Source organism: Chenopodium album, chromosome 15 (genome assembly GCF_948465745.1).
Source record: "Chenopodium album chromosome 15, dcCheAlbu1.1, whole genome shotgun sequence".
NCBI lineage: Eukaryota > Viridiplantae > Streptophyta > Magnoliopsida > Caryophyllales > Amaranthaceae > Chenopodium > Chenopodium album.
In genome coordinates, this window is record NC_137848.1 from 3,904,587 (window position 1) to 4,191,384 (window position 286,798).

General features: G+C 35.0%; 20 protein-coding genes, 1 long non-coding RNA gene and 1 pseudogene across 32 annotated transcripts; 12 read left to right on the forward strand and 10 right to left on the reverse strand.

Annotated features, from left to right (window-relative positions):
• Window positions 1–7,177: 7,177 nt before the first annotated feature.
• Window positions 7,178–11,165, reverse strand: LOC145582723 (small ribosomal subunit biogenesis GTPase RsgA 1, mitochondrial-like). Of its 2 annotated transcripts, none has more exons than XM_081639722.1 (5): window positions 10,295–11,165; window positions 8,422–8,643; window positions 8,117–8,317; window positions 7,824–8,017; window positions 7,178–7,724 (listed from the first exon to the last, which is right to left on the reverse strand). In XM_081639722.1, exons 1-5 carry the CDS (start codon window positions 10,988–10,990, stop codon window positions 7,538–7,540), a joined length of 1,500 nt encoding a protein of 499 aa, XP_081495848.1. In that variant the 5' UTR covers window positions 10,991–11,165; the 3' UTR covers window positions 7,178–7,537. The 2 variants fall into 2 exon arrangements, with proteins under 2 accessions (XP_081495848.1, XP_081495849.1); XM_081639723.1 differs by having other exon boundaries at window positions 7,179–7,724; window positions 8,117–8,311; window positions 10,295–11,164.
• A 17,022-nt stretch (window positions 11,166–28,187) lies between these two features.
• Window positions 28,188–33,271, forward strand: LOC145582727 (F-box/kelch-repeat protein At1g67480-like). The gene is made up of 4 exons (XM_081639727.1): window positions 28,188–28,327; window positions 29,677–29,741; window positions 29,974–30,815; window positions 32,391–33,271. The coding sequence occupies exons 3-4, from the start codon at window positions 30,310–30,312 to the stop codon at window positions 33,016–33,018; spliced, it is 1,134 nt and encodes a 377-aa protein (XP_081495853.1). The 5' UTR covers window positions 28,188–28,327; window positions 29,677–29,741; window positions 29,974–30,309; the 3' UTR covers window positions 33,019–33,271.
• Window positions 33,272–33,591: 320 nt separating this feature from the next.
• Window positions 33,592–41,826, forward strand: LOC145582726 (nuclear pore complex protein NUP54-like). Its single transcript, XM_081639725.1, has 9 exons — window positions 33,592–34,204; window positions 34,345–34,398; window positions 34,878–34,937; window positions 35,070–35,180; window positions 37,575–37,640; window positions 37,743–37,829; window positions 38,126–38,227; window positions 38,318–38,467; window positions 41,413–41,826. Exons 1-9 carry the CDS (start codon window positions 33,722–33,724, stop codon window positions 41,527–41,529), a joined length of 1,230 nt encoding a protein of 409 aa, XP_081495851.1. The 5' UTR covers window positions 33,592–33,721; the 3' UTR covers window positions 41,530–41,826.
• Window positions 41,827–41,847: 21 nt separating this feature from the next.
• On the reverse strand, window positions 41,848–56,091 carry LOC145582722 (mannosyl-oligosaccharide glucosidase GCS1-like). The gene is made up of 22 exons (XM_081639721.1): window positions 55,626–56,091; window positions 55,339–55,412; window positions 54,231–54,482; window positions 53,330–53,504; window positions 52,683–52,769; window positions 52,239–52,307; window positions 52,006–52,102; window positions 51,006–51,088; window positions 49,778–49,885; window positions 48,145–48,263; window positions 47,922–48,029; window positions 47,769–47,842; window positions 46,391–46,516; window positions 45,066–45,133; window positions 43,783–43,932; window positions 43,655–43,705; window positions 43,396–43,452; window positions 43,173–43,319; window positions 42,765–42,856; window positions 42,518–42,627; window positions 42,341–42,404; window positions 41,848–42,247 (listed from the first exon to the last, which is right to left on the reverse strand). The coding sequence occupies exons 1-22, from the start codon at window positions 55,914–55,916 to the stop codon at window positions 42,085–42,087; spliced, it is 2,565 nt and encodes an 854-aa protein (XP_081495847.1). The 5' UTR covers window positions 55,917–56,091; the 3' UTR covers window positions 41,848–42,084.
• Window positions 56,092–58,722: 2,631 nt separating this feature from the next.
• On the forward strand, window positions 58,723–61,514 carry LOC145581629 (uncharacterized). Its single transcript, XM_081638645.1, has 3 exons — window positions 58,723–59,194; window positions 59,662–59,742; window positions 61,091–61,514. Exons 1-3 carry the CDS (start codon window positions 59,059–59,061, stop codon window positions 61,396–61,398), a joined length of 525 nt encoding a protein of 174 aa, XP_081494771.1. The 5' UTR covers window positions 58,723–59,058; the 3' UTR covers window positions 61,399–61,514.
• A 2,732-nt stretch (window positions 61,515–64,246) lies between these two features.
• LOC145581630 (uncharacterized) lies at window positions 64,247–68,067 on the forward strand. Its single transcript, XM_081638646.1, has 10 exons — window positions 64,247–64,902; window positions 65,000–65,124; window positions 65,237–65,356; window positions 65,719–65,806; window positions 66,144–66,235; window positions 66,325–66,429; window positions 67,129–67,238; window positions 67,536–67,623; window positions 67,714–67,749; window positions 67,869–68,067. Exons 1-10 carry the CDS (start codon window positions 64,356–64,358, stop codon window positions 67,950–67,952), a joined length of 1,395 nt encoding a protein of 464 aa, XP_081494772.1. The 5' UTR covers window positions 64,247–64,355; the 3' UTR covers window positions 67,953–68,067.
• A 7,531-nt stretch (window positions 68,068–75,598) lies between these two features.
• Window positions 75,599–87,982, reverse strand: LOC145582729 (pre-mRNA-splicing factor ATP-dependent RNA helicase DEAH7-like). The gene is made up of 17 exons (XM_081639729.1): window positions 87,766–87,982; window positions 87,108–87,138; window positions 86,455–86,575; window positions 84,639–84,860; window positions 83,584–83,862; window positions 82,824–82,985; window positions 82,588–82,733; window positions 82,344–82,441; window positions 82,033–82,141; window positions 81,280–81,457; window positions 80,938–81,167; window positions 80,638–80,814; window positions 80,166–80,237; window positions 79,594–79,770; window positions 79,300–79,361; window positions 78,984–79,136; window positions 75,599–77,316 (listed from the first exon to the last, which is right to left on the reverse strand). The coding sequence occupies exons 2-17, from the start codon at window positions 87,111–87,113 to the stop codon at window positions 75,723–75,725; spliced, it is 3,786 nt and encodes a 1,261-aa protein (XP_081495855.1). The 5' UTR covers window positions 87,114–87,138; window positions 87,766–87,982; the 3' UTR covers window positions 75,599–75,722.
• A 10,425-nt stretch (window positions 87,983–98,407) lies between these two features.
• LOC145581631 (receptor protein kinase-like protein ZAR1) lies at window positions 98,408–104,226 on the reverse strand. Its single transcript, XM_081638648.1, has 2 exons — window positions 102,572–104,226; window positions 98,408–99,438 (listed from the first exon to the last, which is right to left on the reverse strand). The coding sequence occupies exons 1-2, from the start codon at window positions 104,100–104,102 to the stop codon at window positions 98,798–98,800; spliced, it is 2,172 nt and encodes a 723-aa protein (XP_081494774.1). The 5' UTR covers window positions 104,103–104,226; the 3' UTR covers window positions 98,408–98,797.
• A 17,020-nt stretch (window positions 104,227–121,246) lies between these two features.
• LOC145581632 (proteasome subunit beta type-5) lies at window positions 121,247–126,630 on the reverse strand. The gene is made up of 8 exons (XM_081638649.1): window positions 126,484–126,630; window positions 125,671–125,793; window positions 125,425–125,554; window positions 124,431–124,537; window positions 123,552–123,686; window positions 123,350–123,453; window positions 121,729–121,829; window positions 121,247–121,640 (listed from the first exon to the last, which is right to left on the reverse strand). The coding sequence occupies exons 2-8, from the start codon at window positions 125,782–125,784 to the stop codon at window positions 121,513–121,515; spliced, it is 819 nt and encodes a 272-aa protein (XP_081494775.1). The 5' UTR covers window positions 125,785–125,793; window positions 126,484–126,630; the 3' UTR covers window positions 121,247–121,512.
• A 20,237-nt stretch (window positions 126,631–146,867) lies between these two features.
• On the forward strand, window positions 146,868–153,257 carry LOC145582730 (U-box domain-containing protein 45-like). Its single transcript, XM_081639730.1, has 6 exons — window positions 146,868–147,142; window positions 147,842–147,934; window positions 148,840–149,025; window positions 149,287–149,394; window positions 150,233–151,422; window positions 152,226–153,257. Exons 2-6 carry the CDS (start codon window positions 147,884–147,886, stop codon window positions 153,067–153,069), a joined length of 2,379 nt encoding a protein of 792 aa, XP_081495856.1. The 5' UTR covers window positions 146,868–147,142; window positions 147,842–147,883; the 3' UTR covers window positions 153,070–153,257.
• Window positions 153,258–158,417: 5,160 nt separating this feature from the next.
• LOC145582732 (OVARIAN TUMOR DOMAIN-containing deubiquitinating enzyme 4-like) lies at window positions 158,418–161,063 on the forward strand. 4 transcript variants are annotated; one of them, XM_081639733.1, is made up of 6 exons: window positions 158,462–158,550; window positions 159,070–159,123; window positions 159,680–159,801; window positions 159,973–160,013; window positions 160,155–160,253; window positions 160,746–161,063. In XM_081639733.1, exons 1-6 carry the CDS (start codon window positions 158,547–158,549, stop codon window positions 160,891–160,893), a joined length of 468 nt encoding a protein of 155 aa, XP_081495859.1. In that variant the 5' UTR covers window positions 158,462–158,546; the 3' UTR covers window positions 160,894–161,063. The 4 variants fall into 4 exon arrangements, with proteins under 4 accessions (XP_081495861.1, XP_081495859.1, XP_081495860.1 ...); XM_081639732.1 differs by lacking the exon at window positions 158,462–158,550 and adding an exon at window positions 158,589–158,721; XM_081639735.1 differs by lacking the exon at window positions 159,070–159,123 and having other exon boundaries at window positions 158,418–158,550.
• LOC145582731 (uncharacterized) lies at window positions 160,778–167,044 on the forward strand. Its single transcript, XM_081639731.1, has 3 exons — window positions 160,778–160,901; window positions 164,592–165,948; window positions 166,108–167,044. Exons 2-3 carry the CDS (start codon window positions 164,594–164,596, stop codon window positions 166,769–166,771), a joined length of 2,019 nt encoding a protein of 672 aa, XP_081495857.1. The 5' UTR covers window positions 160,778–160,901; window positions 164,592–164,593; the 3' UTR covers window positions 166,772–167,044.
• Window positions 167,045–167,242: 198 nt separating this feature from the next.
• On the reverse strand, window positions 167,243–168,377 carry LOC145581633 (uncharacterized). The gene is made up of 2 exons (XR_014099654.1): window positions 168,192–168,377; window positions 167,243–167,935 (listed from the first exon to the last, which is right to left on the reverse strand). It is a non-coding gene; the product is annotated as an uncharacterized LOC145581633 (long non-coding RNA).
• Window positions 168,378–179,846: 11,469 nt separating this feature from the next.
• Window positions 179,847–182,419, forward strand: LOC145581634 (uncharacterized). 4 transcript variants are annotated; one of them, XM_081638651.1, is made up of 7 exons: window positions 179,854–180,031; window positions 180,283–180,387; window positions 180,747–180,776; window positions 181,046–181,147; window positions 181,317–181,424; window positions 181,891–181,945; window positions 182,087–182,415. In XM_081638651.1, the coding sequence occupies exons 2-7, from the start codon at window positions 180,296–180,298 to the stop codon at window positions 182,129–182,131; spliced, it is 432 nt and encodes a 143-aa protein (XP_081494777.1). In that variant the 5' UTR covers window positions 179,854–180,031; window positions 180,283–180,295; the 3' UTR covers window positions 182,132–182,415. The 4 variants fall into 4 exon arrangements, with proteins under 4 accessions (XP_081494779.1, XP_081494777.1, XP_081494778.1 ...); XM_081638650.1 differs by having other exon boundaries at window positions 179,863–180,031; window positions 180,291–180,387; window positions 182,087–182,411; XM_081638653.1 differs by lacking the exon at window positions 180,747–180,776 and having other exon boundaries at window positions 179,847–180,031; window positions 182,087–182,419.
• Window positions 182,420–182,821: 402 nt separating this feature from the next.
• LOC145581635 (uncharacterized) lies at window positions 182,822–187,281 on the reverse strand. Its single transcript, XM_081638654.1, has 8 exons — window positions 186,379–187,281; window positions 185,428–186,125; window positions 184,998–185,250; window positions 184,649–184,867; window positions 184,369–184,539; window positions 184,079–184,258; window positions 183,430–183,543; window positions 182,822–183,325 (listed from the first exon to the last, which is right to left on the reverse strand). The coding sequence occupies exons 1-8, from the start codon at window positions 187,039–187,041 to the stop codon at window positions 183,005–183,007; spliced, it is 2,619 nt and encodes an 872-aa protein (XP_081494780.1). The 5' UTR covers window positions 187,042–187,281; the 3' UTR covers window positions 182,822–183,004.
• A 1,592-nt stretch (window positions 187,282–188,873) lies between these two features.
• On the reverse strand, window positions 188,874–193,011 carry LOC145582734 (NADH dehydrogenase [ubiquinone] flavoprotein 1, mitochondrial). Its single transcript, XM_081639736.1, has 3 exons — window positions 192,859–193,011; window positions 189,714–191,212; window positions 188,874–189,121 (listed from the first exon to the last, which is right to left on the reverse strand). The coding sequence occupies exons 1-2, from the start codon at window positions 192,859–192,861 to the stop codon at window positions 189,728–189,730; spliced, it is 1,488 nt and encodes a 495-aa protein (XP_081495862.1). The 5' UTR covers window positions 192,862–193,011; the 3' UTR covers window positions 188,874–189,121; window positions 189,714–189,727.
• Window positions 193,012–198,666: 5,655 nt separating this feature from the next.
• Window positions 198,667–203,525, forward strand: LOC145581636 (uncharacterized). Its single transcript, XM_081638655.1, has 4 exons — window positions 198,667–199,233; window positions 200,938–201,213; window positions 201,556–201,693; window positions 201,802–203,525. Exons 1-4 carry the CDS (start codon window positions 198,895–198,897, stop codon window positions 203,371–203,373), a joined length of 2,325 nt encoding a protein of 774 aa, XP_081494781.1. The 5' UTR covers window positions 198,667–198,894; the 3' UTR covers window positions 203,374–203,525.
• A 1,132-nt stretch (window positions 203,526–204,657) lies between these two features.
• On the forward strand, window positions 204,658–208,435 carry LOC145580634 (uncharacterized). The gene is made up of 4 exons (XM_081637766.1): window positions 204,658–206,208; window positions 207,919–207,975; window positions 208,111–208,260; window positions 208,391–208,435. Exons 1-4 carry the CDS (start codon window positions 204,658–204,660, stop codon window positions 208,433–208,435), a joined length of 1,803 nt encoding a protein of 600 aa, XP_081493892.1.
• A 5,163-nt stretch (window positions 208,436–213,598) lies between these two features.
• LOC145581638 (albumin-2-like) lies at window positions 213,599–217,354 on the reverse strand. Of its 2 annotated transcripts, none has more exons than XM_081638656.1 (2): window positions 217,296–217,354; window positions 213,599–215,572 (listed from the first exon to the last, which is right to left on the reverse strand). In XM_081638656.1, exon 2 carries the CDS (start codon window positions 214,570–214,572, stop codon window positions 213,856–213,858), a length of 717 nt encoding a protein of 238 aa, XP_081494782.1. In that variant the 5' UTR covers window positions 214,573–215,572; window positions 217,296–217,354; the 3' UTR covers window positions 213,599–213,855. The 2 variants fall into 2 exon arrangements, with proteins under 2 accessions (XP_081494782.1, XP_081494783.1); XM_081638657.1 differs by having other exon boundaries at window positions 213,599–214,583; window positions 217,296–217,353.
• Window positions 217,355–247,826: 30,472 nt separating this feature from the next.
• Window positions 247,827–250,188, reverse strand: LOC145581639 (putative pre-mRNA-splicing factor ATP-dependent RNA helicase DEAH4 pseudogene; annotated as a pseudogene).
• A 2,189-nt stretch (window positions 250,189–252,377) lies between these two features.
• LOC145581640 (urease-like) lies at window positions 252,378–264,467 on the forward strand. 4 transcript variants are annotated; one of them, XM_081638658.1, is made up of 20 exons: window positions 252,378–252,515; window positions 253,552–253,713; window positions 254,167–254,240; window positions 256,069–256,114; window positions 256,449–256,554; window positions 256,675–256,817; window positions 257,582–257,692; window positions 258,297–258,460; window positions 258,552–258,930; window positions 259,033–259,141; window positions 259,410–259,549; window positions 259,918–260,055; window positions 260,666–260,757; window positions 260,874–261,003; window positions 261,088–261,246; window positions 261,786–261,953; window positions 262,139–262,273; window positions 262,803–262,874; window positions 263,543–263,774; window positions 263,920–264,467. In XM_081638658.1, exons 2-19 carry the CDS (start codon window positions 253,588–253,590, stop codon window positions 263,762–263,764), a joined length of 2,514 nt encoding a protein of 837 aa, XP_081494784.1. In that variant the 5' UTR covers window positions 252,378–252,515; window positions 253,552–253,587; the 3' UTR covers window positions 263,765–263,774; window positions 263,920–264,467. The 4 variants fall into 4 exon arrangements, with proteins under 4 accessions (XP_081494784.1, XP_081494786.1, XP_081494785.1 ...); XM_081638660.1 differs by lacking the exon at window positions 263,920–264,467 and having other exon boundaries at window positions 262,139–262,211; window positions 263,543–263,679; XM_081638659.1 differs by lacking the exon at window positions 263,920–264,467 and having other exon boundaries at window positions 263,519–263,637.
• An 877-nt stretch (window positions 264,468–265,344) lies between these two features.
• LOC145582735 (1,4-dihydroxy-2-naphthoyl-CoA synthase, peroxisomal-like) lies at window positions 265,345–273,276 on the forward strand. Its single transcript, XM_081639737.1, has 9 exons — window positions 265,345–265,705; window positions 266,143–266,265; window positions 271,797–271,898; window positions 271,982–272,020; window positions 272,121–272,219; window positions 272,353–272,400; window positions 272,503–272,598; window positions 272,701–272,823; window positions 272,909–273,276. Exons 1-9 carry the CDS (start codon window positions 265,430–265,432, stop codon window positions 273,023–273,025), a joined length of 1,023 nt encoding a protein of 340 aa, XP_081495863.1. The 5' UTR covers window positions 265,345–265,429; the 3' UTR covers window positions 273,026–273,276.
• The last annotated feature ends 13,522 nt before the right edge of the window (window positions 273,277–286,798 follow it).

A 286,798-nucleotide genomic window follows, 5' to 3' on the forward strand; every position in this document is an offset into this window, starting at 1 on the left:
ATGGGTTGACTGGTGAGAACTTTGATGGGATGTGCTTGAAAATAAGGTTTTAGCTTTCTGCTTGCCATTACTAGTGCATACACCACCTTTTCAATAAGGGTGTACCTTGACTCAGCCCCCCTCAGAGCATGGCTGACAAAATAGACGGGTACTTGGCCTTCTTCTCTCTCAGCAACAAGAACCGCACTCAAGGCATAATCTGATATGGCCAAGTACACAAACAATGTTTCCCCAGGTAGGGGACTAACGAGCTTCGGGATGTTGGTGAGATGTTCCTTCAGTTGCTGGAAGGCTTTCTCAGCCTCCTCATCCCATAAGAACTTGGGCCTCTTAAGGGCCTTGAAGAATGATAAACTCTTATCGGCTGATCGGGATAGGAATCGTCCTAGGGCAGCTAGGCAGCCTGTAAGGCGTTGCACTTCTTTAACATTCCGGGGGGATTCCATATCAAGAATTGCTTGAATCTTCTCCGGGTTAGCATCAATACCCCGCTGATCTACCATAAATCCCAGGCACTTTCCTCCTTGTACCCCGAAGACACACTTGCTGGGATTAAGCTTCATCTTGTATTTTCTAAGGGTAGTGAATGTTTCCCTTAGGTCTGCTATATGGTCTGAGCTTTGTTTGCTTTTAACGATCATGTCATCAACATAGGCCTCCACATTCCGGCCTAGCTGTCCTTCAAAGATTTTATTCATTAAGCGCTGATACGTAGCCCCAGCATTCTTCAAACCAAATGGCATCACATTATAACAATAGACCCCTTGACTAGTGATGAAGGCCGTGTGAGCTTGATCTTTTTCAAACATTGGTATCTGATGATACCCAGCATTGGCATCCATGAAGTTTAGGAGGGCGTGACCAGCGGTCGAATCCACCAACCTATCAATCTTGAGTAAAGGATGATCATCCTTAGGGCAGGCCTTGTTCAAATCCGTAAAATCCACACACATACGCCAAGAGCCATTTGGCTTCCTAACAAGCACAACATTAGATAACCACTCGGTGTACTGGCATTCTCGAATGAAACCCGCTTCGAGAAGCTTCTTCACCTCAGCAGCTGCAGCTTTGTTTCTCTCCGGCCCAGCATGCCGGAGTTTTTGCTTGATAGGCTTGTAGCCCTCCTTTATGTTCAACTCATGTGTCATTACCCCGGGATCTATGCCCGGCATTTCATCTGCTGTAAAAGCGAAGATGTCTTTGTACTCTCTAAGTACTTGAATGATACTCTCCCTGAGCTGGGGGTCTAAGTTCTTTCCCACTCTCACAGTCCGAGCGGGATCATCTCCCAAGGGTATGCTTTCATCCTCTTCGATAGGTTTAGGCCTACCATAGAGCTTGGGATTTTCAGCCATGTATATGTTCATTATGGGGAGCTGAGGGTCATCTATATCCATTGCCTTTCGCTTAGCCCCCTTGTCTTCTTGATTGTCTAAGCCTTCATGCTGCCTCAGGCTATCTACATAGCATTTTCGTCCCTCAAACTGATCTCCATATATCTTCCCTACTGAGCCATCATCGGTCTCAAACTGAAGGAGTAGGTGATAAGTTGAGATTGCCGCCTTAACCTCGTTGAGCAGGGGTCGGCCTATGATCATGTTGTATGGCAGAGGGGTGTCCACAACTAAGAATGTGAATACGAAGCTTCTCCCTTTCCTCTTCTCCCCTAGGCGGATTGGGAGCCTGATTGTACCCAAAGGGTAGACATGGTTTCCCCCAAAACCTACTAAGGGCTTGTCAAGGGGTGAGAGATCTCCTTTGCCAAAACGCATTTGCACGAGGCAATTCCAAGTGATTATGTCAGCTGAACTCCCACTATCCACCAACACTTTCCTGACCTTGGCATTTGCCACCTTCATGCTGATCACCAGTGGGTCATCATGGGGCCTTTGAATCCTCTTTGCCGAATCCCCCCCGAAGACCATGAGAGGGTCCTTCGGGGTAGATGAAGGGGTGTCAATATCATAGATAGCTTCCCCTAGCGATCGCAAATGTCCTTTGCGTGCTCTATTAGATAAGCCCCCGGAGGCATATCCCCCGGCTATGACATGGATAGATATGTTGGTATCGGCTGAGCTGTGGGCCTCATTCACGACTCTTGAAGCCTTACTCCTTTGCTTATCTTTCGGAGGGTCTTTCAAGTAACGATTAAGCTTCCCTTCTTCTGCTAGCTTATCTAAGGCTTTCTTGAGTTCTCTGCAATTCCGGGTGACATGACCACACTCCCTATGGTATTCACACCAAAGCTTCTTGTTCCTTTGCTCCATTGGTGTATTCATTGGATTAGGCTTGGGGAGGATAGCCTTGTTCTTTATGTCCAAATAGATCTCACGCCTATCAGCATTGTACTTGAGCCCTTCATCATCACTCTCAACCCTTCTTGGCCTCCTATTCCTGTTCTCAGGATAGTTGTCTTCTTGCTTTCTCTTCCCCTTGTTGTTAGCCAAGGGTGCCTTGCACACCTCACTAGCTTCAATGATCCTTTCAGCTCTTTCCATAGCTTCAGAGAAGGTACTGACTTTATCATGCACAAGTTCAAACTTCAGCTTATTGGACTTGAGCCCGAAGAGAAGGGCTGTGAAGGCAACATTATCTTGGAGATCGGGGATAAGCTGGGACTCAGTGTTAAACCTCCTGATATAATCCTTCAGACTTTCACTCTCCCCCTGCTTGACAGTCATCAAGTGTACGCTGGTCTTCGTTTGTCTACTCCCAGCAATAAAGTGTTTTGTGAATTGGGTAGCCAGCATGTCAAATGTTTTAATGCTCCCAGGGGTAAGGTTATTAAACCAGGCCTGGGCTATACCCTTGAGTGTGGTGGGGAAGAATCTACACCACGAGGCCTCACATCCCGTTTGGACTCCCATCTGTGCTTTGTAAGCGTTCAGATGGTCCTTCGGGTCTGTCTTTCCATCATATGGGTCCAACGTGGGGATTTTGACCTTAGGCGGAATGGGTGTGTTCATGATCTCCTCACTGAAGGGGGTGATATTCTTGACAATCCCAAGTCTTCCTGTCCTGGGAGGTGGAGAGCGCTCCGGGCTTCTTCTTGGTGAAGATGTAGGCCTAGGAGAAGTCCTTCTTTGCCTTGAAGTAGCTGAGTTAGCTGTGTTATCTCGATATCTGGTGGAATCACGGTGAGAGTGAACTCTTGTTCGACCTCTCGGGGGTGCATCTTCTTCTTCCTTAGAACTATCCCTCCTTGAGTTGATTATCTGACGGGCATCCAAAGTTCCTTCCCTCAGCCTTCGGTCATTGATTATTTCTCTAGCATCTCTCGGCTGGGTGGGTTGCTTTGACCCCCGCCGGGAGTTGGGAGATTGTCTTGGCTGGGAGCGGTGAGACTCCTGATGCCTGGGACGGGAGGAGGCTTGATGGAGCTGGGAGACATGAGGTTGGGGGTTAAGCTGTTGAGCGTTCCCTAACCCGCCTTGCCCCCCGCCCGGGTTGACAAGTGCCCTGAGGCTTTCTTCCAAGTTTTTGTTGATTTGGAGGGCCAGTTGATCCAAGTCTCGGCGGGTGACCACCTGGGGGCTAGTCACTTCCCCCACGGGGTCACTGCGAGCCTGGGGTATTATCTCCTCGACTACATGAGCATGCCTAGCCGAGAGAATAGGAGCTCGCCTAGTAGCATCTTGGTATGTACTACGGGGACGCCTAGTGTTCACCATGACTTTTTGTTACTTATCCCCACAGACGGCGCCACCTGTTTCTGGAAAACAGAGTTGCTCCTGGGAGTCTTAAAGTATTCCTGGGAGTTACGGTAATAATGTCAAGATGTCTTAAGGCAAAGTCCTAGTAATGTCCGAATTCCCTCCGTTATGCCTTGCTGTCCGAGAGCTAGGCCTGCAAAAGAGAGAGAAGGTTAACTACCCCGGGGGTGTGACCCGGGAAAGCCCCTCCGATGCTTAAGTCAGCGATCGTACTTTAGAGAGAGAAAGTAGAGAGAGAAAGTAGAGAGAGGATTAGAGAATTAGGAAAAAAGTTTTCATTGCTAATGATTGGAGAGCTATTTATAGATGTACTTTCAGGTGGCAGAAGTTGTACTTAATTGGATGGATTAGGGGTAAATCCGTACTTGGTGCTGACTAATGATGGGCTGGATAATGGAGGGGTATTTTCGTAATTCCAGGTCAATGGGCTTAGGACAATGGACTTAGCCCAAACAAGTACGACTAACAATGTGGTAGCCAGTAGCATCCCGAATGACAACACCAGCAGTAGAATTATGAAGACTTGTTGAACCATCAAAATTTAACTTGCAATATCCTGTTGGGGGAGGAGACCAAGAAACGATCGTATCAGTAGTAATGTGTTGAGGAGGAAAAGAAGAGTTATTATCCGAGGGGTAAAGGGAGTCTAAAAAATTCCTTGCTTGCCATTCCTGGTAGAGTGACAAAGCACGGAAGAAAACTGATTGTGTAGAGGGGGTTGTTGATTTGAAAACAGACGCATTTCTGCATTCCAAAGACTCCATATAATAATTACAAACTCTGGAAGCAAGTATTGGGACGAACGTTTAAGGGAAGACAGAAGAGTTAGTTTCCTTATTTTAGATTCACCAAAAGATAGAATTAACTAGGGATAGAGATTTAGAAAATCTTGCGTGGACCTGGTCTACAATAATATTATACACACGTAACTGGCATTATATTTAACATAATGATCCTAGTAACCTTATTTTTTAACATAGTAACCTTTTTTAAAACTTGTATGACATTTAATGTTATTATGAATTTAAAGTACGACATTATATTGAATAGTGACCTAATTTTAACAGTGATTATTATTATTATTATTATTCATATTGACCATTATATTAAAAATTTCGTTAAAAAAATTAACCTCTTATAGCTTTTATAATGTCACACTAACTTATATTTCAACATAATAACCTTTATTTTAATATAGTAACCTTTTTTTTTATTAATAAAACAATCATATTGTCTCTAAATTTGGTGGTCCACAATAAATTAGTGTGAACCAGGTCCATTTAAGAATTTGTAATAGCGATTTACCAATTACCATATCTACATATGCAATTATTAATACACGGTATCACTGTATCAGATAGGCCAACTGCTATAAATTCACAATCTCATACTCAGAAATTGCATCCTGATATCAGAAGTTAACAAAGAAGGCGGAGGGTGAAAAAGAAAGTGATATTGTTGGGTATTGCCCGAATTTTCTAAGCCCATTATTTTGATGGAGTATTAGGTTCATGTTCTAGAAGCTTCCGGATACATCTAGCATAATTGATATTGCTCCACACTTCTCTAGATTTTACTATTAGCTAACTTATCATGCAAGGCCCTAAAATGATCTAGAGAATTCTTGATATTGGAAGTAGCTAGAATATGGTTCATGAATTTTCCAGAACATCGTAGATACATGAATGGTGGAGGAATTTCTGGAATATTCCGGCCATTTCCTCCTAGCTTCATCCACACCTATAAATATATCTTAGAAGAAAAAAAGTTGTAAGCCATAACGAATAAATCTTAAAACTAGTACTCGTAGGAAATAGTAGGGTAACATTAGTACTGATAATTATGTGATAAACAACAGCTAATTAAGAAGAAGTAATCAATGTAATTAGTCTAGTATATGACCTGCACGGCTGCACTACCAGACAAAATATAGTTTATACGAAGGGTCTGTTCTCTTTAGCTTAATTTCAGTTCCGTTCAGCTCCAACCATATCAGTTCAGTTTAGTTCCTAATTTCCTTATCTTATGAATAATTCAATTCAGTTCAGCTCCAATCAGTTTAGTTCCGTAAATCAGAACAGGCTCGAAGTACAAAGAATAATTTCAGGATGCAGCAAACATTAACCATAAATAAATAAATAAAGACAAAATTCATTAAACAACTTGTTAAAAACAATGGCATTCAAATTACATTTGAGAATAAAGGAATCCGACCCAGCTAACAACGATGTTATTATACGTAATAGACAATAGTAAAATATCTATGTCCTGTAAATTTACTGATGATGGTTACGGAAATAGTAGACAAAAACAAGTAAACAAAAAGACCGAATAATGAAACGCCCCAATCTGCTTTATCAGGTCCGATTTCGGACCATGAAATCATACCGAAAATAATCTTGTCCACGATAAGGAAGATGCACAGCCAAAAAAAAATCTCCAGTTGATCGTAGATCAGAGCCATATATAGCAAATGGGTTATGATTTTACGAGATAGAATACAAAAAGATGAATAGGTCGGTGTCGTTTTTGATTTTGAAGAGAGAAACTTGGGAGGAAGAGGAGGGTTGAGCATGAGCAAGGTTTATATTTATATGGTGTGTTCGTTGTGCGTGTAAGGCGGTTGTAAACGTTGTAGTACTCTGTATAATATTAGGAGAGAGAAAATCCTACTCATAGTATAAAAAGAGGGTCTAATTATTTGGGATATGTTTTTACAGTTTTTTTTTTTTTTTTATTTACTTTGTAATATATATATATATATATATATATATATATATATATATATATATATATATATATATATATTTAAAGATATTTTTTTAACAAAAAAATCTTTTTAATGTAGGAATATGATAAGTTTTTTTTTTTTTTTTTTTTTTTTTTGAAGAAGAAGAAGAAGAAGAATGAAAGTAATAAAGGGGATATTTGTTGTTAGTAATTTGGTGTTTACTGTATACGGGCTCTAAAATCAACAAGCCCGCATCTCATACCTGATATCAAAAATCAATAAGAGGTGACTCAAGTGGTAAGCAGTTTGATGTCATTTAAGGGAAGTCTCAAGTTCGAGTCTCGCCTAATGCAGAAAACTCTTGTTAGGAGACTCACTCACCATAAGCCAAGTGTGCAACCCGGATCAGAACCGAATGTATGTAGAGCTAAACTGCAATGATTCAGGTGGGACAAACACAAAACAACAACAAAAAAAAAAATTAAAAAAAAAAAAGTATATAAAAAATTACGGAGTACTAATTAATGATTACATGAGTTATTGTAATTTTAATTTAATTCTCACCAAAAAAAAATTAATTTAATTAAACTGTGATTTTGATTGTGTGTTTTTTTTTTTTTGGATTTATGGTTTGTAAACTTTGTTGAATTTGTATTTTGCATATATACTTTGTGATTAAATCACTACAATGAGCTAATATAGGGTGAAATATAGCAAGTTTAATAAAAATACAAGTATATACTCCAAGACGCCACAGACAGAAGGGTCGTGGTGGATATCGGAGTTGATCCTAGAGTTGGAAAACTAAAATTTGAAAAAAGTCGTGTTTATTCCTATCATAAGATATTATAAACATCTTCTCGACGTACAGCATTAGCTAAAACTAAAAAGACCACAAATTTTCATATATACAGGCTGCATGGACTATTATTTACAAGAAGGAAACAAAAAAGAGGGTTCTAAACCTTTTCCCCCTTATTCAGTATCCTGAAAAGTCAAAATAATCTAAACAAAGTAAGATGTAATCATCATCATCATCTAGCTATCTAAATGCTCGTCTAGTTGCAGTCCTACTGATTTTCTTCTCCGTGTCCTACTGATTTTCTTGCTCCATGGCACGGATGATAGGATTATCTTCCAAGTATTCGTCGTCATCATCATCCAGCTCGTCCAACTCGTCTAATAGAGACTGGTTCATTTTCTTGCGAGATTGTCTCCTGTGCTTCTTTGGCTCCAACCTTGGCTCAGCTAGCGTGACACCCATATCTCCCACCTTGTTCCTGTTATACAATGGCCAAGATGAGTACGAAGCTAATCAAGATTTCAGATTCTCTTGAGCATAATTAATATGATAAATATTTGCAGATCCTATTTTCTACCTGACGTCACCTTCCCTTTTTGTGCCCAATGTCCTTAGTTGGAATTCCTCCCTTACTTTTATTTCATCCAGCAATTGAAAGTAGTACGGATATCTCTCCCAATCCCCAGTTACCACACATCCAGGTTCACCAACATGCAAACAATTGTTGAATGCACATCCATTAGGTTTGTTTTCTTCTAGCTTTTTCTGAATCTGAAGATACAGTTGAACTTTTTATAAGCCATTGTATGTGGGAGAAAATAACAAAAAGAATTGATGGTAGCTATGCTAATGAGCAGAAACAGAAGCTACCTCAGGAAAAGCTTGCGCGAGAGTATGTTTTGTTACTTTCATTAGACTAGGCTGGCTGAACCCTGGGGTATCAGCAAGATATCCACCTCCCGCCAATGGTAGCAAAGACACATTCCGAGTTGTGTGCTTCCCTCTTCCACTCCTAGCAGATACTTCTCCAACTCGTTGCTCCTCAAACCATTTGTTGCCTGAATTCTGATACTTCACAAGAGAGAACGGCTAAGCTATTACAAGCTTCTCAGTTAACATTGTATAAATTACAAGATTTGAGATGATCCAATAAACAAAAGGAAGATAAAACCCACAGGATCAAACAAGCTGCCCTCTTCCATGAGGTTGGGAGATTGACCATTGCTTCGCAAGGCATTAATCAGACTAGACTTCCCAACACCACTTGGACCTACAATAACTGTTGTCCTATCTCTCAAGTAGAATGCAAGGGAATCAAGTCCACGTTTTGACTCGACGCTGCAAAATATGGGTGCATATCCCCACTGACGAAGCCTGGTTTTCCACTCAATCAGAACCTGCAGTGCAGATAAAGCATATGATTGAAGAGCTAGTAAAACAACCATCACAAAAAGAGCATATGCTATTTAATGGCAACACATGAAGTAAATTAAGCTAAGTGCAAAACGAGTTAGCCAAACTATATCTGTTCAGGAAAAGCAGTTATCAATATGAGCGTAAGCTCCAAGCACTAGAAGATTGCACTTCTTTTTCAGATATAATATAACCTCTGATTTCAATCTAGGATCATTACGCTGTATGAGTATGACTACTCTGTAACTCTGTTAATGCTCTGAGTCCTCTGACAAGTATTAACCCAGCTACTCACTCTCACACAAATCAATTTATGAAAAACATACACATTGTTTCTAAGCATTACTGAACACAAAACTGATATGTCTGAAAAGTCGAACAAAAAATTCATTACTTTGGAATGCAGAAGTAGTAAACACACTATTTTCAAAAAGAAAGTGACTTTCTGTCAAATTTTTTAGGCCATTTTGTTAAACAGAACCTGCAAAGGAAAGGGGGTTCTAAATAGAAAGGCAATGAAAATTGCTGCTACTAAGAAAGGAATTGCAAGAATAATGAGGGAAGAATCATAAGCCCCTACTGATTGCACGAACATAGCAAGACAATTCCGAAATCTCACTAAAATGCTACTTGGTACAACACAGTCGCTAATACTCCTTCCAGACTTATTTTCTTAAAAGCAACCCAATTAAACAAGATAGTTTGATCACTACATCTACAATGGTTAATAGCAAATTTTCACAACACCAATTATAACATAAGCTACTTGCATTAGAATATTGTAATCCCCATTGTCTGTCACTTGTGACCTAAGAACTGAGAATACTATTAGCACCAAAAACCTGCATTCTATTGAACTTACTCCTACAACTACAAGTCCTTTACAGTTCACTTCAATACTTTACTCCTGGACGAGTTCACAAAAAGCTACGCACATTGTCTCTGAGCACCATAAGACCCAAAACAAAACAGTAAGCAGCACTCTGAAAGAGTCTCAAACTCTCAAGTCTCAATGCAGATAGTTCATTCAAATTCTGCAAATAACATAACATACCCTCTTCAAAATAATGGTAAAACATAAACATCCATATACTTCCTTGTGTATATATTTGAATTCAATATTGCTAAAATCCGAACCTGCTTTTCAGTAAACTTGCCCCAACTCTACAAATTACACAAATATGTCACTGAACATCATCAAACTCACTCGAAACACAAATTGCAACACCCAAAACATTCTGCAAATAATATAACATACACTCATCAAAAAAATGGGAAAACACAAACATCCATATACTTGCTTGTGTTATAATTTGAATTCAATATTGCTAAAAACCGAGCCTTCATTTCATTAAACTTGTCCCCAAGTCTACAAATTACGCACATTGAGCATCATCAAACTCGAAACACAAATTTAATCACACGATATATCAATGCACTATAACTCCGCCAATCGATCAATACAATACCCACCCAACAGACTTTTGTTGCTCCATAATTTTGATCAAACAATTTATCAATAATAACATTGCAATATCAAGTCCTCCAAAACATGCTTAAACACACAAACATATACACATTTCAGCAGCAAATTCAACAACAAAACCAATCAAATCAATGCAAGAAAACCCGAACCTCGTCTCGAACAAGCTCACATTTGTTCAAAGCCAAAGTAAGAGGGAATCCAGTAGACTCAGCTTCAACCAAAAACCTAGTCAAAGAATACGGCTCAACCTTAGGCTGATCCAACGAAAACACCACCAGAAAATGATCAGCATTCGCAATCGGAGGGTCAGGAATCTCCGATTCACGCGGAAATACATTCTCAATCATACCTCGCCGATCCACCCAATCAATGGACCCCACTAAAACCCTATCCCCAACCAAAACCCTCCGTTTAATCTTCTTCAACACGGCTCTCACCACACACAACAGCTCAATTCCAGCACCTCTTCCAGAACCTTCTAGAACCTTCACATCCTCCTTCTCGGAGGTTCTAGAAGGTTCTTCTGGAGGAGTCGATTGTACAATGACGCGCATGAAGTTGGCTTGGGCTGAAGCAACCATACCTATGGCTTGATTAGGAGAGAGAATATGGGAATTAGGGAGTGAGGAAAGAGAAGAGGACTGTGTATTCTTGGTGTGTGTAGTTTCACGCGCCGCCTTCAGCGCGTTTGATTGAGCTTGCTTGCTCTTGTCGTGGGTGTTTCTGCAGACGATTGTGGTGGTGAGGAGAGAGAATCGGCGCCGGAGAAAGAGGAAGGCGGTGGTGGAGGCAGTGAGATGCGGTGGCGCGTGGTGGCGGAGGAGAGAGAATGAAGTTGCCGCCATTTTTTTGCAGTTTTGTTTCCGGTGATTGTTTGTTTAGTAGGTGGTGGAAGTTTTCAGTCTAATCCATTTTTTTGTTTTTGGTTCTGTTGTTTTTCCAGGGGTTACTGGAGAGTGGAATTTCTCAGAATATTCTAGATGTTTCTGGATTCTTGAAGGTTGGTTAAAACTTAAAAAGGATAATTGGATATAGGTTTGAAATTTGGATTTTTGGTGGTTTGGGTATTTAAATCTTTGCTCTTGTTTGGGGTTTGGGGATATCCAAGAACATAAAGCCCAAAGTTGTTTCTACTAGGACTTTGATAATTTTATCAACTAAAGTGTCGATGATCAAATTGGTCATATTCGAAGTTGTTAAATTAAAGGTGATTATTAAGCAGAGTAACTAGATTGGGAAGTCTGCACATATGCACAGTTTAAATATGAGTTAAGTGGTTATTATAAGATGACTTAAAGGTTGGGTTGATTTACGTGAGGCGGTTCAATCTTGGTTGGTGGAAAGTGAGTCTGATCCATGAATCTTAAGTGGACCGATCCAAAATAGATTTATGATTAGGTTGAAATCAAACAAACAATAAACCAACTTGATGTGCCTAATTGGTTCGAAGTTGACTCTATCATTCTTATCCAATGCTATGGCTACATGCCTACATCATCTAGATCTTATATCACGAAAAAGTACTTTTATTTTAGTGCAATAATTCAATACAAGTTTTGTTTTAGACAACTCAGTAATGTTTTATGTTGAAATTATAGTTTGCACTACATAGTAAAGGAATTTTCAGGTAGCTATTGTTGATTTAGTAATTAGTAATTATTGTTGACCCTTAACTTTAAAACTAACTATGCCTCATCTTGTTGTTGAAAAGTGTGAAATTTTCTGTCTTTTGAAGAAGTAATTTCATATTGGTTTGTTTGGGAATTTTGTGGTAAGTTCGAATTTTTATGAAGGAATCAAGAGGATAAAAAGTTTTTTTAATTTGGCTTAACATATTAGGAACCTAAAATTGAAACCGGGACCTATTAGAATTGTAAGTCTTGAAATAATTCTTGTTGTATAGGTTTCGGCTCAGGTTCAATTTTTGAAATGAACCCAACATGCTCATTTCATTTTTCGAAATCCTATTCAACAAGTTCCAATTCTAATTCCATTTTGATAGGGTACTTTGCTACAGTGGTTTGCTCACCCTTATTAATTACTCAATGGTTTCCTTTTAATTTGTAACTTTAGAAACTAGTTATTTTCCAATGAATAACATCTTACCTTTTATGAACATGTATGACATGAAAATTGAAGACATGAAAATTGAAAACATGAAATAAACATATGATCTACAAAACAAAAATAAAAAAAAAAAAATTAATGCATCTGGCTAGGAAGCTCCCCACAAAGTGAATTGAACTCCTTTTTTCCTTCATTGCTTGTATAAACTCTTCTTCCATAATTTGAGGATTTCAAGGCACAACCAATAGAAGTATGAAAATTCACAACAATTCATTTATTAGGTATGGTAAATTTGTTTATATTTGGTCAAATTTCATCTCATATCATGTTTAGAGACGGGTTTAAAACAAGTTACAAGTGATTAGGTTCAAATTACTATTAAATTTATCTCAAATAAAGAATTTTTATACAAGTTAATTCAAAGAAAAAAAGCTATGCAATAGATAAGAAGATGTTAAAAGCACCAAGAATCTTCAATGATTATCCTAATGTGAACTCATCAAGGCATACACAGATACACTATAAAATCACAACTTGAGGTGAATTCTAATTAAACGACAAAAGCTAGTATAAACCTTCATATTATAAGTAGCACCCTTTCGCTTCTCTTTGATGGCTCAAGCACTTTGAACTTTAAAGAATGACAACATAATTACCATCTTTTTGCAAGTTATGTCTGGAGTTGAAAGTTCTTTTAATTTGGTCTTAGGTCCAACTTTAATTGTTGACAATATTAACGAGAGAAAGTATGTAAACAAATATTTTTTAATAAGAGTATAAATGTCTGTATACTATTTTTAAAAGCTTAAAAAAGAGTCAAGTAACATTATTGAGACAAATAAGTAAATAAACATTTTAGAGAATATAATTGTCTAAACACTATTTATAACAGTTATTTTAATTTATTTATTTATATATTTTTATTTTTTTAAGGTAGGGATTAGACATATGGTTTTATGCCAAGTGTATTCAAAGCATTGACATTATGATTAATAAATAGTTTTGACTTTTTATTTCATTATTTCCATACTATATTCAAATATTTTTGGGATAATGTTGCGTTTTTAAGTTAGGGCCTGTTCACTTCAGCTTAATTTCAGTTCAATCCAGTTCAACTCCTAATTTTCTTCTCTCATAAAATATTCATTTCAGCTCTATTCAGTTCAATTCAGCTCCAATCAGTTCAGTTCACTTCAATTCAGTTCAGTTCAATTCAGCTCCAATCAGTTCAGTTCACTTCAATTCAGTTCAATTCAATTCAGCTCAGATCAAAAAGTCAGAACAGGCCCTTTGTGAGTGATATGAATTATATATAAAAAAAAACCTTTCATTACTAATTTTTTACACTGTACGGATTCAATAATATTATTCTCAAGATGTTGACATGATGGATCAATAAGGTAACCAATTTTCTTAGTTAGTGAGAAATAGATCAATTTTCTTTTCTTGACATGATAAAATGATCACAATTCTAGCTAGAGAGGGATTACCTTATTGAAATGGCCAATAAGGGTTACCAAAAGCCAACATTTTATCTTCGGGTTACCAATAAGAGGGATACTACGTAGACTTGAATCTTTTGCATTGCAACAACTATTATTTTCACATATATAAACACTGATTTTTTTTTGTAAAAAAATTAAAAATCGATTATCTATACTAATTTAATGTTGAGTTTGTATCAACTATTGTAAACGTGCCAAGGTCAAGGTGATTGAAAGAAAATAAAAATCGAACAACTTATCTTGGTATCAATTAATAGAAACAATAATTATAAAGAGAGAAAATTCTCATTTGATCTCAATCAACTTTACAAAGTAAAAACTACAGGGCATATATAAACTTCGAGTAGACTAGTACTATCTATTAAATTATATCCACAATGGAACATATTTAAGAGTTAAGAGCTTACAAGATTGAATCGAGTTCATATCTTACCAATTCAATTGAGGTTGTTTTAATTAGGTTCATGTTTTTTTCCTGTAAATAATTAAGGAACATAATATTCATATGCAAAAGCAAATGTAGTAAACTTCTGTTTGGACCCTATATGCTTGTTTAGTAAACTAATCCTTTATTTTTTTTTTTACTACTTTTGTCTCTTTACATAATATTATACTACTCTTAATCTTTTGTGAATGGTAATTGAAGCATTCAAAGGGGCAAACTTTTGAACAAGTGTTATTTTAAGCGTTAAAAACGTGATTAAACCAAAATCTTGACTTTTGGTGTATAGACAATGACATTAGATATACTCCATTTATTTATATTTTACAAAAACATTGTACCATGAAACATAAAGCAATAAATGAGAAAAATACTTCATATTTGATGTACGAAGATCATCTAAATATCTTTAATATCAGTCAATATTAAAAAGATTTGCCGCCTTAATTTTTCTATTGGCTTTTATTTGGATTGTAATAAATAGCAAATTTGATAGATATGAAACTCTAAAATGTTACTCTGTATTATAATTGTATTAAAAATAAATTACTGATAAAGAATTGAACATTATCTAAAATCGCCATCCACTTGCAAATTGCAACTAAAATGATTGACTTTGTATTTAAAGAAAAAATAAATAAGATACAGTAAAATAAAGAAGTTGTCTAAAGAGTAGTATTATTTGGAGTTGAATAAATGGACAAATGGCACAATTTCGTAAATTAGTATGTTAATGGAATAGATAATTGTAGTACGAGTAGTGTTTAATACTCCGCATATTGCTTTCAATTACGCTATATGTTGTATACTTGTATATAATATAGTATACCTAGCTAACAATTTGTAGTATGTGTTTAATAGGTATATGCCTTGAATTGAATTTTTTGTCTTGACAAAAATAATAATGAAAACCAAGGTATAAGTAATTAAATAGAAAGCTTATGGATAAGTAATGCAAATGGAGAATAAGTAGCCCCAAATTCAAGTAGATGCACAATAAATTTACAAGTACGTAGTTGCCACATTGCTCCTGACGAGGATTATCCTTTGAAAACCTTATCTAGTGTCAACCATTGTTGGATGACTTATTAGATCACACGCATATATGCTGAGGATTAAGCTCAAACTAGTTATTAGCCTGACGATGTAACTTTGGAGTAGGCTCACCAGATCCATTGTTTTAAAAACATGTACTCCGTATGATCTAAGAAATTGGAAAAAATGAATAAATTCTTTTATATAAATTGTTAATTATTATATGTGAACTGCTATACTTATTAAGAATGTGTTTTCTCTTCATGGAGAGGTATATAGAAGTTTTATCGATGGATCATCCAATCTACTATAAGAAATGAGTATCTTTTAATTACAACATATGTTTCATATACAATTGTCCTTCGTAATATACTAAATTCTTTATATATAGAAAATTATGATCGAAAGTGTTTATTTATTTTCATTAGTTATTATTGTTCACCTTTAATGATATACTATGGAATAACAATTATAATACGGTTGTACCATGTACTTCATAAACCTTGATGACAATGCTAGTAATCCCTTTGTTAATCTAATCTATACAATGTCTACTTCACAATAATATTATACTAAGTATATTTGTATCACTTTCAATACATAAATTGAAGCACCGGTGATTGAGTGATTCTTTTGAAGAACATCTTCGTCATCTAAATTGGATTGTTAAAAGAGCTGCTTCTTATATTCTCCAATAAAATTCTCTAACAATCAATTCACTAAAATAAACCTCTCAATTCAACAACCAACCTCTTATCCCTTTTGCCTTAGATTGTTAATTAATGGATTTTAAAAACTACTGTACAATATTTTTCTAGTAAGTGTTAAAGAATTGTCATGTGATGTGATGACATTTGGTTAATTTGTTTTGATATGTATTTACAAAAAAAAAAAAAAAAAAAAAAAAAAAAAGGAAGAAGCTTTCATAAACTAATTTTTTTACTATATAATAATTAAATTAATTAATGGTAAAAAAGATGCATTTTGTGTCGATATCATATTTACACTTTAGTATCACCCTTATTAATTGATACAATGAAATAATTCTAATTAATTTAATATCCCACATGACTATATTTTATATATCACACTATAAAGCACAAAAGCTAATAAAAATATGTTTGAAAATAGTGTCAGAAGTTAGCTAGAACATACGAGTATCAACTAAAAAATTTAAGTTTATTAATTACTTTCTATGTATATACAAAAATAGTGTCATTATCAGATAAATGAACAAATGATAGGCCATTTCTTCCACTTTCGCACATCAACAATTAAGTATATCATTTGAACCACCTTCCAAGTTCCACCTACCATACAGACATGAAAGTTGCTTTAAACGAAGTAGCTAATAAGATTTTTACAAATTCGAATAATTTGTACTACGTATTGGCTAGAGCAACATCACCTGAAAATTCCATTAAAATTCGACAGGTATTTAATTATTTGTACAATTCCATTTAAATTCTACAAATATTTATTACTTTCATTATTTGTGTTAGATGTGGATTTGTTGAACGAGAATACTTGTCAGCAATATGATTGATCAAGTGGCTAAAATGGGTGGTTAATATTGAAATTGTCATTGAGAAAGGAGAATGATTCTAATAGTGATCGATCAAGCCTATATATTATTTTAAAATGTATGAAAAGTCAATTTACTTTATTTTGATGATAGTTACGTAGTACATACATGATAATTTATATTTACATTTTTAATAATATCTCTATTTAGACTGAATAATAGATTGAGATAAGTTATAATTTTCACTTAATTAAACTTAATAGATTTATATGAATGAACTTAGCTGTAAATTATAAACATTTTATTATTACTCCCTTATCTAAACTTGTACTATTTAATCATCTAAACTTTTTTCTCCTTAAAACTTTAACTAAGTAGAAATACGATGAGTAAAAATCAGTCTTTGTGTGAAAAATCATTGAAGATGCACCGCATGATGAAGGTTCATGTATTGGTGATAAGTGCATAAAAACAAACAAGAAAGCACAAGTTTACATGGTTCACTAAAGAAGGTGAGAAAAATTAAAGTTTTTTTAATCTTGAAGGACAAAAAATATTGCTTACAAAATAGTGAAAATGTGAAATACTGGTAGATTAGAATAAAACCAAAGTATGTGTTTATAGAAGAAAAATATGGTAGCCCAACACGACAAATAATGTTAGTTTTGAATGCCCTTGAAGCCTCAAATCAATGTGTATTGTCCCCTGAACCTTAACTTGCTAAGTTGCTAATATAACTAGCAGCAAGACTCCCATGTGCGTCATTTGTAAGGAACAATGCAAATTCAAGGCATATTCTAACAAATGTCATATCCATCTTAATCAACTAACCTTATTACGTAGTTTGTATCTTTGATCTTAATGCATTAAAAAGGGTATATTGCATAGTCACTAAAATAGTTTTCATACTTGTTCTACGGAGTATATCCTTAACAAGTCATCATTATCCTATAATCAATACAATAATTAGTTACATTTTTTTTTAGAGATAGATCTTATTGTATAATCATCTATCATAAATGTTCGTTTGATCATTTACTGTATTACGGAGTATGTATTAATGGAAATTTGAGCTGTATTAAGATGAGAGGAGAAAATTTTCTTTGTGCATTTGTGTGGACTAAAGCATTTTACAAACTATATAGCTCCTCAAATAGACAAATACTACATCATTAGACGACCCAGATTCTCGGACAATAATATGATTAATCATACACCGATACACGTGGAATGACGTGAGGTAGTGGGCCCAATGTGATACTTCATCGTGTGGCCTTCATTTCCTAGTTTTTTCTTCATGAAAAATATAATTCTTAATTTTTTTTTGACATTTTCTTGTAGCTAATTACTTATTCCCTCCGTCCCTAAAAGTTCGACCATATTGGCTTAATTTTAGTCTTAGAATAATCAATCCATTTGCATTTAAATACCCATCAATTTACAATAATATTTGTGCAAAATTAGGTACCTCATATAAAATTTTGTTTTTTCATGTATTTTTAATATTTTCTCTCTCTACTTTTTTACAAACCCATGTAAATTTATCTTTTCAATATATTTTTATTTCTTTTTACTTAACTTTCTTAATACCCGCAAAATCAACTTAAAAGGGTCGTTTTTTGGAGACGGAGAGAGTATTATTATTCTCTTTAATTTGTTACACCACATGAGTTGTATGTGGTTGGGATTTTCATGGAGGATTATAAAACTTTAGAAATTTGGTTGGTGTATTTGATCACTACCTAATCTAATAACGAAACATTCCACTCCTTACATCATTTTTGATGTGTGAAGTGTGATGGGTATATTTACAAGAATCCAAGTCCGATCCAATTAACACCTTGAAATTTGGTTTGAGGTAATTTGAACAAAGACCGTTTCTTGATGTTATAAATTATGCTTTTATAACATCAAGCGATTGGTACTCTGATTTATATTTATACCACTTGATGTAATAAATAAATTTGACATTCATGAGGTAGACCATCTGAGTTTTGTCATTAGAAAAAGACAAAAGCTAACGAACATCTTGGTAGCATTGGATAAGCTATCTAAAAGTAGAAAGATTAAATTAAAATGAACATTAATTATACCGATTGACGCGTGATTTTATCATGCTTATTCAAATTAATACCACTTTAAATATTATTTTAAATACTTATCCAACACCCTGTGGACGTTCGTTAATCGTTAGCAAGATCCTTAGAAAAATTCTTCCTTTATATTGCAGTTAGATAGATTGGATTTTTTTTTTTTTTTTTTTTTTTTTTTTTTTTTTTTTTTGTGCAATATAAATGACAAAAATCTAGTCAATTAGCTAGGAATAGTTTAGACATCTTATCCTCTATTCCTATCTTCTTGTAATGAATTTCATCCTGGCAACGCAGCTATTATAAGTCATGTACTACCTCCATTGACAATTATTTGCAACATATATCAAAAAAGGTGTTAACTATTACTCCCTTCGTTTTTAAATATTTGCTTCATTTCTCCATGCGCGGAGTTTTAGGATAAATTGAAAAAAGTAATAAAATATGGAGGTAGTGGGGTATGTGGAAGAATAAAAAATTGTAAAAAGCAAAGGTAGTGGAGATAATTAGAGGTGAGAGAAAATGAAATTAATTAAAATATGATTCATGGTGAGTCCATTAGGTAGAGAAATTAATTAAATATTGTAAAAACTTTCCAAATAAGGAAATGGAGCAAGTATTTAAAAACGGCAGAAAATGAAAAGTGGAGCACATATTTAAAAACGGAGGGAGTATTTGCAACAAACTTATTTCTTTCCTATTTTAGTAACTTTTTTCCGTTAAAATGACCAAAATACCCTTATTTAAAAATTATTAGCACATAATATTACACATAATTACAAAATATTATAACCTTAATCTAAATTATTTTTTTTTCTCTCTCCTCCTTCATCTCTCAGTTTATCTTTCTCTTTCCTCCTTCATCTCTCATTTCATCATCTTAATATCTCATCTCTCTTCAAATTTCAATTCATCCTAATTGTGGGTTTCAGATCTGGTTATTCTTGGGTGGTTTGCTTGATTCATGGTTAGATATAGTGGCTTGTAGGTGGATTTGCAAGTTTGTGGGGGGTGGTTCGTGGGTGAATTTCGGTGGTTGTTGGGTTGATTTCGTGGTTGTTGGGTCGATTTCGGTGGTTTTTGGGTGATTTTCGTAGTTCGTGGTTCATGGATTTCGGTGGTTCTTAGGTGGATTTTGTGGTTCGTAGGTGGTTTTCGCTGGTTGTTGGGTGGATTTCGATGGTTCTTGGGTGGTTTTCGTGGTTCTTGGATTTCGGTGGTTCTTGATAGATATTATAGGATTATTATAATATTTGTCACAGAGTAGGATATATTTGTATATATTTGTGATATAGTTTGTATTCTTATCGTACTAGGTTTCCTAACAAGATTAGGACTAGTATTGTAACACTATATATATTATTCAATGGTACACACTCCAACCCAAGGAGTTTTCCCGAAATCTAACATGGTATCACAGCCTAGATTTTTTAGGGTTCCACAAAATTAATTTTTTCCTAAAAAATTCGATCCTTTCTTTCTTCCGCATACTCTAATCTCTCGTGGTTAATTCATCACTAAATTTGCTACCTTTTTCTTTTTGTCTTGTTTGCTGCCACATCAAGCCTTCAAATTATTTTAATTTGACTTACAGTAGCATAGTTTTTCGGTTTCCTTAGCAATGGCCAAGGATGATCAACCACCCACACCTCCTCCTCCTCCTCCCTCAAACGACTACCACCCTGCAAACTCCATCAGCAACATTCGGAACGAAGTTCCAGAAATTCTTGACCGTGACAAAGGGAATTATGGTAGTTGGGTTGAACTCTTCGAAATACATTGTCATTCCTGCAATGTTATCGATCATATAGATCCCAAATCACCTCGTCCTACGGACCTCACCTCGGCGCAGTGGAACCGCCTTGACTCAATTGTGAAAAAGTGGATTTATAATACAATTTCTGCAGACCTACGGAGCACGGTGTTATACAAGAACGCCACGGCACAGGAAACTTGGGATAGACTCGCAAATATATTCCAAGACAATGGTGAAATTCGTGCTATTTATCTTGAAAATCAATTTAACAATCTCTTTGTTGAAAATTTTCCGGATGTATCCTCCTACTGTCAGAAATTGAAGGAATTAAAAGACCAACTAGCTAATGTCGGTCAGCCTGTTTCCGAAAGAACCTTAGTTCTTCGTCTCTGTGCCGGTTTAATCGACTCCGACTATGATGGGGTGGCTCAATCCATCACTCAAATTCGACCTCTTCCCGGGTTTGATGAAGCACGATCAAGAATTTTGCTAGAGGAGTCCCGCAAATCTGCCAAGGACAATTCGGGCCAAGCGTTTGTCGCTCAGGCAAACAACACCACCACCACCACCGCGGCTGCCGCTCAGCAACAACAGCAGCCGTCGCAGCAACAGGGCAGGGGTGGTGGTGGCGGTGGGCGCAGCAACAAGGGCCGGGGCGGAAAGTCCAAACCAAAGGGCAGGGGCCGTGGTCAGCAGCAGACCCAACAGCAAGCCCAGGCCCAATCCGCCACTCCAAACCAATCTGGCCCAACGCAGCAGCAACTCTGGGCCAGCTTCCAGCAGTGGGCTCAGCAAGCCACATGGGCTAGGCCTCCTGCGCCATTCCCTGTTCAGCAGCATCAGCAATCGATATTGGGCCAGCCCAAGTCACAGCAGGCCTATGCAGCCCAATTCGGTCAGCCCATGACCCCTACGGACTTGGCAGCTTCGTTCTCAACGATGACTCTTCCAAATCCCGACAATCAGTGGTACGTGGATTCGGGTGCCACATCTCACATGACGAATAATGCTGGTAACCTCTTACCCTTGTTTAATTTAAGCACTAAAAATCATATTTTAGTTGGTAATGGTCATCGTATTCCAGTAACAGGTTATGGTCATAGCACCCTTCCCCATACTAAATCACCTCTAGTCCTTCGTGATGTCCTCCTAGCACCTAAACTCATAAAGAACCTTATTTCAGTTCGTAAATTTACCTCTGATAATTCTGTGTCTATTGAGTTTGATCCTTTTGGTTTTTCTGTGAAGGATCTTCTTACGGGGAACATAATAACGAGATGTGATAGTTCGGGAGACTTATATCCAGTCAAAACAACCAAGTCCACTCCGTCAACCTATCTTGCTACCTCTCTCAGTGTTGTTTCTCCATCTACTTGGCATAGTCGTCTAGGACACCCTGGAGCTCATATTTTTAGCTATCTTAAGTCTAAAAATCATATTTATTGTAATAAGGAGCAAGACTCCATTTTTTGCAATTCATGTCAAATAGGAAAACATACTCGTCTCCCCTTTGACAATTCTAATAATACTACTATTTGTGCTTTTGATATTATACATGCCGATCTATGGACTTCTCCTATTCGTAGTGCTCAAGGTCACAAATATTATCTAGTTTTATTAGATGATCATACTCATTTTGTGTGGACAATTCCCTTACGATACAAGTCTCAAGCTTTTCAATCATTTATCAATTTCCGAAAATATGTTGAAACCCAATTTGAACGTCAAATTAAATGTTTTCAATGTGATCATGGTAGGGAATTTGACAATGACCCCTTTAAGCAAAAATGTATTGACCATGGAATGCTTTTCCGCTTTTCTTGTCCACACACTTCCTCACAAAATGGCAAAGCCGAGCGCATGATTCGTACACTTAATAATATTAAGCGTACAATTCTTTTTCATGCGTCTCTTCCCCCTTCGTATTGGTTTTATGCTCTTGAAACGGCTACTTATATTCTAAATATTTTGCCAACTAAAGCCCTTAAAAACAATACTCCTGCTTTTGCTTTGTTTGGAAAAACTCCTTCGTATGGTCATATCCGTGTCTTTGGGTGTCTCTGTTTTCCTAATTTGTCTGCAACAGCTCCACATAAATTAGCTCCTCGATCAACACCATGTGTTTTCTTGGGTTATCCTATCGATCATAGAGGGTATAGGTGTCTTGATCTCACCACAAATAAAATAATCATATCGCGTCATGTCACTTTTGATGAAGCGACTTTCCCATTCCGAAACCTAGCTAAGTTTCGTTCCCATGATTATGATTTTTTAGGTGATGATGATCCCCCACCTCATTTGTTGCATCCCACAGCCCGCACTCCTCAAAATGCAACGCACCCTCCTTCACCACAAAACAGCCCACACCACATTTCCCCTCCTGGCAGCCCACAAAGCCCACACATGAGCAGCCCACAAACCTCACATCTCAGCAGCCCACACCCTGCATCACCCCACACTCCAAATCCGCATCTCTCACCTTCACTCCAGCCCACTCCGCAACATGGCTGCGGAGGCCCAGTTCCAGCCGCGGGTGGGCTGCGGTCTTCACTGCCCACGCCAACTCCGGACAGCAGCCCAGCCACGCGTAGTCCACCATATACACCGCCACCTTTGCGTGGCGTTCCTCCCATACAACCAACTCGGCCACCACCTCCCTCGCCCCGTGTCACCCGTAGTCAACGGGGTATTTTTAAACCCAACCCGAAATATTGTAACCTCACAGTTCAACCTTCGGGTCCCACTCTTCATAAATCACCCCTTCCAAAGTCCTATAAACAAGCTTTAAATGACCATAATTGGAATGCGGCGATGAATGATGAATATGGTGCTTTAATTAAGACAGGGACATGGGAATTGGTGCCTAGGCCTGCGGGGGTGAACATTGTTAATTGCATGTGGCTATTTAAACATAAATACAAGTCTAATGGTGACCTTGAAAGGCACAAAGCTCGTCTTGTATGTGATGGCAGGTCGCAGGAAATTGGTGTGGATTGTGATGAGACTTTCAGTCCGGTAGTTAAACCGACCACTATTCGTACTGTTCTCAGTTTAGCTATGGCTAAAAAGTGGTCGATACATCAATTAGATGTCAAAAATGCTTTTTTACATGGTGACTTGCAGGAAACTGTTTACATGCGCCAACCTCCGGGTTTTATTGATCAGAAAGCACCCACTCATGTTTGTCGACTCCGCAGGGCTCTCTATGGTTTGAAACAAGCTCCCAGAGCTTGGTACCAACGCTTTGCAAATTTTCTCATCAAATTGGGTTTTGTCATCTCTCAGAGTGACAACTCTCTGTTTGTTTTTCGACAGGGTGATGATATGGCATATTTGCTTCTATATGTTGATGATATTATATTAACTACCTCTTCTGACAAGTTGCGTGCAGGGATCATATCTCAGTTACAAACTGAGTTCCCTATGACTGATTTGGGTCCGTTGAGTTATTTTTTAGGGATAGCGGTAACCCGTACTCCCTCTTATTTGCTACTTTCACAGGGAAAGTATGCACAGGAGATTTTAGAGCGTGCAGGTATGGGCTCATGTAAACCTGCAGCTACTCCAGTTGACACTAAGTCAAAACTTAGTGCAGATGCAGGACCACCGTTTCGGGATCCGACTTTGTATCGTAGTTTAGCAGGTGCTCTTCAGTACCTCACTTTCACTAGGCCAGATATTGCCTATGCGGTACAACAGGTGTGTCTTTTTATGCATGATCCTCGGGAACCTCACTTTGAGGCATTGAAACGCATTCTGCGTTATGTTCAGGGTACCATTGATCACGGCTTACATTTATATCCGACTGTTTCTCATCGACTTATTACTTACACTGACGCTGACTGGGGAGGTTGTCCCGATACCCGACGTTCCACATCGGGCTATTGTTGTTTCCTTGGGGACAACCTCGTGTCTTGGTCATCTAAGCGTCAGCATACTTTGTCTAAGTCGAGTGCAGAAGCGGAATATCGAGGCGTCGCGAATGTTGTCTCAGAGGCATGTTGGCTTCGTAATCTTTTACTTGAGTTACATTGTCCTCTACGGCAGGCTACTATTGTTTATTGTGATAATGTCAGTGCTATCTACCTTTCTGGCAACCCGGTACAACACCAACGCACCAAACATGTGGAGATGGATATTCATTTTGTTCGAGAAAAGGTTGCTTTGGGACAAGTTCGGGTTTTGCATGTTCCTACTAGATATCAGTTTGCAGACATTTTCACCAAAGGCCTACCACGAGACTTATTTTTGGAATTTAGGTCCAGTCTTAGCGTTCGCCCTCCTCCCGCTACGACTGCGGGGGTGTGATAGATATTATAGGATTATTATAATATTTGTCACAGAGTAGGATATATTTGTATATATTTGTGATATAGTTTGTATTCTTATCGTACTAGGTTTCCTAACAAGATTAGGACTAGTATTGTAACACTATATATATTATTCAATGGTACACACTCCAACCCAAGGAGTTTTCCCGAAATCTAACAGTTCTTATGTAGATTTCGTGGTTTGTGGGTGGATTTCGGTGGTTGTTGGGTGGTTTTCGTGGTTGTTGGGTGGATTTCGGTGGTTACTGGGTGGATTCCGGTGACTTCTAGGTGGCGTGGGTGGTGGTTCGTGGGTTCTGGGTAGCGTGTGGTGGTGGTTTTGGGAAATTCTGTTTAAATTGTAATTGTTTTTTTTTAATAGTTAATTAAATGTCCATAACTTTCAATAATCATATTTTTGAAGTTTTTCCTAGGAGTCCGAGCCGACCCCCTTTGTTGCAAATAACTATTAACGGAGGTAGTAGAAGCCTAGCTAAAAGAGTAAAAGTCGAGTTCTCAAAAAAAAAAAAAAAAAAAAAAAAAGGAAGTAAAAGTCGATTATGACTTATGAGACTATGTCTAATTGGCAAGCTTTATTATTGTTACAATTTTTTTTTTTGACAAATTGTTACAATGTTTGTATATAGTACTATATTGTCTATATAGTAGGATTTATAAAGTTAAAAAAAAAAAAAAACCTATAGGTATGATTACATTATTTGTATCCATACGTAAATTAATATTTCTAAGAAAATCTCATGAATTGGACATTATTTAAAACCTTTTAAGAATATTTTTTATGTAGATAATTACTCCGTATAATCCTTTTTACTTTTTATTTTATTTTTATTTTTTTTTAATAAAAAGGTACAACCATTAAGATTAAAAAGGTACAACCATTAAGACAATTAAGAATAATGGCTTATTCCTTCAAAAAAAAAAAAAAAAAAAAAAAAGAATAATGGCTTAAATTTCTCAAGTTTTTTTACGTTTTACTTTTCATATTTACGTAAAAACAATATTCCGCATATATTTTTACTTTACATTTTTGCGTAAAAAAAATATTATTAGAGACTTTAAAACTCATTTCTCTTAATTGTGCTAGATTCACATTTCTACAAAACTGAAAATCTAATTTCATTTGGGCATAAATGAGATTGTGCAAATGTTCAGTAAAGGCCAAAGTGCAAAATTCAATACCCCTTAAGTGCAAATCCCTTTCAAAAGAGGGGCTGTTGCCTGTTGTTGTCTTGTTATGCTTTGGTAACAAAGAGAAGATAAGATGATGTTCTAGACTTCTAGTCACTCAATATTGGCACCTACCAGTAATTTTAAGTTAACTTTAACTATTTTGGACTAACTATGTTATTTTAGTTTAATTTTAGTTCAGTTTCAATTAGTTTAGTTCAATTCAGCTCATAATTCTCTCATAAAATATTCATTTCATTTTATCTCAGTTCAGTTCAGCTCCAATCAGTCCAGTTCAGTAAATGTGAACGTACCTATAATAAGTCCATCTCAATTAAGTACTATGGGATGATTTTTATTTGTATTTAATTATTTGTTTTTAATTTTTTTTTTAACTCAATTCAGTTGGATTAGAAATTTGGTTAGATTCAATATAATGTTATCATAGAATCTAGATTTATTAATCTTTGCATATAACTACAATAAATCTATTACGAGTAGAAACATATAAATTCAAATTTATAAATAACCTTTTCTTTTATAACTAACAAGTTATTACTCTTCTCATTTTTTGTTGCTAGCTAATTTGCTACAGTATATAATTGATATTATTATATACACCCGAGTGCCGTATGTACATTCAAGGGTTTTTTTTTTATGACGATGATAAGAATAAAGAAAGTATAGTAACAAAGGAGTGTCAATTATATAAGCATAGAGGATCAAGTGGAAGTTTAATGATTTCATTACCCCAAAGTCCCCATTCGCCCTAGCTTCACAATTGAATCATTCTGGTGTTCTTTTCTTGCGAAGCTACAAATTATGAGTTATGACTTATGATTAATAAATTTTCGAATACTTGGTAAAAAAAAAAACAAAAAAAAAAACCCTATCATTTAGTCTAATCAAATGTAAAAATAGAATATTAAAATAAAATTTGTGCGAATTAAATACAGAATAATTTAAAATAAGAATCTTGCTAACGAATGTCCTCGGAGTATTTGATAAGCATTTAAAATATTTCCTAAACCGGTTGTAATTTAGGATTGCATATCAAAACTCCTCGTCAATACATTATTTCTACTTTTAGTTATCTTATTCAACGCTCACAGAACGTTCGTTAGTTTACCTCCGTAAATTATTATGTGTAGGGGTGTAAATAAACTAACAAATGTGAATAAATCTATAATTCATCAACATAAATAAACCAATAATTTGTGAAAATAAATAAACGAGGTTCATGAACAGTTCGTGAACATACATTGTACTAAATGAGCTGAGTTTGAACAGATTTTTGAGTTCGCTTGAAAGCTTGGGATCGTGCTCGGACTTACTTAAATTAAATGAACAAAACATGAACAAGGTAGTACTCGACTCAGTTCATTTACACCCTTAATTATGTGCAACAAAGGGGTATTATTTGTGAGACATAAAATATTTTTTTGTTGCATATAATAATTAACGGAGGTAGTATATGTAATACAGTACTTCGGTTAAGTATTGGCGCATAGCTGCTATTTACATGCCAAGTAAATAGCAGCTATGCGACAAAAGAATGGTGAATTTTTCTTTTTTCCAGTGGTACAATATTTGTACCACTGTTACCTAAAATAGCTATAAATAGTACTACTAAAATAACTTATACTCTGGTAGTACATTAAAAATTCTACTGTAAGTATAATGATACATTAAAAATACCACTATAACAATAAAAAAATCTCAAAAACTAAGTGAATTTATCAATTAACTCTCCTATATACATCCTAAACATATAGGAGCTATGCGTCTAGTTGCACCCCAGTACTTCCTTATTTGACAAGTTCAAAGTTTCTAACAAAATAATGCAACCTTAAAGTTATAGATCGAAAGATATGCCCAATCATCAATTCATCTCATCTGGAAAAAAAAAAAAAAAATCATAAATTCATCCCTCTCCAACCCAAAACCATGTTTTATCTACTGTTATATGACTCGAGAATCTTACTCCATAGTCCTTGTTAATCCTGACGTGTCGGTCGACCATGTCAAAATTTTATCCATGTCTACCCCACGCTCCTTTATCTAATTTTTTTATTTTTTTTATTTTCCTACAAAAATTAGAATATTCTCCACTCCTATTTTTGAGGCTCTATAAATTCACACTCCAAATTTCTTCATTACATTCTCATTTCCTCCATATTTCCTACCCTCTACTCTAAGATAGCATTTACTGAAATTATTTAAAATTTTTCTCTTATCATTGTTTCCAACTCCCTTTTTATCAGGTATATATTTATCTCTCTCTTTTAATTAATTATTATTAATTTTTTTTTTTCAATTTTTTTTTTCCTAATTTTCCTGTATATATTCAGATGGGGTTTAAGGGTGCCTAAAATTTGATATCCTAATAATTGTGCGTGAATAACCAATGCCATTGATTTTCAAGATTACATCTTTTTAATTTCTGATTATATTCATGTTAATTTATCGAACTGTCAGTCCGATACAAGAATTTGAATTCCTAGTCGATGTTCTTGAGTTTATAATTTCTCCAATATGTAAATTATAAACCCATTATTAATACAATAATACACCATTATCTGGTTGAGTAGGTTGACCTGTTGAGTAATGTATTAAAATCCTTTGGCTTTTATGATTGGATAATGCCTCATTTGGGCAATTGTTTTGATCAATTTGAGGTCTTAATATGTTTTTTTTTTTGGAAATTAGATTGTTTAGATATTTTAAATTATTATTTTTATATGTCAAGAGGAAATGTTTCATTTTCTGTACAATTTCTTATGAGTTTAATTTATTCATATTAGCCGATCCAAATATTTTGGAGTTAAGGCTTTCTTGTTGTTGCTGTTTTCAACTTCTCATGGCAGGACATTATATATGTTAAACAAAGAAAAAAAAACAAGAAAAAAAGGAAAGGGGATCTCAATTTTGTTGAGTTTTATTTAGTACAAAAGGAGAAACTTTAATTGACTAGTTCTTAGAATTTTGATCTTTATGGTTTTTCAATGTCTGTTAGTGGGGTAGGTGGTTACTAGGTGGGTAGATTATTAGAATTTCATTTGTGATCTATGCTTGTAATTTACTTTACTGCCCCATGTGCTTGTTTTTTACTTTCTTGCATCAAATCTACCTACCACATCACCCCTAACATTGCATCCATGTTCTTATCATGCATATTGTATGGAGTAATGTGTATAAACGAGATCTGGTCATTGAATACAACCCCTAAAACTTTACCAACTATGCTATTCGCACTCGTACATGTTCTGATTTGGATATTGAGACTTTTGATGTGACCGGTAACCCTATATAGTTTATTTGGACGAACCATGACTCATTGGCTCTCATAAAGAGGCTTTAGCTCGAACTATATGGGCTACGTATAATATAAGTTTGGAATCACCTAACACGGAGTTAACGGTGGAAGGGGAGAAATGTAGTGCTCCTATGTGAGTCTAATTACAGCTTTCTCGTGAAGGGTTTTTAGGACATTTCAAACCTCGTTAGTTAAGACAAATAGGCTTTTTTCATGATTTGTCCATGTTTAACTCATTGCTGGTGAAATACTTAATTGGTTATCCTGTCAATTTTGACCTTGTATGGTTTTTTACAGTTGATCTTCCCTCATAATGGAAGTTGCTGCTGGATAATTCTGGCTACGTTTTATGGCATTGACTGGTATTATTTGCTCTGATTAATTGCTTATGACTCATTTTACCCCTGCCTTATGTCTTTCATGATTTTGGTTGGTTTCTAGACTATGTATGAAGAATTGAGAATACGGGAATTACTATTTTGTCAAATATTAAAAATGATCACTTTTGTGTGTTAATAGTAAATTTGAATGTATTGTAGCATGCAGTTATTTCATAACTGTTACTGAGTAGGTTGCAATTGTAACATATGATAGGTGATTGGGCAATGTGTGGAGGGAGAAACAACTCAGTGATAATTGGCAGCACCTCTAATCTCTACGGAACAGCAACAAAAGATCTTAACAGTGAAGGTTTTGGCATGGCCAATGGGCTTGGTTGGACAAAGCATATACCGTCTTCTGTACAGAAACCCTTATTGATTTCTTCATCTCCTTCTTTCATTCATTGGTCGCGTAAAATTCCTATATGTGATGGGTATCATGAGTTTCTCTAGCTGTTGTTGATAATTTTAGTTTATAACTGGAACTTAGATTTTGAGTGATAACTGGTTACTTTGTAAAAATCAGATAATAAGGTTAAATAGCTGGAACATGCCTGGTTTTATTAGTGAAAAGAAAAGATTAACAGAGTCAAACATGTGCTTTGCAAATCACTCAAAAGACGTTCGTGGGACTAGGTCTCGAGTTGTGGATGATCGCTATGTCCCCATTTTGCCGGGGCTTCCTGATGATGTGGCGAAGTTATGCCTTGCACTTGTCCCTCGAAATTCCTTTCCCTCAATGGGTGCTGTGTCTAACCAATGGAGGTCTTATATTCGAAGTAAGGAGTTCATTACCATCCGAAAGCAAGTGGGATTGCTGGAGGAGTGGCTCTATTTGTTGACCATCGACGAAGAGGGAAAAGAGAGCCAGTGGGAGGTATTGGATAGTGTCGGTAACAAACACCGAGTTCTTCCACCCATGCCCGGTGAATTTAAGATGGGATTTGGTGTCGTGGTTCATCATGGCAAGCTGCTAGTAATGGCTGGCTGTACAGTCTCTGAAGGGGTGGCATCTCCCACTGCTGAAGTTTACCAATATGATTCCAGTCTCAACAGGTACGTTTGTATCTTCTATGTTTGCCTTTGTGCTTATGCTCTCCTGCTGATTAACCTTTGTTATTGAAATATTCTCCCTACTAATGCAGATAGATTAGATTTCAGGTTATATTCTTATGGATTTTGCCAGTGGCACAAAAAATCTACGAGCTTTTGTATTTGCTTCTTGTTTCTTTATTTTCTTAGAATTATGTTGATTCTATACTTGATTACGAAGTATATTAAAAAGTTTCCTAAACAAGGAACACTGCCATGTGGCACTATTAATTTGGGATTTGATCTTGTGACCTCCACTAAATCATGTGAAAGCTTATTGACCTAGGGCATCATCCGGGCCTTAAAAACTAGTTACATATTTAAAGCATAGGTTCATCTTAATGTTTACAGATTGTGTTAAGCGTCATGTGCAAATAAATAGTGAAGGGAAAGAACTTTTAAGGGTGACTGGGCGAGGTAGCATATATAGAACTCATAATAAAAAATCTATAGATTTATGCAATCAACTTTAAAATATAAATTAGCAGGTGTAAACAAGAAAATTGAGGAAAATAATTATATCTTTATTCTTAATCTCTAATGAATAAAACTTAATAGAACTACACACAGATGCAATTCAAAATATTGAATAATGTAACAAATTGAAATTTAATGGTGCATAGAAATTTCAAGAAATTGTTCGAGCAATAAACCTGTTAGATACAAATCAATCAATCAATCAATCAATCAAAGCTATCAATCAAACCTGTTAGATACAAATATAAAAAATAATCTAATTAGTGAAAATGATGGATGAGATCAACAACCGTAGACCGTAGTAGTAAGCTAGCTGATCGAGTGGTGTGTTGTGTCTTGATGACATGGATGTCATCAACCCTTTTGAGCATGACATCTCTAGCATGTGAACTTTACAAATAATTTGTGCAGTGATTGATAGCATTAAGCACTGTCCTTATATTGTTCTCCATGCTTAGCCTCTTCGACTCTTTTTCTTGCTTATTACCGCTACTTAAGTCATTGCTTGTTTCCAATGCTTGTTCAATCCCAAGACAGAATCAGCGATCACACTACTGCATTCATTAAGGGAATTGATTTCATGGTTTTGAGTTTAGGTTGTTTAGCCTAGTGGGCAAGTTTGCTAGACGCAGTTTGAACCTCAGTTATGAATTCATTAAGAGGAGGACAAACCCTCACTATTTGAATAGAATTAGGATTCTAGGTTGGCTAGAAGATAGAATTGTATTACAAGCGGTATGGATCTATATTTCTAATCAAACTAAAATGTACATAAATATATCTAAAATTATTACGTATGTAAACAATTAAAAGTCGAATCACCTATCTAATACATAAAACATTATAACACAATATTATACAAAGTATAAACCCGTGGCATCACCCGGGCCAAATATGAGTTAACTCTGTGAAATTTTATGATCTTGATGCTGATTTTTGTAAAGAAGAAAAACGTTTGTTGCTTATCTCAAACTATTATGTGTGTTGTCTGCAATATATCTCATCTTATGCACTTTGAGTCTATCTTTAGTTGATCTAGTTCTGTAATGTTTATGATTTCAGCTGGAGCAAGCTGTCAAGTATGAATGTTGCACGTTATGATTTTGCATGTGCTGAAGTTGGTGGGATGATCTATGCTGTGGGAGGCTATGGCATGGACGGTGAGTCTCTGTGCAGTGTTGAGGTATACAATCCTGATACTGACGAGTGGACTCTGATAGAGTCCCTTCGCCGCCCAAGGTGGGGCTGTTTTGCCTGTGGGTTTGAGGGCAAGCTGTATGTTATGGGCGGGAGGTCAAGTTTCACTATCGGACACTCAAAGTTTGTTGATGTGTACGACCCAGATAACCACACTTGGTGTGAGATGAAGAATGGTTGTGTTATGGTTACTGCCCATGCCGTGCTAGGTGAAAAGCTGTTTTGCATGGAATGGAAGAACCAAAGGAAATTAACTATATTCAACCCTAGGGACAATTCATGGAAGATGGTACCCGTGCCAGTAACTGGAAGCTTGAGTATTGGGTTTCGGTTTGGTATACTTGATGGTAAGCTTTTGTTATTCTCGCTTAAGGATGAGCCTGGGTATCGGACTCTGCTGTATGATCCCGAGGCTGCCCCAGGCTTGGAGTGGAAGACCACTGATATCAAACCCTCGGGTGCATGCTTGTGTAGCGTGACTATGAGGGCATGAATGTAGATGGCAGTTTGTCATTTGCTGCCTGACATGTATTTCCTTTTTCATGTTGTACCTGTGTAATTCGTCTCATTGCACTTGTACAATTGTTCAAGTTGCTTTCGAGTTTGTATGTTCCTGATGTTTGACAATGTACTTCGTATAACTTAACCCTTTCGATCTTTGCCATGGATCTTAGATTTGGTGTGTTTTTGACTGTAAAATAGGCACTCACATAATTCAATAGATTTGGTGGATTTGACTTTGAGCATTTGATCAGCCTTATCTTATGTGTGTTATGTGTCCATAAAAATTCATCAACCAACTTGAAATTTCAGTTTCACCCAAGGAATGAAGGTATGTGTTATGTAAATGAACTAGGGAGTCGGTGACTATTTTTTGTAGAGTACATTACTTGGTAAATTGGTAATAGCATGCTTTTGATACTCCGTATTCGATCCGAATTAAGTGGACTCAACAATACTAATTTCATATTCTCTCTCCTTCCATTCTCTCCATTACTTTTTGGAGAAATAGAGTAAGTATTTAAAAACGAAGGGAGTACAATTTACAAAGTTTATAATCAAAACTCAAAAAAACCCTCCAAAATCCAAAACCAAAGGAAACGAAAGAAAAACCCTTTTCCCTCAAAAACCTCAATCAATTTACACTCTTTTTTCCCTTCACTCTCTCTCTCTCTCTTTCTCTCTCCTCCGCAATAATGTTCGGAGCATCTTCCTCCGCCTTCGGCACACCGTCGTCAACTCCGGCATTCGGCACGCCGTCGTCAACACCGGCCTTTGGAACGCCGTCATCAACGCCGGTCTTCGGAGCGCCGTCGTCAACTCCGGCTTTCGGAACTCCATCATCGACGCCAGCTTTCGGAACTCCGTCGACGCCAGCATTCGGTGCGACTCCTTCGACGCCGGGTTTCGGAACTCCGTCTTCGCCTTTTCTCGGATCTTCTCTCTTCAATACTCCCTCTCCTTTTGGTCAGAATACTCAACAGCAGCAACAAACGACGCTGTTTTCGCAGCAGAATACCGGATTTGGGTTCAATTCGACGCCGTTTCAGACTCCTCAACAGCAACAACAACAACCGCAGCAAACGACGCCGTTTACTCTTTCTGGTGCTCAGCAGCTCACCACTCAAATGGCTCCTGTTGCTCCTTTACCTTTCTCCCTCGCCGAGCGCGACATTCAGGTTCGAATTACTTTGTAGGAATTTGCCGCATTTCGTTTTGAAACCCTAATTCGTCGATTTTCTTTAATTCGCTTACATTTTGATTTTGTGTTTGATTGACTATTTGTGTGTTTAATTCTCGATTGTTTTTGATGATTTAGACTATTGTCGACGCATACAAGGATGAGCCTGGAAATTCTAAATACGCGTTTAAGGTTAGTTTCCCGCCAAAAATCACTCTTAAAATTAGAGTTATTGAATTCTTCAATTTTGATTCATATTATTAACCTTCAAGTTTGTGATTCCTTTACTATTATCTAGGATTACAGAGAAACGAAATATTGTCATATTTTTAGGCATCAGACTGATGTTTTGTAAACTATCAGTGTGATCTGAAAATTAAATTAGTCATATGTATATACATGTACAACTTATTGGTGTTTATGTTCCGACGAAGATCATTTCGGTTGTATTGATGGATGTCCGGAATAGTTGCGAGAAATCTGTGCGTGTGAAGGTGGAACTATAAAAATAAATAAATTATACATTAACTATGTTACCGATATACTTATAAATTAATCTATTGTTTAGTGTCCTGCTTAGTCTCCTTAGAGGGAGAAAATGTATTTATTTTTGCATGTGCTTACTCCTTTTGGTTTTGATGTAGCAATAAATGTTTTTGTTGATGTTTCAGCATTTGTTATTCAGTGTGACAGATCCACAATTCAGAGTTAAGCCATCTGGTGTATCAGATGTAAGTTTTTTTTAATATGCTATGTGGTTATATTATGATGAGCTATATCTTTTTTCTTTCAGTGTATGTTTTCTATTGAAGCACAAAATGTAGCTGCAAGTTTATAAAATTGTATTAATTTGGCCATGGCAGATAATGTGGGCTGAGGCTATGGGGAAACTTGAGGGCATGGATAGTATGAATCGGGAGCGCTTATGGCCTCAGCTTGTAAAAGGCTTCAAAGATCTATCAAATCGTTTAAAGGTAGTCATTCTATGCGTTTTATTTTTTTAATTTTTATACTTCATGAAGACTAGTCTTGTCTTGTCGATTATAAATACGTTCTTGCGAAAAATCCATTGGTCAGATTGTCTGATAATGAATTTATGTGTAATTTATCAAGCAAAGTTCCATGGTGATACAACTCCATTCTTAGTTTTCGAAGGCGTGAAGCACAAGGCCAAAGTGTGCGCCTTTCACAGTGCACTTTAAGTGCCAAAAAACCTCCAAAATCAATTCTAGATATAAGTAGTATTCAAAACAACATAACTCTTATACTCCCTCTGTTTTGTAATATAATGTCGATTTCATTTTGCACCGTCTTCATCGTATAAGACAAATCTAACAATATCTCATATGATTGTTTATTTGTGTATTCAATGAGAATTTTTGGTGAAATTTTTTTATAGTTTGACCATGAAACTATATTATAGGGTAGAGGGAGTATTATCAAAGCCTAATTTGACAAAGGAAAGCAAAATTGGTTGTGACTTGTGAGCTATTATTAAAATGCAAAGTGCTAGGAAATAGCTTAAACTAAGACAAAATAAACTTAAAATAAAGCTGTAGAAAAAAAGCAAACATAATAGTTATAATGAATATAAATATATGATGGAGTCAACTTGATTATAATGGATATGAATATATAATGGAGTCAACTTCTATATTAACATGACTTCATATCCTCGGAGAGAGCATTTTACTTGAGTAAATTTTAGTTGGTTAGCAATGAATTAATGTTTTTTTCCTTTAATTTCTAGCCTTTCGTGCTCACCAATTATCTGTAACAATTGCTAGTGGCTAAAAGGGCCTCTTTTTAACTGTAAGGGTAAGGTTAAAAGAGCTTCCCCTATTAACTGTAAGGGTAAGGTTAAAAGAGCTTCCCCTAAAACCCCCCCGGGGGGACTTCCTAGCAACAGGAAACCTTCAAACTTGTATTCTCTCATTCTATGTATGCTGGATGGAGCTTTCAGAATGATGATTGTGGGATGATAGTTAATTTATTCTTATGCATAATCTTATACAATATAACGGAAATTTTCTAATCAGAGTCTAGTTCACCTGGAAGCAGTTGCAAATTTAAGCATTCACTTTTCACGGGCAGGTCAGCAATGTACTGATTCTATATGGCCGGATGAGATGCACAACCTCTCTGCGCATATTCTTTAGTTTTATGTATGCACAATCTGATTGTATATCTGGATTTCCTATATATCCTTACCTTGCTTAAAGAAGGAGTCGCAGAAAAGGCATTTGCATCTCTTATGAGCACCTTATTTAGTATATACGCTTTAATCCGAAGGAAATGGAAAAGTGAGTGTTAGGCATGTGGCCCTGACTAGGCTAATATTCGATCAGGTGGCATTAGTATCTTCTGCATGTGGTCATTTTGTTATGTTCAGTCGATAGTTAGAAACTGTTCTTAAATAGGCATCTGTATATCTGAACATTTCATTCTAAAGTTCACAAATTATTGCTGAAAGCCTGAGATCTTGAACAATTTTTTATCGAGGTATAAACTCATTCCCCCCCCCCCCCCTCTCATTATTAGGTCACGTTGATTAGTTGATAACAATTTCATACTGCATCTTGGCTATGGCAGGTGCTTACTGCTTAGCTATCTGTTCATTGAGTTGAATTTGCATACATTAAGATGTTATCTAGAATTTTCTTTCTGATGTTATCTAGAATTTGGACCTGATGAAAATAATCCTCAGAAGTCTCTAAATATGTATGACTTTCCTGAAATTAAAAAGTGAAGGAATTGCATTCGTTAGTCAACATATATTGTCCAAATCTAGCTGTTCCCGATTGATTGTGCTCTTGCACTATTTTGATTTACTCATGAGTAGAAGCCCATTTTTACTCCTCAACTAATTGGTATCTCTCCATTTTGGCTGTAGCTATGTTTGGCTGTAATCTTTTTTAGAAAGGAGACTAAATACATACATTTTGCATAGGTGGTTTGGGAAGGGAAAAGAACATGTGAAGCATAACTCTGGCCTATTTATGTGTTGTGGAAGACTGGAAGTTTGGACTTCCACTCCTATGAGGTTATAATGTAAATTGTGTTAAAACATTTACAAAAATCAGTGAAATTGGATGCATTTGCAGTGTTACAAATATCTGTTGTTTTATGAGTGCTCTGCCTATCCTGCAATCTTGATGCCTTTTTGGCAAGAGCATGGTGGTGGATGTGGGCTTGATATTGTTATGTGATCATTAGCTGTCATTAGATATACAAGTATGACCTTGTATGTCAAGGGGATATCCGTGCCTCCTGTATGTTTCAAAGGAGGTTTATGAACTATGATCCGTCGCCCATGTTGCAACCGGATATTTTATTAAGACATCTTCAATTGATTGTTCTTGCTGCAGCTTCAAGATGAAGTTATTGTTGCAGATGCAGAGAGATTGCGGATGACTCAAGGCAATGTGAAGACGGTACTGTTTATCTGTCCGCTTGTGTTCATTTTTGTATGATCATTAGTTGTGAAATAGTTGACATTTTTTTTTTTTTTTGTAATGTCATTCTACATTATGCAGCTTCAAAGGCATTTCCAAGCTGACACTTTACCTCGTATTGAGAGATTGAAGCAGAAAGAGCAAGGTCTTCAAAGACGTTTATTAAGGGTGGGACTTATGATTTTTATTGGTTATTTTGGGAGATGGTGGGGAGAATGAGGCTTCTGCTGCCATGTATGCTTATAGCTCAGAAAAGTTTCTGATTAATTTGGTTTATAGTCTATTCTTTTTGGCCAAATAAGATGTTATTATTGCCTGCTGTACAATTCATTCATAGAAACTTATGTCCAGGCACCACTTATCTGCTACTTTTGTTTTCTCATATGCAATAATAACCAGCAACTATCTGTAAAATGCAATAATCCTCAATGCTGATACCGTTGTTTGCTCATATGTTTTATTAGGTAATGAGAATTGTGGAGGCTCTCGAGGGAAAAGGTTGTCGAATGCCCCTAATGAAAGGGGAAGTTGAATTGGCTGAGAAGTTGGCTGCTATAGTTAGACAGGTATGTGGGCTTACTCCCCTTTCATCCCCTACATCCCCGAAGATTATTAAAGTTTTGAGGTGGCTTTTTCCTGATAACTTTCAACTGCAGCTCAAAGGATCTGGGGCAGAACTTTCAAGGCGAGTACAAAACCTGCTGACAGTATCTCGTGTTCAGGTGAATTCCAACGGTGGTAGTATCTCTGTATACTTTCCAGGTTCAACTAAAATTCATGAGCGAAGTCTCACCGACATGCAAGAGGTTAGCATGCAAGGATCTCTTATTTTTCTGGAGTTTATGTTATGCATGAGTGGTTTGAATGTTTGATCTATGGAACATCTGCTCCTTATAGGATGACCTATTTCTGATTACTGTATCAAATATACACAGAAGAGCAAAGTGACTGCTGTGTGATTTTGTTATGAACTGACATGACTTGACAGATTTAGTGATCTTGATTTAATGTGAAATGATGGTGATTATGATTGATAAACCGGTAACGTCTACAAGTGACCGATACACACAAGCATTCGAGAGGCTTGCACTCTCCCAAAATACAAATGAAAATTAAAAGAGAACTCTCATTCACATTCATCATAATGACCTATATCTAATTTTCTGCTGTAGCTAGTCCTAACAACTTATTATGCACTAACCTATAATGCCCCCCTTAGGTCGGTTTATTACATTACTGGATGCCCAAACTTCCACCTTGTCCTCAAGGTGAATGATAATTAGATGCATTTACTCGACGTTAGCACAGGAGATCACCAACTTGCCACTCTAATCGGCCAAAACAAAAGCCACACTTCAGATTGTGTTGTCGCTCTTCTTTGTTGAGTGTTATAGGTTGTCCCGGGGAAGTAGAAGATTTTGGGTGGTTTGGGAGAATAAATTGTAAGGAATTATGGTCTTAAGTTTTGTTTCCAGCTGGAGATCCTTAGAATGCTCTAAGGCTTTCGTGTTGTTGGTGATAGTTGATTTTTTTTACCCTGATAAGTTTAGGGGTTATTGGCAAGTAATGACAAGATTATATGCCACAAAAGAGAGCTTTTGGTTAAGATCTTCAATCTGAAGGCTGTCCCCTACTTATGTGTTTGATTACAAGAATGTCTTTGTTCTATTATGGAATATATTAAATATGAGTTTGGTGGATTTACATGTGAAATTCAAGGATACCAAATAGGCCTATTAAGGCAAGTTCAAGTTTGGAAATTTGCTTCTCAGGAACTTTAAGCTTTTAGATATTTCTAAAGATGGTCAAAGGAATGTCAAAAGCAAATATCTTCTATGGTGTAACTGGGTTAGATGATGACATCTTGGATGGTTGAGGTGAAGTTTTTGGTTTTAGTTTGATGATAATGGGATTAGAATTGTTATCTTCTAACCAAAGGCTACACCTCAAAGCAAATGCAGAGGGTTAAGATATCACAAACCAAAGGTTATGAAGGTGGTTTGGGGGAATGTTATATGGATAAAGATGCTTTGTGAGGGTTATATGGTTTGAGGTGTCTCGCCTTAAAGGTGAAGGCTGGAAGGGTGCCTGTAGGCCATTATTGGTAAGAGGTGGCTTGTTTGGTTAAGGTTGTTTGGTTGTCATATCGGAAAATACATTTCATGGTAATTACGAATGATTGGGGGGCTAGGTAAATAACTTCCCATGTTATGTGGGAATTTGGAATTCCCAAGGAAGTTACAATTTCTCCATTTTGGAAATTTTTTGTCAACCAAACTAGGTCTTTGGTGCTACATTATAGATATTTTTTTGCATAATTTCAATGTGTTGAGTGTGTTGCCACACTTTTTTGGCTATCAATTAATGTAGTTGACTATTCTAATTTGCTTTTATTTTATTCCCTCAATAACTTTTCTTATTAGTAAATGAAATAACCGTGACTGTTAGTACTAAATACCAAGAGACCAAGTTTTTTAATCTTAAGGTAATCTAGGAGGATACCAAAATGTGATGATACAGCTTTTCTAAAACCCGAAAGAGAGCTTTGGGGCCTTGGGAAAATTCTGGTGCTATATTGAAGCATTAACTTTTGAGCCTTTAAAACTCTGGTCCTTACTTGAACTATAGCTACGGAAAGAGTTTATTTAATCACTTCTTTGTATCTTCTTTTGGTTTTCTGTGGTACTTATTTTTATGATCTTTTGAGGATCTACTTCGTTAAACATTGCAAGGGAAAATATGTTCCGGAAATAAAGGGTGAATTTTTTTATCGTTGTTGTATGGAGAATGAGTTTATTACTTGGAAAGAAAGTAACCTGTGTTGCTTTAATGGTTCAAATCTGATGAGTCTTAAGAATCCTGAGGGTTTTATTTAAGAAAGCTTATTTGCTTCAAAGATCCAAATTTGATGTCTAACATACGATTTACAAGTGTTGGGAAAGCATGCCTGTACTCTGTAGTGCTGTGGTATTTTATTTTTATTTTTTTAATAAGAAAAGTACACCAAAAGTTAGAATAGTTTTCAAGAAAAAAAGAAAAGAAATTAGAATAGTCTTCTCTCGAGACTAGAACCTATCTTATGAAAAGAAAATAAGATACTCTGTAATTTACTATCAATAAATGAATCAAGAACTTGGTGGTTAGGCACATGATATCCAAGAGCAACAAATAACAGCAGCCTCATTAGGTTCTGTATGATTATGACAAGACTCCACTTCTGCAAAGTGTGCAGCTTCTGGATATTGTCTATAAGTAACTCGATTTTCCGGGGGCATTGTGCTTGGTGGTATTGTCTTTGGTTCATTGCTTTCGAGTCTTCAGATTTGTCATAGGCTCACCAGACGCTCTAATTTTCAGTTTTGTGAACATAGTACTACCTCTATTTCACATTTTTTGCAACTTTGAAGGAATGCATGTGACGAGGAGAGAAATAGAGAGAAATGACAACCTAAAAAGGAAAGAAAACATTAGTTGCTAATAATGTGTAGCATCCATTTTTGGCAAAAATATGTTTTTGGAAAATTTAGAGCTTAATTTTATGCACTAGTAATTTTAATTGCCTTTTTAATTTTACTTTTTTACATATCGAGTTTTGTTGACAGCTAGAAAACTTTCTTATGAATTATAGTCTTGTCCAAATATCACAATTCTCATATCATTGTCGTCTCACATGCAGTCTTCGTTGCAGTTTAGCTTCTAAACCATATGCATCAGCTTTCTTTTTTCTTCATTGGTACTATTGATTTGGCAGGTTTTACAGCAGCAAACTGATGCCATAGCAAGACTTGGTAATGTATTGAAGCGAGACATTCGGGATATGGAAATTATTATGTCTGAAGATACTGAAATGATTGAAGATGGTAGTTGATTAAGAACTTTCATGAGATGGATGGGTTTGCTTGCACCATATATTTTTTTACTGCAGATATTGTAACTTGTAATTTTTAATTTTGTAACTTTATATCAATAGTAAAATGGGTTATAATAGTAGCAGTGAGTAAAATGTGGTAATAGTACAGACTAGAGAGCTCTTTTTCTCAATACATGTATGATCAATTCCGAGGAATCCAGCTTGCTTTGAATGTCGAAAGTGCAATAACATTACGTTGATCAATCCTGAAGAATCCAGCTAAAGTAATTGTAAAACAAGATTCTGTACTTCATAAGTCTTACTATAGCTTGCTCATTTTAATTGTGTTAATGAATTGATATGCGCAATTGTCCAGTTGAATAGGATTTGCTCGTAGTAATTGGCACAATGCCTGTTTCTAAATCTAGAAAGTTTACACTACAGTTTTGAATTTCACAATGACACAATAATACTAGTGGCAAAGAATTCTCAATTAACACAAATGAAGCACTGTGTAAACTACAGCAAAATTTTTGTAGTTGATTATATTTCCTCTTCAGAATCTTTGGGTGATCATGAATTTGACATTCCCCAACTACTGCTGTAACTTTCTGACATTATTAGCACCACAAGTGATGACCAACCCGTAAATTGCCGGACACCTTTACCTTTTCCCGTCTTCTGATCATACTGCTCCCAAATATAGCCAGTCTTGTGATAGTTTTGAATGATATTTCTGCCACGTTGAAGATAAGTTATTAAGATTACATACTACTGCAAATGTAGCAAATGAGCATGTTGGCATTACATGGCTAAAAATTGCTAGTACCTCAGAAGATTGCGTCTCAAGTCAAAATAGATGGTTTTGGCTCTCAATTGATAAGGCCCGTCAGCTGTGAATCGATACAGCCATAAAACACAATAGTCACACTCAAAAACAATACCTTGTATAAACTTCATGCAAGTAAACATTCAAATTTTAAATCTCTGTATCTTAATCAAGTACCTTCAGAGTAGTGGTGGAGGGCAGAGAGGATCATGTAATTCATGTTTATCCAAACTGTTCCTCTCCAGTATGGTGGGTCATGCTCTGTATTGTATTTCATGTATATGGAGCTGGAGCAAATCAAATAAGTTGCATAGTCAGAAATTTTGTTGTTTCAAATAAATTTAGTAGTATCAGAGTGAGAAGTGCACGAATTTGACAGCAATGGATCAAAAAGCCCGGTCAACATATGTGAAAGGATTACCACCTTGATTTGGAAAGGGAGCGAATTCCATAATTGGTCCATAATAAGCTTCTATTTGAAATAAGATCGAGCTGTTTCCCTAAAATCCATGACTCCTGTAACATATTTGTTACTCTTTATCAGTAGGGGAAAAATAATTCACAGAAATACATTTATGAAGTAAATTATGAGAATAACTGTGATTATCTTAAACCATCCAATATTGGAGGTAATTGAGTGACGTAATCCTATCTAGATTCTTCTTACTTGGAGTACCTATGTCAGGTACTTCACAGTTGACAACTTGACAGATGGGTAAGAAAATTTTCATTTTAAACATGGTTAGATGTTATTACATGTAACATGTGCACTTTTCTCATAACTGATAAACACCAACCATAAAATAATATATCAAGAAAACCTGCAACTTACAGGAGGTATAAGTTTTCCCATTAACGGAAAGAGGCTGACATAGCCAAGATGAGGTACAAATTGAAGTTTTGGTTCCTCGAGGACTTCTCTGACCATCTCTTGTCTGGCATAATTTCCATTCATCTTCAATTGCGAACGTAAACGAACCTACCAATGGAATATACCACAGTTACAAGCTACCAAACAAGTAGCTGAAAAAATTTTTAAATTAGAAGAAGCATACCTTTTCAGTGTGGTTGCCAAAATCAAAATATGCTCCGAAAGCCTCATCAAGATGCATCTGTATAGAACAGGTCTAGAAACTTCACAAAGTATATATAGAATAACAAAAATCTCCAAAAGCAAGCTGAAGCAACAAAATGTAATGCAACAAAATGTAATGCTAAATGCTCATGGCCTTCACACAAGAAATAAGAATGGATGACAATCACTACATGCTAATCTAAAATAGAAAACTTCAGAATGTATTAAAATTTACAGACCTTGTTGAGAATTTCAAATTTTGATAGCTGATTGACAGTGAAGCCATACTCCTGCAGTGATCCATTCATGAGGCTTACTAATCTAACAGACAAATTCCAAAGCCTGAAAGTATTTCACACCATTGTACCTTTCCCGATTCATTAGAAATTTCAGTAACTTTGACAATGGTCTGTAAGCAATCTGCTGCAAGAAGCATCCAGCATCTGAGATCCAAGTGGCGTTCATCTTCGTTGGGATGAGAAGCACGGGGATAGTCATCTAACCCGGATGACAATGTCTGAAAATTCCACAAAGTAATACTATTACAACATCAAATATACAGACTCAAAGACAGCAAAAAAACTTGCAAGTAGGTTTCTCATCCAACCTAACCAACAATGCCTACTGCATTTGTGTAAGAAGGATAAAATATAAAAACCATATGCAACAACAAAGCCTTAGTCCCAAACTGATTTGAGGTCAACTAACATAAAATATAAAAACCATATGCATGACCAAAAAAAGCAGCATGTCCCTACAATGGAAAACATAATACAGTCTGGCTAACTGGGGGGGGGGGGATTGAGCCTATTTTCAATATTACTCGAGCAAGTATAATAGTTTTTCAATGAGAAAGGTATACGGTATACCATAAACTTTATAGAAGTCACACATGCGCAAACACACACATTGTCATGCCTAAGACAGGAAGAGGATAACCATGGTCATAGGAAAGCCATTAGAAACATTTGTGAGCTCCGTGCAAATGACATATAGGATAGAAAGGAAGAATTCACATGTAGAAATGGCAGTCACAAGTTAAGCTAAAATTAATAATGTCCTATCAGAACCTCAGCTAGTAAAACTGGCCCGTCAAAAGGTACGGTTAGCTAGGAACTGAATATACATGCGAAGCTCATGAAATAACAAGAATCTGATTCTAATCCAAGATATTCTTTAAGGCAAATCCAAATATCACTTTTTCTATTGTTTTTTAATCGCAATGTTTGAAATTTCACACTATTCAAACACAACCCTTTGATCGTCTTCTGTGATTTATACATTAGGAGAAATATAGTCAAGTGGGATTTTATTAGATTTATCTAGTTATATACTTCCTCTGGTTTTTAATACTTGCAACACTTCCCTCAAATGGAGGTGTCACAGCACTTGCAACACACTACAATTGGATTTTTTTATTTTTGAGAGAGTTGTACTATTCCTCTTATTTAAAGCTCATGCCCACTTAATTTTTTTTTAGTAACAATCTCTCAGCCTCATTTTAAGTGTGGTAAATCATTTGTGACCCACTTTTTCTTAAATACCGTAAAAAAGTGTGTTGCATGTATTAAAAAACAGCGGAGGAAGTATAACTTTGAATAAAAGAGAGGCGGATTTAGTAAAAGTGTAAGCAGGGACTACATGTCATACTTTTGGATTCAATTCATGATCAGTAATATTGTCTCTACCATGCCAAAAGTAGCTATTTGGGTCTTTTCCTGCAAATGAAGACAGCAATAGTGAGCAAATATATTACAGCATGCAGGACTGTAGAAATGCGTAAGTTAGATTGGATGAGAAGGTTTATAAAAAAAAACATAATACATATTACACTACAAACAAAGAGCATCCACAAGAAGGGGGAGGGGGGGGGGGGGGGGGAGAAAGGGAAGAAAGAAAAAGAATATGTATGTCAGAAAAAAGACTGTAGCACAAACTTCATACTTATTCATCAAAGCTAAAATTTATTATAACACCTTCAAACATGTCCACCAGGGTAGAAGCTTATTTTTTTTATACTGCAACTAGTTTATGAGACTGAGCAATGCCCCAAATTATCTCAGTAATGCCATGATTCAAATCCTTATTTATACATAATTTTGAAAAGATAATTGTATATGGCAATAGCTTAGTGGTTAACATTTTAGTTTTTTGACTTGAGGTTGTGGATTCAACTCTCGTAAAATAGTACCACGTGGCATGTAAGTTTGTTTAGGAACACATTTTATTAAATAGTATAAATTTGGGAAATTCTCGAGTGATTTTCTATGGGGAGTTATTTTCAAATGTTCCTAATTTCAACATAAGATCAAGGCATATGTAAAAACATTTTCCTCTATAATATCATTCTTCAGCCCCCAAGATCAACACTATCAGACCCAATACACACGCAAAGGATTGAGTACATCCAAAAAAAAACTATCAGCTACCAATTATGTAAGAGAGCTAAAATCTTAAGTATAACCCCAGTCGACCAGTTGTCCAGGAAAAATGAGTTGAAGAATATGACAGATAACATACAGGCATGAAGTAAATTCAATTGAATTTCCCCTTGATACAAGAAGAAAAATATCTTCAATTGCTCCTAAAGTCCTAAGACAGTGAAATGCAAACCCATTACTAATGTTTTGTTAATTGGAATGGCTACATTTAGCAAATTTCAGTAAAGACTACTGGTAAGAACAATTTGATCATTGACATTCCAATCACTTGGTTAACTTTGACTTTCATAACCCACTAATTGTCATACACAACATACATACAGATGACCTATCTACACAAAAAAAAAAAAATGCAACAAATCACATACTCGCATGAATAAGCATAGCCATCTAGTTTTCTTTTTAAAAAAGAAGCGTCTAGATACAAGTTCTCAGCCAGTAGGGAGAACCACTATTACAAAAATTGAAAAGACATAACGCCCATCTCCTCCTTGGAAGTTGTGGGGGTGGGGTGAGGGAAGAAAGTAGGCGTACCTGATTGTGATGTATTAAACCACTTGAACCATGCATCAAGCCGAATATATGCATGCTCTAAAAAGGAAGAGATCTCACTGCTTTCAGCTGCACTGAATTTACCCATCTTAATGCCAAAGACCAGATCTGATAGAAGCATCATATAGATTCAGAAAGCAGGAGGTATGAATAGGACACTTAAGTCAGATACTTTGACTAATTACCACAAGTGCAGCTTAACAGCATCCTGTTTTGTTTCTTACAAAACCATGGCTACAATCCATGTCATACTTTTAATTTCTTTGAGCTTTCGATATCATATATAGTCTTTCATAGAATATCAAAGATATTCATCAGCAAATGATTACCACATGAAAAAAACCTCAGTCAACTCTAGCAAAACACAGTTAGAGAACTCCATAAACTTACTGTGTATGTCCTGATTCATCCTAAACTTAGATTTCTACAGAATAATCTTTTGCATATGAAAAAGGAACACAAGCAAGAGGAAAAATTTGGCAGGCTGTAATGGATCAGGCCACCCATTCCAAGCCTCATATTCAAATATCCAACTCAATAAGCCAGAAGAAAGGCAAGATGGAAAGTACACTTCATTTTACCTGAGATTCTGTTATGGGTTCCCTTGAGCAAGAAAAAGAGGGAGCCAAAGGATCTAGATTTTATAAAGCTAGTTACAGAGAGCGAATGGTGTAATGAGTAAGGGAACAAAGGAGGGTTTGAGGAGAAATCAAAAAGCATTCACAAAAGGGACTCTTTTTTGTACTCCAGTCACTTGAAGATCTGCGTATCAGGATGGTGACTTTCTAGCAGCAATATTACAATTTACTATTGCTTACATAAATTCCTTTTTCTTCTTTTATTCTATTACACAAGCTGAAAGAAAATTTGGTGATGGAGCGTTAGCCAATGAGATTTAAGGATCACATGAAATCCCAAGATCTACTAGATTTATTACTGGCAATGTTATAATCCTCATAACAAATGCAAGCATTTTGCTTGCCAAGATTTATCCATAATTACATTTGTACAAACTTATACCGAAGTTTTTTAGTGATGTACTTGTGAACTGTGGAATTAGACTATTATTCACTATAAAATCTGTAGCCTACAATTTAGTTTATTAGTCTTATTGTCACAGTAGCATAACATCTTCATAGCACAAAACACCTTACAATGTTCATAGGCACCATAATAGCAGTAATATCTAACAGCTTAGAAATCAACAACAATGTCAAACCCTCAATCTCATTCAGATAGGGACAGCTACATGAACCAATCATTTCAACTCAGCAAACAGAGTTGTGAAATTAACTGGCCACGACAAGCAAAAGCCATTTTAGTTGTTAAAAATATAAGCTGATTCAACAGAGAAAAGTACCATGTAAAACCAGAAATAATGTAGGGGGATTGCCATTTGTTGGGTGCTGGAGAACAAATTCTTCAGGGACTTTGCTGCAGGAAAAGGCCAAGTTGAATAACAAATTTCAAAGAAAATGATAAAGACAGTAGCTAAACAAAATGTTTTAGTCACCTTAAAGCTTCAGCGCCCAAAATCATTTCACGAGGAATCCAACCATCAATATTCAATAGATCTAACCAGTGGCCAATGATGTCCAAGCAAATGCGGACATCCCAACGCCTATTATCATACACAGATCAATCAATAAATACAGTAGCACTGTCATATAATTCACAGTGACAATCGGATAAAACTTTGAATTCGGTAGAGACCCAAAAGGCAGCATGTGTCTTACCAAATCAGTAACTGATGAAAACCTTCATCCCACAAAAATCCCCGTGGGAAGACTCCACGACTAGGAACAGCTGTGTAGAGCTCTGCTGGCCAGTACCACAGATAACCATCACCCTTTATCTGCAAGAACAAAGATGGTATGCATGACTACATTGGAAAAGATTGGCATGACCCAAGAAAAGATGACTTACACTGATAGCATTTTTGCCAGTAAGCACTGTATGTAAGCATTCAGAAACCACAGAATTGAGACACAGGAGAATAGCTATAATGATAAGCACATTCAACGATAAGCAATACACAAAAGTTTACAGGAACTAGCTAAGACATATTGAGAACCTAGAAATGTCATATAATAAACTTTAATCAAATTAGTATGAAAGGGAAACCATTATTGACTACTAAAGTTGAAAGTGGTGAATCATTTACAAGCTTTCATAAGATTCAAGCTTATTAAATTTTTAGCAACAATAAGAAAGTCGAAGTTGCTGGGTATGGAGTAAGTTATTGAGGTGAAATCTTACATATATCCTTGTGAAATAGATATGTTATGATTGTTTAATGATGAAGGCCTTTAATTGGTTCTCTTTTGACTTCTCTAGCGAACTCATGGCTTCGACAGAATCTTCAATGTCAGGGATAAAATGACGAGGGATTTTACCTCCCCCCCCCCCCCCCCCACGTCTTTCAGAAACAATCTTTCAAATAGACTTCAACTGGTAAAGGAAAAGGTTATTTGCATTTTAATCTCTCCAATCTCATAAGGATTCATGTATAAATTCCAGAGAGCTACATGAAAAATTGTTTGTTGCTGACAACTAGTCTTTTACTAAACCTGATCTCTGATGTTAATATATGTTGTCATTATCACCAGTCACCGACATCATGAGCTTGCTCATAGCCAATATACAGGTTCTGGTTATTTCACACAAAAAGAATTATACTTCCAATATCAAAGTGAATAATGCTCCGATTTGTCAATTTGTGTAGTTAGTGATTAATTAATAGTTAATCTGATATACTGCATGCCTCACTTTCACATTGTATGAGGTCTACCTCTCTCATCTGTCAAGAGAAAATAGGATTAGGAGAGTTGACAAATAATCTGTTGTGTCTTAATAGTGCATAACTGCATATAACCTAGTACTGAACATGCAGTTACCCATTTATCTCAATAATACTGTTCACCTCATCAACTTTAACTCCCAACACTGTGAGTATGTAAATTTCAGTTAAACTTATTTGGCAGGGAAGCGGAAATATCAGTTTATTTTAATCCTTTTTTACTCAAATAAATGAAATGGTAAATATAAGCAATGTGCACAGCAGTACAAAATTAAACCACAAAAACAATTCTCTACACGCACGCGTTCTTTGTTCTCACTAAGAACATAGAAACTTCAAAACATCCAAAAGCATAACGGGAATAGTAAAGTACATGATCCAAGGTATTGCAACAAGCATTAAAGTACATCCTTACGTGCATATATTCCTTATCTCTAACAAATTGAGTATGAATGGAATTGAAACTACATGATCATTGTCCCCAGTATTCCAAGACAATCAGAACTAGATGTTTTGCCTAATCCTGAACATTTAAAGAGCAAACATATCAAAAGGTACAGTTAACTTACATCAGTATTCTGAGGCACGGAAATTTTTGATTGCCCGTAAAAGTAACCAATGCCACCAATCAAATTTGCAATTGTGGCTTTACCAACAACAATAGTTTCTGAATCAACCTGAATAAATGGAAACAAACTTAAGAAATTTTTTATGTTACTAAAAGAGAACAAAACATGGATTCAATTTGCCATTGCATATCGCCACTTTTTGGACTCTTTCTAGTTTATTTACATTACTTCAAAAATTAGCATTTGAAATCATAGAGATTTGGAGACTTAATCCCTGAGTTTATCGTTCACCTTCCACACTTCCTATTCTATTTTTTTTTTTCCCTGCATTTCAGATCAGACTTTTAAAAAATATATTAGCCTAAAAGTGGCCAGACTTTAAGTTTCAATATGTATGACATTAGATTTGAATTCAAGAATATCATAGTTTTAACCGATGTTCTTAATACATACTGAGCTATGAGAATCCTAAGTAGCTAATCTTTTAACATACATAAACTGTGTATTTTCCAAATAGCCATTTCTATTTAACCCAGATGACCGTGCTTGGTATTTCTATTAGTCCCTTCATTTTTTTTTTTTTTAGTGACACACAACTTCCATGCAGATTTTAAGAAGTATATCATAATAGTAGGGTTTGTGGGAAAATTTAACTAGTGAGATAGTGGTAGAGTGTTTAACAGTTTATGATGAAGTATAGGATGTGAAAGGAGAGGATGAATAAGGAATGTAAGATTGGAGACCATGAGGGAAGAGAGATTTATTAAATAGTTGTAGTGTGGGGACCAAAGGAGGAGAGAGATATAATTGAAAATGACAGAAAGTTTTCAAATTTGGGAAGTGTGTCACTTAAGAAAACACAGCCACTTTAGGGAAGTGTCACTCTAGAGAGAGAGAGAGAGAGAGAGAGAGAGAGAGATCTGAACAAACTCTGAAGACAATATGAGTCAGCATCCTCCTCAATTTCATGAAAAAAGGATCAATATCAGATTGATCATTATCTGTCCAAAAGTATACAAGGCTCAATCAAGTTCAAAGCTCAGTTTTCAGGTCTAAATTTCTAGAGAGAAACATGCATCTCTATGAAACTATAAGCATAGCTGCATCTAGCAAGAGGAGATATAATGTAAAGCTCAAGAAATATTGCAGACAAGTATAATAGGATACTTTGAAAAACCTCCAACTTCAAAATAGTGAATAAGTGGAGCAGAAATGACTGTGATGATACCTTCTCAGTCAAATTGAAGCATCTTTGGAATTTATCATCATATTCATTCTTCTTCTTCACTAGTTGTTTGCTCAAGTTTTCTCCTGAAAAATCATATCTTTTATGCTCAGTACTTGCCCAGATTATATAAGCAACTTGGTAAGAGTAATATCATAAGTAGAATACACATCTCTCATAGCAGTCAATCCAACACTCATCCAATTTTTTAAAACCCTCAAACATTTAACAAACACATATATTAATTGGAACTTTTGAAGTCATGAAAAAAAGAAAGGGGCCCTAGATACCATTTTAATTTCATTGCTTAAATCTTCTATAAATATACATCAGTATACATGACGGTGCAAATTAAATCTCAACAAGATTCTTTTATCTCAAAAGTAGTGTTGAATAAGCCTTCAGTCCCTGTATAGAAATTGGTTAGAATTCTTAGGAATTATTTTTCAACAACTTTACTATTATTCTACAATTCCAATAAAATGCCATTAAAAAAGACTCAATACAAACCTTTAACCACTTTTCTCTATAATACTTGCCATCAATAAATGAATAATGTGTTCATCGAATCATCGCACAACATTTTTCATACAAACTGAAATTTATCTTTCCAATAATTAACATATAAGAATGGCTATAGTCATTATATTGATCCTCCTTAGCTCAAAACTCAAAAACAATACAGGACTTATTTGAGGAAGGATTATAACAAATAAGTGGCAAAGTTAGACAAAAGTCAAAGCATGGGTTATATATATATAACCTATAGGTAATATGGAGTGATCATGCTACCAGATAGAACCGTCCCTTTGATATAATAAAAAAGAACCCAACATGCATAATTTCTTCCATGATACTACATTGACAGATACCAAAACTCACAAATTTACATTTCACAATATACTTCGAAAGAAAATTGTTTGACCAGTAGGCGGTACTGCGATAGCATTCAATAGTTGGCATAAAAGAGAAGCAAGAAGATTATATATTATAAGGAAAATACCTGTAAGGCTACTAATGCGTTCATCTATCCATGAATTTTTCATGTCAGTTCCAGACACAAAAGCAAAGTCTGCTTTGAAAGGAACTGTTGCAGAAATCTGCAAAAATAAAATAAAATAGATTAAATAAAAACCAGGCAATTATTTTATGACAGAACAATCTATATCATAGGTCAGTAAATAATCAACATATACCTTCCCACAGCATATTACATCAACACATTCATAAAATTACCTGAAACACGAGAATATTAGGAGAATGACCGGGATTGTCGGGAAGCTGCAGATAGCCAAACCTTCTGATCTACGAGATAAAGACAAAAGTGATGGTCATTTTTTCTTCTGATCTACAAGGGAAGAAATGAGGATGCTAAAGCAGTACCATCAAAGGCCCAAGCAAAGTGATATTCACATAGTGGTTCAGCGGTTGCTTAAGGTTCGCAATGTGCTAAAATAGAGTTCAAAGAGCTACATGCTACAAAACTGAAGGATTCCACCCCTTGGCTACAGAAGCAGCAAACTAAGTTCTATACAAAGCAGCTCATAGCTAAAGGCAGCATCTAACTAAACACAAATCATGTACAATACTAATTTCATAGCCAAACATTCACTCTACCACTGCGATTAAGTAAATTTCACCACATTAATAATTTAGAGCAATGAAAAGCCTATTACATACCTGATGTGCCAGAGTTACTAGGACAAGATCAGACAGGTTGTGTATGTGTGGTGTCTTGAAACCAGAATAATGAATTTCCGGATTGTCCTGACATTAAGGACAAAAGATGAGCACTACTTCAGAAACAGATTTTTGTAGAGAGAGAAACATCATTTAGAAAGAAACACATAAAGGATGAAAATATGTGAATGGCTAAGTAACCAGATAGTTTTCAAAAGCATCAATCGACAATTTCATGAAGCTGATAAGACCTTTAATGTCCAAATTTAAAGTACTTCAAACAAGCAGGATGAAAGGATCATGAAATAACAACACAAGAATGTTGCCATGGAAAATTAAGAGCCGCATGGTTTAAGCTTGAGACTTGAGAGATCTTCTAACAACTGCCAAATATATTAAAGGTTGGAAAATCCATTCAAAACCAATGCATAAAGAAGAATTTCAGGTATGAAAAAGGTCCATATCCCGCTCTTTTAGCATAACTGTATCAGAAGACTAGCCATGTGAATCACGGCATAGTTATAGCAATACAGAATGGAAACTGTCATGCATGCATAGAATAAAGTCACAACAAACTAAACCAAAAAGGCAACAAAAAAAAAAAAAAAAAAAAAACCAAACATAGTCTAAACCATATGATAACATACAGCTGATTCTAGATGCAACTGCCAGCCTCCAATGTCACTTCGTGATCCTGATGCCAGTAATGAGTTTTCACGAACGTCCAAAACATCTCTACTCATGCTGATGGCTTGTCCACCTTCATCAGCCATATAGAAGAAAAAATGACCTGTTCCCCAACTGTCCTCATCTGAGCCCGACCTATGACCCAAATATGAATGTGAATAATACAAGTCATGGATTATAGATGCTAATAAATAAAATTCTTTATAATAGGCGACCCATGTTAAAAAGTCATGTACAGAACATACTCACAAAAGGAACTGGCAAAGAACTTTATGATTCACAAACTACACTTGCAAAGAAAGAAACTACTGAAACTGTAAAGACCCTAAAGAAACATACAAAGAATAAAAAATAAGTTTGTTAAGTATCATGGGATTCGGACAATAACAATAGGACAAGAACTCAAGAAGTATAGACAGGGGAACATTTCCTATCCAAGTTAGGATGAAAGAAATCAGTATCTTTCTGACTTTCCCAGACATCTCCTCAACTCAAATGAAACATTGTGCATTATCATTATTTTTCTCACCTCTCAACCAATACATAAGCTGCCAAAAAATATCAAAAGATTAAGATTTGCAGAGAAACACTTTTCCCGAATTTTCTATTCTTGAATTTTTTTTTTTACATCAACTACACATCAAAGTTTGAACCAAAATAATGGGTTGCCAGCTTACCATCAATATATTCATACAATAATTTACACATATTGGCATCATGTTGAGTAGATAAAAATTTTATCCGGGTTAAATCAATTAGCTACTTCAACTCAAATTTGCAAGTCAATCCAACAAACTTCAATAGCAAAGCTAATTAGCATACTTCTTAAGCAAGCAGCCATAAGCAGATGAGAACATTTACTTCTTGCTCTGTAAATCAATTCGAACAGCCCAATCCCCTCCATAACCACTGCCTTTTTCTCTCGATTTTAAGAAACTGGTCTCCAAGGTCAGCCCCTGATCAACTATCAGCTGCCTTCCATAATCTCGCCCATTGTGATGAGTCCAACCATAAGTGTTAAGGTTATCAGAATCTTGGCAGACATGCCGCATGACATACTGTCCATCCTTGACACCAATCCACATTAATCCCGCAATCAGTGACTGCGGAGTCCTGCCATTTACAATCAGTTATTATCACTCATAACTTCACATGCAAAATCAAAACTTAACATTCAAGTAAAACTTCAATAATACGTCAAATGAGCAATCCATCAGAAAGGAAAAGTAGTCCTCCATCTAGGTAAATTACTTTTGTTTCAAAAAAGGTCAATCATATTGCAAAGTGAGTAGCATATCTGAGTACACAAGCCAGAGAGTAAGGTTATAACTAAAAAAAATAAAAAAATTTGCCCAATCACCTTAGCAATTTATCATTTTTATCAATGCAAGTCATATATATATATACCATTAAACTTTGCATAAATAGTGGTAACTTATTTTTATTCTACTAACCTGAGGTATAGGAGAGCAAACACCAAAAAAAAAAAAAAAAAAAAAAACAGGGAATGAGCATAAAACAGGGAATGAGCCATTGAACTTAGTATCTAATAAACCAAAGTTTATCCTAGCTAGTAACTAATAAGCCAAGAATACCGAGACTACATTGATAAGTTGATGAAAACTTATTCAACCTAACAATTTAATCCTTCAAAGCTCTAATCAATTTATCCATCACCATTATGACAATCAACAATCATATGAACAATAATTCATCATCTTAATAAATACTACTCGTATTGTCATAATACGCAAGTATTCATTGCATTTCAAAATACATTTCCACAAATTCAAATGTTCGACAAAACTAAATTAAAATTGCGTTAATAATGTAAATTCACATACTATTCCATTAACATGAAGTATAGTATAAGGCTAACAAATCATACATTGGTTCTGTTAGGCAATTAGCGGATAGTCAATAGTATTAGCGGATTACTAAACAAAGAGTACAAATCATACTAACTAACCTTGCTCGAATGCCAAGATATACATGAGGCCGGTAAGTTCCCCAATACAAACTTTCCTTGTGTTCGCCTTGAAACTACACTCAACAAAACAAATTCAAATCCTCAAATTTCAATTAATTTTAAACTTAAACTTAGAAAAATTAAACGCATAATTGCATACAAGCATTCGATACATTAAGTATTAATTTATGAATGCACGACAAAATCACACGTCGAATGGTGTAATTAATGTTTAATTTAAATAAAAAATTTCATTGTATATCATCTTCAATTAAAATGAAACTAACCTGAGGAAGATCCATGAGTTTAGGAGCAGGAAATGGAGTGATAACCCTAGCTTTCCGACTTCCATAATCAGTAGAATTCACGACATAATTATAAACAAAATACGTAGAAAATGCGAAGACGAAAACTGCGAAGAATCCGAGCAATAATTGGAATTTGGCAAAGCCGCGAGGCTTGATTTTCTCTCTCTTAAGCTTTGATTTCTTATCGGTGTTGATCGGATGATGATCTTCATCAACATTGATTGAAAGTTTAGGTCGATTTCGAGCATTTTTTCTACTATTTCCTGTCATTTGACACCCTAAAGATTTTTGGTGGATTAATCTGAAATTCTGAGAATTAGGAGATAAGTTATCTGGAGATGATGGACTCCATTAATGGAGGATGAAGGTTGAAGGGGAGAGAGAGTTGACCTGAAGTTTAGAGTTGAGAATAATTTTGTCGATCATAGATTCATAGGAATTGGAGAGGAGCTGAGGAGCAGGAATGATTTTTGGACACTCCAAAAACGTCACTAGTGTTTTGACTTATTTTGTTTCAGGATATTGTAGAGTTAGCGAGCGAGTTTATTTGATTTGAAATCAATTAATCCAAAAGAAAATGTAATACGAGTACATGTTTGATTATTAACTCACCCTACTAAGTCGACTCCTTTCATAAATTTAATCCGTCTAACTCTATAGGTCATCGCTTGAGAGTAGAGGGGAAAATAGAGGAATTCCCCTACTCCTAGGTATTTTGTAGTTGGTGGGGCTCGAAATCATTATCTCAAAGTCACAAGATGAGTTTTCCACTAGTGATTATTAACTCATTTTATTTATTGACAGAAATTATTACTCGTAACTCATTGGTTGTGCATTGTTCTCTATGCCTCTATCTTATACGGGTAGATACTAGAAATCAAATCATCTGATAAAACCCTAAAAAATCTACTTCGTATAATAAAGAGTAAATTTATCTTTATTTAATTTTTTTTTATTGCAATGATTAGGATAAATTTATGTAAGTTTATTAAAAGTTTGTGATGTTGAGTGCACCCTCAAAAGGTTGTATTGCTACACGCACCTTTGTCATAGTTGGTGTTGTTGCGGCCAATTTTTTAAAGAAGTTTGAAGCCTTAAAAAATTAGAAAACAAAATATAGAGTAAATGATTATACTTCGATTTTTTAAAAAAAAATAAAATAAAATTATCTTATCAATGTAGAACAGTGTGATTAGGATACTACTATTCTAATATATATATTAACTCCTTCATTACAAGATTAGATGTATTTCATATTGATCAAAGAACTTCAAAACTTTCATTTACCTTTTGTAAGAGTTTGAGGAAATATGGCGCAAAAATATAACCTTATAATGTTTTTAATGGCTTGTCAGAAGAAATTAAGGCTTGGTGAGCATGAGGTTGGTACTCTATACTTAACATTACTCATAACAATCTTTTGTTTCTTCCTTTTATTTTTCTTGAATTTCAATAGTGGTTTTTTTAGGTAAATAATTTCAATGATTAGAAACATTGATTCTATCATGCGCGATTTTTTTTTAATCTATATATGTAATACATCTCATGTAACATGTTTTTGAACAAGAATTGTTCTTGTTTATTTAGACAAGGTAGAAGACTTGCATATTATAAGATACATGTAATATGATGAGATATATGATGTAATACGAGTAAAACATATGTTAAGAGAGATAATTGCATTATAATATATCATTAGTAGTTTAGGATAATGAATGGCAACTCCACAACCTGATGCTGCTGCGCTTCCTGGGCCTTGAAATGGCTCCTCACTATCTGCGAACCTTGTTCTATTTTAATATAATTGTTCCCATTTCTTGGTTAAAAAAAGTAATTTACGATAGATAGTCCGTTATTCCAAGTAAAATAGGATAATCTAAAATCTGTTGTAAAAGTGTACTCCGTATTACCTATTTTGTCATTGAGGACTTGTTCAAACTTGTCCATTATTTTCTTGTATACGCAATAATCTTTACAATGAAAGCATGAGCAACAAACACGTACTTAGGGTCTGTTCTCTTCAACTTAATTTCAATTCAGTCAGTTTAGTTCAGCTCCAATCAATTTAGTTCAGTATATCAGAATAGACCCTTATTTTTTATTTTGTTTCTATTTTTGCAGTTTATTTTGTATAATCCATACTACAATCCACTGTCACGCACGTCTGATTCAAGTAGCCGTGATGCTGCACTACTGAACGAAATAATGGCAACTTCTTTCCCAAATCTTCAAGTTGAACTAAGCCGCGCAGATTGGTCTCCCTTGGATGATGGCATAGTCGGCATTACAATGCAATTACCCTCGTTGAGTAATGAGATTTCTTCAAGAAAAGCTATTGATGAGCATATATATAATTTTCTTTATGGTCCTATGCAAAAGAAGAAGCTAAGACTCCCTATTTTTATTGAAATTTGCCCCAACTAACAATAACTTTATGGAAATGTACAAGAATAGTACGAGTATGTATAAACTTGATGTGACACTTGATAATACAAACTTTGATATACATTTTCTTTAAACAAGATAAATTATCAGTGACCTGAATCAATTAATGTTTGATTTTTTATTTTTTTTATACATTTTATACATGTTATTTTACACATCACTACAAATTTACTATGATCTCTCTGTTTTACACATTACTAGCAAAATTATTTGTCACCATAACCTTGAATTTAAATTAAAGCATGACTCTTGAACTTGCTAAGAGCATTATATTACTCACCAATTTCGCCCTACTCGCTTTATACTCACTACATGATCATGTATGGTAGATGGTGATCAATATTTTTCGGTTTTTCCTCATGACCATTTTTTGGCATTAGTAGCCATATTAGGTAAAATTAGAGGTTGAACATGTTTTTTAATACTACTCAAAAGAGACAAGAGAAGATTAGAAGATCTTCAAATTTAGTTAGTAGTAAGTGTCACACATTTATACTTCTTATTTAAGTAGACCAACTTGATTTATACTTCCTCATAAATGAGTGACCAACTTAAGGATATTATACACTATTCAAAAATGGACCCATTTTTGCACATTTGGTGTGATTATGGAAACTAGATCAAACAAATTAACTTCACTTTCAAGACTAATTTCTTCTTTATTTCTCCCCAAAAATTATGCTGTACTGTAGTAATGCTGTGTTCCTTAACTTTCAAGTGGAAGCCCACTATTCCCATCTTTAGCATAAAGCTACCCTTAATTATTTGTCCCCTTTCTTTTTCTTTCTCCTTGCTCTAAAGTTGAAACCAACCACCCACATACCCCCTAAAACAAACAAATTTTCAGTTTTCAGATTTTTATTTTTTCTTAAAAAAAATAAAGTATTTTTTGTCTTGTTTTTAATTAAATTTCTAAACTTTACTCTTTTTTTTTTTCCTTCTTCATCTCTTATTTTGAAGAGAAATTATGAAAAATATGAAGAGGGTGTTCTTGTATTTGGGGATGAGTTCATGTGTTTCTACCAAAACTAATGAATCTCCTTCTAATTTTACCTTGGAAAAAGCACTCAATTCTGTTCAATCCCCTGTTTGGGAACCTGCTGGTAATTTACTTCCCTTAATCTTCTTAATTACATAGTTGAATATAATTAGCGACGATAAAATCTTGGTTCATGTAGCCGACCCCATCATTGGATTTAATGCTTTGAATCTTTGATGTATGTTGTTGTTAAACTTTGCATTCTCTAGTTTACAATATTTTGTTGATATTATGATCTCAGTTTGAAAATACATAAGTTTGCAATATTTTGAGAAGATTAGCCTTGGAATAAAGAACTGATTATATTTGGACTTATAATATTTAAATTCTAAATATAGATAAAGTTATACGTAGTCTATAAGTTTAAATTTGTTGGATTTTAGGAAGTATGGAAATTTATAGGACTTGACGTATTTTCGAAACTCGAGTCGTTTACTTGCTACATAAGTTGAATTAATTAGCTAGCTTTAATAATTAATCATCATGATTAGTGAGGTTAATTATACTGCATAATTATTGTAAATGTTCCAGGTAGTAAAGAGGAGACCTTTTATGATTCAAAGCCTTGGCTAGATTCAGATGATGAACAAGATTTCTTCAGTATCAATGGTGGTAAGTATTGCAAGATTGTACGGAGTATTTAACTTAGTTTAATACTACTAAAGTAATTCTTAATATGCATTATCAATTAATTATTAATTTAATATATGTGATATTTAAGGGTATAAAGGGAGGTTAATCTTATATTCTCATGAATCATTACTGTATATCTTTGCATATATTCCTGAATACATAGGAAAAGCATAGAGGATTTGAATCAGTACGAATTTTGTGATTTCGGTTAATTATTACCTCTATTTTATATTTCGTATTACTTAGTAACTTGCGAACTTCTTTACTATTGAAATACGGAGTATTGATTTTGACCTTATATTTACTAAATATACACACGGAATAAAGTCAAAAGATTTTTGGATTAGAATTAAACTTTTAGGTAGATTTTTTCTCAAGAAAAAGGGTAAAATTTCAAAATATAAACTATTTTATAATCATTGCTATTACATGATTAATGCTCAAAGTTATATATTGACAATTACAATTACAATTACAATTACAATTACAAAAGGTTTCCATACTGCAATTAGTAAGGAGGAAGTATAAACAGTTCTGTAGTAGGTAAAATAATTAGGAATTAGTAGGTAAAATAATTAGGAATTAGTAGTTTTATACCAGTCTATAATTGGTTTGGAATCATGGATGATGTTTCATAAGCTCGAGTTGATATCGAATTACGCAATGATTGCTCCTGCAAAAAGGGAGTATGAATGAACAATTTGGGCAGCCCTTTCTTCATTTATTTTAGAGGCCCACCTTGCAACTACAAGTCAAACTACTACTTCCTCCGTTTTTTTTACTTGCAACACTTCCCTAAAATTGAAATATCACAATACTTGCAACACGTTATAAAAGGAAAGTTATTTTAAGGAAAAACTATATTATTTCCCTTATTTAAAGCACATGGCCCACTAAATTACACTCCTAACAACCACTCATCCCATTTTAAAGTGTATTATATCATGTGAACCCCACATTTCTTAAATACCGTGAAAAAGTGTATGTTGCATCTAAAAGAAAACGGAGGAAGTATAATTCTAGACATTGATGAATAAGGTCGAGCAACATTAAGGTGGGCTCGCTATTTGTTTTATCCACCTTATCTTTACTTAGTAAAAATTACAGTGTATGTGAAATATTAGGTAAATAGAACACAATCGGGTATTGAAGATAGCTATTTTCTTTACTCATACATCACCTATGTGAGTATGTGACTCTATCATATACGGGTACACTTATCGCCTATATGGCTCTATTATATACTCAGTTGTGTCATGCACTTACTTAGGTGTGTGTATGTTTCCGTCATTGTGGCATTGTGCATCTAACACCTTGTGATGCTCAGATACGCCTCCGTATAAGGTAACAAACAAGAACGAAGATCAACACCAAGGAAGGAGGCTGTCCGAGCTATTCAAGGACAGCAGCTTCAGCAGGGACAGCCTAACAAGTGCAAAGGCACAAGCAGCAAGTGAAGAAGGAAAAGAGACGCCAACAATTTCAAGTAAAAGTACTCCTAATAATAAGATGGAGAAAGATAAAAAATCTGGGGGTAAATCTGTTAAGCATTGTTTACCAAGTTTAGTTAGAAGTTTAAGTTGTGGTGATCGCAAAAAGAGGCCAAATCCTGCTCATATTGCTGTTGCAGGTTGATGAACACAACACACAAACATAAACATAGTTTGTCTTGATAATTTATATATGTATGGCGTTGTAAAGAGAGTGATAAATATTTATCAAAGTAATTAATAAGAGTGCTTTGCTTCTAATCTTTCTTAACATATTTGTAAAGTATCTGTGTTTTGTCGATGCACCTCTATGACTATTGAAGCCTCTGATACATGCAAATTTCATTGAAACAAATCAAATAAAACTTCACTTGAATATACTATAATTTTAAAAAGGACTTTTTGTTAAAAACTATCAAATAAAGTCCATATTTTATGAGAAACTACCTAATAAAAGATAAAATGTTGTAAGAAACCATCTAACAAAATGTTAATTGTTGTAAAATACTACTTCCACTAGAAATCCATCATTAACCCACCTCAAAACACCTCCAAAACCACCGTTTTCACCCCAAAACCAACACAACCTACTTGAAATTGCCTTCACCAAACCGAAACCACCCTTCAATCCCAAAACCACCACCTCTAACCCCAAAAATCAACATCCTGAATCACGAAATTAAACTATCCTCACCAACTCGGAATATCTTCTAACCACCCCAAAAATAACTTTATCACCTTGAAAAGCAACCTTTTGTGATGGTTTCGGGGGTGTTTTGAGGTAGGTCAAAATTAGATTAACTGTGGAAATTCGGCCAAAGGTAATACCTTACAACATTTAACCTTTTATAAAGTAATTTCTTACTATATTTTTTTTATTAGGTAGTTTCTCACAAATTTTAGGTTGTATTAGGTAGTTTCTCATAAAAAAAAAAAAATAAATAAAAAAAAAAAAAAAAAAAAAAACCCTTTAAAAATTCTCTCAAAATGTGAATGATTACAAGACTTTAAATAGGGAAAAACTTTTAAATTAAAGACTGAATATTTATATAGAATTTAAAGTTTATTTAAACAATTAATATCAGACAAATCTAACTTAGTTTTCATTTTCATTGTATTTAATGTACATTGCTAATTATTATATTAATTAAATTTTTGTTGATGAGACGTAACATAACATTTATAGCTAATAATCGTTTGGTCATGTTGAAGAAACAAAATTTAAGTTTTTAAATTGGAAAATTTTTAATGAAAGAAGGAGTTCATACGAAGTATTTAAGGTGTAACAAAACAATTAAAATCACACAAATCTAACTATTGTACTTTATAGTTTTCGTATATTTAATGTTCATTACTAATTATAAAATGTTTGTTGATGGGACGTAACAACATAACAAGTAAGACCAATTGCTAATAATCGTTTGTCATGTGAAAGGCACAAAATTTTAAATATCTCACTCCTGCTAGATAAAAATTACATTGTCTTTGCTAATTATTGTCATTTTTGGATCGGTAACTTTTATATTCGGAATTATTACAACGTTCATGCAACCCCATAAATTGTCGATATGTGAAATATTAAGCATGTCAATAAATAATAATAATCAAAGCAATATTTAAGCCAAATCCAAAAAAAATAAAAAGGAAAAAAAAAAACTACTTTAAATCCAATTGATCTACACCATGTTAGAACCAACAACAGTAACTGTTTCCGGAAACAAAATTCTCCTAAGCGTGTTAGGGTATTACAAGGTGTATCAAGATGTCCTAAAGCTAGTGTCCGAGTGTCTGACTATCCTTTTAGCTCCGCTTGGCTTGAGTAAGTCCAAGGGCTCAGCTTACACGTCCGAGAGTTCGGCTTGCAAAACAAGGAAGGTTAGTTGCCCTGGGGGTGTGACCGGGAAAGTCCCTCCGATGCTTAAGTCAACAAGAGTACTTTCTAGAAAGAGAAAGTAGAGAGAGAGAGTGTAATTAGAGAGATAAAGTAGAGAGAGAATTCAGAAAAATAAGCAATATTATAATTCTTCTGTTTTCTTAGTTGACACCTTTCTATTATCACGCTTGCCAACGTCAAAAATAAGCAAACCTTTGCTCGATCTTCCCAAAATAAGCAAACCTTTTGATTAACCCAGAGTAAGTTAACCTTTATGGGGTATTCTCTCAAAATAAGTCATGACTGGTTTCTTTTAAGTGTAACCAGTTGTTTGGGTTGCTTATGCCACATGTCATTGTGTGATTGGTCAATTTTAAAAAATTTAATTAAAATGTATTATTTTAATTAATTTTGTAAATTTTGTAAATTAGAAAAAAAATTAATTAGAATTAGGAAAAAAGTGACCTATTTGGTAGGTTGTAGGTCATCTGACTTATTTAAAAAAAATGTCCAATAAAGGTCAACTTACCTAAAAGGTTTGCTTATTTTGGGAAGACCGAGCAAAGGTTTGCTTATTTTTGACAAATTTTCCTATTTTTAACGATTAATATCTCTAATTATCAACATTGAAAAATTATAAAAAGTGGATATTAATAAAATATTCATTGAATTATTGAAACGATTCAAACAAAATCCCACATGAATATGTTTTATCGTATCCATAAAACACAAAAGCGAGTCAAAACATGTTATGTGAATAGTGTAAAAGTCAAACGGTGTCAACTAAAAAACGGAGAAAGTATTACTCTTTTAAAACTTTATGCAATTTCAAGTGATGCAAAAAAATAATAATAAAAAAAATAAAAAAGGGGGAAATAGATGATACACAAGTCGATTAGGTTAAAATCAGTAAAGAGCAAAGAAAGAAAAAGGGGGAAAAAAAAAGGATTAACAACAAGCTAGCTTAGCTTAATTGGTTAAAGTTTTGAAGGGGTAGTATCACTGTATCACTACTCAAAAACACAATTGCATTTCATATTACTATATTAGCACGTGGGAATCACGTGGCCAGTTCGAAGAGAGAACACTAAAACGTAGTGTAGAACCCTAAACCCCTGAACCTGGTACTTGGTAATGTAGGAAGTTGGGATTTTACAAACCCAAAACGCTCAAACTTTCACCATTTTGCAAAGGGCAAACCACAATAATAATCAAGAGATAGAAAGAAAATGGCAAAGGAATTCACAAAATCATCCAAAATCAGCCTTAAATTCAAAAGCAGAAGCAGTAAAAATGGAGACAACAATGGTGAATTTGATAAACAAGAAAAGGGTAAAACAGGTTTCAGCAAGAAATTTACAAAAGAGAAGACTCAAATTCGATCAAACCCATTAAAGGTATCATCTTTGGAATTCAGCAAGAAGAAATTTGGGGAAAAAAGGAAGAAAGTTGAGGATTTTTCAGGAAAAAGCAGCAAAAATTTGGGGAATAATTTTGATAAGCAACTCAATAATGATGATAACAAGTATATCAGAAAAAACCCATTAAAGTTTTCTTCTTCAGAATCTGGTAAGAACAAATTTGGGGATAATAGGAATAAATTTGAGGAGAATTCATCAAAAGTTTCAATTGCGAGAACTGAGAGGAAGAAATTTTGGAAGAAAAATTCTGAGGTTGATTCAGTGGAAGCTAAACCAAAGAAGAAGAAGAGAGTGATCAAGATTGATCGTTACGACTTTTCGAATAAGCGACTTGATGATGGAAATGTGCTTAATGGTAAGTGAAATTGCTGTTATTTATGGTATAATTATGTTTGTATAAGTTCAATTTATATCCATTATTTTAGCTGAATTAGATTATCTGTGAATTTTAGAGATAACCAATCAACAGAAGAAGGAAGAGAAAAAAGAAGAGGTTGACAAAGTGGAATTGTCAATGAATGCACAGTTCAGGGCAATTAAACCAAGTCCTTCAATCCTTACATTTGTTGAGGACAATGTAACTTCCTTTGCTAATTTTGCTTAAATTGTTTGTGGTTTAGATTATTGATTGTTAGTTTTGTTACTTTGATTGATTTTCTTATGGGTTATTGTTTTGTAAATCTGTTTAGTTATTGGGTCGTAGACGCGATATTGAGCTACGAAGGGCTGGCTATAACACTGAACTCTCGGCGCCATTGGATAACATACCCTTCTCCACAAGCACGGATAGAGAAAGAATTGAAGAAAGTGTATGTTCACTTACTGGGAGTTGCATTTTTGTCTTAATTTCCTTTTTCATTATTAAGGTCATTTGTTGCTGCTGTATATGTATGGATAACTTTGCTTGTTTCAATCATTTTATAGTAATGATTGTAGATGTTACTCCAGCCTCTTAGCTATAGCATTGGAGCGAGTCTAGCAATATGATAAATTTTGTTTGCAATATATCTTACTGATGATATAAATGAACTTTCTAGGCCTTGCAATTGGCATTTTGTTTTACTTGTCAACATCAAATCTAGTGAAATACCCAAAATGGGTCCTATTAGCCATCAGACTATCATTTTGTTTGTCCTTCATGTTTTCCATTGTTCTCACTTTTTTATTTCAGGTATTCAGGAATAAGATGGAGTTTTTCGCAGCTGCAAAAGTTTCTTCATCATTTCCCCCGCCTGATCTTCCTGAGATTGCATTTGCTGGTAATTGATTTTCATCCTATGTATGTCCAAGTTTCTTAACCTGTCTAGTATGGTTGGAAATCTTGGGATTGATGTTCTCATGGACAATGGAAAGTTCTTGAGTTCTATAGATGTTGCCCCATGCTACTGCTTTTTTTCTCTAGCCATTTTGTGAAATGTGAAATGAAGGACGATTTTTACCTATTTGGCTTATTTTAACTTTATTCTACATTCAAATTTGTAAAGATGCAACTCATCTTATGAGTTATGACTACTTGTACACATTACATTTCCTTTGGGAAAATGGAGAAGAATAAGGCACCAAAAATGATATCGTGTACTTCTCCCTCCTCTTTAGGCAGGTCTAATGTTGGGAAATCGTCTCTACTTAATTCACTTACCAGACAATGGGGAGTTGTTCGGACTTCCGATAAACCGGGTCATACTCAGGTTTCATTTCATCAACTTTAGACATTTTGCTTCATGCTGCAATTTTTGTATTTAGTCTATTAATAGTCTATCTGGCTTTTGTTTTGCAGAGTATTAACTTTTTTAATCTTGGTACAAAGCTCAACTTAGTAGATTTACCGGGTTATGGCTTTGCTTATGCAAAAGAAGAAGTCAAGGAGGCTTGGGAAGATCTGGTAAGTATGCTACTATACTTGCAAACTTTTGTTTTGTCTAGTTCCAGGGTCACATTAATTTTTTGTCTAGTTCCACATTATAGAGCTTATATAATGTGATGTACTTGGATTACCAAGCTGCATTCTAGAGTGGGAGACTGGGAGATGACAATTTCTTAGCTTGTTATTAATCTGTCAAGTTCTATCACATGTCAATCAAGGATATTTAAACTTCATGCTGAAATATTATTTCAATTCATATTTTTTTACAAAATACCTCCCTGTGATGCTCTACTTTGTACTGTATGTGATCTTTATGATATGCGCCTTGCCTTTTACCTGTTTATCTTGCAAGAGCATACTATATCAGCAAATGGCATACTTCCTCCATTCCAGTAAAACTATAAAACTGTTATATTAGGCAAGAGGAGCAAGGAAGTAGGTGACTAACTGATGTGCTTATACAAAAAGTAAGAAATACAAAATACATTTCAACAAAATTTGAGGAGAGAGATGACCAATGCCAACTGGCCATGTATAAATAGATTCAAATTTAGCGAAACCTTTAGGGTAGTTCTGGTAACAATGTAGCTATACAGATGGCACTCATGTCAGGTAAAATAAATGTTATGCTTTTATAATCTGCCATTACCATTGTTTATCATTACATAATTTGGTATGCTTTGATAATTTGAGGTCATTCGGATTTGTATATTGTAGGTAAAAGAGTATGTTTCCACAAGAATGGGGCTAAAGAGAGTGTGCCTTCTCATTGATACCAAGTGGGGTATGAAACCAAGGGATCACGAACTTGTTCATTTGATGGAAAGGTATGTCTCTCTCTCTCTCTCTCTCTCTCTCTCTCTCTCTCTCTAAGTTTCAGCAATACTATTATGTTATCTTTGCGTAGCTCTGCTAGCATTAGTAATGCTCTGCATAAAGTATGGTGACTAACACTGTTGTGAATCTCAAATTCGTACTTTAAAACATTGGATTTGCTATTGAAACTTAAGACTTCTAGCATAAGTTAAAGGCCTTGGACTAACTTGTCAGACTAATGGTGGCCTTCGTTCAATAACATAATTTCCTTCAATTTGTATCCTAATAATTTTTTTTTCAATTTTCAGATATCAGACCAAGTATCAAATTGTCTTGACAAAAACAGACACAGTGTTCCCCCTTGATGTGGCTCGTCGTGCTATGCAGATTGAAGAGGTGAGCACTTTGAAGTATCACCTTCCCATTTTCCCCTACGACAGTCTCTTTAACTAACATCGTATAAAATCCATTTGTTTGTGTTTGCAGACACTCAAAGAACATAGATCCATTGTCCAACCTGTGGTATGTCTTTCTTGTACCAAGTCCATATTTATGTCTGTGTTTAAGAATTTGAGATAGAAAGGAATTGCATATTTTTTGTTCTCGTATTGATATTTGCAATTTGGCATTGGCTGTGGCAGATGATGGTCAGTTCAAGATCTGGAGCTGGCATTAGATGTTTGAGAACCGCACTTTCGAAAATAGCGCGATTTGTGAAGCCTTGAACATTTTTGGATGGATGTTGGGACTTTTTTTTTTTTGAGCAGATTTACATGTTTAGGTTACTTTAAGTAGGCTTGAAAGTGCAAGACTTGGACGTCGCCTAACAAATTGAGAACAATCAGTTGAATGTAATTTCTTCATTATATTCATACATAATGAAATTTGGCAACTGGAATTCAATCAGAGGTATATAGAAAGCATTTTAATTGTACAATTATAAGTGGCTTGTTGATGCATATTAAAAAGCTCTATCTGTCGATGATCACCAACCAAAGTAGATTGTAGATATGCTACACTATCTCAATTAAGTATCACCAAATGATTTTGGTTAAGGTATAATTTAAATTAATTATGCACAACTTCTAATGCAATATTGTAATAACACTCTTTTGATGTACTTGTTACAAGAAAAATACAGAAATTTAACATTTGGAAAAAAAAATTTAAAAAATCATTAAGGAAATAGGGGGAGCATATTGCTTATAATTATTATCCATATAAAATTTGAGAAATCAATGATCAAGACTGATCTTCCAAGGAATATAACTGCACAAATCATTCTTTATGTAAGCACAGTCAGCTTGGATGAAACTCAATTATTTGAGGCAAGTTGGGGTGGGGATTTCCTTACCCTTCCCCCCGCTCCCAAATTAACAAAAATTTAAATAAAAAAGACTGATCTTCCAAGGAACACAACTGCAAAATTCGTTCTTTATGTAAGCACAGTTGGCTTAGATGAAACTTGATTATTTGAAATAGTTTAAGCTGATAATACTTTTTTTCCACCTGTAAATGAATCTTTCAACTGGGACTGGAGTCATAGTATTCAAAACTACTTGTAAGAGACGGGGCATAGAGGTAGTAGAAAATATAGATCCGTAAGAAGAGGATGAATGAATAACTTACATGTACTAATATTGCATGGCAAAATATTACAAGTATTATAGCTATGCTGTCACAAACAATTACCCTAAGGTTTTCCATGATGTAAAGTTTAATATCAATGTCCTACATTACTCAGTAGACTTGATTGAAAAAATGAACTCCTTGATCAGACACAAAAGGTGCGGAAAAATCCTCTACATGTAAATACTTGGAGAGATTCAACTTCAAATTCCAGGAGCAGCTTGTCATGAGCAAAATTCGCAAACATAACATTGGTTTTCTATTAGAAAAATATTATTGATACACCTATAGTAAAGCATCCTGCAGCCACCCACGGACTCAGCCTTTCACCTGATGCATATAAACAAGGAAAACATGTCAGAAGCTATATGGCATTTCCAGAAAACCTCACCATAAGAACACATCAATTGAAACCTATTGTATTACAATCAAGGAGAAATCAAGCACCATTGCTTAACAGCAAAATACGGCAAAAGAACACAGCTTTTCCTGAATATTGTAGGTTCACCACTTCATCACATATATAAGCATGAATGTGCTTTAAAAAACCTTAAAATAAACAAAGCCAAAGCTCATATCATTCATTTAGTCTTAATCTCTTGCAGTATTTTTGGTAACTAAAGTAACTCGATAAACCTCTATTCTCCTACATTAAAAGATCAACCTTGAGATATAAATGAGATAGTAGTAGGCATCTATTACATTTTACCACACAACAAGGAAGATCAATTATGAACATGTTTGATATAAACCTTCAAGACCAAATAAACCAATATTGGCAATATGAAATTTTAGAATCATTATAAGTCAGCATTTCAGTCTGAAGAGATAAACTGTGTAATGAAGGATGTAGAGTGGTACAGCCATTGCGTTATGTATTAATGAAACCACTGGTGTGACTGTCAGCAAACTTTACAGAGATGAGCGAAGGATTTAATATGCAAAGGATTCCATCAAGCCACAACTACAATACTAAGAAATTAGAAGGATAAGTCATCACTAACAATTACAGCCACATTCAGCAATACAAAATAGAACTATAACAAGCTTACCAATCCTAGCAGCCTTCCAAAAGAACCCTCGAAATCTGTAAAACCAGAAAATATTAGATGAAACCAAAAAAAATGACACCTAAGAAAAGTGAAATTACAACAAGACTAGCTCCTCCCTAAACAGTATCTTCAACTTGATAAGTTGAGGTGTGTTATACAGCTTAACCCTGAAATGAAACAAGGCACTTTGAACATAATACAAGGTTACAGTCATGATTCAGATTTTAACTAAAGATATCCTTATTGCCTTATATATAGAATGGTGGTATTATAAACCTTACTAAACCTCCAAAGAATTAGAATACACAACATGCCTTGCACAAGTAATATCCCAGAGATTCATCCGGTTCTGCAGTAAAGGTTTACACAATAGTTTCTAATATGAGGCTCTATCTATAAAACAGTACACACACTTCTAGTCTCACATCAACAAAAGAAGATAGTCCTTTCTTTCTTTCGGGGTTTTTTTTTTTTTTTGAAGAAAATACATCTGTATCAGTTATTATTGATACACTAATTTATATGACAAGGTTCAAGAAGATAATGGCAGTAAAAGCTAAAGAGGACAAGATTCAGCTACTTGATACTGCATTGGGAAATCTGGAAACAATGACTGTCACACAGATTTCAGTACACAGACTAGCTAGTAACTACAACAACCAACTTACCTTTCATGTGTGAGATATAAGCTTATATGATATTATATACTAATAAAGGACCACAATATAATGCTTCCTGGTCAATAAAATGCTCCCACATATCCACTCCTTATTTAACAATGAGGATCAGGGAAAAAAGAGGCCATTTATCCACCAATCCACAGAGCCCTTTGTCCATAAGCACATTGAGTGATAACCCATGGAGCTAGTAATGGCCTTAATACAACAAAAGGTTTAAAAACCATGAAAAAGAGTTCACATTGTTCCAGAATATTTCACTGTCCAATCATGTGTGGAGTTTCAAGTATACAAGTACACAGAGAAGCATATGCCTAACGGGATACGTAACTCATGCAGCATGTTAAATTACAATGACATTTTTCCTAATCTCTCTTCGCTTAATCCAAGCGTAATTTGTATCCAGCATAAAGAAACATTTTGTTGACAGCATGGACTACAAGCTTAGTTCCATTATTAGTTGGATAATCAGCACACAGTAAATAGAAGGTAGGACTATAGATAACTATCAACTACAGCTTCCTACAACCATGAGAATTAAAATAGTATCCCTCTCCAATAAGTGGCAATTCCTAATCCCTTGGCAGCTAACTAAACAAAACAAAAGGCATTCTAACAATTTATACAGAACTCAATTCCTAAAAACTGAAGCTTAGCAAAGTAAAGGCCTAATTTAACATAGAGATTGCTACATCTACCCACTGGATAATCTACCCATATAAATGGACAATTAAAATCTATTAGATGTTACTTAGATTACAATAACTATTAATGTCTATTTTACGTGGGTAGATTACCGAATGGGTAGATGAAGAATGCTCCATTTAACACACACAAACTAACATTCCTAGCTAATTAAATCATCTTAATAATTAGTAGAACTGTAGAGACAATAAAAAAAGTAGTCCTCCGACCTAAAAATAGTTGCCACATAGTACTAAACTCTCAGTCCCTCACAACTAATGACAAGCCATGATTTCACTAAAAGACCCTTTCTGAAAGTCATATCATTTTCATACTCTTCCCATAACTCCCCAAATCAGACAATCTATAAAAATTATGTCAACCATTTTCGACATCCTACAACGGCACACTAATACTATTTTGGGAGTTGGGAAAGAACACAAAGTATTCTGTATCATATATTAGAATCAACTCAAATTGAAAGGACATCATCCCCAAAACCGAAGGCGTATTACATGCAACTTATAATGATCAAAAGTCTCCAAGCTTCAGACATTCATAATTCATACAATGCAGCCGCTCAACTTAACAATGACTAAAAATATTGACTAGCATTAATTCCTCAGGTTTCAACCATAACTAATCAAAGAACAAAAAATTAATTGAAAAAGAAATATGAAATCATACCCAGTTCTCTGTTCAAGAAGGGCAGGAAAATGCATCTTGATATAAGTGCATGTACAAATAACTAAAAGCACCACCGTCAAGAAAGAGTGAAAATTGAAAAGCGCCGACTGAAAATTTCCCCAAAAAAAACCAATTATAAATTCGCCAAAAATTGACCAAACAATCAAAATAATTCTATCAATTGAATAGATTAAAAAGCTAAAATTGAGTAATTTTACCATGATTAATGCCTCCTATTTGTGCTCAGAAACTCGTTCAAAATCTTCCCAAAAAAACCCTAACCAGAGAAAATCAATTGTTTCGAATTAGAAGAGATTTGAATCATGTATACACATCATAGCATCAATATCAAATTGAAAAAACACAGCGAAGAGAAAGAGAGAGATTACCAAAGATTAAATGGGAAGGATACGAGAAATTGCGAAGCGAAGAACCCTAGATTGAGAGGGGAAGGATGAGATCTCCGGTGATCGGTGACGACGGAAAAATCAAAAAATCAAAAGAAATTGGTCGACTCCTTTTGTTGTAAGTTTCCTTCTCACTCAATACGGAGTAAAAAGGTTTTATTTTTATTTTTTTTTAACTTAACCCAATAATAAAAAGTTAAAAACCCACACAAACACAACTACAAAAGGATTAGAAAAATTTGCTAAAAAAAAATAATAATTAGAAAATACGTAAAAAAAAACAAAAAAAAAAAAAATAGGGCCAAAATTTTATCTATTCAAGCTTAACTAAGGACTAATGTAGTTTTTAAATTATTAAAAAAATTATTTTTGAACATAAAAAAAAAAATATTTAACCATTTAAATATCGATAAGGAAAAATTGCAAAACATAATACAACATTTGGCCCATTTCTTTTAAATAATACAACCTTTTAATTATTTTTTAATAATACAATCTTTAGGAGTTTTAATTTTAACAAGACAAAATTGGATATTTAGTGGTTTTGAGGTTAAAGAAGGGGAGGGGATATTCACCCCTTCCCCATCCCCACTACCAAAAACTCATTCCTTCCCCTTTCCTAACCTCGAAACTCACCGGATATCCAATTTTATCCGGTTTAAAATTAACACTCTCTAAAAGTTATATTATTAAAAAAATAATACAACCTCAGTTTTTTTACTTGACACTGTTTGACTTTTACACTATTCACACAACATGCTTTGACTCGCTTTTGTGGTTTAAGGTTGTATTATTTTTTGCAATTTTTCCTATCGATAATGCAACTTTGTTTTTATTAGTATTTATTTTTACAGGGATAATGCAACTTTGTTCAATACGGAGTGCATTTCATGATTTTTTTTTCTTTTGGTAAAATAAAGGCAAAATTGGTATAAATCACTTTTTTGACCAACTTTTTTTGAAAAAACCATCTTTTATGTTTTTTTTTTACTAAACCACCTTTTAAGTAGCTAATTTATTGATTGCACCACCCCTATTTTAAATTTTGACGAAAAATTTAAATGAGACGTCAAAGGGGTCCACGACTTGTGTTTTTCCCTCCTAAATCATTTATTCTTTCCCTTCCAAAAACATTCGACCCTTCCCTCTATATAAATGCATGACTAAATTGAGCAAAGCTCTAAAACACCAAACCTAATTTTGCCGCACAAATTAATTTGTAGTCTTTGTTCATTTTCAAACTCTAAACTGTGGTAATTGAAGTGGATGGTTGAGATGGAAGGGAAGGTTTTGTTGTGGTTGTTGATTTGGAAGTGGATGGTTGAGATGCAATCCGTTAGATTTGAAATAGGGGGTGGTGCAATAAAAAACTTAGGTACTTAAAAAATGATTTAGTAAAGTAAAAAAAAAAAAAAAAAAAAAAAAAAAAAAGGTGGTTTTTTCAAAAATGTTGAACAAAAAAGGTGGTTTATACCAATTTCACCTAGCATAAATTTTAATTTTTTAAAATAATTTAGTTTTAAAAAGTTCTGATAATAGTTGCGCAGTAAAAAAGATTACCAAAGTTCAATTAGAATATCAAGTATTTTTTTTTTTCTAATTTTTTTTTTTTGGCTTTGTTGCAAGAGAGTCACCAAAAAAAACGTGGAATGTGTTTTTGGAATATTACAAACCCATTGTTGCAATAATTTACCATTATGTCATAAGTCATAACTCAAACTATGTTGAGTTTACCTTTTTTTTTTTTAGGAATTATGTTTAGTTTACATGATTTGATCTAAGTTGTACTCTAATTCGTTACATAAATAATTATAAAATGAGATATCATTAGACACGTATATTTTCATAATTTTTTTAAATTACAAAAATAAAGATAATCAACAATAAATAAATGCAAATGAAAGATAAGATTGAATCTTGAATGATTATGTCTGAAATAAGTTGAACTGAATGTAGCTTCAATGTTAGAGAGATTATGATAAATTGCATCATTATAGACAATATAATGATTAAGGTACGATTAAGGGAAATATTTACTTATAGCTTACCAAATTGCAAATTATACTTACAACTCTATCTAGTAGAACAATTGGTACTAGAGCAGTAATGCATCGAGGTACGAGTAATAGCCATATGTATTTTAATGTAAACTTTGTCAACACAACTGGTTTTTGCAACAAACAATAGTTTAAATTTTTTATGGAAAATTCAAATCATAAACAATTTTTTTTTTTTGTGAAATGAAGCCTAATATTTCGACTGTTGAGTAATGTTTTTCGACATTGGGTAGAGTGTGCAATTCGCATGCTTCTTTTTTTGTATTCACACACCTACTTTTCTATATGCCGCTTCTCCAAAAAAAAAAAAAAATAGATAGAAAATTTTAAGTTCAATTGGGTACTTATCTTTGATAGATGCATGTCGATGAAATTGAAATTTGGGTTCAATTGGGGTTGTTTATTTGATAGGTGTGTTTGCTGGTAGAATTGAAATTAGGGTTTTGGGAAATTAAGAGTCAGGAAGAGAGAGTTAGGCATTACCTTGTTTGATTATGATTGAAATGTAGTGGACAGTTAACACATGATTTGCAAATTTAATCAAAATTGAAGAAGAAAGAGAGAAGCAAGCGAAGAAAAATGGAGGATATCGGAAGAAAAGGGGAGAGAGATGGTTTTGCACGCATCAGTCAATGTCGGAAAACATTGGTCAATGGTTGGAATATAGACTAAGGTTCTACTCACACACAAAAAACTGATAAGGTCTGAATTTGCCAGAAAATTAAAAAAATGTTTTTTTTGCAAAACTGACATTTAAAAAGTATGTTCTATTTTTATTATTCATATATTATGATGATCTTAATACTCCGCACTTTTCCTGTTCCCCTAATATTACACCATGGAAGGATTCATGCATCTCAATGCACATTATCACCCTTGAGCATCTATGTGGTTGAGTATTTGGTAGAAGGGTGTAAAAAATTGTGTCTGGAGTTCAATTGGTACAATATCACAAAAAACATAGATAATATGTCTTATTTGTAATAGTATAGTTCAGAAGTTTTATAAATCAATTTAATTTAATTTTTTTTTTTTTTTTTTTTTTTTTTTTTTTTTTTTTAACGAGACAAGAAATTGCTTTCTTTATTATCAATTATGCCATAACTGTTCGAGAGGATGAATATTCATGCGATCTCAATTCAAGTTTCTGCACCTGCAAGAGAGGGGGAGTGATGAGGAATGCTACAGAAATTTGAAAATTGATACTCAAAATGCCATTCCTAACAAAACAGAATGACATTTGCCTTTAATTGACTAATCACTATAGATCTTTACATTGTATATGGCAACAATTTATACATTTTACAAACCCATCTTTTTGGGTCTCAGGTATGTGGTAGCTCGTCGTGACCCTGGCATAGCAATTTTTTGGTTTTCTTTATCACGTTTTTCCCTCTCTTTTTCCTTCCTTTTTTTCTCCGCATATTCTTGTTCTTTTCTCAAACTCTCCATTTCTTCCTCCATAGCTGTCTTCTCTTCCTTCTGTTTCTTCTTATGCTCCAACAATGATGTATCCGACTCTTTAACTGAGAAGAACATCGGCCCTAATTCTGCTAACCAATGCGGCTCCACAGCAGTGACACACTGCATGTACTCTTTTGAGGTCAAAAGCAGCTCGTGATAAACAACATACTCTGGCGTGTACCCCAATCCATAAAGAGCACTGGTTGGATGTAGATGGCATGGTATGCCATTCCTTGTATTAACATACTCACCAATCCCCTTCTGCTTTGCAGAGTTCTGGAAATACGCAGAACATATGGCTTGTCTAACCACATCCCAGTCAGGAGATGATGTAAGGGTTATCTTCAGTTGTTTCAGTATATCCATAAGTTGTGATCTAACCTCCCTAGCCTTGCGTAAAGCTTTAACCTGCAGAAAATGATCATTGCACCAGTCTCCTCGATAGTCGTTGCTTTTCCATTGCTGGTACACATTGAGAAGTGTCAAGTGGTCTGATTCAGGGACAAAGAACTTTTCCCTAGCTGCATCACTCTCCTCTTCCCTGTCTTTAGGACGGAAAAATACTTTAGGTACTGAAAGCATGGAAACAATAGTTAGCACCTCATCAAGGCAATCTAGCTTTTCACCCATCAGTAGCATCTTTGCCAGTGGCGGGTCTAATGGAAATTCCACCATTTTCCAACCAAGATCTGTCAGGCTCCCAACATTGTTAAGGGCACCCAGCACCCACAACTGATACATGGAGTTGAGGATGTTCTCTTGTGGAGGCGGGTCCATGAATTCAAAGTCTAGCAAGTTCTCAATTTTAAGAGATTTCAAAAGCAAAACTACATTTCCAAGATTTGTCCTCTGAATCTCAGGTACAGGACTATGAAGCATCTCATTCAGATATGCACTTTCTGTATAAAGTCGGTAGCAAGTGCCAGGACCAGTTCTACCAGCACGTCCAGCACGCTGGTCAGCCGCAGCACGACTCACTGGAAAAACTTGAAGAGCATCCATACCCATCTTTGGATTGTAGACCTTCATTTTACTGTATCCAGTGTCAATAACATAAAATATACCATCAACAGTTAGAGATGTCTCGGCAATGTTGGTTGCTACAATGCATTTTCGCGCTCCATCTTCAGCTCTTTGAAAAATTTTTGCTTGTAAATCAGCAGGGAGCTGTGAGTAAATGGGAAGAATTAGGAGCTTTGCAACTGCCTTCTGAGTTGAGGAGATTAGTTGCTCCATGCGCTCAGCAAGAGCATAGCACGCCGTCTCAATCTCATCCTGCCCAGTCATAAAAATAAGGATGTCGCCGGGAGGGGAGGTTATGTGTATAGTCATTGCTTGCTTCACAGCAGCTTCAACATAGTCTTCACAAGGTGTTTTACTGTACAAGGTATTGACAGGAAATGTTCTCCCAGGAATATGGAATATTGGGACACTGGAAAGGCAGAAACATCAAAAAATTAGTTTTAAAAAAACAAATGAAACAAATATATATATATATATATATATATATATATATATATATAAACACAGAAAGCTTAGCATCTATTAGAAAGAGCAAAAATCCAGCCATTAGGTGTTAAGAGCCTTAGCCAATCAATGTTTAATTATGGAGGTTCATAAGATTATGATTTGTAGTGGAAGTCTGCACATTTCTTCTGGCATAAGTTGAATTTATTATACTAAAAATTATAATTGAGGACAGTAAATACTCAAGAGGACCTGACTGATTGTTTCTTCCTATTCTTCTCTTTAACAGCCTTTTCACATGCCATGATGCAGCTATTGTCTGACTTTAATATAAGCCTCTGATGTCTCATAAATTTTTTTATATGTGAGGCATGTTAATGAGAGAGAATCAAAAGAGTTGCTTTTGATCTGCTTCGTTTAATTAATTACTTACACCAATTTACTATCTGACAAGGGTTCATGTAATCAACAAATCTGGGTTTATTCAAGTAAATCCTTCTACTACAAAGTCTACAATCTTAAGCAAGCACTCAATTTATACAATTCATACAATTTCAACTTCATTTCGAAGGTCACATACTCACATATCACAAACTCAACAAAACTGAAAGGGAATTTGAGGCTGTACAGTGTAGATTAAAGATTTTAATTCTCACTTTATCCGCTTTGCCTAAATCTGCTCACCCCAAATAAGACCGCAACAACCCCTTCCTTCCCAGCTAACCATAATTAAACTCCCTCTCTCAAGTAAAACTTAATAATTTAAAAAACATATATATATAACAAGAGTTCGCATGATCATGTCAACAGTCCACCCCCTTTCCACAAGATATGCAACTACCTTCAGTGCTTCTTCAATCTCCATCAGCCTCTCTTCCCCCATTATCAGTGCAATAGCCACCATAAATCACTCAACACATGCTCACTTTGGATCTCTTACCACAGTCAAGGAAGTCAGTGAGGCTCTGTAAGTACTATACCTAACTGAAACAATGATGGGAAATTACTGGATATTGCTGCAGGACCTAAAGATCACCCATCTTTACAACTCAACAGGTGTACACAACCATCACATCAAAGGGTGGTGAGAAGCGAAATTCACAGAATTGAACAGTTTTCCTTCCTTTGATTTAAGGAAACAAACTCCTTAAAAAAAAAAAAAAAAAAAAAGGAAGTGCATATTATTTAATTCATAAGAACAACAGAAAAACAAAGTACACAAAGAGGAAAAGGTGTCCTCATTATAGTGAACCAAAATTACCACGACTAAAGTAGCCCAAATTCTTTAAATTCTGTGTCCTACTTGAATCAGATATAAAGTTGCATCCCTCTTGTTCGCCCTACTTTCCCAATCCTCTATCTTAATGCTCTCACTTGGACCAGCTACCCTTGCTGAATCAAAGGCCGTGTTGTATTAAATTAGGGCTTCTTTCCTCTTCTAAGTACTCTCACCTATTATTTGCTGCTAAGTGTCTAACTTGAAGGGGGGAAAAATGTATATATAGAGTGGCATGACCAACAGGTGTAATGTTGTCTTGGTTCAAAATCTGCTTGATATGGGCAACAAAAAGACTGTACGAATACTGAAAGATTAAATAAAAATAATGTGAATTATAGATAAAGACACATTACCTTCCAAAGAAATTTGAAAATTTCTGCGCATTAAGAGTTGCTGAAGTCACAATCAGTTTAAAATCTCGCCGTCGGGCAACCACCTTTTTTAATATGCCAAACAACACATCTGTGTTGAGTGATCTCTCATGCGCCTCATCCATCACAATGACACTGGGAAAAAGTTACAGCCTTACTTTTAGATAAATGTACTCAATTGCAGTATACTAATAATTTCATAATCCCAGTTGCAGAGCCATTTAAACAATATTAAGATTAGAATTTCACTAATATATTAAAAAGAGACTATAAAGGCAAGAAACACTGACAATCTTACCGATATCTTTCAAGTTCGGCATCTTTCAATGTTTCACGCAGAAGTACTCCATCTGTCATGTACTGCAAATTGAAGAGGGAAGTGTATAATGAAATGGCCAAAACTTGATTTCACAAAGAAAGTTTTTCTTTTTAATGCAACACATTCAGTATAATTCAAGAATGAAGTACACATATGAAACACAAATGCAATAAATATGACAAGAAAATACGTCCCAAAAAGGTATCAACATCTTTTTGGGACATAATTTCTTGATAATAAACATGGAATTCAACATCAAATTGGGTGACAAACCTTGATTATGGTATTGGGTCCAGTAACATCCTCAAAGCGGATAGCATACCCAACTTTGTCTCCCAGCTCAGTTTCCATCTCTTCACTAACTCTTTTTGCAACACTCATTGCAGCAACACGCCTTGGTTGAGTGCATCCAACAATGCCATATGAAGTGTAACCATCTTCATGCAAATACTGTAAAACAAGTTCATATCAAGAAACATATTGACAAGGTTACTTTGCCTCCTAAATACCCATCCACAGATCCAGTGTCCTAGAGAAAACCTCCGTTTTCCTGAGTTCTATCCACTTTCTATTTATTCCCTCGATGCCAACCTTTATTTATAATTTATCATCTCCTACCCTCACCAAGTGAGACCCTATTATTTTCATGAATCTCTTAATGTAGATCTCTTTCTTCCTAAGAGTGAAAGTATCTACATGAGCAATCCCACTTCTTGCATTCTCCTTGATTTCGGTAACCAATAGGGAATTCAGGAAAACAGAGACAGCAACATGCATCTTTCTCAAAATAAGATGTTCAGTACAGTGTACTTCATTCTCAATAAAGATTAATGAGGAATACAAACCTGTGTTAGTTGAGTTGTCTTTCCTGAGCCTGTCTCTCCAACAACAACGACAATCTGATTCTCTCGAATAACCTGTGATCAATTCAGAGGATTGTATCCAAGTTCAATATGAGCAATAACAAACCAAAAACAGATTAAATCACCGTGAAAGTACCACAATATTCCATCATAGAGACAAAAATGGGTATACGAACAAAAATACGCGAGACAACAACCAAGCCCAGATAGAACATGAGAGCGAAGACTAAAGACACAATATGTGATTAGACATTTTACAACTATTATTCAGAATTTGCTATCATTCAACCAATACTGCTCTTTTTACATCTTTATGTCATCCCAAACACAAATCCTCCAGTCACAGCAGAACCTTGTTAAATTAAATTAGGAGCATTGGAGGAGGATGATTAAGGAATCATAATTCAGAGGAGCATTTTTCATGCATTTGCAAGCATGAAAAATAACATGTTACCTGTAAAAGCTCATCCCTAACGGAGTATATGGGAAGATATTGTCTCTGCTGTGCCAGAGTTTTCGTCATTGCAAATTCACTCACAGCTTCGTCTTTCTTTAAATGCTGAGCAAACTTTGCATCTTCCTTGAAATCAATTTCCCCATCTTCACCAACCTTAGCATTATCAGCATCAACCTGAAATTGAACGCATAATGAAATAATGTACCTCGACAAAACTGGATGCAAAATGAAAGACTGTACTTCCACGAAATGACATGTATAAGAGATCCACATTGCTAAGTATTACAAGACACATACCTGTTCAGCTGTCTTCTCAACGCCAAGGATATCCCCAAGTTTAGAACCAGCAAGTTCCCAAAACCGTTGGCGTGACTTATTCATGCTTTGTTTTTCACGAATTTCCCGCACTAAAGCAGATCCTTTGCGAGATATAATAGCCATATCTGAAGATGGATCTTTCAAAGGCATAACAGGTTCTGCCTGCTTAGTAAAAACCACTCTACCATCCAAAAATGGAGGTTTTGTGTCTGTGTCAAGCATAGGGAAAGTTTTAACAAGCGCTTAGGTAAATACTTTCATCCATTCAAGAGAGGGGGGGGGGGGGGGGGGGGTTAGATATCATTTCTAATTTTAACTTACCGTGAACTAAAAGAATAACCTTGTTCTCTTCTTCATTGTCAAATTCAGTTTGAACCTCGGTACCTCGAACGGCGCCTGATCTCATCAATTGTCGATCTTCCCATTGTTGCTTGTCTGCACTAAGCTGTGAATGCCTCTTGCTTTGAGCACGTGACATCATAGTTCCATCACTTCTCATCTATAGAGAGACTACGATTAGAGAGAGAGATGATGGAATACAAATTGAACCAAAAATCACTAATGAATCCTCAAAACATGACCAGGATCACCAGGTAAATAACCATTTAAGAATCAGCAACAAATCTTAAAATGAAAATTTTAAGACCTACAACTCCAGACACTTAACATCTTAGGCACCATAACAACCACCAAATAAAATAAAATAAAATACTCCAGTTCTAATGAAAAGAAAAACCTAAAATCTTGCCATTTCAATATCATACCACAAAGGGCTAAGATAATTATACAATTCTCAAATATCACAACAGATGATAAAGTTTTGTTTAGATTTTTTTTTTTTTTTTTTTTTTTTTGGTGGAGGAGAGCGTTTATTTAGGCAATTGCATGTATAGATCCTAGAGACACTTCATAACATACACCAGTCACCCTGCGCAAAAGCTAGAAATTATGTTAGTCAATGACATAAATTGTTATTTTAGAGTTCTCAATCATGTATAATATAAGAGTAACAGTATACAGAAGACAAAGGCAATAAACAACCAAAATTGAAAATTAAATATCACTTGAACATACCAGCCTTTTTGCCAATTCTACTTCTTTCTTTTGGTTTGTAGCATCATCACCAAGATAGAATGATGAATTGTCAATGTCATAAATATTGCTGCCTTCTTCTCTATCGTACCTGTATTCAATCAGAACTAAATGTTAAAACAGTATCACCACCACATATAAAGTCGTTCAAAAAGTGAACTGCAAGCATAGGATGAAGATACAATCAAATAAAAGAAAATGGACTAAATCACACCTAATGAGATAATAAGAAATACTTTGTATATACACATAGCAGCTGCATACAAATGTAAACATATATAAGCCTCACTCACCAGGCGAGATCTGAATTGTATTCCATTTGCAAGCGCATATCTTCTGTGATTTCAGGATTTTGGTCTATAGCTGTGGCAATTCCATCAGCATCCATATCCTATATGAAGAATAGAAAAACAAAGAGAATAATTACCTCCAAACCTCAAAAACAGAGAAAGGGAATATAAAGATACTGAACAAATCTACAGGCTACAGCACTCACAAAAGGTACAACATATGAACACTGGTTTCAAAATATTATACCTCAAGTTTTTTTATATCGACAGTAGATCGTCTTTGCTTATTTGATCTTCCTTCATACCGAGAACTAGAAGATCGCACAGAGGAGCCAGAAGCACGAATAGGGACAGGTGACGGGGAAACATGATCCCAAGGGGAAGCATAAGCTCCTTCACCAATTTTAAAATCAGTGTCAATTGAAGTAATATGTAAATGAAAACAATAATCTATAAGCAATACACAATGAGGTGAGAACATACCAGAACGCGGTGTTTGCCAAGGAGAAACCAATCTCGCATCAGGGGATGCTCCAATGAACATAGGGGATGGTGAAGGCTGATACCGGTTGCTAGAATTATGTTGACTATCATGACGTGGAGACTCATCCCACTCCCATCTCCCATCATCCCAATCTGATCTACCTGCCAATTTGCATGTGAAAAGATTGAGAACACTATTTTCAGAAATATTGGTTTGTATAGCAGACCCCATTTTCAGAATTAAAGCTTAGATTGTTGTTGTTTATTAGATCCAAAAAATATTGAAAAATCTATGAAATATGAACACTATCATCTATAAAAGGTGCTACACTATACTTTTAAAATACAAATAAAGAAAACAAATAATAACAATAAAGGTGTTAATTATGTGGTATCAGAATGCTACATTCTTCAATAAGCAAGAAATGTATTACTATGAACTCACTGCAAATCATTTTCTCCCCTTGATAAGCTTCTTTTAAAATTAATGAACGACTATAATTTTGATAACAAAAACCTCAACATAATAACTAATTCTACTTTTTTTATTTCTTTAGCATTTTTCTTACTTTTTTTTTTTTGAAGCAAGCATTTTTCTTACTTATCGAAGACCAAAATCAGGTAATCAAGAGTTCATGACATTCCTTTCATAAATTGTTAGGTTTTTAAAAGCACTTACTCCCCATATACATATGAGGTAGTTTTATGAGTGCTTTGACTGGGTGACAAGTGAGATTCAATAGAAAAAGGCTATACATACCAGGCGTTCTCCTAGATCCTTCATATCTGCCTCTTTTCCTGTCATATTCACCACCATAGCCTCTATCATTCCACCTACCACTAGAGCCTCTATCATACCGTTCATGTTCTGCACCACGACTCCGGTCTTTGCCATCAGCACCATGTCTATGTGTACCTTTAGTCCTTTCACTTCTAGAGTTATCTTGGGAGCTATCCCTGTGATTTCTTGAATAGACTTCAGAACGGATGCTTCTTTTAGAGTGATGCATGTCATCGTGGTCTTCACTTACACTACTTTCTGCAAAATAGATATCAAGAAGAATGTTAACAGAAAAGCAAGCCACATTAGGACAACATGATAAATTTCCTTGCCAGCTTTTTCTCATTAAAACTAATAATTATAAGCCCAGATATTGTGGAGGAAAATTTGTTGAAATCAAAATAGTATAAACATATCTTCTATCTTTTAAAATATTTATCTTTCGTATTCGTAGTAAGGGCATCAGACGTAGTTCATGTGTAATGGACTGAATTTTCTGGCTTAATATTTCTGATTAAATAATGCAATAATAAAGATGAAAACTTTAAGATTGATTGATAATGGTGGAAGTGTTACAAAAAAATAGGTTAATAGCTTAAGGCTATCACTCTCAAATAGTGAGTTTAGCTCACAAGTCACAACTCTCCAAAATGGCTTTAGGCCATGACTCTCTCTAGGTTTCCCTGATAAATTTCTGCCTACCTTCTTCTTTCTACCCTCTCTCTATTTATACTAAAACTAAGGACCATAATGGCAAAACCTAACTACTAGACTTCCCAAATTACCCCTCCTAAAGCCAGTCTATTACATCATGCTTTCCCGAAAAATGCCAAGGTTTTTACATTGAGGCTCCACTCTGGAAGTTAAGAAGGAATGAAGGATTTATTCGGGACACATGAGATAGTGTGATTTATAGCAATTGCACTCCCAAACTCATGGTCAGAGAGTACCTATAACATTAAGTTTCTACATGCTTCTCCTTTTATGAGGGCATATTTTTATGAACAAAAGTAAAAAAAGAGACCATCTAGTACCTGATTGAAAAGTACCACTCAAAGCAGCATCACGGTATTTCCTGTTGGGCCGTCGTTTGTTGGCTCCATGTTCCACAGTCTCATCTCCATCAACATCTGTCACAGTTGACTTCTCCTCTTCATCAAGAGATGAAGCAACAGAAGTGATTCTTTCTTTGGGAACCTTAAAACCACTATCTTGTTTCGATTCACTTCGTTTTGCAAGAGCAAGGACATCTAACCCTGATAAAAGAAATTACAGAAACATACTAAAGCTTAGATATAAGATATAATTCTTGCACAAAAAGAAAAGAAAAGAGAGAGAGAGGGAGAAAGAGAGGGAGAAAGAGAGGGAGAGAGAGAGAGGGGGAGAGAGAGAGAGAGAGAGAAAGAGAGAGAGAGAGAGAGAGAGAGTAAACTGAGACATTTTTTATATGAATTATGAAAACAACTTGGGGCCAAATGAAACCACATGCAAGGGTATAGTGATTTCATTAAGGCTTTGTTTGTTATAACTTATTTAGTCTAAAATAAAGTGACACTGTCTGAACTTATTTGAGTACATCAGAGCTTATTTTGTATGATATAAAACAAAATAAGCTGAAATCAAACAGATCCTAAAGCAAGAAACTGTGCTTTTAAGGCCAAGGTAAAAGGTTGGATAAAGGGCACATTCTTCTGGGAGATTGCATAAAATAGTGACAATGGAATGCAAGAGAGGTATAGAAGAAGGTACATGCCAGAAATTAATGATAAAAATAGAGAGAAGGGGGGTGGGGAGCAAAGATAGAACAGGTGGGATGAGGATCCTATGAGAGTACGAAATATGAAAGCTAGTCTGCTAGAAGGAGAAGCCTAAAGTAAAAGACTAAGGCACTAAGCATTTCCTTCTTTTTTTTTTTTTTTTTTTTGGGCAAATCAAGCATAACAAGATTAAAATCCATTGCCCACAAACAAAAAAAAACAACCCCCTTTCTTATTTTCTCTACCCCTTAGCTCTTTGCTCCCCTTTCCATTGTGTGAAGCTCAATTCCTCAAATGAACCCGGAAAAATCTTTAGAGGGTGCTAATAAGTAATAACCATTCCTACATAAGATAACTCTATATGACTGTAGGCAATAAATGCATCAGCTTATTAACAATCAATCAATCAAAGCCTTAATCCCATAAGTAGAGTCGGTATCAACTTATTAACATAATAACACAAATTTAAGGCCAATAAATGAACAACTTTGTTAGCTAAATGAGTATATGTAGGGCAGTACTTAGATCACAGAGTCCTGAATTCCTTATAAGCAAGATTTTTCTATATATAAAAATCCATCAGCTAGCTCTAATAATAAATTACTCAAATTAAAAAAGGTTTTGTTGTGATAATGAGAATTATGATGCCTATATTAACTAACAATGATGTTTTAGCTTTTTCTCATGAGTCATGACTCTGCAACACTCTACTGAAATCAAATTTGAATTTCGCAAGAGACAAAGAGATAAAGAAGTCTATGCATCATACGATCACATCAATAAACTTGGAGATCCTTCATAATAGTTTGAACATTGACACACCATCCACAACACCCAATCAAAGTATAATGTATGCATAAACTGCAGGAAAAACAACTATTGTTTAAAAATATCACACGATAGTATATGAAAGAACGTGACTATTTTATCTAGATAAATGAAATATAACTCAAACAAGCAAATGATGGCAAGAATTTGGAAGTAATGAAAAGATTTCCTAGAAAACTTAGTGCAGTAAAAAACGACAAATAGTATGACGGAAAATTTCAGAAGTAAAGATTTATAATTCAAGCAAGAAAAAGACATATAGTACCTAAGAGAGATTTCTCAGGACGTTTATAGACAACACGCTCTTGCCCTCGCTTTTGGAGTCCTCCAGCAACACTTGGTTGATCCCCTTCCATAGTAACGATTGTACTATCAATGTCAGGTTTCTGCATAACATTCAAACATTTAATCAGCCCAAAATCACTAAGTAGAAAGCAAGGAGAAAGGATATACTGATTATGAAAATAGTTAGAGAAAAAATTAAGGATAAATTTACTCTTGATCTATGATGACCGAAGAAAGTGAGTTTAAAATAAGTAACATTGGATATAAGAAGTGAATGGAGGAAGAAGGTCTATGAGGTCTATGTGAATGACCGTTGGAAACTCTTGATTCATGCACCCCACCCCATCTATTGTAAATAAGGCTTTGGTTTAGAAGTTGTTAATATTTTTTAATGAAAAATGCCATAGAATCCAATAGGATAATCCAATTCTTACATCATCTTCATTATTGTGCTTCCACAAGTTTCCTTATCTTTCACCTCGACTGCTTGATTGAATTTTAGTAATACAAAAATACAAGCCCTTCTCTACACTAACCCATTAAAAAAAGGCCGTAGTTACATGCAAATGAAAAGTGTAGAATGTAAAATAAACAGAACGCTCGTAACAAATAGCAAGGACAGCATATACTAACCTCCATAATTGCAGAACCTTGTTATGGAGAGCTGGAAATATCGGGGGAAAAAAAAAAACCAACATAATAGGAAAAAGAATCATCAGTAATCTATCTTTAGCGTAATTGGAAACAGTTAAGTAAAACACAAGTAGTTCAAAACATATAACGCAATCAGGCCCGTCCCTGAGCCAGGGCAGGAGGAACAAGACGTCTAATTTCATAGTTCAATCCTAACATTAAAGGATTCTGCAATACATTAGCAACTAAATTTGATTCAATTATCAAATAAAGCTCATAATTTTAGCGATATTCGATTCAATTATCAATTTTGTTTTCTAACAACATAATCGCTGGTTACGATCTTTCACGATCTTAGTAATTAAAACCAATAGTTAAGATTTTCAAACCCTAAACTTACTACACTGACTAGTTGAATCCTAACATTAAAGAGTTCGGCAATACATTAGCAACCAAATTTGATTCAATTATCAAATAATTAGGGATATTTGATTCAATCATAAATTAGGCACATAATTTTGTTTTGTAACAACATATCGGTGTTTATGATTTTTTATAATCTTGGTAATTGGAACCAATAGTTGAGATTTTCGAACCCTAAACTTAAAATAAAACCCTAGATTGTGAAATTGATTAGAAAAAGAAACAACAAGTTTACCTGAGAAGGTGCTTGAATAGCTTCAATGGAAGTATTAGAAGTGCGCTTCGATGGAGAATAATTTTGATTTTTTGTAATTCAAACTTAATAGATTCAAACGAAAACCTAATTTATCCTGCATATCTCTAAGATTTCATTTATAATTACTCTGTTGAGGCACCGAACCCTGTTGAAACCGAATTTGGGAAATCTTGGGTTTTGATTTTATTTTTTATTAATTATTAATTGTGTGTGTTTTGGAATTAAAAAGAGTTTTTTAACAGCAAAAATAGTTGATTTAATAATTAATAACTAGTTTTTTTTCGTTATTAAAAACACAAATTATGACATAGTTCAATGGTTAAGCTCTTATTAATTAACCTTTTAGAAAATAAAAATAAAAAACAACAACAACAAATTTTATTAAGGTACTAAGCATAACGATACTAAATACGATAAACCACAATAATCAATATTTATACACTAAAGTAATCCTCATCATTATCTCCATATTACACGTGTTATTATCAATCAATCAATCAATCAATCAAAGCCTTAATCCCAAAAGTGGGGTCGGCTAACATGAACCAAATTTGATTATTCCGTGTAGTCATCAACATAAATCTTTCTCCTCCATCCCTTACGATCCAAAACTTCATCCTCACGTAAATCCATGCACTTCATATCCTTCCTCACTCCTTCCAACCAAGTCATCTTTGGTCTCCCTCTTCCTCGTTTAATCCCTCCATGGTCCCACTCTTCCACTCTTCGCACCGGTGCACCCTCGGGTCTCCGTCTTACATGTCCAAACCAACGCAGACGATTTTCCCTTAATTTACACGTGTTATTATCTCATAAAAAATTTCCATCTAAGAAACTTTGTTATTATTAATTTTTTTACACAAACTTTCATATTTGGCTGACCACACTGTGTGACTAACTTTTTTTTTGGAAAGAATGATCGAGGTTACTTGGTCAAGGGTTACTCACTCGTTCAGAGGTTACTCGGGCGATCAAGGGTTACCTGATCAGGGGTTACTCGTGTATTGGCTGGCCACACACAAAACTTGTTGATCACAAACTTTCACATGTGACTAGCCACTTTTTAATAAAAAATGGTCGGGGTTACTCAGTCAATCAAAGGTTATTCACTCGGTCAAGAGTTACTCACTCGGTCAGTCAATGGTTACTCACTCAGTCAGTCAAGGGGTTACTCACTCGGTCAGGGGTTACTTGGTTAGTTAGGGATTACTTGATAGGTCAAGAGTTACTCAATCAAGAGTTACTTAGTCGGTCATGGGTTACTCGGATGGTCAGGGATTACTAAGTCATGGGTTACTCGGTCGGTCAAATGTTACCTGGTCAACTCGTGTGTTAGTTGGTCCTATGTTAGGAGTAAGTAAGGAGTAGTTTGAAAAAAAAATTTACTTTCTTAAACGAAGATTACTAGTAATACAATAAAAGACGTTTCTAAGAACGTCCATGAGTCACACATAGACCCCCCACTATACCATGTCATCCATTATTATGCCACATGGCTCTCTCTTCTAATGTTTTTTATTGCATGTCATACACTTATTATAACACAAACTTTAATTCTACAAATAAGTGCCTTACCACCAAGCTATATGATTTTGATACAATCTTTTGAATACAAAATATTAATATATAGCAAATGACAATGTAAACAACAAAGTAGTTATATATTAAAAATTGGTAAAGATGACGGTCTTGCAATTAACTATGAAAGTACTAATAGAGTTATAAGAAAGAGAATGTTGGAAACCTTAATTATATTCAAGAGTATACAAGATTATTTATAGTACAAGATTAGAACATTGAACATACCAAACTATGACTAAATACAATATATGACTAGGTACATTAACTAATTATAGGAATATATTTTGACTATCAAAGTTCAGGAGTAAATCAAGGGATTTATATATTCTAAACAATAACTAATAATGATAACGATGATATAATCATCTTTATCCTTTATAAGTACACTATTTTAATTGAAATTATTTCAAACATAAGCACAAATAAACATGAATAGAGAAAAACAATACATAAAAGTTGCTACAACAACAAAGAACAAGTTGATGTTCTTATGTTCTAACAACTTAACGTTCAATGTAGTACAAGTTGATTTATTTGTCATGTGGGTGAAGACGAATTCGGAGTCCTTCAACTGAGACAGGATCTGGTGTATAAATAATCTTTTCATTGTAATTAGCTTTTGATAGTCTAAATCGAGTCACCACATTGTGCAGATAAACTAGGATCTCAGTCCGAGCAAACTCCTTCCCACAACACATGTGTGATCCTCCTCCAAATGGTACGAATACACGAGGCGGTATTTTCTCTTCAAATCTTGAAGGGTCGAATTTATCAGGATTTGGAAAGTATATTAGATCCATATGTGTTGAGTAAACATCCCAGTGTATCTTTTCATAAAAAAAAAATATTTTAATTGTCATCAATCATCAACTTCATAGTATTTGGGGATACCCAACTTTCTCATAGTGAGAGACATTTTCGTAAATAAACCAACAACTCTATTCAACTTGATTTAATTATGGAGCCCACAATAATGAAAAAGTTGTTGATTTATTCACAAAATTACCCCATGAGAAACAAATTTTGTTTCTCAATATGAGAAACAAAGAATTTCCCGTAGTATTTAGAGGAAAAATAATTTACATAGTACTCTAGTAGATATTTTAAAGGCCTTTTTCAAATTTATGTATAGCACCTTCCATCCCTTCGGAATTGTGAAGCCGGCGTAAGAGATGTTAGTGGTGGCTTCACGAAAACCTCCAATCACAGGTGTTTTTAGTCTCATAGATTCACAATCAACGTTCCACGTATATTTCATTTTTAGAGTATCCTTTATATTCACATGCTCTCCGTTTTCTTTTGATTGTGCAATGTCTAATTGCTCTGTGAAAATTAATCATAACACAATGCATGAAATACTTCCAGCCAAGCTAGGAGTGTAAGATAGGAAACCAAAGAAATATTATAGGCATTCTCAAATACGGTACAATTATCATCAATTTCTATGCAACAATAAATGACAGATAATCTATTTGAAATGAACTTTACCTTTGTTTTCATTTTAATATTTAATTTGTAAAAATTAAAAAAAAATATTTTTTAAATAATACAACTTTTAGATTATACAATAATATTAGTCGCTACAATCTTTGGGGTGTTAATTTCAAACATGTAAAAAAACTTGTAACCTATTGAATAGCTTACCATGACACATGTCATCATGTAATTGATGTTTAAAAAAAAATTAAATTTTTTTTTAAAAATTTCAATCAAAATTGTTAACTTTAATTAACTTATAATTATTTTAAAAAAAATGAACTTTTAATTTTTTGATAAAAAAATACGTTTTATTATAAAAAAAAACCCCAACTTGTTACCACCTCCCCCACCACCCTTCCACTACCACCACCGCGCCCCCTCCCCTGCGCGCAGTCCCCTCCCTAATTAACCCAGGAACCATTCGGCATTTCGGCCGGTGCCCAGCTCACCCACGCACCGTCAACCGACCTACCCTCTTAGGTGTGTGGCTCGGCGGGTAGGGGGAGATCGGGGTAACAGGGGGGAGAGGTCGGCCAGCGGTGGGTGAGTTGGACGCCAGTGGACTGATTCCTGGGTTGGGGGAGGTGAGTTGCGTGCAGGAGAGTGGGAAAGGGAATGGTGGCAGGATAGTGGGGGAGGTGGTGGTGGTGGCAAGGTGGTGGGTAATAATAATAATAATAATAATAATAATAATAATAATAATAATGATTGTTTTATATCTTTTAAAAATTAAAAAAAAACATTAATTAAATTTTTTTAAATCAAATTAAATAATTGAAAAAACCAATAAAACTATGGCACATGTCAAGGTAACTAGTTAAAACAAGTTACCAACTGAATTTTGCCTATTTAAAATGAACACTCATAAAGTTTGTATTATTAAAAAAAAAAAAATCTTTTTTATTGATAGTATGGATAAACTTTTCATACGTACACAAATTTAACCATAATACGGTGTATACAAAATTATGTACTTACTCCATCCCAAAGTAATTGACACATGACACAATCAAACTTGGACATATAACAATGCATTAATTTGAGTCAAGTGCATATATATGTACTGAATGTAAATGTGGAAAAAAATTGACTCAAAATCGATTTGCATATAAATTTTGAAAATGATGTGCATAATATGATAAATTTTGAACATAATTTTAAATATATTGTTGATATTATATAACTTTATATTATTACCTATTTAACAACCTATTTCATGGTAATTGTAATATAAAAGGTCGAAATAATCCAACAACATATTACATATACATAATTTTTATGCACTGCTCTAATTAGGGATGGCAACGGGTCGGATCTAGACCGGATCCGACTGGATCCATATCCAGATCCGTTTTTGTACCCTGGATCCAGATCCGATCCGGATCCGCTGGTTATGAAAATAGGAGATCCATATCCATATCCGTCCGGGTCCAAACGGGTCTTGCACATTTCACCTACTTTAAATTACAAACCAAGTGTTTTACAGAAATATAACTAAGTAAGTTAAAGTAGGAACTAACTGCAAGTTATAGTAACAATTACACTAATAAGATTCATAAAAAAATGACAAAACAAAATATAAAAAAATATATAAAATACAAACAAAAACAAAACAACATACTAAGAACAATGAGCACTAAAGGAGCTCCACTATTGGATAATATACTATTGATTTTATTATTTTTTTTTTTAATTTTTTTTTTGAGGAAATATACTATTGGAATTAGTATGAACATTAATGAAATTAAAAATCTCAATATAACATGTTGTAAAAATTTATAAAAAAAAAACGGGTAAACGAATCTGGATACGGATATTTTGATTAGATCCTTATCTAGTTCCGTTTTTTAGCACAGGATCTGGAACCGACCCGGATCTGTCAGGTCTAAATTTCAAAGGTCCTTCACGGCTATGGATCCACGGATCCGGGTCGGATACAGATCCATTGCCATCCCTAGCTCTAATCTTTATAATATTACATATTAAGTGGTAATAATTTAACTTTGCATGAAGCTAGCTAGCAAATTAATTACAATATTTAAAATGGGAAAAGCAAAATCGATAAGAGAGCAAAGTAATAAACATACCGTGTAATACTTTTGCATAAACATCGAGATAGTCAGCAAAATGACCTAGTACAAATGAGATGATTGTGCTTGTAGTATTAAACCCAGCAAATAGGAGAGCAATTATATGACCAACTAACTCTTCATCATTTATAAAGTTGTAATCCCGATGATTCATAACCATACAAGCACTCGACTCAATAAGTCTTGAACATCCATATTTGATAGCAATTCTACTTTTCTCCTCTTGATCAAATCTAAAAGTTTGCATTGAACAACCTTTGACGCTTTCAAGGCCTTACTGTAGGATGTACCAGGCAAGTTCACTGGCACGGAAAGAAGCCGGTCGGCTAAGGTGTAGTAGGGCTCAGCAAGTTCCCTAATTGCATCTGAACTACAGTCGATAAATATATGACAAGCAAGCGAAAAAACAAAGTCTTTGGATATCAATTGGACCTTCACTTCGTTATAAGGCAACCAATGCGCCTCCAAATGTTGTTGTGCATTTATATACATTATGCGTACATAATGTTGCATTGATTCTAGCCTAAGGAAGTTGTGTATTTGCTCGTGGAACAATTTCCATGCTGGAGATCTACTATCAGTATTTATGATCTACTATCAGTATTTATAAGCGAAAAGCCTTTCGCAACACAACGTGGTAGCCAAGTCCTAAATTTGGCTTCATTTGAATATATGAACTTGTTACCAGAAGCACCACAAAAAACAACTATTTTCTCCCTCGCTATTGAGGTTTGGAAAATATAAGCAGAATGTTTCATCATCCGATCAAGTATAAATTTAGCCGGACATGAAACAAAGCTCAAGGTTTCTCCTAGTATTGGCCATCCATTTTCGCCTCGAGGAAGATTAAGATTTGAATTAAACCAATTTTTTTTTGTTTTACTAACAAGGAAAAAGAGGATAATAAGAATAGCAATGCCTTGCATCAAAATCAAAGCCATAAATAAATATTGATTAATGAACGCTCTATGATATGAATTGATTTTAATTTATGAATTAGGATATACATATATATATATATATATATATATATATATATATATATATATATATATATATATATATATATATATATAGACACACACACGAGTATATAACTTGTACTTCGTACGTTTCAACCAATTTACTACTAGTGTGTAACTGTGTATAGTATTTGGGAAGGCCAACTAAGGGACAAGAAGACCCATATCATAAGTAGAGGGCCCCCAATTTCAAAAGGCTTCAATTCAAGATAATATTTTCCACATAAATCTATACTATCTATTAAAAGGTGTTCCTTTTAAAGAAAAAGTGTCATGTAGCACTCTTCAATGTATATGATACCATGTCACAATGCCACGTCACTATTTAAAGTACCAAAAGTATTGGGACCCAATATTTCGTACGACAACAATTTTACTCTATTCTTTACCTTCCATTCCTCACTGTATATCTCTCTTCACTCACCTTCTTCCCAACTTCACTCCAAACTGACTACCATGAATTTTCTCTCTCCTCACTCACCTTCTTCCCAACTTCACTCCAAACCGACTACCATGAATTTTCTCTCTCCTCGACGGCAACATCTTTGCTAAATGGAGGTCGATTCTCGAAGCTTGTTTCTTCACCAATTTCTGTGAAAATACATCACCATTAAAATGAAATTGACATAAAAAAGATGAATTTGTGAAATTAAGGCTGAAAATTATTAGATGAACAAGAAGCACTGAGCTTCAACGGTTCGTCCTTGACCTTCGACGGAGATTTACGATATTACAGATAACCTGATTAATTTTTTAATGTTTAATGTTCCACTTTATTTGATTTTTGTAATGATTTTATACTCGAATCTGCTTCATTTTAGTTGTAGTTGATGTTGTTAATTGCTATTGTTGATGATGAATTGATGACAAGTGATTATTTTTATCGATTCATGATAATAAGGAAAATGTAGTTTAGCCATGTCTTATGTCGCTTTTGTGGATGAACTTACTTTTATTCTTTTCTTTTAATCTTTTTCGTTTTAGTCTTTCTTGTTTTTATAAATGATATCATTTATTATTATTTTTTATATCATTCATTTGTTGGATGATATGATCTAGTTTTGACAAAATTGAAAACAAAAAACAAAGCCAAACAAACCTTTAGTTTTCTATTTAAAGTTTTTTTAAAAACTCATAATCGTTTTTGTTGTCATTAAAAAATTACAGTAAAACAAAACTTCTATTTTTCGGAATAATAAATTGTTCTTAGAATGTGATAATAAAACCTGTTGTAAAATAAGTAGTTTAAAGGCTACAAATAATAGAATGAATAATGTAGTTGTTTGATCAAAATGAAGATGATGTGGTTTGACATTTCATTACTGCCTTTGAAAATGAATTCTGATGTGATAAGTCTATTTTATATATACTTTTATTCCCTGTCCTGCGGTCATATTTGTGTTTATTTGAGCTCTGCAGAGTTATTTTTATCATTAATATACGTTTTTAGTGTTTTTGTGAAGTTGGTGTTATTTTGTATAAAATGATAATTCTCAACACTATAGATCCACTATGAAAATATTGGAGTTTGATTGTATTATATGACAGAATATTATTTGCCCAAGCCGAGTTAGAGAGATTTAATTAGGTAATTAAGAGCTCAATTAGTTAATAGGCCAGGTCCACGATTTTGCATGTTCCGCGGATCAGAGAAGAGAAATACAAAAGTCCAAGTCTAAACGAAGCAAGGAGTTCCAAGTACTCAATCGGTTTGACAGCTGTTGTTTTTGGTCGGTTATATGTTAATTGGGCTTGGTTATATAAGCCCAATGGAGGCTTCAATAGGCGGTGATTTAGATTGTTGAGTTGTAGTTAGTTTAGGATCAGAAGGTTATATAGCCTTCCTTATCGAAGGAGGCAGGAAAGGAACGTTTCCCCCCAAAACCGGGGTGGATTTTGTTTGGACGTTTTTAGGTAGTAGCTTTTATGGAGGTTTCTAGTTTAAGTTTTCTTAGATTAGTTTTTGAGGGATAGCTCAAATGGTAGAGCTCTCCACCTGAATTCAAGAGATTTTATGATTGATTTCAATCACCCTCATTTAATTTTTATTTTTTGTCAGATCTTTAATTAGTTTGGTATACTTTGCAATCCGTTAACCTGATTAATTGCAATATTGATTGCTAGGACTTTTATTATTGATTATTTACCTTAGTTTTATCATACAAACCCTATTCGTTTCTTGATAATTTAGATTATAATAATTTATAGAAGAACATTGTTTCTTGTTGGATTTGACCCTACTTTCCTATCTATTTAGGCTTGTTTGACATTGTTTTTTGTTTTCAGTTTTATGTTTTTTGAAAACAAAAAATCAAAAACAAGAAAAAAGCGTTTTCACTTTTATGTCGTCATTTTTCTAAATTATCATGATTTTAATGAGTTTGACTAATTTTTTTTTATTACATGACATATATTATACTCTCTCCGTTTTTAAGTACTTGCTTTATTTTTTCATGCGCGGAGTTTTAGGAGAAATTGGAGAAAGTAACAAAATATGAAGGTAGTGGTATAGAGAGAACAAATAAAAAAAATTGTAAAAAAACAAAAGTAGTTGAGAGAATTAGAGGAGAGAGAATATGAAATTGATAAAATATGATTTATATTAGGTTCACTAGGTGAGAGAAATAAATTAAATATTGTAAAAGATTTTTAAATAAGGAAATGGGGCAAGTATTTAAAAACGGCCGAAAAAGAAAAGTGGAGCAAGTATATAAAAACGAACGAAGGGAGTGTGATTTTAAATAACAAAAAACCAAAAAAAAAAAAAATACAGCGATGTCAAACGAACCCTTAGTTAGTGATATAACTTTTGTTTATTAGGTGATACAACTTTTGTTTATCCCGACGCAAGCAGGGTGCTCAAATGTATTGCCGGTATGTTTCTTAAGGTTAAACACCACTCTCACATAAAGACACTTTTGGGTGAGATGTGAAGTCATATAAACTTACAAAAAGAAGAAATGTGTTTTAACTTTTTTTTAGTTAAGTATATTGTATATGTAGTTGTTAATTCTAGTAGAATTCAGGAAAATTGAGAGAAAATTGAGAGAAGTTTTTGGGAGAAATTTTTGTATTATGATGTGTTAACTTAGTATACAAGCCAAAAAGAGTATATATACATCATTACACTATCTAGAAGCTACTGTAAGAAGATTACAAATATCTGCAACTAACTTAACAAAAATATCTGTAACTAATTCCGTGATTTTTAGGAAATTCTGTTATAACATAATCTATGCAATAGCTGAGCTGGCTCCTGCTAACTGTACAACCTTTGTTGAAGTAGCAGTATGACCTCGAGTAGCTTCAATAGTAGTAGTATATTTTCTGAAAAGGTTCCAAGCCATGTATAGCCAAAGCAAGGAAGATTATAGGATATCTGTAACCCTCAACAAGTGATTAAATTAGAATAAAGAGGGAGACTTAATCACCATTAACAACCACATAATTGAAGAGAGTTACAAATAGATTACATAGGAAGAGGATGAAAAGAAAGCCAACATACTTGTTAAATGAATTTAGACATGGAAAAAGGCTACTCCACAACCCACCTTTTGGCAAATATGATAGGCCACATACAAGCTATCTGTGGAGTAAATTGATCGAGTAGAAAAACTACAATCTGACCAAACAACATGTCGTTTACTCTCCCTATTCCAACAATCCCCTACTAAAGGGAGGAAAAGCAAAACCATATATATAAAAAGAAAAAAGAGACAACATATTAGGTATAAGACAAGATTAGTACATAACACTTAGATTTACACAAGTAATTTGATATCTATGCTTAGTGGTATACAAGTATAAGGGTGGACAAACCTTGGAATCTTTAAAACTTTTGATCATGGAGTGGACGAATCTTGAAACTCCAATATTTAAGTAAGACCCCCACAACACATACATCACTCCAAAATTTATATGAACTCTACGAAAAAATGTATTTATTTTATAGCCAAGTACATTTAACTTAGCTATAGTGGAGGTTCTAGAGAATTCGCCCACGTTTTGGGTTACTTTAGAGTGATCATTGGAGATACCATCTTTAAATTCTTTGTTATTGATTCGTTTACCTTGGTTCAACTTTTTCTTAATTGTCGCCTTTCTTGGTACTAATTGGTTTGATTGGTTATTGTTTTGATACAGATTTTCGGTTTTTATGAAAGATGGAAGGGTAAAAAACAAAAACAAAAAATAAACTGAAGATGGATGCCAAAATTACTAATTATTTCATTTCATTCTATATGTACTGTTCTATGTCAAGTTACCTTAAACACATATTGAACTAACATTGTTTTAATAATATTTCGTAATTGTCTATTTGTGTTCTGTCCCATGAATATCAACCTGACAAAGTAATTAATTTGCATAATTAAGCAAGAAAATGGAACAAACTACTTTTAGATACTAATTGTCTTTTGAATATATCAATTGTATGCGAGGGAAAATAAATTATACTCACAAACTAATTATGTAACGATTCTCAACCATGTGTTCGTTTAGGAATATAGATTACACTTAATACTACAAAAATCATAACTAAAAAAGAACCTTATATCGAACAGATCAAAAAACTAATTTACTTTAAATTACAAATGAGAATCATAGAATGTGTATGCCCCTCCACCTCAACCCAACCTACATAATTTTTTTCGTAAATGTATAAATGAAGCCGAAAAGATAGTTTTATTTGTGTCAAAACCTACCAATTTGTGGAGCACAAATTGTTAACCTCTTGAATCTGCAAAAAATGCTGGTGGATGCTCATATTCAATCTTAACCAAAAATCACCACAAATAATAATAATAACAATAATCATAACCAACATTAACACTATATTTTTCAACTCCCAATCTTATCAAGATTTTCAGACACATTTTTCATCCTAGGCCGAACCTCAGGATCACTTTCAGTGCAAGAAAGAGCCACATGAAAGGCAGCCAACACCTCTTTCTTAGCATGTACCTCTTGTAACAACATAGGGTCTACCATTTCCGAAAGCGGGTTTTCCTCTTCAAAACCCTTCCTAACCCATTTCACCAAATCATGTACTTCAGTTGAAGTCGACGTTGTTGGGGAAGAGTGTTCAGGGGATTTCCCTGTTAGTAACTCGAGCACGACTACTCCAAATGAGTACACGTCCCATTTTTGAGTTGGTCGACTACCAGGGATTTTTGCCTCGGGTGCACGATAGTTGTTGATTTTTTCTTGACTAGTGGACTTAACATAGGGGAGTGCACCTCCCATGAACCCACCGGAGGAGGAAGGATTGTTCCCCGCGATGCTAATCAAACGATTAAGGCCAAAATCGGAGATATGTGGTTGAAACTCGTTGTCGAGGAGGATGTTTGATGGCTTAATATCTCCATGTACAAATTTTCTAGGGCTACATTCATGAAGATAGGCCAAACCTCTAGCCGTTCCTTTGGCAATTTTCAACCTTGTTTTCCATGTTAGGCTTGTTGATGGTTGCCCTGTTCTCCCTGTTCCATCAAGAATGAAATTTGTCACATCACTCACGTGTAATAATAAATGCAATTTATGTACAAGTATCAATTTTCGTTTAATCACCCATGTTATTTTACATTATCAACATGTGCACTAAGACTTTAATTCTTTGTTGATTCAAAAAAGAAACTAAAAGATCAGATAAGAATCGAACCTAATACCTCTTACAACCTAAACCCCTAGTGGCATAACACTAAATTATTTGAATGTTAATCTAAAACTAATAGGAGCAAATTCAGTATGAAAAAATCAAATATATTCTATAGTTTTTGGCAGCACCAATTAGCTAGTGAGAGAATCTTGGCAACCAAAGCCTACAAAGACAAAGACAAAGACAAAAGAGCTTTGAATATCCATCTAAACTTATAATTAAAAATTATACTGATGGATCTAAATCTGAGAGTACTGAGTGTGCTACATTATTATTGCTTATTTTGGGGGGTTTAATTTGACTAATTATCCATTATTTGTAGAAATTTCCAAGAAAAATAATGCAGTTAAGAGCATCCAATGTTTGAATATGTATGACTGTTAGTTAAATGTGCAACCAAGTAAACATTCTTAGGTTTCTTCAAAAAAAAAAAAAAAAAAAAAAGTAAACATTCTTAGGTGGATTTTGATTGACAGAAAACCATTTTAGGTCAACTACCAAAGTTAGTGGTATGAACTACATGGCCAAAATTTATTAGTCAAAGTCTCTTTAGATATAGTTTGACATTTTGACATTGTGTTTCAAAACTATATTTAAAATAAGGGGGATAACAAAAAATATATTTTAATAAAATATAGTCCCTTTTAATTCATCAAAAAATGCAGTCTTTCTAGTTAGGTCGACCTAAATATATATTTTTAAAACTATTGCTATAAAGTAAAATGCATCACATTTATTTTTATCTTAATGTTACATTTACTTTGTATTTTTTCCATATGCACAATCTATCATTAAATATCGTTCATATATGTCTATAATCTAATTTATGTTTACATGATTACCCAAAATAAACCTTAGCTACCCAAGATACATAAAAAGGGGGGTGGCTTTTTTTTTTAAACCCCCGGTTTTATTAACAATACGTGATATATATTTCAATAAATGCACCATGTAACGCAAAAGGCTAGGTAGTCCTTCCAATAAAACAAACAATTTTATTTCATGGTAATGGGGAACAACCTTAACTCTCAAACTTCCACAAGTAACAATGGTGTACGACTTTAAGTATCATTTCACCAAAGTGCCTTCAAAGCTACTACTCAACATTTTCATCATTGGATGCTCACCTACATAGTCCTAAACAGAGCAACCCACCAAGAAAACTACTCATTACATCCTAACATATTTATCAATTTATGTACATCAATCTCTACTTACAAAATTACCATCTACTCCTACATTGCACCTTAAGTTTCATAAAAGAAAACAGAAAAAAGTTTGAGTATATAAAGGGTAGAAATGTCATTTTTTGTAGCATTGGATTAGTTGGCCATAAATATTGGTTACCCCACCAAATTAAACTCTATAATTCCAGGACAAGTAAGAAATAAAAGGATTGAAGGATGACCAACATTTACTGTGTTTAACATCTCATATTATAATGTTATGGGCCATAGCTAGGTGTTATGTTTATTTATTCATAAATTCATGTTGTATTAAATTTTTTGCATATAGAGGTATGGTACTTGGTAAGTGGTAACTAGTATTAATAGTGGAGATTCATCAAGGTTGCATAAATTAAGTCACAAGGCTCCTTTGCCAAATAAAAAAAAGTCATAAGGCTCAAATATGTCATATTCGGTCAATCACCCTTATCTCAACCAAGTGCGTATTACATAATAGTGCAATGGTTTGATCCGATAATCTCTTAATTATAGCGTCACACTCCCTACCATCGCTCCAAAAATTTTGCAACATATACCATTTTTATACATGAGAAGCCTATGATTGTAGCTAAACTATTTAACACGTTGAAAAGTCATTGTAAAGACACTTTCTTTTTCCCTTAAGGAGTTGTGAGTAACAACACTTTTTTTTTTTAAAGGTCATACATTTAAAAATTCCGACTCTTATAAATAGTTGTGTTTATATGAAATGATTATTAAATAAGGATTTGTCATATATCATTGAATCGTAATGCCAAGTTTTGAATCCAAATAAAATTCATTTTTTTTTTGTCAAATAACTTTTGCCCACTCATTCTCAGCATGAACATAGACCATCAGCTACTAAGTAACAGCAAAGATTTCTCAAAAGATCAATGTGAGGACCATTTTAAAATGAAGTATAAAATTAGACAATAATATAGTACCACTTATATATATTTAGTAATTTAGAGACATAAAATAAGCTTGATTTTGGCACGACTTGAATTCTTGAAGTAGCAAATATATAACGTAGTAGATCACTAAATGCCAAACATAAGGCTAATTATATTAGACATTAGACTGATTAATTATTTATTCTAGTCCTGTATTAAAAAACCATACTTTACTCAACTTTGATGCAAACTATGCTACTGCTAGTAATCTAAAAGGATGCTGCACTCAAAACTTTACCAATATATTCCCATGTATGACAAAGGTAACTCTTTTAGCAGCTAGTCTATATGATATGGTTTTTGTCCTTTGAGCAAATAATTCCTAACTATAAGTTATGGTGAATCCGACTTATATCTCTGTTTGAAATTAGTTATCACGATATTAACTTGTGTTTACATAGCCTCTATTTGAAGTAGTCTAGTAGTATAAGTAGTATTAAACCTCTAAAATAGTCATAAATCCAAAAAAAAAAAAAAAAAAAAAAAAAGGCTATAGGATTTCAAAAATAGCTCCGTACTTGGTGTCAAAATTAATAATCGTCCTATGTGCACCATAAACAACATTCCTTCAATTAGATTTTGTACTTAAACCAGTGTAATAAATCAAATTCTAAACATTGTATCGTATGTATTTAAGTCAAAGGAACCATAAATTAATTAAACTCACCTCTTTATCTATCTCATTAATTAAACCATAATACTACCATAATTTTATTCATGCACATTAATATAATATTCTAAGTAAAACAAGATAGAAATATAAAAGAATTAACCAAAAAGAGAGATTTGGACTGACCTCGAAGAGCATTACCAAGATTGCCATTAGAAATGAAGTCAGAAATGAGCAATTTTTCATCAGGAGCCCAATAATAAGCTCTCAATTTAACCACATTTGGATGCTTAATTTTCCCAATTGCTTGGATTTCAGCAACAAACTCTTTATACCTTTGTTGATCACCACCTTCTCCTAATCTTCTAACAGCAACTGGCACACCATTTCCAAGCACTACTTTATAAACTATTCCTAACCCACTTTTTCCCAAAACATAAGCTGATGCTCTTAACAATTCATCCAACTCAAATGTAAAACCCTTGTCAATTGCTACTAGCTCTCCTTCCCCTTCTCCACCACCCTCGCCGCCTTCGGAACTCCCCTTGTCCGACTCGCTTTCGATGTCGTTGCTTGTTGATCCGCCTCTGAAGCACCCAAAGCAGAGTCCTGTTTTTTTGTCTTTGTTCATGTGTCGTCCTAACTTGATGGTGCCAGTGCAGCTGCATCCACTGGAGTGATCCTTTTTCTTCCAGTAAAAGTATATGAGGACGAGCCCCACGAAGGCGACTACTACAGCATCTGCTGCGGAGATGAGGAGGATCAGCCCCGGGCTTAGCCCCTTTCGCTTGGGGCTGATCCCCCTACTGTCCTCGGGTGGGGGAGAGTTCGGGTTTGTTGTTGTTTTAGTACAGTCCTTTTGTAATGGGAACCCGCATAAGAGCGGGTTCCCTAAAAAGGCAGTGGGCCCTTGATTGGCAAATGAGCCTGTCTGGGGGATTTCCCCAGACAGATTATTCGCCCTCAGGTCGAAGCTCACCGTCATGGGAAGATCCCCAAGAGACTTGGGGATCTTCCCAGATAGATGGTTGAACGAAAGGTTTAATGTCCCGGAGAGCGACTTTAGCTCTCCGAGCTCTTCGGGGATTTTCCCCTGTATCTGGTTAGACGATAAATCAAGTTGAACTAGATTCACTAGTTCATGCCAAATTCCTCCAGGAAGTTCACCAGAGAAGTTATTTCTCGCCAGAATCAGTCTTTGGAGCTGCTTACACTCCTTCAAACCATTCGGAATCTCGCCGGAGAGTGAATTTCCAGAAACATCTACATTCTGAATTTTTGGAAGTGAGCACATGGAGGTTGGGAGAGGACCAGAGAGATTGTTCCCGTATAAGAAAATGCTGTGAAGTGAAGTCGCATTGAAGATTTGATCAGGAATCGAGCCGTAGAAACTGTTCCCGTGGAAGTTCAACCTTCGAAGGGAAGTAAGGGAGCCGAGCTCCGAGGGGATGTACCCTCGGAGATTTTTTCCTGCGACGGATATTCCAACAACCCGAGGGTTGGGACTAGAAGTGGAATTTCCGTCGCAAGAGACCCCAGTCCATCCACAGGGATCGGGGTCATTCTCGTCCCAGTCCGCAAAGATTGCGGACGAGGACGAGTGGTCGACGGCCGACTTGAGGGAGAGGAGAGCGAGGCCGTCGGGGGATAAAGAATGAACTCTAGATGTGATCGTGAAGAGGAGGAGGAATGAACAAAGAAAAAAATGGAGGTTCATTTTTTTTTTACAAGTTAGTGAAATATTTGGGGTGTTAGCGTTACATCAACAGAGGATGACTAGTGTATACTTTCGCAAGTGTTGGTTTTGTTGGAATTATTTTTGGAGGAGAGAGAATACGGTTGAGAAGAGGTGGGTAGGGGTATTAATGTGAGGATTTGATGAGAAGTAAGTGGGCCCAAAGCCCGCCAAGAAATAATTTGAGGGGAAATAATTTTATTTTATTAAAAAAAAAAAGGGTGGTCAAATAATAGGGAAGGAAGAAGAGAGTAGAAGGAAAGCAAAGGGGTTAATCATCAAATGCATAACGACTTGTGTAAAGCTAGGTACTTAGGTATGTTTTGTTCCATTTATAAATGGAGGATGGTAGGATGATTTGAGTACATTTAATGACCTAGATCAACTTAAAGTTTTCTGTGTTTAGATTGATCAGTTGAGTAAGGTTTTGTAATTAGTGAGTTTGTTGTATGTAAAGATGTCATTAGGTCGGGTTATCATGCAAGGGACACCACACAATTTAGAAGGGAGAAACACGATATAGGCATGTGATATTCGTTCTTGCTTGTTTTCGGGAGTTGTTTGTCTAAAACTATCATGTCATAATAAGCAATAAAAACTAAGCTAGTTCATATAGTAATAAGGTTATTGAAGATATATGAATACTTACTCTTGCATTTGCTTGACCTCCAATGTCATTTGCATAAATATCTTATATACATTGAAAATATTTATTGAGTAAGCTAAGTGTTTTAACCCAAAACAAACTACTAGTTTAAGCTAGTTGAAAGGGCTTATGAATTTTGTATGAATTTAGCCATTTAGGTCATGTTTAATTTTGTTCATTTTCTTGTCAAAAAAATAAATAAAATAAAAATAAAAATTTGTTCATCTTATTTACATTTTTCAAGATTAATATAAGTATAAATAACGGTTAATAACTTTAGATAAGATAAGCCAGTTTAAGTAAAGTCTAGATAATTTTTGACAAGGATTAGTAAGATGAGCTACCAAAGTTCATTTTTCAATTAAAATAAGCTCTAAATTATTTTTAATAAGATTAAGGTAAGTGATAGAGTATATAAACTGATAATGGGCTTCAATCATCAGCTTAAAAGACCAATCAACCAAAAGCTTAAGTTGATGGTTGAAGCCTAGGATCGATTTATATAATTTGTTAGTAAGTTTATTTAAGTAAATTAGGAGAATAAAACACACCATAATATACCTAATATAATTAATATTCAACGTGGATTTTGTGAATTAGATTCAACATATCAAAAGAATGATGAGTATATAAATAAAGATCGTGATTTTCATTTGTTATTTTTGATTATTTTATTTATTTATTTATTTATTTTTATTTTTATTTTTTGCAGACATGTACCACTATATGTCTATATTAGCCATTAAAGGACCGAAAAAAGCTACACATACATTCACTGTATGTGGAGCCCACATACATTTATAGCTGGCAGCATTTCATTGGTTCTATGCTTGGGCCCCAATTTCCACTAATTTTCAATTTTCATTCAAATTTGAATGAAAATTCAGATGTTTGAAATTCAAATTAATTGTCATTTCCATGTAATTAATTTAATATTATTAAAAAAAAAATTCATTTCTGCAACACGAACACCAAAGAGGAGAAAGGAAAGGACGAAATGGCGAAATGGGCGACGATGGATATTAATTGGAGATGAACAAAAAAACCTTGAAGCTACTTCATTATACGGCAAATTGCTTAAATTAACGACAACCGCAAAGATTATTCGGACTGCAATAATCGTTGGCAATCTTTCTCAAAAAATTGAAAAATAAAATAAAAGTAAAAAAACAACTAATTGCGATGTTGTAATGAGAGTATATATTTAATGTGGTTCCAATGAATTGAAGGACCACAAATTGATGGACAATCTTTAATCTTTATTCTCAAATTTAGACATGCAGTTCGAATATCAATGGAAGTAGAAAATCAACATGTAAAATATCTTTCCAACTTTTCTGCATGAATTGGATTCCATTGTAGAATGAATAATACACTACATTGAGCAGTAGTACTAAAGTGTTAAGAGGGATGAACACAACTCATCACAAGCCATCAACAAAATAATACAAGTACGTTTATTCTTGGCACGAGTAGCAATGGGTGGTTCATGGAGGCGGATATACCATGCGCATGGTACATCCGTTCCAAAAAAAAGCGAAAACAATATTGTATAGAAATGTAAAGAATATTTAGCTAAAATGAAAAGAACATTTACTTAAAAGTAAAAAGAACATGTTATAAAATTGTAAAGATTAAAGAACATATATTTAAACTGAAAAGAACATATTGTTAAAATGTAATGAACATGATAATTTATGAGCATCTATTTTAAAAGAACATGAAAAATATAATAAAAGAACATAGAGCTATTAATAACACTGAACATAACACTATCTTATAAACAACATCATCTTCAACCTTTGTCACATTATTCTCAAATTCAACATCCAGATTCATCAAATTTCAAAAAGGAAAATCAACAATGAATTTTATGATTACAAAATATTCTAATTCTAAATCTAAAATAACACAATTAATGAAAAATAAATACAAAATTTCATTCAAAATTACCTTCGATCTTTGATTAACAAATCCACATATTCACCTTCATTAACAATCCTTCATTAACAAAACAACGATCAAAAGCACCACGAAACTCGATCTAAATGCGCAGCCATCGTCTTCTCAGTAGAATTTCTCCTTTTTCTCAATAAATAAACTATTTCTCTCTCTAAGATTTTTATTCCTCTTTCTAAAGAATTCAAACAAGTGAAATTAAATGAAATATACAAATTTCTAAACGAATTGGCACAGCTCCTCCATCCAGTCTCAGATCTGAGATTGGGAAATAATTACCAAAACTCTTCAATTATGGAACAAATAATTCATTTAAAGATTGAAAAGCTAGATGTTCTTTAAAAAATACTATTACGTTCTTTTTTTTTTTTTGAACAAAAATAATATCATTACATTATATTATCATGTTCTTTATTAATATTACAAATGTGCTTTAGATATACATAATGAACATAAAGCGGGATGTTTTTTTTTACAAAATAACTATATGTTCGTTACAAAACAGCTATATGTTCATTACAAAACAATTATATGTGATGTTCTTTATAACATAGCTATATGTTCTTTACTGAACAACTATATGTTCATTACGCATTTTTTTTAAATTAAAGAAAATTAGATGCACGGAGCATGGTGCATCTGCCTCTAGGGAAAATATTTCACACAAGTAGTTCAATATGTTGCACAGGGTATTATTTTCATATTTAAATATATCACCATTATCGATTTATTGTACTTCAATCACTAGGGGCACTAGGTAGGGATTTTCCTTACCCTTAGTTTCCCCCTTACTCTCACTCAAAGTGTCAAGCCTATACACTCGGTTAGATTGACATGTGAAAGGTTCTGATTTTATATGGCAGTTCATCTCACCTACCTAAAAAAATCACTTTCAATCAATTAATATACAAGTATCAATTTTAACTACTAATATTAACATAAAATATTATTTGAATTAATTCGATACAATTAATTAATTTTGTACCATTATACAGAGCATTAAATTAGAAATTAGAAATCATTGAAGTAAAATAGGGGGAAAATTGATATTATTTGGAATAGAGAGTAATAATATATGTTGAAAACCTCATGCTTTACATGTACGAAAGGAAATAGGGGAAAAATTGATATTATTTGGAATAGAGAGTAATTAGGTCTATCGCTTTCGCTTAGCTAACAAATCTACACTTTTTTGTCTTGATTTCAATTAGCCGTATCATTAAGCTTTATGTGAATTATTTTGTCATAGAGGCTATTTTTACGTCAAATGGTGATTATTTTTATATTGATTTCAAGCTAAATAATTATTCATTAATTTTTCAAAGAGGAGTAGTCACTAAGTAGCTAGAAGTGTGATTATTATATATCTTATTCTCAATCATGAAATTATGCTTAGAAGCTAACGAAACTTGAAAAAGAAATGGGAGAGGGGGGGCATGTTTCCAGGTTGTAGGTGATGTATATATGACATATGTATGTTTTCGTCATCTGCTTGTTCTATCTAATTGAATTCCTCCATACTTTTAGATAACAATCTTCGGCTATTTGGCATTACTATATAATCGCGCATTGTTCTTTGATTGTCTTAGGGCCTATTCTGTTCAGCTTATTTTTAATTCAATTCACTTCAGTTCAGCTCTAATAAGTTCAGTTCAATTCAGTTCTTATCTTAATTTCCTTCTCTCATAAAATATTCAGTTCAGTTCAGCTCAGCTCAGTTCAGTCAATTAGAATAGGCCCTTAGTATTTTATATTCTTGTGCGTAAGAAAAACACACACATATATATACTTTGTAATTATGTGAGATAGATGTTATTTATTAGATTTCACGGTCAAATTGCAACCTTTCTACGTTATTTAAACGGTCGTAAAATATGAAATTTACGACCGATTTTTATGCGGTCGTAAATTTGCGACCGTTTTCAAAGCTGTCGCAGATTTGCGACTGTTTTGGGCTATTAAACAGTCGTAAAGGTATTTAAACTTTTTTAAATTATAAATTACATGTGTAAAATAAATTTAAATAAAATTAATTCTATTACGACCGCCTTGAGCGGTCGCAAAAATCGCAAATTGCGATCGTTCAATGTTATTTTTTTTAAAATTTAAATAAAGGTATAAAAGGGGTGCCTCCTAACCCTAATTTTCTTGAATAGCTGTTTTCTCTCTCTTCTCTTTCCGTTTTTTTCCCTTTTTGTCTCTTCTCCTTCCTTCCTCTCTCCTCACGCTTCTCCTCCTCCTCATTCCTCTTCTCCTAAAGGTTCACCATCTTTCTCTCTCATCCCTTCATCTTCTCTCTTCACCGTCTTTCTCCAAAAGAGTCACCATCTTTCTCTCTCATCCCTTCATCTTCCCTTTAAGGTAATGAGGACATTGTCTGATTTAGCTTGGGGGGAAGTTCTCGTATTTGCATGGTATATCTTTCACCCTCTCTCTTTTTATTTATTTATTTTTTCTTCTTTTGGTGTGTTTAGAATAGTTATTTTTTTGCTTAGTTTAGATTTTTATTGCTTAAAAAAAAAAAATCCAAAAATACGTTCCAATGAATTATGAATCATGCTTTCCTGTGCCCCTTGATGAAAGTTTTTCAAAATTGTTTTGATTCTTGGTATATGATGATAAATATTGAGGATCATGATTTGATGGATTGCCTTGAAACTTTAACATGCGTCAATTTTGCCCAACCACATGTGAATATGGTGCTTGACTAGTTAATTTGGTGAGGAATGTGTGTTAGTTCCTGGTATGTCAATGACGTTGAGTATTGGTTTTTAACTTTGAGTAATGTTTGTATGACTCATTATTATGCACATTGAGGAGGACGAAGGCATTTATTTTTTTAGGCGGTCTTCAGATGATTTTAGATGCATTTGTTCCTTCTTGCTACCCATGTTGTTGCTTGTGTCTCTTTATTGTTTATTTAGCCACATTACAAGCCTATTTCAGCCTCATTGGTTACTAGTCCCAAGCTTGGCTTGGGGGAGCTAATAGTTAGTGAAGTGAGGGAGTTGTAGTGTGTACATAATCTGCACAATGTGGGAGAATAAGAGGAGTAATTTGTTCTTTTGATATTGTGATTGGAAAAAAATAGAAAAACTGTTGTTTAAAAGTTGAAAAAAATTCCAATTTGAGATAATAAGAAAAAAACAGAGCAAAAAGAAAAATTGTTTCAATATTCAAGTGATGGTGAAATCAAAGTTTGTTCACTCAAATTTTATACGAGTGAAATTGTAAGTGATGGTGAATTTGTAAAAATCATTGATTGGTTTGTTTAGTGAATTTTTGTAGAGTAGAGTAGAGTTGTGTAGGAGATAATTTGGTCATTATTTATTTTTAACCTTGGTTTTATTTATTAAAATTTTGGCCCCCTTAAACATGGCTTTACTCTCACATTTTCCCAAATATTTCCTATCCTTTTACCCTAGCCTTACATTACAAACTTTGAAGACCTTCCAACCTTTGTGCATAGAGTTGTATGAATGTGAAATTAGTTGTTTATCAATGCGAAAAATGATTTGACATATTCCGAGTTGACTACTAGGTTGAGTGTATGTCTTTTTAAACACACGACGGTTGTGAGTTGAGAGGGCATTGTTCACATTTAAAGGGGTGGTTGGAGAGCGATCGAGTATATCTTTTACTCCCCACATAAATGAGAGTTGAGTGCGTGAGCACTAGTCTTGAATTTTATATGCTCTTGTGGTTAGCTCTGTTTGACAATTGTTAGGGAAGATTGGTGATTGGATGGATTTGATTGGTTGACTTTGATACAATTTTTCAGATTTACCTTGAATCGTATTTATTGATTTAAATTGTAATTGAGGTGAAATATTGATTTATTTATTCATTGCTTTCTTAGGGACAAGCAAAGGGTTAGCTTGGGGGAGTTTGATGAGTCTATTTTATATATATTTTTATTCCCTGTCCCACGGTCATATTTGTGCTTATTTTAGTTTTGCGGAGCTATTTTTATTACTAATATACGTTTTCTAGTGTTTTTGTAGAGTTGGTATTATTTTGTAGGAATTTGCAGTTTATGACAATTTTCGAGCTAATTGAACCACTACAAAGATATTGGAGGTTGATCGTATTTTATGACCGAATTTTTAAAGCTCAAGGCCGAACTAATTTAATTTAGTTTGATGATTAAGGGGTCAATTGATGAAGAAATCCAAGTTATTACAAGCTAGTACACGAATCAATTAAGTTAAGTATTGGGCCAAAGAAAATGAAAGATCCAATCTCGTGGAGCTGCTGGGCGTGGAGCGCATATTCTTGGTTGCATTCTTATGCAGCCAAGATAGCTACATCACCTTCAAACGCAGTACATAGTTAATGAAATGCAGCAATTTTGTAACAAAATACAAGCTTTATTTATCCTTCTCCTTTCTTCCTCAACATTTTTCTTTCTTCGTTTATATAAATTTTTGAGTTAGTGATTCATGTTTTGATGGGTATACTCCTTTCTTTCTAAATCTATGAGTTTTAGATTCAATCAATTGGCTTTTATCAAAGAGGAAAAAAGTTGAAGGTCAAAGAAAACAATGGAGGTTAGATTTTATCAATTTGTAATTGTAATTTGTATGATTTCGTTGATCATGCATGATGATTTATTGTTTGATTATTTGAAATTATTATGAATTTGTGATGAACATCAATTAAATTGCTTAATTGTTAATGAATATCAATTAAATTGCTTAAATTGTAGTCATTTTCTCTCTCCTCTCTCTCTCTATTTTTCTTTTGATTTATTTTCCTTTTGATTTCTTTTGATTTCTAATCATGTTACAAATCAATAATTATTTTCTCTATGATGAATCAAGATTAGATTTAAGGTGTATATTCAATTTTTTAGAGTTTAAATAATTACAATCGATCTTGAATATAATTTCTGTTAAAAAAATGAACACGTAGGAATTTTAAAATGAACATCTATTACAAAATGAGCATTTTGTACACCGAAAATGAACATTCAATACATAAAAAATGAACATATTTCAACAATTTATTTTATCTTTATTTTTCATTAATAATTATATACAATGAATTTGAACCTTTATGAAAATCAAGTTCATTTTTAATATCCTAAATGTTCATAACTTTTCGTTACATGTTCATTTTTTAATACTAAATGTTCATTTTTTACAGTGTTCATATATTTTTTTATGAAATGTTCATTTTTATTAGGTTGAAAGTGGAATATAATATGTTGAAAGTTAAATTATCTGAACATTTAGTGCTGAAAATCTGAACAATTTATTATGCATATATATGTTTCGTTATTTATTACGAACATATCTGTTATTGATTATGAACACATATGACATATAGAGTGATATTTATTTATATTTTTAACTATTGTATTGATGATTATATTATGAACATTCTAAATAATTATTATGAACATACGTTGTGATGATTATAAAAATTCTGATTATTTGTTGTTATTTGTTATATTTTAGTGAGTACAGATTATTGTATTTGTGAAAGACAAAGACTCGGAGTAAGAAGTGATGAAGAAGTATATGATATGTACGGAGAATTTCTGAAATATGTGATCCCAATTTTATGGTTGTATGATAAAGGTTCATTTCTAATATACTAAATGTTCATTTCATTTTATTTTTTTTTTTGACATGTTCACTTTTTATTACTGAATGTTCATTTGTTTACGTGTTCATTTTTTATTACTGAATATTCTCTTTTTTTTTTATTTTTTTTATTTTTTTTTATGTGTTCATTTTTCTAACTAAATGTTCATTTTTAAGGTTGTGGTCTAGCAAATTTATGATTATATGATAGTCATGTTCATTTTTAATAAATGATCATTTTCTTATAACATGTTCGCTTTTTAGTATTAAATGTTCATTTTTTTACGTGTTCATTTTTTGTTATTAAATGTTCATTTTTTTTTCATGTTCATATTTTTTAATTAAATGTTCATTTTACAGAGCGTGGTGTTGATTTGGGCGGATCGCGAACATGTTATCTGGATTATTTGATTTGGGCCGCGCATTTTGGGTCTCTCCTTGTTGTAGCTATCTTAGGTGCACTAGAATGCAGCTAAGACCTATTGGGTGTGGAGACCAAGCGGGCCCGATCTAGCGAGGCCTAGCCCGGTCAGGCACGAGTACTTCTTGGGCTTGTGCATTCTTGGGCCGGTTGCTTGGTTTTGTTTTGTGATAATTGATGATTGTCGGTTTAGGGAGAGTATTAGCTTTTAGATTTATTTTGGCAGCTTTATCCTAGTTTAGTTAAGCTAAGATTATCTTTTCTTAGTTGACCTTTACTAGGATTCTTTTTCCTTATAAAAGGAAGTAGTAGTACGTAGGTGAGATTTGTTAATTTTCTCTTTGTTTTAGTTTTAGTTTGGTTCTTCTGTTAGTTTCCAGCTTTAATTTATTAGTTTAGATTAGTAATTTAGTTGATGTTGACTTTGGTTTCTTTTGTTTTTATTAGAGCAACTCCAATAAAAATTAGCTTGTCATGTCACATAATCTTTTAAACTAATTATTATTTAAACTAATTTTTGCTCCAATGGCTAGCTATTAGCTTAGTATTAGTTGTTGGATAGAAAATACATTAAAAGAGCTTAATTGGTGCAATGAGCATATTATTTTAGAAAGTTTAATTTACAAGCAAATAAGCTTGGCAAAGCTAATTTGTTTAGCCAAGCTAATTTGTTTAGCCAAGCTAATTAAGTTTTCTAGCTCCAATGGTCAAGCTAGCTAGGGAATTATTGAAATTGCAAACAAGTCTCTAGGAGTTGCTCTTAGTTGCTTTAGGTTTTGATAATTACAGTTGGTTCTACTTTTTCTTTAATAACTACTTCGTATTATTTTACTTTAATTTTGCTATTTTAAATTTTCATACTTGCTTTATTATTATTGCTTATAATCATGCTTAATTTAATTTTTTTGATTAATTTAGTTTTAATTATACACGAGTAGTTTAATTTTAGGGTTCTTGAGGATCCATAATGAATATGAAGGGATGATTTATTATTGTTGATTGTTAATGTTGTGGGTTAATTTCCTTGATTGCTTTAATGCTATGCAATTAGATTTGTTCAGGTTTAATTGTATGAGTTATGCAACATTGATTCAAGATTCGAGGGATGAGAATTGATGTTTAGGCTTAGTTTCAATAGGCGGTTAATTTATAAATGGTTAAGTCAAGATTCGAGAGATGCGATTAAATACCGGTAGATTAATTCTGTGATTGTAATACGTACCGAAAGCCCTTTATAATCTGGTTAATTTATACATTGATAATTGATTCTTATGTTTTATCCCGGAATATTAATTATTGGTGAACCTATGACCCTAGATCTTTTTATTATTGCTTATTCCCTTAGTTTGATTATTGTTATAGTATAATTCTCACAATTCTTCCTTGTTTATTGATAATTTAGATTATAATAATTTATTAGGAATAAAAGAACATTGTTTTCCTATGGATTCGACCCTACTTCCTTATCTATTTTCGACTTTAGCCTGTTAATGGTGATGGCAGCTAGGCGGCGGCTATGGTTGCTAGGCGGTGGTTCTGGTTGTTGGGCAATACTTTTTGGGTTGAAGTTTTTTTGGGTAAAAGTTATTAGGTTTAAATTAGTCATTTAGTCTTTAATTAAGTAGGGTTAAACTTATAGTATCATTAAGGGTTTGTTTTCTTCAGCTTAATTTCAGTTCAGTTCAGCTCAATTCATTTCATAATTTCCTTCTCTCATAAACAAATTCAGTTCAGTAAATCAGAACAGGTCCTATGTTCACCATTGAATAATTATAACTAATTAAAGTTTTTTTTTTTATCGTTTACCATTGAGAAAATTAAAAAATACGAGTTCACCAAAGAGGATTTTCCAAAATTAAATTGAGTAAAAGTTTAATATTTGAAAATTATAAATGTAATGAATTTTATACAACCTAAATCTTCCTTTAAAAAATTACGAAAAATAGAGATTATATAATGTGTAAATACTAAATAGTGTGGAATTGTGGATCTATAAGCGTTTTATCTTAAAAAAAAAACCATGAGTGTGGTTCATGGACATCATGATATAAACATATTTTTCCAAATTCCATATACCATATGGTACCACGTATAAAAGTATATTTTTTAAAAAAAAAAAATAGAAAAACTATTTTACAGATAAGATCTATTCCCTGTTTTTCCCTCCTTTTTTTTCCCTCTACATCTTTCCCTCTCCCGCCCTTACTCTCTCTTGTTCAACTGATCAATCCTCAGCTCAAATTAATTGATGAAATTCACGAAAATTAGATTATATGAATCCTAATTTCATTAATTTGTTTGAAGGTTTTTCTATTGATTTTTCTAGAGAAGTTTGTCTTAATTTCTCTTTTTTGGTAATCAAATCTTTCACAACCCTAATTTTCTAATTGCTTGAGATAAGATCATAAGAATCTGGCCTTCTGATTTGGTTATTTTGGGGAAGTCTCCATTTGTTTTAAATCCCATGATTAAATTTCTGGGATTATTTGTAACGACCTGTGTATTTTCAAATCTTGTTCATTTTCAAGATTTGGCCTTATTATAGTTGATAATAGGGGTGTCCATTCAGTTTTCGGTTTGGATTTAGCCCAAATCCAATCCGATCCAAACTAAATTTCGGTTTTTAGTTTTCAAATCCAATCCGATCCGAATTACTTACCAAATCCGATCCGATCCAATCCGAATTATAATTCGGTTATTTGGATCCAATCCGAAAATCCGAATTAAAATACATTACTAAATTTTTTGGGTCTAATGCAATTACAAAAATAAAATTGCAATAATAAAATTCAATTCTTGAAAGTATAGCAGTACATGATTTATACAAGCGTTGAAAACATAGATTACATTATTAATATTATTATAATCACGAACATAGTTTAACATGATTAATACTAACAATATTTTTTTTTGTAAAAATAACGCTTTCATAATTCGGTTATTTCGATTTTTTGGATCCGAACAAGGTCAATCCGATCCGAAAATCCGAATTTTCAAAAAAATTTAATCCGATCCGATCCGATTTAAAGTTTGGATCCGATCCAAATTGATAATTCGGTTTGGATTGGATTGGATTTCGGTTTTTATCCGAATAATGGACACCCCTAGTTGATAATTTTGTCCTGTTGATAATTTTGGTCTTATTAGATTACTGGGGAACCAAAGGATCTGTTGGGGATTTTCTAGTAGACAAGGGTTACAAAGAAATGGAAATGAAATTATTGGAAAAACTTTCGAGGCGTGAACGGGATCACTTTCCCAAAAGTAGAATTCCGACCCTATACTATAACCGGGTATCACAGAAATTACTCAGGAGATACAACAAAGAACAATTACAATAACTTGTAGGATTATTGCAGTTCAATGTATTAAAGTGTTTATATTTTGTGATAACGAATAACTGATAGTAACTTCCTATGCCAAAGTGATAAGATAGAAATTATATTTCATCTCTCAAAACTACATTCATCATATGAGAAGTTTCTCATATATATAAGATAGTAGTACGTCATTACATTTTACCAAACGTAACAATGCATTTAGTCATGCATTAAAAGAAGCTTTATGTCATGCATTGAACAATGTCATAAAACATACATAAACAACGCATCAAACATCAAATGTTAAGAGATGCATTAAACAATGCATTTAATACACTAAGTTATAATGCATTAAGTATGAAACCGCCCAACTAAATCAAGAGTAGGGCTGTCAAACGTGTCGTGTCGAGTTCGTATTCGTGTCGATTTTAAACGAGTTGAAAAACCCTTGACCCAAACCTAATCCGTTTATTAAACGGGTTGAAAACCCTTGACCCAAACCTAACCCGCTTATTAAACGGGTTACGCGGGTAACCTTTTACCCAAATAGTATGTAATAAACTAATTAATATTCAATTCAAAAATAAAAAAGACAAACATAATTAATTCATTAAAGATACACAATAGTTTGAATTTAGTAGTTTTAGCAAAAGATACCACAAGGATTTAAAGTTAGTAGGTTTAACAATATAACCATACATAAGAATTGTCTCAAATTAACCGCCAGATTTAATTTTAATTTACAAAAAGATGAAAATTATAATTTTGTAGCTAAATTAACCGTCAAAAAATTACCAAAATGTATAAATGGTGTCAAGGTAATTACAAAATTACAAATTTTGAATAAAAAATTCAGTTTCTTTTGCTACTTAATTAATAGATTAAGCGTGTCGAATTCGGGTTGACGGGTTGTCGTTCAACCCATTTGTATAATCGGGTTATACGTTTCGGTTTCGTGTTGAAAATTTCAACCCAAACCTAATCCGTTTAATTTCGTGTCGACCCAATTATGTAAATGGGTCGAGAATTGTTGGCCCAAACCCGCTTATTTCGTGTCGGGTTCATGTCGGGTTATTGTGTCGTGTCAGTTTTTGACAACCCTAATCAAGAGAAATTAAAACTGAAACCGTAAGTAGTAACGGTTGCAATAATAGTGACGAATCAACCACTTTCTTCCTTTCTCTTAACTAGTTGTATACTACTACCTTAATCATATGTTGTTTAAGTTATGACACCTTAACCAAATGACTTAAACTTAACATAACATGAATAATAATCAATTATTAATAATCCCCGTTTTTTTTAAAACCAAAAACTGAAAACAAGATATTGGCCCTAAAACTTAACATAACAAGATAATAATCCCGTTTTTGGTTTTTGGTTTTTGGTTTTTGGTTTTTGGTTTTTTGTTTTTGATTTAAAAAAATAAACAGAAAACTGAAAACAAAAAATGTGCCAAACAAGCCCTAAAATTTTGATTTAATTATTAGTTTTATATATAGTAAATGTAGACATTCACCAATAGCTGTGAAAGATATTGGCCCCTCTACTTAAAAATTCTGATTCCGCCACTTGTGATAAGGGTAAGCCTCTAATGATAGTAGTGTGGAAAGAACTGAGTAGTACTTTCCGCCATCCGTTGTAGGCAAAGCTACTAGATAGGCAAGATTCTCAATAAAAGAAGAAAGGATCAAAAGATTTATCCGTTGAAATACGGTAATTTAGAAAAATCTAAACTGGATAATTGTCTTAGAATAAAATAGAATAAAATAGAATAATTTAGAACTTATAGTGTATGGAAAATTCTTGTAGAGATATCTATTTGTAAGTAGAAAAATCTAGAACTAACTACAAGTCTACAAATGCAAGAATAGTGGAGCAACGAACTGACATACTCCACTTTAATTACATGATATATGTGTATCAGTGTATGACTGTATGTATGAAGTGTGAAAAACAATAGAATTCCCACAAGAGGAATTTATATATTTTTCTTAGGGTTTTTCGTTAAATTTGGGGCTTGTTGGGACCAAGGTTTGTTGCGATGTTAGTGGTGTTGGGCATGTTGCGCCATTGTTGTACCGAATCATTAGTGTACTTTGGTGATAAGGTTAAGGTTCCAATAACAGTAGTGTCGAAAATCTGATAAATACTGATAAATAGTATCCGTCATCCGTTGAACGTAAAATTATAGGACAAGATTATCAAGAAAAGAATAAAAGATTTATCCTGGATAATTCAATTAGAACTGTAAAAACCGTTAATAAAAGGAGTTGGATCTTAGAAAAAGACAAACTAAAAAAATCTAATATTTCACCAATATTGGCTTTGCCTTTATGATTATTTGGTCAAGTTTTTCAATGGCAACAATGAAGGTTAATTTTACATGCTACTTCTGACGAATTTGACACTATTCTTATTTTTGTTTTTGTCGTCATGTATTTGTTTTCACCTATATTAAAAATGTAATTGTTTTTGATTTTTGTGACAAGTTTTTAAATTGGAGGGTTGGTGAAGTTAAGGATGGGAAGGATGATAATGGAGAAGGGGTAGTCTTATGCACATCCGGCCGACCTTGTTAATTTTACCTAGGGTCATTTGCTCATTTAGTCAACAAATGAACAAATAATTATTTGTTCATTGCTTAAATGAGCAAATGACCTTGGGTCGACAGGGTATACGTAACAAAATTTAGACTATGATTATTAAGTATAGAACAATTTTATTTTATTTTTTTAAATTTTGGTAGCTGTAACCTAAAATATCAATTCAAATATTCAAAAACGTTTTTTCAAATTTTTTCTTTTTAATATGCTAGTTAATTTGGGACACATGGATTTATGACTAGATACTTTACCCATTTTTGCTTATTTTGCTATTTAATTAGTGTAAAATAAGCTTCACTATTTATGCATATAAGGTCAATTATATTGGTATTGAATTAATTTTCATATACTACCTACATTTCATATTAGATGCAACTTTAGAGTATTATTTGTGAGACATAAAAAATTCAAAATTACATCTAATACAGAACGAAGGTAGTAAATCATTTTGAGGGTGAATGAGTAAAAAACAAATTAGGGCTAACAACCTTTTTTTTTTTTTTTTTTTTGCACAAAGCATTACCAAGATCAAAACATAGGGATACATTAGTCCGCACACTGTAGATAAGGATATTCTTATTTGTGGGTTGGGCTTTTAAAGGTTAGATCGAGATTCGTCAACAAGTCTTTAGACTCTAGAGTATGGGTGTCTTGGAGTTGAGTTTTGTTTACAAAGGGCAATAAAGTCTTGTCGAATTTTTATATATTGTTCCCATGATCTTCCTATGATTGAAATTAGTCCACCTGTTGGGTCGATAAAAAAGAAAAATAATAAATAAAAAAGTTTATGAAGCATGTATATGATTTCTATATATTTTTTTTTTAAAGAAAATGGTAGCAAATAAACACTAAGGCATGTTCTCTTCACTTTATATTTTATGATATGAAAATATTTTTATTAATTCTCTATTATATTTCTTCTTCACAATCACTAATTTTTACTAAACAAAAATTATTTTTACTATATATTATTTTTATTCAGGTGGAGAGAATAGGGTCTAACTTATCTGTTTGTCAAGGCTTATATTTTGTTGTTTTCTTATTATGGTTTATCTATTGACTAAAAAAAAGTCAATATCCATTAATATCTCATGACTCTATTGCCTCTATATTTTTTGGGTGTTCCACTAGTTCATCCTTTGCGCTAACCTAATTTACTCTATTGCCTCTATAGGCTAATGTAAATATGAGTTGTATAAAACAAAAAAACTGACCTAAAGATAGGGCATGTGGGAGAATAAGGTTGTTAATGTTAGGAATCCTCTTTGTTTTAGGAAATTATCCCAACAACTTAATTCCATTATCAATAGTACGAGGAGTAGTTTGATGTAAAACTTTATTAATCTATTTTAATTAAGCTCCTTTTTCTTTAAAAAAAGAGGAATTAGCGGGTATCCATAATCCATTAGCTTATACGGTTATAATAGTAGTAAATTTTAATTCCCAAACATTAGTACGAAACGAGGATGGCTTTTAAATTTGACCATAGAGTCCGGCAAAGCCCTAAAATGTCCAGCTTGGATTTGGCCGGTGAATTTGTACCTGCGCAGTAGTGTTAATTAACCCGGCTGATCCGGCTCATAGCATTAATCAGATTGACAAGTGTGGTAGTTCGAACTTATATTGAAACTGCTAGCTTTCGTTGTTTGAGCAAAGATTTGTTACGAAGTATTTGATAATACGCGTAATAGAAATAGATATATATATCGTGCTGCTTTGGGGTTAATGACTAAAGATTGGCTCATTGGCACCACAACCTCGAAGATGGAGGATATCGCTATACCTAGACCACCAAGGACGAGCTACAACTACAGCACGCAGGGTGGATCTACATCAGGACCAACATCATCCCAGAAACCGATCCCAAATGTGAGACTTGCAAGGAATTAAGGGTCTAAAAAGTAGCTTGAATTGCACCGAATGCTCGATTTGATTGGAGGAATTGGATAGACTAAAAGATGAACGAGAGCCAAGTACATGGGCTTTCAAGACATGCGGCCACATATTTCACAAGAATTACTTGGTTTCTTGGTGTGATGCCACAAACACAAAAATTCGTATAGATTTAGGATGTATTCTATTAACTTGATTTTCACTTAGTATTTGAACTAAACTAAACTTATTAAAACTAAGTTAAGTTATAATTTGAACTTGACTGATCTTTATCAGAACTTATTTTTCTTAAATTGAACTTATTTTTCCTAAACTAACTTATCTAACTTGAAATAAAGTAAAAATAACGTGAATAACAAGCCCTTAAGGTTATTACTTTTGAGTTCGATGGTGAAGATTTGATTTTTTTTTTTTTTTTTTTCATGCTAGTGATAGTTTGGTATTAGGGTTTTAATTTGTTTATGATTGTGTTGGCACCAAGTTGCTGCCAAACAAAGCTAATAAAAGTTTCATAAATTTAATTTTATAAAAACTTGTCTTCAGTTTTTATTTTTTTGAAACAACTCTAGGACCTAAAAACTTGTTTTCAGTTTTTTTAAAAACAAAAAAATTGTAAAAACTTCAGAACTCGCAAAAAAGTAAAAACTACTAGAGTCGAATGTCACAAAGAAAAATCAATTAAGAAACTCATGAAACCCAGAAAGGAAGTAACATCCACTTTCACTAAGAAACTCTGCATAACCACAAGAACAATTCATGAAACTATGGCTACAAGCTTGAAAGCATTAGTCTATTAGTACAATAACGAACAGCTAATTTGGTTCATATGAACACAGGAAATCATTAGGGTATTGCAGAGAATCACCTCGTGAGCGATGATCCACTTGATTTAAAAGCATTAAAAACATTCTCCACTTCAGCTGCTACTAGAGAATAGGCCTTCTTCCACCTCACTTTTAAGCTCCAACTACTTCAACCATTTCCTGCTCTATAGTGGCAGGCACAACAGGGTTATATTGATAGTGGAGTTCCCCAACATCATCCCCGGTTAGCTTCTTCCATCCATCAGGTCCGACATGATAAACTATAAAGTGAAAACAATTAGCACTTGTGTTTACTAAAATGTCCAGAACTCCAGATGCATCATGCATGTGCAAGATAAAAGTACATACCACTAACAACTCCACCACTAGCTCCGTCACGGTATGTAGCATGGTAAATAGCTCTTCTAGCTAGCTCGGATGCTTCTTCAACTGTCATATCATATCGATACCTGGAAATGTAATGCAAACGATCCATAATGTCACAAGGCAATGGAACTTGTACTAGTGACTGAAACTCTGAAATTTTTTACGGAATATAAAAATGTAAATTATTTGTCTACAAGACTGAACTGAAGAATGATTAATATCCAATCCATACAAAGCATTGACTAGCTTTTAGCCATATAAGTTCTTCAAAAAGAAATTTAGAGTAAAGCAGAAAACAGTCAGCAACTAAATAGCATTTCCAATGTATGGACTTCCTGAAGTGAGATGATTATGAAAATATAACAGCCTATCCCAATATGAAAAGGCCTCTTCCAGATATATATGGTGATTATGGTCCTAATTGTTGCCATACTATTTACATTACACCACAAAAAAAAATTGAAAAAGAGAGAGAGGGTTCATGAAATTGAACCCTTAAATAGGACAGCATAGACAGTAGCACCAGCAGGAATTAGAAAAAAAAAAAAAAAAAAAAAAAAACCCTCTAGATTTTCAGGTTTAACCATTAATCTGGAGGATCTCTAAGGCTCGGTTGTTTGTTTTGGTGGAAAATCTTTTCCGAGAAAATAATTTTCCTAAGGGCAGAAAACAATTTTCCCATAGGTAGAAAGTTGCTATTTAAAAAAGGAACATCAATTTCCTTTAGTGAAGAAGGTATGCGGAATGCCACATTTTTCTTTTAAAAAATACTCCATTTTCTCTCCTTTATCCTTCCCTATCCTTCCCCATCCTTCCATTTTACTTTTTTTTCATAAGTAATCAGACAAACAAAGGAGAACCTCCTCCACAATCATGTTTCCATTGAAAACTGTTTTCTTTAGAAAATGATTTTCTATGAAAAATGTTTACCATCGAAACAAACGGAACCTAAAACTGCCACTAAATTTCAGCTGCAAAAGGCTGATACGCTCCCTGGCCAAAAAAAACATCTAACTGCTGCAACAGAGCAACTACATACATAAGCAACCTAGATACTTGGCATGTTGAAGAAAAAACTAGGCAGTAACTTTTAAGGGCTGTAAAACTCTCCTGTGTACAAACAATTACTTTATATAAATACAAACCAAAAAAAAAAAAAAAAAAGAAAAAGCAGATATGAGGGCTTTGATAGCACTTGGAGAGCCTAAAGGTGTAGTAGAATTAGATGTCATATAACTCATATTTACATGAAGTAATACCCAATTATATTGCAGAAAATGAAGGTAAGGGGTGAATAAGAATGTGAGAGAAGGAAGCAATCACCCAAATGCTAATACTGGACAGTATCATGGATGGATGATGGTTCAGCGCCTATATTTTGATTTTCAATTGCTTGCTATAGTCTTAATCCTTACACAAGATGTATTCATAATTGACTATGCAATGTGAATTGTGGGAGTTCAAAGGAAGCATATTGATACAACGTCCCAACCAGATTTGAGTCAAGATTAGATAAACCGACCTTATAAAATCAAAGGTTATCAAAGAAATAATGATGGTACAGGCTAAAGCAATCCAAAAATCAAAGAAAAAAGGTACCAACCCATTGTCAAGCACACCATACGCATATGGGGAACCAGATCCAACAGAGAACCGCATTCCTTTGAGCCTTCCACCTTCACTGTCCACATAGTATAGACCAGGTCCCTATAAACCATATAGAAACACGCAACTTGTAACTTGGGGCCCCGTAAAGGAAACTGACAAAGACAACAGGCAAAAAAAATTAAGGATCATTCTATTACCGTTTCATCCCACCCAGCAATCATTGTGCCAACAGAGAGACCCATGCCCCGGTAGTTATACAAAATGTTTGCTAGCAATTTTGAAGCTCCTGTAACAGAAATTCTTCGTTTGTTTGCAAGTTCATGTAACCGGCACTGCAAAATCATACAAACACTGTCATTATTTCATGGACACACATGATGCCAGACAACTAAAATGGTCTCCTAATAGGCAAATAGCAATAGAACAACAAATAGAGCGTCAACCTAGAAGCATGGATAGATTTGCGTAAATTTAGCTGGAAATACTCCCCCCAACACAGACCCACAAGAGCTCAATGACCCTTCTCATTGTATACTACATGTAGCAGTGTAGCACACTATTTAAGCAGCTAAATTATTCAGCTCTCTACTCTTTTGTGATTGACAAAAATAACGTGCAAACTCCAAATAGTGAGATGCTCAAAAATAGTCCAATCATCATCAACGCTGAGTTAATGAACTTTCACTTATTTTAATCACATTCTCTCCTCCCACAAATGCCACTGTTCCTATTTGTTTCAAAAAAATCTCCCCACAACAGCCAACAGCATGACATCAGATATGCAACATATGACTGCTCATATAAAACAACTAAGTTGGGAAGGGAAAAGTGAACCCCCAGTCAAAACACACAACAAAAGGAAATAGCTTAGAAATCAAACACATGACATTCATGCACCCAAATGTTCTCCATTAAAAGAGAATTAACAGTTATCTCTCCTGTATACTGAAAATAAAAACTCCTCTGTGCAGTATTTCTTAGAAAGAAGCAATAATTGCAGTATGCAGTAATTTCAGACATGTTAGTTCCTCAGAGGCTCAGAGCACAGTTTCACATTAGCCTAGAATGATTAGTACCTTAATTCCCAAGTTACGATGCCAAAATTGGCAGTCAGCAGCTCCACCAGCCATGGTGCCAAGCATATAAGGATTAATTTCAATAATTTTCTTCACGGATTGAGATGCTGCAAAAGTTTCAAACACCGTAAGTAACGGAGGATGTAAGAAAGAATAAGTTAGGACGATTTATTCCAAACAGTGTTTGGGAGCTTTGCAGAAAATAGCACAATCCAAATATCATGATGGGTCAAGTCTATGACATACCTAAACCGCTCCAGGAAAAACGTGGACATTGTGCATTCAGAAAGGTAAGCCAAAGCAAGTAAGCTTGTCATTTCTAGAATAGTTTTGCCCTTCCTTATCTTTAAACTCCATCCCCTCCACCCCCCCCCCCCCCCCCACGTTGCTATTTACTCAACAAATTCTACTATCCATGGTTGCTTCTTCCTCCCCTCCAATCCCCTCCCAATCCCTTCATCTTGATCATTACTGCTTTTGAAGATTAGCACTATCTTTTGCTCGAGTACTGATACCTTTACCAATCAGTTTAGTGAATCCTACAGGTCTATAAGGAAGAGCGATTGCATCTAAATATCTAAGCCTCACAGACACCAATAGCAGTAAGATCTGACATACTCAAGGTTCAGCTTCCACAACAATATGGTTTTAAGAAATATGAAACCCCAAAAAGCAAGGGGAAGTAAATTTCTTTAACAAAAAAAATGAATCTATGACCATAACTACTACTTATCTACAAACACAAGGCCAGGTAAGAGATATTCCAGTTACAAATTCATATATTTCCCAATGTATTTGTTCACGGACACCAAAAGCAAACTAAAAAACAAAAGTTGCAAAACGGATAAAGGAGTACAAATTACAAAGCACTGAATTTAAGTAGATGCCTGCCTTGTAAAAAAAAAGGTAAATCCACTACAACAAGCCACAAGAGCAAAGCTAGTCAGTTTAAACAGCAGAAGAAGCTATTAAAAAAGGGTTAAGTAAAACTTACATATGTATCCTCCCATGCTAGCTCGGGAATCAGCAGCAACCATGACACCATGTTTGAAGATAAAAGCAAGAGTTGTAGTCCCCTTAGCGGGCTTCACCATTTGTATGGCCTCTTTCTGAAATCCATCAAACTGGAAGAAAAAATGGGAATAACATTGTAAGTCAACCAAAATCTCAATCACACTGACTAATCCAAACAATTTATATGCCTCCATGTATCAACTATCAAACCATCACGATATCTTACATCGGTAGGATTAGGGAGATCGAATGAAGGGGTCATTTGCAAGCCATCAAATACAGCATCACTTCTCCGGAAAAGCGGAGCAGTTGATTCAAGACCACTTGTATCAAGCTTCATATTATTATCCTAAAAAATCAGTCGAAAAAGCAGGGAAATTACTCCATCAAGTACAGAATTTGGCAGCTAAAAACGGCATAATACTCACCCATCCACACTCCTCTCAAGAAAATATAGGCGTATCATATAAACCGACTTATAATTCCAAATCATGCCAACTTTCTGGACAAACTAGATTCAAATGCAATACAATTCTCGGCTAATTCCGAAAAGGCTAAACCCTCAATCTCATCACACTCTCAACCTATCAAAGATAAATTGAACTATCATATCGAATTATCGAGCTTCAACGGTCTACTAAATTATTACTCTCATCTAAAACAATCAAACAAATAAAAAAAAAATTAAAAAAATAAAAAAAAACATATACAAGAGTAAGAACTGTACTAATTTGAAACATGAACATAAATAAGAGCTAACAATAACTCAAAAAAAAATTAGATAATCAAGCTCAGACTCTTGAAATTGATAAACAGGTACACATTTCAGAACAAAATTTAAAATTAATCGAAAAAACACATCATCTCATCAACAATCAAAAATAATACAGTACGACGACTAACAATCAAAAATTACAAAATGAAGAACCTAAAAAATTTGTGAATCTTAAACAATGGTGAACAATTGATCAAGAAGCTAATTTAAATCAAATTGAATGTAAAGCAATAAGATTGCGAGTGATTAATTGAATGAACAAACCTAGAAATTGCAGATCGGAGTGACTGTTAGGAGAGAGAAAGAGAGAAATTGGGGAGGTTTTGCGAAAAAGTAATGAAATAATTCTTGTTAACGAAGGTTTCTTGCGCCAGAGTCTACCTTTTGAAAGTGGGCTTTTGCCTTTTTTTTTTTTTAAGAAGAAATTGGGCTTCTTAAATGGGCTTACCTTTTGAAAGTGGGTTTCTTGACCCTAAATTTTGGTCATGGTGGTTGCATCATTTTAATTTCCGCATTTACTCCCGTCTTCATTCTACTTAAGTACTAGATACATTTTTTTTTTTTAATAAAGCCGACCTTTAAAGTGTTAAACCTTTTTTTTTTGGCAATTCTACCTTTAATATGTTATTTTTCTCTTCTTACATCCCTTACTTTCCCTCATTCATGTTGTTAACAACAAACAGAGCTCTGCTATGTTATTTTCTCTTCTTACATGACTAGTTATGAGTTTATGACACGTGCGCATCAACCGCCTTATTGATCGATAAAAGTTTAATTTAGATTGGGATCATATTATCATAACATCACACTCATAATATAAGAATATATACACTAGGTAACAGATATGGAAAAAGAAATTAAAGCTAAGGAAGATTATGATGCCCCTTAAATAATTAACATTACCTTTTCGATTCGTACTCATAGTTGGTTGTGGTCTTGTGACTCCAGAATCTAGATTAGCAATACCTTTACTCTCTATATCGAACATGATACTTACCCATAAACCAAAAATAAAGGCTCATAATTGCATACATAGAATACATAGTGCCATAACGGTATTGCTACTCGTAAACTTTATACAATTTTTACTACTACATACTATATGGGTAAATACGTGTTTAAGTATGTATATGAGCATAAAAATTATAGTGTAAAAAATGTAAAAAACAAAGTGATTTTTTTTAACTAGTATACTTGGTACATTTTTTCAAAACATTAATTATTAAATTTGGTTATCTATCATAGTACGGGCCTGTTCACTTCAGTTTGATTTCAGTTCATTTCAGCTCTTAATTTCCTTCTCTCATAAAATATTCATTTCACCTCAATTCAGTTCACCTCTAATCAATTCAGTTCAACTCACTTCATTAAATGTGAACATGTGCTAACTAAAGTATGGATACTTATATACATTAATGTACATCTCTTATACTCTCTTGATCTAAGCATTTGAAGTTCAATTGCTTTTCTTGATTTTTCTACATTATTGTTTCAAAAATAAAAAAAAATAATTGAGTAAATTATACATTCGAGGAAGGACAAAGAAAAATCTAATAAAGGAAATTAAAAGAGTTAAACTAAAAGCTCCTAAGGAGGAATAAGCTGCATTAAGGTCACGCCACTAACGTCCTCATTTAAGATTCTCCGGAATTTAAAGGAGTCGTCCCTTTAAAAATGTAAAACCCATCATCTATGACTCCACGATTTTACAATTCAATCCGCTGTTAAGCCGCTTGATTTTCTTCTTGAACAACTACGAATCACTTTTATTAATTAGTATCCTACATTCCTCCTACCTTGATAATCAAATCGTGAATGTAACAGTAACAAATTAAGTGAGCACACTAACCATTTCTATTCGCATTGCCTTGAAGAGATTGTACAAAACAGTAGCGGAGCCAGAATTTTTAAGTGAGGGGGGCAAAAATAATATCTATGTATGTACAATTTCGCAACTATTGAGTTTATTATGCATTTACTAAAAAAAAATGTTAGTTACAAGATTTGAACTCTTGACTTGTTGTGCACTATCACATAAAAAACCGAGCAAATTTAATTTTTATTTTGAGCCAAGGGGGAGGCCAAGGCCCCCACCAGCCTCCCTTAGCTCCGCCCCTGGTACACAATGTGACAATGCTAGCTTAGGTTAATGTTATGGCTTTTAATAAAGGTGACCATGGCCTAAAGAGTTGATATATTATTTATTTTTAACGTAGTTCTACTATCCATTCAAGTGGACCACTCTTAAAAGCCCATTAAATAATAAAGTATTGGGCTACACTAAATCCATTAGTGTTTCTAAGGGTTAAATGGCTTGAATGTTCAAACTAAGCTAGTAGAAGATTATACACTTTCTGCCTATCCAACATGCTACTAACGTTCCTTTTACCTTATCATTCATTCTTTTTTTGAAGGGGAAAAAAAGACTTGGCTTGTTTGGATACAGTTTTAAGAAGGAAGGGGAGGGGAGGGGAGGGAGGAAGAAATTCACCTCCCTTGTTTGGATAGAGGAGAAAAGGAAGGAAGGGGAGGGATATCTTGACTAACATGAGCAAACAAACAACCATTCACCAATTTGCCGTAACATTGCACAAACAAAAAAAACAATTATCAATGGATGAAAATCAATTGGATTATCAAATATGGTGGATTAATCCATAACCATAACATGTCAACATATTGTAAATAGCAATTGATAAATCGATCCACACAAAAAAGCTTGAGCAAGATATTGCAATTGGGGATAATATTAAAAATTAGGTTTTCTCAATTACAAAAATTGCAGAATTGAGGTTGAATTTTCGAAAAATTGCAGCAAATTCAACTCGTCGTTGTTAAGGATAATAGATTTGAGGTTGAATTTCTGGAATATTGCAGCAAATTTGTGGAGAAAATCGCAGCTTTGAGCAGAGGATGAGGAGAGAGGAGAGAGAAGAGTTTGTTTAGTTTAGAAGAAAATAAAAGGGTAAAATTGTCTTTTCATGATAATCAGTTTGTAAAATTAATTTTCCTTCCAAATCATTTCAAGATTGAAGAGATTTTACTGCTAAACAATTAATGGAAAGTTTTCCTTCCATTTCCCTTCCCTCCCCTCCATAATTTACTATCCAAACAAAAGATATTGCATCCCTCACTTTCCCTTCTCTTCCTTTCCTCCTAAGTCCCTCTATCCAAACAATATGTTAGTAATGTGAATTCTTCAGTTTTTGATAGTTGGAAGAAAAAAAAATTAATGGGCATTAAAAAAAACATAATTTAAAAAAAAAAAAAAGATAGCGAGAGAGGTTGAGTTGAATGATGCATGATAATATTTGACCACCTTTTTTTATTAATTTATTTTTTTTAAATGAAAACAGCACGATATTACATTATTGAAGATCCAATTTTCCTAAAGTTATAAGGATTTTAAGGGAAAACATCAAGACAAACAAACTCATTACAGCCTCTAGAGTCCCATCTAGCAACAAGATTAAAGTGAAAGCATATTTTAAAAAAATAAATAAATAAGAAAAATTCATGTTGAAAAAAACGTCTTAGTTTCTTCCGACACTGGTGGTAGTTGTTTTATACGGAGTATGATTGACAAGGTGCTAGTATAAGATTTTATTTAATTTATGTACTCATGTACAAATGTACAATTCTCATCAAAAGTCCATTGAAATGAACAGCTATTGTTTATTTAAGCGCATATTTAAAACTTATCAATAGATCTACGTGTTTGGATTGAAATTGTCTACGTAAGATATTTGTATCCCTAATTAAAATACTTTTAAGGACGAGACTAAATCGTATGTTTTCTACTAATTTTCTTAAGAAAACGACTTCTCACAAGTATTTTCAATATTCCCTTTGGGAAGTGCCAAAAGAGGAAATCACAAAATTCATAACGCCATGAATGCGACGTCGTTTAATAATGTTTTCATATTTTGTATTACTATACTATATTGTTTTTTTGATAGGTACCGATTAAAGTATGTGGCAAAATATGTTTGAGTCAAAGATATAAAATGATTGTCTAACAACATACTTCTAATAGCCATACCCCTTACTAAAAGATTGCCTAGCAACTAATTTTTGACGCAATGATGTGATTTTTTTTATTTTTTTTGTTTTGTCAAATTAGTTAATTATAGCTCAAACCATGGTCCCACACTTAATTTAATCTTGTGGGGACCCCAATTATGATAGTAATGGTTTGAATTAACACACTTAAATATAAGTTAATGATGGAACATAGTAGTATTTAGAATTCATTTGGTTGCACATTACAATTCTAAGCTACATAATTAGCACGTATTATTAACTTTCTCGCTTTTTAGGCCCTGTTCTATTCACCTTATTTTTGTTGAACTGGAATTATTTTTACTGAATTAAAATTATTTTTGTTGAACTGAAATTAATATTACTGAACTGAAATTATTTTTGCTGAACTGAAATTATTTTTACTGAATTATATTTCTTCTTTAAAGTTACTGATTTTTACTGAACTGAAATTAATTTTACTAAACTGAACTTATTTTTACTGAATATTATTTTTTTAAGGTGAAGTGAACAGGGCCTTAGTACTCCAACTCTTATGAAATTGTTTGTTTGAATATAGCTAGGAAGTTACAACTCATGAGAATTTTTTACTTATCTAAGGAGGTTACAGGTTAGACAAGCAATTACGGAGAAATATAATAAGACCTATTTACTTCATCTTACAAAAATAATATTCAGTAAAAATAGTTTTAGTTCTGTAAAGATAATTTTAATGCAGTAAAAAGCTAAAAATAAGTTCGGTTTAGTAAAATTAATTTCAATTCAGTAAAAATCATTAACTTTAAAGAAGAAATATAATAGGGAATCAGTAAAATTAATTTATGTTCATCAAAAATAATTTCAGTTCGGTAAATTAATTTCTATTTAGTAAAAATAATTTAAATTCAACAAAAATAATTTTAGTTTAGTAAAATAATTTAAGTTTAACAAAAATTAGGTGAAGTGAACAAGACCTAACTTCATACACTCATGCAAACCAAACTTCTCGTGTATTTGGATGTTAAACTAACATACACTAAATTGTCATAGTTTTTTAAGTTCTTCCATGCAATGGCTTTTAAGTATATTGTTCTAGTAGATATATAACTCCGAGTAGTGGTTTATATGATTCAATCAATACTATATATTAAAGTAATCACCGAGATTATCCCAGCAGAAGTACACGTATTACGGCCATATTAAAAAAAGGTTTATATGATTCAATCAATACTATATATTAAAGTAATCACCGGGATTATCCCAGCAGAAGTACACATATTACGACCATATTAAAAAAATTCCCGACAAAATTTAGACCAAATAGTAGAGGGAGTTAAGGTAGGAGAAGAGAGCTTAAAACCATAGACCTTAAAAATGGTAGAGGGTGACGATCTGATTCATCCTTGCGGGCCTTAATGAAAATCAACCCTGAAAAGTAGAACATTACGTATGATATATAACATGTTTTAAGTAGATAATTGTAATTTCAACACATGTCTATTTCTAAGTTTACTTTTCATCATTAAGTTTTCTTGTCATAGAGACTATTGGTGCCCCCAATATGATTAGGAGCAATAATTTAACCTAAAGATTAATTTGAAATTTGGTTCGAGCAAATATGTTAGCCCATTGATATGTATAGATATAATTATGTTCAACTTTAATTTTGGAAAACAAAATGGTATGATGTCTAATTGCCTAAAATGTCAAATTAGTATAAAATAAGTGGGAAATATATTGATATGATCATGTAAAAGCATAATTAATATTTTTATATACATTAGGTGGAAATGTGGAATATACAGTTTTGTAATGTGGCCAAATTTTAACCTCAGATCATGCATTACAAAGAATATAGACTCCAAAGATTTCAAATTAAATTAGCTTAGTTTAGCATCCACTTTTTCACAAGTTTATTATTAACACAAAATATATTCCTTTCGTAATAGTTCATATAACAAAAAGTGTACATGTGGACTTCTCTTAGTTCTTTACCAACCTAATGCATGCTATACGAATATAAATTTATCTTAGATGATAAACTAATTTAGGCTCTCTTATCTTTGTCTAATCTTGACATAGATCATACCTTTATATGTAAGTATGCATATACTTAGAGTCTATTCTGATTTACTAAACTGAGCTGAATTGGACTGAACTGAACTGATTGGAGCTTAACTGAATGTTTTATGAGAGAGGAAATTAGAAACTAAGTTGAACTGAAAATAAGCTGAAAAGAACAGATCCTTGATAGGTCAATATAGATCTTTTTTAATTTAGCTAGGCTCTCTTATCTTTGTCTTTGCAACTCATTCAAATAAAAAAAAAAAAAAGTTAGCCTGTCCAAAATTAGTTTACCTAAAATAAGTGAACATAGCGCAACAAGGGTCCCGTTGTAGATACCGAAATAGTTCTAATTGTATTTGGTGATTATATAATTTTTAATCCTACATTTGGAAATTTGGCGATGATTTTATGAGTGAAGGTTAACCTTAAAGCCACATGCGAGTGTGATAATAGATAAACATGTGCACTATGCAACAATACACATGGGCAAAATGACCTAATAAGTAATAACGTTCATAAACGGCAAACTTTAGAACAACCATTTGGAACAACATTAAAGCATAAACATTACATTAATGAGAAAATTATAAATTCTATATATAATTACTTGTGTATATAATTAATATATTTATAATGCATGTCACAACATGATGATCTTGCTGCTGGATCCTTGCATTAGTACCCACAAACAATTTGTCCAATTATTAATTGTTTAGTTTTTAATCAGTTAAGATCATTATACAATGGACTTGCTTCCCACGGTGGTTAATTAATTAAAATTAAGCTAATCATTGTAAAGTGAGCGCCATATAATGTATGTAGACCATGCAATAATATTATGGAATTAAATAACATAAAAGTGAACTATAATTGATATTAGGCAAAACCTTGATCACAAATGCCCCCGGGGCGTTGGCCAGATATATAAGATAAGTTAAAATAGAAATATTGAATCAAATGAAGCTTAATTGCACTGATTGATGCGTAATTTTGGTATGCTTTTCAAAATTAATACTACTTAGGAAAATACGGAGTATTTTAAATGCTTAACTGCCCGGGGACATTCGTTAGCAAGATACTTGGTAATAAACTTATTCGAGTGTTATGAATTTTTTAATTACTTTGTACTATATTAATTAGAGAAACTAATAAAGCTTAGTTAAGCCAGCTAAATGAGTTATTACTTTGTACTATTTAAGTCAATGTATGATGTTGCTTTGCAAGTGTTGTAAGTGAACGGTTGGCTTGGTCTAACTAACTCATAATAAGTAGACGAGTGACCTATACATAATTTGTCTTTGTTTAGCGCAAATAATTCTATTTATTGTGTTTCTCTTTCTCAACCAATCTTGATTTGTTCAAGTGTAACATGAAATAAGCTCAAACACATGTTTTATTAGAACTTTTTCTAGCCAAATCTCGTCTTCACTAATGAAATACATATAATATATAGTAGTATTTTTTAAGACTAGGTTTTTGAGATCAACAAGATTAAAACTTAGTTGATCGATAAGAACACTTCCGATCCAAAATTTAGGTCGATCATATCCAAGACTAAAAATTTACTTTTGAGGTGAAATTCCAATTTGACCCGATCCATCCACAATCGTCTTTAGACTCTTGTGAATTTGCGATACTACATTGCTAACCCCATAAATAGCCAAATGGGCAAATAAATGGCAATGATGGCAATGGTAAGGCCATTGAAGTCCCACTACAAGTATCTTAAAAGATTTGCTGCAAAATCTTATACTAGTAGTAATGTTTTTAGTATCTAATTATTTGTATTCAAAAGAAGAAAAAATAAACAAAAACAATGCTTTGCTAAATTGCTAGTAGCCTAGTACTTCGTACTTTCGTAGCAAGTAGTGGAGCATGTATTTCAAACCAATTTATAGCTTAAACAACGCTTAATTTTACTGCATAATGTTTGTGAGTGAATGATGACGAAACTCCACATTTGAAAATTGCGTCGTTTTTTGGCTTAAAATTTTGAACCCTTCATTCATTTTATTAAACTTGTTTTTTTTAGTAACATCTTTGTCAGAATAGCATAATCTTCCTTGTATGTTTCCACTTGTTCTAGATTTCATCTTTAATTTTGTAGTCTTTTGCCAATTGCAATTTTTATTAGCAAAATCGGTCGTATCTTATGAATTTTATTATATACGAAGTATAAAATTTTTGTTTTTATTTTTGTTGGATTTAGGATCAATGTAATTTTCAAGAAAAAGACTTGGGGCTATAATTTTTTTAATAAATTTGTTTCTTCTATTACTATTTCTAGAAGCTCATGTGCAATTGAGGAATTGATTTGGTACATTAATTCTTCAAAGTGTAATGCCCTACCTTTTTTTTTGTTATTTTTGAGGAAAATCGTTTGTTATTAAATACAAATCATAAAGATAAATTAACCGATCTAGTCAATTCTTATACATTATACAGGGTGTTCTATTCTATATACGATATTCACATATTTAATTTAAACAAGTATATTATTCTAAATAAATTTCGAAGGGATAACTCCATAAAATAACTTCTTTAATAAAATGGGTTGTGTGCTTGCTTTAGTCTTTAATCTTTATGAAATAATTAAAGTCCTAATCTCATCCACTTCACCACTTGGGGAACTAATGACTTCATCAAGTTCAATATACAATAGAAAAGTTTTGCATGGCTCCTCGTCAACCAAAAGACATTACAAACACAACAGAAATTAGGCCGAAATCTTGTAAGCAATTTGTTAATAATTAACTTTACTTGAAACCTAACACTATAACCTAGCTTTATCCTTGTTAGATTGTGTATTTGTGTTGATCAAAAGTTTTGGTGATATGATTTACAATCCTTTCTAAGAAAGTAATGGGCTATTTTAATGTCATTACATAACAATAAGAGAAGGTTTTCTGTGAGACCGTTTCACGTGAGTCCGGATTATAATGAACCCACCCATCCCCCACCCATTTCATCGTTGTCTCCGCCGATCTCTGTTGTCTCGGCCACCACCACCACCTTCCCCCCGTCGTTTCATGCCCTTTTCCGTCATCGACAAAACTCAGCACCCCAATTCAAATCCGAACAACCCATCAATGAAAGACCCGAATTCCTACCTCTAAGGTTCAGTTCTTTGAGGGAAAGAACCAAGGATATTCTCAGTGTTGTTGCGTCGCTTCTCTTTGGTGTTGCTTGTGGTGCTCTTACTGCTGGAAACATGTACTTGATTTGGTCCTTGTTCAATCACCGACATGGATCATACTTGATGGGTAATCAGACATTTCTTTGTTTCGTGAGTAATCAGATATTCTTAGTGATTAGTAAAAAATATTAAGTAATTTTAGTTTTTTTTTTTTTTTTTTTTTTTTTTTTTTATAATCCAAATAAGATTTTGTTAGTCAAGTTAAGTTAATTTTCATCAGGAAATAGATATTTTGAGTCAGGAATAAAATCATTCTAGTCAGGGATAAGTTAATTTTTATCAAGAATTAGATATTTTTAGTCAAAAATAAAACCATTTTAGTCAGGAATAAAATCATTTTAGTCAGGAATAAGTTAATTTTCATCAGGAATTAAATATTTTTTTGTTTTATGAGCGGACTCACGTGAGTTCGTTCTACCCAATACTTTTACTAACAATAAGCTTAGGGTCTGTTCACATTTACTGAACTGAACTGATTGGAGCTGAACTGAACTGAGCTAAAATGAATATTTTATGAGAGAATGAAATTAGGAGCTAAACTGAATTGAACTGATTGGAGCTGAATTGAACTGAATTGAACTAAAGTTAAGCTAAAGTGAATAGACCTTTAATAAATTCAATTCATATATATAAAGCTAATTATGGTCTATATATATACATATCAAAGTAGGAGTATGTAATTACTCCGTACACCATATATTTAACTAGGAATAAAGAGGTAGCTAAAGTTTGGATTCCATGCTCATACTTAAATTAATCGGTAAATATAATACTACGTAGATATAATTGTCAATTTATTTATTTGAAAATTCATAGAAAAAATAATACGGAGTACGGAATAAAAGAATTCAAAGTAGTTCTTCTAGATAAGGCATGAATCTTTAACTAGACAAATGTCACTCTTATAAAAGAACCTCATATAATAGAATTAATGCACTTATTCACCTTTCAACTTCGTGCCCATGCTCCCATGATTTCTCAAACTCAAAAAAATGGGTGTACACTTTAATTGATAGATCGAACAAACTCAGAGATTGATATAAATAAATTGTTTGTAAGATGAACAAAACAAAAGAGTTAGCATTGAAAGCAATGCACGACATTGGTAACCCCACATCTCATGCCACACGAGGGAAGGACAAATTGTGGTTAATTTAGGTAACTCCTAGTCCTTATGTCATAAGCTATCATACTTGTAGAACTATAATTTGTTATATACATTTGGGTACACTATACGCCCAATTAATCTAAAGTTTATTTTTATTCTTTATTTGATGATTAAATAAAAACAATCATCAAAATGAGAATAAATACTCATGGGTGTACGGTACACCCAAGTATATATAACAATCTTTCTTGTAGAACGGATTAAGTATTATAAAGCATGGATGTTAATATAATGTTATCATCTAATTTAGTTAGACCCCGTTCACTTCACCATATTTTTGCTGAACTGAAATTATTTTTACTAAAACAAAGTTATATTTGCTAAACTTAAATTATTTTTATTGAACTAAAATTATTATTGCTGAACTGAAATTAATTTTACTGAACTGAACTTATTTTTTCTGAATTGAAATTATTTTTACTGAACTGAAATTAATTTTACTGAACTAAACTTATTTTTATTGAACTTAAATTATTTTTACTTAATATTATTTTTTTAAGGTGAAATGAACAGGACCTTAGTTAAAAACTTAAATAATACTTTCTCCATTTCTTTATAGTTGCAACACTTCCCTAAAATGGAAATGTCACAATAGTTACAACACACTATAATTGGAAAGTATTTTATGTCAAAAGTTGTACTATTGTCCTTATTATAATCTCATGCCCCACTAAATTATACTCTTAACTATCTCTCTCCTCCGTTTTAATTGTTTTAAATCACATGAGACTCACTTTTCTTAAATACCGTGAAAAAAGGGTGTGTTGCAAGTATTAAAAAACGAAGGAAGTACATATTAGAACAAAGTGATATTTGAGTCTTTGGATCAAATATTGTCTAAGAGGGAAAAAGATGCAATTTATCTTAAAATAAAAGATACTTAAAAATATATTCCGTAATTCTCTCTCATTTTGGGAGTATAATTCAAAGAAAAAGATAATTCAAAGAAAAAGTTTCACTTGTAAAGGAAGCTGAAACTTACCATAAGTCCACAAAGAACATCCTTCATTTTTGTATAAACAACTTCAAAATTTTCTCCTTCTCATGCAATTTATGTCAATCTAATGCATACACTAATTTTAACATTTTCAATATAATATAAAGTTAAAAATAAAAAAATAAAAAATATATATAGACATGCTATCCAGTAATTTTGATTGCTGTTTTTTTTAATTTTTATATACGGAGTAGTAAACTTTCTTCTTTTCTTTTTAGCTCACTTTGATTTTTTAGCTATTTAACCACTTTAATTTACTTAAAAGCGCATTATAATTTGTTTTTTCCCTCCCGGGGCTTTGCCTCTCATTTGCAACAACAAAAAAAAAAAAAAAAAAAGCGCATCATAATTAATTTACTTAGCCTTTTTAATATACTATTGTACACCCGGGTGCATCATGTGCATGGTGCATCCGGAAGGCGGAAAGATCGAAAGAACATGCATATTGTTATTTAACAAAAAACATATCGTGTATGACAAATAACATACATATATATGTTTGATAATATGTTCTTCTATACTTATGTTCTTTAACATATGTTGATTAAACATGTTTTTGGGTTTCAATAATACAAAATATGTTCTTTGAATTTGGCTCGTTTGTTTTTTGAGGTAATGAGTTCTTTAACTTATGTTCTTTAACATATATTCTTTAATTTATGTTCTTTAATGTATGTTCTTAAACTTATGTTCTTTTAACATATGTTATTTTGAATTTTTAAATTTAATTTGAAAATGAAATCTCGAATTATTTTTAGTTGAAAATAATTTTAAAGAAAGAAAACTAAAATTATTATGGAAAGTTGGATTTTTGGAGAGAGAAAACTATTTTTGGGGAAATAATATCTTTGGTAAAGATTTTTCCGGTAATGTGTAATTTTTTACTCCGTATGAAATTTAATAAAGTTTTTAGCATGTTTTTTTTTTGTAATGTCTTTATATTTTTCAAAAATGCATGTTCTTTGTTAAAAACAAACATGTTCTTTTTCAATCATCTAAATGTTCTTTTTGACGGTCTCAAAAAAAAAATGTTCTTTTTGACTTTTTTAAATACCTAATGTTGTTTCCGCTTTTTTTTTTTTTTTGTTTAATTGGGTGCATCATGCGCATGGTGCACATAAACATTATTTTTTTTCTTTTTTTTACATAGATAATTAATTTACTTAAAAGTACGTCAAATACGGAGTAGTAAGAAGACAAATAAAATAAAATGAAAAATCATTAAACCAAATAATTAAACATAAGATATTATCATGTACTTGTTTATGGGTGTGAATTTTCTATTTTTTTCACCCAATAGGGTAGCTAGGAAAACTACAGAGAAAGAGCGGTAAAACCGTAAATTAGAGGTGATCATTTACGGGCTTGGACGGGTAGCGGGCCGGGCCTATGCTTATTTTTTTGTCCAACGGGCTTTATGTATCAAACCCGAACCCTTTTATGCGGGCTTGATACTTTGTCCATGTCCGCTTGTTAAACGGGCCGGGCTTGCCCGCGGGCTAACGGGCCTTAATTTTTATTTTATTTTTTATAACACTAACTAATCTTTTTATTATTTACTTGTGCTAAAATTATTTTGGTATAGTTGTCTTATAATTTTTTGTTCACAAATGGTAATAGAAATTAAAAAAAAGGTTGAAATTATGACATATGTTATAAATATATGTAAGATAAAACTTATTTAATAAGTGTTAATGATAAAATATAAAATTAAAATGAATAATTGTAACTAATAAAAGCTTATAGTTCAATATAGTCTCTTTGTATTTATTTTCAAAAATACACAAAGTATGTCATAACTAAATAACTAAATAAAATTATTAAAATAAGAATGTTATTATTATTATTAGTAGTAGTATTATTATTATATATTAATAAACGGGCCGGACGGGCTAGCCCGCGATACATATTTCTTGTCCATACCCGCCCATTTATGATTATGGTATCTCTAAAATTACTGATTCATCGTTTGTTACATTATTTAAGGATTTATTATTATTTATATTTTATTGTTGTAGGCATGAATATATGTACTCCGTGGTCTAAAAAAATGAATATATGTACTCCGTAGTATTTTGTTTTTATAAATTATCTCATTTACCACGTCTTCCCCTAACTATCAATATTAAGGCGTCCTTTACATACACATCTATTATACAATTTAAGGGACACTTTTCCAACTTTTAACCACAACACTTCAAACGCTTAATCCTCAATTTCTGTTAACTTTACCTTTTTTTGGTTAACCTTTCAATTTTCATTATAACTTCCTACTCTATAACTTCCACTAAACAAATTCAATAACTCCCATGAAAACATTGACATATACGATTAATATATTCCGTGCTTTAGCACGATTGCACTCTAGCAATGTATAATTACACTTTCTCATGTTCTCTATTTCACCACATGCTATGTATAAGGGTACAAGCAGAGTGTAAATTTGTAATACATAATTATACTCCAAACAACCAAAAAAAACTACCAAATTAAAGTGAAGCTTCTTTATACATATGAATGAATGAACTTCACTCTTCTTGAATTGTTCAGTGTATTGATCTGCTTATAATTACATCTCATTATCTCATTCTTCGAGAATAAGTTACTTTGGTTGTGTTTGGTAAACAGCTTATTTGAGCAAAATTAACTTATTTGACCAATATTAACTTGTTGACTATTAAATAAGCTAATTCAAGGTGTTTGGTGGGAAGCTTATTTGAAGAGCTTATTCCATTAAATAAACTCTTTTTGAAAAAGCTTCTTTTAGGAGCTTTTTCAATTAGCTTATTCATTAATTTATGGTGAAATGACACTTATACCCCCATTTAATTTAAAATCATACCTATACTACCTACCCCACAATTAGCTTATTGGTCATTTCACATACTCAGTCAACTTTAAGTTATTAACTATTTACCAAACACTTTTATACAATCAACTAATAAAATAAGTTAGTCAAATCAGTTAATACAATCAGCTAGTCAAATCAACTAACATAATCAGCTTCAAATTTCAGCTTTAACCTATTCACCAAACACCACCTTTATTTTTAATAGCCCAAATCAAAGACATCTACATACAACTATGTATTCGGTACGGATGATATAAATAATTTATTTTGGAAGATTACATTTTTTTATATAAATAATATATAATTGGTGGCCGTCTAAATTGTGATATACGAGTACTTCTTATCTTATTTTTATACAAGTATCATTTCATTGAACTACTCGTTATTCATGAAAGAAGGATTATTTAGTTTGCAATAGTAATACAAGTACATTGTACATATTAAGTCTTTGAAATCATCAAAACTTAATGAGACAGGTACCAAGTAAACACTTGTTACTTTAAAGTTATAAAGTACACCCGTTTTTTCAAAATATATTTATTATATATTGTACGTACATGCACTATTAGATTATAAATATGTACATGCACTACTAGATGATAAATTATTAACAAGATAACATATAATGAAATATACGGTATCAAATTTCAAATATCTTGACATATAATCACTTATTGAAATCTATTATAACTCACTTGTGAGTTGTGAACAGTGGCGAATTCAGGAATTTGAAGTAGGGGTGGCACTAGAAACTACCAAATAAAAAAATTCCTAATAACTTGAGCCTCAAACTATTTTTAAGTTAATGATAACACATGTAGTTAGCTAGCATAGATCAAATTAATTTTTTTTAACACAATGTATTGTGTTATCATTCAAAAGTAAATATAAAATCTAAAAAACGATCAATTTCCCAAGCCCATGACTCCATGAGGTTTTTACAAATAATTTAAAAAAAGTAAAACAAAGATATATATACGTAAATGTCAAGAAGCTAAGGCATGGAAGGGAAAAAAATCATTAATAATTTAAAAATGAAAACAAATACTAAAGGCACAAAAGGGAAAAATAATGTCAAAAAGGGAAGAGAAAAAAAAATCATGGATAATTTTTTTAAAAAATGCAAAGACTAAAAAAAACATTGATAAAAAAGAAAAATAAATACTAAAGCTACAAAAGGGGAAAATGAATGTAAAACATTGATTAATTATTTTTTGGAAAAACAAAGACTGAAGTAAAAAAAAATTATATACTCCATACTAGTTACAAAGTATCAAATACTCAATATGACAATCAAATCAATAAATAATAGTCAAAGTAATATAGAGTAAATAGTAATATTTATCAAAATACTCATGTTAATTATGAAATATTTGAAGTCATTTTAATATATACGTAAATGTCAAGAATGAAAGGGAAAAAAGCACCGATAGTTTAAAAAAAGTAAAACAAAGATATATATACGTAAATGTCAAGAAGCTAAGGCATGGAAGGGAAAAAAATCATTAATAATTTAAAAATGAAAACAAATACTAAAGGCACAAAAGGGAAAAATAATGTCAAAAAGGGAAGAGAAAAAAAAAATCATGGATAATTTTTTTAAAAAATGCAAAGACTAAAAAAAACATTGATAAAAAAGAAAAATAAATACTAAAGCTACAAAAGGGGAAAATGAATGTAAAACATTGATTAATTATTTTTTGGAAAAACAAAGACTGAAGTAAAAAAAAAGGGTAAATGAATGCAAAAAAAAAAAAAAAAGTTAATGAATGGAGAGAGATTCGAACCTTTAACCAACCAACACATAGCAATTTATTACACTCCTTTGTTACCATTGCAGCAACTTACCATTCTTGACATTAATTGCAGTGTAAAATATATATACCTTATATTTTTTTTAATATATACCTTATATTAAAACAGGTTATTTTATACAAAAGTTTTTTTTTTTTTTTTTTGAGGGGGAGGCACGTGCCCCCCCAGGTTCCAACGTTGGTCCGCCAGTGGTTGTGAACTCCCTCTGAGTGTCCCACATTAAAGAAAGGGAAGCATATTGTTTCCATTCTATAAGGTATTAGAGGTTAAGAGTTTCTTCTACGTATTATCATCAATTGATTTTAGTATGAAACCTCCTTTGACCTTGTTCGTGGGCCAAACCTTCCCCTTATCTGTTACTCGTAACGAATAGTAATGATTATAGTTATTGCAACACCTCACATCTATCATGCAAATGTAGTGACATATACTACTCTATATCGAGTAACGGCTGTATGATTTTGATGGTTGCTATGAGATTTTTTTCCTCATTTGTGTAGATAAATAAACAAATAATGATTACTTTTAATCCCCTTTCTCATATTAAAAAAAAAAGACATTTCAATTAAATACATGTAAGAATGATGTTTGCATGGTTCACTTTCATTCCACCAACTTAATATCTTCTACAATTACATTCAATTTTCACCCCTTCTTCTTTATAAAATATTCATTTTTCAATAAAGATATATTATAAAATAAAAATTTATATTGTGTATCTATAACAACCCGTGCATTGCATGGGCCAAAAAGCTAGTATTATTTAAAATATTAATTCTTATATTTTGTAAAAATTCAGCACCATATCAATTTTTTTTTTTAACAGTATTTTCTAAAAAAGTTCCTCCATTGCTTACCCATCTCAAAAGTTATGAAGCTAAGCTAAGTTATAAGAAAATTACAAGTTTTTCATCTTTACACATTTTTTGCTTCTCCAATAAGGAATTTATTTTGCTTACATATAACGTTTGTCAAACTCATAAAAAGTACGTAGTTTTAGAAAATATATATAATATCTTTTTACATATGTTTGGGTCCAATTTAGTCCAATTGGGCCTAGTCATTAAATGATCCAATTAAAAGCCCAAGATCAAGGTTCAACTCTCCAATTGTGCTAAAGTCAAGATCAGTCCACAAGACAAGTCAATTGAGCCAAGGCCCACTTCTCCCACATATGCCAAGGTATAAAAGCCATCAATATTACATTTGTACGAACATTAACAAAAAAAGCCTCAAGCAATTAATTCTCTTGCATAGCTTTCTCTCTCTACACATTGTACTGACTTTAGCATTGGAGGGGCCTTCCTCGGCAACACCCCCGAGGCTAGTTTACGTGTGTTTGCTGTGCAGGAAATCCTCGGCCCAACGTCACTTGGACCGAGCCCAGTCTTCACCACGTCATATTTGATTAACTACAAATTTGTATTAGTAGCAAATTAATAAAGCAACAACGACAAGCTGTTATTTTATGATACATAAAAGTAGCTGATGTAATGTGTAGAATTGCATATGATAATATGTCCACATTTTTTTTTTTAACATTTTATGAATGTCTTTGGAGACAAAACTCTAGTGTGTCTAGAATGATGCTTCAATTTGATACATGAAATAAACATCGTGATATTGTATAATTAATTTGAGTTCTAAAATGTGTGGAGTATCATATTAGAGTTATATGTACAGAGTATTAAAGTTAAATATATATAAAACAAAATACAATATAAATACACATCCCAATACTTGTATATTATAGTAAAAGTTAAATGTACGGAGTACTAGAGTTAAGAGTTAAAAAAAAAGAAGATGGTAATTAATTAAGACTCTCTTAACTTGTTTATGGTTGCTTAAGTGTTTAATTTCAATCTATAATAAGCATTGTATCATCATCCAAAATGTTCATATTTGAGAGGATGATATGAGTACAAAATGTTTGTATATAATCCGTAATATGGCACAACAACAACATGTATTTTTGCTTAGAATTCTTAGAAAATTTAAATTCTAACATTATGAGGGGGGGGGGGGGGTATTAAGCTTTCGTATTATTGGATCATCTTGCTAATCATGCTAGATATTTATAATAGCAAATTAATATAGAAATTAATTAAGCGAGTAGAAACGTATAGAAAGGGAAAACAAACACATTTAAAATTAGAGCTTGTCCATATGCGAAGGTATTTAATTGTCATAATATCCGTTAATATTTAAAAAAAAAAAAAAAAAGAGTAATTATGTACATTAATTTATAAGGGGGCCAAGGAAATGATTGTAAGAGTTAAAAGAGTATGACACATAGTTGTTAAATTTTACTTTGACCATGTAAAACGTAACCATCATGTTAAAAAACATTGTAAACTTTATTACAAGAAAATCAAGTACACCTTCAAATTTTAAATCTTCTTAGTTAAATAGTTAGTTCTTTAGTTCAATTTCTTAATTCAAACATTGATTTAACCTTTCCAATTCGTACAAGAAGTTGTCATGAATTACGAATTTAAATCATTAGCACAACCAAAAAAGGAAACAAGAAATTATTAACCTTACCTTTTAACCTAAGAGAACAACACAAAAAAAAAAAAAAAAAAAAAAAAAAAAAAAAAAAAAAAACATGTGTTCAAAAAATTACAAAATATATTAAAAAAAAAAAGAAAAAAAAAAACTTTGCCCGAGTGAAAGGGCAATAATAGGCAATAGTGACATTAATTTATGAATAAATAAATAGATTTAGAATGCGACAAACAAGGAGGCCGGCTATTGTCGGCCGGTCAATCAGGGAGATGCAAGAGATTTTTTTTTTTGTTTAGCTCCAAAATTATAGGACTGTAATATAATTTGAATGCAATAATTTGATTCGGGGTAACATTTTTTAAAATCAATATACTTTTTTAAAAAAATTAAAATACTACCTCTATTTTTTTTAGAAAACTTATTTAAATTAAAACACTGTCTTGTTTTTTTAGTTCATATGTTTTGACTTTAACACTATTTACATACTTCCCTTCAAATGTATTTTGTGTTTTATACTAGATAAATATAGTCATGTCATGTGGAATTTTGTTAGATTAGTCGCGATATATATGTTTTCAAAATATCTGTTTATCAGTAATTAAAGATGTTATTGGTTTATTCCGTGCATTGACAAACGTGACTAAAAAAACGTGTTAACCGAAAAGAAATTGAGAAAGTAATCAGTAAGAAAAATTTCTAACTTAATTGGATTAAGTTCTTTTTTCTTTTTAGAAAAAATGGATTAAGAGATTAAGAAATACCTAGTATATGAATTGATTTAATATAAAATGTTAAAATTCCTCTCAAAATTAAAACAAAAAAATTGTTTTATGATTATGAATATAATTTAATAATAGTTTAGATTCTACTAAACTATAAATAAGTCCGAATTGACTAATTAGAGTGAATATAAAGTAGAAATATTGATAAATTTGACCTGAATTGAGTTATTATTTAACCATTCCTAAAACAAAATTAACCCCTTATTGACGTGATCACAATACAAAAATATCTTTAATTGATTTTGATTTGATCCTAATAGACTTGATTAACCTCTCATTGACTTTAGAGAGTATATCAACTTCTTATACTAGTAACTAGCTAGTAATTTAATTAATCTTGGTTGAATGAAAATTTAAAATATCAAAGTCGATAAAATAAAACTCAAATTTATATGAACAGTAGCAGAATTACCTCAAGTTTGAGATTAGTTAGACAACCAAATTATTGTATGTTTACTTCATTTGACTTGTTAGACTTTGACGTCACTTGACTTGTTAGATGATTTCACTTTGATAATGTATGTTTGTCAATACACAACATTGACCATTAATTTATTAAATTCGGCAAATAATTTATTTATTTTTTTGAAGAAAAATTTGTTTAATAACTTCAGACGAAGTATTGAAGATATTAGATTCTCTTATGTTCACGTCATTTTCATTTACTTTGGAAAAATTACTCCAAAAATTAATGAGACAAGTAAGGACTTGTTTTTATTTACTGAACTAAACTGAACTGTTTATGAGAGAAGAAAATTAGGAAGTGAACTAAACTGAGTTGAGCTGAATTGAACAAAAATTAAGCTATTACTCCAAAAATTAATGAGACAAGTAAGGACTTGTTTTTATTTACTGAACTAAACTGAACTGTTTATGAGAGAAGAAAATTAGGAAGTGAACTAAACTGAGTTGAGCTGAATTGAACAAAAATTAAGCTGAAGATAACAAGCCTTAAGCTTAATTTATTAGTTAATAAGAATTAATAAAGACTAAATTTTGTATAAATTTAAATTCTTAAAAATCAGATGAATAAAATACACCCTAAATTACTTTTAAATATCCCGTAATAATAATAAACAAAAACACTCTTAATTATCCAAAGAGTTAAATGCAAAGCGAAGAATATTATGAGCATAAAATATTTGCAAAAATCAAATAAAAAAGACTGAAAAAGGCAGAATGGTTAATTAAAAAAACTTGGTATAATTTAAAAATATTCCTTTCCAATTTACTAAGGTTTTAGACATTAGAATAAGCATATTCTGAGACATTGAGCTAAAACAAGCACACCCTTTCCCTCCTCTCACTTTCTCTCTCTATATCTTCTTCTTTCTCTCTCCTCTTCAACTCATCAATCTCACCTCAGATTTAACACCATTAATTTCATCAAAATTAGATCACAAGAACCCTAATTTCTATTTTTATTGGTGGGTTTTTATTTTTATTTTTTTTCAGATAAGTTTTATCTAGTTAATTAGCTCGTTTATGAAGCCTCCTTGGCCGCGTCCGTTTTTTTTGGGTAATTAATCTTCATAACCCTAATTTTTCGGTTGTTTGAGATAGGAATTTGCCCAATTTTTCCGATTTTTGATTTGGGTATTTACGGAAACTTTGCAATCCCGCGTTTTTGCATTGCCACTTTCGTTGGCTATTTTTAATTTATGGGTTATTTAACAACCGGAAGAAATTCAAATTTATATCACTTTTTGGGAATTATTTTTTTGTAATTTTTTTCCCAGAAATTGTAAGCTTCCTCTGTTCATTTCTAAGATCTTGGCGGTTATAGGGGTGTTTATTTTCGCATTTTAATGATATGAACACCAGATGTTTGATGGAATGCCTGAAAGAAATTTGTCTTAAACTTTTAATATTTTTCTTTCTTAAAATGATTTCAGTTTGATCTTATTGGTGTTATAACATATTAAAAATCTTCATTTATTTCAATCATTGATATTTTCTCATTTTACAGAATTACCATCAATTTTTTCTATCCTTCAAATGTTAAAAGTTAGATTAAGATTAATGGGTTCTGTTTTTTTAATCATTCTGAGCCTGTTAGAGCTTCTCATGTAAAAAAAATAAAAAAAAGGGTGCTTTTTAAAATTTTTAAATTTTGTTATTTTGGACTATGAAGATTTGTTAATTTCTCTGATACCTATCTGCATCAATTTGTTTACTTATTTGTTAATTGATTTTTATTTATTTTTATTTTTTCCAGACTGCAGATATAGAGTTAGGCAATAGATAACAGTTGGAAAGTATGGAAATTGCAGAGCTAGAAGAAAACCTGTTTGCAATTAGTGATGCCAAGGTTTGTTCTTTTCTTTGTATGAAACCTCTAACATTGAGATTTCAATATCAGATTATTGAATTCCTGCATTAGAATAGATTTAATAGAGTCCTATTCCACATTTCTAAATTGGTTGTGGTAGCACCTTGGATAGGTGTGTAGGTATTTTTTTGGCAGCAGGTTTTTTTTGTTTTTTTTTTTGGTTAAATTGGCAGCAGTTATTTTTGTGGTGTGGAGGTATTTGAGATTGTTGTTTTGGTTAATAGTTAGAGTTACTGTCTTGCCGGATTTATCTCAAATGGTTGCGCTTTGCTGTATTATATGTTTGTAGTGGTGCCTCAAATGGTTGGGATGATGGTTGTGGCGGTTGAAAAGTGTAAAGGTTGGTACCTTTACGGACTTCCGCAGAAAAACCAATTAGTTCTTGGACCTGTTCTTAATATACTGATTAGTTTATTTTGTGCTGCTTAATAATTTTGTGTCTGAAGATGCTGATTATATATTGTATGATGTTTTTTTCTTGTGTGAGATGGGAGTGGTGAACGGAGCAGTTGGCTGTATGATTTCCTCCATCTCTTTTGGAGTTCGAAAAAAATTGATGAAAATGTTATATCATGTTATCATGTAGTTTGACATTTATTTCGCTTACCTTTTACCCAGCCCACTTTTATTGTACATGAGTAGCATCGTTCCTTTTTTTTTTTATTCAAATAGAATTATGATCAATAAAGCTAGAAGCAGTGTCTTATTTTTGAAAAACTACTCTGTATATGTTGAAGTTGGGGTGTGGTGATAGTGTGATGTAACTTTACTTTTTGCACTTGATTTACTTAATACATGCATCCGGGGAATTGAGGGTCTCTGCCGGATTTATTTTGTATGAAACTTCTAGTGGCTTTCATTAATAAGTTTTATTTCTTTTGCAGTTACATGGAGGAATGTGCAAGCTTTTTTCCAATATATACTGTAAAGTGTTGAACATCTTTCCTGCTCTAGAAGCAGCACGCCCACGAAGTAGGCCAGGAATCCAGGCATTATGTTCTCTGCACGTAGCACTTGAGAAGGCCAGAAATCTATTACAACATTGCTCAGAGTGTAGCAAACTTTACCTGGTATTTTTACGAATTTCAGAAATAATAATTGCATCATGAATCTTTGTATTTACTGCCTCGGGTTTACATAATACCTCTAATACCTACCTTTTACATTCCTACTCTGGATTTTTGTCCTCTTGTCCTTTACGGCTTGGGTGTATCGTGTAGGGATGTCGTAAGGCACAAGGGCCCCTGGAAATCATCATTTTTCATGATGGCATCCAACATTACTCCATAAATTATTATGCTAATGATGAATATTCTGTTTGTGTGTTCCAGGCTATTACTGGAGATTCTATTGTTTTGAAGTTTGAAAAGATGAAATCTGCGCTTGTAGACAGTCTTAAACGGGTTGAAGATATTGTTCCACAATCAATTGGTTGTCAGGTTGGTCCTTTGTTTTAAATTGTATTGTCTAGTTTTCTCATGCTGTTTGGCATTGTAATTTAAATTGGGTGTGTATTTCTGCATCGCCTAGTGAAACAACTTTTGTATCCTTCCTGCTTTGGGATATTCTTACTGTGGAGAGTTTTTGTCTATATTTAGTTAGTGATCGTGAATTTGTTATAGAACTCCTTGCAAAAACCTTTTATTTGAGTGTCTTCATCAAGTGTTTTTAGGCACTCCTGTCATTCCTTTATATGAAGTATTTAGCATTTAATGTCAACACCTACTGTGGATTTATTGTTTATCATATTGGTATTCTATATGTGGGTGTGTAATGTTCTATACTTGTTAGGTATTCTGAAGCAACAAGTAATAGTGCTTATGGTATAAGTAAATTTTGTAAAATGAAAATTATGGAACCAAATGAACGGTTAACTTGACGTATAGGGGAAAAAAATAATAAAAAAGGGGATAGCTGATAGATTAATGGGCTCTCTTGTAGCGCTCTGTTAGTTGTTTATTCCAGTCCAATTAGAAGAGCAACATTCATAGCAACTGCTAATCTCTGGCCCTTTGTTTACCCAAATGCCAGGATTATAGTTTTGTACAGGCTTTTAAAAAAGTTGCTCTAGTTAAAGTTATTGATTTCACTACTCAATAACCTTTCAGCATTAATTGTTACTTCTATACAGCTTGGTCCCTCTGATGTCCTGTACTTCTGGCCTAACTGATCCTCTTTGTTGTGAGAAGTGTTCTAACTGATGTTTATGTTTATTTCGAGCATCTTTGTTTTGTAACATTTGACTAATGTTGTATCTTTTGCTCTTGCCTGCTGCAGGTCCAAGAGATTGTTAGTGAACTGGAGGAGACTGCTTTTACCCTTGATCCGTCAGAGAAACAAATTGGCGATGATATAATTGTGTTGCTTCAGCAGGGTAGAAAATTCGATGACAGTTTTAGTGACAATAGTGAGCTTGAGTGTTTCCACCAAGCTGCATCTAAACTTGGCATAACTTCTTCAAGGGCTGCTCTGGCTGAAAGAAGATCTCTCAAGAAACTCATAGAGAAAGCTCGGATGGAGGAAGACAAACGAAAAGAATCAATTGTAGCTTACCTTTTATTTCTGATGCGGAAGTATTCTAAGTTGTTCAGAAGTGACCTGGGCGATGATCAGGATTCCCAAGGTTCTGGACCCTGTTCACCCACTGTTCAAGGATCTTCTGAGGATGGTCTTGGTGCTTGTAATGGGAGGGCATTTGACCGTCAACTATCAAAAATTGTTTCATTTAACTTTAGGCCATCGTTTTCATTTAGGACAAATAGGAGAACTGAGCACATACCCATTCCACCTGAAGAACTCAGATGTCCAATCTCATTGCAACTCATGTATGACCCAGTTATCATTGCTTCTGGACAGACATATGAAAGAATTTGCATTGAAAAATGGTTCAATGATGGGCATAACACTTGCCCAAAGTCCCAGCAACAGCTTGCTCATCGTTGTGTAACTCCTAATTATTGTGTGAAGGGCCTTATTGCTAGCTGGTGTGAGCAGAATGGGATTCCTATTCCTGGTGGGCCACCCGACACTCTTGATCTCAACTATTGGAGGCTTGCATTGTCGGATTGTGAGTCTGCACAGTGTAAGTCTGAGGATAGCAGCAACTCAGGCAACCTGATAGGGGTTAAGGTTGTTCCCTTGGAAAGTGGCATTATTGAAGAGATCGAAGGGAATGAAGGTGAAAGTTGTTCTTGCGAGCAGGAAGAGAGTAATGAAAATGTAATTGGTATATGTGAGAACTTTTTGACTGTTCTACAAGGGGAAGATGACTTAAGAACCAAGCTAAAAGTAGTTGAGCATATAAGACGGTTGTTAAAAGATGATGAAGAAGCAAGGATGTTCATGGGTGCTCATGGGTTTGTTGAAGTGCTTGTAGGATTTTTAAAGTCTGCACTTGGTGAGCGGAATGATTTGGCGTTGGAAGATGGGGCAATGGCACTCTTCAACCTTGCTGTTAATAACAACAGGTGTGTCTGCTTTGCTAATTTCTATATGAACTTGGAACAGTTAGATATGTAAATACTGAGTTGGGTTCTTTTGAATGTTTTACGTTTGATGGCCTTTTGAACTTCTTTTCAGGATTAGTGAAATATTGATAGTGGCAGTACATTAAATAATTTCTTATGCTTCCAGAATTTTAGAGATTCTGTAGATTGTGCTTTGCAATTAAATTGAATTTAATGATTGCCATAATAATATTCACATGAGTCGTTTAATGATGTCCTATCCAGTCAAGAATTTGGATTTTTACTAGGCTGTTACTGCAGTATTGAGATGGGCTGATCTTGGGTGCTTTGGAAATCCCATTTTATGGACTTTTTGAATATAAGTCCATCTCTAGCTTTAGTAGACCACAGAGGATGTATAAACTATGAAATACTTTATTTGATTTATCTTGGATTCCAACATAACAAATCATGCATGCTATACCTGTTGAGCTTCTGTAAGCTTGCATACTTGAAATTCATCGTTATTGAAAGCTTAAATCCCTCTCATATTTTCCCTCTTGAAAAGTTCGTGTTGGCTTTGGAAAGAAAACAAGAAAAAGCCACTGGACAATCTTAGATTTGTAATCTTTAGGTTAAATGCTTTAGGCTGGTTAGCCGTGAAGTTTCAGTTTGAAAGGTTAAGATGGGGTAGGATTGCCCCATAAGACCAAAGCACTTGATAGATATTCTAATTTTTTGTCAGAATTTATTGAAAATGCTTTTGTAAGAGTGTTGTTCCATTGTTGAATCTTGCTCATGAAAGTGTTTCTCTCTTGTTACAGAAACAAGGAATTAATGTTAGCCGCTGGGGTTGTACCTCTGCTAGAGGAGATGATTTCTGATCCTGGTTCTTATGGATTAGCAGCTGCCCTCTTTCTAAATCTTTCATGCCTTGATGAAGCAAAACCAGTCATAGGCTCGAGCAAGGGAGTCTCCTTTCTAATCAGGCTTCTTGTTGGTAAATGTGAACCACAGTGGAAGCTCGATGCCCTTCATGCTCTTTTTAATATTTCTGCTTGCCCATCCAATATTCCTAACCTCCTTCAATCTGGTATAATCAATGGTCTACTGCTTCTTTTGGTTGAGCCCAGAGATCAGACATGGACAGAAAAGTCCATTGCAGTTCTCATAAACTTGGCATCAAATAATACAGCTAAAGAAGCCGTTACATCAGCCCCTGGTCTTGTTGGTGCTCTCGCATCAATTATGGACATGGGTGAGCCTATTGAGCAGGAACAAGCTGTGTCATGTCTGTTGCTTCTTTGCAATGGGAATGATAAATGCTGTCAAATGGTGCTACAAGAAGGGGTAATTCCGACCTTGGTATCTATCCAAGTCAATGGGACAGCTCGAGGCAGAGAGAAAGCTCAAAAACTTCTGATGCTATTTCGAGAGCAGAGACAGCGGGATTCTTCTCCTCAAAGAGTACATAGGTCTCCTTCTGTGAGGGAATTCACAGCTCAAGTCCTGCCCCCAGAGCCGAAGCCTCTAAGTAAGTCACATAGTGAAAAGGTACTGCCAGTTCTTGAAACAAAGCCCCTTGGTAAAGCAGTTTCGCGAAAGAAACTGGGCAAGACATTTAGTTTCTTTGGGAAAAGAAAGAATTTCTCGGGTCCTCAGTGTTAGCCAGGAATCTCTCACACTTTCGCCACTCTTCATCCTCGAATGATGTAAATTCATCTTGTATCTTCTTATACTCTTCCCTTGCCCAATTCCTATGGGCAGCTCCCATTTTTGAGTCTTCTAAACAGAAGAAGAGATGTACAGCTCCCCGCCAATGTAATTTATGCATGGATTTTCTTTTTCCTTTTGCCTTTCGTTGGTCGCAAGGGCAGAATTTCATACAGTATTATGGTAGTTTTGCATTAGAAGAGCCCTAGGTCCTTGGATGAAGTAATTGAGTGTTTAGAGTCACTCTATTATAAAGTAAATATCATGCTATTTCAAATTATTTTTGGAGTTAAAAATCGATTTTACTCTAGACAATTAGACATTAATCAGTAATCACCTCCTCTGCTTCGCGGTAATGGTTCTTTCCTTTTGCCATTATACATGATCTACAGCAACACTGTCCATGGTTCAGATTGTATGTATGTTGATTGATTTTGTTTGATTGGTTTATAGATTCAGAGTAGATGAACTTGCGTGACATGCATCAATATCTCAAATTTCGATTCAAACTGGAGTACTACTATTAGGTGCAGTTGTTTGTTATAAAAGCATTCATTCAGTGCGAACATAGGTATTATTTGTATTCCGTGGTACGGAGTATATATGAACATTAAGGCATGTTCTCATTGACTGAGCTGAACTGAACTGAATTGAACTGAATATTTTATAAGAGAAGGAAATTAGGAGCTGAACTGAACTGCACTTATTAGAGCTGAGTTGAACTGAACTGAAAATAAACGTATGAGAACAGGCCCTAAGTTTACGATTTACTCCAAATCCGTAACAAATTAACATGAACTTATATTTGTGGATAATAGATGAATCAAGGGAGAAAAAAATTAGGCATTGTAGCCAAAGAAGCAATATATTACGCTGCAGGCCAATGATCCGGAATCTATAGTCGCATATTACTTGAAAAATTGTCATCGGACTGATTTTGGTTGATAATTTCATTCTATATCAATTGGCTGTTAATGTAGTGGTGATTGGGACTATACTTGATAGGGAGGACCTGTGCTCGATCCTCTGTAACAACAACTGGGAGGGGATTAAAACCTAACCACCCAAAACTAATCCTCGAATCCGAATTAGCCCAAAGGGTGAATCGAGGAGAACACAAAAAAAATACGGAGTAATTTCATTCTACAACTACATCTCAAAAAAAAAAAAAAAAAAAAAAAGCTAATTAATTAAGCAATGGGATGACGATGACCCAACTACTCGTATGATAAAGGATCACTTTGTCAAATCATGTCTAATCATTGACGTTAAGGAACTAGAAGGTCTAGAACAATATTATGATTGATTTATCATCGTTTGACATAAATATATGCCAAGAAATGTTAAGTTAGTTGTCAACAAAACCAGTTGGTATCCTTCTAAATCTCTGAATGACAATATGTCCTATTGTAGTAGTACTTTGTTAGATGTCGTATAATTTTTTTTATTTTTATATATATATATAATAATATTGTCAATTTGTTATAACTATTATGAATATATTTATATTTCTTTGTGATCAATATTTTTTATTTCACCCTTAATACAATTTTTATGTTCGATCGACTAGCTCCTCCCATACATGGTGTATTTTTCTAACTTCACCATTATATTTTTAGGGAGCGAAGCTCGTAGCTACTATAAGTACAATCTATCATAATCTCTATTATGTGTATGAAGCTCTACGCCGCGACATGGTTGATTTCGGAGTTTCCCAACCGAAGTTGAAGATTTCCAACAAAGGATGATCATCTGTCTTATTTCCCGTCTTAATATCATGTTTTGTTTTATGAGTTTCTTGATGATTATCGACTTTTGCCATATCTTTCTTCTTGTGATCTTTAGTAGCTTTTTTATTCTTAATACCTTTTTTATCAACTCCTTGTGACTTCATCTCTTCAATTTTAGTGTTTTCCTTCTGCCCTTTCTTCGACGCTTCCTTATTACCAACTTGTTGGGACGAATCTAGAATTTAAATTATAAAAAAAAAAAACGATTAAAATAAATGAAATATCAATATACTACCTTTGTTTCATTATTTCATATTTATTGTAACAAATGAATTTTTTTATGAAATGAAATGGAGTTAGTAATTTTTTTAAAAATGTTTATGTGCCACATGGCACCCTCGCCACGTCATCATATTCATATTTGAAAAATGCCTGTCATGAGATTCGAACTCACAACCACAAAAATACACATTAGATGACTTACCATCTCATCTACATAAATTAATCATGTTTTTTTTATTCGACTCATAAATACATATGGATTGGAGATATGAACCATTAAGAACTACAATTCTTACAAAAAAAATCGATTCTATTATTATGATAATAATTTTTTATTTTCATTACATTATAAATTTTATACAAAGAACATGTTTATATAAATAGTCAATAGTTTTTGCATAAATAATTTATTCAAAGGTTTAATGCCAAACTATTAAAAATAAACAAATAATGAATAAATAAATAATAAAGAATGAATATCTATTCAATTACACAAGTGTTCAAAGTAACAAGCCGGAGCATCGCCCGGGCCATACACTAGTTGTAAATTAAAAAGGAGGAACGATTGCATTAATGATGTTGTTGATGTACCTTTATTATTTTCGCTAGTGGCACCAACTATATGAACATTATCTCCCGTGTTCACAACATCTTGTGTAGATGATGATAACACTTTGTTTTGGTTACTTTGATTGTTATCACTATTTGTATCAACCTCGATTTCCTTCTCCTTTGCCCCCTCCCAAATTACACATACAATCGTAAGAAACTTTAACCATGTTATAGCATATACGACAACTTAATATAGGAAGGTAAATTTGTACAATACCTCGGGAAAATTTCTCATGGCATACTCAAACTCCTTAGGAAGATTCTCTATCTTACCAACCAAGTAATCAATCTTGTCAAAAACATGTTGCAATCGAGGGAATCGAGTCTCCAACATTTTCTCTGTCGATAGGATAAGGTCATCAACAATGAAAAGGATTGCGAGCCATGGATATAGAACAATATAGACCAAGGTCCGACTAACCATCTTCGAGCTTAGCTTGGCTAGTCGTCTTGTAACCGAACCTATAGGTCCATTGAGCTCGGCTGCTTTCTTATAGAGGCTTAAGACAATGGCTAGCGTAGAGGTTCCACATGCTTGTAATAGGCCACGTCTAGAAGCCATCGAGGCAAATGGCATATCGATCCTATAATTATTATTTGCATAATTTAATTAACTTAACCTTACTTTAGGACCGTCTCATCTCATGCATACAATGATACAAGACTTTAATTTACCACTTTTGCTAATTGTATGTTAATTAACGGCAAAATTACACGTACAATAAGTTAAAACAACCAACTAATTTAGTAATGAGTTCGGTTATTACAAAAGACAAGAATATCTCATCCTTGGCAACATATTACACACCCCAACCAAACTCTTTAATTTGATGTAAAGATGAATGAATTACACGATGATTAACCACGATTTGGCATAATTCTAATTAATGTATAACAAACAAGCAACATGACAATAATATTTCATCTATTCAAAGAGTAATCCTATAGGAAGTATCATGTATGTGGGATTTAAAATTTGCAAGAATTATAGGAGGTCATAAGAATATTATAGACTTCGTACTTGAATATAACCATTAAATAATTTTTTAAAAATACTAATCTCACTTACGTACCTTAATAATTGTGTTTGACAAATCCCAACAAAGAGGATGAGAAAATGCAAAGATAATCTTGCAAAATAATTGAATTAGTTTGAGCCTCATTTTTTCTCTCTAAATTTTGGGATGCAATTAACATGCATGCAATTTTTGAGGATAAATGAACGTTGTTAATATTTGGACGCTTAATTCGGAAACGAATGGTTTCTCATCATCTAAAAACAATGGTAATATAGAACACATACAACTTTTGAGCCGTCTATGAACAAATGTTGTGCAAGTTTTAATCCATTAATTGTCAAGTTATCATGAATTGAAGGACCATGTACTATTTTTCCTTCATTAAGTGCAAAAATTTTGTTTTGTTTAGCACAATTTATCTTAATCAATAAACTATTTAAAACCTAATCAACTAAAAATCCCAACAAGTTCACGTGTGAATCTAATACTCTATTAAAATTTAGGTCGCATTAATATATTATACATAGTACATCAAAAATCTCCCACATTTTAAGGTAAGAGAAAACTTTACAATGATAGCATCACAGCATAAACATGTTTTGAGGAGGCACATCTTTTACTTAATTGACATAATTTATAAGATATTGTCATGTTTTGGCCTTTTGGACATTGATAAACACTTTCACAGACTCGTGTAAGTTTGTGACATCCTATTGAGAAACTCATTAACCCTTTTCTTAAGCTTCTCATATAAAAATATTATATTATCCCTAAACTTATTGAATATAATAGTTACCCCGTAATAAGATATCTCAAGCTAGTTGATCAAAATCTATTTCACAAACACAAAGTATCATTAAACAAATATAATTTGGTTCAAGCTTAAATTATACGACTTTATTTTTGATCATACTGTTTGACACAAGACCTACTTTTTGAAATATAAAGTTTTATCAGTTATAAAATCAAAATGTTTGAATTTTCTTAGCCAATCAATGAATCATTGTAATACAAATACTCCCTTTGTCCCTATATTTTTGCCCCATTTGATTGTGCGCGGTATTTAAGACGCGTCTTAGAACGTCTTTATCTTTATTTTCATATACGTAAAAATTATAAAAACGTAATACTCCCTCCGGCCCTTTTTATAGTTCCCATTTGTAATTTTGACACTATTCATAATGTGAGAGAATCTTCTAAATTACTCTTAATATATAAGATATAGCATAGTCATGTTGGGTCTTATTTGATTCGTCTCGATGAATAGATTATTAATATTCGATTGTAATATTTTTTACTAATAAGCAACTAACGATATTTACGGTCAAAGTGTTGCATTGGCAAACGTGCACAATCCAAGTGAAAACTATAAATAGGGGCGGAGGGAGTATTAATAAAGTATACAATGAAACGAATTTAACAAGACCACTCATGACTATATTATCTTTTATAGATTAAAGGTAATTTATGATCAAAATTTGACCCAAAAAATAGCAATATGGCAAAAATAAAGAGACGGAGGGAGTAACAGACTAACAGTTAGCCCATTGGGCTAACCATCGTCTCTTTTGGGTTTGCAATTGAAATAAATCCAACAAAGAAAAAAAAGCGAGTTTAGTCCGAGTGATAAGAACTGGACGGGTCAACTTCAATCTCCATCTCTTCTTTTTGGCTCCAAAAATTCCCAAAACTTTCCAGCTCTCAACCAACAAACGACGCTCCAAAGTCCAAACCAGCTGTTGAAAATGGCTAAACAAAGGACAATGGAATTCGATTCTCTCTCCTTTTCATGGGTAATTTCTCTTTAAGTTTCTCTTTTTTAATCAATTCCAAATTCCCCCAAAAATTATAATTGTTCTGTAAAATTTAGAATTTGTTTAATTTGTTGATTTTCCCACACCCCAATTGATGATTTGTGAAGAACTAAATGCCCAATATTGACACTAATCAACTGCAAATTATTCGTATGTTTTTTTTCCTCATCTGGGTTTTCCGAGGTTTAATTTTTTCTTATTATATAGTAATATAGTTATTTTTGTAATGGGATATTTCAATTCTTTTTTTGTTTGATTTGGATGTTTTTTTTGGATATTTGGATGTGTTAAAAATTATAACAGTATGGTGTATTTGTTCGCTTAAATAATTTGTTGCGTTAATTTTAGCATCAAGAATGTACATTTGTTATGAATATCATATTTGTCAAGTCTCACATATCTTTTAGAGTGAAAAGTTATGTACCATCATGGATTATGGTCCTTATGGACATGGGTAAGGGTTCTTTTTGCTCATTCAACTGCCTTTTCTTGTGCCAGAGGGCGGCGGTGCATTTCAATTTTGGAATAATGTTGAGTGGGTTTCTAATCAAGGTGAACAAAATGTGAATGTTATGTATATTTTGATTAGTTGGTCATAATTTGATATAAGGTATGAATTGTGTTGCAACATATGCTGACAATCAACTTTATGTAGCTAGGAAATTGTGGAATCAGCAAGATATCTGTTGCTTGATTGAGGTTGAGGGAAAATCTGAGAAGTTGTATTAGTGATAATATCACGCAAGAGTTTTTTTTGAACCTCATGTTAGATTACAAAGTGTTTTATCAAAGTCTCTCTAGTATCATGTTAGGCTCGTCCAATTTGTCAAATGCAACAAGCTCCCTAGTTGTGTGTGAAGGGGAAGTTCTGAGATTGTAGGGCTATCTGATCTACCATTGTGTTGTTGTATGTTCATGTTCTGTAAATCTTCTCTGAGTCAAAAAGTGTTTTTTTTTTTTTCCATCCATCCCTTGCACTACCAACAACTCAACAAGTCACACAAGGAAGGAAAAAACAACCTTTACTTTACATGGGATGTTGTAGTACTTTAATATAGCAGTTGTATATATTGGCTATTGACATGATATTTTCATACATTTCCTCCAGGTATACCTGGAGATGGCAGTTGTTTGTTTCGAGCTGTGGTCCAGGGTTCCTGTCTTATAAAAGGGATGCCGACTCCAAGTGAGAGCCTTCAAAAGAAGCTCGCAGATGAACTTAGAAACAAGGTAAGTGAGAATTTATTAATTACAAGGTCTTGTGAACTAATTAATGATTATCAACATTTGTCTTGGCTTATTGAATTTAGTGCATTTTTTGGTTTGTTGATAGGGCAGTGTCTTGTTTGTGTAGCTTTTTTTGACCTTCTCTTAGCTAAATATTTTGATTGCTTCTTACAGGTTGTGGATGAATTGATCAAGAGACGAAAAGATACTGAATGGTAATTGTCATTGAACACCATGCTCTACGCTATAAAAACCATTGAGTCTCTTTCATAATAATTGAATTATGTACCATGAAGTCGTAGGAAATTATTCTGCTTCTTTCCATCACCATTTATATTCTGTAATTCATTGTTCAGGTATCTGGAGGATAAATTTGACAGATATATCTGTCAGATGAGAAAATCCTATGTTTGGGGAGGAGAACCTGAGCTTCTCATGGCCTCACATGTTCTGAAGTAAGTGAAAGTTATCTAATGCCCTTCACACAGTATGCTAAGGGCTTTTTTTTTTTTTTTTTTTTCATCCTTGCTTGTTAAAGTTCGAGCTCATTTTTCATAGAATAATCTTTCATTAGCATCATCAATTTAGACACCCAAATTATCCTTAGAATATGTGCAAATATAGGCTTAATTCTTTTCACTACTCAAAACCCCTTATTTGAACTCTATTGAGTCTATTAATCTCATTTGTTTATTTCACAAATATAATTTAGTTGTGAGGTGAACTTGAGTATCCCTTGTGTGAGTTTCTCTAAATTTATTTAATCTGATTTTACTTGAACAGTTGAACATACTCTCCAAAACTTATTTTTGTAGGGAGGAAAGTGCCAAGTGTAATATGGAAAAATTTGGAGCAATTAGCTAGTAATTTGGCCTTTTAAAGGCTTGAAAACATTAGCATTAATAATTTCTATGCTGTTTTGACAATTTTCATACCTTTGTCTTCAGGATGCCCATCACCGTTTACATGCTTGACAAGAAATCCAGTAACCTTAAAATCATAGCAGAATATGGACAAGAGTATGGTACGCAGAGTTCAATTTGCGTTCTTTATCATGGGTATGGCCATTATGATGCATTGAAGAGTAATCCTTAATGCAATCGGTATGATATCTTATCTGTTTCTTCTTTTTGTTAAGGGTAGAAAAGATGATACATACTTGTATTTCGAGTTGCCATTATTCAAACTATCCATCTGGAAAGAAGTGTTTAAAAGTGTATCCTAAATTTAGATATAATCAAAGTTCCTTCAGATTCAAACCTTCATATTCGATTTGTCTTATTTCCCTTTTCTTTTTCATCTCCCTTGAATCTTGCGGCTTTTCCAGGGGTGTATAGAGACAAGATGGACATAATGTTTTACTGGAACTTGCATGAGTTGCATCTACAGATTACAGACTACAATGACTATATATAGTGTTACCCATGATCAAATCCTTTTAATCTGCTTGATACTTTGTACTATACTGCTATGCATTTGTAACATGTAAATATTGCATGGAAACAATCTTACTGGTGTTTCTCGTATTCATGGTTACTAGTAGGCAGGATTGATATTAGACAACTATGCAATGGGTACGAAGATAGCCCTCTAACGGGGTCAGACAATCTCCACATCGGAGTTCTAGCTGTAAGGCAGAGAACAACTTCAGTGTATCTGCGGTCTGTGCTCTGCCTATTGTGACCTTAGACAAATCTCTACACCAGAAAGCTGTGACACAGTTCAGTGTCAGAATGCTCATATATAATGGGCCAAGATGCTGGTTCAGCCATTGTTGTGTACCTGAGATAGCTCATAGGTGTGCTACTTGGCACAATGTGCTATATACTTCGTATTGGACTTACTCCTGTACTATTCTACAGGTATTAATTACTCTCTAATTTTTAAGTAATCATACCATCCTTGTCAAAAAATTTAGTGGTGATAAACAGAAATAGAGTAATGGGGAATATTGCTAAATTACTACTTCGTAGTTCTTATGATCAGTTCCTATTTTACTAAATATTTGATTTGAAGGTTGCAATACTCAACTATGTAAGAGCTGCACTGGAAACTTTGTAGATAAAGAATACACTTAAAATGTTCTCCTCCATTACTCTACGTATTAGATACTTCGTATCTTTTTACTTCCCTAATATAATTGTAAAATACCTCGAATCATGGAGTTTATATTGACTTATCAATTAGCTTACGAGAACTTACACCAGCAACCTCGAATGTTAAGTACGTATATTTCTTTAATGGACATTTGGCAATTGTTAAGCCCAAAAAAAAAAAGTGCATTTTTCTAAAATGTATGCTTTGAGTTGGATATAAATCACCCTTTATGTTCCCTATCTCTGAATAAATTGATAAATGATAAAATATAAATCACCCTTTATGTTCCCTATCTCTGAAAAACTCTAACGAACCATTCAAAAGTCGAAGAGTCCGCACTTTTTATTTTTTTTTTAAAGAAAGTTATAATTTGTTATATAGATACGTATTTTTTATTTAGCATTAAAAGAAATGAGGCAATTTTTTTTTTCATATATTCATTTTATTTTTATTCTTCTAAGGGACAGGTGTAGCCTTAAACTTCAGATACTTGGGTACCAAGTAAACTGTTACCAAAGCATACATATCGGCAATAATCACTCTCATTATCCATTTTCCAAACTAAAAATTCATATAAATACTTATTAATTTTCCTAATAAACCCCACTTAAACCTTACCTTTGGGAAGCAGAATTAACTCCGCAATAACCACAAGTTTCTTCACACACACCACATTTCATTTCATTTCATTGAAATACAAACATCACTCTGAATTTCTAAGGTTTGGACTCTTGTCTTTTTGTCAATTATTATTTTGTTATTTAGTAAAAAACTAGATTAAATCCCGTGCAATGCATGATTGTTAAATAATTCTAATGATAATAAATTTTACTAAAAATAATGGATATAAATATTATAAATAGACTTAGTAGTAAAAAGTATGAAATATTGTGATAGAAATTAATTAAACATATAATAGTTATAATGGGCAATTTGATATTTAAGGACATTTATTTTAGATTTTATACAAACTAAAAGTCATAATTTAATTACAATAAGTTTTTTTTTTTATTTTTTTTTTATTTTTATTTTTTATTTTTTTAATCATCACGGAATAGGTTTCCTCCTTGGGAGGGTTTTTTGGTTCCCTCTAGGGTTTCTCCCTTGGGAGGGTTTTTCTAGCCTCCATTGCTAGATTTTTCTTCTTTTTTTGAAGGTTTTCCTTCAAATCTTCTCCTTCTCTCTCTTTCTCTTCATCTCTTTTCTTCTGATCTCAATTGTAAATTTTTGTAGGGGCTTCCATCGGTATTTTTACCGGTGGTAAGCCCCAAAAAACTTTTTAATTGCTTTCAATAAAAGATCACATCTTTATGATGGAGTTTTATCTACTATTAGGTTTAATTTATTTGTTTGTTCGTCTGTCAAAGTTTGAAGATTTAGGGTTTCACAATCTCCAAAAGTGTCTAGAAGGCCATATGAGTTTTTTCACCCAAACAACTATTCATATGTGGATCTCAAGCCGAATTAGTGCTAACTCACAGATTGTATTGCTTCAGATGAAGATTTTTATAAAGGCGATCGTTGATCAAATCTGCAATGTAACTAGTTCTAAGGTGAATTGTATTTGTATTGGAATTTTAGATTTCCTCGGAATTGTTTGTAAGTGCCGTTTGGCTATCTTTCATTAATGAAATCCTTTCTCTTCTTGTCAAAAAAAAGTTTTTTTTTTAGTAAGTGGTTTTGGAGGGAAAACATTTTATAATATTTTGCCAAGTGTTCTCTAAGTTTCGCCTTTAGTATAATGTAATTGATGATTGATAAATTTATTTTGATTTTAAATTTGATTAAATCTTATGATTTTTGAATGTTGTTCTTGTTAATTTTAAAATGAGTAGTAGTTTGATAACTTTGAATTGCTGCAGTACATTGAATTATGTGAAATATCAGGGTTTTTTTTGGGTCCTAGGACCTTCTGTTGATTAATTTTCTATGTTTATGATAATATTCTTGCTTTAATCCAGAAAAACCAAACTAATGGTATATGAAAAGAAAAAGGGCCGGGTTTTCTAAATTATGAATATTTATAAACTTAAGTTGCGAATTCTATCATATATCCGGGTGTAGTTAAGATGTTGAAAGAAGGTGCTTGCTAGATATGTATTGTACCATATTTTGACATAATTTGTAAAGGTACATGCTAGATATGTGTGATACAGTCGTATACTGGGATTAGGGTAAATTGACTAAATTCTATGTACTGTACAATTTTTGACATAATTTGTATACAATGAGGTAAAAACTAGAGATATTTTATCACGGTAGTAAATCATCAATTGTTACATATGTGTTAAGTTATCGTTTCATTTGTATACAAAATACTAAACTAGTTGTTAATATGCTCTAGACTACCCTATGTTCCTATTATCTTTTGTATTACAATGTATAATGAACACATTTTAGCATAAAAGAGGTTTAAGGTGCTTCCTTTACGTATTCGTATTATAGATTTGAATTTACTGTAAATTTCTTTCTAATCCTAGGAGTCCTGTCAAAGAAGCTTTTCAAGGATAATGAATACTGCCATTTTTATTAACTTATCATTGTCTTCTTTAAAATTTCCATGATAATTGTATTTGTTTTGCAGTTTGGCACATGTTATTCTTGGATCTTTTATTGCCTATCTATCTCATATTAATGCAATTTATAAACCCTTCTGAGCAGTTCACTAAAATTATATAGCTTTGGTGCTTTCTTAGGCATGTTGCTTCGAAAGTTCTCTGGAGGCTTACCAGACAGATTGAAGTTTTCCTCAGCAATTTGTTGCGGATATTGTGCAGTTGCAGCTAGTAATACAGGTTTGTCAAATGGAAGTGATGGATTTCAACTTACCCTTCTTGGTCCACCAGAGTTATACCAGTCTCCCTTCACCACTGCGAAAAAGGAGGATAATGTTACTTCAGGTGTTTCTGCTAGTCCTACTACTGCTGATTCTAGTACTGGAGATCCCTTCATGGACTTGATGCTTTCGAGTTACAACAGATATGGGGAACCAGTAATGGGACGCACTGAAAATTATTCCCCTACTTACATGTCTTCAGGGAATCCATGCCTCGATTTCTTCTTCCATGTGGTACCTGACATGCCGGCTGAACAGGTGGTCCAAAGGCTGAAGCAAGCATGGGAACAGGATCCGTGCACGGCTCTGAAGCTTGTCTGCAACCTGAGGGGTATTAGAGGTACTGGTAAATCAGACAGGGAAGGCTTTTATACTTCTGATTTGTGGTTGCAGGAGAACCATCCCAAGACTTTAGCAGGCAATGTTGGATCAGTTGCAGAATTTGGCTACTTTAAAGACCTTCTAGAAATCCTGTACCGGCTTCTTGAGGGTCTCACGGTTCGCAAAGATGAAATAGAACTGCTAAAGAAGAGACGCCACCATGGTGGTAGTCAGTGGTGGTTAAAGCATGGTGGAGCATATTTGGAGGAGAAGGGAAAGAAAGGCTTGAAGCCTAAGCCTAAGTCAACTGAAGAGAAGAGACTAACAGCTGCAAAAAAGGGTATAGAGAGGTACCACAATGATCCTACCTATCGATTTTTGCATAATCACGTCTCAGAACTCTTTGCTAAGCACCTTCAATCTGATTTAGAGAAGATAAGGTCAGGAACTTACGATGACCTTAGCTTAGCAGCAAAATGGTGCCCTTCATTGTACTCGAGGTTTGACAACTATACTCTGCTTTGTGAGAGCATAGCTAGGAGGCTATTTCCTCAAGAAAAATACCCTGAATATGAAGGGATTGAAGATGCTCATTATGCTTATCGTGTTAGGGACCGTTTAAGGAAAGAGGTACTAGTTCCATTGCGCAAATCACTAAAGTTGCCTGAGGTCTATATGTGTGCTAGAGAATGGAGTTCCATCGTTTACTCACGAGTTGCCTCGATTGCTATGAAGAACTATGCTGAGCTGTTCTATAAGAATGATGCAGAGCGGTTTACAAAGTACCTAGAACGTGTTGTGCAAGGGAAGTCTAAGATAGCAGCTGGAGCTTTACTCCCTCATCAAATTGTAAAGAAAGTGAAGGATCCCCTGAAAAACAAAGATCCCATGACAAGGTAGGCCATAAGTAAGCAAATTTTGTATTCAACTTTTGAACTAATTAACTAAAACAAAATTTTATACATTGGAACTTTTAGAACTGATGGTCAACTAATTAAGTAATTGATAAAACAGATTAAATTTGATTTTTGGTGATTGAAATCAATTTTAAACAGGATCGTTTCGGCGCTCCAATGGAAGAGAATGGTAGAGGATCTCGCCAACTTTGGGAAGCTGAAGAACTGCCTTGCCATATGTGATGTATCTGGGAGCATGTATGGCTTGCCCTTAGAAGTGAGTGTCGCTCTCGGGTTGTTAGTCTCTGAGCTGAGTGAGGAGCCTTGGAAAGGGAAGCTGATAACCTTCAGTAGGTTCCCTCAGTTGCAAGTCATCCAAGGGGAAGATCTTCAATCTAAAATCCATTCAATAGAACAATTGCATTGGGAAATGAACACGGATTTCCAAAGGGTGTTTGATAAGATCCTTGAGGTTGCAGTGGAGGGAAAACTTACAGAAGATGAGTTGATCAAGCGACTTTTCGTGTTCAGTGACATGGAGTTTGATGAGGCATCAGCTAATGACTGGGAAACTGACTACCAGGCAATTGTCAGGAAGTTCAATGAGAAGGGGTTCTCAAAGGTTCCTGAAATCGTCTTCTGGAATTTGAGGAACTCTAGTGCTACTCCTGTCCTGAGCAACCAGAAAGGGGTGGCCTTGGTTAGTGGGTTCTCAAAGAATTTGCTAAAGATGTTGTTGGAAGTTCTTGATATAATACAAGAGTGTTGGGAAAAAATAAGAGAGAGAGAGAAAAACAATGAAAGGGGAAAAGTCCCACATTGATTGGGGAGGAAGGTTTTTCCTTGTTTTTATAATGTAGTGCTTTAGCACTACTTAGTTGAGTGAGTTGGAGGTGTGTGTTACTCCTTACTCCACACACTCGCGCGCACGCCGAGCCGGGTCGGGCTCGGGCTCGGGCCTCGGGACTTGGGACTTGGGGTTTTCGATGCACGGGCGTGGGTCTTTGTTATTTTTTTGGAGAAAATTTTATTTCCTTTTTCTTGTTAACAGAATATTCCCAAGTATCCGTTTTTTGACTGTTGGGATTTTCTGACTGTTGTGGGATTTTCTAACTGTTGTGGGAATATTCCCAAGCCTCGTTTGCTGATTAAATAATTTTAGAGAAGAGAGAAGACTGATTGTGTTGTATTTTGGCTGAGAAAACCACCGAATATTTATAGGGTGAAGAGGAAAAACGGGAAGCATAAAAGGTGGGAAGAATCTGGCCAAGAAAATGACCAGATTAATAAGAAGTTCATATCAAAATAACATGAATTTTATAGAATTGGAGTATAAAATAACATGTATTTATTTCAAAATAACATACGAGTATATTTTATAAACCTGGAGTACCAAGTGCATGGTATTTCATAGAGCTGGCAATCTCTGACACGACACGATAATTAACACGATCGAAACCGACACAACACGAACACGAAGTCGACACGACACGAAATCAACTACCCGAACACGACTCGTTTAGATAAAGTGGTCAAATCATGCAATTATCTTACATTTTACATGATTTTTGATAAATTTTAGAATTACACGAAATTGACGCGAGACCAAACACGAACATGACACGACACAACTTTTTGCCAGCTCTAGTACTTCAGGAGTAACATAGAAATTGCGAAGTACACCATGAATCTCAATCGACGAGCAACCAATAACCTCTCAAGTCTCAATCGATCAGTTGAGTAGATTGCCAGCGACTTCCATGAAACTGAGATGAGGCATTCCTATAGCATGGTAGAATGAATGTCTGATAACCATTTTGGTGACTTTCCAAAGGATCTTACGTTTTATGCCTTTTTTCTTTGGTTTAATTGCTACTGCCCCGTTGTTTCGGGTGCTACTGTTCTGCTGAGTTTCTTGTTTCTTCTGTTTTGCTGCTGCATATTTGCTACTCATGATGGATCACAAGTACAATTGTTTCTTTTGTTCCTGAATTTCATGTTTACAAATTGCACATTATTGAACAAATTAGAGGCCATTTTGTGCAAAATATGTCTTTTTAAAATATGAAGCAATTACCGCTACTTAATGTGAAGAAATTCAGAAAATGGTAATAAAATTTACTTAAATGAAAGTAATGACATGCATTTAGGTTTCGGAAAAAAAAAAAAAAATGACATGCATTTATGCATAATGTGAAGAAAATAACAATATTTAAAAAAAAAAAAATACAAGTACTAATTACCACAACGAATGAAGGTTAAAGGGCCTTTAAGTGTTTTTCTTCTTCTTAGTTTCTTGATTAATTATATTATCTTCCAATATTCATGCAATATATATATATATATATATACACACGGAGGATGATATTATAATACACGGAGTAGACTTTTCTTCATGGAATTTTATTCATAATTTTTTGTTTTTTGTAATTAATATTGGCAATTTGAGGTTTGTTCGTTACTGGATGATATAATAATATACGGAGTAGAATTTTCTTCATGGAATTTTATTCATAATTTTTTGTTTTTTGTTATTAATATTGGCAATTTGAGGTTTGTTCGTTACTGGTTAGTTGGACTATTATGGACCTGTTTCTCTCCGTGTGTGACCATGAGACGACTATGAATATATGATAATGATTAATGAATCTTGGTAGAATAAGTCATGTTATACAATAAGTATAATGAAATTGATTCACGTATTCACTTGGCGATTCTCATGAAAATATACTATGTACTAAAAACATAGTCATATGACATATTATTGGTTTCATTTCATTATATAGTTTTATAATACGAAAAATTATATTTTTATAATGTTAACTGATGTATACAAATAGATTAATGGTTAAAAAATCGTGCAAAAAAAAAAAAAAAATAGTGGGAATAAATTTTTTTTTTTGTATATTACGTACTTTAATATTAATTACTCAATTTAAAATTAGTTTACACATTTTCACTTACATATTATACTTTTCAAAAACTCTACCTTATAGGATTCGTGATATGTGTCAATTGAAACAGAGCTCATAACATATGTCTCATGAAATATGAGACTAACAAATAGAGTTAGAGAGCATATATCATCATGACATATGTCTCATGAAGTATTTTTAACATGAGTAGAGTAGTATATTTTTTTTTCCCGATTAGCAAGTATATTGCCTTCTCATCATGGTTGAGAAGAAACCAAGCTAAGCTTGGTTTAGTGGTAAGATTGTCACCTTCCAACCTTGAAGTTGGGGGCTCAAACCCCACTAGGGACACTTTAAGGGTGGGGATCCCTTACCCTTCCCCCTCACTCTCAAAATATCTGACCCGTAAATATCAGACCAAAAAAACCGTAAGGATTGAGGTACGGTCAGGGTCAGCGTCAGACTCAATGGTTGATTAACGCTTCTTATTAGGTTGTTCTTAAGTGGGACAGACCCGAATTGGAAAGATATGCATGGGTCAATTTTATTGGACACTTGGGCATGCATGTTCAACAAATTTGGAAAGACATATGAATATATGATGCTGTTTGCTTGATGACCATGAGAGGTAATGTTCGTGATCTAACGTTTATTTTAGAGCGACGCTGAACGTCGTAAGTAAAGGTGGGCACATGCCGTGTTAGCGTATTTCGTGTTTAAGTGGACTATCTACATATGACTAGGACGGAACGAGGAATAGTTATATAATAGCAAATTCTTTAGAAAAAAATTGTGTTTTCATATTGTATTAGCCTTTTCAAAATTGAAGTCCATGCAGGACCCAACCCAAATGTCGTGCATGCGGACCCGTAAATAATTTTTACTTCGTATTTTTTGTGAAATTGGGAAAAAAGGCGGGTCGGCTTGTCGTGCTCGTGTCAAAATTTTTTAAAAATGATCTTTGTGTAGTATGCACAGCCTATTGGCCTATTGACATGGCTCGCTCTTGTATCGTGTCGTACCAAGCTTGTGATTGGCTGTGTCCGGTCTGCCATTCTGGTGCAATGCCTAGCCAGCCTAGCTAGGGGAGCCTATATCCATCTCTTAGCTACTTTTTAGCTATGACAAAACAAAATAAATTGTTTTAATGTGGCATCTATTATGGGTACTACTCATACTACGAGAAAATTAACATTATTGGGAACCCCTCTAGAACTAGCTTAGCCTCATTGATTCATTAGCAGTATGTAAAATTAGTTCCTATCATATCATCATTTCAGTATTCCACGACTAAAGAAATCATTATTCTTATCAATAACCTTATTTATGCATGGTGAGTAATTAAGCATCAATTAAACAAAAAAAAAATGTAATTAAGCATCAATAATAACCTCAAAATGTTGTATTGTAGTTACCTCATTTATTTATAACTAGACCTGGTTATTGGGCGGGTTGGGTCAGGGTCGGTGCGGGTTGGTTGCGGGTCGGGTCAAAGAGAGTCACATTTTATAAGGTCAATATCCGGTCGGGTCAATGCGGGTCGATAATGGACGGGCCTACAAAATATCAATTAAAATAAATATTGGACAAAACCATTATTATGTATATACTTCGTATATGAATATAAATTAATCTATGTAATTATTTTTACATTATCTATTTTTTTTATCAATTAATTGGAAAAATATTTTGGCCCTATATTGAACCTACCCAAAAAGGATTCTATCCATTAAAGGCTCTGTCCATTAAAAACCCTTTAAACTTGACCCCGATCCTATTATCATTGGGCTATCCTACTCAATAATAACCACCTCTATTTGTAACTATAACCCGGTTATGCATATTCATTAATCCTATATAGTCATCAACCTCGATCATTTGAATTTGTCACACTATCAACTACGGGTTAATAGTGTGGCACAAGTGCACAATACATATAAAAGTTAATCTACTCCGTAGTATAATTGCGTGACATACTTAATTTTTAGGTATAGGGCAAAGCTGACTATTGATTGAGGATATACTTATATCATAGCATAAAAAGCATGTTAACTCATATGATCGAGAAATTAAACAGCACTGGAAAGAATAGTATATACATACGGATCGGTGTAATGTCTTTCATAATAATTGGAAATTGCGACATCGTTTAATAATAATTCAAGAAGATAGGAAAATTGTTACATACTTTTATGGACGGAAAGGAATAATTAAGTCCTAAAAATAGCATAAATCTGACTTCATCGGAGGACAAAAAACAACAATCATACATATTTCAACTAACATACCAAAAAGAACCTTAGTTCCCCTGGAAATTTTCAACAAATTCCATCATATCCTCCTTAATTGTATCCAAATCAATAATTCCAAGATCATTTAATATACTAAGAGCTTGTGCTAACCCTTTCAAGCCTCTGAAGAAGTAATCACGCTTCCTCATACGTCCACAACCTTGATTTCCTTGACACCCAAGACCGCGGTCTTGGGTGCCATAATTGTTATCTTCATTATTATCAAGTCCATGATTATTATTCGACGAGCTAGAAGAATTATTATCGTATCTTCTCTCTCAATCCATATGAAGCATGTCTTTCATGCACTTGACATGAACCACGGTGCCACGTGTAACGTATGCCCATCCCTTAACTTCCCCTTCAACATTATTATTATTATTATTATTATTATTATTATTATTTCCAACTCTCACCATGCTTTGACAATGCACGCAATCTATGCTTTTGAGCACGGGGTGCAAGGCCGTGTGAGGGAGTTGCATACAACAAGGTGTAAAAACATAGTATTACGAGTAAATATATTATCAGTAGTCAATACGTACCTCCACACTAGTACACTTGTTCCACAAGCGGCACAACTTGATATGTGCCGCTTGTGGTGATAATATAATACTCTTGTCTAAAACAAAAGGTCCTTGTATGGAAAATGGGTGAGACGTGATTGTAGGGGGTGCGTTGTGACAAGCTTTATGTAAATGAAAGTCGCATGAATTATTTGGGCGTGTATAACAAGAGCCAATACCCCGTTTCCTGACATCCGTCACACGTGAACACGAATCGATCACCAAACTCTTTCTCTCTTAGGAAAGGATGTGAGCAGATGCATGCTCCCATTGCATTGTAGCTAGCTTTGATGTGTTGATCAACATAGCTAGTCATGACAACAAAAAAAAAAAAAATTAAGCTAGATTATATGTTTTTCCAAATTACGATGCATAACTTTTCATAAATTAAAAAAAACCTCCGTAACATTATTTTTTTAAATCTAGCCATTATAACAACATCGAATCAATTCAACAATAATGGGGTTGACTGCATGAAAAATGAATCAGCTAATTAGCCGGGGTTAGCCAATCCATTTGGATTAGTTTTTTCGGGAAGGGGATGAGGCGTGGGGGTGTGCCATGTGCGTGTTTTTTTACATACCTAAAGAAAATTAAAATAAAATAAATGTTTAAACTTGTACATAAACAAGGAAATGGAAAAAAAAAAAATTAGGATATACTCGTAATCCGTACAGAATTACTCACCACTAGCACTAGTTGTGGAAAAAATCTCGTAATAGTTGTTGTCTTCATCACTTCTTGGCTTACGATATCCACTGAAGAGTATATGTGCTAGCATTTATATAGAGATTGAATTCGCGCAACAAGAACGTAGTTTCATTGACAAAGTCACAAAGACAAGTCTACTCTAAGTCGTCTAATGCTTCTGGTAAATTTGTAATTTAAATGTGCACAGCATAATGAGACATGAGTAGTATATATAAGCGGCCAAATGGGTCAACTACGCTCATTAGCTATATAATATCATTTATAATTATGTCTATAATATTCTTTATTGGTTGGATGATATCCTCTATTACTTATATGATATCATCCAACCATGATATATCATATAGCCAATAAAGGATATCATTCAGCTAATAGAAGAGAGGATGTCATCCATCCATTAGAGGATATTATTCAGCCAATAGAGGATATCAATTAGTTAATTGAGGATATTAAAATCCGCATTTCTCGTCACTCCGGGCTGACACAATGCCTTCTCATCTTAGAAGCACTTGAAATATTGTACTAATCTAACAATTAAGGGACAAAGTCCAGGATTAAATGATTATATATTATATTGAACCTACGTACATTTTGCGCTGCATCACTTAGAGATTATAATAGCTTATATTAGTTCTGAGAACGACTGATCTTACATTCTTACCTTAACCTTAAAACCATTTTTCATACAAAGAAGTATAGAGAGATCGAGGATAGGATAATATCCTTGTATGGTCTCTATATTGTAGTTTTGATGATAAAAACAGTTATTATGTAACATAAGTAGTATAATTTTCGTTAGGGTGAAAATCATCTGCTTTCCCAAGCAAAGCCTTGGCCCTGCGCCAAACACCAAAATCTTGTATGATGGCTCATGTTTAATCGTCCCACCTTCAGTTATCCACCTTTCGGGCTTGAACTCGTTGCAATCTTCTCCCCATATCGATTTCATCCTTCCCATCACGTATGTATTTATGATAATTTCCGTATTTGGATTCACTTGATGACCACTAGGAAGGATATCGGGCTCAATTGGTGACTTGTGATTGTATACTAACCAAGGATAGAGTCTTAAAGATTCACATAAGGTAGCATGAAAATATATTGGCTGGCCGCTAATTATCTTGTGAAAATAAATTAATTATAATATCTCTAATTTACTTAATAAATGAAAGGAATATAAAATATTATGTGAGATTTAAACATTAATAAAAGTTGGTTGAGATGGTAAATGTATTACCTATATGTATTGGAGGTTATGAGTTCGAATCTTGTTCAAAATATATTTTATTTTTTTAAAAGAAGTGGCTAGCTTATGTGGCGCATATATTTTGGATAGGGCTGGCAATCCCTAACCCGACCCGAATTTACTGAGAAAAACCCAAATTCGACCCAAATTTCACCCAAATTTCATATTTCATAATAATATTAAGTTTTGCACTATTTTTGATAGTTTCTAAGCATTACCCAAAATCTGACCCGAACCCGACCCGCTTACCTAAATTGCCACCCCTAATTTTGGATGATTACATAGCACCCACAAACCCCACAGTTTGAAGAGTGTCATAGCGCACACACACACTTTAAAAAGTGCCACGTGACATCAGAAATGCCTTTAATATATAGTACATAAATAGACGGAATAAAAGAAATAAGTCTCCTTGCATACAATAACATGCCATGTCGTACAATTTGTGCCTCTACATATTGTGCTTTTGCCGTTTTGAGCCGTGGCACACTTTTTAAAATCTAAGGCTTAAATTGAATACTAAAATTTGTCATTAAGTAGCAACGTAAGCTAAATTTACCAACTTTACCACTATAATTATTCCCTTGACAAGTTGTCATATGAGAGATTGGAACATATGTTTTCGTTTTTAGTTGTTTAATCAAGTAAAGCACTACTTCGTACTACATTTGTTCGCATCTCTATATAATTATATAAGGCAAATCAAGAACAAAATCATATCATCTGGCTTTGAAGAATGGAGAAATTTTCCGATTTCGTCACATAATTTTGTTTAATATATAGAAGTGGGGTGTTTTTGAGCAGCCTATTGTTTGTCGATATGCCGCTTCATCGTCCAGCAGTAAGTTATTGGGTGCATAAAATATAGTGTCTCCTTGTGTTTCTATACGACGCTTTATAAATCTGCCCCTTAAATTATATTACCTGTGAATATAATAATTCGACTTTTGGCTATGTTTAGTTCACTTTATTATTGTTCATGTGATCTGATTGGACTTATTTTCTGATCTCATTTAACATGGACTTTTTTTATTTTTATTTTTATTTATTTATTTATTTATTATTATTATTATTATTATTATTATTATTTTATGTAATTTGACTAAAATTTGACAATATTTATACGCAAATCTATAAGTATAAAATATTTCAAATGAGGTCTTATTCAATAGTATTAATGTATATTTTCTAAATTTTTTTTTTGAATTTTTTAAATAATATTTTTAAAGTGATTAAAAATTGCAAATAAAATGACAAAGTCTAACCTTATCTTATTTTTTTTATATGAAATAATATGAACTTATTTTTTTACATTTATTTGATAAAAAATATGTAATAAGGTCATGAGATTAAGTGAACTAAACATAAGGCGTGTTCGGCGGTAGCTTTTAGTGGTTTGACCAAGTCAAATCAGTACTTAATAAAAAAAATTTGAGTGTTTGGTAATTTAGCGATAGAAGCTAGGTTAATTGTTGTTTTTTTTTTCATATTTAAAGGTAACAACTAGTCAGTCACTACTAATATAACAAGTATTTATATTTAATTATTTATCATCACAGCTAACAACTTGTTGACAACTAACAATTACTCTCACAACTAACAACTAATATCATACGAAGTAATTAACAAATACCTCTACAACTATATTTTGACGAATATGGCCATAGCCAGTTGTATTGAATTAATGTTCTCAACTTCTTTTATTCTAAACTTTTTAAATAATTGGAAAGTAAAAGTGAGATATGGGAATTAAAAATAGAAGCATTAGACCAAGCCAAGATGTATAATTAATTAATACTCCGAAATAAGCTTCATATCTTAATACGAAAAAGGATAGAGTGTAAGCTATAAACTCTATATTTCAAACAATCAAAATAAACTTACAAGTGTAACTATTATTTTGATACAAAGTTAGTAGGATTATAATGATTTAGAGGTGAAGAGTAATCCATGGAATTGGTTTCTCTTTATGTTGTCTCAAAATAATTGGACATACATCACTAATATATAATAATTAAATTCTCATCCAATAATTGTATGGGTAATGATTTAATTAATGTTAATATTGTCTTACTATATTGAACCATTATATTAGTAATTAAGCGTGGTGCATGCATGCATGAGCTTGAGTTCAATTACGTACGGACTAGTGAAGTACATATAATAATATAGATAGAGTGAGATAAGTGAGTGTATAGTACGAGTAGTATATAAGGAATTGATGTATGAACTTTCACTTCATGTATTTCTAAGCCATATTAGCCAAAAAAAAAAAAAAAAAAAAAAAAAAAAAAAAAAAAAAAAAGAGAGAGAGAGTAAGAAATACTTAAAGGCTAGCTCTTCATTAGTGGTAATCACCAAAGTTTATATTTCAGTAAACCTATTAATTATTTTCTTGACGAACATCATTCATCCAGGTATGATGATCTATATCTTTCTCATTCTTGATGATTCAATACTTTGTTATAGCTTATAGTATATGATGTGCTCTCTCTAATCAGAACTATAAATAACCACAACTATAAATATACTATCCATTTCAAATTATTTTGCCTCAAAAAAGTTGTCTTTACGTTAAGTTCTATCTGGAATAATTCAAATAAGTCAAATTGAAACAAATAGATATGACATGACTATTAGGAAAATTTGCCAAAAATGACATTTTTTTAACATTTCTTGAGAAAAAACCTTAAAAAGAAATGACACTTTGGGACGTCAAGTTATTACTTTGTTGTTGATCAATCTAACAGGACCTTTGACTGGATTTCGATCATTGATTCTGCTTTTTCTAGCCAAAACTCCCATGTGAGTGACAAGTGACTTCGATTTTTCCTCTCTTCTTCCTTTAGCTAAACCACCATATCCTGTTGTCCACCACCTCGACCATGTCCTACCACTATTAACCCACCATTCCACCACCATCCAATAGTAACCCTCTTCATAATAAAAAATTAATCACATGCAAAGTGTTTTTTTTTTAATAAAAACATGTTGAGTCTATGCGAATTAAAAAAATTATTAATATAACATATAATTATGTCAAATCCTTTGGAACAAAATAAATGATGATTAATTTTCTAGCATCATATACCGTACTTATAATTTACTACTCCACAGTTTACTGAGACTCTATTTTATATACCCGGATGTACCGTACACTCGAAATCATTTACTCATTTAATCAACAAATGAGCAAATAATAATTAATAAATGAGTAAATTATTAATTAAATGACCAAATAACCTTGGGTGTATATAACAAATTCTACAGCTTACTAGCTGTAGGAATAATTGTTGCATTTTAACTCTTTTTTCTAATAAGATATACTTCGTAAGTAGTTTTGTGTTCCAGCTCAGTATGCCACATATATTGGATTTGTCACTAGTACGTAAAATGTATTGATCATAAAGTACTACACGTAATTTAAAATAAAGATTGTAGTTATATAATTATATTATGTTGGTGTTGGTAACAACTTCACCTAAGATTAGTAACGGATCTAACAGAACTATTCTTTTTCATGATGTTTAATACTATTATGGATTATATTATTGTTATGCTCCCTTTTGATTTGTTTCACATCATTTTATATTCTATTTGAGTAATAACACAAAATTACATATGTGACTGCCGGTCGGGTTACTTTGTCAGGGGTTACTTGGTTAAGTGTTCCTCGATCAATTAGAGGTTACTCGGTTAAGGGTTACTCGGTCAGTATTTGATGTATGTCATCCGACTACACGGTATGGTCAGCCACACAGAAAACGCGCTGGAGTAATAAGCATTTATGTTAGTTTATGGCTTTATGGCCTCACAAAATTTAAGATTTAATTATAATCTCACAATTCACAAACAAAATAATTATGAAACTATGTTACATTGTTGCAAATCTCTCATGCTTATCATTAATCATAGGCCTAGGAGTCTAAGGAACATGGGTTGTTCTATACCTCTATGGCCAACAAATTTACATCAATATTTAATTTATTTTTTAATTTAGTTGTCGCATTACTAGCTAGTATCCGAAGTACTAATATGATAATTGTTTGTTTTTGGACATAGATAGTGGCAGTTAGCTTGCTTAGGTACGCTCAAAGCTCAACTACATTCGCGGGCTATAATTGTACCATGGGCCATTTCATATGTTGCCAAGGTTGTGGTGCTGTAATAATATCAGGTTCTTTAGTGAAAGAAAGCACAAAACGTAAAATCTGCTGGAAATTCTGCAAAATTGTACTAAAAAATGTAGTAGCAGAACTTATAAAAGAGGATTGGAATCACAAAGATACTGCAATGTACTACAGAGGAAGACAAGGGCAAGTGAAAGCACAAATAATGTCAAATAATGTGCCAAATCTTTGTCGAACATGTATTAACAAATCCGAGGTTGAGGTTGAGGTTGAGGCTGAGGCTGAGGAGGCGGCTGCTGCTGTCACAAAAAGAGAAACTAAGGCTGCATTGGTTGTTGCTGCAAGGAAAAGAAAAGCCGAGGATATGGCTGTTGCTGCTGCTGCTGCGGCGAAAAGAGAAGCTGAGACTCGTGCATATTGCCTGATGCTGATGATAGGGTGCTTCATTTGTGTATCAGTGAGTGTTGGTGTGTGTACTTGGTGTTTTATGAGGGGTTGATCATATGATCAATAATGTCTGAAGTATGTGGAAAGTCAGCTAAAAAATGTTCATCACATTTGAGTCATGTTATACATGGGAACATGACTAACAATCTGCACCACGTACTGATGACTGTTACAGTGTTACTTGGCTTAATTAATTGATGGTCGTCTAATTGATCAACCATTTGTACGTGTGCCTCGGTTTGTTCTATGTTCTTGGTTGTTTCTTTGAATATCATTGTACTATAAACAAGTGTTAGATATGCAATTTTTAATTATCTTGAAATCCATTTTTTATATTTGTTGTATAAGCTTATTAACTTGGTGCAATCTTACCATATGTCATACATGTTTTTGGCTTCTTAGGTGTAATATTGTTCAACAACTATTGATTATTCATATAAAAAAAATGTGCTTCAATATAATATGAAAGGCATTCGATAAAGTAATGCACTTTTTCTTTTCTTTTTGATATAGAGAAAGCCGTAAGAGGGGCAAATATTGTAGACGTTGGTGGAGTTATGACAATAGTAATGCAAATCGGAAGAAATTATTACCAAGCTATCTAGAGAGCTATCGTTCTCTTGGTGACGGTACATGAGAACAAGGCCGAGCTATAACTCGCAAGCGAGTGAGCGATAGCTCAGTTGCACACAAAGTTGCGGCAAGGCCGAGCTATAGTTCGCAGGCGGGCGAGCAATAGCGCGCTCTCTCTCTCTCTCTCTCTCTCTCTCTCTCTCTCTCTATATATATATATATATATATATATATATATATATATATATATATATATATATATATATATATATATATATATATATATATAATATACAGCTTGTTATTGTAACACGTGTCACATGTAACCTATTAAACAGGTTACCAACAGGTCACTTTCCATATTTGGTAGATTTGGGTTAATAGTCATTCCATTTTGAAATAATTCAAAAATTATTTTATTTTTGAAAAACCACTTAAAGGCCTTGTTATTCTTGATAAATTTTTCTAAAGCTTTTTCCCAATTTCCACTAGCGATCGGTAAGGGTGTTCATAAATCGGTTCGGATCGAAAGGACCGGACCGACCCAGACTAGACCGAATTAATTGGTCCGGTCTTCGGGTCTAGAAATTTATTTACCAGTCTTCGGTCAGGTCCGGTCCAAAACCCTATAAAAACCGGTCTTGGACCGAACCGATTCTTTTATTAAAAATATGTGTGAAACTTTAAATTATGGCTAAGATTATTCTTAATAAGCTTAGAAAGCTTTAAATTTATTAGCTTTTTTGTACTAAATATACAAAAAAAAAACACGTTAAACTATAAATTTTCCTTTACTTTTTTCGAGTTTCCATAAAATTATTAATAAATTAGAATTCTTTTTAAGAAAATTCTTAAATCGGTCCAAAACGGCCCGATCCGAATTTTGGACCGTTTCTTTCGGTCCAGTCCAAATTTGTTAATCGGTTCGATCTTCGGTTTTTAAAATTTTAATTTTCGGTATTTGGACCGATCCGAATCGGTCACGTCTGATTTTGTCTTAGACCGATGATCAGCCCTAGCGATCGGTAAAAAGTCTAGCACTTTCGCAGATCATACTACTCCATATTATTTTTCCAGTTATAACAACAGACTTCATACCCGTTAATCCGTTATTCCTACCCTCCTAGTGTGCGGCGGCAATCAGAAGCATTGCAAGTCGGAAATCAGCGACGATCCAACGTCGACGGAAAACTCCACCACTCCGGTTATCTCCTATACTGAAATTTTGGACATTGATTAATTTTTTAGTGTTGGATTATTTTCTTTTAATTTTGACACAAATCATTCAAATATCTCATTCCTTTGCAAGCCCTAATCTGTTATACAGTTCAAATTTCTATTGCCTGCCAACTGTTTGTTAAAATGCCTCTTAGAACTTAAAATTGTTTTATTCTAATTACTTCTGATTCTATTAATCATTTCTTAATTGGGGTTTTGTTGTTTAATTGTTTTTAGTGTTGCAGTTGTAATGGATAAGTACAGAGAAGCAAAGGTGACTAAATTTGAGGAATTTGTTGATCGTCGGTTGAAGCCTGATCTTGTTAAGGCCATTGCTGAAAGGTAACACCTTTTTTAGAATTTATGTCTTTGGATAATTTGAGCTGCAATTAGATGCTTATGATAGGAAAGAACTAGCCCTTTATGCACGCGATGCGTGTTAATTTCAAAATTATGTTCCCAATATCTGAAAATTGGAAGATTCAAATAGGAAAAGTAGGGGAGCTTCAAATGGTTGAAGTCAAATGTAAAAATTTGATGGGTGTATACTACATTGATTGCTAAGCTATATGGAAAATTTATTATGATATCGAGTTTGGCGTTGTTGAATGTTTATGATTCAATGAGAGAATTAGAAACTTGAGAACCAACGTTATTTCCTTTATAATGTTGTGCCAACGTGTTCGTGAATCTGCTTGCAGGGACAAGATTTTTGAACGGCAGAAGATATTGTATCCTTTTCCATTCAAGTTACATGTTTGTCTTACCATTATAGTTGGCTATGTTCTTGACCGTTTCTAGTGAAAATTTTTTAAGTATCAAGTAAAGCTTTTACCTTTGATTTTGTGAGTCATTGATTGTTATGCGTAGTTCAATAATGTTTTTGGAAGAGAAAAGCCTGTGAAAACTTACATATCTCTCATAGTCATCTCAATTATTTTGATCGTGCTTGTTTCATCAACTTTAAGTATTTGTTGCCCTTCATTTGTTTGAACAATAGCTCAGATTTGAAGAGGAACATACAGAATTTGGAAAAGAATAGTGTAAGCAGCCTCAAGACATTAGTCAATCTTGGATCTGAAGTGTACATGCAATCGGAAGTGTAAGAGCTTGACCTGCCTTTCTGTCATATCTTATGAGCAAGTCCTGCTCCTTTGTCTCTTTCCTGGCCATTGTTCATCCTAAGCACTTAATTATATATAAAGCTATATTATTATTAATACCATTTTTATTATTAATTTTTAATAATGTTTTTGGATATGTGCTTGCAGCCCTGACACACGACGCATATTTGTAGATGTTGGATTGGGATTTCATGTTGAATTCACCTGGTCTGAAGCCTTAAATTACATTGCAGCAAGGGAGGAACGGCTAGCCAAGTAAAAGATTCTATTCATTTTTATATCTATTATAGTACAATCTCTTCTTTCTTGTCTGAAGACTTTGTTGTAGACAATAATGGTCAATATGAAAATGCTTTTGGTAGATAGATATATCATATATGTAAGGTAGCAGTTATAGGGTTTTGCCATGCATTGTTGGCTGGCTGTGGTCACAATTATTGGTGGCTTAGGTACTTTTTTGCTCTCAGCAACTACAAATGTTCCTTGTCAAGATGCTTCAATTGCTTATGACGTCATGTACTCATGTTAAACATTAACAATAGCATCAATGCATCATCATTACCTAAATGCATTGAAAAAGGCTTCTGTTAGAGGCAGGGATAAAGTGGGTTGAATATGAGCAACCCCTGAAACAAAAATGTGTTGTTTCTTCTATAACCATTCTGATATCATTGTCCACTATGAAAATCACATGTAACATTCGTGTTTGCTCCTTTTGTAGGCAAATAGAGGAATATACTCGTATGATAGCATCAATCAAAGCTCAAATTAAGCTGGTATGCATATTTCTTGAACCATTTTTGTCGTTGCTTCTTAAGCTTGAGTAGCTATGGTAGGATGGTTCACTTCTCAAAAGATCTTGAAATGAATAGTTGAACAATGTGCAATTAACAGGGGCTCTCAACTAATTCATGCAGGTTTGTGAAGGGATACGAGAGTTGCTTCAGATTCCGGTGGAGTAATACCTTATTTCTAGTGGTTCTTTTGAGGAATCTCTTCTGAAGTCCTGGACATATAGCATTATGGATGATCTACTTTCAGTCTGGAGTGAGCTTCTTTATATCAGAGTCAGGATTAGTCATTGGAACTTGTCAAATCTCTGAAGTGATAGAAATGTAAAGATTAGAGAGAATGACAAACTGACATTATGTCTGCTAATTTAGGTTTTGTGATATTAGTTTGCTTGTTAGAAAAAGCACCGCATACATTTTTCTGTCGATTCAATGGATAAAAAGCCTTCTATACAAAGTGTTTTTATAAATCCTTATCATTAATATGCCAGATTTGAGTTTTCATATCCTATCACATTTATGAAACCAAGTCAAAAGTATGTTATCTTCAAGAATTAAGGTCCTTTGTTGACAGTAGCTACTTAGAAAAAAATGAAAAAGCATTACATACTACGTAGAATATAAAATTTGGGCCAATTATCTGGTTGACACTGAGCACAATAGGGAATTCCTAGTTGATCCGTCGGGGTAAGAAAATCCTATCTATGTGAATTCCAAATCTGCCCTCCTTTTTCGATGATAAAATGCCAAAATTCCTTATTTATACCCAGATACGTGGGAGTGATTTTCATTGGGATAGATAGTTTTGGGTATTTTCAAGAAAGTATAATAATTAGACATTGGAAGTAGTTGTAACCCTGGATCAACCTTTTTTTTTTGGTAGATGAACACTTTAAAATCGTGCAGATCAGCTGTTAGAAAATCTGCATTTTGATTCAACTTTACAAGAGCAGTTGCATCCATGAAACAAATGTCTAAATTAGATTGAAAAAGGAGAATGTTTTCACGGTTCCCTCTCGCCACAGGTCAGCATGATAGTTAATATCAGGAGCCATTTCTCCATGCTTCCTGCAAGAGTTTATACCTGACGACATCCCTGCCACATTTCCCCTTGGGCATCCAGTTAGGTTTCGACGAGGCAGATTCAATGCAAATGTTCTGAACATTGATCAAAGCTAGAGGTACACTCAGCTTGTCCAGCTCATCATCACTGTTATGTGCTTTTCTTAGTAATGATGACCCGCTTCTCTTCTGAGCTTCTCCTAACAAACTCGAGAACAATGCAGCTGGAAGAGGTGAGTATACTACTGGTTTTGCAGCACAAGGGAAGCTTATAATATAATCATTTGTAGTCTCATGAGGATCCTGAGTAGAAAAAGAATAATTCAGCCAAGAAAATAGTGGAGAAAAGCTTACAGTTCAGCAAAGAAATATGTTACATAGAAGATTAGAAGAAGCAAGGGACTAACCTCAGATACAAAAGCCTCAAGAACTTCCACTGAAATGGGATCCGGTGAGAAATCATCCGGTTCAAAATTGGTGAAGACCCTTTTGAGAAGAGTTCCGCCAAACATTGGACATACCTTATAAGTTGTAACCCAAGATATCAGAACAAAGAATTTCAGCTGGTGTTACAGGTTCAGTACTCAGAAAGTCAGAAGTGTTCTGTCCTAACAATACAGGAGGAAATAAATGGCTAATATCTAATCACAATATATATGAAAGGCGTCGCATCTAGTTATATGGTATGACCCCTAGAAACATCATTAGTTTAGGACTAGTGCATTATCACTGTCAGTTTCAGTTTTTGAATTGAGATTTTAAAAGCTGTACATAGTTGCTTAACACAACTCATACATAAACTAGCCATTTTCAGTTTGTAAACTGACAACTTAATACTGAAAACTGTACATTGATGTTTCATTGTTTCCTAGACTAGTGCTTCATGTTTTATTTTCATAAAAACTTGAATCGCAAAAATTTCAACGACAACAAGCAAGCCCTTAAGCTAACAGTCTGTAACAGACATCCTAATTTTGTAAAATTCTCTAAGTAGTGAAATAGGTATTTGGTTATTCCGGAGTATGAATTTTTCTTTCCAATGCCAGTTTTACTCACCTCTTTCCTTATGGTGGCATCAGCAAGCATTCCAAGGGGAAGCCTCATAAGATCACCCAATGCGTTAAGGAGATGGAAAGCCTTGACGGCATCTTCTTCATTGGATTCATTTTGATCCTTTGACGGGTGATCATCTTCAAGACCAAAATAATCACTGAGCCATTTCGACCAGCTTCCAACCTGGTTACAAGTTCAAGAAACCAAGCAACAAAGTCCATATCATTCAATCACTCTGTAAACATTTGGAACAGAAACTACAAGAGGATCAGATACTACTGTAAGTTACTAACAGCATTTTTCAGTTGAGCACCAGCACCAAAACTTGATTTCCCTGCAGGGATGGGAAGGACTTTAAGTTCAGTGATGGGGTCTGACATTGGATCTGTTGGCATCTCTTCTGAGTCACGAAGAATGGCATTAAACATCGCTACATCTAGCCTATCCACCAAATGCTCCATTACCTAGAAAGCAAATAAATAGTAAATATCACCATAGGTTATGATGGATGACATGTCTAGTGTAAATGGTTGTGATATAACTGAAAAATCAGTGGAAACAAAGATAATTTACCATTTTTGACAACATCGGCAAGCAACCACAATCATGACCTCCAGCTCGAATGGGACAAAGCCGCTCACAAGCATCATGAAAAGCTTTCTTCCAGAGCTCAATGGAAAAATTTCCTTGTTCTTGATCCCCTAAACCAAATTTCCATCTCTGAGTTTTCCTTGAGGTCAGCCTCTTTCCCTTTTTCTTCTTCTTTGCTGGCTGCATATGGGGAATAAAACTCTGTGGAAGTACACAAAATTTTAAAACATAAGTACTTTATAGTAACATTTAAATAAAACCTACAAGTGCTACAACAATATAAGAAGAATATCAATGGCACAAGTTGTACTGAAAGGAATATAGGCAAAACCTGCCACCATATGCCCTCAACAATGCGAAAGAAGATCCAAGCTTCGACCTTCTCTAATGCCATGATGAATGTATGTGGATCTTCCCAATCACCCAAGCTATCTATCGAGTCATTTGAGGAAGATTTTTTCTCTGACTTCTTTCTTCCAGATTTAGTATCAGTGCGAATTGGTTCAGGGAGAGAAGGGATATCTTCAGTTACTTGGCTCACCATAGATCTTAGTATTATCGTGTTTGATAACCAGAAAGTCAGCCTGTACATCAGAAAAGTAATCCAACACAAGGTTGTTCCAGTTCAAATCAGTAAAAATCAGTTTTTATCAGGGAAAGTCATGCAAATTCAACCACAAAAATTGTAACAAAGAAATGTTCAACAGCTTGAAATTTGAGGAATGGTAATACATGGTTTTATTTCTCGGTTTAGTTCATACCTTGTAACATCATTTCCACAAGCCTTAGAAACCATAACAACTCCTGAAACTATTGTTCTAGCAGAACTTGCTCTGTTAGTTTGTGATTCCATTCTGCAGACATGACGATAAAACCTTGCAAGCCTTCTCGCCGGTGCATGGACCTTCCTTTTGGAGTTCAAATGCTCGGCTATCACTGAATACAGTCCAATCTCAAGTGCAGCAGCTTCTCTTAACTCTTCCTCGAGCATCTTAATTTTAGACTCGAGTTCAGGTTTATTATCAGATTTTACATTCTTCTTTTCTTTCTTGTCACCTTTTCCCTGACTTTTGGTATCAACTTGTACCTCTTTTACAGAACTCTCTTCCTTTTCCCTGTCAAATAAATGCAAAGGAATAGGAGGACCATTGGACCTTGGAGAATCAGTCGGAAGTCTGACAGATTTTATGTGCTTCAATTTATCACTAAAACCTTGCAGATCAAGCCCCTTTTTCCCAAATTTTAGAGTGCTAATACTTCTTGAGGTCTGTTTTCTTGTTGTAGCAACTTCTGAGAATTTGCCAAACACATTACTATTGCTTTCTAAGCTCCTCCTTCCATAGGCCCAATCATCATCTCCACTTTGCGCGTATTCCTTTTTCTCTATCGAACTCCTTGTCCTTCCTTCATCACTTTCATGTACCTCTGCAGCACCCCCTAGCTCCGAATTCAGACCCACCTACAAAATTTCAAGGTTCAAACTCATAAATTAAAGTTACATTTTCTTTCCTGCTAATCAAGATATACTAGAAATATGGCTTCATTACAGCATAAAACAACATAGAAGCATTATACATTTATACTAAGGCAAAATAAACATATACATCATTCTAGAACTTGAAAACACAATGCTACATACAATATACTTCTTAAGCAGTATAAGTGTATAACAATGAAATAAGACTACAAAAAAGTAGCTGCAAAATACTTACATTGACAAAGTTAAGCATTTCATCCATCTGAAAAGCAGAATTCCCTGCACGAAAACTCGAAGTCCTAGAAATAGCAGACGCATATCCGTCATCATCAGTAACAGAAGCGGGCTCAGATTCATTATCATCACCTTGCTCGCTCATCATTCGTAACACAGACTCAATCCCTTCATTGTCAAAAGGCTGAATCTGAACATAAAGGAGAGGCAGAGCATTAGCACCTTTCGAAACCTTTTTAGTAATAACGATTGGTGCTGTCATTGCCTGAACATCTCTGATGATCCCAAATTCTGCAAGGTTAATAACAGCAGTACCTAAAAGTTGACCTTTTACAGCTTTATCCTTTTTTGGCTCATACAAGTGAAACTCCAAGTTATTCTTCTGAAAACCATGATTATGATTGTTATAACTGTCTTTGCTCGTTAATGTGACCGGGAGTTTAAAGAACTCGTTGAACTCAATTTTCCCATCTTCGAAGCCATTAAGGGCAGGCACACCAGGAGGTAAAAACCCGGAATTTTGTTCACCATTTTCCCATTGGATTAACACAGTTTGTACAGAACATAATGCAACTGAAGGCGGCCAAGGCTTGATCTCAAGTACACTTACAATGTAATCAACTTGAAAACAATTTCCCTTCTTCTTCTTCTTTCCTAGCAACATTACTATGATTTTACAAGAACAACAAATGAAGAAATAATCAATGTGGCTAAAAATCAAAAAAAATGAAGAAAAGTTGGATTGAAAATTCTAAGTTTTTTATGTTAAAAAGACTAAATGATATTTATAAAATGAAAAATGCCGGTATCAGCGGAAATTATTGAGCCTTCCCATGTCTCATCTATGAAACAGACTTCAGTGCACGTATCCCTCAACTATTTCATCTTAAACCATAAAATATTGTTATTGTATAGCTTTGATTTAATGGCCTTGGAATCTATACTATGGTCAAACTTTATATTATACAAAGTTACTTTTCTTTCTTCAGATTACGTTAATTAACTACTTATTCTTCAGTTTAAAAACAAAAACTTTTGTTAGATTCAACTAATTTCAATTCCGACATACTTGGCCATGTTTTTGCTAAACAACATGCATTATAGTCATGCTATTTGTTTGTAGATACATAATACGACATCGAATCCTAAATCATATTCTCTCCTTCCGATCCCTTTGTTCCAATAAATATTTAACGTAGGTAGTTAAAAAAATATATATTTTCATAATACACATTTAGTAACATCTATACATATACAAAATAACACAAAAAATGGTTAAAATACAGGTTAAAAGTCAAAAGTATGTTTAGTAACTCTATCAGGACACTGAAAGTAACATTTTAGAAAACCGGTTTCCCAGACATCATTTAAAACTAAATCAGAATACTGGAAGTAACATTTTAGAAAACCGGTTCCCAGGACATCATTTAAAGATATACGCACGATGGATTAAGTAGTACTCCAGGTTAATTTAAACAAATGGAGAAATGTACAATGATATACATAGAGAATTAAAAAAGAAACTGAGGTGTGGCACCTTTTGTAATTAAAATCCTGCCAAAGTTAGGCCATTTACATTCTTGTTGGGTATGGACAATAAATAAGACTGATGAGACAATGACTTCACTCAATTACTTGGATTTCTGTCTGTCTGTATCAATTTTTCATCAGAATTCAGAAACTGAGGGCCAGCCATAAAATGAGTCTTCTTTGATAATTCCATAAAACATTGAGTCAGTATATATGATCTAAATAGTCTGTTTTTAGTTTATGTGGTCAGAAGCTGAAGCGGTAGAAGATTTGATAATGATGGTAAAAATAAAAAATAAAAACTGTAAGAAAGATATTTCTTTTTTACCCAACAAAAAATCTGTAAGAAAATCTGAGTAAGAAGGACTATATTGGCAGTTATAGTATAGGAAATCTGGCACTATCTGTGTTCAAGAATTTGAATGGCAAGGTGAGGCGGGAAGGAGCAATCGCGGCTGTTATGTTTACTGTGGAAGAATTTGAATGGCAAGGTGGGGCAGGAAGGAGAAATCGCGGCTGTTATGTTTACTTTAGAAGAATTTTTACTTGAGAGTGTTTGGGAGTCAGGATTGATGAGAAAAAGTATTTACAGGGTATCTTCCTGTATATTTCTAATATCCTGCAGTGAATTTTCTTGCATCTGGGGAATCTGTGTTAAATTTCACTGTATTCGGGAACAGGTATAGAGCTGTGCATCCATTCAGGTTACACCCTTTGATGAGCCGATGCAAATGCAATCACCGGAATCCAAGGGATCACAACATCAAAACTAGTGGCCGAGGGAATTCTGTCTAGGGATCATATTACGGTTTAAAGACTTAAAACATCCAATAAAAAGCTACAAATTTAAGTATTCTAATTTCCCCTCGAAGGTTTTCCACAAAACTTGAGACCAGCTGCAAAAAAAATAAGAATGATATGATACGCTATGAAAAACAAGGTACAAAGATTCTAAAAGCATGGCCATAAGAAATGTTTTGCATTGCCTTACACCAGAAAACAACATGAACAATAAAATTTTTGTGTCCGTCCAGACACATTCAAAAAGTATGGAGTCATTGCGATAAAACGAATACAGCCATGTTGTTGATACATCTTCAAAACGAAACAAATTACTGGGACATACATGTACTTCAGCTACCTCCTGGATTATACTTAGAGGGCAATCCCTTACAATCTCTTATTTCAACAATTATCCAAGAATTGAAGATCTCCTGTATCAAATGTGACAGAACAATGTCAACCAATATGAAAACCACAGCTGAAGCATTTCAAGCAAACAACTCCAGAAACCAGCACTGTTTAGCTGGACAGAAATAATGTGACACCTTTTATTTTTTATTTTTTTTTGAATGGATGTGACACTTGGTATCATATAGGAGAGATTTTTTTTTCTTCCTGTTTTCATATCGTAATGTGGGAAATTGTTTTCCGTGTTTTAAAGGGGTGACATGGACTCTTTCCTCTCAACCTTTACCATATAGAAGTACAAAGGAAAGACTAGAAGAGAAGCTCGAGGCATATGTCCCTTCTTTTAGAAAGGCTAATGCTTTAAACCCATACAAAAAGATGCATTGAAATACAAATTAGGTAGGGGAATAACAACATTGCACATGAAAAGGAAATTTTTTTTTTTTTAACTGAAATCCTTGCATATAGAAAACATTGAAACAGAGCCCACTGCCCACATTTTAAAAGATATGGTTTAATACTGTGTAGAAACTATAGAAATAGCCCTCTCAGAATAATGAATTTCGTCATTATCTGCATGCATGAAAAAATGACCAGCAAAGAGAAGGCTCAAACCTGCATAAGATAATCTAAGCAGCAGCCTCAAGCAGACCTCTTTTTTCAGCCTCGAGCAACTCCCTGGCTGCATGATCTTTGATCCTTCTCTCTAGCTCTGGCCGGAAATGCCTAATAAGACCCTGTACAGGCCATGCAGCAGCATCACCTAAAGCACAAATGGTATGCCCCTCGATCTGCTTTGTTAACTCTTGAAGCATATCAATCTCCTCCAACTTTGCATTTCCTACTTTCAACCTCTCCATAATCATCCATAGCCACCCTGTTCCTTCTCTGCATGGAGTACATTGACCACAACTCTCGTGCTTGTAAAAATATGATAGCCTTGCTATTGCGTCAACAACATCAGTAGATTTATCCATCACAATTACAGCAGCAGTCCCCAAACCAGATTGAACAGCCTTTAGAGCGTCAAAATCCATCAGCACATCATCACACAAGTGTTTGGGAAGCAAGGGAACCGAAGAACCCCCGGGAATCACTGCAAGTAAATTGTCCCATCCACCTCTCACTCCACCACAGTGCCTCTCAATCAGTTCTTTCAAGGGGATGCTCATTTCCTCTTCAACTGTGCAAGGCTTGTTGACATGACCCGAAATGCAGAATAGCTTAGTCCCTGAATTGTTCTTCCTGCCAAAACTAGCAAACCATTCAGGGCCGCGCCTTAGAATGGTGGGAGATACAGCAACTGTCTCCACATTTGTGACGGTTGTAGGACATCCATAGAGTCCAGCATTAGCAGGGAAAGGAGGCTTCAATCTCGGTTTTCCTTGCTTCCCTTCAAGACTCTCCAAAAGTGCAGTCTCTTCACCACAAATATAGGCACCAGCACCATAATGAATATAAACATCAAAGTCATAGCCAGATCCACATGCATTCTTGCCCAAAAGCCCAGATTCATAGGCTTCTTTCCTCGCCTTCTGCAGATTCAAACGTTCGTTAACATACTCACCTCTTATATATATGTAAGCGGCACTGGCCCTCATTCCTACCCCTGCAATTAGGCAACCCTCAAGTAATTTGTGAGGATCATGCCTCATAATTTCTCTGTCCTTGCAGGTTCCAGGTTCACTTTCATCTGCATTGACAACAAGGTACGAGGGACGACCATCAGATGCTTTTGGCATGAACGACCACTTAAGACCTGATGGAAATCCAGCACCACCACGTCCACGGAGACCAGACTTTTTCATTTCATTGACTATCCAGTCAGAACCCTTCACAACTAAGTCCTTTGTTCTATGCCAGTCACCACGTTTCATAGCACCTTTAAGAAAGGGGTCATGCAGCCCATATAAATTAGTGAAAATACGATCCTCATCTTTCAGGCCACCAAAATGAGTTTTCTCTGGAGGAGGAGGAGGGGGAGGAGGCTGAGGGGTACTGGATGTTGAAGCAGCCTGGGTGTTGAACAATCTGCTATAGCCAACTCCCCAGCTGTCACAGTGGCGCTGAATTTGCCCTATTCTTTGAAGATTAAGAATGCCCCTCAGGGGTGCCTGTGAAAAAGTATGTTTAAGGTCAGATGAAAGGGTCATGGAAGCTGCTTATCATTTAGAAATCACGGCATTAAGAATGAACCTCAAACTACTTTAATTACAAAAATACTGCTATGATCATGAAGCACCTTGATCCAATTTCATAAACCAAGAACAAACATTTTTATAGAGCTTTAACTTCTTACAGCTAGAAAAAGAAACAGATGGTCATCTCCATGACCTAGATATCATCTTTCAAGCCAAACTACACAACACTCCTTTTCATTTCCATTAATGAAATCACTATAGGCTCATTCTCTTGATTAAATAAACAATCCTTTCATCAATGTGTAAGGTGGATATGAGAATCTTCAACCAGCAATCCACTCTACTAAGCTCAATTCTTGCATCTTAGTATTTGTTATGTGTGCTATAAACTCTACAGAAGGATCACCGTCTAAATACTATAGTGTGAACGCAAAACCTTAAGTCTAACAAAGTAACATTCTTGTATTATGCATTTCCATAGTACTACTTATTAACATCATTGTCCAAAGATAAATTCAATAACAATCCATTTGCAAGATCTGTAAAGTAGCTCAAAGACATACTTTAATCACCTACCACATTATAAATGACCCTTACATTAGGAATTCCCCTCGTGAGGAGGACTTCCTAATGATTATTTTCCTTACCTTTATAAACAATATACTACCTCTGTTTCATATTATGGGCAATATTTATCAAAAATGGTTGCTACACATTATGTGCAACACATGCATCATTATCTTTCTCTCTCCATTCAACACTTACACACAAATTTTGTCTAGGAGTCCGTGCAAGCTCATTTGTTGCACATAATAATAATATAGAGGTAGTAAATGACCCTAGAAGTTCCCTTGAATCAAACAATGAGGTGCCACAATTTTGTGGACAACTATCATGATTCCTGAAATTTCATGATTCATTCATTTCAATCCAAATACTACAAATTATATTTCCGACCTTCTCGTCCTTTAATGATCTATATTTCAATACACTTCTGATACCAAAGTAACATGGGAAACAATGACAATGTTCCCAGATAGATAAAGAACAGAATACCCAAGTAATGTCATCTTTTCCACCTAATCATGAAGGCGCACTATCATTTTCACCTCGAGCAATTAACCACTTTTCTACCACTGAAAGGTTAACTTAACTATATTGATTAAACCAGCTCAAATTCATTGATATTTTGTAACCCATATAATCGCGAAAAATGCAGCAATAGTTCATGGCATCCAAAACCCAATATTTAAATGATGATCAAACAAGCTCAAACCAACTAATTACCCAGATAACCCCTAGAAAATGCGGCTATTTCCCATCATCTATAAAACCCCAAAAATACCTAAATCGAACAAAACCAACATAAAAATAAGCAAAAACAATGCATTTCAGAGCAAATTCATAAAAACTCCACCAAAATTAATCTTATATAAGATCTAAACGAAACAAAAATTAACCTCAGAAACCCCAAATCACACCATTAATCAATACAAAACCAAACAAACAAAAACTGGAAATTGATGGGGAAAACCCCATTAAAAAATACAAGAAAAAATGCGCAAGAAATAATTGAAAAGAAACAAACTTTAAGAAATTCAAATGACAAATAAGCGTACCATATTAGCAGCAAGATGAAAGCTTTAATTGCGGGTGAATTTGCGATTCAGCAGATTTGACTGTGCGTTCTTCGAATAACAAGAGTTTAAAGAGGGGAGAGAGAGAAAGAAAGAAGAAGAAAAATGATCTAGTGTGAGAGGGTATGCTTTAAGAAACGTGGAATTGGGAGAGTCGTTTTTTGTTTACGACGATGTTGAGTGATTTTGACGGCTGTGATTATTGGCGGTGTATTATGATGTGATGATCGAATGGTCCACGTTGCTTTCTATTTTGTGGGCTAACCTTAATTTTGGATTTGGGTTTATTATTTGGTCTTTTTATTGATGGGCTGGATATTGTGCCCATAAAAATTTATACATCTGGCCTTTGGGTATATGTTTGCACCTGTCAACCGGCAATTTTCATTATACACTCGGATACTTTATTAATATTTTTTTTGTATGGAGAAAAAATGTTACATTGAAAATGCAAGATGCGTATGTTGCGATGGATGTGTGGTCATACAAGAAAGATTAGTTGAGGACTAGCTTAAGGCTCGCGCCATGCACGGTTAACAAATAAAATTTGATAAAAACATACAAATCAAATATATAGAAATCATAATGTCATAATATATATTTATAGGCAAAGAAAAAAATTATCTAAAAATGGATTTTTTATGCTGCCCAAACCTGAGAATTTTTAAGGCGGGAATTGGTTTGATCAGATCTAGTGGTCATATTAGTAAATACTTATTAATAAATGCATTTTTAATAAACATCAAAAATCAATCAAACAATAAACTAAAATCTTCTTTGTAAAAAAGAAAAAAAAAATTAAAATCTTCACTAAAACTATTAGCAAAAGTGCAAACATACACAAAATTACAAATACTATATCCCCTTTTATATCTAAAAACTCATTTGTCAAAGACAACTTTTATTTTATAGCTATACACCTATACCATACTCTATAAATCCTTAATTTGTGATAATATGTACTTATAGTAGTAAAATTTCAGAAACAAAATTGTAATTAACTTAAATATATAGTTATATTAAATTGAAATTGAAATAAAATATTAGCTAGCTGAGGTATATATTTAAAAAAATAAAAAAATAAAAAATAAAAAAAGTGATGTTTTAAAGTAATTTCTATAACATCTATTATATGAATCAATTCATTATTATTTTTCTGGTAAAATCTAATAATACTCCATTTAAAAGATAATTAAAAAGGAGTTGAAATAATTATTAAGGTAAATATATATAGAATAATTATGAACCCCAAATAAAAAAAGAATATATATTTTTCATAAAGATAATATAAAAGATTTGGAATGATATTATTATAGAATAAAATATTAACAAAAAAAGGGGGGTTAAAAAAGAAGGGGACTTTTGGATGGAAAAAATAGCACCAGGATGTGACATGTGTCACTCCCCGTATCCGTTTTAGTAATAAGTTATTGATTATTGATTGAGATGATTTAGAAGAAAGTAGGGGTTACATCAATTGAGTACAAGATACAAGAGAATCGTTTAAAATGATTTGGCCACGTAAGAAGGAGACCAATTGAGGCTCTGATAAGGAGGCTTGAGGAATGACAAAGTGTTAGAATCACGAGGGGTAGGGGGAAGACCAAGAAAAAATTTGGGAGAGACCAGAGGGTGATTGAGAGTGATATGAGTGTTTTGGGAGTTGAGGAAAATATGGTGTTAACTAGAGCAGTGTAGAGGGAGAAAGTTCGTGTCATGTCATGATTATATATATACTATGTTTATTTTATTTACAAATTTATTGATTTCCGTCATGTTTTTTACTCATACATTTTTATCATACCTTTAAAATTTCTTAACTTTTATTCTTAGTTTTCTTTTAAAACTCTCTTAATTTAACTTGAATGCCTTTACTTTTTCACTTTACACACCTTTTTACAAACTTTTTCATTCTTGTGATATCCTTTTTTTCATTTGTGGAATGGTTCTTTACTTCTTTATAACAATTCATGTTATTTGACCTTAAATCATTTTTAGACTAAGATTTTGTTGTGGTGGTAACAAACTAACAAATGGGTTTGGGGCATTAAGCCTTGTGGGTGGTACATCTACACATTGTGTACTTGTATAATAAACTTTGGTGTAGAGGTGATCATGGACATGGCTATGTTTTGGCAAAAATGGCAATCTTAGGGCAATGCATTTAGAGTGGACTTGTGTTCAAGTCAAATATTATGCACCCTATAATGAAGCTGGATTTTCAAGCCTTTTTAGGAATGGTAATACAACCTCTGTTTCATAAAATGTGCAACAAAGGGGCTTGCACAATTCCCAAGGCAAAATTTCTTAATCATAGATTAGTAAACAAAAGTGAATCGCTAAACGACGCCCACAAATTTATCACATCGCCCGCATTTAATGAATGAAATTACAATGTTACCCCTAGTGCCAAACCGCCAAACAACCGCCACTACTGCCCACCTCCGCCTAATAACCACCCTCACCACTGTCCACCACCACCCCCACCACAGTCCACCGCCGCCCAATAACCACCCCCCAAATGTCGCATCTCCACTGCGGATGACTAAATAATTTTTTTTTGCCGAAAAATGCTCCAACCGCCCTAAAAAAGCGATTTGACCATGGTCAAACCGCTCAGGCAATACGGTTTGACCGTGGTCAAACCGCCCAGGCTAGGCGGTTCAACCATGGTCAAACCGTATTGCCTAGGCGGTTTGACCGTGGTCAAACCGTTTTTTTTTTGGCGGTTTGACCACGGTCAAACCGCCTAGGCAATACGGTTTGACCATGGTTGAACCGCCTAGCCTGGGCGGTTTGACCACGGTCGAACCGCCTAGCCTGGGCGGTTTGACCACGGTCGAACCGCCTAGCCTGGGCGGTTTGACCACGGTCAAACCGTTTTCCCTAGGCTGTTTGACCATGGTTGAACCGCCTAGACAGGACGGTTCGTCTACTTTTCCGGCGAAAAAAAATAAAGCGGTGGTGGTGGTGATTTAAAGTGGTGGATGTTGTTTTACGTCGGTGGCAGTGGCGGTGGTGGTGGTGGTGATTTTAAGTGAGGAGAGAGAAAGAGGTTAAGTTAGAGATTGGGGGTAATAACGTAAATTCATTCATAATTTGCTGGCGATTTGAGTAATTTGCGGGCGTCGAATAACAACCCCAAACAAAAGGGCATGTGATTAATTGGATGAGAGAGAAAACAACCCCACCACAACCACCCAAAACCCAGCCAGCCAACTCACACCACCACCAGACCACCACCACCATCAGACTACCAACACCACCAGACCACCAACACCTCAACCAGACCAACAACAAACGAAGCCCCACCTCACCACCACCCAAAACCCATCCAACCAACTCGCACCACCACTAAATCCCCACCCAACCACCAACGAACCAAAACCCTAAACTCACCACCAAAGAACCAAAACCCCTACTTACCACCACCAACGAACCCACCCAACCAAATCGCACGACCACCAAAACAACCCCACCACAATTACCCAAAACCCACCCAACCAAATTACACGGCTTTGAAAAGGGTGAAAGGGGCGGCGAACTGGAGTTGGAGAAATCGACGACTGTCACGAGTATGAGGGTTGCGCGTCAATCGAGGGTAATTGAAACCCGACCTACCTCACCACCACCATCAAATTGAAACCCGACCTCACCACCATCAAGAATCGAAACCCCATATCGCCACCATGATCTGAAATGCGCCCCCAACCACGAGAGAAGATAGAGAAGAGATGGTGCGGTGGATCTGAGTGGTGGTGGTGCGGTGAGAGAAGAGAGAGAAAAGAGGATAGGGATGGTGATGGTGGTGGTTGAGAGGGAGGAGAATGAAAATTTGGTGGTGTTGGTAGTGGATATGGTTGTGAGGGAGGAGAGAGAATGTGGGTTAGGGTTTTAATTGGAGATAAATTAATTTGGGTTAAAGAGTTAATATGTTGTTTATTGAAGTTAAGTAAAATTTAGTAAGGGTATGGTGGTAATTTTACACAAAAAAATTACTAAAAGAGGTAACTTTTGGTTTGTTGCACATAATGTGTAGTTTCCGTTTTGGGAAATTGTTACAGATTTTATGAAACGGAGGTAGTACAAGAATAAAATAATATATACTTGTGTATTTCATTTTATATTAAATAGTGTTCTTAATTAAATTCATATGTTGTATACCACTTTTTATAAGTAGAAAATTATGCGTTAATCTATGTTATAATGACAATTTAGATTTCATAATGAAAAATTTAGTGTTACTTGTGTCTGTAATATAATAGCTAGGAAGCCTAGAAGGCCTAGAACACACAGAAGATAAAATGAGATAAATGGTATGTATGGAGTACATAAAATGATTCACACTTTAAAGAGATTATTATTGGATAACCATGTCATTTATGTAGAACCCTATTTGCTACTCTTTACTTTAAAAATTCACATCCTTATCACAACTATTGGTTAAATTTTTTTTTTTTAAAAAAAATAAAATAAAATGTTGTGATGTCTTTCTTAACCCCACAACTTATGAGGATGATGATGGCTAATTTTGAGTTAGTGCCTATGTGGTCATCTTTCACCAACAGGAAACGGATGAAGAAGCTAGGAATGGGGTCATTGGGGTTATATTGTTTTATCCTCTACTAATTTAATTTCATTATTTAATTGGGATTTGTGTAGGGATTTCATGTTGATTATTGTCCAATATAAATCTTGATCTCATTAAAATTAAGCTTTTATCACAATTTTGAATTTGAATTATTGATTGTAACGTATGAGTATCAAATCAACTAATAGGTCCAATTTGAGATATATTAACCAAAAAATTAATAGGTCCAATTTTCTTTCTTTCTTTTTTTATTTGAAAAAAAAATATAAATATAATCAATCTTACCTTTCAATTATTGAAAGATGACATGTCTAAGTCATACCCCTTTGACATCTTGTATGCTACCTTAATTGAATCGACATAAAGGATAATAATTTTTTTTTTTATATCAATCATTACCAATATGATATACTCCGGGTTTTTTTATTTTTTATTTTTTTTTATTTTTTTTTTATAAATTTTAATGTATGTCAAAATTTTAATATCATAACTAAAAGAGTGCTCTTTCAATCTAACCAATTAATTAGAGCCATAATATTTGCTTCTATCCTAATGTAGCACAATTCAAAAACCCAAAAAGAAAAAAAAAAACAACATAATTACCAATTTTACCAACAAACAATTATTACAAGGATGAACTCTAACAATATCTTAATATACAAGCAAAAAGATAACCCCAATAAAATTTTGTGAGATATCCCTACTTTAAAAATATGATTGATTGACCACCATCCTTCCATTAAAAAAAAAATAAAAAATCATATGAATTATACATCTACACTACATTCATTTCTAAGAGTTTTTAAACACTTCATATTCGCTCATTTGTGTTGGACATGCTTATAACCCAAATGAGATATAATGAACATTTTTTTTTTATTTTTTATAATTTTTATATACAATGGCTTTTTTTATTTTTTTATTTTTTAATATGAAGTCAACTATTTTAAAGACTTTTTTCTTATAAATTTTTTTAAATAGTAATGGTTGTGCATTAAAATGTGTACAAGTGAAAGTGTCGCAATTATTAAAAAAAAAGTTACTATCTCCATTTCATATTATTTACAACGACTTGATATAAAAAATGTTTAATCGTTACAAATAATATGAAAAAGAAGGTATTATATATCCAATATCTATAAATCTATAATCTATATGTAATAATGGGCCTACTAAATACTTTATTTAAAAAATTGATCAATAATACAGTATCAAAGAATGAGTGTAACGGCTAAAAATGGTCACTGAAACTCCAAAGACCAAACCCCCACATTCCAACCATCAAACTCTGCGCACACTCCATTGTCTCTCAGACAATTAGGAGAGAGAAAATACAGAGGAGAGGAGAGAGAAACTCAAAACCCAGCTGATCACACAACAACAATCGAGGGCAAACACGTAATTTCCCCCAACCCCGCGAAAATACTATGCACGGACTCCGAGTCTACAACAACTCCTCCGGCAAGTTTCACGGCGGAAAACAGATTTATCCGATGACTTCCGGCGAATCTGCGGCGGCTTCACAGCGCCTTATCGACGCCATTCTCGCCGGAGATTCGAAGCTCGCTTTTGATCTTCTCTCCGATCCTTTCGTCGACGTTGATTTTGTTGGTACTGTTACTTTGAGGTCTCTGAAGACTGAACTGGTTCCTAATGGTGAGTCGACTCACCGAGTTGTCTCCGAGTTTGAGGAGTTTCGGACTGATGTTACTGCTTTGTTTCTTGCTGCTCACTCTGGGAATCTCATTCTCGTCAATAAATTACTGGTATTCACTTTTTTTATTTTTTATTTTTACTTTTTTTGGCTGGATTAAAGCGGATAATATGTGGATTTGTGTGTAAAGGTGGAAAAAGTTTGGATGTGGAAGTTGTAAGAGAACTTTTGGCTCGAATTCGGATTAGTTGGAGTCTAGTTAGGATCTGGTAAAAATATTAGTCGGAGTCTAATAAGGCTCTGAATTACCCGAATAAAGGAGGTTAGGGTCGAGTCTGAATTAGTTGAAGTCTAGTTAGGTTGTGAGTTACCGACCCGGTGGGGTAACTCGAACAAAATTAGAAAACTTTTGAACTGTTAAGTGTTAACTAAAACTTTAATGCTGTTATTATTTCCAATTCTAGAGGAATTTTATTTTTTGTATGGCTTCAATTGGAGTTTTGTTTGTACAGTAAAATGATTTTGGTATTTTTTTTTTTTTTTTTTTGCAGATTTTGGTGCTATTTTGATTTTCGCGGCTTTAATTGGACCTTCATTGTTAGTAGAAAACCTAAAATCATAAAAAAATTTATGTATTTTTTATTTTTGGATAATACTGTAAAAAAAGTTTGATAATTTTTGTCTAAATTTATAAAACCTAAATCATAATTTTAATTTGCATTGTGGATGATACAGTATTATTTTTATTTTTTCCTCCTTCAAACGGCCACTTTGACTTGTAATAAGTAAAAAATTAAGGTCAAACTACCAATTTCAGAAGAATTAAAATTTCCAATTTCACTACTCTGTTAACAAATTAAATTTTTTGTCTTTTGTTTAACTCGATTGGAGGAGGTTCTTTAAGCCTAAGCTATGGACAATATTTAGGAAAAATCTTATATAATACGTGTAGACAAATCATCGGTATTCGCCTACTCGGTATTTATCATGTAGACAAATCATTGATACTCGACTACTAGGTAGTTGTATAGTATATAGTACATGTAGACAAATCAGTGGTACTCGGTAGTTGAAACACAATTTTGCATTTTAGCTTTTATGTGAATCATTTTGGAACACCTTTTGTCTTAGAATTTACTATGACTATGTTGTCCATTGGTTGTTGCTGTCGTCGTAATTTGGTAAATTTAGTTGAGTTGTGAGTATTTCTGAGGTGGTTAGTTGAAATTTTTTGTCGTGCCAATTGCCAAATAGTCGGAAATCAGACTAGGGAACAGCTATTTGTGCTGGATCATGGAAGATTGGGATCTAGATCTCGTACGATTTCTTAAAATAAGTTTTGGATTTTGGCAGAACTGCAAGTGCTAAACTTATCAGTTTATTAAACATATGTTTTGTTGCAGACTTGCATGAAGGAGAATGTGTGTAGGAGTGGATTAAAAAAAGAATGCTTGATGTAGTGATGCCATGTTCTTGTTTGATATGCATATTTTATAATCAGTCTTTCACTAGAATTGAGATTAAGGGATAAGTATGCCATGTGGGTTGAAATGTTATCCTATTAAAAATTAATACCTGGACATAAAATTTCGGTGTTACTTCATGTTAACTTGTGGTATGGTGGTAGAAGGAGATTGCTACATTTAGCCGTGGGTAACCGTAATCTGCCCACAACAAACAGATACTATAAAGTAATCACTATAGTTGATTTAGAACTGTCATTTTTTTTTATTATTGTAGGAAATACTATGTATCTCTATTGATAGTTTCACATAAATTCTTGTATATGATGCTGTGAGTTGTGGAAACATGACAGAGTTTTAAAGCTGATGTAAATAAGAAGCTCTTCCGAGGCTATGCAACAACGGCAGCAGTAAGAAGTGGTCATATTGAAATACTTGAAGTTCTACTGAAAGCAAGGGTATGTCAGCCAGCATGTGAGGATGCGTTGTTAGAGGCAAGCTATGTGGGACGGCCAAGGCATGCAGAGCTACTCATGGGTTCCAACAATATCAGTTCACAAGTTGCTGTCCATGCCCTTGTCACTGCTTGCAGCAGAGGCTTTCTTGATGTTATTCAGGTGTTAATTAAGGTATTCCCACCTTCTTTTAGAGGAATTTCCTAATTGCATGTGGACTTTAATTTTATTGACTTATTAGTGTTTAGGTCACAGAGGCACTCCTAAAAAAAAAAAAAAACCGGTACTAACTTCCTCAGATTTTGGGTTCACCGGAAGCAATATCAATTTTCAAGGCCCTACTCTTTGTTCTCTTAATCATTAATTCCTTCAAAATATTATATGCTAAATGGTGCTAGATTTCTAGTTCTTACTATACAAATTAGTTAAAGCCACAGAGGCAGGCAGAGCTTATTGAATGACCACTACATAACTCATGTCTGCTTTTGTTATTTCTTCATTTTTAAATGAATGCAGTGTGGAGTGGACACTAATGCTATTGACCGCATGCTGCTCCTGTCATCAAAACCGTACCTACACCTGAATGTTGACTGCAATGCAATTGTTGCGGCCGTAGTTAGCAGACAGAGTTCTGTTGTCGAATTACTGCTAAGGGTGAGTGAACAGGGGAATACTAAATATACTTTGGATTAATGTAGGTGTATTTGACATTCTTCCAATAATATATCTCATTATACAAATAACAATAATTATTTGCCACAGGAGGGTGTCCGGACAGATACTAAAGTCAGGATAGGTGCATGGTCGTGGGATCCATCAACAGGAGAGGAGTGCAGAGTGGGTGCTGGACTAGCTGAACCTTATAACATTGCTTGGTGTGCTGTTGAATACTTTGAAGAAACTGGTAGTATCTTGCGCTTGCTCCTTCAGCATCTCTCCCCTAACACACCTCACCTCGGAAGAACCCTTATCTACCATGCCATCCTATGCAACAATGCACGAGCGCTTGATGTGTTGTTGAGTTGTGGCGCAGATGTGGAATTTCCTCTAAAATCAAGTAAAAAATCTGATATCTGTCCTATACATTTGGGTGCACGCCTTGGGGAAGTGGAAATTCTTTGGCGTCTCATAACTGCAGGCTGCAATATCAATTCCAAGACCAGTGGAGGAGAGACTGTAGTTATGATTTGTACTAAATACAAGCACAAGGAGTGTCTTAAAGCACTAGCTTCAGCAGGTGCTGATTTTGGGCTGGTAGATGCAGCTGGTGAGTCTGCAAGCTCCATAGCAGGGTCCACGAGGTGGACATTAGGTTTCCAGCAGGTAATCCTTGACGTGATTAGGTCTGGGAAAGTAGTCAAATCCAGCAACTCTGCAGTCTTTTCTTCAATTATATTTGTGGTTCAATCCAATGAGATTCAAACTTTGAAAATCCTTACAAAACAAACAGATGTTGCTCTTGACGAGCAGGATGAGAATGGGTTTACAGCAGCTATGTTGGCTGCAGCAAGTGGTCAAGTGGAGACTTTCCGCTTGCTTGTCAATGCTGGAGCTGATATATCAGTAAGCAACAAGCGTGGAGAAACAGCTTTAACTTTATCTGAAGCAAGCTGTAACCGAGAAGCTTTTGAGCAGATAATGCTGGATTATGCCCTCAAAAATGAAAGTCATGCTCCTACTAGTTCTTTTGCCTTGCATTGTGCAGCACGACAAGGGGACTTGGCTTCAGTTCGAAGGCTAACAAGCATGGGATACGATGTCAATGCTTTTGATGGTGATGGGTACACTCCATTGATGTTAGCAGCCAAGGAAGGCTATGGAAGCACGTGTCAGTTTCTGATCTCTCGAGGTGCAAAATGTGAGACTGAAAATGATAAACACGAGACTGCACTTTCACTGACAAGGAAGAATGGCATTGGGAATGAAGCGGAGCATGTGATACTTGACGAACTAGCAAGGGTTCTAGTTCTATGTGGTACATGGGTGAAGAAGCACACCAAGGAAGGCAAAGGATCACCACACTGGAAGAAATTGAAGATGATTCGATCAACTGGAGTGCTGTACTGGGGCAAGTCAGGGAAGAGGAATGTGATTTGTCGGGCAGCTGAAGTTGGTCCAAGCATAACATTCCTTGGAAACAGACCAAAGACATACAGCGACAAGCAGTCAGGGTTGTTCCACGTAGTGACCACCAAGAACCAAGAAGTGCACTTTGCCTGCGATGGAGTGGAGGTGGCCAAGTTGTGGGTGAGAGGGATAAAACTAGTGACAAGAGAAGCCATTTTCGGGAAGACAACACTCCGAGCTATATTCAATCAGGAATTTGGGAGTTAAGTTAATAAGAAACTACCCTATTCACATGTGTATTGCTGGCTGTTAAATATCGTGCCTTGTAAAAGATGATCAGTTTGTACCTAGCAGGGACTGATAGATATTATAGGATTATTATAATATTTGTCGTGACATGACGCGATATGATTATTTTATTGGTGGTGAGATCAAGACATCTATACCCTCTATGGTCGATAGGATAACCCAAGAACACACATGGCGTAGATCTAGGAGCTAATTTATGTGGAGCTGTAGCAGATAAATTAGGAAAACAGAGGCACCCAAAGACACGGATATGATCATATGAAGGAGTTTTTCCAAACAAGGCTAAAGCAGGAGTATTGTGTTTAAGGGCTTTTGTTGGCAAAATATTTAAGAGATAAGTGGCCGTTTCAAGAGCATAAAACCAATACGAAGGGGGGAGAGACGCATGAAAAAGAATTGTACGCTTAATATTATTAAGTGTACGAATCATACGCTCGGCTTTGCCATTTTGTGAGGATGTGTGTGGACAAGAGAAGCGGAAAAGCATTCCATGGTCAATACATTTTTGCTTAAAAGGGTCATTATCAAATTCCCGACCATGATCACATTGAAAGCATTTAATCTGACGTTCAAATTGGGTTTCAACATAATTTCGGAAATTAATAAAAGATTGAAAAGCTTGAGATTTGTATTTTAGAGGAATTGTCCACACAAAATGAGTATGATCATCTAATAAGACTAAATAATATTTGTGACCTTGAGAACTACGAATAGGAGATGTCCATAAATCGGCATGTATAATATCAAAAGCACAAACAGTAGTATTATTAGAATTGTCAAAGGGAAGGCGAGTATGTTTTCCTAATTGACATGAATTGCAAAAAGTGGAGTCATGCTCCTTATTACAATTAATATGATTTTTAGACTTAAGATAGCTAAAAACTTGAGCTCCAGGATGTCCTAGACGGCTATGCCAAGGAGAGTAGGATATATTTGTATATTTTTGTGATATAGTTTGTATTCTTATCGTACTAGGTTTCCTAACGAGATTAGGACTAGTATTGTAACACTATATATATTATTCAATGGTATCACAGCCTAGATTTTTTAGGGTTCCACAAAATTAATTTTTCCAAAAAAATCCGATCCTTTCTTTGTTTCTTCCGCAAACTCTAATCCTTCGTGGTATTTTTTCATCACTAAATTGCTACCTTTTTGGCCCACTTTGCTGCAACATCAACTTTCTTTTGTCTTTAGCCTTCTTTTGGTTTCCAGTAACGTAGTGTTTCGGCATAATTAGCAATGGCCAAGGATGATGCTGAACCCACACCTCCTCCTCCTCCTCCACCTTCTAATGACTACCACCCTGCTAATTCTATTAGCAATATCAAGAATGAGGTCCCGGAAATTCTTGATCGTGACAAAGGGAATTATGGTAGTTGGGTTGAACTCTTTGAGATTCATTGTCATTCCTGCAATGTTATCGACCATATAGATCCAAAATCACCTCGTCCTACGGACCTCACCTCGGCGCAGTGGAACCGCCTTGACTCAATTGTGAAAAAGTGGATTTATAATACAATTTCTGCAGACTTACGAAGCACAGTGTTGTACAAGAATGCTACGGCACAAGAGACTTGGGATAGGCTCGCTAATATTTTTCAAGATAATGGTGAAATTCGTGCTATATACCTTGAAAATCAATTTAACAATCTTTTTGTTGAGAATTTTCCAGACGTGTCTTCTTATTGTCAGAAATTGAAGGAACTCAAAGACCAACTTGCTAATGTTGGACAACCCGTATCCGAGAGAACTTTGGTTCTTCGTCTTTGTGCAGGTTTAATTGACTCGGACTATGATGGAGTGGCTCAATCCATCACTCAAATTCGCCCTCTTCCCGGATTTGATGAAGCAAGATCAAGAATTTTGTTAGAGGAGTCAAGAAAATCAGCTAAGGAAAATTTCGGGCAAGCTTTTGTAGCGCAACACAATAACACCACCACCACCACCACCGCGGCAGCCGCCCAACAGCAGCAACCACCGCAGCAGCAGGGCAGGGGTGGTGGTGGCGGTGGGCGTGGCAGCAACAGTAAGGGGCGGGGTGGTAAACCCAAGGGCAAAGGCAGGGGTCGTGGCCAGACCCAGCAGCACCAACAGGCCCAAGCCCAGACCACCCCACCCAATTCTTCAAGCCCAACACAGCAGCAGTTGTGGGCAAGCTTCCAGCAATGGGCCCAGCAGGCCACATGGGCCAGGCCGCCAGCACCGTTCCCTGTCCAACAGCACCAACAATCCATTCTTGGACAGCCCAGACCTCAGCAGGCCTACGCGGCCCAATATGGGCAGCCCATGACTCCTACGGACTTGGCATCTTCCTTCTCTACAATGACTCTTCCAAATCCCGACAATCAGTGGTACGTGGATTCGGGTGCCACATCTCACATGACAAATAATGCTGGTAATCTCTTGCCCCTTTTTAATTTAAGCACTAAAAATCATATTTTAGTTGGCAATGGTCATCGTATTCCAGTAACAGGTTATGGTCATGGCACTATTCCACATCCTAAAACACCTCTTATTTTACGTGATGTCCTCCTAGCACCTAAACTCATAAAGAACCTTATTTCAGTTCGTAAATTCACCACTGATAATTCCGTGTCTATTGAGTTTGATCCTTTTGGTTTTTCTGTGAAGGATCTTCGTACGGGGACAATAATAACGAGATGTGATAGCTCGGGAGATTTATATCCAGTCAAAATCACCAAGTCCACTCCTTCAACCTGTCTAGCTACCTCCCTCACTGTTGTCTCCCCATCTACTTGGCATAGCCGTCTAGGACATCCTGGAGCTCAAGTTTTTAGCTATCTTAAGTCTAAAAATCATATTAATTGTAATAAGGAGCATGACTCCACTTTTTGCAATTCATGTCAATTAGGAAAACATACTCGCCTTCCCTTTGACAATTCTAATAATACTACTGTTTGTGCTTTTGATATTATACATGCCGATTTATGGACATCTCCTATTCGTAGTTCTCAAGGTCACAAATATTATTTAGTCTTATTAGATGATCATACTCATTTTGTGTGGACAATTCCTCTAAAATACAAATCTCAAGCTTTTCAATCTTTTATTAATTTCCGAAATTATGTTGAAACCCAATTTGAACGTCAGATTAAATGCTTTCAATGTGATCATGGTCGGGAATTTGATAATGACCCTTTTAAGCAAAAATGTATTGACCATGGAATGCTTTTCCGCTTCTCTTGTCCACACACATCCTCACAAAATGGCAAAGCCGAGCGTATGATTCGTACACTTAATAATATTAAGCGTACAATTCTTTTTCATGCGTCTCTCCCCCCTTCGTATTGGTTTTATGCTCTTGAAACGGCCACTTATCTCTTAAATATTTTGCCAACAAAAGCCCTTAAACACAATACTCCTGCTTTAGCCTTGTTTGGAAAAACTCCTTCATATGATCATATCCGTGTCTTTGGGTGCCTCTGTTTTCCTAATTTATCTGCTACAGCTCCACATAAATTAGCTCCTAGATCTACGCCATGTGTGTTCTTGGGTTATCCTATCGACCATAGAGGGTATAGATGTCTTGATCTCACCACCAATAAAATAATCATATCGCGTCATGTCACCTTTGATGAAGCAACTTTCCCGTTCCGAAATTTAGCTCATTATCGTAGCAAAGATTATGATTTTTTAGGTGATGACTCTCCCTCACCTCACTTGCTGCACCCTTTTCTCCATAGCACGCAAAACCCAAGCCCAAACACACCTCAACCACAAAATGGCCCAACACCATCTGTCAGCCCACAAACCGGAGCAGTGGGCCCAGCAGCCCCTGTCCGCCCACTCAGCCCACCTACCTTGCAGCCCAACTCCCCTGGCAGCCCAGCAGCATCTGTCCAACAGGCTACTCCGCAGGCAGGCTGCGGCAGCCCAACGTCAGCCGCGGGTAGCCTGCGGACCCCACTGCCCACACCCACCTCGGCCGCCAACGCCACCACACCCACCGGTGCTTACACTCCGCCACCTATGCGTGGCATTTTGCCCATACAACCCACTCGGCCACCACCTCCCTCTCCCCGAGTCACCCGTAGTCAACGGGGAATTTTTAAGCCAAACCCGAAATATTGTAACCTCACCGTTCAACCTTCGGGTCCCCATCATCATAAATCACCACTTCCAAAGTCCTATAAACAAGCTTTAAATGACCATAATTGGAATGCGGCGATGAATGATGAATATAGTGCTTTAATTAAAACAGGGACATGGGAATTAGTGCCTAGGCCTGCGGGGGTGAATGTTGTTAACTTTATGTGGCTCTTTAAGCATAAATACAAGTCTAATGGTGACCTTGAGAGGCACAAAGCTCGTCTTGTATGTGATGGCAGGTCGCAGGAAATTGGTGTAGATTGTGATGAGACTTTCAGTCCGGTAGTTAAACCGGCCACTATTCGCACTGTTCTCAGTTTAGCTATGGCTAAAAAGTGGTCGATACATCAATTAGATGTCAAAAATGCATTTTTACATGGTGACTTGCAGGAAACTGTTTATATGCACCAACCTCCGGGTTTTATTGATCAGAAAGCACCCACTCATGTTTGTCGACTCCGCAGGGCTCTCTATGGTTTGAAGCAAGCTCCAAGAGCTTGGTACCAACGCTTTGCAAATTTTCTCATCAAATTGGGTTTTGTCATCTCTCAGAGTGACAACTCTCTGTTTATTTTTCGGCAGGGTGATGAAATGGCATATTTGCTTCTATATGTTGATGATATTGTATTAACTACCTCTTCTGACAAGTTGCGTGCAGGGATCATATCTCAGTTGCAAACTGAGTTCCCTATGACTGATTTGGGTCCATTGAGTTATTTTTTAGGGATAGCGGTAACTCGTACTCCCTCTTATTTGCTACTTTCACAGGAAAAGTATGCACAGGAGATTTTAGAGCGTGCCGGTATGGGCTCATGTAGACCTGTAGCTACTCCAGTTGACACTAAGTCAAAACTTAGTGCAGATGCAGGACCACCATTTCGGGATCCGACTTTGTATCGCAGTTTAGCAGGTGCTCTCCAATACCTCACTTTCACTAGGCCGGATATTGCCTATGCGGTACAACAGGTGTGTCTTTTTATGCATGATCCTCGGGAACCTCACTTTGAGGCTTTGAAACGCATTCTGCGTTATATTCAGGGTACCATTGATCACGGCTTACATTTATATCCGACTGTTTCTCATCGACTTATTACTTACACTGACGCTGACTGGGGAGGTTGTCCCGATACCCGACGTTCCACATCGGGCTATTGTTGTTTCCTTGGGGACAACCTCGTGTCTTGGTCATCTAAGCGTCAGCATACTTTGTCTAAGTCGAGTGCGGAGGCGGAATATCGAGGCGTCGCGAATGTTGTCTCAGAGGCATGTTGGCTTCGTAATCTTTTACTTGAGTTACATTGTCCTCTACGGCAGGCTACTATTGTTTATTGTGATAATGTCAGTGCAATCTACCTTTCTGGCAACCCGGTACAGCACCAACGCACAAAACATGTGGAGATGGATATTCATTTTGTTCGAGAAAAGGTTGCTTTAGGGCAAGTTCGGGTTTTGCATGTTCCTACTAGATATCAGTTTGCAGACATTTTCACCAAAGGCCTACCACGAGATTTATTTCTGGAATTTAGGTCCAGTCTTAGCGTACGCCCTCCTCCCGCTACGACTGCGGGGGTGTGATAGATATTATAGGATTATTATAATATTTGTCGCAGAGTAGGATATATTTGTATATTTTTGTGATATAGTTTGTATTCTTATCGTACTAGGTTTCCTAACGAGATTAGGACTAGTATTGTAACACTATATATATTATTCAATGGTACACACTCCAACCCAAGGAGTTTTCCCGAAATCTAACAGGGACAATATTGATCTTCAGTTGTTAACCATCAGAAGTAGAGTTCAGTAACTTTAGTTTAACTATTACTCGTATTAATATAGCTCTTCGTATAGCTAGCCAATTGAAGATGGCAAAATTTAGTGTTTGAGAATAGAGCTAGTTGATATAAACTAGTTAGAATGTTTTCCAACCCTAAGAATAATAAGAAGTTGCACATTCAGCACTTTAAAATTTCGCCGAAGCAAGTTTAAAAGGAGAAAGTTTCCCTAAACTAATCATCAATATGAGAGCGATTTCTGGTAGCAAGTTTTAAAAGAGGAAGTTTCCCTTTCTTTTTCACAACTTTCCCTTTCTTAAATATCATTGTCGGGTGTTATTGAGAAGTTTTCATTATCTTCGGGTTTTTGAGGCATGGATTCTCACCAATGTTCGCTTTACATAAGGTCATAAGCCAAGTACTCCGTAGCTAGCTTATTGTTAGAGATAATATCGGAAAATATATGTGTGATATATTTTCCGTATTGATCTTATTAGGAGAATAATATATTTAGGATATTTATGTTAAGATATTATTTAGAGAATATATCTTTAGGGTTTATGATTATGATAGTATATCTTTTAGGAATATTGTTTCCTATCTTATGTTCGTAGGTTTTGTATAAATACTCTACCTATTGATGAATAATAATTAAGCTAAGCTATTCTCTCTCTCATAATTAATTTGTCATGGTATCAAGAGCAGGTTAAATCTTGGGACCGTTCACAAAAATTTCTCCCCTGCCGGTGGGTTAGAAAGTTAAACCCACCGGTGGGATTCATATAATTTGCTTCCGCGCGCTATATTAATAGTCTTTGAAATTTCTGTTCTTTAATTTGATTTTTTTTTTTTTTTTTTTGGTTAATGGAGTATGTGAGTTGTTTTCTCCGTAATACATCTCCATGGAGATGAAGAAAAGCCACGTTTGGCGTACTTTTTTATTTTTTATTTTTTTTTTAAAAAAAAACCATGGATTCTAGCAAAGGGGCGTGGGAGAAGATCACGGACACCAGCATAGGGCCGTAGCAAAAGATCACGGACACCAGCAAAGGGCCGTGGCAGAAGATCACGGACACCAGCAAAGGGCCGTGGCAGAAGACTACGGACACCAGCAAAGGGCCGTGACAAAAGACTGCGGACACCAGCAAAGGGCCGTGACAAAAGACTGCGGACACCAACAAAGGGCCGTGACAGAAGATCACGGACACCAACAAAGGGCCGTGAGAAAAGACTACGGACACCAGCAAAGGGCCGTGACAGAAAACCACGGATACCAAGAAAGAAACATGGCTGCAAAAGTTTTTTTTTTTTTTAAAAAAAGATAATAATAATAAAAATTTGAAGGCTTCATCACAAGAGTGTGCATCTCGACTTCAACAATTTGAAGAATTTCCAATCGCAACGTTCGTGTTACTGCCGTTACGATTGCGGGAGGGTGTTAGAGATAATATCGGAAAATATATGTGTGATATATTTTCCGTATTGATCTTATTAGGAGAATAATATATTTAGGATATTTATGTTAAGATATTATTTAGAGAATATATCTTTAGGGTTTATGATTATGATAGTATATCTTTTAGGAATATTGTTTCCTATCTTATGTTCGTAGGTTTTGTATAAATACTCTACCTATTGATGAATAATAATTAAGCTAAGCTATTCTCTCTCTCATAATTAATTTGTCACTTATGTTCTTCCTCTTAATTTGATATGAGCCCTAACACGTCTTTACTGATGTTTATTTCACACTCACAACTTTGGCATATTGGTTAACTTGATGTCTTTATCAATTCGTATCCACTAAACTCATACTAAGCTAAATTTGCCATTGTCTTTTTCTAATTAGATTGGGAATGGGTAAAAGAGGATAATATTTCCATCTTTGTATAGCGGATTGTTTCAGGCAAACAACATCTTTACACTTTTGTGCAATGTCGGATATAGGATTTCCAACCAGGGGTAACATAGAACGATAAGGAAAAAAAATATCCTTATATGTACTCCGTATTTATATCTTTATAAGTACGTATATATTTCATAATATAAAAATCATAGATTCTTATTACTTCATTATTTTTTATAACAAAATTAATTATGCACAAATATAAGTATAAGTACTTTCTTTGTAAAAAACTAGTTTGTTTCCCAAAAAAAAAAAAAAAAAAAGTAAAAGCATAACTTAAGAGACTTGTTTTTTGTAAAAACAGGTCCCTTTTATGTTAATGGAAAGCCATAAGTTAGTACTTCGTATATATTAATTTTGTTATGGTAGCCTCTAAGAGATCAGTTCACAAAAACAGGTCTCTTTTATGTTAAAATAGTAAGCAACGGAAGTTAGTATTATTTATGTCATGGAAGCCTCTAAGAGACCAGTTCACAAAGAAAACAGGTCTCTTTTATGTTAGCCTGGAAAGCAGCAGAGGTCAATATTAAATTTGTTATGGCAGCCTCAGAGACCAGTTATCTATAATAACAGGTCTCTTTGAGCTACTCTTTTTTTTTCCCTTCTTTGATTTTTTTTCAGCATGTACTACCCCTCGTGCCTTAATAGATCCACCACTAGTTTTGTGAACTCATTTATAACTTCTTTTTGAAACAAACAAATAAATAAAAATAACACAAAGGCCATGGCAATATAGCTATTGTAATTCGTATTATGGAATATTTTACCGGAAAAATACACTTTAATAATCCTAACTATTGCCAATTTACTTGTAATAATCCCAACTAAGGTTTAAACTTCCTCCATTTTTAAATACTTGCTCCATTTTCCTTTTTCAGCCGTTTTTAAATACTTGCTCTATTTCCTTATTTGGAAAATTTTTACAATATTTAATTCATTTCTCTCACCTAGTGGACCCAACATAAATTATATTTTACTAATTTCATATTCTCTATCCTCCAATTCTCTCAATTATTTTTGCTTTTTACAAATTTTTATTCTTCCATCTACCCCACTACCTCCATATTTTATTATTTTATCCAATTTCTCCTTAAAACTCCGAGCATGAAGAAATGGAGCAAGTATTTAAAAGCGGAGGGAGTATCTAATAATCTGATCTCAACTTTGCTTTGAGTTTGCCGCCAATGGTCCCAATAACCGGTGACCTGCTTAAAGGGTTTTTTTTTAAAAAAAAAATTATTTTTTGTTTTAATAGCCGTGAATGTTTAAAATTAAAAAAAGGAAAAAAAAGAAAATTTAAATTACCACCCAAAAATATATCCATTTTCAAAATAAACACCCGTTTAATTTTTATTTATATTTTACCACCCCTTAAATTAAAAAAATTACTCAGATTACCACCCATTTCAAAATTTCGGTGGACTTCTGTTATGTGGACCTACCCAACGGCTAGTAATGGCTATGTCTAAGCATTACAATCAGCCCTATCTTCACTCCACCTTCCCCTTAAACCAGTTTATTGAATACAAGACAACATAAAACCAAAAGAAAATAACTTAAAAAACCAAGAGCTTGTTGTCTGAATTGCCACTACTACCGATCATCTTCTTCTTGTCACCACTAAGAGTCGTTGGGTAGGGCCCACATAAGAGAAATTTATCGAAATTATAAAATGGGTGGTAATCTGAGTAGTTTTTGAATTTAAGGGGTGGTAAAATAAAATAAAAATTTTAACGAGTGGTTATTTTGAAAATGAATATATTTTTTAATTTGGTGGTAATTTAAAAATTAACCTTAAAAAAAAGTAAAAAAAAAATCCAAAATTCCAACTACCCTTTCCCCACCCCCTAGCTTTGCCAAAAACCCTAACCCCACCCTGGCCACCCCCCTTAACCACCAAAAATAGCCGACCGACCCTCTACCACCCATCCGACCTACCCCCAACCCCTTAAACCACCCACCCACCCAACCCCACCCTAGCCCCATCCAACCACCTTGAAAACCCCCTTAGCCACTCAAAACATCCCCTCTCCCATCCTCCACCACCAAAACTGCCCCTTCTTCCTTTCCCCACCCTCGAAATCGATCGTTTTGTGGGTTAAGGGGTAGTCAACGCTGGAAAACAAGGCTCAAACCCCATTTTCCGGCATTAATATGACTTCACAAAAAAAAAAAAATTATAAAGTTTTAGCATTTGTACTATCAAGCTTGTTCATCTCATTTTAATCAACTCAGAACAACAATAAATAGCAAATTTCGACGCTCTTTTGTAGTAGAATAGTGAATAAACTTTAACATAATACGATACAGATCCATATCGTTACTAACGGTGGCCAGACTGGCTTGAAGCTTGTAGCTTAGCATACAAGGACACAAACAACGTTACATCCCTGACTACAGATCGACCAACCGTGTATAGAATACTGATACAACGGTACAGAATAAGGATGCACGCACTCGGGGCCAACTCATGGCTGCAACCCCGAGCTAATATGCATCCTCTATTAATTCATACATACGAATTGAAGTACAACATAAACATAGATATAATAGTAATACTAGTACATACGACGTAATTATATTATATGGTTATGCCATGCCCTTTCTCGACATATATAATATAATCCAATGCATGATATGATTTAATCAATTGGGAATGAGTTTGAGGTTAGCATTCTTGCGAGGCAAGATGCTACCTAAATTCCTCCAAGCTTCTTCAATTGTTCCGGACCACTTGAGTTGTTCACCATCTGTGGAGCCGGGAGAAAACTTGATACGTCCATAAGAATCTCCCTTGAATAAGTAGGCCTCATTCGGAACATGTAAAGCAAATGCAGCATCAAATCCATACTCAAACATTGTGGCTCTCAAACAAGGCCAGAATTCCCAGATGGAAGCAATGGTCATGAGGTGACCATTAGCACAATAGTTGATGCGAGCGTATTGAGAGCCCTTGAAGAGGTAAGCCTCGCCAGGAAGCGATGACTCGAATGCAGCATCAACCCCACTGTCAAACACTGTCCCCCTCAAGAAAGGGAACATCTCAGCGATGGGCTTCGGCCCTGCAAGGATCTTTTGGTTGGGGGAGTCTGGAGTACAGAACCATTTCGCGCAAATGTTACCTGAGAATATGTACGCAACTCCTTCTGCTTGTGACGCGAATGCACAGTCAATTCCCTCATCCGCGAAAACTGTATCCTTCAAGGATGAAAACACATCACCTACACGAGCTGGTCCATTCAGTATCTTGTCATCTCTCGTATCAGGTGCATAGTCAAGTAGCACATACTCGTTTTTCATGAAAATGTAGGCTTCATCTTTACGATTTGATTTGAAAGCAGCAGTCACATAGGTAACCGACATGGTATCGTCCTCTGAAGTTCAATGATATATATAGTCAGGTAATTAGTACATCCATCGGAGTATTTGTCCTTTAAGTTCATGCGTATTTATATTTACTCTCTCTGTATTTTTTTAACTTTTACACTTTGATCGTCACATACTTAAAATTAAAATATAGAAGGAATACTCGATCTAACATTTACTGTTTTTGAGGAGGTTATTAATAGGGTTATAAACTGATACTAGGCTTCAACCATCAGATAGAGTATATAAAGTTATAAACCTTAAGCTTTTGTTTGAAGTATAGGATCGATTTATATACTCTATCTGTTATGAATCCTTGAGCCGACTTGCAGAACTTAAGGCAATCTTGTAGGTCAAATTAAAGCCAAAAATGTCATTTAAGTAAAGACCTCATTTCACCAATTAAGACGTGTGTGCCCTTAAGTAGTACTACGTATTTGGTACCATACTAAAATATATATGCATATGGATCCCCCACTTGATAATACATTGATAAAATAACAAGTATTATTATTACATTATTTATAACATGAAGAAGTAATTGAATTAGTATATACACTGTCACCATTTTATCATATACAGTTTACTGGCTAGTAGCTATATATATATATATATATATATATATATATATATATATATTATAGAAAATTTTGTTGAAAACTATCTTATAATTTTTTTTTTGGTCAAAACACACCTGTTTTAAAATTTTTTTTGTTAAGTCCCAACCCTTCCCGGATTCCGGCCATTGACTCATATATATTTGTGGCGTTGACTTGCATGTGCAAGTCACATGACCCACTAAACCCACTTTTTCCTTTATTTTTTCCCCTTCTCCCTCCATTCTACTCTCCTAATTGGGTCTTCTCCTTTGAGCTTCCAATTGAAGCTCCATCATTCCCCCCTTTTCCCTCTATTCACTTCCCTACTCCTTTGCTTCTGCTATTTCGCTGCTTCTATACGCTGCTTCTATTTTGCAAGGAACTGGGGTTTCTCCTTTCTGCCAATACCAATTGAAATTCCATCAAAATTGCATCAAACACAAAAGGAAAACGCAATTCAAGCAAGTATTTATACAAATTTCTTTATTTTTTAAAGTTTGAACAATTAATTTAAGGAATTCGAAAATTAGGGTTCATAACCAATTAGATGAACTGAATTTCGAAATTTGGGGATGCATTTTGCGTTTTTTTTTCTTGAAAGAGGATTCTTTTTGGCGATTTGTTTTATAGCATAGTTCATCAGATTTAATTGCTGTAGAATTGAAGCAGAGTAATGAAGAAGGAGAGTGGAATGGAGGGAGAAGGGGAAAAAAATAAAGGAAAAAGTGGGTTTAGTGGGTCATATGCAAGTCAACGCCGGAAATATGAGTCAATGTTCGGAATCCGGGAAGAGGTGGGACTTAACAAAAAAAATTTAAAACAGGTGTGTTTTGACAAAAAAAAATTATAAGATGGTTTTTAACAAAATTTGGATTTTATAAGATGGTTTTCAACAAATTTTCCTTTTTTATATTTATATTTATATTTAGAAAAAATTAGAAAATAACACCACAAAAATTTGATTTTAACACCACAAATTTTAAAACTTTTATTATAACACCCCCAAAAAAAACCCAAAATTTTGATTTCACCACCACTTAACTTTTCCATCCAAAAAATCGTTAATGAGTCCTACATTGTACACGTGTCCTAAATTTATTGGATTAAAAAAAAAAAAGGAAAATTAAAAAAAAAAAATCTCTAAATCTTAACCCAGCCACCGCCGTCACCCCAACCCAGCCCCCACCGCCGTTATCCCAACTCAGGCCCCACCGCCGTCACCCCAACCCAGTCCCCACCGCCGTTACCCCGACCCAGCCCCCACCGCCGTCACCCAATCCCAGCCAACCACCCTCGACCCACGAAACCAGATAGCCGACCACCCTCATCCGTTGAAACCAACCCAACCGTACCCACGAAACCAACCCTGATTTGGTTTCAGGGTACGAGTTTCAGGTGAGGGTGAGAGGAGTCGGGGTTTCGGCGGTTCAGCGACAGAGGTGGGTTGATGTGCTGCTGTCGACTACTCGGCTAGGCTGTGTTGGGGTTTTGGTCGTGGGTCGGGGAGACGACGAGATGGAGGCTGGGCTGGTTTGGGTTGGGGTATGGGTGGTTCGGCAACGATTTTAGGTCAGGGAGACAACGATGGTGGCTGGGTTAGGGTGACGGCTGACGGCGGTAGGGATCAGCGCCGGTGGTGGGGTGGTGGCTGGGTTAGGAGTTTAGGATTTTTCTTTTTTTTTAAAATTTTTTTTTCAATTTTTTTTTAATCCAATAGTTAATTAACACGTGTACTAGGTAGGGCCCACTTAATGGTTTTTTTGGATGACAAAGTTAAGTGGTGGTGAAACCAATTTTTTGGTTTTTTTTTGTGGTGTTATAATAAAAAAATAAAAATTTGTGGTGTTATAGTCAAAATCGTGATAATTTTATGGTGTTATTTTCTAATTTTTCTTTATATTTATAATTATTTGTTATGGTATTTACGTTGGAGTAAAGAGAGAATTACGGAATGAATTATTGATACTAATAAAGTAATAAGGAAGACAACAAATTAAAAATAGAGGGAAGATTATTGTGAAATCACCCCAAAAAAACAACTTATTATAAGATTGCATGCACAAAAATAACATAAGAAAGAAGGGAGGGGGGATGAGATTCGATTAAAAGAAGAATGGTTACCGGTACTTTAATTTAGTGCCCCAAACTTCGTTCTCTATGAGATGGATTTAGTGATGAAGTGCAAGAGTCATGAGAACATGCATATAACTTAGGCTTTTATAGTTGACTAGGGGGCATTTTTGTAAAATCATTCAATTATCACAACACCACACCATCAATTATCCTTTTATTGGAATCTTGAAATAAAAGCTTTTGCATACATCCCGGTTTACAATAATATTAATGTACATCGAACCATTATAGAGTAACTTTCAGATAATATAGGGTAACTTTATTTTAATCTTATTTAGGATAACTTTAAACATGGTTTATTTTTAATGTAAATAGGCAATGAAATAAGTTTAATAAGAGTAATATATTTACTTTCACTCATTTAAATTTGATTTTTACTCATTCAAATAGAGTAATTATATCAAGAAGTTTATTAGAAAAAAATTGTGAGGAATAATATGACATTTTAGTGGTCTTCCAAAATTAAATAACCTTTTGATTATTCCGCAATAAGACAACCTTTGATATAGATCTGCTCAAAATAGAATCAATACTATATACTAAATTAATCACCAGGAATATCTAAAATTACACATGTCACGTGTACATTAAAAAATTTCCCGCGCAAAAAATTTTTAATTTTTTTTATTATATTCCTTAGAAAATAAAAAGATAATTGATGAAAAAAAAATATACAACCTTTTTCAAAAAAAAAAAAAAATATACAACCTAAATAATAGAACAATAACAATAAATTTAAATAAATAAAATATTAAAAATGTATACAATATATAAACAAATACAAACTTATAATAATATATAGATATAATTTTTTTCCTGTGAATATTCGAGCGTTACTCGGGCAAAGAACTAGTAAATAATAATCGATAACCTGTTTCTTAGGTTAAATCGGACACTTGTCACTAGTAAATAATAATTTTAATGATTTTCTTTTAAAAATTTATTTTAATTTTTAAAAAACTTAATTTAAAAAAATAAATATAAATCCCCCCACCCACCCCACATCTACCCTATGTTCAGCTAACCCAGTTCAGGTCCCTCCCCGCAGCGTCACCGTGACTAGCCCCTTTCCACGCCCTCCCTTTCTCGCAGTTCTTTGCTTCCGCTTTCGCTTCCCCCGTTCGAACTCCTACTGAAACACTAACCATGGTAATGTTAGGGATTATTTGCAATGGTGGTGTTTTGAGCTTGGATTATATAACTAGGCTAAGCATCATACAATATACATTCCCAATAGTGGGAGTACTTCGTGGATTATATAATTAGGCTAAGCTCCATGGAAGGATGTCGGTTTTCGGCAATGGTGGGACTAGTGTAGGGGTATTCTGGCTACAATGGGGCGCTAGGATGGAGGATTCAGCGGCGGTGGGGTTAGAGTGGGGTTATCGGTTACGGTGAGGACTAAGGTTGGGTATACAGTGGCGGTGGAGGGTTTTTGTGGCTGATGAGGATGCGGGTGATGAGGGTGGGGGTGGGGTTGTCAACGGGTCAGGTTTGGGTCCGGTTAGTGTGGGTTAGGTCAACTCGAGCCGGGTCAATTCAGATTAATGTCATAACTTATGTAGGTCAGGTTCGGGTTGTGTCATGCTTGAGTCGGGTCATAAATCGTTAAGGTCGGGTCAATAACAAGTCGGATTACATTCGGGTGAATAATAGGTCGGGTTTAATTCGGGTTTTAATAGGTTAAAACAAGTTAGGGTCATTCTCGAGTTTGGTTCAAGTCAATAATTTGCAACTTATATCAGATCGGGTCATTTTCAAGTCGGGTCATTTTCGGGTTCAGGTCTCAAATATTGGGTTAATTTGGGTCTCGAGTTTATTTCAGGCCGGGTTTTATCGGGGTTCGGATACATTTTCCGAGTCGATTTGTTAACAATTCATGTATTACCAATTTAATACTCCATTCTTTATTATTAGCTTTATGATTTAGATTACAATCCTTCTCATTAAACTAGCTTCATTGAGGGAAACATTTTAAAGCATTAATGTGCTAAACTAGGTTACTAGCTATATTAGATAAGAGTATAAAAGTTAAGATATATGTGTGGTGTGGAAAACTTGATTTAAAGGAATCACTGTGTAAGCAATGTTAAATGTTAAAGGTAGATTTGTCAATTTGAATGCTCGGGTCAAATTAGCTCGATTCAGGTCAATTTGAATTAATTATAATATTATTCAGGTCGAGTTACATTAGTTTTGGGCTAGATTAAAAACAGATCGGGCTGAACTCGAGTTGGATTAGTAACAAGTCGGGTCAGTAACAGGTCGGGTTGATTTTGGGTTTCAACGAGTCAAAACGAGTTTGGGTCGGGTTCGATTCAGGTTAATAATTGACAAGTTTATGTTCGGGTGGGGTCATCTAGATCAGGTCGGGTGATGGTCGGGTTCAAATCATGAATCCTAAGGTTAGCTTAGGTATTTGTTTGGTTACAATTCGGGTCATACCGAGTTCAGGTCCCCAATTTCTCGGATTCAAACAAGTCAGGTCATGATCGGGTTCGGGTAAAATTTTCGGGTCGGGTCAACTTTTGACAGCTTTAGGTGACAGTGGTTGTTAACGGGAGAGGCCGGGGGCTCTTTGGGGTTTTTGTATTTTTAATTAAAATTAACACTACTACAAAATGGGGATAAAGTAACATCCATTGGTAACACTTTGAAATTTGAGTTTTATGTAACACTTTTGTAACACTATGATATTAGGTAACACTTTTGTAACATTATGATATTAGGTAATACTTTTTGTAACACTTTAATATTAGGTAACACATTATTGTAACATTTTGATATTTTTAATTTTTTATGCTCAATTGCAATTTTTTAAAAATAGATTATGCAGAACTTGGTTGAAACAACTCTGGCGTTTTATCCACGCAAGATTTATATACACCAAGATAAAAGACAAAAGATGTTGTCTTTTAATCTATTTACTCCTTTCCTCGATCTCATTTCCTGTTTTTCAACTTGAATCTTTTAAAGCATCAATTCTCTAGGCTCTAGCAATGCACAGCCCCTCATAATATAATGCGGCATCACTTCGCTTTATGCTCCTAAATCCTCACCAAGAACTCACTGATGTTGGCCTGAGATTGTTATCAAGGATTTCGAATTTAATCATCAAGCATTTTCCAAGAGATAACAATGAGATTGCTCATGCTCCGGCTATTTATGGGAAGAAGATGGCAGTGGGACACAAAACTCACTCACTTCCTTGTTCCTAATTGTGTCAAGGCGAAATATAAGGAGGCCGGAGCCCTGTGGAACAAGAGATATGCTTCCTCCGTTTTTTTATTATTATTATTATTATTATTATTTTTTTTTTTTTTTTACTTACAACAATTTGACTTTTACACTAGTATTAAGTACAACCGAGAGTGTACTTTGTACCACTTAAACTCCAATGATATTATTTGACAGTTTAATGAAACATCTCTAAAGTAACGTCTGAAACAGCTACATTGTCCCTTGACTCTGTGAGCCATGACTTTATTGTCTCACAACCCTTGTGGAGAGAAAACTATATATGCGGTCAAGGCGTCAAGCTGTAAAAACTTATTCATATTGTCAGACTTTGACTTCTTTAAAATTCTATGCTTATGAAAATCATTACAGTACTATTTAAAACTTAATACTTGTAAGATTTATTAGTTTTAACGTGTTTTCATCTGCTAAGATATTTTGGCCCTCATTAAGGAATGGGGTGTTTCTTAAATCTTAATCTAATTAAGTTGTTAATTTACTAAAGCAATTACATATTGGATGGAAGACTAATTGAAAGCATTTGGAGCGAATCAGGTATACAACTGGACAACTAAAATACTAGTGTGTCTTATCTTCTTATTTTGAGTATCTTTCGAGTGCGCCTTAGCTTCCTATTTTTAGTGTCTTTTGACAATCATTGAGTTCTTCCCTGTTAAAGTCTTAAGTGAATATGTTCTTTGAATTATTCTTTCTTGTTATTTCAAATGATATACTACAAGAGGGGGGTGAATTGTAATAAGTTCCTAGTGCATATTTTTCACGGAACATAAAACAGTTATAGTTAGGAACTTAAAGAATGCAAAGCAGATTTTATGAGGAAACCTTCCAGGGCCTAACTGGAAGTAAAACCTCGGTCCTTCTCGGGACTTTCAAACAAACTCCAATATAATAGGCAACTCTCCTAGTACAACCTATTATTACAGACCTTTCTCACAAGTTCCACTACGGACACTTGCTACCTGATAGGAACCTATCCTACCGACCCAAGACACCTCTCAGGTTCCTTTCCTTGACCCAAGACACACTCAGATTCCTTTCACTTGACCCAAGGCACACTCAGGTACCTTTCACTCACTGTGCACTCACAGCTACCACTTGAATTTTAGAGAATTCAAACTCATCACACCCTAATACCTAAAATACTCAAACCCTTTTTCCCATTACAAGATCTCATTGAATAACTCTAAATACATATCTATGAATAAAGAGATAAAACTAATATGTTGGACACTCAAGATCTGTCTGGAACTCACTGAACGTACTGTAACCAAAACTTGATAGGAACTTTGACCAGGAGAACTGACTTAGCTTTGTGGTGAAGGATAAAACCCTTAAGCACGACCACTACACTTCGTCAGCCTCAACTTTAAATGATTACATATGAGCATATTTATAGTACACTCGAATTATCCATTTCATCTTGAAAAAGATAGATTTTATGAAAAGATAAGTTTAAAAGATATTTTCTAAAAATAAGTTTTCCGAAAATAAATCTTTTTGTTAAGAATAAAATCTGTCAATAATAAAAAGATATAATTAATATAAAATCAGATTTTATTCAAAACTTATCTTCTTGTTTAAAAATACTTTTTAAACAAACTTATCTTTTTCCAAAAGGGATTTATTAGAAAATAAATATATTTATTCAGTAAAACCAAATCCCTAAAAGATATGCACGTATTAGATAAATATATATCATTACAACCGACTTTTAAAGACGTGCATACTAAAGTTCCTATTAGGTTTGGAACTCTGACAGTCTCTGAGTTCCTGACAAGTCAGTAACTCTAATTTCATTGACTGTCTGGAGTTCACCTTGGTTCTATATAAACTTGTTCCAGACTGACTTTTATGTACAACATACTTACATGAATCCTAGAGCAATATACTTCTATTTCTCCGTCTTCATGTTGCTTCTCTGAGACTCTTGTTCTGGAATCCTGTAGTCTTGATGTATTCTGGATCTCAGGTTTTGCCCCAGCATTACACCGGAACCAGGTCATTACAACCCGTTGATATGTTCCTGTCAAGACACACCTTTGCCCCAGAATTACACCGGAACCAGGTCATTACAACCCGTTGATATGTTCCTGTCAGGGAACACCTTGAAGTTCCATTTCTGGAACTCTTCTTCTGCTTTACTTGTCATCCTTAGTCTTCTAAGGTTCCTTTGTTTTAGTCCTCACTTCAACTCCCAGAGTTTACTTATCCTGCAAACATCAAAACACTAAAAGACTCTTATTAGATAGAAGTTTGCTCAATCATTAACATCATCATCAAGACCTAATCAGGATCAACAATTTCCCCCTTTTTGATGATAACAAACTGAGCAAACTTCTGAGGATAACAGAATAAAACAGAAGGTTATTTTTATTTTTAAAAACAATAAAGAAAACTAAAACAAAACCAAACTAAGCTAGAGCTAGCAAACTAGAAAACTAAACTAAATTAAAAGACTCCTACACATACATAACCTATATATGCATAAGATACTTACCTCGTGAAGCTAACATATGCAAACACCTATTTACATAGTTACCTTCATGGTTCCTTAGCCATCATCATACTTATCAACCATAACACTCATCATTGTTCTTGTTCCTTTATTGCTTATCCTATATTGCTTAAGTTCCTGATATATACCTGTCATTACTTAGGTTCCTTGTACCCTATTCCAAGAATAAGTTGTTCTTTCTATGCACAACTAAACAAACATGTTAGATAGATAATCATCATTAGTTTATAATCATCAAAACCTAATTACTCAACAATTCCCCCCTTTTTTATGATGACAAACTAATGATGCTTATCACACATTATAAGATCAATTGTTATACATCTATTCCCCCTTAGTTTTTCAAGGAAATAACATTAGAACAAGTTAGGAACATACACAGGAACTTCATATAGTTAGGAACTTAGAAATACACATCATTTATCAATATATATATACTTTCAACGATCATGATGTAAGAACTTTAGACTTAATTACTGCATACCATAAGCATCATACATATTCTTCCCCCTTTTGTCATTATAAAAAAGGGTACTATTTCACACATTTGTTTTCCGTAAATTACACACGTGTAAAGTCATATGTCACACCTACCACCATATAATAAGTAAATATAATGGTTAAGCACTTTTTGCTCCTAAAAGTCTCAAGGTACTCACTTTTCAAACACGGATACCATTTTCACACTATTTTTCAACTCACAATCCAAAGGCCCAACTTCCAAACCCTTAATTGAACTTGACAAATAAGAGGTTAAAAATCAAGTAAAAATCAAAGTTAAAAAGTTAAAAATGGATTGTATGAATAGGCAAATTAAAGCACAAGCTCAAAGGATATATAAAGAAGCATATGGAACAGAATAAGTAGAGGGAACATGAAGTGGAATTTGTGCTCTTCGTTTAGACCTTTTGAGATGAGGTTCGCCACATTATTATTTAGTTTTTTTTTTAATTTAAAGTATTTTTTCTTTTAAGGTTTTTAAAAAAAAAAAATTAACCAATGACATTGTAACATGTATTACTAGTAACATATTAAACAAGTACCAACAGGTCACTTTCCATTTTTAAAAAATTTCGTTCCATTTTGTAATAATCCAAAGGTCGTTCCATTTAAGGAAGACTAATGAAAGGTGGTTTTATTCTTGGCAAATTTTCCTAATAATAATAATAAAATTTTTTCTAATAATGTATTTCACAAAGGTTACCGTTTCTGCAGAATTCGCTTATTCTTTGACTCCTCGACAATCAGCATTATGGAAATCACAGTAGGAAGATCACACCTCTGCTTGGCTTCGGGCGGTCCCTATTTCGGGGTTAGGTAAGACGGTGAACACCAAGACTTATCGTTGTGTGCTGTGCTACCGGTTGGGTGTTCCATTGTTCTCTATCACGACGCCGTGCTCTGCTTGTTCAAGGGTTTTTGTTGGGATATTTTCGGTGATCACGCGGTGTCTTGTGCTGGTATTGTGGGCATTAAACATCGACATAATGTTGTTCGGGATACCCTTATTGATGTTTTCTATCGGTTAGGGATTTCAGCTAGAAAGGAGGTGGACATTGGGGTATCTGGAGGGAACGACGGGGCTCTCAAACCTGTAGATGTGTTACTTTATTCATGGGATCGTGGTCGTGATGTTTGTGTTGACTTGACAGGGTCTTCTCCATTGACACAGTATGGGCTTTCTGACTTTGTTCCCGGACGGGTAGTGATTGATGCGGTCAATCGGAAGCGGGTCAAGTACAAATTCAGTTGTCGGACAATTGGATATGGCTTCCTTCCTTTCTTTTTCTCTTCTCTTGGGGAGTTAGAAAAGGAAGCTGTTGCACTGCTGAAGCGGATCTAGAAGGTCTCGAAGACTCAAGACATTGGGGCACGTGCTGCAGCTCATATCTTTACTAGGATCGGTTTTTCTATAGCTAGAGGAGTGGGGGCCCAGATTGTATTTCGGCTTCCCACTAATTTACTATAGGTTGTATACCTTTGTCTGTTTTTGAGATATAATAATAATAATAATAATAATAATAATAATAATAATAATAATAATAATAATAATAATAATAATAATAATAATAATAATAATAATAATAATAATAATGATAATAATAATAATAATAATAATAATGGGAAAACAGGACAAGTATGGGGCGCGTTGTCTGACTTTGTTCCTAGTCGTGTTGTGTCGGTTGCTACTCAATGAAAAAAAGACAAGTATGGGGCGCGTTGCAGAGCTATCGGTTATGGTTTTCTTCCCTTCTCATTTTCTTCTTTGGGGGAATTATAAAAGGATGTTGTTGCGTTGTTGAAGCGGGTTCAGGCGTTTGCAAGGACTCAGGATATAGGTGCTTGTGCAGCTGCTCACATCTTCAGCAGAATCGGGTTCGCTATAGCTAGAGGAGTGGGGCCCAGATTGTATCTCGGCTCCCCACTAATTTCTTGTAAATTGATTGACTTTGTAAGTTTTTGGTAATATATAATAATAATAATAATAATAATAATAATAATAATAATAATAATAATAATTTGTGTGGTATGAATCATTTTTTTTTTTAATATTGTTACAAAATTATCGTATTTAAAAATATATTAATAATTAGAAAGAATAAAATACAATGTGTTGCTCTCTGAAAATATATGATTTATGAAGTGATATTTATAAGATACGAAGTAATAGATGTTAAAATTATAAGATTTGGTGAATATATTTTGTTATATAAATGGAAAATTTTTGAATCAAAATTATTAAAACTATAAATTTGGTGAATATTTTGTGTGTATTATATAATAAGTAATTGATGGATTTCCTATTTAAAAAATAGGGAAAAAAATTTTTTTGGTCAAAATTCTATGGTAGTCATCCTTAAAAATAATGACTACCATTATAATAATTTTATTCGCTTATTTTTATTTATTTTTAATGTCAAAATTAATTATAAATGTTTTTTCTTATTTTGAATTTTTTTTTTCATATTTTCATAATTAATTTATGTATTTTTTTTTAATTTAATAATACTAAAAACTAAATATTAAGTGTTTCGGGGTTTTTTGTGATTCCCTCGGATACTGGTCACGCTCTGCTGACAAAGACTCGGACACCTGCAAAATAACGAATATTTCGGTGTTCGGAATATTCGCCTCCGACGCTCAAGTTAGTGAACGGAAACGGAAAAGGCTAGAGAGAGAAAGTAGAGAGAAGTTGGAGCTCTTTAAGGCTCTATATTTATGTTATGTCACAATCCCCCCTCCCATCATAAATGATTGGGGTATTTATAGGGGTGGGAACATGTACCCCTCTAGGATTTTCGCCCTAGAATTCCGTGACATGATTGGATGCGCAATCAGAGGTCGCCACGTGTCGTGGGGGGCGCCGTTTTACGGCTTTCAAGGTTTTCTCGGGATTTGGGCCTGAGGTCATCAGGGCCCTTTTCTCATTCTGATTGCAGCATTGGGGCATTTAGAGATGGCTGACAGATGTCACCATGACAAGTGGACATGTGTCCCAATCTCATAGGGCCACGTGTCGTCTGTTTATTGGGCCACGTGTCACCATGAGATTGGGCCACGTACTTGGAGTATTTTTACCCTAAACATTTGCCCCTCAGAGGGGGTGGCTCGTACATTTACTGGCCGCCTCCTCTGATCTTGCTCTCTGGACGTCCTGGTACTCTGGGAGGAGTTTGCTTCCCATATGCCCTGGACGTCCATATACTTCTGGCTCAAGGCTCTTTTTGCTACGTGGATGTCCATATGTTTTGCCCTGGACGTTCTCGTAGTCTGGAATGGGCTTGGCTTTTTTGCTTATCTGGACGTCCATACTTTGTACTGGACGCTCTCGTAATCTGAGAGGCTTAACCTCTGCATTCATGTGGTCGTCCACTTGTTTCAAGCTGGACGTGCTCATACCTTGGGAGGAGTTGATCTCCTAACAGCCCAGAACGGCCACATCAATGAGACTGGACGTTCTGATACTCTGGGAGCAGTTGATCTCCTAATTGTCCAGAACGGCCACAGCAATGAGACTGGACGTTCTGATACTCTGGGAGCAGTTGATCTCCTAACTGTCCAGAACGGCCACAGCAATGAGACTGGACGTTCTGGTACTCTGGGAGGAGCTTATCTCCTAACCACCCAGAACGGCCACAGAAATGAGACTGGACGTTCTGGTACTCTGGGAGGAGCTTATCTCCTAACCACCCAGAACGGCCACAGAAATGAGACTGGACGTTCTGGTAGTCTGGGAGGAGCTGATCTCCTAACCACCCAGAACGGCCACAACAATGAGACTGGACGTTCTGGTACTCTGGGAGGAGCTGATCTCCTAACCACCCAGAACGGCCACAGCAATGAGACTGGACGTTCTGGTACTCTGGGAGGAGTTGATCTCCTCACCACCCAGAACGACCACCTATCTCCTTTGAGGTAATCTGTGCTTCCATGATTTCAGACGTACTTCCTGGCTTTCTATTCATGCTTCGTACGTCTGAATTCCTGTTTCAGAATAAACGTCTGAGAACTGGGCGGACGTCTTTTCCTCTTAGATTTTCTCAAGTTTTGGAGACTAAGTGTTGAAGGTGTAAAATTCTTGAATTTTCCACTTATTTCAATTCACTTTAACGTGTCGTTAATTGTCCGTCCGATTTTTTCACAAGTTAGCAGAACCCGAACGTCTTTCTGCCCCTTTTCCTCAAGTAATTTTTTCAAGAAATTACCGTTTGAATGTTTAGGCGGGAAAGACGGTTTTACCATTTTGCCCTCATGAATTCACTCTATAAATATGGGAGGTGAATTCTCATTTTCACACTTTACCCAATTGTGAATTCTAGAGAGAAGTCAGAGCGTTCTAGTGAGAGAAAGTTATTTTTTCCCTTAATCTTCAAGAGCGCCGCCGTGAGTTTGAGTTTTCCGGGCATTTTTGAGTTTTCCGGTCAATCTTCAAGAACTTCACCACCACATTCAGAGCTTACAGAACGTACAGAGGTAGGCCGTCTAGATTTTCTCTTTTACTTTTACTTGTTTTCTTTTTCTTTTACTTCAATTCTGGATCCATACTCGGCTTCGTCCGACTCTTCTCATGAGGTCGGCCGTTCGCCTGGGACTGAGGAATCTAGAGTGGACGGAGAAGAGTTGTCTCCTCCTTGGAGTGAGTCTATGTCTGATGCGTACACACTCACACCCACTTATTATTCTCTGTCCCAACAGGCAATGGCAAGAACCATGCGTACGCGTGAGCTTCACGCGGCCAGGAACCCAGACGGAAGTCTGGTTCATCCTAGGGTCCCTTATGACCCTAGTGACCCAAACACAATGGTGGAGACTGACTCCACCACCCAAACAACGACCGCTTCCACTGGCTCTCATCACTTGGCCGTGGAGGTCACTTCTTCCTTCGAGGAACGCCTGCGAGCTGAAGGCGCCTCGTCCGCACCTGCTCCGGAACTTAGGTTCCCTCAATTTGCCAATTCAGTCATGGATGGGGCCGAACTGGTAGCCTGCATAGACAACCCTTCCAATCCTGGGGCGGACGCTTCTGGTTCGTCCGTCCCCTCTTCTTCTCAACCTCGGCCTCAACTGGGTGGGGCGGACAGACCCTTAACAGGAATCTCAATCCGCGAACCGTCCGCTCTGCCTATTCGCAACTCCCCTCCTTCGGGAAATGGGGCGGACGCTGCCAAGGATAAAGGCAAGCGTCCAATGTTAGGGGAGGACGTTCCTTCTTCAACGGGCGTTCCAAGCTCAAGGGGCCGAAGCTCGGCCGAGGCAGCAGATTTGGACAGAGTGCTGTCTTCGGAGTTTGGGAGTTCCCCTTCTCACCAAGTGGAAGAGGAGGAAGTTGAGAAAGAGGCCGTGGGTGAGACGACCGAAGGCGAGGAGGCGGCCGAAGAAACTGTCGCCAACATTGATAACTTCAGGGACCCGTACGCCTGTACAGTTGGGGAGATAGCCCTGAAGTTTTTAAAGAAGGATTTTGAGAAGTATAAGGAGTCCCTCCATTTGGGGGAGGGATTCGAAATTCAAGTCCCCAGGAAGGCCATTGCTGTGGCTATCTGGGATGAGGAGAAGCCGCGCAAACGAGCGTTTTGCGTCTACAGGGCCGCCTTTGATGTGGGGCTCCGCTTCCCTCTTCACCCATTCGTCCGGACTGTCCTGGACGAGTACGACATCGACCTCTTCCAACTGACGCCAAACAGTTGGTTGAACATCTTTGGGTACTTAGTGACGTGCATCGCTAAGAAATTTACGCCAGACTTTGCGGTCTTTTGTGAGATGCACTCACTCACCCGGCTGGAAAAGGAGGTGGATGGTTGGCTCATCTTGAGTGCAACCAGGGATTACATGGTCGTGGTCGACCGTGTCAGTAAGTGGAGGGACTGGAAGCACCGCTTCTACCGTATCAAAACTCAGGACGCGGAGTTCAACCTCCGCATGAACAGGTGCCTTCCAGAGCCTATTCAACTCGGACGCGGAGACCTCAAGCCTGACAAGCCGCCCATCCACCCAAGCCACGAACACCAGCTCGAGTAATTCAAAGTTAATCGAGTCAGGCGGGGCAACAAAACTGAACGGGTCCCTAGCCATTGGGTTCCTCTTGCCAATTGGCTTAGGGACCCTATCTTCATGTCTGCGTACGGCCTGTACCAGAACATGCCCCAAGGTGGACACCTAGATATATAAACTTTTTGTACGCACGTAGAGTTCTCCAGAAAAATATTTTAACACTTTTGCTTTTTGTTTTTGCAGCGGAGGCGTACGCTATGCTTGACTCGGCCCAAAAAGCAGAGGTTGAGATGTCCGAGGTGGACTTGGCCAGATACAAGGCTCGTTTCAAGATGTACGAGCAACTCAAAGAGGTAAACACTTAGTTTATTTTTTGAATTTCTCATTCCTTAATGCGTCCGTTCTGGTATATTGGAAGGAACCTACTTCCTGAGTTTGCACGGACGCTTTATGTCCGTTCACGCATGCTGGAAGGGAGCTCCTCTCCCAAATCGCACGGACGCCATCAAATTTTTCTAACTTGGTATTTTTGCAGACCTCCTCCTCTACCCCGAAGGCCAGGCGGAAGCAGCCGGCCACGTCCACTCCTGATGCGAACGCATCCAAGAGGAGAAAGACGGTTGCTTCCAAGCCGTCTTCTCAAGCAGCGGCAACGGCAAAGTCGCAGACTGCTACAACACAGTCTAAAGGAGAACAACCCCGGCTGACACAAAGCAGGGCCTCCAAGCCCATGGAACCTGTTGTTGATCAGGTCCGTGAGGAGTCCGTCCCTTCGGATGGTGGGGATAGGTTAACCCCAGAACAAATGACCGGTCGCTGGATCGGGACGATGCTGGTCAACCCGCCGTCCAGCGAAGCTGAAGGGAGCCGTCCGGAAGAGGAAGAAGCTCCTTTACCGCCTCCTCCCACCAATCTTTCTCCTCCAACCTTCTCCACTGGTTAGCCATCTTTTTCCTCACTTATTATAAGTCTTTGTTTACTTGTAAAATTTAGCTAACTCTTCTTACGCGGTCGTCCGCAGATATATCAGAGGAGATGCAGTTGAAGGTACCCGGCCAGTCACTGACTGGCGCGGACAGGAAGGCCATGCGCGAGGCCATGGTTCGCGCGGTCCCCCAAGCGCAGCGTGATAAGCTGCGGGGGATCAACGAGGGCTTCCTCGGCCCCATGCTAAACTGCAGCGCCGAGGTATACTTCTATCTCCTTATGTTTTTGCTTTCCAACACTTAGCCAATTTTTCCATATTTTTGACTAAGTTTCTTCCTTCTGTCCGCAGCTCTTCCTCCGTTTGAACGCCTTCCTAGATTGGAAGGACAAGGAGAACGAACGGTTGAAGAATGCTTGGATTGAAATCAGGAAAGCCGAGGACGCTGTAACTGGGACGGCCGCCGTCCAAAGGGTACATTTTGAGACCCAGATAACCGCGCTGTCCGACAAAGCGGCGCGGCAAACAGAGGACCTGGTCAAACTGGGCAAGGCACTCGAACAGGAGTCCTTGGCCAGGGAGGCCATGAGGGTTGAAAGGGACGAGGCCGTCTAGGAGAAGGAAAAATGGAAGTTGGGCTTCGAGGCGTCCGAGGCCCTGAAGAGTGAGCTGAAGTTGGCTCAAGCCAACCTTAAGTCTACGCTAGATGAGGCGGACGCGCTGAAGGCCGAGGTGGAAACCTTAAAAAAGTCCCTTGCGGACTATGAGGAGAAACTTAAAGCTCCTCGGCCAATCAGTGTTGAAGAAGTCATCCGCATCGAGCAAAATGCTGAAGACAGGCTTAAGGCATACTTCTTTGATGCCTTCAATTTGATGGTGGACGAAGGTGAAGCCGCCTATTACGAGGAACGCTTCAAGAAGCGGCTTCAGTACGTCTGCCTTAAAGAAGAGGCAAGGAAGGCCGGCATGCCTCCTCCAGGATTAGTAGTTATTTCCCCCGAGTCCGGAGGGGACGGGGATGAGGAGGAGGAGGAGGCGGACGAAAAGGATGCCCCGGCCGAGGACGCCAAGACAGCGGAGGAGCCTGCCACAGATAATACGGCTAAGTAGAGCTCAGGTCCTCCAGCAGCCGTCTGCTCAACTTTCCTTTTCTTTTCAGCTTACTGTGTACTTAGCTTATTTCGTACTTCTCTTTTTTTTTTTTTTTTTTTTTTTTTTTTTTTTTTGTTCTTCTTCTAAGGCCGCCTGTTCGAGCGGTTTTGTAAACATTTCGGCCGCCTTTGTGCGGTCTTATTAATGAAAATTTTGTCCGCCTTTTTGGCGGCTTTCACTTCTGTTTCATACTTAGCAGTTTTTTGCAAATTTTCTGCTTTTTGCAAGTTTTCCGTACGTCTCAGTATTATGCCTTTTCGTACGTTCCTAGGGGTATGCCCCTTTATTCGGTGTTCGCCTAGTCCATTCTCTAAGTGGTTTGATTAACTTGGTAGTTTTTATGCCTTAAAAGGGTATGACGACTAGCAAGTTAATCAAATCATAGTAATGATTGCCCTTGGACTAGGTGAAGCACCGAATCAATTTAATTGGTCGTTCGGCTATCATTGTACGAGTAGTCCGTTGAATCTATCGCTCGGACGTACCCTAGAAATCCTAAGTATTATCTCAACTCAGAGATTCCTTGATTTGCCGGGCTAAATGCCTAGGTATGCCCTTGCCCTATTTGTAAAGGACACTTGTTTTCTACACAAGTTCGGAATACCTTGCCTCAATCGTCCGCCTAGAATTGGGCGGACGCATTGATCATTTTTTTTGTTTTGTGTGGCCGAGTTGCTATATTGGGAGCAACCTTGCTTCCTTTTTAGCTCGGCCATTCAAAGAATGATAAGCCGTGTTACTATATTGGAAGAAACTCAGTGAATCATTTCATTCGGCCTTTAATCATAAAAACAACAAATAATTCAACAATGCCTGACTTTTCATTAATTTTTGTCAAAAGTACATTGTTGTGGCCGTACGGCTTTAATTACTAGGCTCGGTCAGTAGACCTAGCTGTATAAACAGCTTTTTGGCTAAGTGCTTAAAGAAACAAAACTCAAACATGATACTTCTTCAAGTTATCAGTGTTCCATGTCCGTGGGATCTGACGGCCATCAATTGCCTCAAGGCGATATGTGCCGTCTCGGACTTCTTCCCTGATTCTGTACGGTCCCTCCCAGTTTGGAGTCAACTTGCCGTCCTCATTGGCACGGCCAACAGCTTCCATTTTTCTCAACACTAGATCCCCCATTTTGAGCGGCCGCTTAGACACTCGGCGGTTATATGCCCTTGTCATCCTTAAGCGATAAATTTCATGCCTAAGCGCCGCATTGCCCCTAGCTTCTGGAAGGAAATCTAGGGCGGTCTTCATGGCCTCCCAATTGGCCGATTCATCATAAAGCATTACCCGCAAAGTGGGCTCGTACATTTCAATTGGGAGTACAGCCTCAGCTCCATAGACCAAAAAGAATGGAGTCTCCCCTGTGGAACTCTTTGCTGTTGTCCGTATGGACCATAGCACATTGACCAGCTCGTCTGCCCATAGGCCGCCGGCCTTTTCAAGCTTGCGCTTGATCCCATTTGAAATCAACTTGTTATAGGCCTCAACTTGACCATTGGCTTGTGGTCGGCCGACCGAGGCAAAGCAATGGGTAATTCCTTGGTCTCCCAACCATTCTTTGAGTTGACGCGTCTCAAACTGGGGTCCATTGTCGAACACCATTGACTGAGGCACCCCATACCGAGTGATTATGCTTTTCCAAATGAAGGCTGACACATCCGTCCATTTAATGCCCCGGACGGCCTCAGCTTCAACCTATTTAGTGAAGTAGTCTACTGCCACTAATACATACCGTCTCTGGCCGGATGCAGGAGTGTACGGCCCCAAAATGTCCATGCCCCATTTGGCAAAGGGAAGCGGACTACTGATGGCTGATAGACTATTTGTTGGACGATGAATAAGGGTTGAAAATCTCTGGCACTTGTCACACTTTTTCACCATTTTCATGGCGTCCGAATTCATGCTCGGCCAGTAATATCCCAAATGTGTCGCCTTTTCAGCCAAGGCTCGTCCTCCAATATGCGAACCACAATGCCCCTGATGAAGGTCATCCAACACATCATGCCCTCTTTCAGGAGTTATACATTTAAGGTAAGGCTTCACAAAGGCTCTTTTGAATAGCTCCCCATCTTTCATCTCAAACCAGGCCGCTTTCCTCTTCAATAGCCAACTCTCTTTCGGATCGTCCGGCAGTATTCCATCCCTTAGGTAGGAAGTAATTCCGTCCATCCAGGTTGAACTTCTATCTATTATTTGAACGGGCTCGGCATCAATGCTCCTTTTTTCTTTTACTTCCCAAAACACTGATCTTGGAGTATCACATGATGCCGAGGAAGCCAATTTGGAGAGGGCGTCCGCTTGATGATTGTCTGAACGGGGAACTTGCTTGAGAGAAAAAAGCTCTAGGCCTTCGGCCTCATTTTTAACTAGCTGCATGTACTTCATCATGGCCGGCTCCCTGGCCTCAAAGCCACCATTGACTTGGTGGACTATTAGCCGGGAGTCCGAACATACTTCAATTTTGGTTGCCCCGGCCGCTTTACACATCCTTAGGCCGGCCAACAATGCTTCGTACTCAGCTTCATTGTTTGACGCTTGGAACTGAAACCTCAACGCGTACTCATACTTGTCTCCCTCTGGAGATTCACATATAATACCAGCGCCACACCCGGTCGCTGTTGCACTACCATCCACAAATACTTTCCAGACTTGGTCCCCGGCCGGTTGAAGATCAGGCCGTGTCATTTCAGCCAAAAAATCCGCAAAGGCTTGCCCCTTGATTGCCTTCCTTGGTTCAAACACAAGATCAAAACCTCTGAGCTCTAAGACCCACTTGAGCATGCGGCCACTTGCCTCCAAAGTTGAGAACGGCTTCTTCAAGGGTTGGTCTGTATAGACCACAATTGAATGTGCTAAAAAGTATGGCCGCAGCTTCTTTGATGCCATGTACAAGGCCAAGCCAAATTTTTCAATTGGGGGGTACTTCAGCTCAGCATTGTGAAGTACATGACTGATAAAATACACCGGGACCCGATGGCCGTCCCTTTCAGCAAGAAGGACGGCACTTAGAGAGTGTTCGGAGATGGCAAGATAGATATATAGCTTCTCATTCTTGAGCGGACTGACGAGGCGAGGCAATGTATGCAAGTGATTTTTCAACTGTACGAATGCTTCCTCGGCCTCCTTTGTCCACTCGAACATGGCTTTCTTTTTAATGGTTTGAAAAAAGTAACGGCACTTATCCCCTGATCTTGACAAAAATCTTCCAAGGGCTGCTAAACAGCCGGTCAGTCTTTGCACTTCCTTGATTGTTCTTGGAGACTTCATGTTAAGGACGGCTTGAATTTTTTCAGGGTTGGCCTCGATTCCACGTTGATCAATCAAAAACCCGAGAAACTTGCCGGACTCAACACCAAATACACACTTCTTTGGATTTAACATCATCTTATGCCGCCTGAGTTCGGCGAACGTTTCTCGTAGATCCTTGAGATGGTCGGCCGGCTCTTTTGACTTGACAATCATGTCATCAATATATGCCTCCATGTTCCGGCCGAGCTGGTCTCTAAAGACTGTATTAACAAGCCTCTGAAATGTAGCAGGGGCATTCTTGAGGCCGAATGGCATAACCTTGTAACAGTACAACCCCTGCTCGGTCACAAATGCTGTTTTCTCTTGATCTTCTTCCCACAAAGGAATTTGATGGAATCCGGAGTATGCGTCCATGAAGCTCATAAGGGCGTGTCCGGCCGTAGAGTCAACCAAACGGTCAATCTTAGGCAAGGGGAAGCTATCCTTAGGACACGCCTTGTTCAAGTCCGTGTAATCCACGCACATCCTCCAAGTCCCATTCGGCTTTTTCACAAGAACTATATTGGCCACCCAATCTGGGTAAAAGCATTGCCGAATGAAACCGGCGTCCAGCAGCTTTTTTACCTCTGCTGCGGCCGCCTGATTCCTCTCTTCTCCGTGATTTCTCTTCTTCTGGCGGACAGGCTTTATCAAAGGATTCACGGCCAACTTGTGCACGGCCAGATCAGGACTTATTCCTGGCATTTCACCAACTTCAAATGCAAACACATCTTTTAATTCCCTTAACAGTTGAACCAACTCATCCCCAAGCAATTCCAAGGCTATAGTGCCGACACTAACTGTCCGTTCTGGGTGGTTGGAGTCAAGCACTATATCCTGGTGGTTGCCGGCCGGCTGGGGCCTCAACTCATCAGGCCGGCCGACAGTCATTAGTTGCTAGGCTTCCTCTGCCCTGGTCGCCTTACGCTTCTGGCCGACCTGGTATGCTGGGAGTGAGGTTCCTTCTTCCTTTATCTCGGACAACTTTGGGCCGCGTGCTGTTGGCTTCACGGCCAGCTGATTACATTCCTTGGCCATTTTCTGACTTCCTTGAATTGTTCCGATTTTTCCGTCTGACCTTTCAAACTTCAGCAACATCAAATGGGGCACTATGACCGCCTTGGCTGCATTGAGAGTAGGGCGGCCAAGGGATTACATTGTACCCAGTCAACTCTTTTACCACAAGGAAACGGACAACCATGTCTCTTCCTTCCCCCTTCTGCCCGAAACGGATGGGAAGGTCAATCCGTCCGACTGGATGAATGATATTCCCCCCAAATCCCACTAAGGGGTGAGTTATATCTTGGAGGGCATCTTCTGGGAAGCTTAAATTCCTCAAGGTAGAGAGACTTATGATATCGGCCGAACTGCCCGTATCAATCAATATCCGTCCCACCTTCAAATTGGCTATTTTCATTACAAAGACCATGGGATCATTGTGCAAAGCTCTGACCTCACCACGGTCTGCCTCACTTATGATCACTTCAGGAAATGGCTCGGCTTTAACAACGTCCGTTTGCATCACATTTGACAGGTTTCGGGCGTCCTGCTTGATTCCTTTCATGGTAGGGCCGCCTGAAGCAAAGCCTCCTGATATGACGGCCACAAAACCTGAATCAGTGCTATTCCCATCATCTTCCTTGTCATTCTTCTTTTCACTTTGTTGCTTTTTCTCGGACGTGTTGTATGTCCGCTTGAAGGTGAATTTGGACTTGGTCACATAGGGTTTCAGCAGACCCTTGTCGGCCAACTTATCCAACAGTCTCTTCAAGTTGATACACTCGTTCGTGTCATGACCCACATCCTTGTGGTAATGACAATACTTGTTTTTGTTTCTGTACTGGGCCGAGCCTCTCAAAGGCTGAGGCTTCTCAAACTCAAACTTGTCTTTTATCTCCATCAAAATAGAGTAACCATCCTTGTTGAACTCATACTGAGGCTCGTATGTCTTGCTTTTCTTTGACTTGGGTTGCTGGTCATCAGCTACCCAGATTTCTTTTCTTTTGTTCCCTTCTTTCTTTCGATCGGCCGAGTCTTGCCGAGAAGATTGTTTCTTCTCAGCCCCCTTGGCCGGCTGTTCTGATTTGGTGAGCGAACAAAAATCCGCGGCCTCAATATAGGTTTCGGCTTCCCGCAATACACCTGCGTATGACCGAATCTTTTTTCTTACCAAATCAAACTTAAAACCATTATGCCTTAATCCCCGGAGAAATTATGAGTAAGCCATTTCATCCGGAAGATTATGAATTTGGGCTTTTTCTTGGTTAAACCTTTGGACGTACGAGCGTAGTCCTTCATTCTTTCCTTGGACAATTGTAGCCAAGTTGAGACTTGTCTTTCTTGGTGGGATGTTGTATGAGAAGTTTCCCACAAACAACAAACTGAGGGTGGTAAAGCAATTGATGCATCCGGCTGGGAGGCTGTTAAACCAGTCCTGGGCCACCCCTTTGAGAGTGGCCGGGAAGCATCTACACCATGTAGCATCATCTACACTTTGCAAGTACATCAAGTTCATGTACGAGGTAACATGCTCTTCTGGGTTGCCCGTACCATCATAGGCACCCACTAGTACACTCTTCACTTTTGCTGGTTGAGGGGATGCTAGTATATCTTGCGAAAACGGAGGCGGCTTATCTCCCAAATTCAACAAACGCATTTGCCAATCAATAGGCTGAGGCTGAGCGGACGTTCCAGCCAGGTAGGGAGTCTGGCCGAACATCTGACCATACGGCCCATATTGCCCAAAAACTTGGGGAGTTGGTTGCATCAACCCATTGAGTACTTGAGGGGGTTGATATGGCAATGGCTGAATTGGACGGGGAGTAATGGTATGACTCTTGCTGGAAGCAGCCGTGTTGGTGTATTGGGAGAAAGATTGGTTGGAGACTCCCTCCGGCATGGTTGGGGTAGAGGCCGTGTCCGAGTATGCGGCCCTCTCCCTTTGCCTGTGCCGAATGTAATCCCTTGCGTCTTTGAAACGCTGTGACGGCTCAGTCTCAACTCTTTTTGGCTGTCTGCCCCTCCCCCCAGCCGACTGTGTTTTCGCCAGCAGGCTAGAGAAGTTGGTCCGTGGGACTCGGGGAGACCTTCCATGCGGACGGCGGAATGGGGTGTTACCAGCATCAGTTGCGTTGGTCTTGTTGTTGGCTTTCTTGGAAGTGCCTCCTCTCCCCTTTTGCTGGGTAGCCGCCAACTCCTTGCGGAGCTTAGTCAGCTCGGCCATTAGGGTAGCTGGGGTGACAGGAAGTTGTTCGGCCTCTTCAAATGAGGCAGTCAAAGGATTGCTTGAGTGTATGGTAGTACGTATGTCCTCTACATATCCATCCTCGCCTGGACGAGGTCCAGAATCAGGTGTCTGACCATCTATTGCCATAACGGACGAGTATCCCCACAGACGGCGCCAAATGTTTCGGGGTTTTTTGTGATTCCCTCGGATACTGGTCACGCTCTGCTGACAAAGACTCGGACACCTGCAAAATAACGAATATTTCGGTGTTCGGAATATTCGCCTCCGACGCTCAAGTTAGTGAACGGAAACGGAAAAGGCTAGAGAGAGAAAGTAGAGAGAAGTTGGAGCTCTTTAAGGCTCTATATTTATGTTATGTCACAATCCCCCCTCCCATCATAAATGATTGGGGTATTTATAGGGGTGGGAACATGTACCCCTCTAGGGTTTATGCCCTAGAATTCCGTGACATGATTGGCTGCGCAATCAGAGGTCGCCACGTGTCGTGGGGGGCGCCGTTTTACGGCTTTCAAGGTTTTCTCGGGATTTGGGCCTGAGGTCATCAGGGCCCTTTTCTCATTCTGATTGCAGCATTGGGGCATTTAGAGATGGCTGACAGATGTCACCATGACAAGTGGACACGTGTCCCAATCTCATAGGGCCACGTGTCGTCTGTTTATTGGGCCACGTGTCACCATGAGATTGGGCCACGTACCTGGGGTATTTTTACCCTAAACATTAAGGGTGTGTTTTATTCACCTGATTTTCACTAATCTGAACTTATCTTAATTTATCTGAACTTATTAGACTTTATCAAAACTTATATTAGTTGTAATTTTTACTTAGGTAACCCTTATTAGAACTTATTAAACCTGAATTGAAATTATCCGAACTTATAACACCTGAAATAAGTGAAAATAAGGTGAACAGAACATGCCCTAAATTAATAGGAAAAATTATTAAAAAAAAAAGTTATTTCAAAAATTACTAAATGGATTTTATTTTTAAAATTAGATTAATGATTTATAACTAATTTTTCCTCAAAAATTTATAACTAATTTTGACATTAATAAATAAATCAAAATTAGCCAATGAAAATTAAACAACACCAATAAATGATAGGTGTCATTTTTGGTGTTTGTTTTAATATTATCAAAAACGTAACACCAAAAGATAATCTAACATGACAGTTGTTATGTTCTGATTAAAAAATTTTCCACCACTTTTTTTTTTTTAACAAATATTCATGAATATTAACTTATATATCCTATAATATTTAACTTTTAATTTGGAAACTATATACAAAGTATATTCTAAATGCATTCAATAAATATATTTTAACATATCTTTTTTATATTTTATAATAGTATTTTTCTATAATAAACAAACATGTAGTACTCACGTACTTCGTATCATTCCAATCGTAAAATTTTCTTTGAAATTTTTTTTTTTTTTAATTAGGATTGATACTTTAGCTTTTCTAATATATTTCTTGATTTATTGATAATAATAACTAAAATTAAAATAAAAAAAAAACTGGATTATTAATTGTCACAAAAAAATAAGTCAATTAATTTTTTATAAAACATTGTGCCGATCAAAATATGCTATAAAATATTATGCCGGTCAAAATATGCTAGCAATATAGGGACATATGGGGTATATAAGTACATTGCACGGGTTATAAATTATAATTAACATATAGTTGCATTCTTATTTAAAACCCTATAATCATTAACTTGTTTTTTTTTTCATTAAAATGTTTACTAATCAATAACTTTTGATATCAATATAATATAAAATTCAATTTTTTTTTTTTGGAAAAGATATTCAAGTATTTATTTCAATTAAAAATAGGGATTTTTAAAAAATTATTGTTAAATTAATATTATAATTCATAATTAGGTTAAGTAACAACCGCGCATTGCACGAGACTTAAACTAAAATAAAAATCGGAATCCGAACATAAAAATTACAGAAGTTGATGATGATTAGATTGATTAGGCTAATAACGAATTGATGCAGAATGAAGTAGATATAGATTTGTGAATTGAAGACCGACTTGTATTTAGGATTGCTTTCCTAATGCTATGTAAATTGGTTAGCCAGAACTCCTTAAGGTTGTTAGGATTCTTGGATTGTTAATGTTAGAAATATGTCTTGAACCTTTTGGGTCTTGGAGTAGTGAGGGGTAACTCGCGAGGTAGCTCAGTAGTTCGTTGGCAAGGTTGAAGATTGTGATGAAAGTGGAGCTATAGCTCTTAGGCGAGCGGGCTATAGCTCGTAGAGGTATTCAGGTGCGGCTGGGTCGAGAGCGCTCGTTCGGCAGCGAGTAAGAGCTCGGGCGCGCGCAAGTCTAGAGGTTGCGCGCGGAAGGTCAGTGCAACTCTGAGTTGGGCGCAGCATTTAATGCTGATGCGGTTAGCGTTTTTCTACGCATCTGTCTATCTTATTCCGGAGTGCTATATATATACCCAAGGGTTATTTGTAGCCGTATAATTATTAGTTGAGTGGTTATTCAGAAATCTAGGAGTCTTTTGTGTATTTCTCATGTGAGTTCTGAGAGAGAGATAACATTAGAAATCTAAGAGACAATAAATCTGTTTTCTGTGATTGGTCACAAATCTGTTCTAAATCTGTATTATGTTTTTCCCCAAGATCAATAAAACTATTACTCTCGCCTACCCGTGGACGTAGCCAACACATCGTTGGTGAACCACGTAAATCTATGTGTGTTTTTTTCTTGTTAATTTTACATTCAATATTTGTTCTTTCTTGCATCTGTTATAACAGTTAATTAATCACAACTATCAAAAGTAGGCCTTTGCCCTAAGTCTCATTTATATAAACCCCAATAATTCTTTTAATTAACCAATTAGTTGTTACATTCAACTAAATGACCCTGGCAGGTTCAACAACAAAGACAAATAATTGGTTTGTTATAGAGGTGACTTTGAACTCGGCTGCCCTAGAACCCCCACGTTGGAGTAGGAGGTTGAGCCTTGGTCGTCGAATGCGTACCTATGCAGCCTTGTGGGTTAACAAGAAACAGGTAGTATATACAAGGATTGACAAGCATGATGGCTCGAACCCAAAGTGAGACACCTACCATGTTCAAAGTAAGGGTGGACAGTAAATTCCTATCAAAACCTGATTCTGAAATGAATATAGCAGTACATCTGTTGCGGTAGCCTGTAGGGTTAATGTTTAAAAATCGGCTCATCGGTTCGTGCACCTTGAAGGTTAAGGACATCCCTGCTGTTAATGCGCCTGCTTCTTTGCACAGACTAAAGGTTAAGCGTCAGGCCAAGGCCGAGAAGTCTCAGTAATTCTTGGTCTCAACCTACTAGAGACCAAGATTGTCTCTACCAATATTAAAAAAAAAAAAAATTAGGTGGAATTGGAAAAAGAGGAAAAAGCCAAAGTTGCTGAATGGAAGAAAAGAAAAGGACAGCTGCAGGTGGGGTTCCATTGCTTTTGTACTGTACTAAATCCAATTCACACAAATTTCACCCAAATTTCACCCCTGAAATTTTTTTCCCCCAAATTAATGGCGGGATCTATTTCCCCAAAATTGGCTGTTCAACAGTGTTCAACAACATATGATCAGTGTTTCCTCCTCTACTGTTCAACAGTGTTTGGTAGTCTTTCCTCATTGGCTGGTGAAAATATGCGTACGTAAAGTGGGGAAAATACGGAACACAAAATTGAGAGTACCCTCTCTCCACGATACCATCAAGGACTAATTTGGTGTTCATTAGAAAGAAAATGGTGTTATTGTGGATACATAATAATACCATCATAACGTTTAATGGTGCCAAGTGCAGAGTAAAGTTTGGTATTTGAAATTACCGTAACCCATCAATCAAGGCTTATGTGTTCCCCTAGTCTAGTTGTCTGTGAATTTGTCTGAATTTGTCAGCTATTAGTAGCCTTTTCAGAAAGGCCTTCCTGTTGTATCTTGTCAAATCTTTTAAAGGGTGTTTTTAGGGTGTTGACCAATATTTACTATTTTTTAAATAAAGAATACCAAAATCCACACTGGGATGGGATTAGAACTACAAAATTGGAGTGGCTGATTATACCAACTACTTCGTAGTTAGTATTTCGCAGTTCACATATCATGCACATTCCATGGTTCGAAATTTTTAGAGGGAATTTTCCCGCCCTTTGCTGCCGCTTCCCAATACACGTATAAAATTTATTATGCCATTTACAGTGGTGCTATGAACTTAGTATAATTGAGGTACAATGAAATTAATTTTAGTTCCCAGATTTTAGTTCCCAGATAAATCACCTATCACTAATCTTCTTCATTTTCCACAAATTCTTTCATTTTCCTTTTGATTTTCAAAATATAAACATCCATACCAGAACATGTCAAGGAATTCGTCCGCAAGTACTGGATTTAGGGCTCAAACTTGTCATCCTAATCAGAGACCCGTGTCGTGGGTGGAGATGATAACTTGTCCTAATTGCGAGGCCATTGTAGTTGAGATTCGTGTTTCAGACACCTCGACTAACCCTGGTCGTTTATACTACAAGTGCCATCACTGCTCTTTTTTCAAATGGGTTGAAGAGGAGGCCATGATTCGACCAGAGAACATGGTTCCGGGGAAGCTAGTATGGTTGGGCATGGAAAAGATGGCTGCTGCTGTGGCTGAAGTCAACGGGGGTGTCCGGGTCGTTAAAAAGATGATTGCATTTTGTCTCATTGTAATATTAGTTTACGTACTAGGTCGTGTATGATAATAACCTGTACTAATTTTAATTATGATATGTCAATCCCAGTTATGTTAAATTTCAATATCAAGAACATAAACACGAGCGTAAAATATAATTCACTAATATAAGTACCATAATGCATCAGATGGTTCCATAATGGTACCATACTCATGTTTACAATAATATATATTCAAAATAAAGCACCACCACAAATCATATTGGTACCAAGTACTTTCTAATTGGTATTAGCAAACATGGCAATGAGGTACCATCTAAAATAAGATCAGATTTATTTGGAACTGTTATTCTCATTGACTGACTGTCCGAATAGTTGTTTCAGTGACCTCCCGCTAGTGGGTGATGCACCACGAGCTCCCTGCAAAAGTTGATAAAATTCGTAGTGAGACAACTACTAACCACAAATTGGATGGTATGAAGAATGCACCAATATAAATAATTTTTAATCTTACGTGGAACGAAAGGTTAACAACTTGCTGAACTATCTGTGGTACATCCGGGTGTTTGAGTGGATGGGCCATAGGTTGAACTTCACCTTTGCACCAAAGCACAACTACACCACCCGGTGAAGCTATAGGACCATACAAGTCCAACTCATAAGTCAAAGGGAGTGCTAGTTTAATAAGTACCAGATCTTCATACCTGTTACGGTTTTCTGTCACTACCATTATGGTTGGTTGGTGACGTTGATAAAGTTCATAGAAATGACGTACAAAACATGGACGGTTCATTCCTCTAGCATTCCAGCAAACAATTTTTTTCCCTTTTGGAATGATCGGTGTTGAGCTGGAGTACGGTGAAGTTGGAGCAGCCATAATTTTGTGGACATGGAAACGCAATTGTCGCTTTTTGGAATATGAAAAATACACTTGGACATGCAACACCACCTCAACAGTAGACAATTCCATGACATGGATAGAATCAGTGAAAGAACCAACAAAGATCGGAGATGTCTTCGTTGGTACAGCATACATAGCCAAATTATCAAATTGGTATTGGGGTTTTGGATCAAATATTGGTAGTAAATTTTGAGGAATCAAGCCTTGTCCCAAGTTTTGTAATTCCCATTGAAGATAATCCCACCAACCCCTATGCATGCCATACGAATCACACAACAAAGGTAAGTGACTAGGGAAGATTTTCTCACCTGATGGTATGAGCATGAACCGTCCTATGAAAGGCTCCCAATAAACCGCAGAAGACAACAAAGAAACCCTTAACTCGACTAGTTCTATTGGATCCACGCGATCAATATCATCGTACTTCTTGTAATACACCGTGTTGTTGATATCAAAGTCTACCTCACATGTCTCTAGAGGCTTAAGATACATAACATAAGGTGGATGATACGGAATTCGTGTACTAGGGGATAATTGGGTGGATTTTAACTTACTGCAAATATTTGGAGAAGTTGTCATTTTAAAAGAAATGATATATCCTGAACATATACATTTACAAGATCTACCCCATATTTATAGTCCAACATTAAATTCACAATAAATGCAACTACAACACCATTTACTCCTATCAATTATGACCCCTGCACGTAAAACAGGAGAAACACCATCACAGACCTATTACAACCATTTTAGTTCAAACAAAACACCAACAGAACTATGAAGGTGTTTTCTATGTTGTACGATGGTATCAATACAAAACCACCCTCAATAAAAATGGAACTATAAAGGTGTTTTCTATGTTATACGGTAATTCATCACAGCCCATTAATAATAATATTGTTAGTGTTTATTAAGTCGTTTATTAACTAACCCTTTTTCTCCATGTAAACCATGTAATTCAACATAGCCCATAAGAATAAGGTCGCTGTATTAGTTTTGACCTGAAGTACTTTCTATCTTTGATGGAGATGTAAAGTGAGTTGGTGATTTAGATGTTCTGATTATTCCACTAATCTAGGTATAACAGGATGGTATATCGAATAAAAAAGGGAACTATCCATGGTCCAATATATTATGTATGAGAATTTGGTAGCAACTATTGCTTGGATGGTATATAATTACCTGGATGGTACCTCCATATGATACCATCCTAATTGTAAAATGTACCATCTATAGTCAGGATGGTATATGATTATCCAAAATATATATCAAAGTACCATTGACATCCTCACCAAAATATGGTACCATTCCTAAGTGGGTAAGGTACTATCTATGGTCAGGATGGTGTAATAAGAGGTACGATCTTTGTATTAGATGGTACCAAATACATGATTCAAGTGCAGATTCAACACAACTGATCAACATACTTTACCCCCAAAAACTAAAGTATTGGACCCCCCATTTACCAACATATATTTTACAACTGCATCCAAAATACTTAAAAAAATGTTCTTTGACCCACTTCTCCTAAACCGAATCCAACTAACAAGTCAAACTACCTAACCCTCTTGTGCTTCTGTGATGAGGCCATCAAGGTCCTGTCGTCGTTCATTGCAGGCTGATCTGAGGTCTTCAATTAGCAACTTCACCCATCCAGCTTTTACATCACCCCCATCCTGCATAATTCACCAATGATACCAATAATTAATATCAACACGTATATCCATCAGAGCAAAACAAGCTAAGGTTATTGAGGAGTCACCAGATTTCTCCAACACCATGACTAAAACAAAGCAAAAATATACAATCCATTAAACACAAGAATTCAAATCACATTACAACAAAAGACACACATGGAACACACAAACACCACAATATAATAGCATGCATTTATATTGTGCCATTGCCTAGGGTTTGATTAATGTGCTCACTACAATTTACTCAATTTATATCAACTTTTAAGGGGAAGTGATTAGCTGTTTTATAAATTTATAAATAAAATATATGCTTATCTTTTTCATCGACACCTAACAAGATGTGCTCTGATGGTATTAATACAATACCAAACACACAATGAACACACAATGGTATTAATACAATACCAACACACAATGGTATTAATACAATACCAAACAGACACATAATGGTATTAATACAATACCAACGCTGCATATACAGGCACCATTATACCCTTCTGTTCACAAAATTCGCATTTTCCCACATTATCAGTGATATCACTATAATTAATCCATTTTCCCACATTATCAGTGATATCACTCTAAAACTTCATAACATAACAACATGAACACACAAACACGACAAACAAATCCATTTTCCAACAACACCCCAAAATTCAACAATTATAATAACAAAAAATCATCCATTTTATAAAATTCATCAATCATCCATCACACAAATTTCAAACATGAGCCCAAAAATGACAACTTCACATAATCAAATTTCACCACAAAAAAATGCAGCACAGATAACAAAAAACCCAAAATCAAAATCTATAAGAACCGTAAATTTGCACATATAACAAAAAATCCAAAATTAAAATCTATAAAAATACAGAAATTAAAATCTATAAAAATACAGTGCAAATATATAATAAAACCCTAATACTTCAACAAATGCTAAAATCCTAAATTTTTTGACAAAATTACCAACAAACTAACCGCAAGATGGATGTTCAGTGTCTTCAAACCGAGCGCTAGAATTTCTACGCCTTCAATTCCCTTGAAATGTTGCAGTTTCTTCGTCTCCTTGAGCGCAAACCTTTCACTTTCCCTCTTTCACTTTTTTAAGATTATGAAATCTAATGCTTTCTCTCTCCACTTTTCAGAGTTTTACAACTTCTCACAAGAAACCAAGTGGGGGGCCCATCACTGACGGTTTTTTTTTTTTTATATTTTATATAAAGACACCTTTTAAGGGAAAATGACCAATGTAGTAGGTAGAGACTTAAAAAACCTCGAGAAGTCTAGAACCCTATTGAACATGTAGCCGGGTGGATCAATTTAAGGACCAAAGTGACTCCTTACATAAAAGCCAACCGGTAAAGAAAACTAAAAAAAGGGTGAAGAGTAGTAATGGCTTTGATCCGCTTATGGCATTATTGATGGTTGAAGCTACTATGGTGGCTTGGTGATCTCAGATTTTATTGTGTACAAAAAATAATAGTTTTGTCTTTTTTATTTTCAGCTTGCTTAATAGAGTTTGTAAAGATTCATCTATTACGAAGTATTGTTTTTTCTTTTGTTGGAAGTAAATGCTGAGACTAGAAAGGTTTTTACCCTTTGAAAGTTTGATTATTTTTAGGGTCTGTTCACATTTACTGAAGTGAGCTTAATTGAATTGAATCGAGCCAAACTGAACTGAATAGAGCTGAAATGAATATTTTATGAGAGAAAGAAATTAGGAGCTGAACTGAACTGATTGGAGTTGAACTGAACTGAAATTAAGCTGAAGTGAACAGGCCCTTAGACCATGGAACATAAATAATACCATGCTTTGAACTGAAATTGAGATAATGATGTTAATTCTTACTCTATGAATGTATAACTCAATCAAACAAAATTGATCCGCAAACAATTTGATCTATGGATGGCGTTGTGATAGCAAAGCAAGGTCGTAATGCCAAAGAATCCATACTGTAAGCCCCTAAGGCATAGATTGTTGACACCAACAATAATATGCAATGTTCTTGTAAGGCAAAACTTACCATAATACGGAGTACTGAATACTGATACATGAATATCCGCCCTTGTGACCAAAGAAGACAAAAGGGATGAAGAATTACCATGTATTAATTACGTTGGTAGAGAGCTGTACATCTCTTTCTATGGAAAACCTCAAAAATGGGAGCTGCCGATGAAAATAAGAGATACAATTACTTAAAAGATTGGAAGACAGTGATCAAAGCAAACTAGATGGCCTTTACTTGGCGAATTTACGTAGTCCCATTCTTGATTTAATACAATTAACAATTCACAAATATTCCAACGAAAATCACCACTGATTCCAAAGAAACATCTAAGGTTTCTCCCCAAACATGAGCTCTCCATAATCAACTGTCAATAACAAGAAATTACTACTCTGTATAAATCTCAAAATGATACAATTACATGGTTAATGGTGAAGAGGAGAATTCAACAAATCAGCAAAAACACGGCCTATAACACAGCTACTATTAATTTCACCAAGTAAATGACTAATATCTGTGGCAATAAAGAATTATAGATAGCTCTTATCCTAAAGCTACTTCTTCACTTTACGAGAAAGGAAACGCTCTCGAGCTGCTTGGATTTTACTATCCCGATCAGCAGGAGACTCAACTTCCTTCACTTCCTTCTTTGACACACCTTGATCTTTCTCTTTAATGCCATCCTCAGGATCAGTGAAGCCCCCACTGAGTTTGTTGATATCAAGAGTCTCAAGCTTCTTTAAGATGGGGGAGATCCATTGCATTTCTACAGTACACACATTCCGCATAAATGGACTAGATGTTGTAATCAACTCCTGGTACACAACATAATTCGGAAGCATTCCATCCTCATCGGGTTGCAACACAGATGATGGATGCACTTGAACAAGCTGAGACTTCAACCCAAGTGTTCGATACCCATTATGGCGAATCATTCGTTCAGCAAGCTGATTAGCATAACCAACACATAATGCCCTCCTCAAGTTTCTGTAATTCATTTTTCTCTCTCTGGACTGGTGTTTCCCTTGAACTTCTGTAGCACATTTGGCCATCTTCTGCATTAACTGACACAGCTGCCCACGAACATCTTTGACAAATGACATCCCTCGTATCTGCAATCCATACTCTTTACACCATTCAATATCATAGCCTGTTTCATTCCACAACTCAAAAATCTGCAGCAGTTGTATATGATCACCCAAACCTCCTCCATCAGGAAGCTTCAAGGGAGTGTGCTTCCGTTTCTTTTCAGACCCTTTAGCAAAACTAGGAAGCAAAGAAGTTTCAGCCGATAACATGGCAGCAATTGTCAAAGCCTGTGACAGACTTCCATTCTCATTGGCTGCTATTAGAGTCCTAGACAAAGAAGGCTCCAACGGAAGCTCAGCCATGGTTCTTCCAACACTAGTTATCGCTCCATTCTCATCTATTGCATCAATGAGATACAACTGCCTAAGTGCATCACCTAAAGAAGCATAAGAAGGCGGGTCCAAAAAATCAAACTTAAGAATATCAATGCCAGGGAGGTCCAAGGACTTCAAATACAGGACACTCCCTGCAAGTGAGGTTCTCTGTATCTCAGGCACCGCGGCCTCCATAAAATCATCTTTATACACAATAGATGAATATAACCTATAACATTTCCCGGGGCATGTCCTCCCAGCACGCCCCGCTCGTTGATTAGCCTGCACTCTACTAATCTGTACAATATCTAATGAATACATCCCAGTTTGAGGATTATACTGTCTTTGCTTAACATAACCAGAATCAATAACATACACAACACCATCAACAGTCAAAGAAGTTTCAGCAATATTAGTTGCAACAATAAATCTCCTACAATTACTCGGCGGAGGGTTAAAAACTCGAACCTGTAACTCGGGTGGCAATGACCCATGAAGTGGATAAATCACAGCATCCATTACAGAACCTTCCTCTAAGCTCCTAACTCGATCCTCCAGCTTCTGCACCAACTTCTCTATATCCTCCTGACCTGTCATAAAGATCAATATATCCCCTTCAGGCTCCCGAACGTGTATATCGATCGCCTTCTTTAACGCCGCCTCGACAAAACTCTTAGTCACTTCATCCGTGTATATCACCTCCACCGGAAACAGCTTCCCAGGCACATTTAGCACAGGACACCCATTAAAAAATTCAGAAACTTTCTCCCCTTCAAGAGTTGCCGAAGTAATCAAAACCCTAAAATTCGCCGAATCACGAATACCCACCAATCTTTTCACAAGACCCATCAAAATATCCATATTCAAACTCCTTTCATGAGCTTCATCTAAGATTATCACGGAATATGATCGAAGTTCTGAATCAGATAAGCTCTCTCTAAGAAGAACACCATCAGTTAGGTATTTGATTCGGGTTTTTGTTGAAGTTCGATCTTCGAATCGAATTGCGTAGCCAACTTCTTCCCCAAGTCGGACCCCCATTTCTTGGGCGACACGGCGTGCGACGGAGACGGCGGCGACACGGCGAGGTTGTGTGACGCAAATGGTGCCGGAATCGGCGAAACCATGTCGGAAGAGGATTTGGGAAAGTTGGGTACTTTTGCCGGAACCAGTTTCTCCGATTAAGACAGTGACGAGGTTGTTCTTGACTGTTTCAACGATTTTGTCTTCGAATTGAAGAATCGGGAGCTTATCCATTGAAATGGAGTTGCAATGATGGCGGAAATGGTGATTGCGCCGCCGTTTAGCTCGAGGTTTACACGGGTTGTGTGCAACTAGATTCTAAAGAACAGAAATACTACGTATATAAACATCAAGACATACCTTTTAAAATGAAATTAAGTTGAAAATTTATGATAAAATTATACGTAAATTAGTGTAATCTATACTTAGTATTTAAAAACACAAACCATAATTTTTCATATGACACATGTCATCACAAGTCACTCAATACCACATATGACACATGTCACCCCTTTTAATCTTTTTGTTTAAGTCTTAATGTATTCCATAACTTGCAAATTCAATTAAGAAAATGAAGTGTTTCATTTCCATCATAATAATATAAAGTTGAACCAATTAATATCCTTCACATAAACAAATGAATTGAATTATATAAAAATTGTCTTTTTAATTCCTAGACTTAAAACATAACTTAAACTAATATGTCATTTCATATCCTACAAGCTTCATGTATATATACGTAACTAAATTTCATTATCTTTTTCCATTGTTCTACCCTCATTCTTTTTTTCCCTTTAAGTTTTAGCAATGAAACAATTACTTCGTATTTCATATCAAAAGTTTCAACTATTGAAAAACATACTAACATATGAAATAACTTAGGTAAGAACCCGTGCATCGAACGGGCCAAAAGGCTAGTTAATATTAATGTATCTTCAATATTCCTTTTAATAGATTCTTATACATGGTCTTTAAAGCCCTTAGGGCTATTGTTATTATTTTTCATAAATTATAAATCCGATTAAAAACTCATTTGTTACTCCTTCATTTAGGAACAAGTGAATAAGCTAAATGAGCCTAACTCAAACCATTTTGGCTCGCGGATAACTCGTTTATTTTGTTTGCTAGGTTCGTCTTGTGCCACAAACGGTAATTTTAAATTTTGTTATCCATTCTATACTATGTTTAGTGTGTTCATTTAAAAGTCTATTTAAAATTTGTTTAAACCAAATTAAAAAAAATAAAAAGCACAAAGTAATGATTATTATTTTTAAGCAAAATTGGTCTTAACATCATAAAATATTAGTTGGTTGCTCATATGTACTAGCATGACCTTTGACTAGTAGCCAGTGCAGCATATCTTTAGTGCCAGGTTTCAATTATGATATTTCACGCATTTGATGAAGGTCAATTTTTCCTTATTCTTCTTCGAGTATTAGGATATAAATATAAACTAGTTTTTAGCCCGGACAATGCCCCGAATAATTGTATGTATATTAAAACTAAATTTTAATATGATAAATTAAGTGAAATATAATTATTGATTAGTTAATCTTTTTAAATGATTATTGTTTTATTTATTTATTTGTTTTATTTTATTTTAATAAAAGTACTTGTACTTGTTTTTCAAAAAATATTGAACACCAAAATTCATTATCTAATAGTGAGTATTCAAAGTTCTTCGACTGTTATAATAATTCTCCTAAAATGGAAATATTTATTTTTTAAAAAGAAAAAACATTATTAGCATGAAAAGTACTACATGTTTGTTAGTTATATATTCTAAATAGTTGTAGAGTTGTATGTTTGAGCAAATGTAAGAGATGAGATTAATTTTGTTATTATATTAAACCCCATACACTGTTGTTAAATAAATTTGAATAAAAATTGTACATATATTACTAAAGTTTGGAATTTACAAACGTAATTCACTATTTAAGTGGTGGTAAAAATTAAATCATAGTGATGTAATGAATATGGAAATAATGGTGATAATTAATGGTACTACATGGCGCCACATCATATGCCAAGTAATGGCGTCACATGGCGCAATTACATGCCTTTGTTGATACATGGCAGAATTGCATGTATTGTCATTGAGTTTTAATAATATAAGAGGCTCCTTTTATATTTTTCAAAAATGATTACTTTTTGCTCCTTTTCCGAAATTACCTAATTGCCGGTAGAATAATAGAAAAAGATTTCTATTAATTACGATGTACGTCTTACAAAAATTTATCTATATAAACCCTAACCCAATTGAACTCAATTACGAAGTATTTAGTAGTACGTATTATAAGTTTATAACTAAGTATCCTTAAGTCCTTAACCGGTAATTTTGTGTGAGTTTGAGTCGAATTGACGAGTTTCACCTTTAGCGATTTTGCCACAATTGACTTGATGACTTCATTAAAATTTATTACAACCAGTCAACCATTGATTAATTAAGTCCATTTATTGAAATAAAACATGAAATTAAACTTCAATTCAATAAGACAAATTTTCTGAAGTCAAAGTGAGTAAGAGAAGCAATATTGAACTAGTTTGCTGCTCACTGATGCTCTCAAAACTCCCAATCGTCCTATTCTATTGAATTAATTCAACGTTTGAAGCTTCAATTCCCAATTTAATTCCAAGGTTCAACTGTCTTTCTTTCCCCCATTGTTCTTGATTTAGTCAAATGCAGCATTTTAATTATTTTGATTTTGTAATTTAGATTTTGTAATGGGTATGAATGTTTTGATAATTTTTTTTCCCCAAAGTTTCATTTTTTAATCAAATGTCTGGAATTTGTAGTTGCTTACTTTCTTTAATTTGACATGCATGAATTTCCTTCGATTTTTACTAGTTTCATACTTGTATTTTCTTATGATTTTTCTGGGACTAACTAAATTAATACATATCAATTTTTGTTCTATTTAATGGCTGTTTATGTTGGGCATAATTTGGTGTTTGAATAGTGGTTCAAGTGTTCAACTGCTGGGTAGAATACTCAAATTGGACAAAATCCCCCCAAAAATGGAGGGGAAAAGAAGGATGGAAATGGTAAAATATTTAAAATAATGGAAATGGGAAGCGAGAGAAAATTATTTTGTGTAAATTCAAGAATATACTTAGTAGATCATTGTTGAGGGAGGGTGGCTACAATCAATTTTCCTTGATCTAAAATCGTCGAGTTTCGAAGTTTCATAATCTGTTCTAAGGTGGTGGAAAGTCTTTTCTGCTTGATAAAAAATGGCCTCAGGGTTGGCAAGTAGGTTAATCAGATTCCCTAATGTTTTGATATTTGGGGTGTGGGGAAAGCATCGTAAAGGCATTGCTTTCTATTGACCGAAATCACATCCATTCAATCATGTTTCCTCTTCCTCCTTGAATTAAGGTATATGTAGTGTTAATTGATTCCAGAAAAATGCAAGGTTTTCTTTTATGTACTTCGTTCTAGTTCTTGGCCTTTTGATTCTGTTTTCATTTGTTGACATGTTTCTACTTGGTTAAAGCCTTTGTTCTATATACCCGGTAAAACATGTATAGGAAGAAATTGAAGGATAGAAGCAATGTGTGACTTAGAGGAATGCATGAGAATTGTTTTCATTAATGTCCGTGTTTCTTGTTTTTATTATAATTATATGTATGGGATCTTCTTACTCACTTCTATCATTGTAAATGATTGCAGTTGATAGTGGTGCAAATTTCTGAAGGAAAGTTACAAATGAAATTGTGTCCTAGAGAGGTCGAGAAACTAGCTCTTCATAATGCTGGTTTCCTTGCGCAAAAGCGTCTTGCTAGTGGTCTTAGGCTCAATTATACCGAAGCTGTGGCTGTCATAGCAACTCAGGTGGCTACCACTTACTGCCGCTTTATAAACCCATGCCATTCATATTTTTATTTCTAAATTGTTTAAGCATCTCTTAACGATTTTTTTTAATGTAGACTTTCTAATGTTAACAAATTTGTGGAAGCATGGTTGAGTATTAGTTCTTGTATACACGGATATTTGTAAAATTCTTTGCACCCCATATAACCCCTTGATATTGATGGGATTTGGGGCTATCAGCTAATACCTCATACCCAATCCTTTACCTAAGTCAAGGAGCTAGGATCTGACTTCCACCTTATTAGTTCCCTGCCACCTGTTGAAAATAATTTCTCAAGCAATCACCTTCTAATTGAAGGGTCAATTCGTCACTATTAAGTATCGAAGATTTATCATCTGGTTGAATGTGTTTGGTATGTGGTTTAAAGCCTCAAAGCAAAAAGGTTGATATACTGTAATTGTTTTATTCTATAGATTTTAAGTTTTGTTCGTGTTGGAAACAAGAGTGTGGCAGAACTTATGGACATTGGGAAGCAGCTTCTTGGAAGGTAACTTATACGAAGTAGTTTTTATTTTTATGTTTTGGTCATATCTAGGAAAATGCTCTTCCGGAAAAGAAGTTACTTTTCCAGTTTTCCTCATGTCTGTGTCTCCTACTCTCCGGGATCAACCTTCTGATTGTAAACAATTGTATTATCATGCCGAAAACTGATACAAGTCACTTGTTTTGTTTCCTTTTGTTTTTATATTCAGACCTCCATGTGTTGTTTCACAACTATATTGTTATGTGAATGTTTGCACCAAAAAAAAATTATGTAAATGTGTTGCTTGAAATAGATTTTGATCTGTTGAGGAAAACTCACAAACTCATTGTCATTATATCTACTGTGGAAGGAAAATATTTCTCTTTATGATGAGCACTGTCATAAAGAGTGATCTTCCATCCTGTAGTGGTAGTTGGTGATCTGGGAAAGACTGTTTTGTGGAGGAAGTTTGGGATGCTGTTAAGAATTTGGGTGAAGAAATTTTTTCGGATTAGGTCCATTTTAAAAGTACGTTCTTAAAGTTACCAGATTGTATGAATGACTGTTGGTTTCTTTACTACCTTTGTTAAAAATATTGTATGGAGTATCTTAAAATCTTTTATGCCACTTTTATGATGTGGCTTTTACATGCGTAGTTGAGATTAGAACCCAATACTGTAACTAATTGTATGGATGGTTGTAGCTTTCTTTACTACCTTTAGAAAAGTATGCTCAAACAATCAAACCTATTGATAGATCTTTTAATTTGAGATGAGGAAGTAGTAAATTAGAAGGCTTTACTTTGGGAAGCACCTTGATGCCTAACCTTGTCGAGTCCAAAAATGTTCTCCAGAGTCTAAGTTTGAAGACAATAATTCACGAAATTGGACCATTTATGGAGATTTTGAGACTCGATGACAAAAACTCAAGTGATGGCAGGGGGGCATCCCTAGGTCAAATAATGTTGTTTGGATCCATATACGACCACTGATTGGTCGCATAAAGGCCCGTGGTAGCATTGAGTTAATAAAAAGAGACTTGCACGTAACCTACTACATTGACAACTTAAAGGCAATGTTGATGGTTCCAACCACCCAAATGGCCTCTCGGGGTCTTGTGGAGTCCATGGGAAGCACCTTGATTTTTTTTTTTTTCGGGCCCAAATAACTCGAAATCGAAAACTATAATAAGTGCTTAGAGGCCATTTTTGAGAAAATTTTCCAAAAACGAACTGAATGTGTATGGTGTTCCCCAAAATAAAAAATGTTTGTTTTGAACCATAATAGGCATTCCGTTAGGTCTATAAAGTTTCGAAAATGAGTTAAGTCTAATATGTGGTTGTTTCGGAATTTTAATGCATCGGTTGTTAAGAGTTACAATAGAGCATCCCAGGTGGGAAGCACCTCAATGCCTAATCTTGTCCGATCCAAAAATGTTCTTCTGAGTTTAAAAAATTTGAAGTCTATAATTCACGAAATCGGATCATTTTGAAGATTTTGGACCTAGAGTCGAAAAATCAAGTGATGGCAAGGGAGGCATCCCTAGATGTGTTGAGGAGTATCTCGATGCCTAATTTTGCCGAATCTGAATTTGTTCTCTGGAGTCTAATTTAAAGACTATAATTCGCGAAATCGGGCCATTTTTGGAGATTTTAGAACAGGTATTAAAAACTCAAGTGATGGTAGAGGAAGCATCCCTAGCCAAATAACGCTGTTTGGAACCATATACGACCACTAACCAGTTGCATAAAGAGTTATAACCAGCTATAGACTTATAGTACATCACTTTTCAACATTTGATAATGTCTTCTCACTTGTAATGAGAAGCTAACCTAAAATTTTGGTTATGGCAGGCGACAGGTCCTTCCAGCTGTTGTTCACATTTTACATACTGTCCAGGTACATGGCTTCAATTCTTAATAAACTTTGTGTATTTTGACCGTAAAATGGTCCAGAGTCATGTTGCTGATTAATCGAAGATAAAGTTTCCTGGTTTCAGATTTGTTATTCTGATCTCTCAGGGTGTTCCTTTCATGGATTCTGACAGGCGTGACAGCTTGTCTTCTTTCATGATAATTTGGGAATCACTTTTGTTTAGTAGTTTCTGGACTTTAGAACACAGTGAATCAGTCAAACGAGATTCATTATTTAGGACTCAGAGTTTGTAACTGCTTTTTTTTTTCTTTCTTTTTTTCAGAACATTACTACATAAATGTATTGCTTTCATGTTTAGGTTGAAGGGACCTTCACAGATGGGACTAAGTTGATCACCGTCCATGATCCTATTGCTAGTGAAAACGGAAACTTAGAGTTAGCTCTTGATGGTTCCTTTCTTCCAGGTTACAATCTGCACTTCTTTTTGTTTACGTCACTTTATCTACTGGTTTTCAGCAGCATATTCAGTAGCACCATGATGAACATTCATTTACTAGGCATTGATTAAAACTTTAGCTTTGCAGTTCCATCATTGGACACATTCCCGGAGTTGGAAGACGATATTGTACCCGGTGAGCTAAGGCCTGGGGTTGGAGACATCTCCCTGAACAATGGCAGGAGAGCAGTAATCCTCAAAGTTGTTAACAACGGAGATAGACCGGTTCAGGTGCACTCCTTAACTAGATTTACGTGAATAGATTGATTTAAGAGATTAATTTGGTGGCAAGGTGAAGGATATCTTCAATATGCGACAACTGAGTTTGATTTTAATGGCAACGACACTAGACCTTTGTTTGAATTTTTATAAAGAATTCTCTCTCTCAATGGTTCAAGCACAACAGCTCAAGATAGACATATTAATTCATATGCATCCAACTATATTTGCGGGCATGTGACTTGAATTTATGGCAAAAATAATTTAACTTTCCTTGTATCTTCTACACAGTTCAGGAGAAAACAACTAACTTATTTTGCTGCCCTGCAAGGAAACTAAATGAACGCTTACTAACACTAACCCCGGCCAATTAAAGAACCAGTGCTGCCCACTAATTATCTGATATGAAGTATAACTTTTGAAACCTAAGACTCCATAAATATAGGAATTACATACATAAAACAAATCCCAACACATTAAACCCTCACTATAAGAACCATTATAAAGTGCTTCCTAGGAAAGCAATTAAACACAAGTAACTCCTATAACAAGACTAAATCAGCTGTTAGGAGTCTTAGGACCCAAGGACACTGTCTCAGCCAGTGTAACGAAGGGAAAGCTTTGGAATCCTAATTCTTTCTTGGCCTATTTTTGGGTACCTGAGCCGTAGTTTTAAAGTGTTTTTAAGGACCTTTTTCTTTAAAGTTTATACCACAGTATCAGTTGACCGCGTATAGCATTCTTATATTCCTAATCAGTCTTGTACTTGTGTTCAGGTTGGCAGTCACTATCATTTCATTGAGGTGAATCCTTCCTTAATATTTGATCGAAGAAAAGCTTATGGCATGCGATTGAATATACCTGCCGGAACAGCAATACGATTTGAGGTTTGACTCTGCATTTTAAGCGTTTGACTGTTACACTATCAACTTCCTTTGCTGAAATAATTTTAGTCCTTTATCTGCAAAAATTATCTGTCCAGTGAAGTGTTGAGACTGCCTATTGTTCAGCTACAAACTTTCCGCTCCAGAGGTTGTGTTAATGTGTTATCATTCCATTATAGTAATACTATGCCTTCCTATAGTTCCATTGTTAACGATTTGAACTTAGCCAGTCCTCTACAACAACAAAGCCTTAGTCCCAAAATAATTTGGGGTTGGCTAACATGTATCGTCACAAGGAACCGTCCGACAAAGAAAAAGGGAATATAACAAGATAACGAATTGAAAAAGTCCTCTATAACTTTTTGTTTTCTTTGGTGAAGAGATGAGTCCTCTATTGCTACTCACCCATCTATAGATTTAGGATTATTGTATAACTCCTAGATGATATGGAATTGGAATGATCATGCATTTCCTTCAATTTTTCAACCAAACCCAAAATTGACTTTGTTTTAAGAGGTTGCTTTATTGATATTTCTAATTTCTGTTATTGTAGAACCTTAAATTTACTTGATTTTCTTCTGTTTGTTTGTTCCTTTTATTTTGCTAGCCAGGGGATCCAAAAAGTGTCACTCTTGTAAGTATTGGAGGCAAAAGATGCATTAGAGGGGGGAACAACATTGCTTACGGTCCAGTTGATGATGCCAAAATCAAAACTATAATGGACACTATACATTCTAGAGGATTTGGACATTCAGATGAAGATAATGCCAGGTCAATAATTACTGCATACTGTATTTATGTCTAGACACGTGAATGTCATAGCTTGAATTCTTTATAGACTCCCCTCCTAATTGGTTTGCAGTGGAGGAGTCACCGGAGAAGATTCGAATTTCACTAAAATCATGTCTCGTGAGGCTTATGCAAACATGTATGGTCCTACAACTGGTGATAAAATCCGGCTTGGTGACACTGATTTGTTTGCAGAAATAGAAAGGGATTTTGCAGTTTATGGTGATGAATGTGTTTTTGGAGGCGGGAAAGTTCTAAGGGATGGAATGGGTCAGGCTTCTGGGTACCCATCAGCTGTCTGTCTGGACACTGTTATCACTAATGCCACGATCATTGATTATACCGGAATATTTAAGGCAGATATTGGTATTAAGGGTGGTAACATTATTGCCCTCGGAAAAGCGGGTAATCCAGATACAATGGATGGTGTATCAGCCAACATGATCATTGGGGTAACAATAATCACTATTTGTGTGCTACTTGTACTAGTTAGATTTCTATTTTGTTTCAAGTACATAATGCATTTGAATGTTTTTTATTATCAAATGTATCAGGTCAATACAGAGGTGATTGCTGGAGAAGGAATGATTGTTACAGCAGGGGCTATAGACTGCCATGTGCACTTCATATGTCCTCAATTGGCTTCTGAAGCAATATCCAGTGGTGAGGATCTAATTGATTTGAATTCTGTGTGAGCTGCTGCAAAAAAAAAAAAAAAAAAAAAAAAAAAAAAAAAAAAATATATATATATATATATATATATTGGCTGTAGTTGTTCCATGGTTTTAAATAAAAAATTGCTGATATATGATGTATTGCTCATGAATACACTGAAGTCGAAATTATTTTTTAGGATTCTGGACCATCTTCTACTTGTTTGTCAAACATATCTTGTCGTTTTTTTCCTGTTAAACTTGTATTGCTTTTGTAGGAATTACTACTTTGGTAGGAGGTGGAACTGGACCTTCTTTTGGGACACGTGCAACTACCTGCACACCTGCACCTTCACACATGAAATTTATGTTGAAATCCACTGATGATATTCCATTAAACTTTGGTTTCACTGGTAAGGTAGGCTTACGTCATTGTTTTGTAAGAATTTTAAGCTTGTTCTCTTGGGTGCTGGGAAGTGGCATGAATACGCATAATTTTATCCTTTGTACTCCCTATGTCCCTATAAGATTGCCCCAAACCTTTAACTTCACTTTTTTAAGAAGCAAAGCCAGATTTGTGCACATGGGGGACACAATTATTGATGATGAAAGATAGATAGAGAGAGCTAGTTGGATTGTAAGTGGGAAAATTTACCAAATAGGTTTTGGGGTGATCTTTTAGGGGCAGAGGGTGTATTTCCCATTTTGTTCGCTGTAACAATTCTTAGGTATTGAGTCTCTGATTGAAACATTAACTCTTATAACTACTTTGTTGAATGTCACTAGGGTAATAGTTCTAGGCCAGAAGGACTTCCTGAAATAATAGTTGCTGGAGCAATGGGACTGAAGCTTCATGAGGATTGGGGAACGACTCCTGCTGCAATAGATAGTTGTCTTAATGTTGCAGAAGAATATGATATTCAGGTATTAGTCCGTAGTATTTATGTGAAGAATATGGTATATGGATTAATATCCAAATGGTTATTGTCCCAGATATCATTAATGATTTTTTTTGTAGACCTGGCATATTTCTTTTGTGCGACTTGTTCTTATCTAATAATTTCTTAAGATCCATGTTTTGCTATATAAGTCCTGTGTACAGGTTCATTCAATAATGGGAGATTATATAAAATGCTCTGAGTTCAAGGTGTTTTCTCAGATTTACCCTAACTCATTAGAAATTCCCAAAGTACAATGAAGTACCAAAAACTGCTCCCAAACTAATCTTATGCTAACGGGTCTTTGGCAGTAAATATACCCTCTCTTCGTCTCTTATCTATCTCCTCTTTGAAATTTGAATCCCTCCCTCCTTTATATGGATATATAAAAATTCATTTTTTAATGCTTATTCTGTACTTTATTAGTATTTCAGTACCTATTGGTTTGGAAATTGAAGCAAGCTAGCAGTGTAATAGCTGCGACTGATACTTGCTGGCTTGCTGCACTAATACTCAGTTTTTAGATTATTTTTTCAGCTTAGTTAAGCATACTACTTACTATGGGCTTGGATTTTTCTCTTTTGTCCCATTGCCAGGTCAATATCCACACGGACACATTGAATGAATCTGGATTTGTTGAACACACAATTGATGCATTTAAAGGAAGAACGATTCATACGTACCACAGGTGTGAATTGTGGTTATATTTCATCTATATTTATGATGAGACTTGATTTGTGAAGTACACAGAAATATTAACTTGAAACTATCTGCATGTATCTGTTCATGGTATTGCTTGAGCAGTGAAGGTGCAGGTGGTGGTCATGCTCCTGATATAATCAAAGTCTGTGGAGTTAAAAATGTTCTTCCGTCTTCAACTAATCCTACTAAACCTTTCACTTCGAATACAGTAGATGAGCACCTTGACATGCTGGTATGCCTCTTTATCTCCCACTGTCCGTGTGTGTGTGCCTCCATTTCATTTATGCTTTTTGCCTTTTCTTCTGTCTTCATGCAGATGGTCTGCCATCACCTCAACAAGGACATTCCAGAAGATGTGGCTTTTGCTGAATCACGAATCCGTGCTGAAACAATAGCTGCAGAAGATATTCTGCATGACATTGGTGCCATTAGTATCATATCTTCCGACTCGCAGGCTATGGGTCGCATTGGAGAGGTTTGTTAATATGACATCATCTACTGTAAAGCAAAGTATATTTGCTTATCTTTATGTGCTCTTCCCTCTCCTTCCTGTCACGTTTTGCAATTTATTTATTTTTTTTTTTTTTATAATAATCTTTTGTCATAAAGTGAGGGATTTGCCACCTGGGGGATGTTTTAGGGAAGGATAATCCCAAGAGACAGTTGATCCCTTGTCTTAGGGTTAAGAATGTGAGTTGCACTTTGTTGTGTGAAATGAATATATTACTTTTACAAGAATCATTCTGTTTTGGGTATGAAAGAAACACTAAATTTCACAAAAAAGGTAAAATTACCAAATACCAAAGTAGCTGTGTCGATCTTCGTTCCTGTTCTCATTGATAAAGATATTAATGATTTATGCAGTATTTTTCTATATCCATATGACTATTTTAAAAGCTATCCCCAGTACTAGTCCATGAAAGTCAATGCTGTCAAGAAGCTGTTCTGTTAGATTGATATACCAGTATATCGAACAGTTGGACTTTCTAGTCTCAGTTATATTCATTTATGCAGGTTATATGTAGGACTTGGCAAACTGCACACAAGATGAAATTACAGAGAGGACCACTGCCGTCAAGTGAAACTGACAATGATAATTTCAGAATTAAACGCTACATAGCAAAATACACCATTAATCCTGCCATAGCTAATGGGTTTTCTAAGTATGTTGGATCAGTTGAGGTGTGTTGCTTAAACCAGCTTGGCATAAAATTTGCATCATCTATAAGTCTCTCCTTGAATATTAATTTTCCCAAATTTTTAAATTTTTTTTTTTTACATGATTTACTTGGCTCTCATATGCATAGTACGCAAGAAAAGATACAACGAGAGTTCTAGTTTTTTCATTGAATTACTATTCCCTGCAGGTTGGGAAGTTGGCTGATCTTGTTGTGTGGGATCCTGCTTTCTTTGGGGCAAAACCAGAAATAATCATCAAAGGTGGTGAAATTGCATGGGCTAATATGGGTGATGCTAATGCTAGCATACCAACACCAGAGCCAGTAACAATTTTTTGTCATTGTTTAAAGGAATTATATGCAAACTAGTTCGATGTCTTAGATATGGTTTATCAAACATCAGAATATTATGCATTTAGCATTCACATGATGCTCCCTCCATCCCGATTTCCTTTTAAATAGCTCTATTTTTGGTTGTTGCATAGCATTAGGTGATTTAGAACACTTTCTAATTACACCGTATTATGTAAAATTTGAACTTTATCGTTTTGTTTTGTATGATATTATTAAGGCCTTGTCTAAATAATCCAAAGGACATGTAAGAAATCCAACTGGTATGTTGGAGATGTACTTAAAAGAGTTAAGGATAATCATGGGTTTTAACTAAGTTCCTTTGAAGTGACCCCCAATCAAATATGAGTGACAGAGGGAAGATTTAATGATGTAGCTTGCATAATTTATTGGCCATACAAGTTGAAAGGTACTGAAAATGTACCCGGGTAGAAGCATCCAGTGGTGTTATGTTATAAGAGGGCGTCTAGCCGAGTTCTTATCTATCAAGGCTTTATTGCAGGTGATCATGCGGCCTATGTTTGGAGCTTTCGGAAAAGCTGGAAGTGCTAATTCAATCGCTTTTGTCAGCAAGGTATGCACAATTGATCAAACTTTTTAGGAAAATAGTCAATTAGAAAATTTGAACATTCGCATTGTGAATCTTTTACATAAAGAACCTGATTTATGAAAATCAATGGAAAAGTGGGCCTGTTCGTCCATGGGAACTATATAAGATATATATGTTGGTTTGACCTTAACTCTGAAATTTTCCACAACTTTATCCTGCAAGCAAACAAAGACTTATTGGACATGTTTTAATAAGATTCTATGCTTTTCCTGAAATCTTTTGAATTTCCTTATTACAATATTTTTTTACTTTGTGTTTTTATGCTTATGGTTCTTGGTTGAGATTTAGTTTTATAAATCAATTTGTTTTTCAAAAGGCAGGTCTTACCTTACATCACTGTCAAAACTTTTACTATCTGCTAATAATGCTATTCTTTTGTTCTTGATATTACGTATGCAGCCTTTTCTATAGTCATTTAATTATAAGTATTGTCTTTATATCGAAACATAACTTTCTTTTCAATTGCAAATGGGTAACATTTTTTGATATCATATTGTATCTGAAGAAACTAGTTCAAATGAACGGTGAAAATAAAAATGCCCATGACTGTGTACACATGTGTGTATTGTTGGTGCATGTTGTTCACACCTAAGAATAATTTCATTTAGACCTGCTCGATTCTCCATTAACAGGCAGCTCTAAACAGGGGAGTAAAGGAACTGTATGGGCTTGACAAGAGAGTAGAAGCAGTGGGTGGCGTAAGGAGTGTTACCAAAGAAGACATGAAACTCAATAATTCTCTGCCAAAGATTACGGTGGATCCTGATACTTACACAGTTACTGCTGATGGTGAGGTGCTCACATGTTTTCCAGCAACAGCTATTCCATTGTCACGAAATTACTTTCTATTTTAGGCTTTTATTGGTAAGTTTATCTTCAGTTTACTTATTTAGGTACACTTTTTTATTTGGTGTAAATTTTTTCTTTGAAATTTCACCTAGGCATCTGGAGATGTTTTATCTCAAACTTTAGTAGCGCATGAGAATAATGTTCTTTTTCCTTCATTTAGGTCGAAAACTTCTGAATTTATCACAGTTATCCCGCGAAAGAGGCCTGTGAAGAAATGGAGAAGTTTTTATGATTGCAGACAGACCTACATCACATCTGGTTAGGAAGAATAATTAACCAATCCTGGGAGAGAGTGACACAATTATTTATCAGTAATGATATATGTAGCCCTTGGGGCTATATATATAAGCATTAAATATATACTTTCTAAAATGGAAATGAGTTGGGAATTCATGACAAAATCACGCACAAATTGGTGTAACTAATGTTAATTTATTCTCAATATTTCCTTTTGTAGCTTCTTATACATGGCTATGTATATCATTTACCATTGTTTATTCCAGACGACGTGTAATGAAAAAAATCAATAAATTCAAAGTGAATAAACAGAATAATAGAAGAGTATTGGCTAGTGATTCTACCAAAATGACCCTGATAGTTCATACACCATATATTACGTTTCTGGTTAATTGGATGCTCTTCATTCACTTTTCTTTTTATTTGCCTGTACACTTGTACTGAATTCTGTCGGAGGCGGGGGTTAGGGGGGATTACGGGTAACCCTCTTTGAATATGTCGTACTAGGTTCTTTTGTCAAACATGAAGTATAGAATTTGATAAATTTTGTAAGATTTATTCGTACACTACGAGTCTCTTGGACTTGATCTTCTACATCTCCTCTAACATCGGTCACACTCAAGACACTTCTTGAGTGTGTACAGATTGTTCAGGTTGTTATCTTGGCTCTTATGTACAGTATTACAAGCTTGAAAGTGAACATCAAAGGAAAACCGTCTTAAGTCAAGATTACAGATCAGATCTGCACCATTAAAGGTTACAAACAGGGACGAAAAAAAAAAAAAAACATAGGCTATTGATTTATTTTACATGACCCGAAAATATTTTGACTAATATTGATCGATTTTTATAATATTTTTGACCTAAATACGAGTACACGACCTTATGCTAATACATTAAAACCGGTCAAAATGACCTAAGTACGACATCTTGACTTAGTGGCTAAGGTCAAGGCCTCAAGAGCTAAGGATAGGTCACAAATTTGTAACTCCCTTTCTCCATTTGTAATTTATAATGTCTTTTTATCTCTTACAAAAAAAAATCCGAACTTTACCAAAATCAAGGGATACCGAGTATATTTTTTGCCTACGTTTATAATGGTCTTTTTTTTTTCTGTCTTATTTAATGAATTATAATTAGTAATTAAGACGTACTTAATTATTTTAAAACGAGCAACAAATTCACGTTACAAATTTAGTTGAGCTAGCTGATTAGTACTTTGTATTTATTAAATTATGACTTTTAGCAATACTAGTACGTAGTATTTGTCAAAACAAAAAAAAAAAAACCATATGATATGATTTTATCTTATCTTATCCTATCACCATATTTCATACTATATCAGAAATAACATCTTTCTCCCTTGTTTTTCTTCCCTTAGTTTCATAAACTCAGCTCAAACCCAGCAAAAAAAACTGTATGATCCTACGAAAATGTCGCGAATTGAGACCGAAGAATTGAAGATTGCAAGGAGGAGACTTGCAAATGTAGCCAACCATGTTAACCCAGAAATAGTACCACACTCAAAATCCCATCAACTTTATGGTTCTTCCATTTCTTTGTCAGCAACTTCTATGAATGACAACTACCACAAGGTTCATGGTCAGGTTTCGACTGACCCTGTCGTCTGGAAAGCTGTTACTGATGATTCTGGTGATGATTTCATTGATATTATTTACGAAAAAGCCGTTGGTGAAGCCATTGCTAAGGTGATCACTTCTTACCATTAGTACTTCCTCTGTTAGAAAAGAAAAAAATAATAATAATAATAATAAATCAGAGTTTATGCAATGCACTTTGTATTATATTTTACTGGTTCATTTTATTGTTATGAATAAGTATTGGATTCATTCCACTGAAAATGTTGAGTTGACAATTCAGGTAAATGAGTCTGTTGCTATTCGATTTTGGTTTTGATTATGCTCAAAACATATAAAAGTTTCTTTGAAACATAACAAATTATGAACATTTTGGTCAAATTAGGTGATCAAGGATTAAGTAAGGGTAAGGTCTGACTTTCTCTCAATAACTTCAGGTCGGGTTGACTTTGTTAGCTCTACTAAAAAGAATGCAGTATTGTCTGATAAATTAGTGAATGATTTTTTTTGTTTTTGTTTTTGTTTTTGTTTTTGTTGTTGGTGAGTAGATTACGATAAACAGGCCAGAAAGAAGAAATGCTTTTAGGCCGGAAACAATTAAGGAGCTGATTCGAGCATTTGATGATGCAAGGGATGATAGTTCAATTGGTGTTATCATTCTAACTGGCAAGGTGATTAACTCGGTTGCTTTTCGTCAATTGTATTATCTTCTTTGTTGATTTTTGGATTCCTAGGCTGTTTCCCTTTTGCTGTTAATCATGACATGTATTTGCAAGCTGTATTTTTGTTGATTACATGCTTTTTGGCTTTGCTCTAGTGGAATGTGATACATAACTGACCCAACCCGAAATAACCAGACTTAAGACTTAGATAAGTGAATTGTACCAGTAACTAGGTGACTTTGTATTGGGGATATCCTAGTATATCTAGGATATTATTGTTATGATATTATTGTGCATATTTTAGGAAAATATATCTTCTGAAAAGATATGATAGAATATAGGGTATTATTATCCTAGTATTATATATACATGTATTGAAGCTATGGTGATTAATGAAATACACAGTAAATATTATTGATGAATTTGTGCTTGGTTTAACATGGTATCAAGAGCCTAGTTAAGGTCTAATTTTTTCTTTTTGTACGTTTAATTTTCATAATTAACGCACGATTGTTTTTTTGAGAGTTTGTGAGAGTATCTTCTCGTTCAATTTTTTTTTTTTTCCCACTTTCATTGAGTTGTGAGTGATGTCGGGTGACTCCGGTGCTGGCGGCTCTGGTGGTGATGGTGGTGGAAAAATTAAGATGGACATGGCTTATCACCTAGGTTCAAGTGATGGACCCGGGAACATTATTACTCCGGTTCAACTCCGGGGTGAGAATTATGATGAGTGGGCGAGGGCTATTCGAACCTCTTTGAAGGCTAAGCGCAAATATGGTTTTGTTGATGGAAGTATCAAGAAACCTCAAGACAGTGATAAACTGGAAGATTGGGAGGCTATTCACTCGATGTTGGTCTCGTGGATCACAAATACGTTGGACCCTTCGGTAAGGGCAACGATTGGGGAGTATGATGATGTTCATCTATTGTGGAACAACTTGAAAAGTCGTTTTTGTGTGGTGAGTGGCACTCGAATTTGCCAATTGAAGATGTCCCTGGGTGAATGCAAGCAGGGCAAGACTGATTCGGTGGCTACTTATTTCGGCAGAATTGCAAAGCTTTGGGATGAGTTACACACGTATATTACCGTACCTTCTTGCTCATGTGGTGCGTGTAAGTGTAATATTGTGGCTCAAGCTGAAAAATTGAGGCAGGAAGATTTCCTTCATCAGTTTCTAATTGGGTTAGATGATCCTTATGGCTCGATTAGGGGTCAATTATTGGCTCAGGATCCTTTACCGTCGGTTGATAAGGCGTATCAACAAGTTATTCAAGCCGAGCGCTTACGAGGAGGTGAGGTTCGTGAGAGTCCAGTGGCTTTCAAACTTCAACATGACACTAATACTAAACCGCAACGCTCAACGAGTGGCTCCGATAAATTATGCAATCATTGCAATCGAGCAGGACACGATGAGACGGACTGCTATCAACTCAATGGCTACCCACCTTGGTGGGGTGATCGTCCTCGTGGAAGTAGGGGTCGGGGTCGTGGTGACTCGGCTTCTGGCAGAGGTGGAGGCAGAGCAGGGGGTCGAGGAGCTGCTGCTGGCCAGCAGGTGCGTGCCAACAAGACTGTTGGGCAGTCGTCCTCCAACTCCACACAAGGCGGAAGTGCTACGGCTCACGATGGGGCTGCTATTGCGGGTGTTTCCTCTACCCAAATTCAGCAACTTATTGACCATTTGAACAGTATGAAACCAAAATTGCAGGGTAAGGATGAATTAGGTTGGATCGTTGATACCGGCGCATCCAACCATGTGACTTGTGACTTGACTTTGATGACGAATGTGGTTAATGTGCAACATTGTCCGGTTGGGCTTCCGGATGGGAAGAGTGCTAATGCATCTAAGATTGGCACGGTTATTTTACAAGGGGGATTGAAAATTAATAATGTTTTATTTGTGCCCCAATTGAATTGCAATCTGATTTCTGCAACTCAATTATGTGATGAATTGAATTGCACTTTGCAATTTACTAACAAAATTTGTGTTATACAGGACCTCATGACGAGGAAGGTGATTGGAGCGGGTGAGCGCGTGGATGGACTTTATTATTTCCGTGGTGTTCCCGAGGCGAAGGCTTTGAAGATAGATGGTGTTCAGTCGACAGAGTTGTGGCATCAACGAATGGGACATCCGTCGGAAAAAGTATTGCAACATCTTCCGGTTGTGAGTAGTTCTACTAGAAGTTCTAAAAATAAATCCTGTGATGTATGCCCCAGAGCAAAACAACATAGGAGTAGTTTTCCCATTAGCAATAATAAAGCTAGTCGTATTTTTGAACTTATTCATATTGATTTATGGGGTCCTTACAAGACTCAATCGACTTGTGGCTCTCATTATTTTTTAACTATAGTTGATGATTTTTCAAGAGGTGTGTGGACGTATCTAATACGGAATAAAACTGAGGTTGAATACATGTTTCTCAATTTTGTTGCTTTGGTAAAGCGTCAATTTGATTGTGAAATTAAAGTGGTCCGTAGTGATAATGGAACAGAGTTTAATTCCTTGAAAAATTATTTTTTGTCTAATGGGATCATATTTGAAACTTCTTGTGTGGGTACACCTCAACAAAATGGGCGTGTTGAGCGGAAACATCAACATATTCTTAATGTAGCTCGTGCCTTGCGGTTTCAAGCTAATTTACCTCGAAAATTTTGGGGGGAATGTGTGCAAGCGGCATGTTATTTGATAAATAGAACTCCCTCTAGATTGCTTGATTACAAAACCCCGTTTGAGATCTTGTTTGGTAAACAACCTTTATATGATTCTATTAAAGTATTTGGGTGTTTGTGTTATGCTCACAATCAACAAAGCAAGGGTGACAAGTTCGCTAGTAGGAGTAGAAGATGTATATTCTTGGGATACCCGTTTGGGAAGAAAGGTTGGAAGGTGTATGATTTGGAAACTACGGAGAGTTTTGTCTCACGTGATGTGCAATTTGTTGAGGGTGAATTTCCGTGGTCTAACCTTGCTCTAGACAATACTCCTAGCTATACCCATGTGCGAGCTTCGGAGTTTGTGGGAATTGATGGTGCAGGGGGGAGCGATGAGAGGAGTGTGTGTGAGGAGGTTGATGAGCAGCCCCGGGCAGAGGAGGCCACAGGTGGCTTGCGGCAGCAGCAGCAGCACCGCAGCCAGCCTGTGGCAGGGCCTGCCGAGGCTGCCCAGGGCGCTGGAATCCCAGCGGCAGCTGGGTATGAGCAGCCCAGCACTGCCGAGGCTGCTGGAATTCCAGCGGCAGCTGGGTGCGAGGACAGCAGCACTGCCCAGGCTGCTGGAATTCCAGCGGCAGCTGGGGGTGATCCTCATGGCAGTGAGCAGGCAGCAGCTCCGGAGGGTACGAGTGTGAGTGACCTTGAGACTCTCGAGCATGCTGAAAATACAGAAAATATGGGTAAAGGCAAGCGTCAAAAATTCAAGACGAGCAAATACCGTGATTTTGTGACACACACCATTCGGAATAACAGTCCATCTCCACCTCATCGTTCACCTGCGACACCTTCCTCAGGTACTGTTTATCCCATAACATATTTTGTTGACTCTCACCGGTTTTCTGTAAAACATAGAACATACATTGCGGCAATTACAGGTGGCAATGAGCCGAAAAATTTTAAAGAAGCTATGAAGCATGAAGGATGGAGGAAGGCGATGGCCGATGAGATTCGAGCACTTGAAGAGCAAGGCACCTGGGTTTTGGAAGATTTACCTCGTGGTAAAAAGGCACTTGGGAGTAAATGGGTCTACAAAGAGAAGTACGACGAGCATGGGAATCTCGTAAGATTGAAGGCTAGACTTGTGATATTTGGCAATCATCAAGTTGCAGGTTTAGATTACAACGAGACATTTGCTCCCGTGGCAAAAATGGTGACTGTTAGAACATTTCTTGCGGTTGCAGCAGTGAAGAATTGGGAAGTTCATCAAATGGACGTTCATAATGCCTTTTTACATGGTGACTTGGAGGAAGAGGTGTACATGCGAATTCCACCTGGTTTTGACAAAAATAATTCCGGGAAAGTATTTAGAATGAAGAAGTCGTTGTATGGCTTGAAGCAAGCTCCTCGGTGTTGGTTTGCAAAACTGACAACAGCTTTGAAGAAATATGGCTTTAAACAGTCATATTATGATTATTCCCTTTTTACTCTGACAAGGGGGGAAATGCAACTTAACGTACTTATTTATGTTGATGATTTGATTGTTGCAGGGAATGATAAATCTGCTTTGTTATCATTCAAAACATATTTAGGGAATTGCTTCAAGATGAAAGACTTGGGTGTTTTGAAATATTTTTTGGGGATAGAGATAGCCCGTAGCAAGCAGGGTATTTTCATGTGCCAGAGAAAATATGCCTTAGACATTATTACAGAGACAGGGTTGCTTGACGCAAAACCAGCAGATTTTCCCATGGAGCAGAACCACAGGTTAGCTCTGGCAAATGGGGATTTTTTGGGTGATGTAGAGAAGTATAGACGTCTTATTGGACGTTTAATCTATTTAGCTGTCACTAGGCCAGACTTGGCCTACTCTGTGCATATTTTGTCTCAGTTTATGCAGAGTCCGAGGGTAGAGCACTGGGATGCTGCCCTGCGAGTTGTGAGATACTTGAAGAAGAGTCCAGGTCAGGGGATCCTGCTGAGGTCTGATAGTGCTCTACAGTTAGAAGGATGGTGTGATTCGGATTGGGCGAGTTGTCCGTTGTCTCGGCGTTCGTTGACTGGTTGGTTCGTGTTTCTTGGTCTCTCTCCTGTGTCATGGAAGACCAAGAAACAACCTACGGTTGCTATGAGCTCTGCCGAAGCAGAGTATAGATCTATGTCTGCTTGCTCTCGTGAATTGAAGTGGTTGAGGAGACTTTTAAGAAATTTAGGTGTGCGACATGATAGTGGCATGCACCTATATTGTGATAGTCAGTCGGCATTGTATATTGCGAAAAATCCGGTGTTTCATGAGCGAACAAAACATATTGAAGATGACTGTCATTTTGTCAGAGATGCAATTAAAGAAGGTCTTATAAAGCCGTCGTATGTGCCTACGACGCTTCAGTTGGCTGACATTTTCACGAAGGCTTTAGGAAAAGTCAAGTTTGATTTTTTACTCCGCAAGTTGGGCATCTATGATCCGTATGCTCCAACTTGAGGGGGGGTATTGGGGATATCCTAGTATATCTAGGATATTATTGTTATGATATTATTGTGCATATTTTAGGAAAATATATCTTCTGAAAAGATATGATAGAATATAGGGTATTATTATCCTAGTATTATATATACATGTATTGAAGCTATGGTGATTAATGAAATACACAGTAAATATTATTGATGAATTTGTGCTTGGTTTAACACTTTGGCAATATGAGCATTAGCATTTTAGCTGAATTAATATACTACTGAACATGAAACGGCAGTTATGCATACAGAAGTTTAGTTACGGATTAATTTGGTTTTAAAGAGTCAAATTTAAGCGCGTTACAGATTGAGTTTGCTAAGGTGCTTTGGTCTTGCAGTTGTTTGGTTGTAGTTTCATGAAATTGTTGTTCTGCAGGGGACCAAGGCATTTTGCAGTGGCGGAGATCAGGCAATTAGAGGCAAGGATGGCTATGTTGACTCAAAAAAAATTGGCCGTCTTAATGTTTTGGACTTGCAGGTGTATTTATATCTTTGATCTCTCTTAACTTCAATCCAATAAGTTTGCATCTTTTACTCACTTTTGTGCTCATCTTCAAGTAGGTCCAAATTAGGCGGCTTCCAAAACCAGTTATAGCAATGGTATGTTACTATATTCATTTTCCATCTTGCTAATCTATCAAGTTTGTCTAGCTTAAATACATATTTTATGTCTATATATAATTGCATGATTTTTATTCAGGTTGCTGGTTATGCTGTTGGAGGAGGACATATTCTGCACATGGTATGCGATTTAACTATTGCTGCTGATAATGCCATTTTCGGGCAGACAGGTCCAAAGGTTAGCCATTTATTTTTCACTTCTAGAACATTGTTTCTTGTAAATGTGTTATGTTCTGTTGGTTTGGAGTACAGATTGTAGAGCAGCAGCTATTGCTTATAACATAAGCATATCTGCTGGTGGTGTATTGCAGGTAGGCAGTTTTGATGCGGGTTATGGAAGTTCTATCATGTCTCGTTTGGTGAGTATCAAAGCTCATTGATTAATAAGTCTGAATTGCTCAAGGTTTCTGCAAGAATATTACGCTAAGCAACTGGTTTTTATATGGAATTTGGTCAAGCAGATTGGACCCAAAAAGGCGCGTGAAATGTGGTTTCTTACCAGGTTTTACCCAGCAAATGAGGCAGAAAGAATGGGACTTGTCAACACAGTTGTACCTGTAAGTAATTTTTTTGTAACTAATGCAGAATTTCACATGACAAATGGGGGTGACTGTTTGAGATGCTTAAACGTTGAAGAAATCATATCTTTTCTTGTGCAGTTGGAGAGTTTGGAGCAAGAGACAATAAAATGGTGTCGCGAGATCTTAAGAAATAGTCCTACTGCAATTCGAGTACTCAAATCAGCTATCAATGCAGTTGATGATGGTCATGCAGGACTTCAGGTACCTAAAATCATACCATAAATCATTAGTACAATGTAGTATAATAAACCTTACGTAATGTGTGTTATTTTGGACGTGACAAAAGCAAATTGGAGGAGATGCAACGCTCTTATTCTATGGAACGGAAGAAGGTAATGAAGGGAAGACAGCATACAATGAAAGAAGGCGCCCTGAGTTCTCCAAGTTTCCTCGTCGACCATGATGGAGGCTTGATTCTATTTTCTTCCTAGAAGGACATACACTCCATGGTTTTTTGGAATGGATTTAATGGATTTTCCTATTGGTTGTACAAGTATTGATTAGTAAAGTTTGGTGGACTTGTAATTGTATTTAGAATGAAACTCATTTCATGAAAGCAAGCTCCTTCAATTATTTGATTTGTATGATCTTTGAGATATTGTTAATTGTAATTAGAATGAAACTTATTTCCTAATTGAATTTCATTGTTAACTATTGATGAAAGTGTATTGTTATTAATTTCAAACAGAGTGTAGTGGATCTCTGTAATGGGCTCCTTAGATGGTCATCTAGTTTTGGGCCTTGTTTTATTGCGTTGGCAGATTGCATGTCCTACTAGACTAGTAGCCTTTTGGAGTATTTTTCTTTTTTTTTTTTGGTAGGTAAGTTGAAGGGCCCTATCGGGCTGGAATGCCTCACGGGTAGACCTGTCAATTCGGGTCAATGGGTTGGGTTTGGGTCAAAGGTTCGAGTGGTTTGGATTGCTTGAATCATTAATTACAAATTATGATAAATGAGTCAAATCGGGTCTATTTCGGGTCATTTAGGTCGAGTTTGGGTTCTCACTTAGTAAAACGGGTTTGAAATCGGGTCGGGTCAGGAATTGTCAGGTCCACTGACAGGTCAATCAACATATACAATTTGGAAGAGTGGGGGGAAGGTAAGGGAATCCCATCCTTCTAGTTGTCACTAGTAGGGATTGAACCTCCAAGCTTATGATTGGAGGGTATTATCTTTTCCACTAAACCAAACTTAATTTGGTAAAGTATTTGCGTTATTATGTGATAGTTGGATGAATGGATGTTATTCGATCTCAAAATTTTGGATACCAACCTTTTAAAACTTTAACGATATTCTTAATCAAATGTACATACATGGAGAACAAATATCAAACGAACTCTATTACGTCTCTTGTTCAAATACTTTGTATTTATTTGAAACTCTATTACGTCTCTTTCCAAATACTTCGTATATCTTGTTATTTGGACAATACTTAGAATTTACGTCATTCTTGGGCTAATCTAAGAAACTACAGTAGTAATAAATTTTAACCAATATGTTTGGATATATCTAAAAGTAAGTACACGTGCTCAAGATTGTTCTCTATGTTTCAGTTACTTATTATTTGAATGATCCCATATAAGCGTTTCACTATATAAGTAAGAATAGAATTACCTTACATGTATGTACGTACTTTTTTTTAAAAAAAAAAAAAAACAGATGTATGTACGTACTTCTTGTACGTACTTCTAAAATACTATGTCGTGCATTCGAATGTATAATGAAATTTGTTGCGTTATAGGCTCATAAGGGATATTTCGCAGAATTTCTAGGACCACCCAAACACCTCATATATGTGTACATGCAATATAATTGATCACACGAACACTGTCATTTTCAGCCAGTACTAAAGTTAATGGTCCAATGTTAAATTATTGACATTTCAAAGTAGAAAACTTGTTAATCTTTGACAAAAGAAACTGTACATGATTGTTGTAGAGTCACACAATCTTAGGCTTCATTTATTGTGCATACTACAATGCTTTTCCACTACTACTAGCCTTGTTTCTATTTTTGTCTTAATCATACTTGTAATTATCTTGTCAAATCACAAACGTAACACCTTTATATAATTATATTATATAAAATTCTATTGCACCATGAGTGATTTTACGCTTGTTAATGCATTATTTTGTCTATTAATATTTTAAATTATATTTTTTGTAAAAATTATAAAAATTTGATATTTAAAATGTAGATTTCAAGACGAATTTAACTAAATCTCTTATGACTATGTTTTTTCTTATGGATAAATCATAAATGACGGTCAACAAACATTATGTGAGTAGTGTAAAAGTCTTAATTTGCAATAAAAGAAAAATGTTTATTTCTACTTAGTATTTCTTCATCCCTTGATATTTTCTTTATCAAACAAAGCATAAATAGAGCAGCCGAACAGCTAATTTAACATTAAAAACTAATCAAAAGCGAATTAAGAAGGTCATATGTAGCTTCTTTTTTTTTTTTTTTTAAAGTTAAAGGAATTAGTATTATTTTCGCATCAAACATATGAGAGAATAAAATACTACCTTCGATTTTTATTAGTTGACACGTTTTGACTTTAGCACTATTCACACACTTCCCTTTGACCATATTTTTTATAATTTTTACTTATCGATAATTAAATATATTAATGGTTGAAATCGTGCATTGACAAACGTTATGACTAAAGAAACGTGTCAACTAAAAAGAAACGGAGGGAGTAGTTGTTACATTGTTAAACGGGTCGAATTGAGTCCTCTTCCTCCATTAATCACTCTAATAATGAAGATATAATCGTATATATACCGGACATATTATGATATTATATGTCAACATTATTTGCTTCCTCAACCACATCATCAGTATCATCACATGCAATGGTCTGCTTGCCATGCGTTTACTAGAAACTTCATCAACTAATAAAGTAAATATGAAATCAGAGAGATAAGATTAATAATTTCATTGTAATAAAGCAAGTCAACATTTCATGAAAAAAAATAATACGAGTAATAAATTATAAATATAGCAAATTAAATACGTACTACTTCCTCCGTTTTATAATGTTAGTCCCATGTAATATTTTGGACATTTCAAAATGATCTGCTCATATTGAATCTATTCCTTTTTTTATTTTATTTTATTTTCCTAATTTGGTTTTATAATTTCTAATCCCATTAGTGGATTGATGACATGGCAGTAATTAAATATTCTGATTGGTCATCAATACCATTAGTGGATTGATGACATGACATTTGATTGATATTCCTCACGTTAAACAAGCATTGTAATTGATGTTTTCCAAAGAAAAAAATCAGAACATTTAATAAGATAGAACTAATTAAGCAATTTTTGTACTAAAATGTAAGATTCCAAATATTATTCATTGTGTTATTTTTTGTGATTGATTGTATATGGGACTAATAAAGTGGAATTGAGGGAGTAGTATAAAGCATTTGACAAATTTATTGAGTGAACCCAATTAATTACCCAAAATTTAAATAATTGAAGGTCGCTATCTTCTAAAATTAGAATGGCCACAAATACAGGATCGGATATTCCACTACTTTAATTTTGTTGTCTTTGTTCCAAAAAATAAAAAAAGTAAAAATTTGTTGTCTTTTTATGTCACGCAATGCACGTTTTCAAACAATATTGCATTGTTTAATACGAGTAAGTGAATACTCTGTAACTCATATTTTGATAAAATTAGTTTAGGACCCGTGTACCCGTGTCATACACGGTAAGTCCAAAACAAATTATACATTAATTATATATATAGCTTATGATTGTTATACACCATTAGATTCATACAACAATATTTTATGATGGTTGTTATTTTCAAGGTAGAAAAAAACATATAATTATATAAATTACATAAAAAATCACCTTTGCGTCTAATAACATCATTTCCAAAGAATCTATTTCATAATTAGGATAAGCTTTCGAAGGTACAATTAAGTCTGGCAATCTCTGACCCGACCCAATAACGCGACCCGAAATTACCGAGAGAAACCCGAACCCGACCCGAACCGAATCCGAACAACCCGAATTCAACCCGATTTGACCCAAATTACATATTTCTTAATAATATTAAATTTTACGCTATTTTTAATAGTTTTTAAGCACGCATAATCCAAAATCGACCCGAATCCGACCTGCTAACCGAATTGCCACCCCTAGGTATAATCCGAACCCTAATTTGTTGTCATGATAAAAAGATGTTTGTGACTCCTAAACACATTTATTAATAGAATAATTTCTATAGTACGTATAAATCATTCAAAACAAAATGGATTAATTAGGTTTAGTAGTATGAAAAATTATTAGAAGAGTTTACTTATGAAACTTATACGAAGTATATCATAAGATTGTTATTTTGTGAAGATATTGTGCGTGCATGCATATATAGTAAAGATACTTTAATTTTATCATTTACCAATAGTCCAATATTATCTTATTTGCATGAGGCTTTATGATAATTCAATAATTGAGTTTATTTTGCTTAATATTTTGGGACAATATCATGGTAGTAGATGGATTATATATCCTTCCAAGCAAGTTTCCTTAAGAAGAAATTGTAAAATACTAGTTTTGGTATCCTCATTAATGTATATTTCGAATACTTTTGTTATTTTATAACAGGCCTTAAAAAAATATCAACAAAGTTGTGAGAATTCAATGAAATTTTCAATACCGTAATGAAAATACAGGATGCCTAAAAATAACCATAACATTGAATTAAACTTATTCTTGAGACTTTAGAGACATAAGTAGGTCTTGTACATACATTTCATTCTAAACTAACTTTTATGACCCTAGATTATACAACCTCCCTCCCATCCCCAACTCAATCCAACTTAAAATAATTTCTCAATACTGATCAAATCATGGATTAGCGTTTAATTTTACAAATAATTTGAATTTTTCAAACCTCAAAGGATATATCGATGATGAGGTGTTCCACACTTCCACATGCATGCAGGGACCACATAAGATCCTGAGAGGCCAGTTAGATAATTGATTGGAACAATTTACTTAGCATCTTAATTATTAATTAGCTAGTTATGAACTAACACTTCTTCCATCAATGATTCAAAGGTCATATTAGGCTTTTATGTGACAAACTAGTGGCCTGGACAAATATGATTCAAAACAACTTTCTATTACTATTATAGGTCAGTATAGGAGATGATTTATCTCACATCCATTAATTACTTGAATATTACCAATTGGTTGTTGGTGTAGTTGTGATTGGGACTACACTTGGTAGGAAGGATCCGTGTTCGATCCCTCGCAATATCAATTGGGAGGGGAATGGAACCTAACAACTTATAATTGATCCCTAAATCCGGATTAGCTCAAAGGATGAACCGGGTAGAACACTAAAAAAAAATTAATTACTTGAATATTTGACATCAAATCTCAAAATCACCAAAATTATTGGTCCAATTTCTTTATTATCATAAGCCTTCAACCTAGCTAGTCTCTCTATAAAACATTTTCGGATTGGATCCAATAGGTTATATAGGCATTGAAGTGCTTTTCATGCTTTAATTTGCAAGGGATCCCAAGAGCTTGGACATGCCTTGTTTTGCCTTGTGCTTATGCCTTCCCTTTCTTATAATGTCCTTGAGATCAACGAGTCAAGACGCTACCTTTCTATGGCTATATACAAGTAGTATTTTTAATAATAAGGTGTTCTTGCCCGGCCCTTGCATGTTGCAAGTTTAATTTTGAACATCTATGTATAATATATACATTGTGTGAATAATGTACTCGTAATAATTAAAACGCTGCAACTAATAAACATATGAAGAAATATTTTAGGTGGACAACATTGTAGAACAATCCTATATTGTGTAAGGAATTAAGAGCCAACCATGCAAAGTTTATTTTTGTTTTATATATTTATATACTTCATTCATATATTGTATTCAATCTTCCTACTCATATGAATATATGATTTGAACTATTTATATATTAATATATTGTTCGGTTCCCGACTTTGCTCCAATTAATAAAAATAAAATAAATAACTGTTGTTGTAGATGGACAAAAGGACTAATTTGCCCTTAACTCATGTTTTTCATGCAAGTCCTATAATAAGTATAAGAAAGCATAGTGCATTAGTGCAGAAGAGGGCAACATGCTTTCCATTAATTGCCATCGAACAGTGCATGATTGTACATTATTGGCATCATTTTGTACAAAAAAAAAAAAAAAAGGAGAGTATTGCATCAAATCATTTGCGTTAATTCAATATAAATATATAATGTAGTTTAGTATGAATTAGATGGAAAATGTCTTAAATAACATCTTAGAGTGTATGAATGAGCTCTAATTAATCATATGATATGAGTATATGACGTTAGATAGATATGAATTTAATTTCCTATAATCAAACGACAAAAGAAAACCACTTTTCATAATCATGTTATCCATTGAAAATTATTTCCTTTAGAAATTAAAGTCATTGATTTACAAGAAAAAATATTTTCCATAAAAAATATTTTAATTAATTTCCATCAAAACAACGTAGCTCAAGTGAGTGAGTATTTTCCTAATAGCTATATATTCCAATCAAAAAATTTAAGATATACTAATTTTACCCTGTGAGTGCATCTCAGCGCATAGCTGCTATGCATTTACAAAGCATATAGGAGGGTAAAAATGTAACTTTTGGCAAGCTTCTTGAAAAAAATTGACTCTACAGTGGTACATTATAATGTATCATTATGTATGTATAATGTATCATTAAAATATAAGTTGTCTTAATAGTACTTTTTATGTACTATTATACATACAGTGGTACTTTTTACCATCCTATAGGTTGAATATTTTCCCCTAAAATACTTATCCCCAGTCATCTATTATGCATGTAGTGGTACATTTTTCCATCATATATGGTTGCTAATAAATAGCAGCTATGGGCTAAGGGTTAACTCTCGTCAACTACTACATCTAATCATCTATGTTCATAAAGTCAATGTTAAGATATTACGAGTACATTACTTTTATTGATTAGAATAATGGGTCCGAATTTTATTAAATTCAATTTATATTTGAATTCTAATTTTCTCTCCTCTTTAGATGATGTGTCAAATTTTTAATGGTATTGTATGTAAGGACAACATACAATGGTTGTATGTGTATCAGCTCTCCTTTCAACTAATAATGTATTAATTTATGTGATTAAGATAACTAAAGTCTAATTTACACTTTAATGCGGTAATAATGCTTGGCACGTTCATGCATGATTAAGCAAATCTTTGGAAAAAGACAACTATCAACTTTGCGTAGTTGCGTTTGTGAGGCTTATTATTTTCTAATGTATAACTAACGACAAATTATTAAGAGTTACTATTAGAAAATTACTTCTTAATTCAACTAACAATCATAGTTTGTGTACCTGTATTAGTCTATTTAATGTATGTAGTACGCCGGAGTAATATTTTTGTATTGACTTATCTCTTTGGTACATGATAAATAGAAGTTGTTTGTAGGAATTGTTGTATGTGTAGCCTTTACCTAGTTGAAACTAATAAATAACTAATGCTAAGTCTTTTATGAAGTATAGTATTTCTATTTTGACTAAATTCTTCTGAGATGCATAATTGCTCAAGATATAACTCAATAGTTAATACTTGTAATATGAACCTAACATGCGAAGGACTGAAAATACAGTTGACACTTAACAAAAATTCAGTAATTATTGTTTTTCTCACACGAGTAGAAATATACTACTTTTATAGGTTGGATATTTATGAGTGAGGCTGTCTACTTCAATTCTACCACCATGTTTAGATTACTAGCTTAAGAAAAAAAATTAAATAAGTTTAGATGAAATGAATCGAAGAAAAATATGTTTACTTAGGAAGCATAAGAGCTTTTAAATTTCAGTTCACAACTAAAATAATTATTAATATGCTGAAATAAGTTAAGTTCAGAAAAATTAAGTTGTTTGAATATCCCTACCTTATAAATTCCTACCTTATAAAAAGTATAAGATGACTCTTAAGAATAGTGCGCTGTCAATTATACCCTTTAAAATGTGTATTTACTGTTTACCTTCGTTAATATATACAAGTTTTTAATTTGTCTTCATTAATGTTAAAGGGTAAATACAAACTGATCTTTGAGATTAACACTTTTTGTTTATCACATGACGTTTTTGTAAATAAATCATGAACTTTTATCTTAAAAACAGGCCCACATGAACTTGTTGATTTATTTACTAAAATACCATATGATAAACGATTTTTGTTTATCACGGAGAATTAACCTGGGCTTCCTCAATGTTAATTGTTAAATGATTAATTGCCTTCGTTTTTTAGCCTTTATTAATTTTAATTACTTTTTTTTTATTGAACAATTTAGAATAGTTTGCGGATATTTATATCCCTAAAATATTTGCTTACATATTTTCTCTCATTAATGTAACCAACAACTGAAAAAGCTCCAAAACAAGGCTAGTTATTATGACGCGTGTATTGCGCGCTTTAACCACCTTAGTATTAATTAAAAAAAAAATCGAGCTCTACTTAGGGCCTGTTCTTTTCAGCTTATTTTCAATTCAGTTCAGTTTAGCTCCAACAAGTTCAGTTTAATTCAGTTCAGTTCTTATCTTAGGGGCTGTTTGGTTGGGATTAATCATCAAAGGGAATGGGAATCAACTGCCCTCATTCCTTTTGTTGTTGTTTGTTAAACCATTTTTCCCATTCCCTTTACCCTCTTCATTACCCCAAATCCCTCTAAGTTCATTCCCCACCCCCCTAGACTTTTCCATTCCCATTCCCTAGCCACCATCACACCACCACATCACCACCTTCCTACCTACACACCACCGAGAAACCCAACTACCGCACTACCCACGCTTCGCTGCCTCTCCGATGACCCTACCGCGTCTCTGTCGCCTCTCCCCCTCCCCGTAAAACTCTCCCCCCCTCCCGCAAAAACATCCCCAACCCCGTATAACCCTAGAAATCCCTCCCTATCCCCATAAAACCACTGCCCGTCCATCCCTTCACCGTCGAAACCCTAGCCGCTAGGGTTTCGAGGGTGGGGAGGGTCGTACGGCGGGTTTTTTGGGGAGTGAAGGATGTTTTTCGAGGGAGGGATGTTTCTAGGGTTTTCGGGGCTGATTTTCGGGGAAGGGAGTAGAGCTGTGTGGGGGCCGGCGAAGGGCGGGGAAGGTGCGGTTGGTGGTTTGGTGGACGGATGGTGGCTACAAAAGGTGGAAAGTGAATGAATTAGGTGGTTGTGTGGTGGTTGTGGGGTGGTTGTTCGGTGGTGGGTTGATGGGATTGTTTCCCTTTGTTTTTAAAACAAACAATATAGAGAATATTAGGTATTTTCATTCCATTCTCTTCCATTCCCTTTGTTCATTCCATTCCGTTTACCCCGGATGAACCAAACGGCCCCTTAATCTCCTTCTCTCATAAAATATTCATTTCAGTTCAGTTCAGCTCCAATAAGTTCCACTACAAAAAAAGAGCCTTTTTCCGATGGCTTAAATCCATCGGAAATTGCTCAAAATCCGTCGGAAATATGATTTCCGATGGTTTTCCATCGGAAAATGGTTATCGGAAAGTCCCTCGTCGGAAATTTACACTTTTCCGATGGAAAAGCCATCGGAAAACTTATTTCCGATGGTTTTAAATGGCCATCGGTAATTTCCGATGGACTTTTCCATCGGAAACTTCTGATGGCCAAGCCATCGGAAATTTCCGATGGGTCACTAAACCATCGGAGATTTCCGATGGCCTAGCCATCGGAAATTAAAGCAGAATTTTTTTTTAAAAAAAAAAATCCCCTCCCCCTCCACCACCCACCCTCACCCTAAACCACCCCTGCCCACAATCCAAACGACTAGACCCCAACCACTTATATTACCCACCTACCCAAACCACTTAAACCCACACCATTACCCACACTAAACCACCCCGCCACACACCACCTCATTTAATCCATCCCCAATCCAACCATACAACTACCTTAGCCCCACACACATGTACTCCAAAAAAAACCTAACCACAGCCATTGTTACCACCACTAACCACCGCTACAACCACCGGTCGCCCAAAATACTCAAAAAAAAAACAAAAATCACCAATAAAAAACCGCAAGAAAATGACAAAAGGAAAGAAATAAAAAAATCTAACCTTCATAATTTTAACAAAAATGGGTTTATATGGTCAAATTCAACCACGAAAACTCCAGATCTGGAATTTTCGTGGTTGAATTTGGCCAAAAAACCCGGCCAAAACAACCCACGCACATTACTTATATTCAATTCTTGTAGTGTTTGCTCAGAATTAAGTGATGAACTCTTGCAAATTTGGCCAAAAAATGTGAGATAGAGAAGAAATTAAAGAAATTAAAAGAAGAAAAGTGAGAAAAAGAGGAGAGAGAAATGAGAGGAGAGCGTCGAAAGGGGGGAAATGGGGAGAATAGTAAGAAAAGAAGAGAAGTGATAAGAAGAGGAAGTCAGAAGGGGGAAATAAGGAGAGGAGGAGAGAGAAAGGAAACGAGAAGAAGGAGAAAAGAGAGGAGAGAGAAAAGGAAATGAGAAGAGGAGGGGGCGGCTGCTGGCTTTATGCCCTTAGGGTTTTTTTTTCTCTTTATAATTTCCGATGGCTCTTTTTTAAAAAGCCATAAATTTCCGATGGTTTTAAAAACCATCGGAAATTATCTATTTTCCGACGGTTTTTTACCATCGGAAATTTCCTATGGCTTTTAAACCATCGGAAATTTCCTATGGCTTTTAAAAGCCATAGGAAATCATATATTTTCCGACGGTTTTTAAAACCATCGGAAATTTCCGATGGCTAAAGCCATAGGAAAAGCCATAGGAAATACACTTTTCGATGCTTATTAGGGTCGTTGGAAATTTCCGATGGCTTGATCCATCGGAAAAATTATTAAACCATCGGAAATTTCCGATGGCTTATAAAACCATCGGAAAATATGTATTTTCCGACGGTTTTAGGTGGCCATCGGAATGATTCCATCGGAAATGGCGTGTTTTCTTGTAGTGTTCAGTTCAGTTCAATTCAGCTCACTTCAGTCAATCAAAACAAACCCTTACTATAACAATCAAGTAATCCAACCATACCTTCTAAGTTCTAACATCCAAGAAGTTATAGTCTTTTCTACTCGATATACCCTATACCTTATTAGATTGTTTGTTTTTATTTAATTGAACCATTCATGAATCATTGAATCACGATTGAGGGAAGCTTGATTCATGACACCTAGTATATACGAGTTTAAAAAGTTACAAATTCTTAGGTAAAACTTCAATTAAGTTTTTAAAAAGTATGAACAATAAAATCCTTTAGTTATATAAAAGGGGTTTTTTTAAAAAGAAAAAAAGAAAAAAAAAATCAAAAGTTTAATATGTCAAACCAAAATGATTTCATCGAATCATTGGACACAAAATCTACTCTGTTATGCATAATCGAGACTTTCTTAAACGAATGACAAGAAATAAAGTGTGTTTGAGAAAATTTTTGAAGAATTTTCAAGACACAAGTCCACGTGAAATCATGAAGCCAAAAAAAAAAATAAAAAAATAAAAATACATGAATGTGACATTGCTCTCAATTATTTAATTACTCTCTGTTTCGTAATAATCACAATATTTTCATTTTATGTATGTTTAATTTATAAGAATTGCAACATTTCATTATTTAGTGAAGATTCACTATTATTTTATTAGTTATTTTTTTTACTAACCCAATTTTCATAAATATTTTACTATATCTCTCTCCTATCAGCCTGCTTACATTACTCTTTTTTTTTTTCTTCTCATATTAACTATACTTTATATTATAATAAAATTATCCACTTGCTTTTTTTTTTTTTTTTTTTTTTTGACTTTTACCACCAAGAAAAAACACAAAGTTGTAGTTTACCACCAACTAAAAATCTAAAAATTGTTTTTCACCACCTGCTGTAAAAATGATCATTAAATCTAACAGAATTTAAAAAATATTCGATTTTCGTGTCAAAACATGTTTTTTAATGTTTTGGGGGTCAATTTGGACTTTTGGGTTTGATTTGAGGTTAGAATTAACTAAAAATGATCGTAAATACCTCATTTTGCCTACTAAAAATACCTCGATTTGCCTGACCCGCACAAAACGAGACATTTTCGATAATTTTTAGTCAATTCTGACCTCAAATCATTTCCGAAGTACTAAAATGACCCCCGAAACCTCTAAAGAACATGTTTTTGGCATACATCGAATAATTTTTTTAAAACCGGTAAATTTAACGGTTTCTTTGACGGCTGGTAATGAAAAACATTTTTTGATTTTTAGTTGGTGGTAAAGGTGGGCATGGGCTGTGTCGGCACGGGCCCGACACGAATCCGGCACGGCACGACGGCCCAGTTGTGGGTCGTGAACAAAACTTTTGGAAATTGGCACGAGCACGGCGGGAGGCACGGTCTTCGGCCCGTGGGATGGCTCGCTGGCATGACCCACAAGCACGGTTGGGCACAGTACGACACGCGGCCCGCCGGGCACGGCCTGTGCAAATGTAGCCGTTAGAGAGGAGAAAGTAGCCGTTTTCCCCAACAGCCATAAACGGCTACTTCTCCAATGGCTATTTTTGTGTTATCGGCTTATCGCACTTGTACATTTTTTTAATTATATGCATTGTTGTTTTTTGCTAAATAATACGGAGTAATATAATAATACAAAAACATAAACATAAACATAAATTAATAAAATTATTTATATAAACTCAATTTTAAAGTTGTTCAAAAAATATATATATATATATATCGATTTATATATGTATATATATATTAAAAAAAATTAAAATACCAGGTCGGCCCGCTGTCCGGCACGGCACGGACCACCAGGCACGTGGGTTGTACCGTGTCGTGGGCTGGGGTGTGTCAAAAATTGGCACGGCACGGCCCGGCACGAGCCACCCCCAGGCACGGCCCGCGACGGCCCGACATGGCACGATGTCCATGTTTAGTTAGTGGTAAAATAAAACTTTTAAAAGTTTTGTGGTAAAAAACAATTTCGTGTTTTTTCTTGGTGGTAAAAGTCAAAAAAACCTTATTTTATTAAAGCTTACAAGCTTACCCTATATTTTTCTTAAACTATATACACTTCCCTATCATTGCGATTATTACGAAATGGAGGGAGTATTGAGTTAGGCTAACATTAACCACATTAAACCTTGTCAATACTATGGAGTGATTGACTAAATACACAAATTGACAAACACAAAAATATAAAAGAATATAAAAATTTGTCTTTTTCCCCATGTTTTGTTTATTATTCTTACTCTTGTAGTGTGTGTTTCTCAGATTTACTTAATTTTTCATTTTTCAGATTTAGAGTTCTGTTTCAGACTAAATTCTTCTGCGATGCATAATTGCTCTAGATATAACTCAATAGTTAATGCTTGTAATATAAACCTAACAAGCTAAGGACTGAAAGTACAGTTGACATTTAACAAAAAATCAGTAGTTATTCTATTTCTCATAGAAAATACGGAATATATATATAGGTTGGAATTCAATAAGTTTGGATATTTATGAATAAGGCTGTCTACTTCAATTCTACCACTGTGTTAGATTACTTAGCATATTTTAGTAAAAAAATTAAATAAGTTTAGATGAGTTGATTTAAGAAAAAAAAAAAACTTCAAATATACGAAGTATATGTTTTGATAGAGAATATCCATAGAATATTCTCATCTTAGGTTTAGGATATATTTTGTATAAGATTATCTTTATATCTGTACATATCTTATAGTTACCTAATATGATTAGGTTTCTCATTGTAACCCTATAAATATTGATCAATGGAAATCACTCTGATCAAGGAGTTTTCCCGAAATCTGACATGGTATCACAGCTTAGGTGAGATCTTGGGATCATATATAAAAATTCTCACCCTGCCGGTGGGTTGGAAAATTAAACCCACCGGCGGGATATACACAAACTTTTTATGCTTCCGCAAACACACACATATAGATTTTTTTTTTCCTTTTCTCAAAGTTTTTTTTAGAATCTTTATGTAACCTTGCGCCTCCCACCGACAGTAGCAACCGCGAAAGCCGCCTCCATCATTAGTGGCAATCGCATACACTACCGCCTCCCACTACTGGCAGTAACCACATCTGCCAACCTTCTCCATGTGCCGCACTCTATTTCCGCCTCCTCATG

Excerpts from the sequence above, each read along its gene's own strand:
- LOC145582723 (XM_081639722.1), bottom strand. The coding sequence starts at position 10,990 with ATGGCGGCAACTTCATTCTCTCTCCTCCGCCACCACGCGCCACCGCAT. Across the intron at positions 8,318-8,421 it reads AGGGCAGCTTGTTTGATCCT|TATCAGAATTCAGGCAACAA; the intron begins GTGGGTTTTATC and ends TCTCTTGTGAAG. Across the intron at positions 8,018-8,116 it reads TCGCGCAAGCTTTTCCTGAG|ATTCAGAAAAAGCTAGAAGA; the intron begins GTAGCTTCTGTT and ends CTGTATCTTCAG.
- LOC145582727 (XM_081639727.1), top strand. The coding sequence starts at position 30,310 with ATGCCTGGTTTTATTAGTGAAAAGAAAAGATTAACAGAGTCAAACATG. Across the intron at positions 30,816-32,390 it reads TATGATTCCAGTCTCAACAG|CTGGAGCAAGCTGTCAAGTA; the intron begins GTACGTTTGTAT and ends TTATGATTTCAG.
- LOC145582726 (XM_081639725.1), top strand. The coding sequence starts at position 33,722 with ATGTTCGGAGCATCTTCCTCCGCCTTCGGCACACCGTCGTCAACTCCG. Across the intron at positions 34,399-34,877 it reads ATTCTAAATACGCGTTTAAG|CATTTGTTATTCAGTGTGAC; the intron begins GTTAGTTTCCCG and ends TTGATGTTTCAG. Across the intron at positions 38,468-41,412 it reads GTCTCACCGACATGCAAGAG|GTTTTACAGCAGCAAACTGA; the intron begins GTTAGCATGCAA and ends TTGATTTGGCAG.
- LOC145582722 (XM_081639721.1), bottom strand. The coding sequence starts at position 55,916 with ATGACAGGAAATAGTAGAAAAAATGCTCGAAATCGACCTAAACTTTCA. Across the intron at positions 49,886-51,005 it reads GCTTCAATTTGACTGAGAAG|GTTGATTCAGAAACTATTGT; the intron begins GTATCATCACAG and ends CCATTTATTCAG. Across the intron at positions 42,628-42,764 it reads CGCTCCCTTTCCAAATCAAG|CTCCATATACATGAAATACA; the intron begins GTGGTAATCCTT and ends GATTTGCTCCAG.
- LOC145581629 (XM_081638645.1), top strand. The coding sequence starts at position 59,059 with ATGAAAAATATGAAGAGGGTGTTCTTGTATTTGGGGATGAGTTCATGT. Across the intron at positions 59,195-59,661 it reads CCCTGTTTGGGAACCTGCTG|GTAGTAAAGAGGAGACCTTT; the intron begins GTAATTTACTTC and ends TAAATGTTCCAG. Across the intron at positions 59,743-61,090 it reads TTTCTTCAGTATCAATGGTG|ATACGCCTCCGTATAAGGTA; the intron begins GTAAGTATTGCA and ends TGTGATGCTCAG.
- LOC145581630 (XM_081638646.1), top strand. The coding sequence starts at position 64,356 with ATGGCAAAGGAATTCACAAAATCATCCAAAATCAGCCTTAAATTCAAA. Across the intron at positions 65,125-65,236 it reads TTACATTTGTTGAGGACAAT|TTATTGGGTCGTAGACGCGA; the intron begins GTAACTTCCTTT and ends AAATCTGTTTAG. Across the intron at positions 65,807-66,143 it reads TCCTGAGATTGCATTTGCTG|GCAGGTCTAATGTTGGGAAA; the intron begins GTAATTGATTTT and ends CCTCCTCTTTAG.
- LOC145582729 (XM_081639729.1), bottom strand. Across the intron at positions 81,168-81,279 it reads GGTTATTCTTTTAGTTCACG|ACACAAAACCTCCATTTTTG; the intron begins GTAAGTTAAAAT and ends TGCTTGACACAG. Across the intron at positions 79,771-80,165 it reads AGACAACTCAACTAACACAG|TATTTGCATGAAGATGGTTA; the intron begins GTTTGTATTCCT and ends CTTGTTTTACAG.
- LOC145581631 (XM_081638648.1), bottom strand. The coding sequence starts at position 104,102 with ATGAACCTCCATTTTTTTCTTTGTTCATTCCTCCTCCTCTTCACGATC. Across the intron at positions 99,439-102,571 it reads TCTTGGTAATGCTCTTCGAG|GGAGAACAGGGCAACCATCA; the intron begins GTCAGTCCAAAT and ends TTGATGGAACAG.
- LOC145581632 (XM_081638649.1), bottom strand. The coding sequence starts at position 125,784 with ATGAAGCTTGATACAAGTGGTCTTGAATCAACTGCTCCGCTTTTCCGG. Across the intron at positions 123,687-124,430 it reads ATCGTAACTTGGGAATTAAG|TGCCGGTTACATGAACTTGC; the intron begins GTACTAATCATT and ends ATGATTTTGCAG. Across the intron at positions 121,641-121,728 it reads TAGTGGTGGAGTTGTTAGTG|TTTATCATGTCGGACCTGAT; the intron begins GTATGTACTTTT and ends TTCACTTTATAG.
- LOC145582730 (XM_081639730.1), top strand. The coding sequence starts at position 147,884 with ATGGAAATTGCAGAGCTAGAAGAAAACCTGTTTGCAATTAGTGATGCC. Across the intron at positions 149,395-150,232 it reads CACAATCAATTGGTTGTCAG|GTCCAAGAGATTGTTAGTGA; the intron begins GTTGGTCCTTTG and ends TGCCTGCTGCAG. Across the intron at positions 151,423-152,225 it reads CTTGCTGTTAATAACAACAG|AAACAAGGAATTAATGTTAG; the intron begins GTGTGTCTGCTT and ends CTCTTGTTACAG.
- LOC145582732 (XM_081639732.1), top strand. The coding sequence starts at position 158,685 with ATGCCCAATATTGACACTAATCAACTGCAAATTATTC. Across the intron at positions 158,722-159,069 it reads TAATCAACTGCAAATTATTC|AGGGCGGCGGTGCATTTCAA; the intron begins GTATGTTTTTTT and ends TTCTTGTGCCAG. Across the intron at positions 159,802-159,972 it reads CAGATGAACTTAGAAACAAG|GTTGTGGATGAATTGATCAA; the intron begins GTAAGTGAGAAT and ends TGCTTCTTACAG.
- LOC145582731 (XM_081639731.1), top strand. The coding sequence starts at position 164,594 with ATGTTGCTTCGAAAGTTCTCTGGAGGCTTACCAGACAGATTGAAGTTT. Across the intron at positions 165,949-166,107 it reads AACAAAGATCCCATGACAAG|GATCGTTTCGGCGCTCCAAT; the intron begins GTAGGCCATAAG and ends AATTTTAAACAG.
- LOC145581634 (XM_081638651.1), top strand. The coding sequence starts at position 180,296 with ATGGATAAGTACAGAGAAGCAAAGGTGACTAAATTTGAGGAATTTGTT. Across the intron at positions 181,148-181,316 it reads GTGTACATGCAATCGGAAGT|CCCTGACACACGACGCATAT; the intron begins GTAAGAGCTTGA and ends ATGTGCTTGCAG. Across the intron at positions 181,425-181,890 it reads AGGGAGGAACGGCTAGCCAA|GCAAATAGAGGAATATACTC; the intron begins GTAAAAGATTCT and ends CTCCTTTTGTAG.
- LOC145581635 (XM_081638654.1), bottom strand. The coding sequence starts at position 187,041 with ATGTTGCTAGGAAAGAAGAAGAAGAAGGGAAATTGTTTTCAAGTTGAT. Across the intron at positions 184,540-184,648 it reads TGCCGATGTTGTCAAAAATG|GTAATGGAGCATTTGGTGGA; the intron begins GTAAATTATCTT and ends TTTGCTTTCTAG. Across the intron at positions 183,326-183,429 it reads TTGAGGCTTTTGTATCTGAG|GATCCTCATGAGACTACAAA; the intron begins GTTAGTCCCTTG and ends TTTTCTACTCAG.
- LOC145581636 (XM_081638655.1), top strand. The coding sequence starts at position 198,895 with ATGCACGGACTCCGAGTCTACAACAACTCCTCCGGCAAGTTTCACGGC. Across the intron at positions 199,234-200,937 it reads TTCTCGTCAATAAATTACTG|AGTTTTAAAGCTGATGTAAA; the intron begins GTATTCACTTTT and ends GAAACATGACAG. Across the intron at positions 201,214-201,555 it reads TTATTCAGGTGTTAATTAAG|TGTGGAGTGGACACTAATGC; the intron begins GTATTCCCACCT and ends AAATGAATGCAG.
- LOC145580634 (XM_081637766.1), top strand. The coding sequence starts at position 204,658 with ATGGCCAAGGATGATGCTGAACCCACACCTCCTCCTCCTCCTCCACCT. Across the intron at positions 207,976-208,110 it reads ATCAGAAAGCACCCACTCAT|GGTGATGAAATGGCATATTT; the intron begins GTTTGTCGACTC and ends ATTTTTCGGCAG. Across the intron at positions 208,261-208,390 it reads GTTATTTTTTAGGGATAGCG|ATGCAGGACCACCATTTCGG; the intron begins GTAACTCGTACT and ends AACTTAGTGCAG.
- LOC145581638 (XM_081638656.1), bottom strand. The coding sequence starts at position 214,572 with ATGTCGGTTACCTATGTGACTGCTGCTTTCAAATCAAATCGTAAAGAT.
- LOC145581640 (XM_081638658.1), top strand. The coding sequence starts at position 253,588 with ATGAAATTGTGTCCTAGAGAGGTCGAGAAACTAGCTCTTCATAATGCT. Across the intron at positions 259,142-259,409 it reads TTCTGAAGCAATATCCAGTG|GAATTACTACTTTGGTAGGA; the intron begins GTGAGGATCTAA and ends TTGCTTTTGTAG. Across the intron at positions 261,954-262,138 it reads AGTATGTTGGATCAGTTGAG|GTTGGGAAGTTGGCTGATCT; the intron begins GTGTGTTGCTTA and ends TATTCCCTGCAG.
- LOC145582735 (XM_081639737.1), top strand. The coding sequence starts at position 265,430 with ATGTCGCGAATTGAGACCGAAGAATTGAAGATTGCAAGGAGGAGACTT. Across the intron at positions 271,899-271,981 it reads TTAATGTTTTGGACTTGCAG|GTCCAAATTAGGCGGCTTCC; the intron begins GTGTATTTATAT and ends ATCTTCAAGTAG. Across the intron at positions 272,599-272,700 it reads TTGTCAACACAGTTGTACCT|TTGGAGAGTTTGGAGCAAGA; the intron begins GTAAGTAATTTT and ends TTTCTTGTGCAG.